This window comes from Lacerta agilis, chromosome 9 (assembly GCF_009819535.1).
Source record: "Lacerta agilis isolate rLacAgi1 chromosome 9, rLacAgi1.pri, whole genome shotgun sequence".
Classification (NCBI taxonomy): domain Eukaryota; kingdom Metazoa; phylum Chordata; class Lepidosauria; order Squamata; family Lacertidae; genus Lacerta; species Lacerta agilis.
Window position 1 is genome coordinate 69,417,489 of NC_046320.1, and position 288,358 is coordinate 69,705,846.

General features: G+C 47.0%; 1 protein-coding gene across 1 annotated transcript; it reads right to left on the reverse strand.

Annotated features, from left to right (window-relative positions):
* Positions 1-216: 216 nt before the first annotated feature.
* Positions 217-131,435, reverse strand: GFRA4 (GDNF family receptor alpha 4). Its single transcript, XM_033161024.1, has 8 exons — positions 131,066-131,435; positions 39,385-39,663; positions 14,760-14,840; positions 13,725-14,070; positions 12,100-12,209; positions 11,359-11,493; positions 5,619-5,776; positions 217-620 (listed from the first exon to the last, which is right to left on the reverse strand). Exons 1-8 carry the CDS (start codon positions 131,103-131,105, stop codon positions 477-479), a joined length of 1,293 nt encoding a protein of 430 aa, XP_033016915.1. The 5' UTR covers positions 131,106-131,435; the 3' UTR covers positions 217-476.
* Positions 131,436-288,358: the final 156,923 nt, after the last annotated feature.

Here is a 288,358-nt window from a genome sequence, read left to right on the forward strand (position 1 = left end):
CACATGGAGAAGTTGGGGCAACACATGGAGAAGTTGGGGCAATAGCCTGCTTCAACCCATTCTTGGAAGGTTTTCCAAGATGGCAGCAAAATCCTACTGTGCTGGGGTTGTTCCTTAGACTGTTTCAGCCCACCAAAGCAGGCAACTTTTACTGACCTGCTAAATATGGGGGGGGGGGGCAAAAGAAGCTAATGTGAATTAGTCCTTGCTGTAACCTTAGGAAGGGCCCATGATGGATCACACGGTTCCTTGCAGGGACTGATTTCTGGGTCCTTCCACAGATGAACACATTGTGGCTCACCAGGAAGGTGTCAACAAAGAAGCTGATGAGATGAGTGTCTTCCCTTTCCTCCTGATAACCTTGAAGAGGGAGGGAGCCAGGAGCTGGTGAGGCCTTTCGCCCCAGCTCCCCGATTCGAAAACAGACAAACGGAGAGCGGTCCAGTCACGGCCCTTGAGTGTGGGCGCGCTCCAATTCACATGGACGCCAGGAGGAATGTACTGGTAGAAGTGGAACACCACATCACCAACCAGCCGTTAATGGCCAGTGACAGCGCTGAGCTGGAGCCGTCAGAAGCTAGGTGGGTGGCATCTTGTAGAAGCTTCTCCTCTGCAGATACCTGGAAAGAGAAAACCAGCAAAGGCAGGGAGTTAACACCAGCCTGATTTGTTAGTCTGTGGCTCCGTCTGTGCTATAGCACGGCCTCCTCCAAAGAATCATGCGAACCATAGTTTGTTAAGGGCACTAGGCTTGTTAGGAGGCCTCTATCCCCATAAGAGAACTACAGTTCCCACAATTCCCAGGGAAAAGAGGTTGACTGCTAAACCGCTCCAGGAACTGTACCCAAGTGGAAGGGAACAGGGGACTGTGGTTTGATCCTGAATCATAGAATCATGGAATTGTAGAGCTGAAAGGGACACCAAGGGCCATCTAGTCCAGCCCCCTGCAATGCTGCAATAAATGTGTAGTGCATTAATTGTATAGTGTGGATCTGAAATGGATGATGCGACGAACCTCCTCTTCCTACTCTCCCCTTGTTACTAAATGAATTTCTAATCAGGTGTTCTGGGTCAAATTTCAATCCACCCCACCTGTCCCTCTGAGGTCTGTCTGTGATGTCAATCCCCCTTTATTTATAATCTGGGGATCTCTTAGTAACGGGAGTTCTCCTGTCCAGCGGCCGTGGCCGGTTATATCCTCCGCTCTGGGCTTCAGGGGTTAACCTCTTCTTTGCCTACAGTTCGGGGTCTCTCTTTCATTAGATCCCTCACTATATCAGTTAGCTAAGCCCTCTTAGCAACTCTGTGGCAATACCAGGGTTTCCGCCCGCTAGCCCCTCCTGAGGGAACTCCAAGACACAAACTATCATCCTGCAGGTCAGTTTTGTTCTTTCCCTGAGTTCACCTCCTCATGAGCATACATAGCTCGCTGGACAAAATGAACGATGATATTTTCTTAGCTCAACAATAATAAGTCTTTATTTCTGTAATAACTTAACGGTTTCAGTAACGGTTTATAAGCTTAGTTTCATAACAGTGTAAACTCTTTCGTTCAGCATCATATACACATCTTCAACGTATCCTAACCTAACCTAACCTACCCGCCACTATCCTGGCCCCACGCCCTCCTTCTTCCAGTCACCACTCCCTCTCTAATGGCTGCTCCCTCCTTTTAAAGCAGTGTTTTTCAACCACTGTCCCGTGGCACACTAGTGTGCCGCAAGATGTTGCCTGGTGTGCCGTGGGGAAAATTGTTTATTTGATTCCTATTCAAGAGAATTACTTTATATTATAGTCAATATAGGCACAGAGTTAAATTTTTTAACATTTTCTAATGATGGTGTGCCTCGTGATTTTTTTCATGAAACAAGTGTGCCTTTGCCCAAAAAAGGTTGAAAAACACTGTTTTAAAGAGTGGAATGTCCCACCTCCCATGGGATATCTGCCACTCAAACTGGGGTACTCATTAACTCCTAAAACACCGTGGGTTTCTGAAAATCCCTTAACTTAGATCCGATTTGGATTAGGTCAGGGGTGGGAGGGAGGCCATGCCTGTGGTTCTAACCCCAGGTAAAGTTCAGGGAAGGGGGTCACATGAAAAGGCCTTCTCCGTGGTGGTGCCCCATCTCCAGAATGACCTCCCCTCTGAGGGTAACAGCTGGCAACCTTGTTATTAGACTTTTATCACAGGGAAAGATTCTGAACAGGCCTTTGGGAGGGTGACTTCTTGCTTGTCTGGATGAAAGATAGAGGTGTGTAGAAACCAGCTTACCAAACAAAGGCAACATTTACATCCACTGGCTCCACCCACTTTTGACTCTGGCCCCGCCCAGTAGTGCATGGCGCCCACTGGTTGTGTGAAATTCCTGGAGGCAACAGCAGGTGGCGACAGAGCCAACGGCCTGCAGTTCATTCCTTTGATCCTCCCATGTTGTGTTTAGGAGGAAGCTGGTGGCCAGCGCCACCTCCTGGCTAGCTGTGAGAAAACAGGCAGGCAGGTGGGAGACGGATGAAGGCAGACAGGGTGCCCCATTTGCCCAGATGAACCAGCCTCCTCTGTCCTCACCCACTTCTGGGATGTGGCCCCTAGAAGCTTGACAAGAAGGGAATGTGGCCCTCAAAGTCTGCCAAAGGTTTCCTGTCTCTCCCTTACAACAAAAAGAAAGCATCTGAAATATTTCTAAAGAACAACAAAGCAATAACGTGAGCAGCACAAAAGACGGATATTTCCCTCCCCACAGTATTACAACCAAACATAGGAGCCAACTCCTAGGGTCAAGGTCCCTTCACCCCCCCCCAATAAAATACTTGAAGGGGCCACCACCCTAAGTTAATGGGCACTGCCATTCAAATGGTGTGTGCATGGCATGTCTTGTGATGGATTATGCGGGGCATGGCTTACCTGGGGCCCCCAATATTTGATTCAAGTTGGCACCCCTACAACCAAATGACCCCTTTACCTGGAGATGGCAGGGATAAGCCAATTGAGCGTGTGCCTGACGGTTCACCTGCAGCCTCTTTGTGGCTGCTGTCAGAGCCCCAAAATAGGTACCAGGATCCATCTAAGCCAAGGTGATCAAACAGCCGCCTGCTATATTAAGCCACGGCTCGCAGCCAAGGCCATTATGAATAGGCGAGTCTCGACTCTCGATAGCTCATGTTCAGATCTGAGCACTTTGCAGCTAGCGAGGTCTTAGATCTGAGCTACACAAGCACTTTGTGCTAAGCGTATGGCACACACACACACACACACACACACACACACACACACACACCCCTTACGCCAGTGGGTACCAGGCTTACATCTTAGTTCTGGTTATCCAAAGAATTGTCAGAAACAAGGGGAAACTGCAGCCGCTTTGGATCTAGCTGCATTTCTGTTCTCTCGCCTGTGCTTCTCTCCTCGAGGGAAATGCCACAGCTCAGGGGTAGAGCCTCTGCTCTGAATGCAGAAGGTCCCAATTTCAGCCCCCGACTGCATCTTCAGGGAGGCCTGGGAGAGGCACACCTCTGAACTCTTGGGAGAGCTGCTGCCAGTCAGTGTAGACAAGGCATGGGGGGATCTCCAGGCAACTTAGACCTGGCAGGGATTCTAATCTGGCCCAGGGGGCCTTTTGCCCCCAGGTTTGCCCTGCTGCCCCACATTTGATCTGTGAAGTCAGGTAAACGGGCACATGAAAATGTGGCTGCAAAGGAACACCCAGGAGTTTGAAGTCCCAATAGTTCTTTGGCTAGCAGAGCTCCTGTGGAGTGGTGTTTTCGCAGGTGTGGTGTCAGGTGTACGTCAGCAATAAAAAAAAACCTCTTTATTAAAACCAAAACAGCGCAGGTCTAGTGCTCCCAGACACTCTTCCCAGTAATCTTGTCCTGGTGAGGCAGTTGCAAGGACTGAAGGTCCTTGCCTTCTCACAGCTGCTTAAATCCCCTCTTCTCCAGGGTTCCCCCCCAAGCAATCAGAGACTACACCTGCACACAAGCAATCTCTCCTCTGCTCTTTTCATTTCTCCGTGTGTTCAGGGAGACCAGCGAGGAGGGATGCTGGTTGCAGCAGGAAGGGGAGACTACCTGAACCCTTCAGCAGCCAGCCTCATCTCTGCCTCCTGGAACCAGAACTGCTCTCTGCCAAAGCCTCTTCCTGCTCACTAAATCTTCACCTCTTCTGCTTCTGCCGCCTCCCCCCAAGTCTTCTCCCTCTAGCCACTCATTCGTCCTACCACCAAGCCCTGGGCTATGAGCCTTCTTCCCTTGGCGGTTCCCCAGCCTGTGCCTCCCACCACTCTTCTGCATCCTGCCAGTTCATGACATTTGGATTCAAACCACACCTATCAATAGACATATTTCATCCGTAGATGAGTGTCGGTGCCAATCCACTGTTTGGTGCTGACAGTGAGCCTTTTCGAAGTCGTCACCTGACACCTCTCACCCCCCAAGACAGTGACACAGTTAAGGTAGCCCCCCCACCCCACCCACCCCACCCCGGCCACTGGGGCTTTCCCTACTTCGTCTCTCCGGATGGCGTGCAGAACCACTGCCTTCGCCATTTGGCAGAGCCAGATACTGGGCATGTGGGATGCACCCAGTCCTGTTCCTGGAAATCTGTGGAGTTTACTGCTTCGTGGCACGAATTTGGGGAGGCACACAGAAATGAGTTTGATTCGACAGGGGAAATCTCCCTCCCTCCCTCCCTCCCTGGTTTCAGGAGAGACAGCTCCTCGGACAGGGCTGCAGTTCTCACAAGCCCTTCTCTGTAAACTGGGAGTAGGGATGTTAGATGCCGTTTCTTTGAAACCCCCTGCTCCTGCTGCCTAATCGGATTAGCTCTTCTCTTATCCCACAGCTGCTGGGCGCCAGGAGGAGTTAAAGATGGCAAAGGAAGTTCAGCTCCAAGCAGGGAAGAAACGGCGGCAGCAGCCAAAGGAAGAATTCCCAGCAAGGCAATCTTATTGGATCTGGTGCTGCTGCATGCATGACTTTCACATCAAAGGGAGGAAACCAAACAACTTCTTAGAAGCAGGTGGATCTATCCATTTCAGTTCCTCACCGTTTCCAATCGTAACTTCAGCTCTCCCCATTTCCACATCAGCTTGTGATTGTTTTTTTTAAAAAGTAGAAGGTCCTCGTCAAAACCGACCAGCATTTTATTGCAAATTTATCCTAATGCTCACATTTTTATATGCAATTTTTTCCCGTAAAGGTAAAGGGACCCTTGACCGTTAGGTCCAGTCGTGGACGACTCTGGGGTTGCGGCGCTCATCTCGTGTTACTGGCCGAGGGAGTCGGACTAAAGCTTCCAGGTCATGTGGCTGGCATGACTAAGCTGCTTCTGGTGAACCAGAGCAGCACACAGAAATGCCGTTTACCTTCCCACCAGAGTGGTACCTATTTATCTACTTGCACTTGACGTGCTTTTGAACTGCTAGGTTGGCAGGAGCAGGGACCGAGCAACGGGAGCTCACCCCGTCGCAGGGATTCGAACCGCCGACCTTTTGATCAGCAAGCCCTAGGCTCTGTGGTTTAACCCACAGCGCCACCCGCGTCCCAATATGTAAGGTAGGATGGTGTTGAAAACGTCTTTCACGGCTACCATGCTTGTTCCCTGGGCTGCATGCTCTGCCTACCTTGGTGGGCTGTAGCTGTTCGAAGATGTTCTCTCTGAGCGTGGCTGCTGCCTTGTTGGCGTTCCTCTCCTGCTTGCGCATCTGCGTCGTGGGAGGGGTGGAGGAGCCCATGGCGGTGCTCAGGTACGTCCCGTTGCCAAAGGCCTGGATGGCATTCTCTGAAAGAGGAAAGCAGAATCGTTTCCCTCGTTTCCACACAGGGAGCTGCCTTATACTTTGAATGTAATGATAGTTATCTCCTGTTTGGACTACTGCAATGCGCTATTCGTGGGGCTACCTTTGAAGGTGACCCAGAAACGGCAACTAATCCAGAATGCGGCAGCCAGACTGGTGGCTGGAAGTGGCAGCCGAGACCATATAACACTGGTCCTGAATGACCTACATTGGCTCCCAGTACGTTTCCAAGCACAATTCAAAGTGTTGGTGCTGACCTTTAAAGCCCTAAACAGCCTCGGCCCAGTATATCTGAAGGAGCGTCTCCACCCCCATTGTTCAGCCCAGACACTGAAGTCCTCCTCTGAGGGTCTTCCCCTACATGGGTCCTGTTATTACACTTGGCTGCGAGAAGTGAGGTTACAGGGAACCAGGCAGAGGGCCTTTTCGGTAGTGGCGCCCACCCTGCGGAACACTCTTCCATCAGATGTCAAGGAAATAAACAACTATCTGACTTTTAGAACAAAATATAAAATAAAAAAATTCCTTCCAGTAGCACCTTAGAGACCAACTAAGTTTGTTCTTGGTGTGAGCTTTCGTGTGCATGCACACTTCTTCACAAATATATCTGTGGGACAAGTTTCAACACAAATATGTCTGTGGGAACGATGGCATCACTAAATCAGCTGACTCTGACCGAAGGCAACTTGCAAAAATAATGAAACTGAATGTTGGAACTTAGGTTCAGGGCAGGTAAAAGGTGCTAATGGAAGGAATCTTTTTATTTTTTATTTTGTTTTGACTATGGCAGACCAACACGGCTACCTACCTGTAACTGACTTTTAGAAGACATCTGTTTAGGGAAGTTTTTAATGACTGATGTTTTATCATGTTTTTAATATTCTGTTTTAATATTCTGTTGGGAGCTGCCCAGAGTAGCTGGGGAAACACAGCCAGATGGGTGAGGTATAAATAAAATATTATTATTATTATTATTATTATTATTATTATTATTATTATTATTATTGGCATAGGGGAAGTGGAGAGAGAGAGAAGTTTTCCCTCCCTCTTTCCAAACTCTAAAACATGTGGGCCACCAATGAAGAGCTTAAAATCTCCTTTGGAAACAGGTCAGATTGCGGCCACCCCACAAGTAAAGAACTTTTAAGCTCTGTGTTTGGGCTCTGGGAACATGTGGGGATTCTCTCTCATATCCTCACCCACTAGATTTGGTCTCCTTGTAATACGCATTCTTCTCTAAAGTCCTAAAACTCTCCAAGTGCACTCCTGTGTAATGTGAATAATTTAACTGCCTTGTAGAGACGGAGGGAGATGATTTATGTATCCCGGTCCTTTTTTCATTTAAAGATCTCCACTCCCTCTGCCCCTTTGCTGCGTGTCGAGGGACAGAGATATTAATCTGATATGTGTGGTTTCTAGGCTCCGGTTTCAGAAATGCTTTTCGCAGCAACCCCTCTCCTCATTCACAGGCGGTGTGGGGGGGGGGATATGTTCCTAAGACAGGACTTCTTGTGGCCAGGAAGGCTCCCTGTGCTCTCCCATCCCCATTTTCACCTGATTTCACGCTGCAATTTACTCTGCAACAGCCTGTCTTCCTGTGATTTAAAAGCCAAAAGGGTGTTTGTGTTCTTTTGGTGAAAGGTATGCTAGAAAACAGCCCAATTGTCCCAGGATCGCTTATCGATGTTTTCAAATATACCGCAGCAGTGTGAAACGGCAGGCTGTGGCCGGCATGGTGCCTGAGTGTTCATGCACATAAATTTGCATGCATTTGCACCAGAGGCAGGATGCAGCTGCTCCCTAGTCGGGGGTTTAACTTGTTGAGACTTTGGAGAGTTTTGAGCAGCAGGCAAGGGAAGGACACCGGAGAGCTCAGGTTATAGATTCCACAAGAGTAGCACTTAAATGTTTCAGCACTAGTCAGCCTCTGGTAAAGGTAAAGGTAAAGGGACTCCTGACCATTAGGTCCAGTCACAGACAACTCTGGGGTTGCGGTGCTCATCTCGCTTTAATGGCTGAGGGAGCCGGCGTGCAGCTTCCAGGTCATGTGGCCAGCATGACTGAGCCGCTTCTGGTGAATCAGAGCAGCGCACGGAAACGCTGTTTACCTTCCCGCCGGAGCGGTACCTATTTATCTACTTGCACTTTGACGTGCTTTCGAACTGCTAGGTTGGCAGGAGCCGGGACTGAACAACGGGAGCTCACCCCGTCATGGGGATTCGAACCGCCGACCTTCTGATTGGCAAGCCCTAGGCTCTGAGCTTTAAACAGGAGCTGACTGAGCTTTAAACAGGAGCTGCTGGTCAACCTTGGTTGGTAGCCCCAACTTCAGCAGGAGGAGCCTCCCCATTTAAAGGGGCCCAGCCTACTTTAGCAGTGTATCTGAAGAAGTGTGCATGCACATGAAAGCTCATACCAAGAACGAACTTAGTTGGTCTCTAAGGTGCTACTGGAAGGATTTTTTTATTTTGTTTCGACTATGGCAGACCAACACGGCTACCTACCTCTAACCCAGTGTTTTTCAACCTTTTTTGGGCAAGGGCACACTTGTTTTATGAAAAAAATCACGAGGCACACCACCATTAGAAAATGTTAAAAAAATTAACTCTGTGCCTATATTGACTATATATAAAGTAATTCTCTTGAATAGGAATCAAATAAACACAATTTTTCCCACGGCACACCAGGCAACATCTCGCGGCACACTAGTGTGCCGCGGAACAGTGGTTGAAAAACACTGCTCTAACCCCCTCTCTCCCAGTGTTTCTTCTTCTCCTAGCCGTTCTCCATCCAGTATTTCCCAGCTTCTGCCTTCTGAACTATGTCCCTCTGCAAACCACTGTTCCAAATCTATACTGCCCTCCTGCTCTTGGGAAGATTCAGGGTCCGGATCAGGAGCAGGGGGAGAGGGTGGCTCCCACCATTTTTCCTCAGTGCAGCCCTCCTCAGCACAGTCCCTGACAGGAACTGAGGACAATTCCCTCTTCTACTCAGTGTCATTTCTTGAGATCTATGGGCATGCATATGGGTATACAACTTTAATAAATAATAACAACAAATAAGAATGAGAAAAATATACACGTGCATAGTTAAAAGCTGCAATGAAGAAAGCCAATAATGCCATCTCATTGAAATGTTAAAATGCAAGTATCTTTGGCTGAGGAGGAATTAAAGAACCTTTTAATGAGGGTGAATGAGGAGAGCGCAAAATATGGTTTGAAGCTCAACATCAAAAAAACTAAGATCATGGCCACTGGTCCCATCACCTCCTGGCAAATAGAAGGGGAAGAAATGGAGGCAGTGAGAGATTTCACTTTCTTGGGTTCCATGACCACTGCAGATGGTGACAGCAGTCATGAAATTAAAAGACGCCTGCTTCTTGGGAGGAAAGCAAAGACAGCATCTTAAAAAGCAGAGACATCACCTTGCCAACAAAGGTCCGTATAGTTAAAGCTATTGTTTTCCCAGTAGTAATGTATGGAAGTAAGAGCTGGACCATAAAGAAGACTGATGAAACTGACAAGGGGACAAACAGAAGAAGACACCTTCACCCCGGTATGGTCCCCCTTCATCACACACACAGCCCAACAAGATAATGACAAAAATCTACCAACAGCATACAAATCAATATGGCTAACCTGACCAAAGACACCCACCCACCCCACTCACACAGGAGACCAAAGAACACCACAGCCAACCACAAAAGAACAATTACGCCCCACGCCAACCCCGACCTCTCTCACCACTAAAGGAGCACAAGCGAACAACAGAGAACCTGCACAGACAGCGCTACACATATTAAGTAAAACAGAAACATCGTCACCCTACCCCACCCATCCCACCCACCTCTCTCCCCCTTCTCTCCCTAATGTCTCAACAACAACAACCGATTTGTAAAAATGTTATATGGAAAAATACGAGAGAGACATTGCATTATCATTGTAAATCAAGAAAATATTTAATAAAAAAGAAAAGAAAAAAAGAAGACTGATCGCCGGAAAATTGATGCTTTTGAATTATGGTGCTGGAGGAGACTCTTGAGAGTCCCATGGACTGCAAGAAGATCAAACCTATCCATTCTTAAAGAAATCAGCCCTGAGTGTTCACTGGAAGGACAGATCCTGAAGCTGAGGCTCCAGTACTTTGGGCCACCTCATGAGAAGAGAAGACTCCCTGGAAAAGACCCTGATGTTGGGAAAGATGGAGGGCACAAGGAGAAGGGGATGACAGAGGAGGAGTGGTTGGACAATGTTCTTGAAGCTACCAACATGAGTCTGACCAAACTGCTAGAGGCAGTGGAAGACAGGAGTGCCTGGCATGCTCTAGTCCACGAGGTCACGAAGAGTCGGACACGACTAAATGACTAAACAACAACAACACCTGTGGCTGAGATATGCAATAAAGGAATCCCATTGCAACAATGTGGTAATTGAACTCAGATGTGCAGGAGATGCTAAAGCTAGGCAATGAGTTTCCTGATCTATTGCCGCCCTCCTCCCTGCATCTAAAGAGGCTCAGAATAGCCAGGCACTGAATGTCTGGCCGCTCTGCTGGCGAAGTTAGTACCCTCGAGGCCAAGAGGCCTGCCCTTGTCAGAGAGTTCTCATAAAGAGGGGACGCTCCGTCCTTAGCAGCCGCCGAGATCCAATCTGTGTTGCAAGGTCCGCTCTTGTCAGATCTCCTTGAGCCTCGACAGCCTCGCGTCCTTCTCAGGACGCTGATGAGTCTTGACGTGCTCAACCTGCCAGAGATTTTTCTTCCCTGCTTCTGACATTTGAAAGGCCTGTCTGCCTGCTTCGCCTCCTCCTCCTCCTCCTCCTTGTGCAACTCTCAAGGACCGAGACATCCGTTTTGGAGCAGAAGGATTCTCCTTACTCAGAGGTGACACTGGGTTTGGGCATGAGAGAGAAGGAAGGGGGCACCCTCTCCCCTAACTCTGGTGCTTGGGAGAACCGTAGGGTTCCCATATTTCAAAAAGTGATTTATTTATTTTAGGAAACCACCAAAGTTGTTTAGCTTTTCTTGCCCAGAGCTGAAAGGATGACAAGAGACCCACCAGGGCAGACCGGCAGATGAAATTATTGGACTATGCAGAGATGGCAAGATTAACTGGGAAAGTCAGAAATCAGGAGGATCAAAACTTCAACAAAGAATGGGACAGATATGTATTGGACTTAAAAGACTGCTGTAAACACTTGAACTCTTGGGCATGCTTTAAATAACTCTTGCAATGATACATAGATGCAGGGTGGTGAATTAGAGGGACTTGCAGTTAAAAAAAAGCTACTTAAAGAACCCACAGAGGGGAGGAGGGAAGTCTTGAGATTCGGAAGAATCTTGTGCAATGTTTATTATTTGTTATAATATTACTTTTGTGGATGAAATTGTAAAAATCAAATAAAAACAATTTTTAAAAACCAAAAACAAAATTGTTCAGTTTTTTTGTGGGGGAAACTCCCCAGAATGTCAGGTTTCCCCTGACATTTTGACGCTTTGGCAAAATGGCCCCTACCCTGACGCCATTTTTACACCCAAAAAACTTGACATATGGCAAGCCTATACTTACGGAGGCAGAGATTCTTGGTGAAGAGGTATAGGAAGCTCTCACATTCCTCCTGCCTGTTCCCGCTGGCGTTGCACGTGCACCAGGGTGCAATGTTTGACGTCGAGTTGTCGATGTAGTTTGGGGTGATGGGACTACCTGCCAGGAGGCGCAATGGGGAGTGGGAAGGGGGGGGAGACAGAGAGAATATTTGTTGATGAGTGGAGGGAAAAACCCAGTCCTATGTCAAACTCTGGCAACAGTTCAGGAATAGCTGCTTCAGATAAAAAATGCCCGTATTCATATCATGCTTTTAAAACACCATGATTCCACTTGGAACAGTCCAAAGAATTCTGGGAGCTTTAGTTTAAGGGTGCTGAGAGTTGTCATTCCCCTCCCAGAGCTACAATTCCCAGTGGTTTCACATTCCATCCCTCTTCCCAGGGAACTCTGGGAAATGTAGTTCTGGGAAGGGAACAGGGGGTCTCCTAACAACTCTCAGCACCCTCAACAGACTACAGTTCCCAGAATTCTTTGAGGGAAACCATGGCTGTTTAAAGTGCTATTGGTGATGATGATAACAATAATGTCTTTTTTTAAAAAAAATCATTAAGCTACGCATGATCTGTTCACATTCCCTGCCGGTTAGGGCTGTAAACTTCAGCGTGGAGGAATCACCAATGGAGCAATGTTTGCATTAACATAGCAGCGGTTTCTCTGGGCGACTGAAAACGAGCAAAATTTAAACAAATCCCTGTTGTGTACCTATGATCCCAGTATAGGCCAGCAGACAGGCAGCGTAATTTTCCCTCTGGCACCCTGTTGCAGACTGCGCAGAGGGTTGGCAGTTGAACTGGAACTCGGCGTAACGGGATCTGGGAGAGAGGCAAAGGGGGAGAAGTTATTTGCAATTTGACATGCCCATATCAAAAGCAGACCCTCGACAAGGCAGCCTTTCCCAGCCTGATGCCCTCCAGATGTTTTTCACTGCCACTCCTTTCAGCAAGGGCTGTAAGATTCTTGCACTGCAGGGGGTTGGACGAGACAATCCTTGGGGTCCCTTCCAACTCTACAGTTCTATCATTCCCCCCTTGTGATTCCCAGCTGCTGGCGTTCAGAAGCATGTCACCTCCGATACGTCCTGGGTGCATGTGTTCAGAAGGTAATCTATCTATCTATCTATCTATCTATCTCCCGGTGAGCTCCAGTGGCACTGCTAAGCTCCAATGTCAAGGAAGAAAGATGCTGTGCAGCTTTCGACCCAAACTCAAGCAGAGTTTCCACACTCACAAACAAAAGGGTCCCGTACATTTCTGACACCACGTTGCAGCTCCAGCAAGGACAGGGGCTCCCATAGGCCTATTGCCACGTACAGCTGACTCAAGCCTGCTGAGTCTCTTTGTGCACAACAAAGGACAAGAGAACATTTTTACTTTTTTACTTTCTCTGCTGATGCCTGGGACTAACAGTGAGCTGGAGCTGATAGCCAGCACCATGCATCTTAAGCAGATCAGACTGGATGTGTGCTCTGCACCAAGGGACTGGGTGCATGGGGAAAGGATTGCATGAGGAAAAAAAGGATTGCATGAGGTTAAAAAAGATTGCTTTTTTTAACCTCAGGCTCCAGAGTTCCACTTTCACACACACACACACACACACACACAATTTTCAAAATTACATTTCAAAATATTCATTTAAGCAACCTTAAATCAACGACTTCCCCTCTTCTCTTTCCATGGTTCACTTTGCACACCATGAAACTACCTGAAAATGATTTACAGATGGTATTTAACTCCTAGTAGACTTACTAAAATGTTTAAGTCCGAATCAGATAAGTGCTGGAGATGTAAAGAGGTTGAGGGTATGTTTTATCATATGTGGTGGATGTGTAAAGGAGTATTGAGAAATGATATAAAATGAATTGAAAACAATGTTTAAAAATACCTTTCAAAAAAACCCAGAGAGGTTTTTGTTGGGGATAATTCAGAGGGAAATTCCCAGGCGTCTATAAAAGACTATTTATGTATGCTACTTCTGTGGCCCCGTGTTTTGTTAGCCCCAAAATGGAAAACAAAGAAGAATGGCAACTTAAACTGATGGAATATGCGCAGTTTGCAGATTTAACATATAGAATAAGAGAACAAAAAGAATGCACGTTTAAAGAAGACTGGGAAATGTTTGCTGAATATATGGGTGAAAATTGTGTTCGTTTAAAAACACCGGTAGCGTTAAGATAAATTCAACAGTGTAAATAAGATTTGATGGATGTAACAATGGATGACTGAATGGTTTAGTTCATGTAAAATATGCAGGGATGTACGGTTTGCAAAACGAACCACAGAAGCAGAGTTACACTTTGCAGTAGCAACAGGGTGCGAAACGCAACGTACCTGCAGACGTAGTTCACCCGGCAGGAGTCGAGCGGCGCCAAGCAGTTGGGTCTCTCCTTGGCCTCGTAGGAGCAGGTGGGCACGATGGTCTGCCTGCGCCTCTCCGCGCAGGCCGTGTCGTCGCAGGGGCAGAAGAGCAGCTCGTGCGTGTACTCCGGGGGCACGCGGTCAAAGAACTTCCGCAAGGCCTTGTGGCACTTGGAGCGGTTGCAGGTGTCCGCCCGGGCCGCGCGGCGGATGCAGGAGGAGACGTACTCGGTCCGAAGGCGCTGGCAAACCTCGTCCACATTGCAGGCCTTGGCGGCATCCAAGCAGCGGTTCACCTGGGTCACCTCGTTCTCGGAGCCTGCGGGGCAGAGATACGCCAGTCCAAAATGAACATCTTTGCATTGGGGTGGGGCAGGGCTGGATGACGTTTTCAACTCTACGATTCTATACTTCTATGGCTTAACTATTATTATTATTATTATTAAATTTATACACTCCCCTATACCTGTAGGTGTCAGGGCGGTTCACATAAAAAGATCACATTATAAAAAAATAAAAATAACAGCAATAACCCAATAATACCCACATTTTAAAAGGGTATGGGACATTGATCAGCTCAACCAAAGGCCTGGTTAAAAAGTAATGTTTTTGCCTGGCGCCTAAAGGTGTATCATGAAGGCGCCAGGTGAACTTCCCTGGGGAGAACATTCCACAGACGGGGAGCCACTGCAGAGAAGGCCCCGTTCTCATGTTGCCACCCTCCGGACCTCTCGGGGAGGAGGCACACGAAGGAGGGCCTCAGAAGATGATCTCAAGGTCTGGGTAGGTTCATATGGAAAGAGGCGGCCCTTGAGGTATTGCAGTTTAAGGCTTTATAGGTCAAAACCAGTACTTTGAATTGGGCCCATAAACTTAATTGGTAGCCAGTGCTTGGAGTCTTGGAGAGAGACTTCCTGGGATCACAAGGGAGCCGAAGTCCATTTTCCTGCCAGTTCTAAGTTACTGCCTGGGGCTCGGGACAAGGGGAACATCCCTGCGAAGACATACCTGCAGTGATGGAAGCCAACCGGACGTAGTCAAAGCCCCTCACAAAGGGTTCGTAAGGGGAACTCTCCATGACGTTCATGCCTAAGGAAGACAGAAATCGATGTCACTGGAGGAAAATGCCACTGCAGAAAGTAACAGCTCAGAACAATTTACAATCACAAAAACAAGGCGGGCCTGAAAAATTTACACCTCAAGTATCAAAAGGCTCCAGTACTTTGGCCACCTCATGAGAAGAGAAGACTCCCTAGAAAAGACCCTGATGTTGGGAAAGATGGAGGGCACAAGGAGAAGGGGACGACAGAGGATGAGATGGTTGGACAGTGTTCTCGAAGCTACCAACATGAGTTTGGCCAAACTGCGAGAGGCAGTGAAGGATAGGCGTGCCTGGCGTGCTCTGGTCCATGGGGTCACGAAGAGTCGGACACGACTGAACGACTGAACAACAACATCAAAAGCCAGGGGAGAAAGAGGAGCATCTTTAGCGTTCTCCAGATGCCCCAGAAGGAAACTGGTCAACAATACTGAAAGCCACGGAGAGATCAAGGCAAATGAGGGGAAACTTTAATGTGAGATCTGCAGCCTCCCTGAAGCTTCCTTCTATCATGGAAAGTTGAAATCTTGATGATGTCTTCAGTTATTCAGTTATTTGACAGTCTCTCCACTGAACTTTCCTTTACAGAAGCAATGTGCAGGTTTTAGTGGAATTGATCAATGTAGTCTTAATACAACTCTTAACGCTAGAACTGGTTGACCTCCAATGAACCTGAATCCTGGAAGATTCAGGGCAGATAAAAGAAAGTCCTTCTCTACGCAGCACAGAGTTAAACTGTGGAACTCCCTCCCACAGGAGGCAGTAATGGCCACTGAAGTGCAGGTGGGTTCCCACAAGGCAAGACACAGCGATGACAGCAAGAACTTTATTGAACTAACAGAACTAGGCAACAGGGGCAATGCAACTGCTTACTGTATATACATTTCTGAAGGCCTGGGCCACTCCCGCTCCGAACGTGATTGGCTGTCTAAACTTCCAAGCTGCGAATCGTAGCTCAGAGTTTAAGGGCCAATGGCAGAGACCCAAATCCTGAAATGTTCTGTGATTGGATGCCATGTATCGAATCAGAATCCTTAGTCCAGACTGAAGCTCAGGCAAACAGAGACCACTGAATACATAACAGCCACCGACATGGATGACTTTAAGAGAGGATGGGACTAATTCATGAAGGAGGAGAGGGCCGTCAATGGCTACGAGCCATGCTGGCTCTGCTCTGCCTCCACAGTTGGAAGCAGTGAAGAAGAAGAAGAAGAGTTTGGATTTGATATCCCGCTTTATCACTACCCGAAGGAGTCTCAAAGCGGCTAACATTCTCCTTTCCCTTTCTCCCCCACAACAAACACTCTGTGAGGTGAGTGGGGCTGAGAGACTTCATAGAAGTGTGACTGGCCCAAGGTCACCCAGCAGCTGCATGTGGAGGAGTGGAGACGCGAACCCAGTTCACCAGATTACAAGTCCACCACTCTTAACCACTACACCACACTGGCTCTCTGATGCTTCTGAATACCAGTTGCTGGAAACCACAAGAGGGAAGAGGACTCTTGTGGTCGTATCCTGCTTGCGGGTTTCCTGCTGGCATCTGGTTGACCACTGTGAGAACAGGATGCTGGACTAGATGGGCCAATGGCCTGATCCAGAAAGCTCTCCTTATGTTCTATCTTCTTCTTTTTTTAGTGTTCAGGCAATCCTTGAGGCATCCAACTGATGTTAGACGAACGGAGCTTTCTGGACCAGTCTTCAAAGGCAGCCCCGCGTAACCTACACTGCAGTAGTCTAACCTGAAGGTCATCCGAACATGGGGCCAGGCTATCTCCACCCAGTAGGGGTTACAGCCTGCGCACCAGGCTTGACAGGGAAATGAGGTCTGAGAGGCTTCTCAGTGGGGAATCTGCATGTGTCTTTCTTAAAAAAGCCTTATTGTTGGATTGATTTCACAGCTTTCTCTTTGATAATTTTCCATGAGAGTGCTTCCTCAGCCTTCTGTTTTATCTCTCCCCTCTCACAAAACCAGGGGCAGAGCTATTTTGAACAATAAGCAATTTACCATCCTCTGTTTTCTGAAGCAGTAAAAATTGTGCAGTTCCTTAAAAAAAAAAAACTGGGGAAAAGGAGGGGGGAAAATCTATAATTGCTCAAATAAATGCATATTGCTGGAGTACGCTGCTGCCATAGCGAGGAGAGAAAAGATATGCGGAAAGCAGGGAGAAACTCAGCATGGTTGTAAATCAACATGCTTTTAATGGTTATATCAACAAATCACTATGCACTTTTCCTTGGGGGTAGGAGTGGGGTGGTTGGGAAACTGAGGCACCTATGGGGGGAAACGGATTAAAATCAATGATTGCAAATGAAGGCTTTCTGCTTGGTGATCTAAATAATGACTGCTGGGGTTGGTTTCAATCAATTCTCCCTGCCCAGCAGCTGATTGTTGATGCACTTACTTGGCACTCCTGTTCGCCTCTTGCCACTGGGACAGCCTCAACGCTGCTCAGTTTCCTCCCACCTCTTCTCCAAGGAGCTCAAACTGGCGCGCACACTTCTGTCCCCTCTCCGTTTTATCCTCAGGGAGGTTGGGCTGAGAGTGAGTGACTGGCCCAAGGTCGCCCAGCGATCTTCATGGCTGAGAGCCAGTGTGGTGTAGTGGTTAAGAGTGGTAGACTTGTAATCTGGGGAACCGGGTTCGCGCCTCCTCTCCTCCACATGCAGCTGCTGGGTGACCTTGGGCCAGTCACACTTCTTTGAAGTCTCTCAGCCCCACTCACCTCACAGAGTGTTTGTTGTGGGGGAGGAAGGGAAAGGAGAATGTGAGTTGCTTTGAGACTCCTTCAGGTAGTGATAAAGCGGGATATCAAATCCAAACTCCTCTTCTTCTTCTTCTTCTTCTTCTTCTTCTTCTTCTTCTTCTTCTTCTTCTTCTGGATTTGAACCCTCGTTTCCCAGCCCCTAGCCCAGCACTCTAACCATTAGGCAATACTCCAAGGACAGGGAGCATATGGTTCACTGGGTGTTGTGGGACTTCCGACACTCATCAGCCCCAAGCCAGCACAGCTAATGGTCAGGGATGGTGGCAATTGTAGTGCAAGGGGTGGGGAGCCTCTGCTCCAGATGCCAAATGTGCCCCCCTCGGTCTCTCTTTGATTGGCCCTTGGATACCTGCAGAAGCTGCACCCCTTCCATAGGCCACACCCCTCTTTGGCCCTGCCCCAAACCCTCACCAAATGATTTTGTGTGTTCTTGAGTTTGCTTCTTCCAAGCAATCAGAGACTGTGCCTGTGTGCAGCCAAGCTCTCCTCTGCTCTTTTCATGCCTCTTCTGGTCCTGGGAGACCAGTGGGGAGGGGAGCTTGTTGCAGCAGGAGGGGGAGACACCTGTGACTCTTCACCAGCCAGATTCAGCTGTGCCTCTTGGCCTCCCTCGCCCCCCGTTTCAGCTTGCTTGGATGAAGAGGGTGGTACATAGAACCCTCTGGACAAACATAGCCTACTGTACAAAGGTACAAAATGTAACCTGTAACCCACTCTTACCTCTGGCCCTGCGCATTGTGGGCATGCAGCCCCTAAAAGGTTGCCCAGGAGGGAATGTGGCTCCTGATCTGAAGATGGCTCCCTTCCTTTACCCTCAGATCCACACCATATATTTAATGTACATCCATCACACATGTCAGAAGTGAGCCGGTAGTAAATCACACTGTTCAGAGCTGGAGTTAACTCTTTATTAGCAAGAACACAGTCTTCGCAGACTTGGCTGAGTGTCAGGCCTAATGAGCACAGCAGGTCATCCCTGGTAGGTCTTGCCCCATGGATCAGTTGATGAGACGGAAAGTCGCCGCCTCCCCACAGCCATCTAAGTTTGCTCCTCTCCAGGGTTTCCCCCAATCAAATCGGAGACTGTGCCTGCGTGCAGCCAGCCAACCTCTCCTCTGCCCTTTTCATGCCTTTTCTGGTTCTAGGAGACCAGTGCGGGGAGCCTGTCGCAGCAGGAAGGGGGCTCCGCACCAGTCAGACTCATCTCTACATCTTTCCTCTCTCTTCTCTCCTGCTTCAGCCTCTGCCTCTGATTTTGGACTGCTGTCTGCCACAGACTCTCCCAGCTCACCAAGCCCTGTTACCCTTTCAGCTTCTGACTCCTCCTCTTCCCAGTCTTCTCCCTCTGACAATTCATCATTGTCCCACCACCACCCTTGGCTCTAACCCTTTCCCCCTTGGTGGTTCCCCAGCTGTTTCCTCCCACCATTCCTCTGCGTCCAACCAGTCCATGACCACACTGTAGATTTGGAAGGGACCCCCAAGGGTCCTCTAGTCCAACCCCCTGCGATGCATGTGGTTTCCAGAAAAAGAATCCTGGGAACCGTAGCTCTGTGAGGGGGAGGGAAGCTACGGTTCCCGGGATTCATTGATGGAAGGATAAGTCAAGTGCTTTAAATGTGCATTGAATGTGCATTAAACGTCTAGTATGGATCTGTCCTTCACTGCTTTGCTGACCTTGCTGCTGGTTCGCTCGCTCGGCTGGTCGCTCAACTCGCAGCCTTAAAGTCTCCCCACCCTAACCTCACCCCTTCCATCTCCTTCAGTTTCCTTCATTGGACGATGCATCTGCTCACAGCCATTTGCGCCTCTGCACCTTTGCAATTCACACACACAGACACACACACACACACACACACACCACAACACCTTCTCCTTGTGGGCTGCCCTTTGTAGTGGAGCTCTGTGATAATGACACACAAGCCTGGCAGATAACTCCCCGCAGAAGACATCAAGCTAATTATATTCAATCAGTCGCTCCCCCTTTCATCTGCTCCAAGGACCGTAAAATGTGCCAGTGTAACCACTCATCTCACTGGGTGTTATGGAGGTAAATAGTTTTTTTCAGCAAGTTTTTAATATATGAAAAACAAAACAGCCTAGTGTGTGCGTTTTGACATTTATATGGTCTGCAGAGGCAGTATACATAAGCCATGGTGATTCTGAGAGCCAGGAGGGGTCTACTCTGCAGGAAGGGAAACACACACACACACACACACACACACACCGTGGGCAGATTTGCATGCATTTGTCCTCCTATAATTATTTACCTCTGTTGCTAGCTGTGGGGGAGGGTCACTCACTGAAAATGATTGGCGGCACGCTGTGGCCCGACAAAATATAGTGTTTTCTTTACACCCCTAATTCTTGGACTGAATTATCTGCCGTAAGATTCAGCAACGGCCTCTGGCTTCGAGGGCTTCCCAAAAGTGGCCATCAGACTTATGGTGAAGTCTATATGCGCACAGACAGTTCACCTTTCGGAACAGGGATAGGAAACCCTTTCCCTCAGCCTGCAGGATGCATCCCCTCCTGGACAAAGTCCCTGGGAACCATGTGCCAGGGGTGTCTGGTGACAGAAACAAAAATGGGCACAGTACTGGCAATTCCCCACTTGCGTGCAAACGCACATACACACAGCTCTGGGAACCTGGAGGTGGAACTCAGGAGTGGGAAGTACCCTGGAGAATCCTTGTGACTCATGAGGAGACCCTCCCCAGAGCCCGAGAGGATGTCTGGGGAAGGTCTCCTCGCGAGCTGGAGGCGCAGTGGGGCTTTGCTGAGGCTGCCCAGTTGATGCACGGGGAACTGACTGCTGAGCTACCTCTCACACCAGCTGTTAGGCGAGGAAGCTGAGCAGCCTCAACAAAGCCCCGCTGCCCCTCTGTCTTGTGAGGGCCCAGGCTATCTGAAAGGCTGTATGAACCTGCCTGGGTTTTGAGATCTTCAGGGGAAGCGCTTCTTTCAGTCCCACCACCCCTGCAAGCATGGTCAGTGGGGACTCAGGAGAGGGCCCTTTTGATGGTGGCTCCCAGACAAGTTTGGCTCTTCCTCCTTAGAGAAGCCAGACTGGCTCCATCCTTGTTCCCCTTCCATCAGCAGCTGAAGACCTTCTTGTTCCAGCTTCTGGGAACTGACTGCTTTTAATGGAAGAACTGGTAATTATTTGTATGTTATCTATCATCTCTCGCTCGCTCTCTCTCTCTCTCTCTCTCTCTCTCTCTCATATCTATCTATCTATCTATCTATCTATCTATCTATCTATCTATCATCTATCTATCTATCTATCATCTACCTATCATTTTCATTTGATCAATGATTACTTTTTAAATTACTGTTTTCTCTATGTTTTTAAGCAATTCTTGTTTTTATCTGTAAGCCACCTTGAGTTCCATCAGAGAAAAAGGTGGGGTATAAATAAATTAAAAATGGTAATAGTAATAGGGTTGCCATATTTCAAAAAGTGAAAATCTGGACACAGAAGTTTGCAAAATTATATACATATATACATATACATATACATATACGTGTGTGTGTGTGCGTGCGCGCGCAGTTTTTGAGCTATTTTTTTTGGGAAATTTGCCAAAATATAGACTTCTGACATGGGTTGCTATACACCCGGTTTTTCCCAGACATTTCAGTGATTTCCATCTGGACCCTGCTTCCAAATGCCACATTCCGGTTATGTGCGGGAGATTCAGGGTGTATGGCAACTCTTAATAGTAACAACAACAACAACAACAACAACAACGGGAGGGATGGAGGTATAATAAGAGGAAAACAGCAGTTTTACACAACAGCAGGGACGAGGAGACCCTGAGGGGGTTGTTGTTTTAAAATGTAAACCAACCCGTTTTTAGCAAGGAGGAATAGCATCGCAACATAACATTTCATAGGAAACTGCAGGATGGATGTGGCTTGTGCCTAATGTTGTATATCCACCACTTCCCAAAAGAGCTTTGGGATCATGCTGGATGCAAAGGGAGTGGGAGGGTGCGCACAGCCTCAGTCCAAAGGGGGAGACACCCCCCTCCACACACACACACACACATGCATCCTCTTGCTTGGATGAGGACAATTGCCTATGTAACGACGGCGGCCACTTTTTGTCCTCAGACAATTTCACTGGCGCTTGCAAATGTGCAGGTTCCCGAAATGCAATCTTTGCTTTTATTCGGCGTTGAGTAAATAATACGCTCCACAAATTCCCAGGACAAGGGCTTTGATAATTGATTGTATAAATGGCTTCTTGGAAGCCTTTACGGCCTCTCGAGGGTTCGCGCCTGTGGAAGACGAGGCTTTTGCAAACAAGCCGACATTGTCTCGGCTCCCTTCCTCTGATACTCATCCATCAATCCTACGTTTGGGGGACAAGGCGGAGGGCAGGGGAGGCGGCAATTTCCAAGAGAAACAACTCCTGGAGACCCAGTTCTCATGCCGGAGAAAGATTGGGAGGGATCGCAGGAGGCCAAAGCGGAGCCGGCTACAGAATCGTTTTTAATAAGAGAAGCCGTCAAAAGGGAGGGATGTGCGAGAACGCGAGAAGAAAGGGCATCTTGTCGGAGATTATTTTTTGTTGCCGTCAGGTTGCAGGTCCATGTTGGGGGCAGGAATCTGGCATCGGTCTCTCAAAACTGCTCTCGGCTTCATCCGACCACCATGAATCATGTTTGCTGGACTGCGCCACTGTTTTCCCAGTCCAGGGCTGGCTCTGGAAAGGCCAGATTGGCTGCAGCTCCCGCCGACTGCCTTTCAAGCTTCAAGGGTTTGCGATGGTGTTGTGTCAGTACCGCTGCAGTGAACATGACGGGGGCAAGAAGCTCAGTGGTTGGTCAAGTGCTCTGTACACAAAGTCACCTCCTGCATTTGACCTCTGGGTAGGACTGTGAAAGGCTCTCCGCCTGAAACCTTGGAGAGCTGCTGCCGGTCAGAGTAGGCAATGCTGGAGAAGGTGGACTGTTGGTTTGACTGTATAAGGCTGCTTCCTATGTATTCCTAACTCATTATGACAGCCCCCATAGGCAAGGTCTGTGCTGTGATTCTCTAGCGGTTTGACTGCACCCTTGGAGGTGCACTCCATTGTCTCTCGAGACAGACGGATGTCCACAATTAGCCAAGCAGAGTCCCCAAATGCAGGAAGCTGTGTGTGTGTTTTTTGTGTGTATGAAATTAGAAGACGCCTGCTTCTTGGGAGAAAAGCAATGACAAACCTAGACAGCATCTCAAAAAGCAAAGACATCACCTTGCCGACAAAGGTCCGTATAGTTAAAGCTATGGTTTTCCCAGTAGTAATGTACGGAAGTGAGAGCTGGACCATCAAGAAGGCTGATCGCTGAAGAATTGATGCTTTTGAATTCTGGTGCTGGAGGAGACTCTTGAGAGTCCCATGGACTGCAAGAAGATCAAACCTATCCATTCTCAAAGAAATCAGCCCTGAGTGCTCACTAGAAGGACAGATCCTGAAGTTGAGGCTCCAGTACTTTGGCCACCTCACGAGAAGAGAAGACTCCCTAGAAAGGACCCTGATGTTGGGAAAGATGGAGGGCACAAGGAGAAGGGGACGACAGAGGATGAGATGGTTGGACAGTGTTCTCGAAGCTACTAACATGAGTTTGGCCAAACTGCGAGAGGCAGTGAAGGATAGGCGTGCCTGGCGTGCTCTGGTCCATGAGGTCACGAAGAGTCGGACATGACTGAACGACTGAACAATGGTATATATGGAAGTGGGACGCGGGTGGCGCTGTGGGTTAAACCGCAGAGCCTAGGGCTAGCCGATCAGAAGGTCGGCGGTTCGAATCCCCGAGATGGGGTGAGCTCCCGTTGCTCGGTCCTTCCCTTATTGGCTGTTTCCCAATGCAAGAAAAAGGAAGGTTGACAGCTATGGTCCCTGCTCCTCCCAACCAAGCAGTTTGAAAGCACATCAAAGTGCAAGTAGATAAATAGGTACTGCTCTGGCGGGAAGGTAAACGGCATTTCCGTGCGTTGCTCTGGTTCGCCAGAAGCGGCTTAGTTATGCTGGCCACATGACCCGGAAGCTGTACGCCGGCTCCCTCGGCCAGTAAAGCGAGATGAGCGCTGCAACCCCAGAGTCGTCCACGACTGGACCTAATGGTCAGGGGTCCCTTTACCCTTTACCTATGTATGGAAGTAATAGTACCAGGGGTGGAGGAAGCAGGGTGTGGTCGGGGTGGTCTGACCCTGGTATCACCACTGAGGGGTGTGTGTGACAAAATGGCAGGCAGCACTCACTGCAGGGCCTGCAACGCCCCCGAGCCACACATCTCTCCTGGGAGTGATGCAGTGGCTTGGGCGCCCGCAGGCTCTGCAATGCTCCAAACAGTCCGCTCGCCACCTCCCTCTCAGCTGTAGGGTGGCTGAGTGGGAGGAGGCAGGCAGACTCCTTGGAGGTCCCGCGGAGCTCCCCGATTGGCTTGCTCCGCTGCTGAATAGTACCCCTCTACTCTGCCCTGTCCAGACCCCACCTGGAGTCCTGTGTTCAGTTATGGGCACCACATTTTAAGGACGATATTGACAAGTTGGAACATGCGCAGAAGAGGGAATCTGGAAACCAAGACTTATGAGGAACGGTTGAGGGAGCTGGGGATGCTTAGCCTGGAGAAGAGAAGACAGAGAGGTGATATGAGCCGTCTTCAAATATCTGAAGGCCTGCCACATGGAAGGTGGAGCAAGCTTGTTTTCTCCTGCTCCATAGCTTAGGACACAAAGCAATGGGTTCAAGTTACAAGGAAGCAGATTCTCACTATACTTCAGGAAGAACTTTCTGACAGTAAGAGCTGTTTGACAGTGGAACGGAGAAACACGGTGCTCTCTCCTTCGTTGGAGGCTTTTAAGCAGATGTTGGGGGGCCATTGGTCAGGGATTCTTCAGCTGAGATTCCTTCATTGCAGAGGGTTGGAAAAGACGGCCCTTGGGATTCCTTCCAATGCCACAATTCTATGATTCTATGAACCAAGAGAAATTGGGAAGGCTGGCCTCACTGATGTTGTTATTGAGGGCAGTTTTCCCTTTCCCCTTAAAATAATAATAATAATAATAATAATAATAATAATAATAATAATAATGCACTGTGTGTGCGAAGTGAGAAGACTTTGTTTGTAAGAAACACCAACAATGGACAGCTCTCAGGAGCATGAGAGAGAGAGTTTCTGCCGCTTCCTGCACTTACAGGAACGCCCATCCGAAAACATCACGGGGCTTTCAGAAACTGCTGGCACCTGAGCGAGCTGCAGGATCCAGCCCGCCAGAGAGCTGATTTCTAGAAGGGCAGCCCCAAAAACCCCCGGCCCCCACAAAAGGTAGGAAAGCGCAACAATGGCGACACAACCTGCCACCCCCCATCTTTGAGAGTCCCACCAACATTTTCTCTCTCTTTTGCTGATTTTCAAACGCAGTTTCTTTTCTCATTAATTGATGGAGAGTAGTTAGACGGGGAAATGCACCGCAGAGCACATTTTTGATGCAGTACCTGCTCAGAGTCTGGCAATCCGACTCCTTTCACATGTTTGGCGATGTTTGGGTGCCAAAGACGGGTCTCTCTACCACCTAACCAACCTTCCTCTTTCTCTCTCCGCCTCCCTCACATCGTAATTCATCCCCACTTTTTTTCTTTCCCGGCCTCCCTACCTTTTTCTTCCATCCCCCAGTGGTGTTTTATTAATCCATCTATTTCCCAGCCTACGCTTGGGTGCCCTTGTTTTACTCCCGGTTTAATTTCCACGGAGCATAAAACACTCACAGCCCTGACAAGGCAAGAGTTATGACTCCCTGAGTTAACGCTTTTATGAGGTCCCTTTAAAAACTCAATACTTGCCAAAAATTAGTGGCTTGGAGGAATAAAAAAACAGTCCAAGGCTGTAATGCTCTAATTATCACACTTAAGAGGCCATTATAACAATTTTTGTACATGGGTGCGCCCTCGCTGGTCATACCAGGAGTGGAAATCATAACATTGGGAAGGTAGGGTCTTCTGCGAGTCCCGCTAGATGGATGAGGAGCCACAGATGGAAATTGAATGTGTGGGTGCTCTGGTTCTGTGCCCTCGTATTCCTGATCAGAAAACCAAGCCTTGCATAGGTCCATGTACGGTGCTTTGCAAGCCCCAACTATTGGTTGATAGTCCGTGCAGGCACAAACTGGTCACCTGACCATGACAGGCGATTGACAGATGGATGATCCCACCCATCAGTCATACTTGGGCCAGGTAAATTGGGAATTTATGTGTCCCCACAACCCAGGGTTATATGACCCACTCTGAGAAAACTTGCTAGAAGAAGAAGAAAAAGAAGAGTTTGGATTTGATATCCTGCTTTATCACTACCCGAACGAGTCTCAAAGCGGCTCACATTCTCCTTTCCCTTCCTCCCCCTCAACCAGGGCCGTCTCTTCATAGGGGCTGGGTGGCGCAGCACGCCAGGGTGCCGGGCCCCCCAGGGGCACCCCCGCAAGCCCACCGACATACCGGGCGCCACCTCCCCAACCTGCCCCCACCCTCACGGGCGGGTGGGCACTCGCGCGCCGGCAGGGGGGGGCTGCAAGCCGCCCGCCCTCCGGAGCCCCAGCTGGAGCGCTGGGAAGGGCACGCAAAGCCCCGTGCCGCTCCAGCACCACGCCCCTCATCCCCCGCTCGCCCACCCCCCTCCCGAGGGGCAGCCAGCGCGGGAGGGAGGCAGGCGGAGAGGCGGCACACCGGGGGCACCGAGGGATCGGCACGCCACGGCGGCCGATCCCTCTAAGACGGCCCTGCCCACAACAAACACTCTGTGAGGTGAGTGGGGCTGAGAGACTTCAGAGAAGTGTGACTAGCCCAAGGTCACCCAGCAGCTGCATGTGGAGGAGAGGAGACGCTGACCCGGTTCACCAGATTACAAGTCTACCACTCTTAACCACTACACCACACTAGCTCTGCTAGTTCTATTGACATTCTGTTTGCTCATCTCAACGTTCCTTGGGTGTTTCTGTTGACCAGGAATGTCCAAATTCACTGTGAAGTTTCACTTTGCGTGATCAGGCGGAGCCCCCCCCAATCCCCAGGCAGCCCCTGAGCGGAATAATGACACAAGACAACGTGCTATGCGATTAAAATTAGGCCACAACTTTATTAAGATTCAGATGTAGGGAGACCTTGGCTCAGGCATTGGGTGTTTTCCTTCCCAGCTCCCCAGCCGGGGACCTGGGTAACTTCAGGGTTATCCAGCATGTGAGGGGATTGGGCTAGCTCTGGAGAACATATGTTCAAGCAGATAGCCCGCCCCCCTGTTCGCCGCCGCTGGAGGGGGAGGGCAATGACAATCTCGGGGCGTATGGGCCAATACCTCCCTCCAAGCCCCCTGTAACGGGAACCCTGATATCGAGACGCCATGCGGGTGTGGGGTCACTGCCCCACGGCCCCCCCTTTATGATGATGACTAAAGGATTCTGCCCAAGGCCTGCAACCGCTACCCGTGGCTGCAAAATCACGGTCTCGCCGCCAAGACTACCTACACCTGAAAAGATGCTTCACAATCCGCCAACCATTCCGAGAGGCCATGCCTATTGTCGGTCAGCCAATAATCATTACCTGTGTCTGAAAGGTGCACGCCATCGGGTCTGAAAAGATCCTTCCTATATATTTTGACGTTGGGATGTTTTACAACGCGACCCCCAATGCGCGAGGTTGCTGCACGCAATGCCCTGTTTATTTTCAGGCGATTGACAGATGGATGATCCCACCCATCAGTCATACTTCGGCCAGGGAAATTGGGAATTTATGTGTCCCCGCAACCTAGGGTTGTATGACCCACTGTGAGAAATCTTGCTAGTTCTATTGACATTCTGTCTGCTCATCGCAACGTTCCTTGGGTGTTTCTGTTGACCAGGAATGTCCAAATTCACTGTGAAGTTTCACTTTAGGTACAGGTCAGTGGCATTCTCAAGCCTGGGGTCTCGAGCTTTGCATAATCCCCGGGGAGTTTCTTCACCAGTTTCTGTGTCCCTAGTAGGACACCCCCTGTTGAGAAACTAGTGTCCCCCACAAACAGCCTGTAATGTGAGGTTTTTGTGTGTGTAGGGGGGCATGCTAGATATTGACAAACTGATGTCTCTTGCATAGAGAAAGTACATACGAGAAGTTCTCCTCCCTCTTTCCAGCTATTAGAAGGGCTCACCTATGAGCCAAAGTTAAGAGACATTCCAAGGAAAGCAGAAGTTCTTCCAATCCGATCATGATGGATGATGGGGCTTGAGGGCATCCTGATCAAGTTTGCAGATGACACCAAATTGGGAGGGGTGGCTAATACCCCAGAGGACAGGATCACACTTCAAAATGACCTTAACAGATTAGAGAACTGGGCCAAAGCAAACAAGATGAATTTCAACAGGGAGAAATGTAAAGTACTAAACTTGGGCAAAATAAAAAAGAAAGGCACAAATACAGGATGGGTGACACCTGGCTTGAGAGCAGTACATGTGAAAAGGATCTAGGAGTCTTGGTAGACCACAAACTTGACATGAGTCAACAGTGTGATGCAGCAGCTAAAAAAGCCAATGCAATTCTGGGCTGCATCAATAGGAGTATAGCGTCTAGATCAAGGGAAGTAATAGTACCACTGTATTCCGCTCTGGTCAGACCTCACCTGGAATACTGTGTCCAGTTCTGGGCACCACAGTTCAAGAAGGATACTGACAAGCTGGAACGTGTCCAGAGGAGGGCAACCAAAATGGTCAAAGGCCTGGAAACGATGCCTTATGAGGAACGGCTTAGGGAGCTGGGTATGTTTAGCCTGGAGAAGAGAAGGTTGAGGGGTGATATGATAGCCATGTTCAAATATATCAAAGGATGTCATATAGAGGAGGGAGAAAGGTTGTTTTCTGCTGCTCCAGAGAAGCGGACACGGGGCAATGGATTCAAACTACAAGAAAGAAGATTCCACCTAAACATTAGGAAGAACTTCCTGGCAGTAAGAGCTGTTGGACAGTGGAATTTGCTGCCAAGGAGTGTGGTGGAGTCTCCTTCTTTGGAGATCTTTAAGCGGAGGCTTGACAGCCATGTGTCAGGAATGCTTTGATGGTGTTTCCTGCTTGGCAGGGGGTTGGACTGGATGGCCCTTGTGGTCTCTTCCAACTCTATGATTCTATGACTTGATCATTTGCCAATGAAGTCCACCAGATCCACTAGGTGAACTGGAATCATGGCCATCAGATAAGGCAGAGGAAGGGGAGCAGATCCAAAATCATATGTAGTCACCAGTGGAAATGGTATGTCAACCCATCTCATGGAGGACAGGGCCATCAATGGCTACTAGCCACAATGGCTATGCTCTGCTTCCACAGTCAGAGGCAGCGATGCTTCCGAGTTTCAGCTGCTGGAAGCCCATAGGAGCAGAGAGGACTCTTGTGCTCAGATCTTGCTCTCGTGTTTCCCCAAAGGCATCCAGACAGCCACTTTGAGAACAGTTCCTCAGCTCCTCAGTTCCTAAATTCAGGTGGGTGGACTCTGAGTCTCTGCCATTCATCTGACGGCTCCTGAGCACCGCCGGTGCCCTCGGGGTTGCCCAGTCGCAAGGTGCAGGAGGTTTCGCCTTCACATCCGCCTCCTTCCTCCTCTTGCCCTCCCCATTTCCAGCCTCCTCTGGTTTCGAAAGGCCCACACTGAGCTCAGAAAGGGCTTTGAAGTGTTGTCATGCCAACCAGCCACCACAAGATGTGTGGCCCAGAACTACCGGCGAAGGTCACAGAGAACAACATCAGACAACATCTGAAAAGCCAGGAGGGATGCGTTCCGTTTGGAGACTCACAACAATGGTTTCTTCGCCAGCTCCCCTGTCAACAGAAAAACTCTGCTGTGGTCTAAGGGGGTGTCAGATTGATGAATGGTGGGGCCACCATCCTCTATGGAATCCTTCGGTTTGTCTGCATATTTGTGGGGTGCTCTGTTGACATTTCCCTATTGCCCCAAAGTTGCGGGGGGGAGGGGGGAGAAAGTCTTTATGAGAATAAAAGACTGATTATTTCAACACACAGGCTTTCATCTCCGTCAAAGCTATGACAGTGAGCACCGCACAGCCAGGGTGTTGATTTATTTAAAATCCTTGGCTCTGCTAATGTTTTTTTCCTTCTTCACCAAGGTACATAATAAACCAAGGGTGGCAGGAGGGTTAGGCATACAGCAGTGGGCTTCAATAGGCTATTATTGTCCAGCAAGGAAACCAAAACGGAAAAGGAAATGCTATTTTGCATGATGGGAAAGGATGCTTGGCACAGACGTGTTTCTGCACTCTTTTGCAAAATTGTGCACAAATGTTCTGTCGAAAACCAGGACATTGTAGTCATAGAATTGTGAAGTTCAAGAGTCCAACCTGCTGAAATCCTATCAGAGGACATGGGAGCCCAGTTTTGAGGAGGGCTTTCTGGAAAACTCCAGACTGCGAAGGACCATAGCTCAGTGGCAGAGCCTTGCATGCAAATGTTTCCAGGTTCAAATCCTTGGCATCTTCAGGCAGGGCTGGGACAGTACTGTCTACTGCATATGCTAAATTATATACATAGATACAAATAAATGGGGTTCCCCAGCTGGTGTCTCCTAACACACCTCTGCACCCATCCAGCCCTTGACACAGCCATAGAATCATAGGGTTTTAGAGCTGGAAGGGACTTGTGAAGTCATCTATCCCACCCTCTGTTCAATGTACCTTCTAAATACAGGGTGGAATGGCCTCAAGTCTGAAAGATGGTTGCCTAGTACCTGCAAATGGACACTCATCTGCGGATGAAAAATGTCTATTGACAGGGGGAGTACCAACTGGGGAACCCTGAGGGGAAGAAAGCTCAGACCCAGGGAACTGGTCATGGGATAGTGATGAGTGGTCCGAGGGAGAAGACTGGGAGGAGGAGGTGTTGGAAGCTGAAGATGCGAACAGGGTTTAGTGAGCTGGACGAGGCTGGGGCAGAGAACAATCCAGACTCAGAGGCAGTGGAGGAGGGGGGGCAGGAACAGAGATGATACTGGCTGCTGAAGCGTCCATGGAGTCTCCTCCTCCTGCTGTGGCCTGCTCTCCTTCCCCTTAGTCTCCCAGAAGACACAGAGAAATGAAAAGAGCAGAGGAGAGATTGGTTGCGCACAGATATAGTCTCCAGTTGCTTGAGAAAAACATTGGAGAGGAGGCGACAGGTAGCTGTGGGAAAGCAAAGACCTTCAGTTCTTGCAACTGCATCACCAGGGCAAGATCACTGGGAAGAGTTTCTGGGATAACTAGACCTGCGTTGTTTTGGTTTCGTTAATGGACACTAATATAACAGTGATGGTTTTTTTAAAAATTGCTGACGTACACCTGACACCACACCTGCGAAAAGACCACTCCAAAGGAGCTCTGCTAGCCAAAGAACTATTGGGACTTCAAACTCCTGGATGTTCCTTTGCAGCCGCATTTTCATGTGCCCGTTTACCTGACCTCACAGATCAAATGTGGGGCAGCAGGGCAAACTTGGGGGCAAATGGCCACCTGGGCCAGATTTGAACCCCTGCCAGGTCTAGGTTGGCTGGAGATCCCCCCTCCATGCCTTGTCTACACTGACTGGCAGCAGCTCTCCCAAGAGTTCAGAGGTGTGCCTCTCCCAGGCCTCCCTGAAGATGCAGTCAGGGGGCTGAACCCGGGACCTTCTGCATTCAGAGCAGAGGCTCTACCCCTGAGCTGTGGCATTTCCCTCGAGGAGAGAAGCACAGGCGAGAGAACAGAAATGCAGCTAAATCCATAGCTGCTGCAGTTTCCCCTTGTTTCTGACAATTCTTTGGATAACCAGAACTAAGATGTAAGCCTGGTACCCACTGGCGTAAGGGGTGTGTGTGTGTGTGTGTGCCATGCGCTTAGCACAAAGTGCTTGTGTAGCTCAGATCTAAGACCTCGCTAGCTGCAAAGTGCTCAGATCTGAACATGAGCTATTGAGAGTCGAGACTCGCCTATTCATAATGGCCTTGGCTGTGAGCTGTGGCTTAATATAGTCCTTGCAACAGCCTCACTGGGGCAAGGCCTACTGGAAAGGGCTGCTGGGATCACTGTTGTTGTTGTTCAGTCATTCAGTCGCGTCCGAATCTTCGTGACCCCATGGACCAGAGCACGCCAGGCATGCCTATCCTTCACTGCCTCTCGCAGTTTGGCCAAACTCAGGCTAGTCGCTTCGAGAACACTGTCCAACCATCTCATCCTCTGTCGTCCCCTTCTCCTTGTGCCCTCCATCTTTCCCAACATCAGGGTCTTTTCTAGGGAGTCTTCCCTTCTCATGAGGTGGCCAAAGTACTGGAGCCTCAACTTCAGGATCTGTCCTTCCAGTGAGCACTCAGGGCTGATTACTTTAAGAATGGATAGGTTTGATCTTCTTGCAGTCCATGGGACTCTCAAGAGTCTCCTCCAGCACCATAATTCAAAAGCATCAATTCTTCGGCAATCAGCCTTCTTTATGGTCCAGCTCTCACTTCCGTACATCACTACTGGCAAAACCATAGCTTTAACTATACGGACCTTTGTCGGCAAGGTGATGTCTTTGCTTTTTAAGATGCTGTCTAGGTTTGTCATTGCTTTTCTCCCAAGAAGCAGGCGTCTTCTAATTTCATGACCGCTGTCACCATCTGCAGTGGTCATGGAACCCAAGAAAGTGAAATCTCCCGCTGCCTCCATTTCTTACCCTTCTATTTGCCAGGAGGTGATGGGACCAGTGGCCATGATCTTAGTTTTTTTGATGTTGAGCTTCAGACCATATTTTGCACTCTCTTCTTTCACCCTCATTAAAAGGTTCTTTAATTCCTCCTCACTTTCTGCCATCAAGAAAGGCATTGTTTTGGTTTCTTTGAATAAAGAGTTAATTTCACTGACATTTTGCTTCCTATCCTTCTTTCTAGGAGAACTAGAGACTTGCTTTATTTTTTTTAAAAAGAAAGTTCAGAGTTTGGGTCCCCTGCTTGAGGGCTGCTGATGAAGGCACGGTGCCCACGGGCACCACTTTGGCAACCCCTGAATCGCAGGTGAACATTTTCTATGTACACACCATTCAATGTGACAGAAACACAGCAGCAGGGGCATGGACATAATGTCCAACCAGGATCCCATGTGCAGAGGCATGGATCAAACCATCTCGACAAAGCATTTCTTGCAGTGTGCAAATTTCGCAGTCTGCTTCCGTTTTGCGCCGGCAATCTACCGGATATGGGGGAGAATTTTGGTTCTGTTTGCATTGCGATGAGAAGCTACAAGATCGGTACTTTCTAAAACAAGATGAAAAACCAAAATGCCCTGTTCTTTGAAATCCTCATTTCTCTGAATTTTGCAATGCAATTCTCCACTGCCACATAATATGTGCAGAAAGGCATATCTTGGGGGGTTGGGGGGGGGAGTTTGCACAAACACAAATATTTTAGTGAAAGTAACACATGCAGGTGCATGGAGGAGAGGGGTATCGTTGGCTACTAGCCTTGACGTCTATGCTCTGCCTCCACAGTTGGAGGCAGCAAAGCTTCTGAATAGCAGTTGCTGGAAGCCACAGGAGGGAAGACTGATCTTGCGTTCGAATCCTGCTTGTGGGTTTCCTACAGGCATCTGAGAACAGGATGCTGGGCCAGGTGGACCATCGGCTTGCTGCACCAGGCTCTTGTTTTGTTCTTATTATATTGGGGAAAACTCCTCGAAAAAAGAACTCCATGTACACTAGGCAAAATTGCATTAAAAATTACTGATGGGTTTTCACGGGGAGCTTAAAAAGGAATTTGCAAACTGAACTGGAGATTGGAAAAATGAGGAAGAGAGAGAAGCAGATCTGTCTGTCCCTAGAGTCCACACACTGGGCAGATAGCCTTCTCTGGACTCTGGGAGGCGTGGAGGTGACAGGACCCTGCTGCCAGGATCGTGACCTTCCACCCCTCCACTCATAGAGAAGGGTGTCCATGAGGGCCTCTTTGCTCAGTGGCAATGTGACATGGAAGGGAGACATCACGGAGAGCTGGGAAGGAGCCAGAAGGGGAATAAATGTCTGAATAAATGCCAAGAGCAGCCTCTTGTTTAATAGCATGCGTTTAATTAGCCTGTGTGCTTGTTTAATTTGTTATTTGACACTTCAAACGCAGAGGAGATCAATGGTGACAAACTCTCTGTTGAGGGCAGCAGAATTGGGACAAAAGTGAGATCAGGGGGAAACGACTCCCTTTGGTCAGGATCCAAAGCGCCTCGATAATGGATGGAACATCAATCATGCAGCCCACTTCTCACACCAAAGTGGCACCTCTGCTGGGGCTGCTGAATGCCATTACGGGGTACGGCCACATGATGTGTAATTGGTGCTTTTCTGTGTCACCAAGGCAATGAGGAGCTAACCACGAGGCAGTAGATTTCATCAGGGGCTGCAACCTGACAGCATACAAGCAAGCCTACCCAGATATTTAGAAAGTTTATACAGTGGTACTTCTGGTTGTGAACGGGATCCGTTCCGGAGACCCATTCGCAAGTGCGCAACCTGAAGTGCCTCATCTGCGCATGTGCATGGTGCGATTCGACTCTTCCGTGCATGCGCAAAGCGCGATTTCGTGCTTTTGCACATGCGTGATGCGCCGAACCCGGAAGTAACCCATTCTGGTACTTCCGGGTTTGGCGCGTTCGTAATCCAGAGGAATGACTGTATGAGCTTCAATTTGTTTCGTGCTATTCTATTGTGGTTTCAACTTTCTGTGTTTTAAATTATGGTTGTAAATTTTTTAGCGATAATTTTATTGTTTTCTCTTTTTTGGAAACTGCTTTGAGGTTTGTTTTCTGCCATCCAGTGGCATATAACCCATAGGAAATAAAATAAAATAAAATAAGAATACAGGCAGAGCAATTTAAATACCTTTGGCATGTGAAGGTGTCGATCCAATACTGTATTGTTAACTGACCATTTGGCAATCGTTATGCCAAGGATGGAGAACTGGTAACGCCCAAGGGCCACATTCCCTGCTGGGCAACTTTCCAGGGGCCACGTTCCAGCAGTGGGCGGGGCCAGAGGCAGAAGTAGGTGGAGCAACGAAGGTTAATTTTACTTAATGCAATAGGCTTGTTTCTAACAACCACTCACACCCCCGTCTCTGTCCTCTGCCCAGGGAAGCAAGAAGCTCTGTCTGAGTTCCAGGGCAAATTCTAGCCAGGGAAAAGCACTCAAGGAGGGGCAAAACCTTTGAGGGGTGTGGCAAAGGAGGGGTGTGGCCTGGGGAGAATCCAGAGGGCCACAAAGAGAGGGCAGGAGGGCCGCATTCCAGCACTGGCCCTGAGATTCCCCATCCCAGCTTCATGCTTCCTTTTTGATGCATTTTTGAACAGGTTGTTAATTGTTAGATTGCAAGACTTATGTCGCAGGGATATTATAGAATAATAGAATCATAGAGTTGGAAGAGACCACAAGGGCCATCCAGTCCAATCCCCTGCCAAGCAGGAAACACCATCAAAGCATTCCTGACAGATGGCTGTCAAGCCTCCGCTTCAAGACCTCCAAAGAAGGAGACTCCACCACACTCCTTGGCAGCAAATTCCACTGTCGAACAGCTCTTACTGTCAGGAATTTCTTCCTAATGTTTAGGTGGAATCTTCTTTCTTGTAGTTTGAATCCATTGCTCCGTGTCCGCTTCTCTGGAGCAGCAGAAAACAACCTTTCTCCCTCCTCTATATGACATCCTTTTATATATTTGAACATGGCTATCATATCACCCCTTAACCTTCTCTTCTCTAGGCTAAACATACCCAGCTCCCTAAGCCGTTCCTCATAAGGCATTGTTTCCAGGCCTTTGACCATTTTGGTTGCCCTCTTCTGGACACGTTTCAGCTTGTCAGTATCCTTCTTGAACTGTGGTGCCCAGAACTGGGCACAGTATTCCAGGTGAGGTCTGACCAGAGCGGAATACAGTGGTACTATTACTTCCCTAGATCTAGATGCTATACTCCTATTGATGCAGCCCAGAATTGCATTGGCTTTTTTAGCTGCTGCATCACACTGTTGACTCATGTCAAGTTTATGGTCTACCAAGACTCCTAGATCCTTTTCACATGTACTGCTCTCAAGCCAGGTGTCACCCATCCTGTATTTGTGTCTTTTTTTTTTTTTTTTTTTTGCCCAAGTGTAGTACTTTACATTTCTCCCTGTTGAAATTCATCTTGTTTGCTTTGGCCCAGTTCTCTAATCTGTGAAGGTCATTTTGAAGTGTGATCCTGTCCTCTGGGGTATTAGCCACCCCTCCCAATTTGGTGTCATCTGCAAACTTGATCAGGATGCCCTCAAGCCCATCATCCAAGTCATTGATAAAGATGTTGAATAAGACTGGGCCCAAGACAGAACCCTTGGTTCTATATTATGTATGATGCCCGATAGAGTGCAGACTGCTTTGTTTCTGTGGACAGTTTCAACACAAATATGTCTGTGGGAACGATGGCACAACTAAATCCGCTGACTCTGACTGAAGGCAACTTCCAAAAATAATGAAACTGAATGTTGGAACTTAGGTTCAGGGCAGGTAAAAGAAAGTTCAAGCAGCACATCGTTAAAAGATGGAATAATAATAATTCTTCCCTAGTTTACTCCCTCCCACTGGCGGCAGGGATAGTCACCAACTTGAGTGGCTTAAAAGAGGATTGGACAAATTCCTGGATGAGGAGAGGGCTATCAGTGGCTCCTAGCCAGGACAGCTCTGCTCTGCCTTCACAGTTGGAAGCAGCGATGCTTCTGATATACCAGTTGCTGGAAACCACAGCAAGAGAAAGTGCTCTTGTGCTTGAATCCTGCTTGCGGGTTTCCCACAGGCATCTGGTCAGCCACTGTGAGAACAGGATGCTGTGCTAGATGGGCTGTTGGCCTCATCCAGAAGGCTCTCCTTAGGTTCTTACCTCTCTAAAATAGCTTGTTGTTCTTTAGTCGCTTGGCCCATCTAGCAGAGTATAACCTGCGATCACTGTTGGTGCCTCTCCCTCCAGGGTTTCTTGTTGAGTTCTCTTTGAACCCTAGCTGGAAATGCCTTTGGGGATTGAATCTTGAACTCTGCAGATGCAGTGTGGGTGCTCTACAACTGAGCTATAGCCCTTTCCTCTCTCTCTCTCTCTCTGGCAAATGCTTAACTGCCCGAAAAGCAGGATAAGAATCTAATTAATAAACAGATTTTTAAAATGGTGTTTGGTCTGCTTCAGGCCAACGGAGGGGTTAAGGATGTCAGAGTGTTCATATGAAAACGGAAACGCCGGTGTTTGCTTACTCGTCCCATGTCCACAACGGAAATCAATCCAGGGAACACAATCGGTATTCTCCGCTGGCCATTGCTTTCAGTCTGCAAACATGGTGCAATTGATCTTGTTCCATCCCATCCATTTGCACTGAGTTTCCTTTGCGCTGAAGTGAGCAGGGCGGAATAAGGCTACGGTGATGAAATTTTGCCATGTACGTAAGGTGCAGTGTTTAAATTACGTAATGCCCAGGAATGGCAGGGCTCAGAGGAGCGGTTGGAGAAGTTATCAGGGCTGGAGACTGATCCAGGAGATGCAGGTGTGTGTGTGTGTGTGTGTCACAATTTATGGAGTTTCACACCTCCCACAAGGCCGGTGTCAGAGCTGGAAGATGGGGAGTGGTATGAGCAGTTGGGGATGGAGGAGGAGGTGCAGGACGTGGGGAGGACCAGGAGCTGCAGGGAGGGGCAGTGCCCGAAGGCAAGGGAGTGGCAGCATCCCCTCCGCCCCCGCCCAATGTCTCCCAGGACCAGGAGGGATTTGAAAGGGCAAGCGCAGCATCAGCACCCATGCAGGAGTCTGCATTGCTGCAGTAGTCCAGCTCTGAGAGAGCCAGTGTGGTGTAGTGGTTAAGAGTAGTAGACTCGTAATCTGGGGAACCGGGTTCGCGTCTCTGCTCCTTCACATGCAGCTGCTGGGTGACCTTGGGCTGGTCACACTTCTTTGAAGTCTCTCAGCCCCACTCACCTCACAGAGTGTTTGTTGTGAGGGAGGAAGAGAAAGGAGAATGTTAGCCGCTTTGAGACTCCATCGGGTAGTGAGAAAGCAGGATATCAAATCCAAACTCCTCCTCCTCCTTCTTCTCCTCCTCTTCTCACAAGCCCAGAGAGTGGAGCCAACTACTTTCCCACCAGAAGCATGTGTGTGCATGTTTATTGGGCCTCAGGAGCTACCGTAAGTTTGTGCTTTGTCAATAAAGAATTAAGCTACTGGCCATTTGTCCTCCTTGGGATGGATGCATAATGATAATGATAATAATAAATAATGCCAATTGCTATTGTATTTATTTACACCCTGCCTTTTCCCCAGGCAGGGCTGGCAGGGCTGGATAGCTCAGCTGGTTGGAGCGTGGTGCTGATAATGCCAAGGTTGCAGGTTCGATCCCCATAAGGGACGGCTGCATATTCCTGCATTGCAGGGGGTTGGACTAGATGATCCCCAGGGTCCCTGCCAACTCTGTGAATCTATGAGACGTCAAGGTAGCGTACACAAATTAAAACAACACAGAGAGAATACAGAAAGCTGAGGACATATAATAGCCATCGACAAGCAATTAAACTCTCACAGAATTAAAGCGTATAACTATTCTTAGTCAAGTAATGTTGCCATGGCAGACAATGATATGAACGATGTCATTTTTGGCAGAAGATGAACCGCAGCTGCATGCAAACAGGGCAGTACAGAAATTGATGCCTTCTTATGTGCCTAGGATAGAGGTTTCCAACCTTTTTGAGTCCACTGCTCCCTTGACATTCTTTCTGCAGCTCCCCTGAGGGGCTCAGGAGCCCAGTTATGTCACCCCTTGCCTGCAGAACTGGCAGCATCTCCTGCTTTTTCGAACATGCTCCCTTGTGGAGTGTTCCCTCAGCCTCCTCTCCTCTCCCCTCTCCTTGGGAGTCCTCCGGGCAGCCGCTGCTGCCACCCCTGGTCTCTGAGCTGCCCCCCACCCCAAAGAGAGATGCCCCCCAGGCACCATTCACCTGTGGAGCTTGTAGCTAGGGCTACTGCAACAGATAGCTTTGCAAGCATTTGGGAGGCAGAGAGGTGAGAAGACATCAGAGGAAGCATGGGAAGGAAAGAAGGACAGAGGCCAATGTTGCCCATGGCACCACTGACCATCAATCAAGGCCCCCCCAGGGTGCCCCAGCACTGGTTGAAAACCATTGGCCTGGGAGGTGTCTTGGTTGCCTCAGCCCCATTAATTCTGGGTGAGGTTTCCTTGCTCATGTCTGTGTGAGGAGACCTAGAGCTTACAGGGTTAACAGCTCGTGGGAAGTGACGTCCTGCCACTGGGATGTGTTCACATATGGGTTCTATGCTTTGTTATGTGAACGTGATTTACTTTCTGTTTTGCCTGCAAAGGGAGAGAAGCCATGTCTTCACTCTCTCCTGGCTGGTTTGTTGTTTTTTGCCGCTGTACAACAAAGCTTCCGTAGATTAGAAGAAGCAGTTGTACGAGTGATTTACCACATAGCTGATACTCCTTACGCATACCAGGCACACCGCTGCTGAGATACTCTGCTGGAACCGGGAGGAGCAGATTGGCACAGGGAAGCATGCTGGACGACATAGCACCATGGCTTCTCACAGCAAAACCCAACAGGTTATGGCTCGTCAAAGCATAACCCCCACAGTCTGTTCCTCCGAGGAAGCCAGGAGGAAAGGTCGCTGTTTCCCTCCAGCGCTTATGCAGTGGCTCCTCCCCACCCTCCCTTGCCCCCAAACGGCCTACTCCTTCCCCAAGCTCCCTGCTACGTCGCGGAGCCCCGCCGACTCACCTTCCAGCAAGGTGTGGTGGATGCTCCAGTAGACGCTGAGGCAGTGCTTTTCCTTCTTCATGCCCCGCTTGCACTTGCAGCCGTACAGCTGGCTGGACAGGAGGGCCGTCACCGTGTTCTGACACTGGCTCTTAGCATCCGGACCCAGCTTGTTGGCGCCGTTGCCGGCGATGCATTGCCGGAGGGTCCGGAATTTGGAGCTGCAGCTGGGGTCATTGGTGCAGGATTCGCCAGCCTGCAGGCAGTCCCGGGCCGAGCTGACCACATCGCTCATCCCTTCTGGAGGAGAACAAGAGAGCAGGGTGAGAACGTTCCCAAACTGGACCTATCTTAGAGAGGTAAGAATGTAAGGGTAGCTTGCAGGGTCAGGCCAATGGCCCATCCTGTTCTCAAAGGATCCTGTTCTCACAGGGGCCAACCAGATGCCTGTGGGGAAATGCACAAGCAGGATGTGACCCAGGAGCAACCCCCCTAGTAGTTTCCAACAAGTGTTATCCAGAAGCATTTCTGCTTCCAATTGTGGAGGCAGAGCATAGTCAACTGGGCTAGTGGTCATCAATAACTCTCTCCTCCATGAATCTGTCTTATCCTCTTTTAGAGCCATCTAGTTTCGTGGCCATCACTGCTTCCTGTGGCAGGGAGTTCCATAGTTTATGTGTTTTGGGAAGAAGAACTTTCAACAACAACAACAACAACAACATTTTTTTTTGTATGCTGCCCATCTGACTGGGTTGCCCAAGCCACTCTGAGGGACTTCCAACACAAAATAGTAAAAAACAATACAACCTCAAACACTAAGAACTTCCCTGAACAGGGATGACTTCAGATTTTTCTTTTAAACATCACATAACTGCTTCACATCTGGTGGGAGGGCGTTCCACAGGGCGGGTGCCACCACCAAGAAGGCCCCCTACCTGGTTCTCTGTAACTTCACCTCTCACAATGGCCCCCTGAGCTGAATAATGGGGGTGGAGATGCTCCTTCAGGTATATTAAGGTAATTGTTCCTACCAGAGAAGAATAGCAGATGAAGTTGATGAACTATGCTGAACTGGTTAAAATGACCGGAAGAAACAGAAATCAGGAAGACCAAAATTTTAATAAGGAATGGGGAAAATTTATAACCATTGTAAACGGTTAAAATTGTTAGTAGGATTGGAATATCACTTGTAGTTTAAGGGTGAATTCTGGACACAATGGAGATGTAAAAGATTTGGCTCATCATAAAAGATGTGGGAGGAAGTGATTAATAATAGAACCTACAAAGGGGAGGATGGAAGTCCAAGAGTATCCTTGGAACCTGGTATTTATGATTTATGTTTGATATATCACTGTAAACTTTTAATTTGAAAAACCAATTTTTTTTAAGGTAATTGTCCAATAACCTCCCACAATAAGTGGGCATTCTTAATGTGTAAATCCCACAAATTAATTTAAAAATTGTGAGCATGGTTGACGTTTGGATGTGGAGAAGCTCCAGGTTTTGCCCAGGACCCAGCTGAGAAACTCCTGGCACAGCAGCACAGGTGAAGCTAACAGAGATGGTAAAAGATGTTCTTGAGATTGACAAGCAGTTAGAAGCCGGGGATAAGTGATAGTGTATTCGGGAAATATTTCAAAGCTGAATACAGAATGCTGACCTAGATGGACCTTGATCTGATCCAAGAAGGCAATCATTGCAGAATGTGCACTTGTCAAACTGTCCTGCAGGTACGAGCAGAATACGAATCATCATCCTGCAAAGTAGAACCTACCGGCTGCCCACCCACTAAGAGACACCCATTCAGCTCACATTTCCATGCTGGCCTGCTTAGTTCACCCTCACTGAAACAAGACGCAAATTGGGACACACTCGTCCTTTGAAAGTTGCGCACCGCTGAATTTTGCAATGCGGTTCTCGAGGAAAAAGAAGCGCGATCGAAAAGCAAGCGTCATTTTAGGCACGTCCAATTGATGTGCGATTGCCAGTGTGCAGCGGTGGAGGAACGGGGTGCGGTGGGTGTGGCTTGCCTGGGGTGCCATCCCTGAGGGGGGTGACACTGCCGCCCCGCCCCCTGGGACGCTCGCCCCGCCCCCGCGGGCAGCTAGCTCTGCCTCTGCCAATGTGCAGGTCCTTTTGGACCCGGAAGAAGGCAGAATGGGGTGTCCCGGGTGCAGGGACTGAACCCGGGGTCTTTTGCATGCACAGAAGATATCCTACTGCTCAGCTGCACCCTTCCCAACCAGAGATTTCAGAATCTCTAAAGGCTTTCAGAAAGGCAGTGCACAGCAACTGTTCCTCTCCACCACCAGCCCATGACGGTTACAAAGATTAGGGGGGAAATCCTCTTAAATATTGGGACAGCTGGATGCTAAACCTTAACCAGATTGCCCCAAGGAAGTAATGATACCCTCATCAGTGGAGACTATGAAGTGGGATTGTGTGTGTTGCATGCTTTAGGTATTGGGTTCCCTGCCTTGGGCTGCCGGGATTAGACTCAGATTAGCTTCCCAGAAATGGCAGCATAATTTTGGTGTGTGTGTGTGTGTGTGTGTGTGTGTGTGCTTGTTTGTGGAATCTGCAGTTCCTTGACTCCTCCACAGCTGCTGGGAACTGGGAGACCTAAACTGGCATCCATCTGTCTCAAGACGCAATGGAATGTACCCCTGGGGTTGGTCAAACCACTGCGTTAGCAGCACCAAAGAGACCTCCCTGGGGCGCAAGCCTGGGCAGGGTGTATGGAGGTCCTAGGGATGCGGGTGGCGCTGTGGTCTAAACCACTGAGCCTCTTGGGTTTACTGATCAGAAGGTTGGCGGTTCGAATCCCTGCGACGGGGTGAGCTCCTATTGCTCTGTCCCAGCTCCTGCCAACCTAGCAGTTCAAAAGCACTCCAGTGCAAGTAAATAAATAGGTATCACTGCGGCAGGAAGGTAAAACGACATTTCCGGGCGCTCTGGCACTCTTCACAGTGTCCTGTTGTGCCAGAAGTGGTTTAGTCCTGCTGGGCACATGACCCGGAAAGCTGTCTGTGGACAAATGCAGGTTCCCTCTGCCTGAAAGCGAGATGAGTGCCGCAACCCCATAGTCGCCTTTGACTGGACTTAACCGTCCAGGGGTCCTTTACCTTCACCTTTTATGGAGGTCCTGGGCTGCCCAGACAACAGGACCTTCCTCTCAGCCTCGCTGATGTGGTTCAAAGGAAAGCAGAGCAATATATTTGGCACCAGCTGGGCTCTATGAATTGCCGGAAGGAGGCCTACAAGTCGCCATCCAACCGTCTTAGGAACTCCACTCTGGATTTGTGTAAGATTTATTCCTTAGACTTTGCTTCTCCTGAAGATGTCCCTCAAGGTAGTGGAGTTACAGGTGGGTAGCCGTGTTGGTCTGCCATAGTCAAAACAAAATCAAAAATTCTTTCCAGTAGCACCTTAGAGACCAACTGAGTTTGTTCTTGGTATGAGCTTTCGTGTGCATGCACACTTCTTCAGATAGTGGAGGTTTATGATCAGAGTTTTCCTTCTTCTATAAGGGCTACCTTCCCAGGTTGACAAGCTCCACCTGCCTGTAGAACTGAACAGAACCTGGATATACAGCAGAGTGCATTGCATGATGCATAGTTCCTGTTTCTTTTGTAAGTCTCTTTTAGGATCCAGTTCAAAGCTCACGTCTGCTCTGAACTCCCCGGGTCGTCTAAAGCAAGTTCTTACTCTTTCAGCCACTTTCATCTACAATACATGGACAGCACCACCCTACCTCCTAGGGCAGTTGTATAAGGATGGTTGAGATAATGTACACTAAGATCTGTGTGCCATATAAAGGTAAAGGTAAAGGGACCCCTGACCATTAGGTCCAGTCGTGGACGACTCTGGGGTTGCAGCGCTCATCTTGCGTTAATGGCCAAGGGAGCTGGCGTACAGCTTCTGGGTCATGTGGCCAGCATGACTAAGCCACTTCTGGCGAACCAGAGCAGCGCACAGAAAAGCCGTTTACCTTCCCGCCAGAGCGGTACCTATTTATCTACTTGCACTTTGAGGTGCTTTCGAACTGCTAGGTTGGCAGGAGCTGGGACAGAGCAATGGGAGCTCACCCCATCTCGGGGATTTGAACCGCCGACGTTCCGATCAGCAAGCCCAAGAGGCTCAGTGGTTTAGACTACAGCTCCACCTACCTTACTACTACTACTACTACTAATAGGAATAGGAATAATTTTATTGGCCAAGTACCAACATACTTGGAATTTTGCTTCGGCTACATTGCAATATAAATGTACCTTATACAACACTATTCCACTCACATTACAATAACACAGCAAAGGAACCCCACCCATAACTGGCTTCCCCTTCTGCTACATAACTACAAATTTAACAATTTAATGGCACAAGGGAAGAAACTGTTCCTGTGCCTAGCCGTTTTTGTATATAAAGTCCTGTAGCGACGTCCAGATGGAAGTAAATCAAACAGATGATGACCAGGATGCAAAGGATCTGCGACAATTCCCTCTGCTCTCTTCCTAACTCGGGTAGCATAGAGTGTCTCTATTGAAGGCAAGCTGGCACCAGTTACCCTTTCTGCAATTCTTACTGCTCATTGGAGCCTTTTCTTGTCCACCTTGGAGGCTAATAATAATAATAATCATAATAATAATAATAATACATCCAAACCATACAAATGCAAAGCAATGAAATGAAAACATCACCATTGCAAGTGGGGTGATGGGGAAGCAGCATGAATAATAAAATAAAATCTGTTTTATTTATGCACTAAACATTGTTCTGAGCTCCTCCACTTCTTCCAGCTGTGTTCAGAGGGAAAGAAGTGACCATTCAGTTGACATATATATTCCCGGGAGTGCACATTTCTGTTTCATGTTTAATAAATAACTGATTTTTAAATTAAACCGAGTGGCGTCTTATTTGTTTGTAATGTAGCAGAGCGGTGGCTTTCAAACTGTGGCCTGGGGGAGCTTGCGAGGCTGGGTCTGTTGTGATCAGGTGTTGTGAGCAAACTGCACTGGAAGACGGCTTGCTTTCAGCTTCCCGTCTTCTCCTGCAATGGGAAGCCCTGGGACTGGGAAAGAAACAGACCAGGAGGAAGGTGAGGTTGAGGGTCTCAGGTTCTGTCCCTGGCATCACCAATCCAAAGGATCTTGGAAAGGGAAAGAAGAGAAATTCAACTCAGCTGGCATTTGAAGCCAAACAGATCAAATTTGCACTTTCAGAAATGAAACAAGAACCTGAAACACAGCCCTCCTTTGAAAGTCACACTTATCCAGTTTTTTGCAATGCAGTTCTGCAGCCAACCAATGTTTCCAAAAATGCATGCGTTGGTTAAAAGCGCACATAAAACTGAATAGTTCCAGTTACAGGTGGGTAGCCGTGCTGGTCTGCCATAGTCGAAACAAAATAGAAAATTCTTTCCAGTAGCACCTTAGAGACCAACTGAGTTTGTTCTTGGTATGAGCTTTGGTATCTGAAGAAGTGTGCATGCACACGAAAGCTCATACCAAGAACAAACTCAGTTGGTCTCTAAGGTGCTACTGGAAAGAATTTTCTATTTTGTTTCGATAAAACTGAATGTATGTTTGTGAAAATGACACACGGAAATGCATCGTATTAGGAGAAATTGCCAGGGGGAACGTGCGTGTCGCCAAAAATGTGTTTATTAGGAGAAATTTGTGCTAGAATGCTGAAGAATTTGCAGATTGCTGTGGAAAGGTAAAGAACTGAATTTAACATTGGACGAATGAAAAACTAAGTGACTTGAAATAGACAGAGGTTTCTTTCACTGATCTTGGATTTAAGAGCTTGGGAAAGAAACTCACCACAGTCACCACCTGGGCAGACCCACTGCCAGCCAGAGCCAGCCTGATAGGCTATATGGACCAGATGGTCTGAGACAATCAGCTTCATACAGAAGTGCTTGATTCATTGATATATTGGCTTTATGAATTGGATGGAGGAATTGAGGGGATGATACCCATTAACGGTTCCTCGCCATCCTGGGAAAAATTGACAAGTGGGGTGTTGCAGGGTTCTGTCCTGGGCCCGTTGTTGTTCCACGTCTTTATAAATGACTGGGATGAAGGAATTGAGGGGATGCTCATCCAATTTGCAAATGACACCAGACTGGGAGGGGCAGCTAATGCCGCAGAAGACAGAATTGGAATTCAAGATGACCTTAACAGATTGGAGAACTGGGCCCAAGCTAACAAAATGAATTTCAACAGGAACAAATGTCAAGTTCTGCACTCAGTGAGGAAGAACCAGCTGCACCAATATAGAATCATAGAATCTTAGAGTTGGAAGAGACCACAAGGGCCATCCAGTCCAACCCCCTGCCAAGCAGGAAACACCATCAAAGCATTCCTGACAGATGGCTGTCAAGCCTCCGCTTAAAGACCTCCAAAGAAGGAGACTCCACCACACTCCTTGGCAGCAAATTCCACTGTCCAACAGCTCTTGCTGTCAGGAAGTTCTTCCTAATGTTTAGGTGGAATCTTCTTTCTTGTAGTTTGAATCCATTGCCCCGTGTCCGCTTCTCTGGAGCAGCAGAAAACAACCTTTCTCCCTCCTCTATATGACATCCTTTGATATATTTGAACATGGCTATCATATCACCCCTTAACCTTCTCTTCTCTTCTCCAGGCTAAACATACCCAGCTCCCTAAGCCGTTCCTCATAAGGCATCGTTTCCAGGCCTTTGACCATTTTGGTTGCCCTCCTCTGGACACGTTCCAGCTTGTCAGTATCCTTCTTGAACTGTGGTGCCCAGAACTGGACACAGAATTCCAGGTGAGGTCTGACCAGAGCGGAATGCAGTGGTACTATTACTTCCCTTGATCTAGACGCTATACTCCTATTGATGCAGCCCAGAATTGCATTGGCTTTTTTAGCTGCTGCATCACACTGTTGACTGGGGGACACCTGGCTTACGAGCTGTATATGTGAAAAGGATCTAGGGGTCTTTGTGGGCCACAAACTGAACATGAGTCAACAGGGTGATGCAGTAGCAATCAATCAATCAATCAATCAATAATTTTTTTTTAAAAAAACCCTAATGCTATTCTAGGTTGCATCAACAGAAGTCTAGTGTCCAGATCAAGGGAAGTAATAACACCACTCTATTCTGCCTTGGTCAGAGCACACCCAGAATACTGTGTTAAGTTCTGGGCACCACACTTTAAGGAGGATGTTGACAAGCTGGAGTGTGAGCAGAGGAGAACGACTGAGATGAGCAAGGGTCTGGAAACCAAGCCTTATGAGGAAAGATTGAATGAGCTGGGTATATTTAATCTGGAGAAGAGGAGACTGAGAAGAGATATGATAGCCATTAGAGGCGGATGCTGGGGCTGGTGACTAATAATAATAATAATAATAATAATAATAATAATAATAATTTATTTATACTGCGCCCACCTGGCTGTGTTTCCCCAGCCACTCTGGGCGGCTTCCAACAAAATATTAAAATACAATAGTCTGTCGAACATTAAAAGCTTCACTCTTCAGGGCTGCCTTCAGATGTCTTCTAAAAGTCTGGTAGTTGTTTTTCTCTTTGACCAGGGGCGTAGCAAGGGAGGGGTGGGTCACCCCAAGTAGCGCCAGGGCGGTGACACTCGCGGCGGGACCCCACCCCCGCGATCGGCGCCTCCAGCCAGCGGGGGAAAAAGCCGCTGAAAGGGGGCTTCCCCCCTTTCAGCGGTTTCTTTCGCCGCCGGCTGGGCTCCCTGAGCGGAGCCGGTACATGGAGAGGGGCGGGCCAGCGAGGAGGGGTGACACAAGCGTGACACCCCTTCTTGCTGGCCCAGGCGGAGGCGTCGCTCCGTGCGCATGCATCATGACGTCATGCACACGGAGCGACGCCCCGCCCCCCCAGGGGTGCTGCTTGGGTTGCCGCCCCCGGCAGCCAAGCGGCTCACGACGCCCCTGTCTTTGACATCTGGTGGGAGCGTGTTCCAGAGGACGGGTCGCACGGCACATTGCCTCTGGGGTGCCACAGAGGGCGTTGTAACTATGTTGCAGAATGGAAGTTGAGAGGCAGGGGCAAGAACTGAATTTTGGCATCACATGGGGCACAGCTGAAATTTGAAGCACCAAGGCCTGCTACTGTAGCTGTCTTCAAATACCTCAACAGCTGTCACATGGAAGATGAAGTTTCTCCTGCTCCAGAGGGTAGGGCCCAAACTTCTTTTTTTTAAAAAACGATTTCACCAAATATGGGGCAAGCTTCTTTTCTCCTGCTCTGGTGGGTAGGACTCGAACCAATGGCTTCAAGTTACAAGAAAGGAGATGCCGACTAAACACCAGGAAAAACTTTGTGACCGTAAGAGGTTTTCTGACAATGGAACAAACTCCCACAAGAGTTGGTGGACTCTCTTTCCTTGGAGGGTTTTAAGAAGAGGTTGGGTGGCCATCTGTCATGCATGTTTTTGTTGAGATTCCTGCACTGCAGAGGGTTGGACTACATGATCCTTGGGACCCCTTCCAACACTACAGTCCTATGATTTCCATGAATGTGATTTATATAAGGTAAAGGTAAAGGGACCCCTGACCATCAGGTCCAGTCGTGTCCGACTCTGGGGTTGCAGCGCTCATCTCGCTCTATAGGCCGAGGGAGCCGGCGTTTGTCAGCAGACAGTTTCCGGGTCATGTGGCCAGCATGACAAAGCCGCTTCTGGCGAACCAGAGCAGCGCACGGAAATGCCATTTACCTTCCCGCTGGAGCGGTACCTATTTATCTACTTGCACTTTGACTCTGCGGTTTAACCCACAGCGACTGCTTCATATTTCAACAGAAACCTCTTAGCCAGCGGAAGGGTATCCTTAGGTTGTAGTTCAGCAACATCTGGGGTGCCACAGGCTCCCCACACTTTCTCTAAGCAGTTTACCTATCCCAACAAAAAAATAATATCTCTCTAGGTAGGTATACGAAATACAATACAAATTGCACATTGCAACGTCTAATGATCATAATTCCACATTTTAAGCGACGTAATTATTAAGCAACGATAAATATTTTTAAACAGTGTTCCTAAGTAAAATAAATAAGGAACACAAAAGCAGCTCGCATCGAGACACAAAGCCGAAGTGCAGGATAATTACAGGATCTACAGAATCGCATAAATATTACAAAACACACACACACATGTAAGAGTACAATTGCCAAAGTCATTCAGATACCCCAGGGGATCCCAAGGGATCCCAGGCTCAGCCACTCAATGTGGCCCTCCAAACCATTCCAGTTGGCCCTCAAAGCTCTCCCCAGACCACAGACCCTTCTTTACACCCTCCTTGAGTGTTTCTGCCCGGCTGGAAATGTGGCAGTGAACTCAGACAACACCTCTTGCTTCTCCAGATGGGGGACCTAGTGGGTTGCATGAGCGGGCGTAGAACTACAATTTGCATTTCATGCTCCACCCACATTTGCCTCTGACCCCGCCCACTGTTGGCATGTGACCCTCAGAAGTCGGGAAACCACAGGAAGGGAGAGGGCTCTTGTGCACAGACCCTGCTTGGGGTTTGCTCAAAGGCGTGTTGCAGAAGACAGAACTGGGATTCAAGATGGATTGGAGAGCTGGGCCCAAACTAACAAAATGGATTGCAGTAGGGACAAATGCCAGGTTCTGAACTTAGGCAGGAAGAACCAGATGCCCAAACGTGAGATAGGAGACACCTGCCATGCCAGTAGTACGTGCGAAAAGGATCTAGGGGTCTTAGTGGACCACAAGCTCAACATGTGTCAACAGGGTGATGCGGCAGCAAAAAAAAGCTCTCTTTCCTTGGAGGTTTCTAAGAAGAGGCTGGATGACCATCTATCATGGATGCTTTAGCCAAGATTCCTGCATTGCAGGGGGTTGGACCAGATGGCCCTTTGGGGTCCCTTGCAACTCTGCAGTTTTAATATTGAATTTTTAAATTTGCATTTTAATCTGTTATTTTAAATTGATTTTGTTTATGTTTTTACTGTGATTTTAATTAGTGTTAGCCGCCCTGAGCCCGGTTTTTGGCTGGGAAGGGCGGGGTATAAATAAAAATTTATTATTATTATTATTATTATTATTATTATTATTATTGGGGACAGGCCACTATAAGAACAGTATGCTGGGCTTGATGGGCCACTGGCTTGATCCAGCATGCTCTTATTATGTTCCTGCAAACCAGGTTCTCCACATGAACCAACCAGGCACCCCAGAACATGCTGATAACCCTCCACAATACCAAAGCATTTCTCAGACAGAGCATCCAACCTCTGAAAGGGTTGCCTGTAGAATCATAGAATCCTAGAGTTGGAAGAGACCACCAGGGCCATCCAGTCCAACCCCCTGCCAAGCAGGAAACACCATCAAAGCATTCCTGACAGATGGCTGTCAAGCCTCCGCTTAAAGACCTCCAAAGAAGGAAGAACATTTGGAAACTGTTGCAGTCGATCTCCGATTTCTGCTGGGGTCCCTCCGCCAGCCACACAGGTGGGCTGAGGCTCAAAGACCACCCTTGTTGGTGTCAGGGATCAGGTTTAACTAAGACACTGCCTCTGATCTTTGGAAAGGGAGCTCAGTGGATATGTTTGTAGGCATCGGGCAGCAGATAGAAAGAAAGCACAAAAGTCTGAGGTTGGAGATGTATTGACAAATGAAACCCACTAATGGTGCCCTCTGGCCAAGAGCTTTGCTTCGGCAGAGAGAGCAGCAGGGCTAATATTTACCACCCTGCATGCTAGTGCTTTATATTTATGTCGGAATTAAACGCTTCAGGCAACATGAACTGCAGTGTTCCAAATGCCCCGTCCTTTTATTTGATGGGGGGGGGATTCCTCACCTCGAAGAAAAGCAATTGATAGGTTTTTTTACTGGTTGGAACCATCCCTGGTATGGTTGTGCCTCTAGGTTGACACCTAGAAGACCACAGTGGTATCGCAGGTAGAAACAGAACAGGTGAAGTTTCTCCATCAAGGCATCTCTGGGTTGGGAAGCCTTTATTTTAAAGGAAGGGCTGAAAGATGACCCAGGTTCAATTCTTGGCAATTCTAGGTAGAGCTGAGGAAGACTCCTCTCTGACGAACTCTGTGAGCTGTTGACAATCAGCTTGGACTGTGCCTATAGGTAAGGTAAAGGTAAAGGACACCTGGACAGTTAAGTCCAGTCAAAGGCAACTATGGAGTTGTGGTGCTCATCTCACTTTCAGGCTGAGGGAGCCGGCGTTTGTCCACGGACAGCTTTCTGGGTCATGTGGCCAGCATGACTAAACTGCTTCTGGTGCAACGGAACATCGTGACGGAAACCAGAACACACAGAAACGCCGTTTACCTTCCTGCCACAGAGGTACCGATTTATCTACTTGCACTGGTGTGCTTTTGAACTGCTAGGTTGGCAGGAGCTGGGACAGAGCAACAGAAGCTCACCCCGCTGTGGGGATTCGAACCGCCGACCTTCCAATCGGCAATATGCCTATGGAGCACTGACGGGCACTGTATCTTCCTATATTCCTATATACTGAATTTCTACCTGTGAGGCAACTGTGGACCACACCTGTTTTTGGCATCCGTCTGTCTCGAGAGACAATGGAGTGCACCTCCAAGGGTGACATCAAACTGCTGTGTTTGCAGCACTGAACTGATCTCAATGGGCTGCAACAAGATACCCCCCCGGCCTTTCTCATGTGGTCCTATGGAAAGCAGAGCAATACTTTGGGCACCAGCTTGGCTGCCCCAGTTGCCAGAAGGAGGTGTACAACATGCCATCCAACTGTCTTAGTGACTCCACTCTGGATTTGTGTTGTTGTTGTTGTTGTTTAGTCGTTTAGTCATGTCTGACTCTTTGTGACCCCATGGACCAGAGCACGCCAGGCACCCCTATCCTCCACTGCCTCCGCAGTTTGGTCAATCTCACATTAGTAGCTTTGAGTACACTGTCCAACCATCTCATCCTCTGTCGTCCCCTTCTCCTTGTGCCTTCAATCTTTCCCAACACCAGGAAAATAAAAAAGATTTATTTTCAAGGCCTTTTCTACTTCCACAAGGCAGCGGAGCTTTAAGAGTTTTCCTTCTCCTCGATGGGCTACCTTCCCAGGTGGATAAGCCCCACTTAGCCCTCTCTTCCTTCTACAACGTGTGCAGAAACCACCTTCTTGGCCGTTGAACCCACTCATGGTCTCATCTGCTCCATCTGCAGGGGCCTGTCTTCACACGGGGGGAATTCCCTAACTCACAGAGAGTTTGAGACCCATCGATTACCGTCACTTGTTTTAGATGGCCAGTCAAAGCCATTTCTGGGGTGTGGCTGTGGTTGCATGCTGGCAGCTTCTAGGACCCACAGGTGAGAGCTGAGTGCAAGGGGGGGGGGGAAATGTGGACAAACTACCGTATTTTTTTGCTCCATAAGACACACTTTTCCCCTCCTGAAAAGTAAGGGGAACTGTCTGTGCGTCTTATGGAGTGAATGCATGGTCCCTGGAGCCGAATTGCCTATGGGCCAAAAGCAGATCGTGCTCTTTTTTTTTTTTAACAAAGAGAGAAGGGGGTGTTGAAAGGAAGCCGTTGAACAGCTGTTCAGCAAGTGATGGGGAGAGAGATAAGGCTCCCTTTCCAGCCCCGCCCCCTTGCCCAGGCCTCCATTGTTGAATGCAGAGGGATGCTGTTTGTTTCCCCAGTGTGGTGTGGTGTAGTGGTTAAGAGCGGTAGACTCGTTATCTGGGGAACCGGGTTCGTGTCTCCACTCCTCCACATGCAGCTGCTGGGTGACCTTGGGCTAGTCACACTTCTCTGAAGTCTCTCAGCCCCACTCACCCCACAGAGTGTTTGTTGTGGGGGAGGAAGGGAAAGGAGAATGTTAGCCGCTTTGAGACTCCTTCGGGTAGTGAAAAGCGGGATATCAAATCCAAACTCTTCTTCTTCTTCTTCTTCCCCAGCGACATGTGACTGGTGGATTAGATTATCTGTCTGGAAACTGTAGAAATGGCTGTAGGACTAGAAGCTGCAGAACTGTGAGTTGAACCCCATAAAAACGGGCCTTTTCCTCTTTGAAAAAGAAGCTGCACCACTTTGAGCTGATCCTAAAAAAAGCAGGGCTTTTCCCTTTGCAAAAAAAAGCTGCACAACTTTGAGCTGATCCTTAAAAAAACAGGGCTTTTCCCTTTGCAAGAAAAAAGCTGCACCACTTTGAGCTGATCCTCAAAAAACAGGACTTTTCCCTTTGCAAAAGAAGCTGCACCACTTTGAGCTGATCCTCAAAAAAACAGGGCTTTTCCCTTTGCAAGAAAAAAGCTGCACCACTTTGAGCTGATCCTCAAAAAACAGGACTTTTCCCTTTGCAAAAGAAGCTGCACCACTTTGAGCTGATCCTCAAAAAAACAGGGCTTTCCCCCTTTCCTCCTCTAAAAACTAGGTGCGTCTTATGGAGCGAAAAATATGGTGCCTCAGAAAGAACATGGCGTGTCCCCCACCAGAGATCTACAAAGGCACCTCTCTAGGGTGAAAATTGCAACAAAGGAGATTCCGACTAAACATTAGGAAGAACTTTCTGAGGATAAGGGCTCCTCAACAGTGAAATGACCTAATTCAGAAGGTGGTGGACTCTCCATCCTTGGAGGTATTTAAGCAGAGGTTGGATGGCCATCTGCCAAGATGCTCCAGCTGAGACACCTGCATTGCAGGGAGTTGGGCTACATCAGAGCTTTCCAAACTTTCTGTGTTGGTGACACACTTTTTAGACATGCATCATTTCGCGACACAATAATTCAGTTTCACTAGAAAACCAGAGGTTAAATTAACCCCTTTCCAGCCCCGGGAGGAGCGTGGGGAACGTTCGCACGACGCACCTACACACTGCAGCCAACGCATTAACATGTCACGACCCAGTTTGGAAAGCTCTGGACTACATGATGCTTGAGGTCACTTCCCATTCTACAATTCTATGGAAAAAAGATGGTACCCTGATGTTTTGTTATTCTGACAAATGGGTAGCGTGAGCTGGGACTCCTCTGCAGGGTGTACTTATGGGGGGGGGAGGGGATGGTAGCATTTTGGAAGGTGAAAGACCTAGAACACTGGTTCCCAATTGGTGGTCTCTGTGTGTGTCGCATCTTCTGATTGATTGTGACCGATTACCTCCCCCTCATAGGATGCGGCTGGCGCTGTGGTCTAAACCACAAAGCCTAGGGCTTGTTGATTGGAAGGTTGGTGGTTCGCATCCCCGTGATGAGGTGAGCTCCCGTTGCTTGGTCCCAGCTGCTACCCACCTAGCAGTTCGAAAGCACGTCAAAGTGCAAGTAGATAAATAGGGACCGCTCCGGCAGGAAGGTAAACGCCGTTTCCGTGCGCTGCTCTGGTTCGCCAGAAGCAGCTTAGTCATGCCGGCCACATGACCCGAAGCTGTACGCTGGCTCCCTCGGCCAGTAACGCAAGATGAGCGCTGCAACCCCACAGTCTTCTGTGACTGGACCTAACAGTCAGGGGTCCCTTTACCTTTTTACCTCCCCCTCATATTTTATTCAAGTTGGCACCCCTGGACTGGGATGGTGGAGGAGTACAGCCTTCCTTCCTTCCTTCCTTCCTTCCTTCCTTCCTTCCTTCCTTCCTTCCTTCCTTCCTTCCTCCCTCCCTCCCTCCCTCCCTCCCTCCCTCCCTCCCTCCCTCTTTCTTTCTTTCTTTCTTTCTTCTTTCTTTCTTTCTTTCTTTCTTTCTTTCTTTCTTTCTTTCTTTCTTTCTTTCTGTGAATGTTGTCCTTTGCACTGACTCGTCATTTCCCCCTTCTGTTTTTAATTAGAAAGCTCCTGCCTTTGAGAATTGTTTCCCAGCTTCCTGCGATGGAGAAAGGAGCAGCCTACTTCCTAATGAGCACGGTTAGTAGAGGATTGCAATAGCGGTGTGGAGAATCCGAGAGAGAGTCTTATTCAGTGACTGGAGTGTTAGACTAGGTCCTCTGGGGAGGCCAGGGTTCAGCTCCACTCTCAACTGGCGAGCTCAGTGGATGACCCTGGCCTGGTCTCGCACTCTCAGCATAACCTGCTTCACAGGGTTTTTGTGAGGAGAAGATGGCTTCTTCACAAGGTTTTATCCATGTTCCTGTGTGCACTGGGGAAGGAGATGGGGCGGGGCGGGGGAGACACAAGTGAAACAAAACAGACTCGAGCTCCTTTTATTGACTTACAAAGCCCTGAACATGGGCCAATGGATAATCAGTGATATTTCAGTTCCACTTCAGGAAAAAAAAAATATGAGAGGTTAATTCAGAACTCCAGGTTCAGAGGAGAAATTTGACAAAGGAGCCTTTGGAAGAACTTCTACCATTATGCTAGGAGAAGCATAAAGGAGTATATTATGCTCCTACAGTGTCCAGATCAGGGGAAATAATAGTACCACTCTATTCTGCCTTGGTCAGACCTGACCTGGAATACTGTGTCCAGTTCTGGGCACCACAATTTAAGAAGGATGTTGACAAGCTGGAACATGTGCTGAGGAGGGTAACCAAGGTGATGATCAAGGGTCTGGAAACCATGCCTTATGAGGAACAGTTGAGGGAGTTGGGTCTTTTTAGCATGGAAAAGAGGAGTCTGAGAGGAGATGTGAGAGGAACCTTCAAATATCTCAAGGGCTGTCACATGGAAGAGGGAACGAGCTTCTTTTCTCCTGCCCTGGAGGGTAGGGCTCAAACCAATGGCTTCAAGTTACAAGGAAGGAGATTCCGACTAAACATCGGGATGAACTTCCTGACTGTAAGAGCTGTTTGACAGTGGAACAGACTCCCTTTGGAAGGTGGCATACTCTCCACCATTGCAAGTTTTTAAGCAGAGGTTGGATGGCCACCTGTCATGGATGCTTCAGTTGAGATTCCTGCATTGCAGGGGGTTGGACTAGATGACCCTTGGGGTCCCTCCCAACTCTACAATTCTATGCCCACCTAACTCCAAACCTTTTCTCCCCCAAGTCTGTGCTGGGCAATTATTATTTTTCGGAGTGCTTTCTCTTTTGTAACATACAGGGGTGTGATTGCGAGCTCCTTCCAGAGGCAGAGCTGTCAACCTTCCTTTTTTTTGCAATGGGAAACGGCGCTGGAATAAGGGAATTTCCCGCAAAAAAAGGGATAGTTGACAGCTATGTCCAGAGGCTCTGGAAGTTTGGTTGGCTTTTAAAACTTGCCAGCCAGCCAGTGTCCCTCACTCTCAGCGAGAGCATTTCTCCAAAAGGAGAGCTGAGAAGAACATTAAGGCGATGACACGCTGAGCACATTTGCTTTTGGCACCAATGCTATCTCCTTGTTCCCACTCTAGTGTGAAAGTCCCTCATTAAGAGCTCCAGGCAGCCATTCCCCAGGGACTCGTTCAAGCAGGGTCCTAAACACTTCAGCTCCTGCTCGCTGAGTTCACGGCTCGTACCTCCGGCAGTTTTTGGTCCGCGATCAGCACATGAAAGAAGAGGAAGGTCACCAAGGGAGGAGAGGCTTTCAACTGAGTCAGGCCAGTGGCCCAGTTTGCCCATTTCTGCTAATGGGCTTATGTAAGAGGTGGCACATTCCTTAGCCTGTGGGCCATATCAGGCCTCCGATAATTTTATTTTTTGTAAAGGTGACTTTCTGTTATTTGACAGTGGAAAAGGTGGCAGTGATTTTTGTTTAAAATGACACGATTCTCTGCAACTGTGGAACTCTCAGCAAGTGGAAGACCAGGAGACAGACAAATCTTTATGTCCTCTGCCATGTTCTACCACTTTCACCCAGGCATACAGAGATGCTTTTTTTTGGAGGGGGGGCTCTCTTCCCTCACCCATCAATCTCAGAGTGGAAGTTCCTCACATGAGTGGTAAGAAGAGGCCACAACAGTTGGGGATACCATTGGAGATAGACCAGTCCATATGTTGCCATTCTGCAGGAGAACCATCCAATACACCTGCACTTTGGAACAGCCTGCCAAATGATATATACAGGTAGGTTGGTCTGCCATAGTCGAAACAAAATAAAAAAAGTTCCTTCCAGTAGCACCTTAGAGACCAACTAAGTTGAGTGAGAGATGTATGGAAGTGAGAGCTGGACCATAAAGAAGACTGAACGCCGAAGAATTGATGCTTTTGAAATATGGTGTTGGAGAAGACTCTTGAGAGTCCCATGGACTGCAAGGAGATAAAACTTATCCATCCTTAAAGAAATCAGCCCTGAGTGCTCACTGGAAGGACAGATCCTGAAGCTGAGGCTCTAGTACTTTGGCCACCTCATGAGAAGAGAAGACTCCCTGGAAAATACCCTGATGTTGGGAAAGATGGAGGGCACAAGGAGAAGGGGACGACAGAGGACGAGATGGTTGGACAGTGTTATTCAATTCTTACTTAGTGGACTTCCTCCCATCCTCTGTGCTGCGTTCATTTCAAATTTACTTTAGTAACTTTATAACAACTTTATAATCCTTATTAACAATTAATCTATTCCTTATCTATCCTCTTATCACTACCTTCGTAATCTTATCTCATAACTATACAAATTAACAACTCTTACACTTATATCCTACTTTTTCCTAAAAACAATTTATGCTATCGCCAGTAATTGTGCTGATTTCCAGTTCAAATCTCTATCTTTTCACGTTTTTTCAAATAGTCTCTGAATTTCTTCCAATCTTCTTGCACCTTTTCCTCCCTCTGGTCTCGGAGTTTCGCGGTCAGTTCAGCGAGTTCCATGTACTTAATCAACTTCATCTGCCAAGTTTGAGGATGTTAAAGATTTTTTGTTGTTGTTGTTGTATTTTTGATGTGATGTTTTAATTTTTGTTGTTTAGTTAAGTGTTCTTATATGTATTTTTTCTTTTTTCTTTTTGTTGTTTTGTAGTGTTTGTATTCTGTTTGTTTTTTTACTATGAAATATAATAAAGTCTCTTAAAAAAAAAAGATGGTTGGACAGTGTTCTCGAAGCTGCGGGAGGCAGTGGAAGACAGGAGTGCCTGGCATGCTCTGGTCCATGGGGTCATGAAGAGTCGGACATGACTGAACGACTAAACAACAACAAGTTTGTTCTTGGTATGAGCTTTCGTGTGCATGCACACTTCGTCAGATACACTGAAACATGATATATAGTGAATGATATATAGTGAATGATATATAACATGATATATAACATAATATATAGTGAACTTTTTTCGGCACCAGCTAAAAACATTCTCAGTTAGGCAAGCCTTACCAGATGTTCATAAAGTTGCTGTGAGTTTTAATCTGTTTTTAGTCTAGTGTTGTCCAACCTTTGGAAAATTGATTTTTCTTATTGATAATTTTATAGCTGCATCTTTTTTATTGTAAACTGCTTTGGGGTTTTTTGTTTTTGTTTTTACAATCGAGCGGTCTATGAATTTTATGAAATAAAATAAAATAATGAATAAATGCAGAATATGATATCAGGTGTAGAAACCGGCGTCCCAATAGTGCGATTGCTATTAAGTCCAGCAGGCTGTGGTTCTCAAACTGTTCAGGAACAGCTTGCTCCACTTTTTTGGGTGGGTGCCAAAATTCCAGTTGTGGTTTCTAAAATGTGTGTGTTGGTCAGTTGCATTTTTACCTACATACTCAGTATGGCATTGTGGTTATTGGCATTTGATGATATAAATTATATTGCAGGGACTGCAAGTGTTGGCCTGTTTAATGCAATGCACTCTATCCATCTTGCTGCTTTTTCAGGTTTTAGTGATTAACTGCATCCTACCAGGACCCAGAACAAACTTGCCTGAAGTTCTCTTTTATGCTTTCAAATCTATCTATCTATCTATCTATCTATCTATCTATCTATCTATCTATCTATCTATCTATCTCTATCTATCTATCTATCTATCTATCTATCTATCTATCTATCTATCTATCTTTCTATCTATCTATCTATCTATCTATCATCTCTATCATCTATCTATCTACTCTATCTAGATGCCTACTACCAAGAATGAATATACCCACAGCGTAACTGGCTGTGTTTAACTATATAAATTCTTTATACATCATATAAATATAACTCACACAACTCTTTTCACATTATCTAATTGAGTAGAAGCAATTAAGGACCAACATTTAGAACAGGAAATACAAACAGATCAGTTCTTATATACGTAATGTCCAAATAGAAGCTTTTGTACATTCATTTGTACATACGTGGTACACAAAAGCTTCTATTTGGACATTAGATAATGTGAAAAGAGTTGTGTGAGTTATGTTTATATGATGTATAAAGAATTTATATAGTTAAACACAGCCAGTTACGCTGTGGGTATATTTGTTAGCTGAATTTACGTAACTATTGGTTTGATAGTGTTGTGTACTACTAAGAATAGTCTTGAGGCGACTCACATTATAAAAGCTCTCTCTCTCTCTCTCTCTCTCTCTCTCTCTCTCTCTCTCTCTCTCTTATATGCTGTACTTCCCAATGGAATATACATGAGTTAAATCAATAGTGACGTACCCTGCAGCTTTTGCCTATAGTTTGTGCAACTTGATGAGATGGAGACTGGTTCTCTTGAGTAGCCACTCCTTGTGAAGAGAGCAGAGGAACAGTTCTCACCATCTAGTATATATATATATATCCTCAAATTTGACAGTCTTGACCTCTTTCCACTACCAAGCATTGCAAAGGATGTGATTAACATACCAAATGGTTTTCCGTGCGAGATTTGCGTGCGGCTTGCTGTAAGCCAACCCCCACAAATCCCAGCAGATGCCCTCAGCTCCTTCTCCTCCTCCAGGACTGGGAAGTGGGTGGGAGAGGCGGGTAGAAGGGGCACTTGAGCCAGTTCTGTGACTGGTTACCAAACTTTCAGAAGGGGGAAAGTTACTTCAGAGTTACTGGCTACTTCAAATGAATTCAAATCTCCAGGGCCTGATGAGCTGCATCCCAGGGTACCAAAAGAGCTTGTGGATGCAACCTCAGAGCCTCTGTCTATAATCTTTGAGAATTCTTGGAGAACAGGTGAGGTCCCTGCAAACTGGAGGAGAGCAAATGTTTTCCCCATCTTCAACAAGGGGAAAAAAAGAAGGCCCAGTTAACTCCATTGCTTTTCCTGAAGATTTTAATTAATTATTTTGTATGCCTTCCCCCGGGACACGGGTGGCGCTGTGGTCTAAACCACAGAGCCTAGGGCTTGCCGATCAAAAGGTTGGCGGTTCGAATCCCCGCGACGGGGTGAGCTCCCGTTGCTCTGTCCCTGCTCCTGCCAACCTAGCACTTCGAAAGCATGTCAAAGTGCAAGTAGATAAATAGGTACCTCTCTGGCGGGATGGTAAACGGCATTTCTGTGTGCTGTTCTGGTTCGCCAGAAGCGGCTTAGTCCTGCTGGCCACATGACCCGGAAGCTGTCTGCGGACAAATGGTAGCTCCCTCTGCCTATAGAGCGAGATGAGTGTGCAACCCCAGTCTGTGAATGGACCTAACGGTCAGGGATACCTTTACCTTTACCTTTATGCCTTCCTCCACCCCATCACCCTGTGCCCTCCCTAAAGAGGGGGAGGCAGATTCCTCCCTTCCCTTCCCTTCCCTTCCCTTCCTTCCTTCCTTCCTTCCTTCCTTCCTTCCTTCCTTCCTTCCTTCCTTCCTTCCTTTTTCTTTCTATATGTCTATTCCCCTCAATTTTGCATGCACAAATTTTGCTGTGTCCCTCCCCGTCACCCTCCAATGTTGCTCTGGCAAGCACCCCCACCCCCACAGCGTGCCCCAGCACACTCGTGTTCCTACACCCCTTCCCTCCTGCCCCAGGTACCAGCAAATGTGTCCTCTTCAAAATATGGCAACCCCATACTATGGTAACAGAGAATTTTTTAGTAATAGCTAAAGATATAACGTAGTAGAAAAGGTTTGGGGGTGGGTGGGAAGTCAATTTACAAAGCAACGTAATTATGAAGATTATTGTGAAAATGTTTGAAAAATTATGCTGGAAAAGAGGTGTGATACTTTTGTGACTCAGAGAATCTTGGGAAGTGTAGTTTGAAGCCATTCTTTGCTGAGAAACTCCAAGACCCATCCTCATCTAGTTGCTAGGGTCACGGGGGGGCGGGGCTGGGGGGAAGAGAGGGAATGATTATTCAGCCACTTTAAGCACACAATGTAGTTACGCCCTCGGGGAACAACCTCGTAAAACAAAAACAGAATGTAGGTTAATCTGATCCATTCACAGACCCGTCATTCAATCACAGGCAGCTCGCTATGCAGACAAATCACCGAGTGGCGCTTGAGAATCCTGATATTTAATTACAGTCCTCAGCTTTGATTGGGAACAAGCACAGTTATTAATAAACCACACTCGATGATAACTCACTGGGTGAATATCTCCAAAGGTCATGGGGGGGGGGTGGCGGCGGCGATTGGGGACAAGAAGTGCATTTGCAAAAAAAGAAGAAGAAGGTGGGTGGATACATGTTTTGCAAGAGACAATAGACGAGAAGGAGAATTGATTATGGAGTTTTGCCGAGAACATGTGTACTATTAAAAAACACACACACACACACAACCCACACCATAGCACATCAATGTGTTCTCTCAGCCTTTTCGATCGACTGAGCCTTAAAGGAAAATTACATTTTCTATCACATAATCAATTGGGGTTAATGGAGCCTCTCGGGGGCCCTCGTCTGACTTTCTTGTTACACCAATTGGCCATTTCCCTGAAAGTTTAGCATTTAATCAGACGCTAAGTGCTGCAAGGACTTTGGTGAGACCCTAGTGGGTGGAGAACCGGGGGTTTCTAAAGTTCAGTCGCAGGCAAGTTTCCCCCAAGAACCCATTCCTTTCCATTTCCTTTTAGCCCACTTCTCTTCTCAAGAGTCAAGCGGTGATTATTATTCTGAGTAAATCAAACTCAGACTCGCAGCAACCCAGGTGTGATGGGAATGGGGTCCGCTGGCTCTTTCTGCATTTTGCTACTGAAGAAGAAGAAGAAGAAGAGTTTGGATTTGATATCCCGCTTTATCACTACCCGAAGGAGTCTCAAAGCGGCTCACATTCTCCTTTCCCTTCCTCCCCCACAACAAACAATCTGTGAGGTGACTGGGGCTGAGAGACTTCAGAGAAGTGTGACTAGCCCAAGGTCACCCAGCAGCTGCATGTGGAGGAGCAGGGAAGCGAACCCGGTTCACCAGATTACGAGTCTACCGCTCTTAACCACTACACCACACTGGCTTGTCAGCAGGGAACCCCCTGAGCAGGGACCCCCCTCAGGGGATCAAAGTGGTCCAATATTAAATTAAAAAATTGAATTCAAAAGGGACCCCAGATATACCAAAAAAGACAAGGTTGATGTATATTATGGAAAGGCATTGGTACCGGAAGCTCACTTTTAAGTAGGAAAAAGGGAGAAAATTCAATTCCGTTCACATTTTAATGGGAAACCACCTGATTGCACTTTCTGAAACAATATGTAAACTGAAGCATAGCGGGGCTTTGGAATTTGATAAACTCCGAATTTTGTCATCAGCAGATTTTTAAAAAGCTGTACAAAGAGGTGTCTTTCAGGGGGAAGGGATATAAAGTAGTGAAATTAACATGCAAAATTGCATTCCGTTAGTGAAGGTCACTTGCGAAAATGTGGATATTAGGCAAAATAACATATAAAATTGTGCATATTGGGAGAACTTTGCTCTAAAATTCTGATGAATATTCACAGGACGTGAAAGGACTTTGCAAACCGATGCAGGGATGCAGAAAACCGAACTTGCAAGCGAAAACAACTGGAATGGGCAGATCCATTCTTCCCAGCTCCTTGGAGACTAGCCTTTTCACACTCAACTTGAGCTCTGCCTCCTTCACTTTCTTGCCAAATATTAACTCCTAGCTCAGCTCATGATGACACAACCTTGATGGCAGAAAGTGAGGAGGAATTAAAGAACCTTATAATGAGGGTGAAAGAGGAGAGCGCAAAATATGGTCTGAAGCTCAACATCAAAAAAACTAAGATCATGGCCACTGGTCCCATCACCTCCTGGCAAATAGAAGGGGAAGAAATGGAGGCAGTGAGAGATTTCACTTTCTTGGGCTCCATGATCACTGCAGATGGTGACAGCAGTCATGAAATTAGAAGACGCCTGTTTCTTGGAGAAAAGCAATGACAAACCTAGACAGCATCTTAAAAAGCAAAGACATCACCTTGCCGACAAAGGTCCGTATAGTTAAAGCTATGGTTTTCCCAGTAGTAATGTATGGAAGTGAGAGCTGGACCATAAAGAAGACTGATCGCCGAAGAATTGATGCTGGAGGAGCCTCTTGAGAGTCCCATGGACTGCAAAAAGATCAAACCTATCCATCCTTAAAGAAATCAGCCCTGAGTGCTCACTGGAAGGACAGATCCTGAAGTTGAGGCTCCAGTACTTTGGCCACCTCATGAGAAGAGAAGACTCCCTGGAAAAGACCCTGATGTTGGGAAAGATGGAGGGCACAAGGAGAAGGGGACGACAGAGGATGAGATGGTTGGACAGTGTTCTCGAAGTGACTGGCATGAGTTTGGCCAAACTGCGGAAGGCAGTGGAGGATAGAGGTGCCTGGCGTGTTCTGGTCCATGGGGTCATGAAGAATCGGACACGACTGAACGACTGAACAACAACAACAACAACAACAACAACAACAACAGTTCAGCTCAGCCTCCCTTCACAGCAAACCCTGCCCAAAGAGGATTGAACATACTTAGTGGTCACCTGCCCTGCCCTCTCCTTCTCCTGATAGACCATAATGACCCCACCTGCTAGAATGTCTGCATAGTGGCTCTGCCCCAACTGGAGAACCATTTCCAGTGGCCATGAGATCATGAACAGAACAGAAAACTCAGGGGAGGGGGAAGGGGAATGGAATATCCTGGGAAGGATACCCGTTCCCAAAACTGAAGAAAATTTTTTTTGGTGGAACTGAGCAGAAAGGGACTAAAAGTTGGTGGTCTCCTGATTTCCTAGCTGAGAAGAAGTTTGAAATGAGGACTGTGAGCTCATCCTTCTTTGGTGTGGCCTGGGATGGTTCTCCTCACCCCATGGAGAAAAAGAGGTTGAAGATGCCAAGCTGTTGCCTGAACATCAGACGACGGGAATTTTGAAGTTGTTGGGGATTTTTTCTTTTCTTTTTTTTAAAGAATAGTCATGGAAGCAAATTACCTCATTAATTTAAAAAAAACTCCACCAGACTGATTTATGAGGGGGGTCTTAGATAATGTGTTTTAATTTGATGCCTCAGTAGACCTCAGTAGTAGCTTATTGGGCCTAAGATGGGAGTATTTTTCACTACTCTTCCCACTTTTAGGTGGGGGCAGGGAAGGAAATAACTTGTTCTCTGACGCGACACAGGTGTCCAAGCTGGAGATTTTGCACAGGGAGAAAGGACAGGTGTTCAGATAACACGTTTTTTTTTGCAACAAAGCCAACTGGTCTTGCAAATGTCCTGACCTGCCTGTGGTTTCCCATTGGTGCATCTGCCTGGCAACTGTCACAGCGGAATACTGGATCAGAAGGGCTTGCAGTGCCATGTTTTTGGGAGTTGTGATTCCTTGCCATGTCCTGAGTTGCATGGACTTTTAAAGGAAGAGCCTTCGCACAGTGGCAAATCATCTCCGTCACATGCAGAAGCTCCCAGGTTCAATTCCTGACATCTCCAGGTAGAACTATGAGAGGACCATGCCTGAAATCCTGTAGAGCTACAGCCAGACAGTGCAGACAGTACTGACCTAGATTGGGCCAAGGATCTGGCTCTCTATAAGGCGTCCTGTTCCCACAGTGGCCATACACCTCCAGTTCAGACCCCATTAATGTACACTTGTAAACGCCATCCCATGGACTGCAAGAAGATCAAACCTCTCCATTCTTAAGGAAATCATCAGCCCTGAGTGCTCACTGGAAGGACAGATCCTGTAGCTGGGGCTCCAAGATTTTGGCCACCTCATGAGAAGAGAAGACTCCCTGGAAAAGACCCTGATGTTGGGAAAGATGGAGGGCACAGGGGGGAAGGGGACAACAGAGGACGAGATGGTTGGACAATCTTCTCGAAGCTACCAACATGAGTTTGACCAAACTGCGGGAGGCAGTGGAAGACAGGAGTGCCTGGCGTAATCTGGTCCATGGGGTCACGAAGAGTCGGACATGACTAAACGACTAAACAACAACATAAACGCCATCTCTAACTCCTCAAAGTTTCCATCAATGGTGTCTCGGAAAATTTTACACATTACTTAGGAAGAAAGGCAAACTAATGCTAGTGTAGTAGAAGAAGCAAACATCACCAGTGTTGAAGCAATGATTCTTCAACATCAACTTCATTGGATTGGTCATGTTGTGCGGATGCCTGATGATCGTCTTCCAAAGCAACTACACTATTCCGAACTTAAGAATGGAAAGCATAATGTGACAAAAGATGTTTAAAGACTCTCTCAAGCCAAATCTAACAAAATGTAGTATGAACAAAATAGAAAATTCTTTCCAGTAGCACCTTAGAGACCAACTGAGTTTGTTCTTGGTATGAGCTTTCATGTGCATGCACACTTCTTCAGAAAGAATTTTCTATTTTGTTCCGACTATGGCAGACCAACATGGCTACCCACCTGTAACTGAAAATGTAGTATGGACACTGAGAAACTGGGAAACACTGGCCTGTGAGTGCTCCAGTTGTCATGGGCTTTGAAGACGCTCAAACTCAGGACGAAAGGGAGAAACATGCTAAGAAGAAGACACGCTTGGCAAGTCCACACCATGATCAACTCCCACTTGGGAACCAATGTTCCCACTGTGGAAAGATGTGTGGATCCAGAATTGGCCTCCACAGTCACTTATTGACTCATTGTTAAAACCGTGTTTATGGAAGGCCATCTTACTTGGCTACGAGTGATCGCAGAAAAAGAAGGAGAAGGAGAAGAAGAAGAGGAGGAGGAGGAGGACGAAGACATTTGAAATTAGGATTTTTTATTTTTATTTTTTGCCCTGGTATGCATCACTTTATACTTCCTTCCATTGTTGCCCATTTGCCATTTTACGGCTGCATTTATGCTCTGTCTGTGCAGGACAGATATGAGGAATGTTCCCAGAGAAAAATTTGCAATGAAACTTCATTTGCTTTCAATGTCGGGTAAGTGCCTGTACTTGACAGGCTTTTGCATTTCAGCATTATTGTATTGTAAAGCTGTTGTACAACAACATCTTTTTTTATTTATTAAAAAATAAGATAGATGAATATTGCTACAAAACCCTGAGTTCCCTCAGAGCATGGAATGTTTGCCAGTTTGTCTTGAACTCCAGTTGAAGATGGAGGAAACAACCTTAAATGCAGGTTAATATGGATGAATAAAAACTGTGCGATAAGTTTGGACTAGAAAGCCTGTTGACGTGGGGGAGGGAAGTCGCAGCTCGGCGGAGCAATGATTGAATATAATTTGTATTTGATTTTGAATCGGTTGTATTTGGTATATTTGGAAAATAATAATAAAAATTTATTTATAAAAAAAAATGCAGGCAATGACCATTTTGCCCAGAGATGATGCTCCTGAACCTTGCAGAGCTCACATAAATCCGCTGTGCCCTGTTTTGCTTTGTTACGTCCCTCCCCTGCTTTTCCAGCCACTTCCGGGTCATGGCGATTTGCACGCGTGTGATTGCATGCATGTTGGACAGGCGTGAAATGGTTGTTGCCTGTAGGACATTTTTATATTGCTCGTTGTCCTGATGGATCCTAGGGCGATGCATTTTTAAGCAAGCGAAGAGTGTAACAGCATGAAATGAGCCAATGGCCCATCTAGCTCAGCACCCTGCAAGCAGGATTCGAACACAAGAGCCCTCTCCTGCTGTTTTCAGCTGCTGGTATTCAGAAGGATTGCTGCAAACAAACGTGCAGGCAGAGCTTAGCCACTATGGCTGGTAGCCATCAATAGCTCTTTCTGCCATGAATTACTTACTGAACGATGAAGAGTCGAGCAGATCCCTTATGGTCGCTAGATTTCTGATTAATGTTTTATTTCAAAAGAAGAGAAATGGATCACTTTATGATTTTGATAGCTCAGCTAAACCAAATAACCATTAATGGGAACCAGAAGTTAGCTGTAAAATTATATTTTATTTGATAGAGTCTAAATTAAGTTTTAGATGGACGAATGAATTTTATTGAATACAACTGTCTTATCCAACTGGAAATTTTGTATATATATACAGGCTGTTTTAAATTGGAAAACTGTTTAAATTGTATCGGTTCAAATGTTACATGATGTATTGTTGTTATTGTTGTTTTGATATGGACCAATGGTCGTAATAAAATCACTATACTATACTATGAATTTTTCTAATCCTTTTTTTAAACTGGTCTGATTCATAGGATTTGGGGTTTTGTACTTCTGATTTTTGCAATACACCTCTTTGTTGTTGTTGTTGTTTTTTTTTAAGAATGCCTTCCTTTTTTGGGTGGGGTGTACTGAGTACATTTGAGATACGAAGTTATATTTAAATTTTATTTTGCGAGAAAATATACACTATAAATATTTTTGGGTTGGTTTTTTTTTTGTCTTGAAAATGCATTAATTGGATGGGATGGACTTGTGAATAAACACACTGGACTGGAAAGGGACTGATTCATTCATGCAATCCTTTTGGCACTTATCACCTGTGTTTGCAATTAGAGGGAGAGATTTCTGCCCCTCCTGTGATGCCTCTCTCTCTCTCTCTCTCTCTCTCTCTCTCTCTCTCTCTCTCTCTCTCTCTCTATATATATATAGTGTTCCTACTGGTGTTTTCAAACACCCTGTTTCTCCATGACACTTCGTTGCTTTTTTTTTTTTTTACAGGCAGACCTCACGCTTCTGCCAACAAGGATCTCAGGGAGGCATTCATAAAATCAATACAAACAATAAACAAGTCAATAAGACAATTAAAAGCGGAGCAGATTCAGTGATTAAACAAACACAGCCCAATTCAAACCAAACAAAAAAAAACAACAAAAGGCAAACAAAAAGAAAAGAAAGCCAGTTTGGTGTCAGAAAAACAACTGCTGTGTTTAAAATCTCCTCCAATTTCCGAGACTTTTTTTTTTTTGTCCTGTGAAAGGGTCTCCAGTTTTTCTGCCTGTTTTGCTAGAGCTCTTTAAAATGTCTATTGATGTGGGGCTGAGCTCATTTTATCGCTGCAAAATGGCTGAGGAGGCTATGCTTTTCTTTCCATTAAATATTTCTCTGCAGCCTCCCCAGGTGCCAGCACCTCATAATCAGTTAAGGCACCTACCCCAGGGCTTTAATCGAAGTCTGGGAAACTGGAGAGGCTGCTACTGAGCAGCTGAGACTAGAGTGCTCACTGGTTTTCTTCTGAAGGGATGACCTTCCTTTTATTATTTATTTGTCGCATTTATATCCCACCTGTTTCTCCCAGGAGCTCAAGGTGATATCATGGTTCTCCCCCTCATCATTTAATCCCCATAACACCCTTATGATGTAGGTTAGGTGGAGAGGCAATGACTGGCCCAAAGTCCCAGCCAGTAGGCTTCATGCTTGAGTGGGAATTTGAACCCTGGTCTTCCAGGTCATAGTATGACACTCTAACCCCTACACCATGCTGGCTCTATAGTTTTATATTTAAAATGAAAAAGGTTTCACTTAAACCTCCCAAAACAATGACTAGGTGTCCATTTGGCAGCCTTCCTGCTTCCTCGCAATATCAGGAAAATCCAGTGGAGGATGACATAGTTTTCAGGAAGTGTGGACACCCGAGGAGGCTGCAGAAGGAAAATCATTGGAGAGAAGTCCTCTGGAATGAAAGAAAGGACACTCCCAAGCCTCTCGGCTTGAAAATACAATAACCACATAGCCCACCCATGAGGATTTCCACAATGCTTTTCTGTTCTCTTTGATAATTTTCAGTTTTCTTTCTCTTTGATTGGTGAGGAATAACTGAAAAACACGTGCCCCCCCCCCGAAATTTGGCAGAGGGATAAGAAGACCCTTCTTGGGTGCAAAGACCAAAAATGGGGGCATTGAGGAGGCCCTGTCGTTACCTGAGTCACCTCTACCTGCCTTAGACTCACACCTAGTTCCCTGCCCCCAATAGCAAAGCATTAGCAGAACGGTTGTTACTTTATTTAGGTGTCTCCATACCTGCAGACAGGGCCAGATTTAGGTTTGATGAGGCCCTAAGCTACTGAAGGTAATGAGGCCCTTTATATGTCCAGCTGTCCTTTGTCAACAACAAATTTTTGGTGTTTTTTGTGTTGAACATATGCTATATGCAGAATGTAGGCACCCTATATATAGAAATGAGCAAACCCGTGATATTTTAGGGAGCAGGCTAGCAGGCGGGGCCATTACTTACATCATAGGAGCCTACACAACACAAACACTGTTGCTATGTTGAATATATGCTATATGGTAATTTATGGACCTAGGTAAAGGTACCCCTGACCATTAGGTCCAGTCGTGGACGACTTTGGGGTTGCGGCGCCCATCTCGCTCTATAGGCCAAGGGAGCCAGCGTTTGTCCGCGGACAGATTCCGGGTCATGTGGCCAGCATGACTAAGCCACTTCTGGTGAACCAGAGCAGCGCACGGAAACGCCGTTTACCTTCCTACCGGAGCGGTACCTATTTATCTACTTGCACTTTGATGTGCTTTCAAACTGCTAGGTGGGCAGGAGCTGGGACCGAACAACAGGAGCTCACCCCGTCGCGGGGATTCGAACCAATGACCTTCTGATCGGCAAGTCCTAGGCTCTGTGGTTTAGATATCTAAGGCATTTGCACACAACACATAGGAGCCTACACAACACAAAACACTGTTGCTGTATGTAGGCTTTATTTTATTTGTTTTTTATCTTATATTTTGGAAATGTATATCCAGGTTTTTTCCCTTTACATTTCTGGGGGCCCTCAAGAGAGTGGGGCCCTAAGCTATATTTTGTTTAGCTTATACGTAAATCCGGCACTGCCTGCAGATCACAAGGTGACTTACCTAGTAAAATACACATTGAAAACAGTAATAACTAAAAGTGATGCACGGTCACTTTTCCCATCAGAACAGAAGAGACTTCGTCCATCCTGCAAGGTAAAGGGTCATATCCAACATTCTCTGTTTGTTTGGTGGAAGGACCCTTGCACACACAATAGCTCTTGCACTAGCAGTGACAGCGTTTAATGGTTGTGCCACAGAGAAATCCATTGCAATAGTTGTGCAGGCAGAAGCTGGCTGCGTAATGTCGCGGGCCCTTCGCCCTGTACAGCCCACCCCCGGACGTTTTACGGTCTATGGGTGCTGCACCAACGACAAACGGACCCCAGCTGCAGCCCTCCAGACGTCTAGCTGGATCCTGCTTATTTCATTCACCACAGACGAGGATATTGTGAACTAAAAAGTTGTTTATTGAGTACAAAAGCTTGTGGTTGCTGATAAATAAAAGGTTGTTCAATAAGCTTATAACAGTTGTCCTATACCGGCCTAATACCTCTAAATGTTACCGGCCTATTACCTCTAACAGATAACTAAATAGCAATAACAACACGTTTCACAATCTCTTTATCCTCTCTGCTAACTTCCACCTCAGACTCTTAAGCTCCCAGCTCTATCTCCGGACTCACACTGCTCAACTAACTCTCCCTTCAACTCCACCTGCCCCACACTTCCCCCTCACTGACCACTGGGAGGGGTGTTTTATACCCAGGCTGAGCCCGCCCCTGAGGGTTCTAACTGTCAGAAAAGTTAACCCCTACCTGGCATTGGGCTGGTTCGCCACACATAACATTTTATGCTTGCTGCGAAACAGCTGAGTCTTGCTGTGCAACAGCTGAAACAAAATAGAAAATTCTTTCCAGCAGCACCTTAGAGACCAACTGAGTTTGTTCTTGGTATGAGCTTTCGTGTGCATGCACACTTCTTCAGATACATGAAAGCTCATACCAAGAACAAACTCAGTTGGTCTCTAAGGTGCTACTGGAAAGAATTTTCTATTTTGTTTCGACTATGGCAGACCAGCACGGCTACCCACCTGTAACTGTGCAACAGCTGTTTTGTTCTTTTTTAATATAGTTTTATTAATATCCAATATATATATGAATTACAAATAGGGGGGGTGGGAATACGAAAAATAAATAAATCCCAACTTTCCCCGCTCCCACCTCCAGGATAGATCGATCTAGTTAAGTTTGCCACAGCCGAAATCACAGACCGGACTTTGTCAATCTGTTGCACAGCCGTCTTTGGTAACATCCTTGCGTTGGCAAGCAACATGGAACCACTGCAACAAGTTTACTGCTACGTAACTTTGCCTTAGCACTACATTAGATCTCCCTCTCCCCCCCGGGTGTTTTGCTCCATTTGCTGAATGCTACAGAAGTGAGTCCCATTTAGCAGACATCGCAGGGGTGTTTATGTTGAAGAGGGTTTGCTCTGGGCGACCGGTATATCTCTTGCCCTTAAATTGTTCCTTTGTTTGCATTTTATGGCTGTGCAGTGGGCCTTGTGAAAGTAGTTTCCCTAAAAGGGGGCTTATAAATATTTTAAGTAATAAAACCCGTAAGCTAAAAACCCTTTCTTTCCTTCTCCGTCAGCATTCAGGTGCTATTACAGGCCCACGGCTAGAGAGGCAAAATGAAACGATGGGAGGTATTGCCTCCCAATGCATTACTTTGAATTATAAGAAAATAAGGCGAGCCCAGTGGCCTCCCCAGTGGCTAAACAGATGCCCGTCCTGTGGGCAAGCAAGATGCAAGTGCAACAGCCCACCTGTGATTCCAGCAACTGGTATTCATAACAACAACAACAACAACAACAACAACAACAACAACAACAATGTTGTTCAGTCGTTCAGTCGTGTCCGACTCTTCGTGACCCCATGGACCAGAACACGCCAGGCACCCTTATCTTTCACTGCCTCCCGTAGTTTGGCCAAACTCATGCCAGTCGCTTCGAGAACACTGTCCAACCATCTCATCCTCTGCCGTCCCCTTCTCCTTGTGCCCTCCATCTTTCCCAACATCAGGATCTTTTCCAGGGAGTCTTCTCTTCTCATGAGGTGGCCAAAGTACTGGAGCCTCAACTTCAGGATCTGTCCTTCCAGTGAGCACTCAGGGCTGATTTCTTTAAGGATGGATAGGTTTGATCTTTTTGCAGTCCATGGGACTCTCAAGAGTCTCCTCCAGCACCATAATTCAAAAGCATCAATTCTTCGGTCATCAGCCTTCTTTATGGTCCAGCTCTCACTTCCATACATTACTACTGGGAAAACCATAGCTTTAACTATACGGACCTTTGTTGGCAAGGTGATGTCTCTGGTTTTTAATAATAATAATAATAATAATAATAATAATAATAATAATAATAATAATATTTATACCCCACCCTTCCCGATTTAAAAACCGGGCTCAGGGCAGCTAACAACAAATATTAAACATTGATTAAAATCAGCTTTTAAAAACAGCATAAAACACAACATAAATGTAGCATCCGTGTCAATAAAATTAAAAAAAAAATCCAGGGTCATTTTTTTGGGGGTGGGGTGGGGACCCAGTTCAGTAAACATCAAGTGATCACTGGGGCTAACTGGCCAAGTTGGTCCTGCTAGGGCCAGCAAGGAGACAAGGGAAGAGTTTAAATGTGGGGTCCCAGAAGGGTTTCTTCATAGAAAAAGGGAAGGGAAAAGGGAATGGAGGACCAGGCTAATTCAAATTGAAGACCAGCGGAAAAGCATTGCTGCCTCCAACCGCGGAGGGAGAACATAGCCTTGGTGTCTAGAAGCCTTGTCCTTGTGGGATGTAAACACAGAGCAGTCAAAACACAACATTGCTAGAGTGGACATGAAGGTGTCTCAGTCCTCCAGCCTTAACTTCCTGTTTACCTGGACTGAGACAACTTCCTCCATGTAACTTGAGATGGGTGTGGTTTCACCTGGGCAGGTTTACACAAAACCACAGGAAGCAGACGCCATCTCCCCCTTTTTGCATCGTCTTGTGAACAAGCAACATCTTAGGAGAAGATGCTCTCTCGGCTCCCAGCCAAGAGAGCACAAAGAGGCTTTCCTCCCTTATGGAGTTAGCCTCTACTTGTAAATACATTTATCTAAGCCTGTCTGCCTTTCTGAGACTGTATGCTGTAGCTCAGGATGCCTGTAAGTAAACTCTTTTATATAAACAGTACTGTGTTGTGTCTTTACTTTTAAGAGGGAACAAGGGGAATATACCAGGAATATATATTTCTTATGGAGGCTTTAGCAAGCCTATGCAACCGTTTTCTGCTGTGTTTTAAAAAGGGAATGGAACTCTGCTAAGTTTGGAGCTTGTTAACTCAAGCTGGGATTGAGATATATAAAATAATATATCATCATCCACACTCCTAAACATTCCCACAGTCCTCCATGAAATTGTCTAATCCTCTTTTTCAAGCCATCCAAGTTAGTGGCCATCACTGGACTTGAAGGGCAAGGAACCAGGGAGACTCAATCCCCAAAGGTCAGCACACTTGCTGAGTTTGTTCTTAAGGAAAGAGCTCCCTTCTACCATTTTAAAAACGCCTTTCCGTACTGATTTTTTTAACAGCAAATAAATAGTGCTAGAAAATAACGATTAGGAAGAGCTAACAGGAGCGTTGCAGACATCACCTCCAGCTTGCAGCTGAGGATATCATGGGCTTAAAAAAAAAATAGTTATGGGCACCCAGGGAGGCTGCAGAATGCAGAACACCAAAAACACATAGGATAAGAAAAATGATAGTCGTGAAACACATAGGCCAGATGAAGAAAAAGGGAAGTGCTGTGAAATTCCTGCATCCCACCCATAAGAATTTCATTTAAAAAATCTCAACTCTTTGATAATGTTTGAATTCATGTGTCATTTCGTATTGATTAATTCGTTTAGAAAAAGAGAGAGAGGAAACTTTTGGGACGACAACCAGTCTGAGGGCCTTCTCATCTGTGGCACTTGCTCTTAGCAACATCTTTATTTGCATGCATCTTCTTTCATTTATATCCCCCCCCCCTTTCGCCCTCTCGTGGGACTCAGGGTGTGGTCCATGTGGTTCCCTGGTGGTCACCCATTTGAACACGAACCTCCGTAGCTTCAGCAAAATGGGGGGGGGGCTGAACGCATAAACAGCCAGAGAAGCTGAAGGTTGGAAGATTCAGGACACATTTTCAAAAGTACTTCTTTCGTGCCTTCAGTTTACAACTGGAGATGGTTGAACTCAGCCTTTGCCAACCTGGTGCCCACCAGATGCTCAGAACTGATGGGACTTGGAGTCAAAAACACGAGGAGGGCACGAGGTTGGCAAAGTCCAATCTAACTCTTCTGTGGTGACTGACCAACACCACCACCACCTCCTCCTCCTCCTCCTTCCTCTTCTTTTCTTTTCTTCTTCTTCTTCTTCTTCTTCTTCTTCTTCTTCTTCTTCTTCTTCTTCTTCTTCTTCTTCTCCTCCTCCTCCTCCTCCTCCTCCTTCTTCTTAAAAAAAAAGCTTTTATGTCCTTGTTTCGCCACAAATGCTTTTTTCTTATTGCTTCCCCTCTCCTCCTTTTCTTCATTTTATTTGTTCTTATTTTATTACTCTGTTTTATTATTTTGTATGTTTTTCATCCTAGTTTAGTATACGCCTCTTTAGGGACCATTTTTTATTTTGTCCAGGAAGTGGGGTATAGATGTGAGTAATAAATGGAATAAAATATGATAGTGGGGGGGAAGTAGCGGGGGCTTTATTTCTAACCAACTGCTTAGCAAGAAGTAAATCTACTCTTGTGTTCAAGAATTTAATATAATTTTATTACGCGGATTTAATATATTTGATGATGCTAAGGTAAACACATTGGGCTACTTGTATTAAGTCCTTGCTGTTTCCAGCTGACTAAAGGGAGCCACCTGAACCTTCTGGCTTCTGTATGGTGGGGCTTAGTGGAGTGACAGAATCATAGAATTGCAGAAGGGACCCCCAAGGGTCATCTAGTCCAACCCCCTGCAATGCGGGAACCACAGCTAAAGAATCCATGACAAATAGTCACCCGACCTCTGCTTAAAAACCTCTAATGAAACAGAGTCCATCACCTTGCAAGGGAGTCTGTCCCACTGACAGACAGCCGTCAGAAAGTTCTTCCCAAATGCTTAGTTGGAATTTAGTTGCAATTTGAATCCATTGTTTTGGGTCCTCCAATCTAGCCAGTGAAGCTGTTGTAACAAGGGGGATGTCTGCTCTCTATAACCAGCCCCTCAGTCCGCAATCTGGCTGCAGCTTTTTGAGCCAGTTGGGGTTTCTGAGCACCTTTCAAAGGCAGCCCCATGTGGAGAGTGTTGCCGTAATCCAAACGGGATGTCAGGCTTTGGGGAATCGGCTTCCTTCCCCTGTGGCCATAAATGAGTAGATCAAATGAAAGGGAATTCTTACCAGTTAGTTTCTTTAATAAACACAGAGAAGGACAAAAGAAAGCATCGAACAAGAATGGCAGTGCTCCCAATTAAGGCTCACTCCTTCCCTTCCGTCCCTATTAAGCCACGTCACTCCTACTCTTTGTAATCTGATTTTGTAGTCTCTGTGCTTTCTGTTCTGACACTTTCTGAGCTTTCCGAGACTTTGGGGAAGGGGAGTGAATCCAGAGACCGTGAATCTGTTAACTCTCTCTCTCTTCTAGTGTTTTTTTCCCTGCTAGCTGTTCCCCATCCAGGATTTCCCAGCTTCTGCCTTCCGAACCATGCCCCTCTGCAAACCACTGTTCCAAATCTATACTGTCCTCCTGCTCCTGGGAAGATTCAGGATCAGGAGGAGGGGGTGGCTCCCACCATTCTTCCTCAGTGCAGCCTTCCTCAAAACAGTCCCTGACATGGGATGTAACTAGGCATGTCAACACCTGCTGCCCGAGGCAGCTATCTCAGTCTGCCTAATGGTAGGACCAGCCCTGCCCTCTGGTGTCTAATGCCTATGGGGCTACCTAGCTGAGAAGAACATAAGACCAATGTTCCAGTTACAGTTAGGTAGCCGTGTTGGTCTGCCATAGTCAAAACAAAATAAAATAAAAAATTCCTTCCAGTAGCACCTTAGAGATCAACTAAGTTTGTTCTTGGTATGAGATTTCGTGTGCATGCACACTTCTTCAGATACACTGAAACAGAAGTCACCAGACCCTTAAATATAGTGAGGGAGTGGGGAGGGGTATTACTCAGAAGTGGGGTGGGAATGGGTAACCCTACACCAAAGGATAAATCTGACATCAGGAATCACAAGACAGAGAAACCAGTAGGAGAACACTTCAATCTCCCAGGATATTCTATAGAAGATCTCAAAGTAGCTGTCTTAATACAAAGGAATTTCAGAAATAGACCGGAAAGAGAAGTGGCTGAATTGCAACTTATTATCAAACTTAAACCCATGGAGAGACCTGGTCTGAATAGAGACTTTGGATTCTTATCTCATTATACACGACAAAGCTATCTTTAGCCATCTCACCCCTTGCCTTTCCCTGTAAGACCAATTGCAGTTGTTAACAGTCGCCAACAGGTTTTCCACACCTATCAGCTGATCCCCCATTCCCACCCCCCTTCTGAGTAATACCCCTCCCCACTCCGTCACTATATTTAAGGGTCTGGTGACTTCCGTTTCAGTGTATCTGAAGAAGTGTGCATGCACACGAAAGCTCATACCAAGAACAAACTTAGTTGGTCTCTAAGGTGCTACTGGAAGGATTTTTTTTATTTTATTTTGATAAGACCAATGGTTCATCTGGCCTATCACCCTGTTCTTCCAGTGGCCAACCAGATGCCTGTGGAAATTGCCAGCGCAATAGCACGGTCCCCGCTTGTGATCCCCAGACACAGAAATTCCTATGAATGGGTTGGGTCAGGGACAGACTTGACACTGTGACCCTCCTTCCCCATAACCATCTTTGGTGCAGTTGCATGACATCTCCTCTCTCTCTCCCTCTCCCTCTCTCTCTCTCCCTTCACACCAATACTGGGATGTCCCCCTCTTACATCACCCGAAGTCCTGCAATTTGGGTGGGATTGTTGCGAAGCCAGAAATGGCCTATCTTCTGAGTTACACCAATAAAACTCAGGGACTAGAGGAGCTAGGAGTCCATTGTTATTTATTGCAAGGTTACATTTGAATCTTTTCGCAAACCTGCAACCGCGCCCAAAGGTCTGGGCAGGGGTATTTATAACATTTCAAACAAAGGATTTCAAATTAACCAATCAAGTTCTTCATTACTTCAATCCAGTCTAGTACGCATGTCCATCATTACCTCATTCTCAGTTTAATACGCATGCACAATAAGCATTGCTAACTATACCTTGGTTCTCAGAGATTTGTTACAATTTGTTAGTATGCAATGTATGGGAACCTGTGTTAGCCATGTATCAACTTATGAATTGCATCTTTGTGATTGACATATTTGCTTGTTCTTCTATCTTAGTGTGAGACGGCATCTTGCCAAAATCATCGGTTCCTTAAAGCAGCAGGTTACCATAACTCTTCTATTAGAGGCATATTTAATGATTTATAGGGGTTCACATTATCACATTTATTACGGCCCTTCGGGCCACGGCCACAGGATAACCTTGCCTAAGTATCTGGGCTGCAGTCTCGATTCCAGGCCAAGCATTTGAGATCAATGCCGTCTTGTTCCAACACCCCCCTCTTGCCCTGTTCTTTGTTCTGCGATGTGCCTGGCATGCTTTTAAAAAATGAATGCCATTCTAACAGGCGCCAGAGCTCCCCGGTTGGGTTGATGTGGCCTCATGCTAGGAAGAAAGCATTTTTCAGATAACAAGAATTTGTGATTGACTGAATCCCTAAAGGCTTTTTATGACCTACCAGAAGAGAGTGACATTCTACCCTCTGAAAACTTCCCCCACCCGACATCATCTAATTGCTCCTAGAATTCTGGATTCCCAGCCCTCATCCTTAGGTGGACAAACCCCTTTCTCCCTGGGAGAATAAATAATAATGATGAAAACACACTGCTTTTCCCCCCTTCACATAACCGTGAACCAAAGGGTCGCGCACCCAAGAGACATAGCAAGTCTCTCTCTCTCTCTCTCTCTCTCTCTCTCTCTCTCTCTCTCTCTCTCTCTCTCTCTCCCCCTCACTTATTGAGATATTTGAGATATTCCACCAGGATGGGAGGAAAGTTGGGGGAAGAGGGGCTGAATGAAGTGGCATGAGAAACTGAGGATCATCAGAAGCTAATTCTGGCCCATTCTATTGCACCCCCCTCCGCCGTGTAAATACCGAAAATTACACTTCCAATCTCATTAATGTCTGTTTGCGCGGAGCGGTAGATGAATCACCAGATGCAAATGGGAGAGAGACGTTTTCATTAGGCTAACTTCTATTGCGATGGTTTAGCATTTTATTAGCAGTGAATTAACCCATTAATTCCATCGATTTCTATTAATACCTCGCGCTCCTCCAGTGGCGTGTGCCCAAAGGAGCGCAATCGCTTTTTGCAGCTTGTGTGTAGGAAACAGCTGTTTGGAATAAGAAGCGATCAGAACGCCAAGACTTCACGATGGTTTGGCTTGCGCACAGATGAAAGAGGTTCTGCCCAAGAGAACACAAGGAGGAACCCGTTGGGTCGGACCAAAGGTCCATCTGTTCAGTAGTAGGTCCATCCTGTTTCCCACGATGGCTGTCCAGATACTGCATTTTCAGATACTGTATAACACAACCCCATGTATAAGATGACTCCTATAGTTTAACGATGCACAGCACGAAAAACTTTCTCTTATCTGTCCTGAACCTTCCAACATTCAGCTTCCCACAGGTTCTAGGGTTGTGAGAACATTTTTCTAACCACTTTCTCCAGGCCATGAATAATATTACTTGCTTTTCCTGTAAACTGAGAAGTCCCCAAATACCACATCCTTTCCTCAGAGGGTAGTCCACCAACCCCTGGTTGTCCTTTTCTGAACCTTTTCCAACTCTAAAACATACATTTTGAGGCACCCCTGCTGCTGTTGACTCTGCAAAAACAAGTTTTCCAAGATAGACTGCTTCTGAACATGGACGTTTTGTTTAGCTATCATGGATTTTAACCCATGGTGGACTTTACCTCTCCCTTCATGGTCTTCTTCATTTTTAAAGTCATCTAATGTAATGAGCATCAGCATTTGGGGAGAGAGGCAAAGGTGCGGCAGGGCAAGGAAGACTTACCCTATTCAAAAATCCTTTCAGCTTGGTCTCATGACCTAGCGACCCAGTGGCATAAAGCAAACTGTTTTAAAGGCTTGCTTTCCCTCTGCCAAGCTTGGGCTGGCTCGGCCTTGGAATGGAGTTTGGAATGCAGGGATAAGGATAAGTTACACTTGCACGATTTACCCCGGTGGAAAATACACAGGGTTCTTACATTTTGGATTGCTCTCTCCATCTTTGGTTCCAGCTTTGAGATACCCATTGTTATTCTGAAAGATACTCGGAGTCCAGTGTGATTTTCATGCTCTTTATTCAGCTCATAGTAGTGAGGAATGTAGTTCCCCCAAAACGTTTGCTTTATATACACTATTTACACAATGGGCCCCATGTGATTGGCTAATTCCGGGATACTCCTGTCTGCCAATCAGAGTGCGGATTCACTTCCACCTGGAGCTGGATTGGGTGACTCCTGCAGCCCAATCAGACTGCTGCAATCTCAATCCTATTGTTCTGGGACCAGTCAGACTGCTGCAATCTCAATCCTATTGTTCTGGGACCAGTCAGACTGCTGCAATCTCAATCCTATTGTTCTAGGACCAATCAGACTGCTGCAGTTTGGATCCTATTCAACTCAGTACATAACACCCCTCCCCTCTAAGTTCCAGTCCTGCCTGGGAGGTTGCATCCATAGTCCTCAAGGTACGCTGGCCGCCTACGTGTGCGTTGCGGCCTGGGCTGTTCCCTGGTCAGGGGTTCTGGTTCAGGCTCATGTTCCGAGGCTGCTGGTTGTGATGGGGCTGTTTGGTCTGGCGCAACCAGCTCGCTCTGTCGTGGCTCTGGTTCCGGTGCCCTTTCGGCCTCACGGGTCCTCTCAGTATTTACTGATTCTGCCTCCCCTGCTGGCCCCTCCTGCTCTACGGGTCTCAATGCCCCACTGTTCCCTTGGGACTCCTCTGACCTGTCCTCCTCCTGGTTTTCTCCTGGGAATCGTCGCCGCAGCTGGTCGCAGTGGCGGCGCCAGCATTGCCCCCCCTCTGTTAGCACCTCGTATGACACGGGGCCCGTCACCCTGGTGACTGTGGCGGGTACCCATGCCGGGCCTGCCCCAAAATTCTTTGCGTACACTGGATCCGGGGCCACAAAGGTCCGGGGGTTCCTGCCTTCCCCCACCACTACCTCATCCTGAGCTCTGTCAGGGTGGAGGCGGTCCAGTCTGATTGCGAGGCGCCGGCCCATTAGTAGTTCAGCGGGGCTCCGGCCAGTCGTTGAGCTGGGGGTGCTGTGCTGTGCTAGAAGGAATGTGGCAAGGCGGTACTCCCCAGTCCCCTTGCGTCATGCGGCGTAGGGTGTCCTTGGTGGTCCGCACCATGCGCTCTGCTTGGCCATTGGTGGCAGGGTGGAATGGTGCTGAGCGGATGTGGCGGATGGCATTCTGCGCTGTGAAGGTCTGGAATTCTTCTGACGTAAATGCGGTTCCGTTGTCTGAGACGAGAGTGTCAGGGAGTCCATGGGTTGCAAACAGCCTGCGTAGTACCCGGATGGCTGCGGACGTAGAAGTGGATGGTACCAGTGCGACTTCCAGCCATTTGGTGTAGGAGTCCACCACTATGAAGAATGTTTTCCCCTGGAAGGGGCCCACAAAGTCCATGTGCAGGCGTGACCATGGTGCTCGGGCGGACTCCCAGGACTGCACTGGGGACCTTGGGGGATCTGGGCGGGATTCTTGGCAGGCCTGGCAGTGTTTGACCCAGGTCTCTATCTCTCCGTCAATCCCTGGCCACCATACATAACTCCTGGCGAGGGCCTTCATTCTCACTACCCCTGGGTATGTCTCGTGTAGGGCTGCAAGGACCCTTTTGCGAAGGGGCTCAGGAACGACGACTCTGCTTCCCCATAACAGGCACCCCTTGTGGGCCGACAGTTCATGTTTACGGGTTGTGTAGCCAGCGAATTCTGGCCCGGGGATGCTGCTGGGCCATCCCCTCCACACCCAGTCCAGGACCCGGGAGATGACCCTATCTTTCCTTGGAATGGTGTGCAACTTCTTGTGCCTGAAAGCGGCGGTCGGGAAGCAGCTCCAGGCTCATAACCTCTGTGCGGGTGCTGGGTCGGGGCCTGTTTCTGGTAGGGGTAGCCTGCTGAGGGCGTCTGCGTGGCCCATCGCTTTCCCAGGGCGGTGAATCAGTGCATACTGGTAGCCGGCAAGGAAAATTGACCACCTGAGGACGCGAGGAGACAGCACTTGGGGGGTCTGCTTTTCGGGGGGCAAACAAACCAAGCAACGGCTTGTGATCAGTCACCACGGTAAAAGGGCCCGCCCGTACAAGACATCATGGAATTTTTTTACTCCCTTCACGATTGCCAGACCTTCCTTGTCGATTTGCGAGTAGTTCCGCTCAGCTGCGGTGAGTGTCTGGGAAAAGTATGCCACTGGCACCTCTCTTCCATCTGGGAGTTGGTGTCCAAGGACAGCGCCGATGCCGTAGGGTGAGGCGTCGCATGCTAGCACCACCGGCAGCCTCTCGTTGAAGTGTGCCAAGACCGAGTTTGAGACGAGCAAGTCCTTGACTGCCTGGAATGCGGCCTCCTGGCGCTGGCCCCACACCCAAGGGGCCCGCTTGTCAGGAGTCTGTGTAGGGCTCTGCTACTGCTGCCTTATGGGGAAGGAAGGCATGGTAAAAGTTCAATAGCCCCAAGAAGGCCTGAAGTTCAGTCTTGCCCTTGGGCGCTGGGGCATCACAAATGGCCCGTACCTTGTCCCCAGTTGGGTGGACCCCTTCTGCATCCACCATAAATCCTAGAAAGTCCACCTGAGGCACTCCTAGTAGACACTTTCCCGCTTCACCTTGAGACCCGCCGTCTGGAAACGGTGCAGAACGGTGCGAAGGCGGTCCTCAAACTCCTCTGCTGTGGGCCCGGCAATCAACACATCATCGAAGAATGGGGTGACGCCAGGAATCCCTTTAAGCAGCGAGTCCATTAGATTCTGGAATATGCCTGGTGCCACGCTGACACCGAATTGCAGCCGCTTTACCTTGAACGCTCCCCTGTGCGTCACAATCGTCTGTGCCTCTGCTGTGGCTTTCATCTACTGGCAGCTGTTGATAGGCTTGGGCTAAGTCCAGCTTGCCAAAAACTTTGACCCAGCCAGGGTGGCGAGGACATGGCTGACCACTGGCACTGGGTATGCGTGGGCCATGAGGGCCTTGTTTATGGTACATTTGTAGTCTGCGCAGATGCGGACCGAACCATTAGGCTTGACGGGTGTGACGATCGGGGTTTCCCAGGTGGGCATTAGGCACAGGCTCCAGCACTCCTTGCTCCACGAGCCGGTCCAATTCCTCGTCTATACGGGGTTTCAGGTGCGAACGAGACCGGGGGCCTTGAGCCTGACAGGTCGTACTGCGGGGTCCAGCTGTAGGGCAATGGGGGGGCCCGTATACTGTCCCAATTTCCCATCGAAAACTGCCGGAAACTCCTGCATATGGCGTCCACATCCACTTGTAAGCTAGTGCGGTTCACCCCGGTGACAGCTAGCCCCAGTGGTCCAAACCATGCCAATCCCAGTAAGCTAACGTAGGAGCCCTTGGACCACGAGCAAGTCCAGTTGCCGCGTCTGCCCTCGATATTGCACCCTGAAGGTCCCCACCCCCATTGTGGGGACCTTACGTTTCCTGGAAGTCCCGGAGGTGAATGGGGCCGGCCTGAGTTTGGGGACCCCCACTAGGGCACAGTTTCCTTAAAGGTCCGTGCCGAGATTATGGATAGGGTTGAACCTGTGTCCAGCTCCATGCGGCACGGGGCCCCCTCTATCTGTACCTCTACATAAATTTTCTCTATGTTGGGGTGGGGCAACTGGTATAACCTGGTAGTCCGTGGTCTCTGTCGAGTTGCCTTGGTGCGTTGGGGGCCGGGACCTGGGGCTCTTGGGGCGGTCATCTGATGCCTGGCGTCGGATGGGCCGAGCCCGACACACCAGGGCGATGTGGCCTGATTTTCTGCACTGCCTGCACTCGGACATTGCGGAAACGGCAGGTCCTCCTCCTGTGATTCTCCCCGCAGCTTGCGCAGTTCCCTCCTTCTGGTCGAGGCAGCTGTGGTGTGTGCACGGCTTGAGTGCGCCGCTGTACTCTGTGCACCTCCTCCCTGTCTGATCCTGAATCGTCGATGAGGTCCTCGTGGTGGACCCTTGGTTGGGACGGCACGCTCGGCCGTGCCTCTTGCATTGACCTCTCGGCGGCTTCTGTTGCCAGGGCCTCCTCCAGAGCGACCTGGAACGTTAGGTCCTTCTTGGCATAGAGGCGTCGTTGCAGCTTCTCGTCCCTCAGGCCACCGACGAGGCGGTCACGCAGCATGTTCTCCAACTCTGAGAAGTTGCAAAACCGAGCGGCTTGGCGGAGGGAGGTCACAAACCCCGTTATGGTTTCCCCAGGGGCTTGCCCGCTTTGCATAGAAGGCATTCGACGAGCCACCACCGAGGGCTGTGGCGAGAAGTGCCCCTTCAAGCCGTTCCACTATTGTTTTGTAAGGAACGGTAGCGACATCATCAAGGCGCAAGGAGAGCCCGGGCAATTTCGAATGTCTCCTCTCCGCAGACGCTGAAGAATATGCCCCTCTTCTTGGCATCGTTGGTGACCCTTTAGCTTCTAGAAGAAAGGTGAAACGGGTGGCATATCCTTCCCCAGTCTCCTGATGCTGGGTTGAACGGCGAGAAGCTGCTGTCCGTTTGCCATCTTGAGTTCCTTGGGACCCGGAGCTGAAGCCTGGATACACGGTGCGAGGCAGCTGTGCGGCAGGTGGCGTTGCTGCGGTGCTGTGTGTGGCAGTCAGCTCAGCGGGATCCCACCTTCGTCGCCAGTGAAAGATACTCGGAGTCCAGTGTGATTTTCATGCTCTTTATTCAGCTCATAGTAGTGAGGAATGTAGTTCCCCCAAAACGTTTGCTTTATATACACTATTTACACAATGGGCCCCATGTGATTGGCTAATTCCGGGATACTCCTGTCTGCCAATCAGAGTGCGGATTCACTTCCACCTGGAGCTGGATTGGGTGACTCCTGCAGCCCAATCAGACTGCTGCAATCTCAATCCTATTGTTCTGGGACCAGTCAGACTGCTGCAATCTCAATCCTATTGTTCTGGGACCAGTCAGACTGCTGCAATCTCAATCCTATTGTTCTAGGACCAATCAGACTGCTGCAGTTTGGATCCTATTCAACTCAGTACATAACATATTCCAAATGCAGACATGCCATAGATTTATAAAAAAAAGTATTGGGTGAAAAAAGTAAATGCCCTCTGGACAGTTAAGTCCAGTCAAAGGTGACTATGGGGTTCCAGTGCTCATCTTGCTTTCAGAGAGTCAAAGTGCCAAGTAGATAAATAGGTCCCGCTCCGGCGGGATGGTAAATGCATTCTGTGCGCTGCTCTGGTTTGCCAGAAGCGGCTTAGTCATGCCGGCCACATGACCCGGAATGCCGTAACCCCAGAGTCGTCCTGCAACTGGACCTAATGATCGAGGGGTCCTTTTACCTTTACCTTTACCTGGAAAATAGGGATACTGGAGGGTATGTAATGACTACATCAGAAAGACCAGCAGAAAGACAGACTTGACTTATCATGCAGTATGACTAACTGCAAAAGATGCATCGACCTAATGCACCCAACAGAAAATGCAATCTAAAGTCAGGGACGGAGAACAAATTTGATTCATGGTCCACATTTAAAACCGAATTTATCAAATGCACAATTTTCAAAGCAATACAAGAACTGGAACGCAGACCTCTTTCAAAATTTGAACAGATCCCAAATTTGCAGTGCAGTTCTCCAACCCAACGACGTTTACAAGAATGCATCTATTAGGGGAACACATGTATAAAAATCAATATGTTAGTGGAAATGATATGCAAAATGCATTCTGTGAGGATAATTTGCTTTGGAAATTGGTTACATTAGTCAAGCTGCATACAAAATGTGTTTACTATGTGAAATCCACACTAAATTGCTGAAGTATCTTCACGAGGACTTTTCGAAAGAAATCTGCAAATTGCTGCTGAAACGTGGGAGCCGAATTGAAGTTTGGAAAAGAGGAGACACTGACATAACCGAATTGGACAGATCCTTCCACCCTGTCCTTCTCCTCAGGCTGCAAAATGCTCAAGCCATTCCTGATATTACTATCTAGTCAAAGCCAACACTTTAAAGGCTAACATCTACATGAAATCACTGCATGGGGTCAACCAGGGTTTTTGGGAGTGCATTGTTGCCAATATGCTGGTTATAATACAACAAACCAAAACACCAAACCGGATTGCAAACATAAAGAACAATTTTACTCAGTTAAACACACTAAAGTGCAGCGTGCATGTCAAAACCTGGAGATACTTATGAACAATAGTCCAACTAGTGGCACAACTCTGTCAATAATGTATATAACAATAGTGTCATAAAGGTAAAGGTAAAGGGACCTCTGACCATTAGGTCCAGTCGTGTCCGACTCTGGGGTTGCGGCGCTCATCTCGCATTACTGGCCGAGGGAGCCGGCGTACAGCTTCCGGTCACGTGGCCAGCATGACAAAGCGCTTTTGGCGAACCAGGAGCAGTGCCACAGAAATGCCGTTTACCTTCCCGCTGGAGTGGTACCTATTTATCTACGTGCAATTTGATGTGCTTTTGAACTGCTAGGTTGGCAGGAGCAGGGTCCCGAGCAACGGGAGCTCACCCCGTCGCGGGGATTCGAACCACCGACCTTCTGATCAGCAAGCCCTAGGCTCTGTGGTTTAACCCACAGCGCCACCCGCGTCCCGAATAGTTGTCATAGCGCCAGTGGCAATAAGCAAAACATGTTGCAGATAGTTCTCAACTGGACGTGCAAAGTCATATAAGAGGGAACGGTCGCAACAAAGGATTAATCACATAGCCATTGTGTAGAGGCTGCGGTTCATACGTGGCGGGGGTCGCAGACAGGCACCTCCCCCACCGTCCTCGGCGAAAATGGTACAATAGATCAGAAGACTGTATTTCTGGATGTTAAGCAGGTTTCGCTACAGCTTCTTCAGTTCATAATACCTATATACTCAACAAGATACATCAAGAATGTAGGTTCCTTCACAGGCACAGCATGTGACAGCAATTGATATGCTGGTGACATTTGCCTCTGTTTCTCCCTTTTCATTGGGAGTGGATATGGTTGTGAATGCGTTTAACTGGTGCCTGAGACACCTTAATGGACTGGATGAGGGCCAATAAAGTGAAAATTGACTGGCGCAAGATGGAGATGCTGTTGGTGGGTGACTCTTCATTTTGGAGAGGTCAGTCCAACCAGATCTGGACCTGCTTATGTCTTCCACCTGAAGGAGCAGGTTTGTACCCTGAGGGTACTTCTGTAATCGCATCTATGTCTTTGGAGAGGAAGATGGGATCTGTGGAGCAAAGAGCTTCTACCAGCTCTTGCTGGTGTTCCAGCTACACTTGGTTAGAGATAGAGTTTATCTTAATTGTCCTAGGCTCCAGTAACCTCAAGATTAGATCACTGCAATGCATTGCCTGTGGGGCTGCCTTCGAAGCTGCTCCAGAAAACCGCAGCTGATGCAGAGTTCCACTGCCAGAATTTTGATGGTTTGGACATATTTATCTAAAAACATGCACATTCCACTTGATATTTCCCAAAAGCTCTAAGCCGTGTACAATCTAACAAGCAAAGATTGTATCACGTTGTATCAATCCTGGCTCAGTTGTACTTCTTCCAGTTGACTCCTGGGCCAAAATTCTGGTTTTGATCTAGAAGGCCTTTCATGGCTTGGGTCTCAATACTTCACGGAACGCCCATTGTGGGCCTACCTGGGCCCTAAGGTGGCCCCCAGAAGCCCTCTTGAAAGTGTCACCTCCACTGCAGATGCAGAAAGTGGTCACAAGAAGTATCCTCTGCTATTCCTATTACTGCCATCAAAACTACTAAGGGTATGTGATGATGATGATGATGATGGTGGTGATGATGATGATGATGATGATGATTAGCAAAAAAATGCACATCTTAAATGGGGCAAGGCCTCATTTTTGGATTAGAACAGGAATTTTCATGGGAGTAAATCTGGATGTTGTTTACAGCAGAATCTCAAATACATAAAAAATAGCAGAGGTAGGTCAAAACCTTTCTGGGAGGGACCAGTTTTTGGCAGCCAACCTCAAATCAGGCCTTAGATGCAGGCTACACAAACTAGTAGCAAATTAGAGACAATTACGGGGAAATTAATTAGTGCCTGCATACAGAGCTTCAGGTGAAGCAGTATTAATTGCTGCTTATATTAAAACAATTTTCACCTATTTTCAAAGGCTCACTTCTACATGAAACTCTCTAAGCATCAGTTTCGATTACACTTCCAGAGCTCTTGTGATGAATTTATATTCTCCTGTTTCAACAGATAGGTCAGGTTAGGTGTGTTCCCACCTGAAACCCATGAGAATTAAGGCAAGAGCCGCAAAGCAGAATCATAGAATCCTAGAGTTGGAAAGAGACCACAAGGGCCATCCAGTCCAACCCCCTGCCAAGCAGGAAACACCATCAAAGCATTCCTGACAGATGGCTTGTCAAGCCTCCGCTTAAAGACCTCCCAAAGAAGGAGGGACTCCACCACACTCCTTGCCAGCAAATCCCACTGCCGAACAGCTCTCCACTGTCAGGAAGTTCTTCCTAATGTTTAAGTGGAATCTTCTTTCTTGTAGTTTGAATCCAATGCCCCATGTCCGCTTCTCTGGAGCAGCAGAAAACAACCTTTCACCCTCCTCTATATGACATCCTTTGATATATTTGAACATGGCTATCATATCACCCCTTAACCTTCTCTTCTCCAGGCTAAACATACCCAGCTCCCTAAGCCGTTCCTCATAAGGCATTGTTTCCAGGCCTTTGACCATTTTGGTTGCCCTCTTCTGGACACGTTCCAGGCTTGTCAGTATCCTTCTTGAACTGTGGTGCCCAGAACTGGACACAGTATTCCAGGTGAGAACTGGCCACAGTATTCCAGGTGAGAATGGAGAAGTCGTAACCAAAATAGGGCATTGATTCCCGGGATTATCTTTCCAAGATGGACTGATGGACACCCGTAGATGGTACCACCAAAAGAGTTGACTTAGAGCAGCTCTTCCCCAAGACGTTGCTTGGGCTCCAACTTCCATCAGCCCCAACCGGCATGGGCCAACTGCCATGCATGATGGGAGTTGTAGTCTGACAACATCTGGATGACACCATCTTGAGGAAGGCTTGGACAAACAGATGTTGTTGACTACAACTCCCATCATCCTTGGCCATGTTGGCTCGGGATAATAGGAGTTGGAGTCCAAGACATTTCAGAGCACATGAACATAAAGGAGAACTGGCTGTTGGATCCTGGTCTCACAATGGCCAACCAGTTGCCCATAAGACGCCCGCATTTGGAGAGAACCACGCTTGCTTGCTTTGCACTAGGCATGTCCCCGAGTTCACCTCTGCCCCCAATAAGGTCAAGAAAGTTGCTTTTTTGGAAAAAAAAAGAGGGAAGCTTTGATTTCTAGGATCCTGATTTCCACGTCTCTTTGTAGCTTTTACTGTGCTCTCCTGGGAAATCACAGCATTTACATGGGGAATCATGAGTTGGAGGGGAGGGCGAGTATCTGGGTCTGTGCCAAAGAAATAAAGGAGGATTTCAAGGAAAGGAAGACCTGAGAGAACCAATTAGGTCTCTTTTACTATTCAAACACTCTCTCGCTCTCTCGCTCTTTCTTTCCCGGAGTGGTTTGCCAGCCTGCTATTCCGCACCTCCACTTGTTGTCAGTGGCCCTGCGAATTTAATTCCTCTTCTCTTTGCCACTTCTTCCTTTATTCTAATGACACCCCGCCCTCCCCTCCCCAGCTCCCGTTCTGAGTGCTTAAATCTTATCTCTGCAGACCATTGCCAGGCAGCCTCCACTTCTGTTCCATCTCCCTCATCTGCTCTTAATAATAAAGGTCCTCTTTCTTACCCAAAGCAGGTGGATGGAGCCTGATTAAAACCGATCTTTTGCTGGCAGAGATACTAGGTTTTCTCTCTTCTCTCTCTCTCTGTCATCTGTGCTCCCCCACCCACACAAACCGCTCTGCCCCGGGGCCTTTTGATTTCTTGTCCCTCCTGCATTTTCCATTGAGCTCCAAGACTGAATGGCTAATAAAATACAAAGTCACCAGCTGAGCTTGCAGATGCTCATCCATGGCACACCCTAAGGGGGAAATGTGCACAAATTCCATTTTCAGTAAATTATTATGTAGGAGAGTCTTTTATCCCAGTGGGAAAAGGAGGAGGGGTGGTGGTGGAAGGAGGGTGTCAGGTAAGAAGGGAAGGAGGGGGCGGGATGAGAAACTTTCTCTCAAGTTGGAGATGTTGTCAAAGAGGACACTTTGAAACGTTGGAGAGCTAGAAAGAAGAATGGCTTGGTTAGCAGAAGCCTCGTGCTCCATGATGAGATCATACTGGAAGTGGGATGGAGCATGGATTTGGCAGGACATTGATAGATCTGCCGCATCTTTTAATGAGTCTTCTGGCCAATTTCTCTAATTTCCTTAGCCCTCCATTCATCTCGCAGTGGTTCCGACTGAGGTTTTCCTTCATAAGAGCCTAAGGAGAGCTGCAGGATCAGGCCAATGGCTCATCTAATCCAGCATCCTGTTCTCACAGTGGCCTACCAGATGCCTGTGGGACGCCAGCAGATTTCTGGGACTGGCAAGACACTGGCAAATGTGTAGTGGGGGGCTGGAGTCTGACTTGGGACAGGGGGCCAGTGATTGGGGTTGGGGAGTGTAAAGGTAAATGACCCCTGGACAGTTAGGTCCAAAGGCGACTATGGGGTTGCGGTGCTCATCTTGCTTTGAGGCCGAGGGAGCTGGTGTTTGTCTGCTGGACAGCTTTCCAGGTCATGTGACCTGCAGGACCTAAACCGCTTCTGGCGCAACGGAACACCATGACGGAAACCAGAGCACATGGAAAGGGCCGTTTACCTTCCCGTTGAAGTGGTACCTATTTATCTACTGGAACTGGCTAGGTTGTAAGTAGGTTGGCAGGAGCTGGGACAGAGCAACAGGAGCTCACTCCGTCGCACGGTTTTGAACCGTCGACCTTCTGATCAGCAAGTCCAAGCGGCTCAGTGGTATAGACCACAGCGCCACCCCGCTAGGTACCAGCTAGGAGGCAAGAGTCAGATACAGGGTGTTACAGGGATTTATTGGAGCACCCACAATTGCCTAACCTTGACTCTAAACGGGCTTTAAAAGTAACATGGCTGCTATCTTACACGCACAGAGCTTTAAATGCAAGCTGGCTTCAAAATTCTGTTTAAAGAAGCCATGTTGGGTCTGGTCAACCTGACATGACAAATATTGAGAAAAAGTGGAATTGAGGGTTGTGCTAATGTTTGTTGTTTAGAGAGGCTGCAAAACAACAACGACGACAACAATCCACAGTATCTTCAAATAGAAAATTGTTTGTGTATGGGCAGTTGTATACTGAAAGGGGGACCATCTATGGGGTGGAGCACAGGAAGAGGAGGAAGAAGAGGAGGAAGAGTCAGGTCAGGCAAGTGAAGGCTGGGTGCCCTCCCCACCCTCTATTGTACCTCTGCCTCCCAGAACCAGGTAGGGGGCTGAAGTGGGATGAGCAGAGCCAGCTTCAGCACAGGAGTAGTCTCCGGCTGCATTCACACAGCCCATCAGGGGGCGGGATTGTAAAATGGGGTAGAGCAGGTGGCCCCCTGTTGCTGCAACTGCTCCATTGAGTGCAGGCCTGGGAATATGTGAGTCTGGTGTATATGGGTATTTGGAGCCCTAGAAATGACTACAAGTGCCTTTTTTTTTAATGGACAGTGAAATTACTGGAGTATGCGGAATTGGATAAAATGACGGGAAGAATCTGAGAACAGCGGGATCAGAAATTCATCAAAGACCGGACTAAATTTACGAATTATTTAAAAGACAATGGTATTTAATCAACTACGTTGATAGGACTGCAAGAAGCTTTGTAGATTATCGAAGAAATGTCGTTGCAAATATGAAATTATAGTGATTAAGTTGGATATGATGATTTAAAGCAATGATTGCGTTAAGTAGTATAGTATAAAGTAATAGATATTAGAAATCATGTGGAGGGTTTGAGGCCAAAATGTTAAATGAATGGAAAGATAAATGTGAAAGATTTTCTCAATGTATTTATATAAAAACAATAAAAATGACATTTAAAAAGAAAGAAAAAAGAAATGACTACAAGTGCCAGGGTTAAATAAGGTACCTGCCATGTGCATTCATTTGGTAGAGAGTGCTCTTGGAAGCAAGCAGGATTCGAACACGAGAGCAGCTCTCACCTCCTGTGGTTCCAGCAGCTGGCATTCAGAAGCATTACTGCTTCCAACTGTGGAAGCAGAGCAGAACCATCCTGGCTAGTAGCCATCAATAGCTTTCTCCTCCATAAATTTGTCCAATCTTCTTTTAAAGCCATCTAGGTTTGTGGACACCAGTGGCTTCCCTCTGTCTCCACCAAACGCCACCATAGGGTCACTACCATAGGCACCAGTGTACTGGAAGAAGCAAAGATCACCAGTATCGAAGCGATGATTCTTCAACATCAACTTCGTTGGAATGGTCATGTTGTGCAGATGCCTGATTATTGTCTTCCAAAGCAACTATTCTCAAACTTAAGAACTGGAAAGTGTAATGCTGGTGGTCAACAAAGAGGTTTAAAGACTCTCTCAAGGCAAATCTAACAAAATGTACTATAAACACCAACAACTGCAAGGGCTTCCAGTTGCAGAACAGACTTTACCAAAGGCGTCATGGGCTTTGAAGACACTTGAACTCAGGACGCAGGGAGAAACGTGCTAAGAGGAAGGCACGCTTGGCAAACCCTCACCGTGATCAACTCCGCTCGGAAACCTACAGGTGAAACTCAAAAAATTAGAGTATCGTGGAAAGGTTCATTTCTTTCAGTTGTTGTTGTTCAGTCGTTCAGTCATGTCCGACTCTTCGTGACCCCATGGACCAGAGCACGCCAGGCACGCCTATCCTTCACTGCCTCCCGCAGTTTGGCCAAACTCATGTTAGTAGCTTCGAGAACACTGTCCAACCATCTCATCCTCTGTCGTCCCAAAGAATTACTGAATTCTTTCAGTAATTCAACTTAAAGGTGAAACTATACTGAGATAAAGACTCATGACATGCAAAGCGAGATATCTCAAGCCTTTATTTGTTATAATTATAATGATTATGGCGGCACAGCTGATGAGAACCCCAAATTAACAATCTCAACTTTGGGGTTTTCATCACCTGTACGCCATAATCATCACAATTATAACAAACAAAGGCTTGACATATCTCGCTTTGCATGTCATGAGTCTATCTCATATATCAAACTCCAGTAGCTAATGAAAACAATTGCTTACATAAATGGACTTCTCCACGATATTCTAATTTTTCAAGTTTCACCTGTATGTCCCCACTGTGGAAGGGACATGTGGATCCAGAATTGACCTCCATGGTCGCTTACAGACTCACTGTTAAAACCGTGTTTATGGAAGACAATCTTACTCAGCTACGAGGGATCGCCAAAGAAGAAGAAGACCATAGACACCAGTTTCTGGGAGCTGAGGCACTTTGGAACCCCCCCCCCCCTCCACCATGTTGTTGTTTTTTGAGGTGGGCCGGACACCCTTAATGTTCAGAGAGTGTTCGGCTTGGCCCCCTGGCTCCTTGTGACGCGCACGTGTGGCATCAGGAGGTTGTGTTGTGGCCTCCTCAGTTATCCTGAGAAGCTGGCGCCTCTGATCACCACTTTTAAGTTATTTATTATTAAGATTTCTTTCTGCCACTTAATATGGATGATCCCTAAGAGGTTTGCATAAGAGGGACAGATGTATTGGAAAAGCAAACCGTACAGCACTTAATACGCATATCAAAAAGAAAACCAAACAGAACGGTGCGGTAAAGGCTTATCATTCGGGGGAAAGCCTGAATAAAAAGTTGTTTAAAAGTAACCACTATTTACACCTCCCAAACGATGCACAGGAAGGGGAGCGAACGCCCAAGGGGTGCAGCTCAAAAGTGTGTTCTTTGGAGGCCACGTGTGAATCGCTTTTGGGATGGCTCGGTGCAAATGGCTGTTCTTTATCATCACCACAGAGGAGAGGGGGCTGTGGGTGGCTCCCAGCCTTAAAGGCTTTATGCTCTGCCTCCACAGAAAACGCTTATTCACACGGCACAGAGTTAAACTCTGGAACTCCCTGCCACATGAGGAAATAATGGCCACCAACCTGGATGACTTTAAAAGAGGATGGGGCTGATTTATGGAGGAGGAGAGGGCTGCCGGTGGCTACTAGCCATGGTTGCAATGCTCTGCCTCCACACCTGGAGGCAGCAATGCTTCTAAATACCACAGGAGGGGAGAGGGCTCTTGTGTGCGAATCCTGCTTTCTGGTTTCCCACCGTGAGAGCGGGAGGCTGGACTAGGTGGGCCATTGGCCTCATCCAGCAGGACTCTTCTTAACCCCTTGTTGTCATCCATTTCCTGATGTGGTTTAACGGGCAGCAGGGAGGCTGGGATCTGGGCCACTTGGAATATGTGTTGCCATTTCTTTAAAGTGATAAATAAATAAACAACAGCTATTATTTCAAGGAGCCTGAGAACTACTTTCCGGGGTGTGTGTGTCCTCCATAGGGATCTCTCCAGTGTGGCCCGGGGCCAGGATGTGCTTCTTTGCCAAGTTGATGTATGCATATTTCCTTTTGCGACAGAGAGGGAAATTCAGCCAAACTCTTGATCAAAGTGTCTGCAAGCCTTTTGACCCCACTGCCTACAAAGGCCCTTTCTTAAGGCTGTTTCCCTTACTCGGCAGCCCCTCAAATCTCATAGACACAACAGCATCTCTGCAAAACTGGGCTCACTCTGTCTGCTGGATTCCATGGGAGCAACATTTAGCTGCTAACATCAGTGTGTGTATGTGAGAGCGGGGACGGGGGGAGGACGGACAGTGAAATATACTCTGAGTCAAGTGTGAATTTCATGCTCTTTATTCAGCTCATAGTAGTGAGGAATGCAGTTCCCCCAAAACTTTTGCTTTATATACACTATTTACACAATGGGCCCCACGTGATTGGCTAATTCCGGGATACTCCTGTATGCCAATCAGGTTGTGGATTCACTTCCACCTGGAGCTGGATTGGGTGGCTCCTGCGGACCAATCAGACTGCTGCAATCTCAATCCTATTGTTCTAGGACCAATCAGACTGCTGCATTTTGGATCCTATTCAACTCAGTCCATAAGAGACAACCATACCATATTTGAGGCAATGGTGCAGTTAGGTAACATTAGGCTCTCCTGCACCCCTTTCTTTGGATCAAGGGTTGGGGACATTGTACAGTCAGAGGGTCACCTTCCCTTCTGAGCCACACTTTGGCAGGAATAAAGGTAAAGGGACCCCTGACCATTAGGTCCAGTCGCGGACGACTCTGGGGTTGGGGCGCTCATCTCGCATTACTGGCCGAGGGAGCTGGCTTGCAGCTTCTGGGTCATGTTGCCAGCATGTCTAAGCCGCTTCTGGCGAACCAGAGCAGAGCACGGAAACGCCGTTTACCTTCCCGCCGGAGCGGTACCTATTTACCTATTTTCACTTTGACGTGCTTTCAAACTGCTAGGTGGCCAGGAATAGAACCTCCATATTCAAGAGTAATTCTTCTCTCTCACACACCCATCCACACCACGATTATTGGGTGCTGGAGAGAGAGAAGAACAGGTATGGATTTAAAGCCCATTTAACTAGAAGCAGTGGTTCTTTTTCTGGGGGTACGCAGGGGTACCCTAAACATTTTGTGAACCTAAGTTTGACCTCAATATGAGTAGGAAAATAAGAGTACCCTAAACTTTTTTTTTAAAAGAAAAAAAGCACTGACTAGGAGCCCTCACAACACAAACATATAAGAGAAGCTTGCTGGATCAGACCCATGGCCCATATAGGCCAGCATCCTGCAACCAGATGTCTGCAGGAAACCTGCAAATCTCCCCTCTTGTGGTTCTAAGCAAAGGACTCTCAGAAGCATTATTGCTTCTGACCATGGAAGCAGAGCAAAAGCCATTGTGGCTGGTAGCCATTGCAAACCCTCCAAGTGTCCCTGTTTTCCAGGGACACCCCCAGATTTACAGAAGCCATTTCTGATTTGATCCCGGAATGCCCCACTTTTCCGTAGGACGTCCCTATTTTCGTCAGAGAAATGTTGGAGGGTGTGGAGTCATGTGACCCCCGAACCAAGGAGATAAGTAACTAGGCAACCTTCAGAAGACACCTGAAGGCAGCCCTGGACAGGAAAGTTTTAATGTTTAATGTTTTATTATGTATTTATACTTGTTGGAAGCTGCCCAGAGTGGCTGGGGCAGCCCAGTCAGAAGATCAGGGTATAAATAGTGAAATTATTATTATGGAATAGGACGTCCTATTTTCACCGGAGAAATGTTGGAGGGTTGTAGTGTAGAAGAGCTGTGTGCAGGAGAATTATCCCCCTTTGAACTAGCTTCTGATAAATGCCATCAGCTGATATCAAGTCCTAGTGTGTGGGGAGAGAGAGAAAATGAAGAATTCGATCTTTAGTCATTCTCAGCAATGCCCATAATGTCACAAACCTCTGTTGCCCAGAACCTCCTGCTAAAGAGCTCCCCACAACTGTCTTAAGCCAGGGGTCAGCAACCTTTTTCAGCCACCGTCCCTCAGACCTTGCGGTGGGCCGGAGTATAGGTAAAGGTAAAGGGACCCCTGACCATTAGGTCCAGTCGTGTCCGACTCTGGGGTTGTGGCGCTCATCTCGTGTTACTGTCCGAGGGAGCCGGCGTACAGCTTCCGGGTCATGTGGCCAGCATGACTAAGCCGCTTCTGGCGAACCAGAGCAGCACACGGAAACGCCGCTTACCTTCCCGCCGGAGCAGTACCTATTTATCTACTTGCACGTTGACGTGCTTTCGAACTGCTAGGTGGGCAGGAGCTGGGATCGAGCAACGGGAGCTCACCCCGTGGCAGGGATTCGAACCGCTGACCTTCTGATCAGCAAGCCCTAGGCTCTGTGGTTTGACCCACAACGCCACCCACATCCCTGGGCCGGAGTATACTTTGAAAAAAAATATATGAACGAATTCCTATGCCCCACAAATAACCCAGAGATTCATTTTAAATAAAAGCACACATTCTACTCATGTAAAAACACCAGGCAGCCCCCACAAATAAACCAGAGATGCATTTTAAATAAAAGGACACATTCTACTCATGTAAAAACACGCTGATTCCTGGACCGTCTGTGGGCCGGATTGAGAAGGCAATTGGGCCACATCCGGCCCCCGGGCCATAGGTTGCCTACCCCTGGTCTAAGTGTTTCGTTATAAAGAATATTTAGACGGCGCAAGGGGAGACCAGTTTCTAAAATGAGATGTACCAGCTGTCTGAAACCCCCTTTCCTCAACCCAAATGTCAACAGTCTTGGTCTTTTACTCCCAAATCCCTGATATCAACCATTTCCTGCCCTATAATCCTCAGGGGCGGCTGGGCAGATGGCTCCCCCTGTTGGGCTGTGAGCCTTCTCCGTGGCAATTCCCCATTTGTGGACGGTGCATCTGTCACCCTCATTATTAACACCCGGGAGGAATAATTGAGAAAGCCTTACATGTCCCTGTTTACTCAGGCTTCTCATGGCAGAAAGGTACAGCTCACAGCAACATTGAAATGATTAGCTGTCAGAGGATGCATCTGTGCTGTTAAATGCGTTTAGATGTTCTTAATTGTTTTTAAATATTCTTAATTATGTTGAAATCCTTTATCCATTACATTTATATGCCCCCTTTAACGGGCTCAGGCAGCTGAGGTTTTCACATAGGGTTGCCAAACATACGGAATTTCCACGAAATATCCAGAATACTGCAGTCGGCAGCAGTGTCCAGGCAGAAATGGGCAAAACGTCCTGGAAAATGGCAACATGTGTCGGCAGTGTCGTTTTTGCCAATTTCCCGTAAAAATAGGTCAACAACTTTTCTGTCCCGGTTTTCACCGTTTCAAATATGGCAACCCTATTTTTGCGGGGTTTCGTTGTGGAGAGTTCTTTCCCCCACCATTTTGTTGTTGCTGTTGGGATTTTTAAATTTTTGTATCTTTATTTTAGATCTTGTGGAAATTGTTCAGTTTGGTTGTGGTTTTTTTTTGCTATGTTACAGTTATGTGTTTTCCATCATGTTGCAAGCTACGTTGAGCATGGTTTGAACTGTGGAAAATTAGCATAAAAATACAAATATGTATGTATGTATGTATGTATGTATGTATGTACATGGTTCTCCCCTCCTCATTTTACCCTCACAACGACCCTGTGAGGTAGGTCATGCTGAGAGGCAGTGACTGGCCCAAGGTCACCCAGTGAGCTTTGTGTCTGAGTGGGGATTTGAACTCGGCTCTCCCCATGGAGCTCGCAGAATTGACCGGGAAACTCCGAGACCAGAGGGACGACGCAGTGGAAAAAGATTGGAAGAAATTTAAAGATTATTTAAAAACTTATGCTAAGATTAGTATGTAAGAAAAGAGCAGGCAGACTGGATAGGCTACAGATTTAAAAGAAATATTAGGAAGAAAAGCAGACAGAAGATATGATAAAGAAAATAGATCTAAGATAGATAATGATTAATTAGATAAGATGATTGTTAAGAAATTACTAAAGATGATATTCAGCGAACACAGAAGGTGAGGATGTGAGGAAGTCACCCAAAAGATGTTAAGGATATTAGATGTTTATAATTATATTTGTATTTGTGTATTTTTATTGTTGTTCGTAGTGTTTTATTGTTCGTAGTGTTTTTATGTTTATGTTTCTTCTTTTGTTTGAAAAATAAAAATTCTTTTTTAAAAAATGAACTCGGCTCTCCCAGGTCCTACTTCAATACTCATTACGCTACATGTTTTGATATGTTTTCATTTCATTTCAACTGCATTTCTTTTACTAGTTCGTTCTTAGCTGAACTAGGCTCCTTCGGGCTGAAAGGACAGGATGGAAACCAATCAACCAGTGACATTTAAATGCGTTTGGAATGCTTATTGCCAACCCTAAAATGTGCACGGGACGCGATGGCGCTGTGGGTTAAACCACAGAGCCTAGGGCTTGTCGATCAGAAGGTCGGCGGTTCGAATCCCAGCGACGGGGTGAGCTCCCGTTGCTCGGTCCCTGCTGCTGCCCAGCTAGCAGTTGGAAAGCATGTCAAAGTGCAAGTAGATAAATAGGTACCGCTCCGGCGGGAAGGTAAACGGCATTTCCGTGCGCTGCTCTGGTTCGCCAGAAGCGGCTTAGTCATGCTGGCCACATGACCCGGAAGCTGTACGCCGGCTCCCTCGGCCAATAAAGCGAGATGAGCGCCACAACCCCAGAGTCATCCACAACTGGACCTAATGGTCAGGGGTCCCTTTACCTTTACCTAAAATGTGCACAAAATTCCGCGTGCTACTCAAAAGCCAGCCTGAAAACGCAACTGTTGGTGAAACACAATGCACCCACGTCCCTTTTATTAGGGTAAGTCCTTGCGGAAATACGTATATTAGGGGAAATCGTGTACAAAAAAAAATGTGTATATTAGGGGAAACGCTGAATAAAACGCCAATGAATTTTCATGAGGGCTTTCACTGATGCGGAACCAAACTTAAGATTGGGGGGAAACAAGAAAGTGAGAAAACCCGAAATGGACAGATTCACATATGTTAATGTTATGCAAATCATTGGGGGCGGCAATACATAAGTGCAGACTAAAAACTTACATCTCTACCCCCCCCAATTGATTTCAGAATTAACCAATGTGCAATTCCCAGGACACAATTCCCTCTCAAATACTCCGAAAGTGTCTTCTGTCGCCTTAGAATTATTTCCCCCTCTACTGAGGCATTTTCTTTCTCCTCAACAATACCTTTCTAAAAAAATAAAATAAAATAAAATATGTTCCACGGATTCTTGAGGAACATTCCTTCAAACAGTAGGAATGTGGGGGCCCGTGAATGATATGCATGAATGGTATAGTTAATGAAAAGGCCATATATATATATATATATATATATATATATATATATATATATGCATGCTTTCTATTCTCTCCCCCCTGCACCCCCCATTCCCATCTTAAATTAATTTCACGGTGGTAAAAAGTGCTAAGCTCACAAGTCAGAAGAATGAGCAATTCTCTTAATCTACTGAATAGGTGGCGTAGCTTTGGGGGGCCCCACTGTTTTGCAAGATGAATGCAGCCCCGAGAGAAGCATGGAGTAATTATTTTAAGCCGAGCTGCTTCAATAGAGTTTATCCCTGCCGCAGCCCACCCCGTATGCAAATGGGCTGCCGCTGTGATTTATCCCAAGGTCGCCGAACCCCGACCTTTGAAGCAAGGGGTCAAAGAGCAACGTGGCTTCAGCCAACGTCCAACTGCCTTGCGAGAGCCTTCGGTTGGCTGATCATCAATGGCCTGAGAAGATGATCTTCCAGACGGTCTGGGTTCGCTCAGGTTTGGAGGTGGACTCAGTGACCTGAAGGTGAAAAGTGGACAGATTTTGGCTGCTGGCGTTCTTCTTGAATTAACGCTTATCTCAAGAGCACCCCGTGGTGCTGAATGTTTGGGGGCTCCAAAGATGGATGATGGCCACACTGAGAGCCAGGGTGGTGTAGTGGTTAAGAGTGGTAGACTAATAATCTGGGGAACCGGGTTCGCACCTCCTCCATTCCCTCACTGCAAGAAGCCAAGTTACAGGGAACCAGGCAGAGGGCCTTCTCGGTGGTGACGCCCGCCCAGTAGTGACGCCCTCCCATCAGATGTCAAGGAAATAAACAGCTATCTGACTTTTAGAAGACATCTGACGGCAGCCCTGTTTAGGGAATTTTTTTAATGTGTAATGCTGTATTGTGTTTTTAATATTTGGTTGGGAGCCGCCCAGAGTGGCTGGGGAAACCCAGCCAGATGGGCGGAGTATAAATAATAATAATAATAATAATAATAATAATTATTATTATTATTATACCCGGCCAGAGGCTATGTTCTCACCACAGTTGCTACCTCTGAGTTGTACTGTAGCACCTTAGACAGCACCCGATTGGCTGCTCCTGCAAACCAAAAAGGAACAAGGGTTTTCGCTCAGCGATGGGGGGCCCCTGCTTGGCAGCCAACAAGTCCCACCCCATGACATCTCCAAGAAGCAACCCTGAAACCCCGGAGAACTGCAGCCAGCATAGAGCTAGACAGACCACTGATCCCCTCCGCCATAAATCAGCTGCCTTTGTTTCTCGTCACCAACTCCCTTCCCTGAGTGAGCTAGCATGTCAGGACAAAGGCAAGGTCTAGCCATTTCCCCTGAGGTGCTAGTTTTCTATGTGGCGGGGAAATGTATTGCCCTGAGTAGCGGCTTGTGAGTGTCCACCTTCAGTCTGAGCTGACGCATTGCGGGGACAAGTTGACCACTTCATCGGGAGCCAGGCCTAAGATAAGAGGGACAGATTCAATAGAAGAGTTCCTACTGGTATGTTTAAAATGATAATAATGCGGAAGAGAGCATTTTGATCAAAGCCTGCAGGACACTCTGCAGCTGCTGAAACCATTTTTCTGCACACCTGCCAAAGACTCGGGAGTCCAGGCTTGGGCTCCTTTTTGTCTGGTCACCCTGAATAAAAGTCCTTTCCTGTTGCTAGGTAACTACACTCAGAGAGAACCATAACCAAGACTCTTACAGGCACAACTTTCTTTAAAATATGGAGGAGTACAGGCTGCTTGAAGGTGAGGTAAACTGAAACAGCTCAAGGATGGAGAGGTTTTCTCCCAGTAAACCTGGGGCATTGGGAAGTTTGATGCAGGTTGCATTTAAAGCTGAACCAAACCTAGCCCCCAGTTTCCAAAATGATTTGTAGACTGAAAAACAGGTGTGATTTGAAATTTGTGTTTTTCTGAATTTTGCGGTGCGGTGCTCCACTCAAGCCACATGCACAAATATGCACATGTCAGGGTATAGCGTGTGCAAAAAAAAACCGTCGTATCCATGAAATACAAGACACCAAAATTCATTACGATAGAGGGAATTCTGTGCATCAAGCAGAATTGCATGTAAAAGTGTGTAGGAGAAATCAGCACTAAAACGCTTAGGAATTTCCGTGAGGAGGTTTCAAAGCAGGGAGGGGAATTCCCAAACTGATGTGGAACTCTGGAGAAACAAACTTAAGATTGGAAAAATGAGAAATGGGGAGAAAATGCACAGAATCAGGCACCGCTTCCCTCCACTCAGAGGAGGCAGCTGTTGTTTGGCGTGTTTTTTTAAAAACAAATTTTATTTATTTCAGATCCATACAAGAATAAACAAAAACCATACAAGAATTAAATAATCAAAATACATTTTCCCGTCTTGTTCCCCCTTTCCCCCTCCCCCTCCCCCCTGTGTGAACTCATTAAATCTCTATTTTACATCCATCTCTTTCGCTGTGTTACTTATTACTATAATTGTTCCCTTATTTTACATATTTCATCTTGTTTACCCCCACCCGTTTCATTACATATCTATCAAAATATCAAATCTGGAGCACTGTAATTTCAAGTCGTCTTTCACTCCTTGCCACTCCTTTATTACTTCTTGATTTGAGTTGCGATGTTGTTTGGTGTTTGGGGGGCAGGGACACCCTTTCAGATTTCAAGATGTGCAGGGAGAAGATAATTTTGTGTAAGAGGGGCACCACACTCAGAGCTTCAAATAACCAGGGCTGAGCCAATTTGCTTCTCACGGGAACTTTGCAGAACAGCAAGAAGTGGCTCACTTCAGCGATTCCACCCTCATCCCTGGGACGGCTCTGAAACGGGGCACAATATCCACCCATTCCTTGATGCCAAATAACTGAGGCCAAAACAGTGTGATGCAGCAGCTAAAAATGCCAATGCAATTCTGGGCTGCGTCAATAGGAGTATAGCATCTAGATCAAGGGAAGTAATAGTACCACTGTATTCTGCTCTGGTCAGACCTCACCTGGAATCCTGTGTCCAGTTCATGCTTTGATGGTGTTTTCTGCTTGGCAGGGGGTTGGACTGGATGGCCCTTGTGGTCTCTTCCAACTCTATGATTCTATGTGTCCCGGCGGACAGCTAGTCTGAACCAATGCCTACGCAACCACTCACAGAATTTGTATTTGAATAAAGTTGTGGCCTAAATTATTGCCAAAAACCCAAACAAAATTGATGTCTCAAGTGTGAATTCTTTGGGGGGTGGGTGACTTGAGGACCTCGACACACAACAATAGCACTTGATGAGAGGGGTAAAATATTGCCCAAACTGCCCAGTCGCTCTGCATCTCTTTTGCTCCCTATTTGCTGCCATGCTAACCCCAAACTTCCTGCTTCTTGGGTATCATAGAATCATAGAATTGGAAGGGACACCGAGGCGAGTCCCTGGAGAGGGCATCTAATTTTGGCCTTGCACAGGGCACCATATCACCAAGGTCTGTCCCTGATGCAACCACCAATTGCTGGATTTCATAGAATCGTAGAGTTGGAAGAGACCACAAGGGCCATCCAGTCCAACCCCCTGCCAAGTAGGAAACACCCTCAAAGCATTCCTGACAGATGGCTGTCAAGCCTCCACTTAAAGACCTCCAAAGAAGGAGACTCCACCACACTCCTTGGCAGCACATTCCACTGTCCAACAGCTCTTACTGTCAGGAAGTTCTTCCTAATGTTTAGGTGGAATCTTCTTTCTTGTAGTTTGAATCCATTGCCCCGTGTCCGCTTCTCTGGAGCAGCAGAAAACAACTTTTCTCCCTCCTCTATATGACATCCTTTTATATATTTGAACATGGCTATCAGATCACCCCTCAACCTTCTCTTCTCCAGGCTAAACATACCCAGCTCCCTAAGCCGTTCCTCATAAGGCATCGTTTCCAGGCCTTTGACCATTTTGGTTGCCCTCCTCTGGACACGTTCCAGCTTGTCAGTATCCTTCTTGAACTGTGGTGCCCAGAACTGGACACAGTATTCCAGGTGAGGTCTGACCAGAGCGGAATACAGTGGTACTATTACTTCCCTTGATCTGGACGCTATACTCCTATTGATGCAGCCCAGAATTGCATTGGCTTTTTTAGCCAGCTGACTTTTTTAGACACAGCTGGCTTTGGGTCAGCGTCAGGAGAATGCCAACTGGGGAGAGTTAAGGAGGCTGGGGGCAGAGCCTCCCTCTCACCAGAGGCTCTGGCCACGGCCTTAGCCCCTACCGGGGGTTCAGACAAAGCATGTCGAGCCCCTGGATTCCTTTAACGGAATTCCCTGTACCATCATCACCATGATTCTGGATGTGGGCACCGCCCATCCAGCAATCCACACAGGAACCAATGCCTAACCGCAACCTTACAAGTTGTGACAAGTTGCTACTGCAGTAGGTGAAAACCAAATGGCACCAGCCAATTAGCCAAATGGAAAAATTCCTACTGGGCCCCTGCCCCAAAAGCAGACGACACCATGGCAGGCAGTTGCAAGGTCAAAAACAGAGGCCTATGAAAGGGGGGGAGGAAGGGTGGGTGATCCGAAGCATGCAGCCAAGAGGAAGATCACCCTGCGTGCAGAGCAATATAAAGGACGCTGGGCTGTCCATCACAATATTGCAACACTTATCTTTGCCCAGCAACACCTCCTGACCCTATTGCAGCTAAGGCCGGCTAGCGGCCCCACCCCACTGACCAGGAAGGTGTCTTGCCAGGCCCGACTGCAACACGTGCTCTAACTAAAGGTAGAACCTGATTTGCCCCCCGAAAAGCAAAGTGGGTGAATGTTGAATGCAGGAGCAACAAGTAAAGAATGGAGACAGTATTGCATAGGGGTTAGAGTGTTAGACAAGGGCCTAGGAGACCAAGGTTCAAATCCCCACTCAGCCATGAAGCTCACTGGGTGACCTGGGACCAGCCACTTGCTCTCAGCCTAACCTGCCTCACAGAGTTCTTGCAAGGATAAAATGGGGACAAGGACAATTATGTCCTCCACCTTGAGTTCCTCAGAGGAAAGAATTGCAATAAATAAACACATATGCACATAAATAAAAATCATATTAACAATGCAATTGCCACCATCTTCCTGATCATCACATTCACCACACATAAGGAGCTTAATGTTTTCCGAGCAGTGTGCAGATATTAACAGATAAGAAAGTCCCTGAGTGTGTGCTCAGGAAATCATGGGCCTGACACAAAAGGAAAATGGAATGAGGAGGGAAAAGGGGAGTAAGCGCGGAAGCAATTATTCCTTCACCGGTCAAGGGATGGAGCCCCATTGGTCTCCCTGTAGCACCAAGAAGGTCTAATGGTTATACTTTTCTAAAAAGCAAAAGATTCGTGCCTTTGAGATGCATGCCTAGTACACGGGCTCTTAGCACTGCTATATGTTTAATTATGTGCTTAAAAATTGACAGGCCTCCTTTCCGTTTGGAGGCCCCTAAGGTGTCTGACAATAAAAAAAATAGCATCAAAAATTAAAACGCAAGGATAAAAAAGAGAACAGCAGTGACAGCATCACACACACTCAGAGAGAAATAACTATCAGTAAAAACCACCAGGGCATTACGAGTCAAAACACAAGGAAACGACAACAGTCTTAACAGCCTAATGGAAGCACAGAATAGAAGAGTTTGGATTTGATACCCCGCTTTTCACTACCCGAAGGAGTCTCAAAGTGGCTAACATTCTCCTTTTCCCTTCCTCCCCCACAACAAACACTCTGTGAGGTGAGTGGGGCTGAGAGACTTCAGAGAAGTGTGACTAGCCCAAGGTCACCCAGAAGCTGCATGTGGAGTAGAGGAGACACGAACTCGGTTCACCAGATTATGAGTCTACCACTCTTAACCACTACGCCACACTGGCTCCCGAAGAAGGAGAGCTGGTCATTGCAATTGTGCAGAGTGAGGCATGCAATGGGACCCTGAGTGCAGGAGGGAGTGCGTCAATTGTTGGATCAAAGTCTTAGCTTCCTTAGCCATGCAATCGAACCCCTTTTGCCTTTGTACAGTGGAACCTCGGTTTCCGAACATAATCTGTTCCTGAAGTCCATTAGACTTCCAAAACGTTCAAGAACCTCCAAGGTGTGTTCGGAAATGGAAGCATTCACTTCCGGGTTTTTGGCGTTCGGCTTCTGAAACGTTCGGCAGCCGAGACATACGAAAACCAAGGTTCCACTGTACCCTACTGATTTGAGAATTGAAGATCTGGGGAGAAACAGTACTCCAGATACAAGTTCTTCATCCTCCACTAGGATCCAGGACGCAGATTTGGTGACTGGGTATAAGAGTTGCTTCTCTGCTGCTTCAAGGAACAGCATCAGCTTCTGAAAAACTAGACACATGTGACAGAAACACAAGGGCCATCTAGTCCAGCCCCCTGCAATGCAAGAATCTCAGCTAAATCATCCATGGCAGATGACCACCCAACCTCCTCTTAAAAACCTCCAAGGAAGGGGAGTGCACCACCTTAAAGGGGAGTCAATTTCATTGTCAAACAGCTTTTCCTGCCAAAAGGTTATTCTGAATGCTTAGTCAAAATCTCCTCTGCTGAATTTTGGGCCGAGCTAGGGAGGTGGGATGCGGATGGCGCTGTGGGTTAAACCACAGAGCCTAGGGCTTGCCAATCAGAAGGTTGGTGGTACAAATCCCCGCAAAGGGGTGAGCTCCCGTTGCTCGGTCCCTGCTCCTGCCAACCTAGCAGTTCGAAAGCACATCAAAGTGCAAGTAGATAAATAGGTACTGCTCAGGCGGGAAGGTAAACGCCGTTTCCTTGTGCTGCTCTGGTTCGCCAGAAGCGGCTTAGTCATGCTGTCCACATGACACGGAAGCTGTACGCCGGCTCCCTCAGCCAGTAAAGCGAGATGAGTGCTGCAACCCCAGAGTCGTCCGCAACTGGACCTAATGGTCAGGGGTCCCTTTACCTTTATCTTTAGGGAGGTGGGTTATGCCATTCCACTTCTCAAGTGACCAGGAGTGAAAGGTTTCACTTCTTTAAACTGCTCCATGGCAGACGTGGTGTGTGTGTGTGTGTGTGTGTGTGTGTGTGTGTGTGTGTGGTGGGTCAAGATCTGTGGTACCTCCATCTTGGCTCTCCAAAGCCATTACTTTGATTCTGGGATTGAATTGTGAGACCCGTGTCAAGTGCCAGAATAAAGCCACCCATTTAACGAATTTCCCGCATTTGTGTGAGTGAGGAGCAAAGACAAAAAGGATAGGAGAGGACAGACGAGAGAAGACTGCCAGGATATTCATGGCCAGCAACTGCCTCGAATAAAAACTGATTCAGTTAATTGAGATGTGCCTTCAAGTGCTGCCGTGATTGGAAAGTAGCCAAGATCAAAAGTGAATCTAATTTTCTCGGCAAACGTGCTGATTCTCCCCATTGGTGCATTTGCTTTCCAGATAAACTTCGGTGAAGGAACTTGTGGGATGTAAAACACAGGAGCAGTCAAACACAACATTGCTAGAGTGGACATAGAAAGGGAACTCTAGGCCAGCCAGTCGGAACTTGCTGTTTCTCATGGGCTGGGATGGACTTCCTCTGTGTAACTAGAGATGGGTGTGGTCTCACCTGGGCAGGTTAACACAAAACCACAGGGACCAGACTCCATCTTCCTCTCTTTTGGACCACGCTCTCAAAGAAGTGAGACTGAAAGGATGCTCTCTTGGCTTCCAGCCAAAAGAACACAAAGGAGCTGTTTTCCCTTATGGAACAGTCCCCTAAGTAAATGTAACTTTTACTAAGTTTAAGTCTGCCGTCTGGGATCCAATTGTGAACAGATGATTTCTTGTGAGTAAACTCTTTTTATGCTTTTATAGAAGACTGTGTAATGTCTTATTTTGAGAGGGATTAATGGGGAAAATACCAGGACATTTATTACAGAGGTTTTAACGAAACTGAGCAAGCTTTCCGCTGTGTGTGTGTGTTTAAAGGGGAATGGGAACTCTGCTAATTTCTGGGACTTGTAAACACAAGTTGGAATAGGATATCTTAAACAATATATCCTCTCCTGCATCCCAAAACATTCCCACAGAACTGAGCTCAAACTTAACATTGGAGCCAGCTGGCTGGACATGGCGGGTGAAACCCAGAGACTTGAAACCATCGCTGTCTCCAAATGCACCTGTGGGTAGCATTGCTGGTCCTTCAGCAGGGAAGGGTTGCAAAGGATTCTTTTGAACTATATACATATTGCCTGGAAAGTGACAATGAAAATAGGTTTTATGTGCCCTAATGGTGGCTAACAGACCGATACCAATGAACTGGAAGACTAAAGACATGATTCCTCTTAACCCACTGTTTGTGGCAGGTTTCCTTTTCACAAACTGTGCTTACTACAGGGACAAAGTTCCCAGGATGTAAAATAAAGAATCATAGAATTCTGGAATTGGAAGGGAACCTGGAATACTGTGTCCAGTTCTGGGCACCACAGTTCAAGAAGGGTACTGACAAGCTGGAACGTGTCCAGAAGAGGGCAACCAAAATGGTCAAAGGCCTGGAAACAATGCCTTATGAGGAACGGCTTAGGGAGCTGGGTATGTTTAGCCTGGAGAAGAGAAGGTTAAGGGGTGATATGATAGCCATGTTCAAATATATAAAAGGATGTCATAAAGAGGAGGGTGAAAGGTTGTTTTCTGCTGCTCCAGAGAAGCGGACATGGGGCAATGGATTCAAACTACAAGAAAGAAGATTCCACCTAAACATTAGGAAGAACTTCCTGACAGTAAGAGCTGTTGGACAGTGGAATTTGCTGCCAAGGAGTGTGGTGGAGTCTCCTTCTTTGGAGGTCTTTAAGCAGAGGCTTGGCAGCCATCTGTCAGGAATGCTTTGATGGTGTTTCCTGCTTGGCAGGGGGTTGGACTGGATGGCCCTTGTGGTCTCTTCCAACTCTAGTATTCTATGATTCTATGATTTGGTCCAACCACTTGCAATGCAGGAATCAAAACTGAATAACCCCTGACAGGCAGCCATCCAACCTCTGCTTAAAAACCTCCAGTGCAAACCTGATGAAAACGCGGAGAAAACCCTCTCTTCATAAAATGGCCCCAAGCTTTTTAACCGCTCTTTGTCAAACCCTTCCCTGCTACAACTTTCCTCTTAGGCAGTGGAAAAAAATGGGGAAATGCCCTGCTTCTCTCCTGAAGCGGAATCCCACCAGAACCTTGGGAATGTGTGTTTTGGGCACCCGGTGACAATCTGTCCCAGCTGGAGGGGCGGCTAAGGTTTCAGGGGAGATCTTGGTTTGAGATTAAGTGTGGATTTGGTTCCCTGCGGTTGGAGACTGAAACTGTGGCTGCAGAAAGGAAAACTGTATCTGATTGTTAGCCCTGCTCCCCTTAGACTGGATGTCTCAGTAACGCAGATACTTAGCCTGTGTTGAGGTCATGCATTTGCTTCCAAAGAAAAGGAAAAGAGGGGGGGGCAGCTCACTCTATGGGGAGGCAGCTGGGGGGGATTTAGAACAATGCTGAAAAGGTCACCTCTGGGGATTTGGGCAAGATATGCAGCAAGTAACTGATGCCAGAGAGTGTTTTGATTGTGCTGTGCTCTCGTCATTTGCGACTTGTAAAATGTCCATCATTGTGACAAGCCGTTTGTGTCTCTGTGTGTGGAGGGAGTGGGGGGGGGGGTTGGAGAAGCCCATCAGAAGTGGGAATGGGAGCAGAAATTGCCGCAATTCACAGGCTCAACAGAAGCCGGGAATGGAAATCTCACAAGTGAATACGAGTGGTCTTTGCTAATGTCTGCAAACATTATAATTGTAACTCATTCTATGCGGGGCTGCCCTTGAAGCTGACCAAGAAACTCCAGCGGGTGCAGAATGCAGCAGTGAGACTCCTTACCGGGTCTTTGCCGCGGGACCACATTCATCCAGTGCTCTACCAGCTGCACTGGCTCCCGGTGGAGTACAGGGTCAGGATTAAGGTGCTGGTTTTGACCTTTAAAGGCCTATGCGGCCTAGGACCCTAGTACCTACGGGACTGCCTCTCCTGGTATGCCCCGCGGAGGACCTTGTGGTCCATAAATAACAACACTTTGGAGGTCCCAAGCCTCAAGGAGGTTAGATTGGCCTCAACCAGGACCAAGGCCTTTTCAGTACTGGCCCCGACTTGGTGGAACGCTCTGTTACAGGAGACCAGGGCCCTGCGGGATTTGACATCGTTCCGCAGGGCCCACAAGACGGAGCTGTTCAGCCGGGCCTTTGGCCTGGACTCAGTCTGACCCCCCTTTTCTTCTTCTTCTTTTTTGATGCAACCCCTTATATGGGATCCTGCATATAAATTTTCCCTCGGCCCTTTTGCTGGCCCATGTATCATGTGCCCTGAGACATTCCCGGGGTACCAGGTGTGGATTGCCTGGTGGAGATGGATGAGGAGAGTGAAATGGGGGCAGGGCAGGCTGAGACCGGGGGAAAGAGGGTGGAGAAAATAGGCATTTTCCAATCCCGGGATATGTGTGCTCTGGATGGGGAAGCAGGATTCTCCCGTCCTCTCTCCCCTCCTGAGAAGAACTTAGTGGAATCTGGGAAGAAAACAACCAACCACTGCTAGTGGAGGAAGCAGAGTCAGAAGGGGAGGGCACAACCTGGTGACCCAGGACCCAGAGCAGAGCCACCGTCCCTGTTGCAGTGTGCCTCTGCATACTTGACATTCTTGCAAGGCACTGGAGTCTTGTGAGTAAGCTCACCTTGCCTTGCCTTGAGAAGCTTGGCAGGTGGGTGTGCCAACTCGTTGGGACAACTCCATTGACTTCTTTGTCCTGATCTTGGATTCCTTAAACTTGGGACGCTGCACCTAGTCTGAGCTCTGACTCACTCCCTGTTGCTGAGCCTGTACTCTTTACTTGCCTCAATAAAGATTACTCTTTTACTCTTGAGTAAGAGCTTTGGTAGACATGGTCTGAGTGGGGGCCAGGACACCCACTGACATGCCACTTCTGCATAGCTGTCAAGTTTCGGTTTTGAAAATAAGGGATCAGCAGTCTCACCTATCCCGGGGACAGTCACATGTCTGGTGGGCGGAGCCAGAAGCAAAAGTGGGCGGAGCAGCAATGTAAACTCCAATCGGGCTTGGAGCGGAGCAAAGAGGAGGGCAGCCATGTGCTCCGCACGATGGAGCCCCATCGTCTTCTTGTCTGATCCCATCAAAACAGGACAGGAAGCAGCAGCTACTCAAAGGCAGCCAGGCTCCGCCTCCCAGCTAACCCTATTGGCCGGCTGAGGGGCTCGGCGGCAACGGATAGGGGCTGATGCAGGGGGAGGAATACACCCCCCTGTAAGTACGGGAAATGGCTCCCACTTGCTTTGATGGCTGAGGCTTTTCTCTCCAAGTAGGCGAGGTCTTCCCACCCAGTCCTGGCCAGCAGGGGAGGAGCTGCTTCCATTAAAAACGGGAAATTTAAGGGAAATAAAAAATAAGGGAGAGCAGCAGGAAACTGCTTGAAATAAGGGAGAATCCCGGGGAAAACGGGATACTTGACAGCACTGCACTTCTGAAGTTAAGTGGTTGTGTTGGTTTGCAGGGTGAATCCTGCTGCAAAATTGCACACTAGAGCACCATTGGCACTAATTAGGATGCTGGATCCGTGCGTGGTCCCTGCTTAAACCATCCTACACAAAAGCAGCAGGGGTACGGAGGCAGTCCAGGTGAAATAACTGCACGTGTGTTTGCCACTCGATGTTCCAGCAATAAACTCCTTCCCCCCCCTCTCCCTTTTGAAAGAAAGGTAAGCTGTCTTTGCATTAAGTATGTAAATTAAAAAAACATCTTGGAAAGAAGAACTAAAGGCAGCCAGAGAAATAGAAAAGGGACGAGATTGATTATGTGCATATTTTAAGCTGCTTGTTTCTCTGCATAAAAGAATTACAAAAGAAGCAGAAAATGTAGCACGGACAACATTCCAAGAATTTAATAAATGGAAATATTTCTCTATCCTCTCCTTTTGTTATTAAATTATAGATTAAAATAGGGAGCCTGAGCAAATATAGACACATATATCTCTTTGTGTTGAAGCTTATGCAGCGTCAAACAATTAACAAAAACCCTTGAAAGTGGCTAACAAATGGACTCGAGATCCTTTCTCGTCTATCTTTTCTTAAAAAAAAAAATCAAATCAAAGTTGCAAAATGCCTGCACTTAAGTAGGACGTGGTATGCTCCAGATGTGGTTTGATGATAACTCTTATCACATCTCTGGCCTGTGGCTATGCTGGCTGGGGCTGATGGGAGCTGGAGTTCAGAACAGCTGGATAGCTACAGGTAAAGGGAGGTTGATGGACATATTCGTGTTTACAAGGAGAAGTCACCACAAGGTGACCATTTCTGTAGTTCTTCTGTGGAAGTGGTGGCTGGTGCCCATTGGGATCAATAGGGCAAGAGCTCAACAGTAGGTGAAACCAATGCCAAGAAGATCCAACTCACTGTAGTTTCGTTCCCATTATACCACTGGAAAGTGCCCTAAACAATCTTGGGAAGTGTGGTTCGTTGAGGATGACTGAAGTTGTTAGGAGACCCCATTCCCTCCATAGAACTAAAATTCCCAGAGTTTCCGGAGCAGAGGGATCGATTGCTAAGTCACTCTGGGAATTGTAGCTCAAGGCATTTTGCTGCCCGGGACCAAGGTGGCCCCTCGTGCCATTTGATGTACAAAAGCAACCAGCCTGGCAGAATGACTCTTACTTTGCCAGTGGTAATGGAGCAGAGGAGGATGCTGCCCCTGAGGTCAGGAGCCTAGCCTAAGGGGCATGCATGGCCATGTCCACCCACCTGCCTTTCAGCATTTGCCGCCTGAGGCAGCTGCTTCACTCTGCCTCATGGTAGTGCCAGTCATGGACCTGGTGGATTGCTTGGGAAGAAGAAGAGTTTGGATTTGATATCCCACTTTATCACTACCCGAAGGAGTCTCAAAGCGGCTAGCATTCTCCTTTCCCTTCCTCCCCCACAAGAAATTCTCTGTGAGGTGAGTGGGGCTGAGAGACTTCAGAGAAGTGTGACTAGACCAAGGTCACCCAGCAGCTGCATATGGAGGAGAGGAGACGCGAACCAGGTTCCCCAGATTACAAGTCTACTGCTCTTAAACACTACACCACACTGGAAGGAAGAGGGAAGGGAGGTGGGAGCTGGCTGAGGACAGACTGTAGCTCATTGTTGTTCAGTCATTCAGTCATGTCCGACTCTTCGTGACCCCATGGACCAGAGCACGCCAGGCACGCCTATCTTTCACTGCCTCCCGCAGTTTGGCCAAATTCATGCTAGTCGCTTCAAGAACACCGTCCAACCATCTCATCCTCTGTTGTCCCCTTCTCCTTGTGCCCTCCATCTTTCCCAACATCAGGATCTTTTCTAGGGAGTCTTCTCTTCTCATGAGGTGGCCAAAGTACTGGAGCCTCAACTTCAGGATCTGTCCTTCCAGTGAGCACTCAGGGCTGATTTCTTTAAGGATACATAAGTTTGATCTTCTTGCAGTCCATGGGGCTCTCAAGAGTCTCCTCCAGCACCATAATTCAAAAGCATCAATTCTTCGGCGATCAGCCTTCTTGATGGTCCAGCTCTCACTTCCGTACATTACTACTGGGAAAACCATAGCTTTAACTATATGGACCTTTGTCAGCAAGGTGATGTCTCTGCTTTTTAAGATGCTGTCTAGGTTTGTCATTGCTTTCCTCCCAAGAAGCAGGCGTCTTCTAATTTCGTGACTGCTGTCACCATCAGGCATCCCCAAACTTGGCCCTCCCGATGTTTTGGGACTACAGCTCCCATCATCCCTAGATAACAGGACCGGTGGTCAGGGATGGTAGGAACTGTAGTCCCCAAACATCTGGAGGGCCGAGTTTCAGGATGCCTGCTGTAACTGGTGAGGCAGGACCCCATTCGCTCCCATTCAGCACAGTGAGGAAGGAGAGAAATTGAGAGCTCTTCCCAGGGCTTCCTTGTCTCCTCTTTTCCTTGAGCCATCGCTCTCCCTCCTTGCCCCAAGTGCAGCTGGACCACTGGTCTATTCAGTGCACCTGCTAGCCTTGCCCTGTATGCCCTAATGGGGCAACCTCCACTGCCTTATGGGATGCTCTGTTCTTGCTGATCTGAACAAGGAAACTAGGCCACTTGGTAACAGTTAGAGAGAAGAAGTCAGCCTAATAATGACTTGAATGCAGACGAGAGCTTTTTCTACTGGAAAGCAAACTGGGCCTTCTCAATGGCAGTGTCTCTATTTCACTATAAGGGAACACGTTCTTAAGACTTGAGTAGTCACAAAAACAATTACGGGGACATCTCACTTTACGGAGACAGATTTCTGTTTGTTCAGTTAAAAGATGCCCGTGGAAACTCAATCTTAGAAAAATAAACATCTAGTTCTATTGCTTTAGGATGGGAAGGGGGGAACCAGAGAGAAAAGTGAGAGTTTAGGAAGAGGCAAAGGGATTAGCACGAAAGGAAAAAGGTTGCAGTTGAAACCATGAAGATGAAACTACAGGGGGTTCTGGGAGATCTGTTCATTGAGCATCCACCCTGATCTGATCTTTGAGTGACCTGCAACAAGCCTCTGCAGACGCTCTACAGAGTGGCCAGTGTGGTGTAGTGGTTAGAGTGTTGGACTAGGACCTGGGAGACCAGGGTTCGAATCCACACTTGGCCATGAAACTCACTGGGTGACCTTGGGCCAGCCTCTTCCTCTCAGCCTAACCTACCTCTCAGGGTTGTTGTGAGGATTAACTGAGGAGAGGGAGAAGCATGTGCTTGACCTCCTTGCAGAAAAAGGTGGGGTAAAAACACAGTGAATCATGTTAATAAATAACTGTGATGGAGGGGAGGCAGGCAAGACAGAAAGACGAAAGAGGAAAGACTGAGAGGGCTTGAAGAAAGATACAGAGACATGGCGGGGGCAAGAAGCAGGAAGAGGGAGGAGGAGTGTAGGAAGCTCTCAGACCCATTGTCCCAGGTAATGTCTACACTGACTGGCAGCAGGTCTCCACGGGTTCAGGAAAAAGACCCTCCCATTCCTAAGTGGAGATGTCAGGAACGGAACCTGAGAACCTTCTACATGAAAAGCAGGTGCTCTAACACTGAGCTACAGCAATTTCCCCCAAGAGAAGGAGGGTGCCGGGTGCCATCAATTGACCTGAGGGCACTTCGTTGGCAAAGACAAACCAAGAAGAGAAGCTCGGGTTGGTCAGAGGGCAAATGCTGCGATCTTTGCTTACGTTTATTTGCCCTAGCGCCCAGGGCTGGCTCAGTACATTTTGCTGCCTGAGGCAAACGACATGATCTGTCCTCTTCAACCACAACAAAAGTCCCATCCATGCATATAACATTTATTGGAACATTGGCAAGGAGTTAGCATAGTCCAGCACACCTGAAGGAAGCAGGTGCCCACACAGCTGTGATCTCCAGCAGAAGAGGACGGAGAGGCGTTTGGGGACTATTTGGAAGAGCTTCTGATCTGAAGGGCTTTCAGAGAACAGTCCTCTGTTCGAAGGTGTCCTCTGTGTGAGGGCACAGGTCTGGCTCAAGAACATAAGGAGACCCTGCTGGATCAGGCCAATGGCCCATCTAGTCCAGCCTCCTGTTCTCACAGTGGCTGAGCAGTTGCCCCAAGGGGAAGCCAACAAGCAGGACCCAAGGAGAGATGCCCTCTCTTATCCTGAGGTTTCCAGTAGCCATGATTCAACAAGCATGGCCATGTGTGCCCCTTAGGCTAGGCTCCTGGCCTCAGTGGCAGCAGCATCCCCTGCTCCATTACCAGTGGCAAAGTAAGAGAAGAAGAAGAAGAAGAAGAAGAAGAAGAAGAGGAGGAGGAGGAGGAGGAGGAGGAGGAGGAGGAGTAGTTTGGATTTGATATCCCGCTTTATCACTACCCAAAGGAGTCTCAAAGTGGCTCACATTCTCCTTTCCCTTCCTCCTCCACAACAAACACTCTGTGAGGTGAGTGGGGCTGAGAGACTTCAAAGAATATAAAATATAAAATATAAAATCATAACAATACAACCATACACACCCAACAGTTAAAAGATTCTTCCGAATCTCTTGACTTCCCACCTTCCTCTCCATGGGTCCTGTTATTACACTTTTTCTACTGCATCTTTTTCAATAGCCCATGTTTTATATAACTCCATTAACTCCAAAGTACTTGTTACATTACAAGTGTTATTGCAATCCTGCAAATGTTTTCATCTGTTTACAATGGTCTTGAAGATAAGTTATAAATTTTCCCCATTCTTTGTTGAAATTTTGGTCTTCTTGGTTCCTGAGCTTTTCCGGTCAGTTTTGCCATTTCGGCATAGAAGAAGAAGAAGAAGAAGAAGAAGAAGAAGAAGAAGAAGAAGAAGAAGAAGAAGAGTTTGGATTTGATATCCCGCTTTATCACTACCCGAAGGAGTCTCAAAGCGGCTCACATTCTCCTTTCCCTTCCTCCCCTACAACAAACACTCTGTGAGGTGAGTGGGGCTGAGAGACTTCAGAGAAGTGTGACTAGTCCAAGGTCACCCAGCAGCTGCATGTGGAGGAGCGGGGAAGCAAACCCGGTTCACCAGATTATGAGTCTACCGCTCTTAACCACTACACCACACTGGCTCTCAGAGCTTTCAGTGAACAGTCCTCTGTTCGAAGGTGTCCTCTGTGTGAGGGCACAGGTCTGGCTCAAGAACATAAGAAGAGCTTGCTGGATCAGGCCAATGGCCCATCTAGTCCAGCCTCCTGTTCTCACAGTGGCTGAGCAGTTGCCCCAAGGGGAAGCCAACAAGCAGGACCCAAGGACAGAAGCCCTCTCCCATCCTGAGGTTTCCAGTAGCCAGTATTCAACAAGCATTGCTGCCTCCATCTGTGGCAGCAGAGCATAGCAATTGTGGCTAAAAGCCATTGGCAACCTTTTCCTCCATGCATTTCTCTAACGCCCTTTCAAAGACGACTAAGATGGCAGGGCAGCCATCAGTACATCCTCTTAAACATAAGCAACCATCAAAATTGTGGGCTGGAGGGGCCTCGAGGTTTCCCATGAATGGTTAGCGGCACCTAATCAGAAGTCCGAGCAAGCACAGATGTCCACCTGGTGTCTTCCCTGATTTGCATTTTTTAAAAATTTAAATTATAGTAATTCTTTCCAAATTTGCATCTCTTACATGTAAATCCCCACCTGCCAATTGTAATCAAATGGAAGCTATCTATTTATTTGGCAATGCATAGCTAACCGTCCTAGAAAACATGGTTCTGTTGTTTTTTTAAAAGAAACTAAAAGTGGTGATTTCTAAGCATCAAAATTTGGTGCCCATGACCAGATTGTGGGATGTAAAACGCAGGAGCAGTCAAACACAACATTGCTAGAGTGGACACAGAAAGGGAACTCTAGGCCAGCCAGTCGGAACTCGCTGTTTCTCCTGGGCTGGGATGGACTTCCTCTGTGTAACTGGAGATGGGTGTGGTCTCACCTGGGCAGGTTAACACAAAACCACAGGGACCACACTCCATCTTCCTCTCTTTTGGACCATGTTCTCATGGAAGGAGCACCGCTAAGATGCTATCTTGGCCACAAAGGAACTGTTTTCCCTTATAGAACAGTCTCCTGAGTAAATGTAACTTTTACTAAGTTTAAGTCTGCCGTCTGGGATCCAATTGTGAACAGATGATTTTTCGTGAGTAAACTCTTTTAATGCTTTTATAGAAGACTGTGTAATGTCTTATTTTGAGAGGGATTAATGGAGGAAATACCAGGACATTTATTACAGAGGTTTTAACAAACCTGAGCAGGCTATCTGCTGTGTGTGTGTTATTACAGAGGTTTTAACAAACCTGAGCAGGCTATCTGCTGTGTGTGTGTTTAAAGGGGAATGAGAACTCTGCTAATTTCTGGGACTTGTAAACACAAGTTGGAATGGGATATCTTAAACAATATATCCTCTCCTGCATCCCAAAACATTCCCACACAGATTCTGTAGTGAATTCACTGCCCATAGATGTAGAAAGCAAATGATGTGGGTGGGAAGAAGAAGAAGAAGAGTTTGGATCTGATATCCCACTTTATCGCTACCTGAAGGAGTCTCAAAGCGGCTAACATTCTCCTTTCCCTTCCTCTCCCACAACAAACACTCTGTGAGGTGAGTGGGGCTGAGAGACTTCAGAGAAGTGTGACTAGCCCAAGGTCACCCAGCAGCTGCATGTGGAGGAGTGCAGACACGAACCCGGTTCCCCAGATTACGAGTCTGCCACTCCTAACCTCTACACCAATCTGGCTCTGTTGTGGATCCCTGAAATCGTTGCCTCTTGTTCACCTGGCACTGAAAAAATACCCCCTGTTTTCACAGTTCCGTCTTGTTTTCTTTCTTCCTGGTTTTCGGTGAAGTTCTCCTTTGCAGGCAAAACGTTTTGCCCTCTCGCACGTCATTAAAAGGGGGAAGGGGAGGTCACTGGCCCCCAGATGAGAGAGAGAGAGGCCAGCGGTATTTATTCCGTCTCCCAGGAGGGGAGACCAGCTGTCCCTCCACCGCCACCAAAGTTTGGAATATCTCACGCAGGGGGTCAATGAGGAGACAGAAAAGCAAAGCAATGGGGGGGGGATGGAGGGAAGGAAAACAAAACAAAGATGCCTGCCAAGCTCAGGCCACCAAATCACTCAAAAGAAAGCTCAGCTGTTCTGTCAGCGTCCTCTTAAGTGCTGCTGCCAGAACAGGCTCCCACTGAGGGCCAACCATTACTGATTTCCCGCAAAATGGACATCGGGGAAATGGGCAAGATCAGAGAAGGGGGTCTATATTAAGGGGGTCCCGGGTCTCATCCTCGGGGCGTGGGAACCCATCCATTTCGGTCTCTCTCGGTTTCTCATTTTTCAAGTCTAAAATTCAGTTTGGCTTGTGATTATTTTTTTTAAAAAAAGGCTCATGAAGATCCACCAACATTTTAGTGTGAATTTTTCCTGATCTCTCTCTTTCTCTCTGTCTGTCTCATCTCTCTACCTCATCTCTCTATCGTCTATTTCTATCTCTACATTTATATCCCATCTTTCTTTCAAGGAGCTCAAGGTGGTGACTGCTTTCAATGAAAGGGCTGGCCCTGTGCTGTTTTTATTGTAATTATCTGTATGTTTTTGAGTGGTTGGGCGGGAGAGAATTTTAACTCTATGCATGTTTAATTGCTTTTTAATGATTCCCACCCCCCCTTATGTTTTTAGCTGCTCTTATTTTTACCTGTACGCAACCTTGAGTCACTATGAAGGAAAATGGAGAGGTACAGTGGTACCTCGGGTTATGGACCTGATCCATTCTGGGGTGCCATTCGCACTCCGAAAAGTCCATAACCTGAGCGGCGAAAGCACGATATCGCACTTGTGCCCATGCATGAACTGCGCAGAACGCTTCTGCGCATGCGGTGAAACCTGGAAGTAAAGACTTCTGGGTTTGCCGCGTTCGCAACATGAAAAAACGCAACCCGCAGCTATCGTAACTCGAGGTATGACTGTATAAAGTATACACACACACACACAACACAGTTCTCCCCCTCTTTGTTTCATCCTCACAGCAACCCTGTGAGGTAGGATAGGCTGGGAGGCATTGACTGGCCAAGGTCGCCCAGCGAGCTTCATGGTCGAGCCGGGATTCGAACTCTGGTCTCCCAGGTCCTTTTCCGACGCTCTACTCACCACATCAAACTGGCTTTCAATATACACACTGACATGCAACTTTGCACAACTTTGCAAGGTGATTCCCACCAATATTCAGCATGTTTTAATTTCCCCAAGACATGCATTTTTTAATGCTCATTTTACCCCAGTGCATGCATTTTTTCTAGGCGTTACTCAGCTGGTTAACTGCAGCGCAAAATTTGGAGCAGTGTGTGAATTTTGAACGAAGGATGCGTTTTGGCTCAGGTGCCATTTGAGAAAGTGCAAAGCAGGTGGGTTCACTTTCCAATGAAAACTGGACTGAATTTCTTCCCCGTCTTCCATTGCCCCACCCATAGCAGATAGTCCCTCTGCCCAGAATAGGCCACCCACTGCCAGTCGGAAAGATTATGTTTTCTACCTGCTCAATTGCTGCTCCCTGCTCCCTCAAGACCCCAGCAACAACCTCTGGGCAGAGGAGATGGCGATTCTACTACGTTATCCTCCCAACAACCCTGTGAGGTTTGCTAGCTGGTCCAAAGAGGCATGCTACCTCTATATCCCAGGCTCTCCAGCCCAAGTTCACTCTGCTGCATTCCACTTGGCTCTTGATGGATGTTTGAGCTGGCAGATTAAAGACGCTTTTCGTAACGAAGCTGCCAAACCTTGTAAATAATTAGACAGTCAGGACGACAAATCAAGCCTCCTCGTAATTCCTGGGTGTATAACGAGCCCTGATGCGCTGAAATGTTCATAAATGAATGTGAAGTTTAGTATGAGTTAGTCTCCACACCTTTATCTTCTACCTCTGCAGTCGTAAGGATATCGGAAGCAGCCTTAGACTAGGCCAGACACTTCTACCCCTGTGATGTCTGCTCTGACTGTCAGCAACTCTCCAGGGTCTCTGGCAGGCAAGAGCTCTTTCCCATAGGATTCAGCGCCAGAAATCCTTTCGACCAGAGGTGTCAGGGCCCCAGTTGCTGTGAGTCACAATCTGGTACTGCGCAATGGTCGTACTTGTGGCTTCCCATAAGGAGCATCTCATTGGCCACCCCCCAGGCCACATTCCTCACTGATGCTACAGGGAACCAGGCAGAGGGCCTTCTCGGTAATGGCGCCCGCCCTGTGGAACGCTCTCCCATCAGAAGTCAAGGGAATAAACAACTACCTGACCTTCTGAAAATACCTGAGGAAGGTATTTTAGGGAAGAAGAAGAAGAAGAAGAAGAAGAAGAAGAAGAAGAAGAAGAAGAAGAAGAAGTGGAGGAGTTTGGATTTGATATCCCGCTTTTCACTACCCGAAGGAGTCTCAAAGCGGCTAACATTCTCCTTTCCCTTCCTGCCCCACAACAAACACTCTGTGAGGTGAGTGAGGCTGAGAGACTTCAGAGAAGTGTGACTAGCCAAAGGTCACCCAGCAGGTGCATGTGGAGGAGTGGAGACGCGAACCCGATTCCCCAGATTACGAGTCTACCACTCTTAACCACTACACCACACTGGCTCTTAATCTGTGATATTTTAATATTTGATGGAAGCCGCCCAGAGTGGCTGGGGAGACCCAGCCAGATGGGCGGGGTACAAATAAATTATTATTATTATTATTATTATTATTATTATTATTATTATTATTATTATGCTGCTTCACACACACCCCAATGTCTCTGGAATGAATGCGTCCTTGAACCCCGGCACTGCCTCTTGCTTGTCTGAACGTGGAATGGATGGACAAACTAGCCAGCTGTAGAAAGGGATGACGTACCTCTCCTGCTCCACCCATTTTTGCCCCTTGCCCTGCCCACCTCCCACGTGGCCCTCAGGAGGTAACCCAGAAGGGAATGGGCTGACCAAGGTTCCACATCCCTGCTCTAAGGGGATAGGGCTTTATTACTGTGGTGCCACTGCAGAGAAGGCCCCGCATCAAGCCCCTATCAGGCAAACAGCACTCGTCAATGCGACTGAAAGCTGGGGTCTCCCACTCTCTGCTGAACTTAGGGGGTTCAAAGAGGATATCCAATCACTACCAGGGTCCCCACTCAGGCCAGGTTCCCCGATGGGTTTAAATGTGTGTCATTTAACCAGCACATCAGATCCTTTTGGCATGCACACAGCCTGGTTGAGTTCACAGCCCGAGAAGCTCTGACATCCTGCTGAGAAACTTGACCACACGCCACCAACCGCAGGAAAAATGTTCCGGCGAAAGATGGATCTCAAACTGAAAGAGGCTCTTGGCTTCCCTCCTCGGTTGGTGGACGGGGCCCGAGCTGAGAAGACCCACCAGGGGGTCTTTATGACATAAATCTTGACAATTCCATGCCTCTGGGCCGTTTCAAACCTCGCCTTGCCAAGGCTGCTCCTTGGGGGGGCTGTGGGATGTGAAAAATGAGCGGGAGAGGAGAAACGAACCCCGAGGAGAAGTACCGAGACACCGGGAACACTTCCCCAACATCAATAAGTGGGCTTCAAAGAACCAGCGATTCGGCGGGCCTCCTTCTGACGCACGCATCCATGCCGGGGTGTAAAAGGATAGCGCCGGAGTCCCGTCAGAACGGCCCAAATGGCACAAGTACCGCTAAAGCCAGACGTTTTTGTCAGCGCGCCTCGATAAATCAAGGATAAAATACAACTGTTTTTACAGCATCGCTCACACAGCCTGCGTCCCGGAAGGCTTTTAGAAAGATGAATTATACAGTTACAGGGTTATGGTATGTAACAAATGACAGCCAAGGGAGAGAGAGGAGCGATGGAGAGGAAAAGAGTTTCTTTTCTTTTTTTTTCCCTAAAGGGGTCTGGGAAAGGACATAAAACAAGGAGGGGCACGAGGAAAAGGAATTATTTGTGGGGAGGAGAAAAGCACTACAGAAGGAAGAATGTCAACAACAACAACATTTTTAAATGGCGCTTCTTCTGAATCCTCAAAGCACTACCTATGACAGCAAATGTTCTGGAGTAGCTGAGAGATGGAACTCACAGTGATGACCACCAACCTAGATAGCTTTAGATGGATTAAAGAAAATCATAGAGGAGTGGGCTATCGATGGCTACTAGCTATGGTGGTCCAGCTCTGCCTTCACAGCTGGAGGCAGAGATGCTTCTGAATACCCACTGCTAGAAGCCACAGGAGGGGAGAGTGTCCTTGTGCTTGAATTCTGCTTGTGGGTTTCCCATGGGCATCTCGTTGGGAACAGGATGTTGGACAAATGGGCCACTGGCCTAATCCAGCAGGCTCTTCTTCTGTTTGAATTGGAATCTTCCACAGGCCTGTTAAGTATAATTGTTTAATTCACACTGAAATGGAGAATGCCTGTGTTGTGTATTGCTGAAAGGGTTAAACCAGAAAATCCCACTGAAGCTAAAGAAGAGCAAGAAGAGCTCTCCAAGCAGGTTGATAACTAACTGTTATTGTTCTCTGATAGCTTAGCACTGTTGTGTTTAACCTTAGATCACATGGGAGGGTATTGAACTGCAAATCGCTATCTTGGGGACTTGGTCTTTGGGTCTTTTGTTCCCGGGCTCCATTGGAGAAGGATGTGAAAATAACTAACCCCAAGGAGCTCAACAGCCTGAGGCTGCAACGAAGGCTAATGGAACCTGTGGAAGAGAGAGCACTGTTTATCAGCTCTGATTATAAGTTATTTTATTTTTAAGAAGATGAACCTATGCCTTGAACAGGCATATGTATGCCTTATGGAATTATTTGGATTTGTCTTTGATGGTTTTGCACCTGTTTTGAAGAAGGTTCTGCAAGTACAGTTTTGAATAATACTTACAGGTCTGGAAAAAGTTTTATTCCAAAAGGAGTCAGTTTTTGTGCATCCAGTTGCTTCATGCTGTGAAATATTCATATCTGCAATAAGGTCTACATGGAGATGCATGCAAAATTGGTGCTCTCTCACTCAGCTATGGCCCTTCCTCAATGGAGAGAGCCAGAACGTGTTCCCTGGGCTCATCCCTCCACCGTGTAGCTCTGACTGATCCTGCAGACCTTGACTTGCCGAGAGCTGAAATTCTCCAGCAGGAAGCCTTTCCTACTGAGAGAGGTTCCCCATGTGGTCTAGAAATTTTCCCGCGATCTAAATCATGCAGACCATTTATTTATTTGACAAACTTGTGAGATCGTTTTTAAAGAAAAATAAATCTTCCCAAAGAAATACATGCTTTGAAGAAGGAAAAAAAAGGAAAATCAGATTAACACCAGCTAAGAAGCACCATTTCACACTAGAATGCAACTTAAAAACAACAACACAAAAATTGCAATAGCTCAGCATAAACATAACTATACCAAAATCAAAACTCAGCACTACTTTTGTAAGACAGTTCAGATCAGCCACTGACAGTCAACAAAAGAAGATGGGTCTTCGAGGCCCATTTGACAGCACCAATGGATTTGTTGTTGTTTAGTCGTTCAGTCGTGTCCGACTCTTCATGACCCCATGGACCAGAGCACGCCAGGCACGCCTATCCTCCACTGCCTCCCGCAGTTTGGCCAAACTCATGCCAGTCACTTCGAGAACACTGTCCAACCATCTCATCCTCTGTCGTTCCCTTCTCCTTGTGCCCTCCATCTTTCCCAACATCAGGGTCTTTTCCAGGGAGTCTTCCCTTCTCATGAGGTGGCCAAAGTACTGGAGCCTCAACTTTAGGATCTGCCCTTCCAGTGAGCACTCAGGGCTGATTTCCTTAAGGATGGATAAGTTCAATCTTTTTGCAGTCCATGGGACTCTCAAGAGTCTCCTCCAGCACCAGAATTCAAAAGCATCAATTATTCGGCACTCAAAATTCAAAAGCACCAATGGATGGCACTCACCTAACACCACATGAAATTGAGTTCCATGAGTGTGGGGCTTCCAACAAGCCAATTTCTATGCACTCACAAGCCTGGTTGCCTTATCAGGTGGACATTTAACATAAGAACATAAGTCGAGTCTGCTAGATCAGAACCCACGCCTCCCCCTCTTGTGTGATGGTAATTGTTTGGGGGGGAAGGATGAGGGGTTGCTCATCAAATTTGCAGATGACACTAAACTGAAAAGGATAGCTAATGCCGTGCAAAAGAAAGAATCAGAATTCAGTATGACTTTTACAGATTGGAAAACTGGCCCCAAACAAACAAAATGAATTTCAACAGGGACATATGTAAGGTTCTGCACTTAGGCAGGAAGAACCAGATGCACCAATTTAAGTTGGGGGACACCTGTCTTACCAGTAGTTCATGTGAAAAGGATCTAGGGGCCTTGGTGGATCACAAGCTCTGGTCCATGGGGTCACGAAGAGTCGGACACAACTGAACGGCTGAACAACAACATTCTAGGTTGCAACAGCAGAAGTCTAGTGACCAGATCAAGGGAAGTAATAGTACCACTCTATTCTGCCTTAGTCAGACCACACATGGAATACTGTGTCCAATTCTGTGCACCACAGTTTAATAAGGATGTTGGCAATCTGAAGGTGTGCAGAGGAGGGCAACCAAGATGTATCAGGGTCTGGAAACCACAATTAAAGAAGCTGGAATGTCTACAGCTGGAACGTGTGCGGGTGATCAAGATGATCAAAGGTCTGGAAACCAAGCCTTATGAGGAACGGTTGAGGGAGTTGAGTATGTTTGGCTTGGAAAAGAGGAGACTGGGAGATGATAGGACAGCTACCTTCAAATATCTTAAGGGTTGTCACATGGAAGATGGAGCAAGCTTGTTTTCTGCTGTTCTAGAAGGTAGGATGCAAACCAATGGATTCGAATAACAAGAAAGGAGATTCTGATGAAACAGCAGGGAGACCTTTCTGATGGTAAGAGCTTTTCAACAGTGGAACAGACTACCGGAGAAGGTGGTGAACTCTTCTTCACTGGAGGTTTTTAAACCAAGTTTGTATGGCCATCTGCCAGGGTGTGCTTCCTGCATTGTAAGAGATTGGGGTAGTTGATCTTTCAGGATCCCCTCCACGTCTCCAATTTTTTTGATTCTGTAAGGATGCCTGAATCGGCCTTTCGCTTTTTCCTATTTTGTGGAAGCAGCAAGGAAGTAAAGGAAGATGATAAAAGCCTCAGAAGAATTGCCCAGCAGGTACAGCTGAGGAGGAAGCAGAGAAAGCCAGCTGTCAGAGGAAAATGCCGACGCTGGCCGCTATGCGTCTTTCGCCATGGAAATTAGCAGCCTCTGCTACCTGTATAGACGCTAATTTGAGCTGGTACAAAACACATCACAGCAAATCCATCCTGATTCTCCCCCCCACTGCAACCCTGAGAAGCAAAGAGTAAACAAGAGCTGATCTCTCAATCCCTTCTCGTGGCACACAAGTCTTTATTATGGGAGAAAGGAGAGCGGTTTGTTGTTTTAAAAAGCGTATTATAATTGGACGCGGCGATGTCAGGGGCACAAATTAAATGTAATAGGAAATGAAAATAAAGAGAGGAGGGTTTGCAAACAAGGCTGCTGTTGCTATTACGAGGCGGGCCGTGATATATGTCAGAGCATCTGTCTGCCTTGGGGACACCTGAGGGCGGAACGACACGTTACCAAGGACACAGAATTGGAGTTTAAAATGGTAGACCTGAGGTGGGTCTCCCCAATTTCTTGCTCTCCAAATTTCAGCTCATGCTGTGCCTTCTTGATGTTGTTGTGATGTGCGCTGCGGCAGCCCAAGACATTTTGGCGTCCGAGGTGGACCCCGAAATGGTGCCCGTCCCTGCCAGGGAAGAAGGGGTGCGTGAAGATCTACAACAGGAACTGCTGCCCCTGTGGAGACTGCCGCCTGAGGCATCCGCTTCACCTGGCCTCATGGCTGAACCGGCCCTGGATGTGCGCTTCCTAAGTCCTGCCCAACACAACCTCATTGGTCACTGCAGGCAGGGGAAGGTGAGGAAATGGTAACATTGCCAGGAAGAACCAGTTCTGGGCACCACAGTTCAAGAAGGATACTGACAAGCTGGAACGTGTCCAGAGGAGGGCAACCAAAATGGTCAAAGGCCTGGAAACGATGCCTTATGAGAGCCAGTGTGGTGTAGTGGTTAAGAGCGGTAGACTCGTTATCTGGGGAACCGGGTTCGCGTCTCCACTCCTCCACATGCAGCTGCTGGGTGACCTTGGGCTAGTCACACTTCTCTGAAGTCTCTCAGCCCCACTCACCTCACAGAGTGTTTGTTGTGGGGGAGGAAGGGAAAGGAGAATGTTAGCCGCTTTGAGACTCCTTCGGGTAGTGAAAAGCGGGATATCAAATCCAAACTCTTCTTCTCTTCTTCTTATGAGGAACGGCTTAGGGAGCTGGGTATGTTTAGCCTGGAGAAGAGAAGGTGAAGGGGTGATATGATAGCCATGTTCAAATATATAAAAGGATGTCATATAGAGGAGGGAGAAAGGTTGTTTTCTGCTGCTACAGAGAAGTGGACATGAGGCAATGGATTCAAACTACAAGGAAGAAGATTCCACCTAAACATTAGGAAGAACTTCCTGACAGTAAGAGCTGTTGGACAGTGGAATTTGCTGCCAAGGAGTGTGGTGGAGTCTCCTTCTTTGGAGGTCTTTAAGCGGAGGCTTGACAGCCATCTGTCAGGAATGCTTTGAAGGAGTTTCCTGCTTGGCAGGGGGTTGGACTGGATGGCCCTTGGGGTCACTTCCAACTCTATGATTCTATGATTCTATGACAGATGCACGGCACCTGCCAGGAAGCTAGCACAGTGGCTCCGCCCCATCCTGTGAGCCGCTTCTGACGTCAGGACACAGGGCAGGACCAGCCCTAGGCAGTTTGTTGCCTAAGGCGAGGAACAAGATGGTGCCCTCCCGATTCCATGTGCAGAAGCTGCCTGGAGTGGCAGACCCATCTGTCTATCTGCTTCTTCCCCCATGAGGGCAGCTGTCTAGCTTAGGGGGCACCGGGTTGGCTGCCTAGCCCAGACTGCTCTGTTTCCACAACACCTCACCGCCACTCTCCAGAATCTGCGGCCCGAGGCAGTCCCCTCACTCTGCCCAATGGTAGAATCGGCCCTGCGTTACAGGATACATTGACGCAGGCATGGAATAATGCCATGCACTTTATTCTTTCCCACTGAAACCAATGGTATTTCTTTTAACAATGCTTAGTTCTGACTGAATCATGCCCAGTGATTCATCAAATGAGCTTTTTTTAATCAATCAATCAATCAATCAATCAATCCTGCACTCTTTTTTATTTTTAAGGGTAGTGGTGCCCCAAGCATATTTTCCTAATGGCAATTTATGATACCTAAACGGAGCCTGCATGTTCAGTTGCAGTATACCCTCAGGTATCAGGAGCTGGGGTTGGGGAAAGACACCTAGAGAGAGGACTCTTATTTTCTTGTCGAGTTAAGCCCCATTATGCCTCTCCTCTGTGAATTTGTCAAGTCCTTCTTAAAAGACATTTAATTGGCCAGCATGTCATCTTGTGGCAAGGAGTTCCACACACTGAATTGTGCAAAGAGCTCCTTCCTCTTGTTTCCTCAACCTTATGCCAGTCAATTTCACTGTGTAGCCTGGAGTACCAAGCTTTTCAGCGATGCAGAAGGAGAGGTAAGAAGAGGGGGGGGGAGAATGACAGAGAGTGGATGGGACCATTAAATGGGGTCGGAGAATGGTTGAAACCATGAAGATTTGGGCTGGCTCAGCCACAAACTTGGCAGCTGCCCAGGGCAGCATCACCTGGGAGCCCAGGGTTATTACTGAATAAACCCACCTCAGAACCTTCTGCAACATTTAGCACTGAGAGACAGTATGGTGTAGTGGTTAGAGTGTCAGACTAGGGCTGGGGAGACCTGGCTTCAAATCCTCACTGAGCTATGAAGCTCACTGGGTGGCCTTGGGCCACTCTTACTGCTTCACAGGGTTGTTGTGAGGATAAAATGAAGAGGAGGAGATCTGGTTTTGAAACCTTGAGCTCCTTGGAGGAAAGATGGGATAGAAATGTGATAGATAATATAGATAAACATTCACACCTCCCCAAAATGATGCACGATTCAAACCTTGGCTATTTTTTAAAAAATCGCACTTCTCCAGATTTTGTGTTGCAGTTCTCCAACCCCAAACACGGATAAATGAGATGAAAGCATTGCCGGAAATAACACAAACCATGCATTAGGTATGGGAAAATAGCTTGCAAAAATGGGCATATTATGTAAAACTGCACACACACAAACGTGTGCATTTGCTAGGGTGGTGTAGCATCAGACTAGGACCTGGGAGCCCAGGGTTCAAATCCCCACTTATCCATGAAGCTCCCTGGGTGCGACCTAGGGCCATTCACTGCCTCTCAGCCTAACCTCCCTCAAAGGGATGTTGTGGGGATTAAATGGGGAGCAGGAGAACCAAATACTCCACTCCTTGGCGGCGGGTGGGTGGGGTGGGAAGGTCAGATAAAAAAATGCAATAAATGAAGATTAGAAAAAAATGCTTCCTGAAATACTGGCCAATTTGGATGAGGACTTTTTTTAAAATGTGGAAATGTGGCAAAATGAATGTAAGATTGGAAAAAGGAGAAAAATAAATAAATAAATGTGATGGTTCACTTATCCCTTTCCTGAACATAGTCTCTGTGCAAAGAATCTGGTCCAGGCTGGGGTTTAAATGACTGGCTTCCATCATTTTCTTTTTTTCAAAGCTGGAGTTGCTGCCCAGCTCAGCGAGAGAAGAAAACAAGCAAAACCGAAATGCTCAGGTTCTTTCATGCCGACCCTTGAGTCAGCTCTGATGATTAAGGCTATGTGTCTGTCATCTGAGGTTCTTTAACCATACGACGAGGTCATGGAATGATCGAGCCCAGAATCCAACATCTCAAGGACCCTCGCTTCATTTCCTTTGGTTTCACAACAAATCCCTTGGTCTTTAGGATTGCAACGAGAAGCTTGAGGAGATGACGGCGTGGCCTGATGGGAAGGTCAGGTGGTTGTGGTTGTTGTTAGGGGGAAGGTCCCAGGTTCAATCGTCAGGTAGGGCTGGGATAGTCTCCTTCCTCAAACAAAGCTGGAGAGCAGCTGCCAGTCAGAGTAGACAATACTCAGCTAGATGGACCAATGGTCTGACTCAGGGCAAGGGAGTGTCCCAGGTTTCTATGGTGTGTGTGTGTGTGTGTGTGTGTGTGTGTGTGTGAATCATAGAATCCTAGAGTTGGAAGAGACCACAAGGGCCACCCAGTCCAACCCCCTGCCAAGCAGGAAACACCATCAAAGCATTCCTGACAGATGGCTGTCAAGCCTCCGCTTAAAGACCTCCAAAGAAGGAGACTCCACCACACTCCCAATTAGGAAAGAAGGGTTCAGAGGGGATTTGACCCTTCTAGGTCTCTTCTTAAGAAAAGAAGCCAAATTCATCATGCCAGTCCACAAACTTGCAGATTTTAGGTTTAACTTGCACAATCCATTTAGGTCGTGGGACCACCCAACCTCTGTTTAAAAAACCTCCAGTGAAGCTGAGGCCATCGCTTTCTGAGAGAGCCCATTCCACTGTAATGCATTTCTGTATATTGTTTTCACTAAGATGCAATTTTTGCACGCATCTGGTTGCAGAACTGCATCGCAAAATTCGGAAGATTGCACATTTCAAAAGGCGAGCAGAGTTTCCTTTTTGTGTATTGATTCAGGAAGCGTGAATTTGGGGAGTTCACCCTAAAATGTGAACTAAACAAATTTCTCCCACATCCTTACAAAAACTCACCTGTTTCCCTCCCCTCTCCGTCTTTCTTGGATAATCCCTTGTTGCAAGGATAAAAGCGGGGGAAACTCATAGATATCTTTCTGAGCTCCATGGGGTGTGGGCGGTGTGGGGGCGTAGAGAAGCAGAATACAAATCCAGTAAGTAAAAAGCACAGTAAGGGTAGGGGGGGGTGGAGCTGTCCATTTCACTTTCTCTTGGTTTCCTATATTTTCAACCTTAAATTCAGTCCTCCAGATTTCCTCATCAGTTTGAGACACACACAAACACACACACACTCAGACAGACACTTTTCATGAAAATTCACCAGCATTTGGGTGCGATTTCCTCCTAATGGACACATGTTTGCACGCCGTTTCCCTATAAATGCACAATTTCTCCAAATACAATGCATCCTTAGCATACTTGTCTTGCTCCAATATGCTTCTTTATGTTCCCTTCACCCTAGTATATGCACTTTTGCACACATTCCTCGGCTGGAGAACTGCAACGTTCAGCAAAGTGCACATTTCGAAGGACGGCTGTGCTTTGGTCCATGTGTTATTGTTTCAGAAAGTGCAGTTAGGTAGGTTCCCTTTGAAATGTGACCTCAATGCAATTCCTCCCCTACCGCTATTTGGCAGGGGACCGTGTGCAGGAGCTTCTGTGGTGCCCCAGAAGGAGAAAAGTCATCCTCTCCCTTCCTTGTGGACACCAGTTCCAAGGTCTTCTTCTGGCACACAGCACATTGCCACATGACTGTGCTCCAGAGAAGATGGCCTTGTTACCTGCCCTGACCCATTTCACACAGTTCAGCTTCCCATTAGCACAAGCAAAACCCAAAGGTCCATGCGAAAGGGTAAATTTGCAGGGGCAGCCGCACGTCTTACAGAATCAATCGGATTTGTACAGCAGTGGCTTAAGCTTATATCTTTTGGCACAGAGTTGGGAAGGAAGACCCTGAGCACCGATGAGCTCCACAACTCCGAAAGCTTCACCCCTGCTACAAAACCAGGTGTTCCCACATAAATACAGCGGCGGCCCATAAGCTGTGTGAGGTCCCACACCCACGTTTTCTCACAAAAGGGTGGCATGGGAGAGCCTGGTAGCATGGACTGGAGTTGGCTCAGTTTTGCAATGCAGCCCCCCGGGGAGAAGGTACAGTATTGTGTGTTTCTTTCAGCCTGTTCGCTTTGGAACATGCGAAGTCCTTCTGAGTGGCAATGGAAAAGCGAGGCCAGTCTAGAGAGTTCAGTGCAGGCAGTTTTAATTGAGTCAAGAGAATGTCTGATCAGATTAACTTGACCCATTACTTTGTTCAATACTGTTAAGTGATTCTGTAACTAGATCGCTTTCCTTTTCCTGGATCTCCCGAGCAAGGGAGAAAATCGTTATGAAAAGAGAGGAGGGACCCGTTTTCTTGGTTGCACCAGCTGAAAAACAGTTAAGGGTAAGCCAAACATGTACCAACAGACTAAAGGCTGCGATCCGAAGCATGCCAACTCCGAGGGAAGCTCAGTAGGAGCCAGTGGGATTTGCTTCCAAGTAGCAACCATATGCAAGCCCAGTTTGATTGCCATGGAACTTACCCACCGAATGTGCTTTTAGCATCCAAGGATGTTCAGATCCAGTCAAATGACATCACCCACCCCTCAAAAACAAACAAACCACAATTTGCTTTGAAATGATAATTAACTGTCACTAAGAAACATGCTAAGCTAGATTCATCTCTCTCTCTCTCTCTCTCTCTCTCTCTCTCTCTCTCTCTCTCTCTCTCTCTCTCTCTCTCTCCATTTCCTTTAATTGTGGGTCGTAGGCTTAGCAAAAGACCATCTCCCAAACGCCAAGCATGACCTCTCTCTTTCCCCCCCAGCGTGGAATGGTTTAGCTGTATTTGGGGGCGCATCCCCCAGACCACTTGACACCGACTAGCTGCCTCTCAACCCACTCACACTGCCCACCTTCCCCCCCCCCACACACAGCCAGGGGAGCTGGCGAGGGGCAAAAGGGTGGATTTAGGGCGGCCTTTTCCAGGAAAGCACGCTTTTCGGGAAGCTGACATCCCGTATGTCCGTAGGCAGTGTGGGATGGGGAGACAGAGACAGAGTCATGCTGGATCCAGCCATTCGCGACGGAACAACGCGACCTCGCAAAGTCTGCTTTTGCGAATTCACCGTTCCAGACCCGCTCACACCTGGCCACTTACCCACCGCCTCTCAGCTTATAGGCTTCCCCGCTGGGGTCAGCCCTGGCCGGTGGGGAGACAGACACCTCCAGGAGCAGGAAACGCCACCTGGCAAATATTTGAACCCGGCGCACAGCCGCGCATGCATGGAGACGAAACGCACAGACAGTAGCCGACGATCCACAAATCTGGTGCTGAAAAGCCACCCCGAGGGAAGCTGGGCTTCTTCTCCACTCACCTGTCAGGATCAGCGTGAAAATGTACAAGATCCCCTTCATCCTGGGTTAGATCCCGGGCCCTTCTTCCCGTGTGGCAAAAGCTCAGGAGGAGGAGGAGGGGGGAATCAAAAGAGGACAGTTCTTGACCCCTTCAATCCCAAACGCATAAGAATCCCCAAGCGCTTTTGGGGATCCAGCCTTGGTCCTGATGGGAGAGCATCTCTGCTGGATGGCTTAGCCCGTCAGTTCCTGCCAGGGTGGCTCAGGAAGGAGCGAGTGGGCTTCTCCTGCTTCTCACATCCCTCTCTAACTTCGAGATCGAGTCAAGCGAGCGGGCTCCCCCCCTCCCGTCTCCTTTGCAAACTTCTCGCAGAAAGGAGAAAGGAAGAAAGGGGGTGGGCGATGAAAACCCTACACTCGCCACCCAGTTTGGAATTCAAGGCGGAGATCAGGTACCCTATCTATCAGGTCAAGCAGATAGGACATCCATAGCTCCTGCAGTCCGTCTTGGGTTCGGTGCGCAAAAGCAGGGAGCGGGTGGGTGGTGGGGAAGCAAAGAGGCCAAGCCTAATTTCGGGAGCTGGATGCACCGGCTTCTTCCTCCTCGCAGCTTTTCTCAGCTCTGTGCCTGCTGCCTCTGCTCCGAAAGGCTGCTTGTCTCTGCCTGGTCAGGGGAACAGCCGGAGCAGCCTTAAAGGGGAAGGAGCAGAACGAGCTTCCCAAAGGGACGAGGAGCGCCGCTCGCCGACCACCCTCCATCACCTCCCGCGCCCCCGCCACTCCTCGGACCTTCCTGCCGCGATTTGCTCCCGAGTAATTTGATAGGGACGGGCCAGGGTTTGTTCCAGAACAATGGAAGGCAGGATAATCAGGAAAATCGAGGCTGTAAAGTTCAAGAGCGCTGCTGCTGCTACTGGAGGAGGAGAGGGAGGGGAGTTGGAGGGGGGGACGGACGGCGCTGGGTTTGCCAGAGCGGAATTTTAATCGGTTATGTACAGTTGCTGCTTGCAAAGAATAACATGAGAGGGTAGCCTCCCCCTCCTTTCTTTGTAGAGGTTCAGGAGGGCAACGGGTGCCCTTTTATAATGGTGCAGCCGATGCGAGCATTGTTATTGCCTTCCTTCATTTTCTTCCTACCTGTCACCCGTCAGTTCAGCTTTGGATCAACCTCAGAAAGGGAAGCTGAAATGAACCGGTGAGAGGGGTGGGGGCGGCGGCGGCGGCGGGAGGAGGTCTGAGGAACACTATGGAGCAAAATAATTGCATGCAAATTTCCCCCCGATTTGCATTTACATTATGCTAATTTGATTTTTTTATTATTATTTCAAAAAACCAATTCTCAGGGAATGGCCATTGTTGGGTTTTGAAATAAGGGCATATATGAGCAGGATTCGCTCTGGCTACTTGATGCTTCCACATTGATACCTTAAAAATGAGCCCAGAAGACTCAAGGCTTATGCTTTCTGTGGATGCCTCAAATCTGCATTTCAAAAAAGGAAACTGAAGAGGTTCAATAGGAGAAGAAAGTTGTTCTGAAATATGTCCGCATTTTCAATGCATAGGGATGTTTGGGTTCAGTCCCTTTCGGAGGGTCTTCTGAGGGTGGCATCGTGCACAGTCACTCCAGATTCTTCACTCCAGATTCCTACATGAAACCCTCCATGCCCAGCTCAATCGCAGAGAAAGGAGAGTTTGTTTTCTCTCTGTGGATTTGTGGCGCTCCATTTCATTGACCATGGCTGATGCACACAAATGTATGTTCAACTAATGACCGTGCTTTATTTGCAGAGGAGGTGGAGAGAGAAGTTAGGGCATTCTGAATAAAATCCACAAGCTCACTTCTGAAACTCCTCAGTTTTAACTAAGTCATGCTCAGTCTAAACCACTGAGCCTCTTGGGCTTGCTGATCAGGTGGTCAGCGGTTCAAATCCCCGCAACGGAGTGAGCTCCAATTGCTCTGTCCCAGCTCCTGCCAACCTAGCAGTTTGAAAGCACACCAGTGCAAGTAGATAAATAGGTTCCACTGCGGTGGGAAGGTAAACGGCATTTCCATGTGCTCTGGTGTCTGTCACGGTGTCCCTTTGCACCAGAAGCGGTTTAGTCAGGCTGGCCACATGACCTGGAAAGCTGTCTGTGGACAAACGCCGGCTTCCTCGGCCTGAAAGAGAGATGAGAGCCGCAACCCCACAGTTGCCTTAGGCTGGACTTAACCCTCTATGGGTCCTTTATCTTTACCTAGCCTTCTAAAAATAGTAGCATAGGGGTCTGTTCCCAAAAGGTGAGGGGTTGAAGCTCTGTGCCCCCACCTCTGTCATTTGAACACTGGCTTACTCAACTGGAGTCCCCTGACTCTGGTTCTCAGGTGGTTTTAAAAGAGAAATCCATCGGCTATTAGTCATGACGCCTCTATGCTCTGCTGCCGCAGATGGAGATAGCAATGCTTCTGAAAACCAGTTGCTGGAACCCACAGGAGGGGCGAGGGCTGTTGTATTCAGGTCCTGCTCGAGGGTTTCCCACCTGCTTGGCCACTGTGAAAAGAGGGTGCTGGATTAAAGGAGCCCTTGGCCTGATCCAGCAGACTCTTCTTATGTTCCTGTGCCCTCGAATTGGGTGTACGGCCTGTTTTGGGATGGGTTCCAGTCTGCCACTTCCAGTCTCAAGTGGTTTCTATGGCTAGGGGTGATTCTGCCCAGTTTAGGCTGATTTGCCAGATGTCGTTGTTCCTGGACCAGCCTAGCGTGGCCTCAGTTATCTCAAGCGTGTGGCTTGCGGGTGCTCCAAATGGCCCAGTAATTAGAATCGTACAATTGTAGACTTGGAAGACACCCCAAGGGTCATCTAGTCCAACCCCCTGCGATGCAGGAATCTCAGCTAAATTTCAATGAAAGGAGAGTCAAAAACCTCCTGAGGGTAGGTTGTAGAAACTCTACAAGGGGGATGAGGAGATGCTGGACAGAGGAAGAATTCAGAAGCCCTGCTGCCTCCAGCTGTAGAGGCAGAGCTTAGCCATCTCCTCCTCCATGAATTTGTTCAATCTTCTTTTAAAGCCATTCAAATTGGTGGCCATCACTGCTTCCTGTGGCAGGGAGTTCCATAGCTTAACCATGAGAATCTTTAAACTGTCCTGAATCTACCAACTGTCAGCATCACTGGATGTCCATGAGTTCTGGTGTTGTGAGAGAGGGAGGAGAACTTTCCTCTATGGCTTTCTCCATGCAGCCTGGATAGCTCAGTTGGTTAGAGGGTGGTACTGATGACACCAAGGTTGCAGGTTCGATCCCTGTACGGGACAGCTGTGTATTCCTGCATTGCAGGGGGTTGGACTAGACGATCCTCAGGGTGCCTTCCAACCCCATAATTCCATGCCATGTACAAATTAATAGCGTTCTTTCTCAATCCTGCTGAGTATCAGTTATGGGCAGCATTCTGTGCAAGGATGTCCAGAAACTGAACATGCAGCTTGATGGATTGTGTGCTTGCACGGTGCCCTTCACTATAGGATTCCCAGTTCAGAATAAAATACAAACGCCAATAAAATCAATGGAGCAAAATCAATACAATGCAGCAAGACAAACTGATTGTCATAAAGCCAGCAATAAAGCAGGAATTAAAAGAGGCAAAGATACAAAACTTGAAAAGCCTGACACTGAAATGATGATGGAGGAAGCGAACAGAGAGAAGTTTTTCTTACATTTCTGTAAGACAGGGGCGTAGCAAGGGGGGCGTAGGGGGTGGGTCGCCCCATGTTCCATAATGGAGGGGGTGACAAATTATCAAGGAACAATTACTGCCCTACTAGGGCGGTTCATAAAAAGCTTTTTTTTTTTAAAAAAAATGCCTGCTCCAAAGGTCTTATCTTACTATACTAGGGATTATATAGCTATATATGAAATTTCATGCATATCGGTTAATATCTTGACCCTCCTCCACCAAATAGCTGTTTACTTGGCTGTTTTCCTATGTCGTGAAGGCTGAAATTTCAGTTCAGTGGAGCACTTACTGTTCCCAACCCTGACCCTTTGGAAAGCCATCTAATCCGACTTTAATCTGATTTTGAGATGTTTTTAGGAGGTAATTTAATTATTGTTTGATTTTATACCAATGTTATGTGTCTGGTGTTAGCCACCCTGAGCCCGACTTCGGCCGGGGAGGGTGGGATATAAATAAAAGTTTTTATTATTATTATTACTTGTTATTATTCCTTTGTAAGAAAATATGAAATAACGTAAAACCATTTTTGCAGGGGGGGGGAATCAATTGGGGGGGGGGGTGACAAAAAAATTTCCGCACCGGGTACCACCTGACCTTCCTACGCCTCTGGGGGGGGGGTAACAATTTTTTTTTTTTGCCCCCGGGTACCAATTTACCTTGCTACGCCCCTGCCGTAAGATTAGATCTCGTGGGCATCCAAATATAATATTAAATGCTGGAAAATTTGGGACTGGTAAAAGTGAATGGGGGACTTCTTCACACAACACATGTTTAAGCTATGAGATTTACACTCAGAAGATGTAGCAGAAGCCACTAACCTGACTTTAAAAATGGGTTAGACAGATTCATGGGGGACAGGGCTACCCATGACTTCTAGCCACAATGTTCTGCCTCTCCTGTCAGAGGCAGGATACTTTGGAGGACAAGCTGCTGGGAATCAAGAGAAGGGAGATTGCTTTTCTGCCCAGATCCTGCTTGCAGGCTTCCCATTGGGCATCTGGTAGGTCGCTGTGAGAACGGGACGTTGGGCAAGATAGGCTTGCGACTTGGCTCTCCAGGATTCTTCTTTGTCCCTGCAGTGTTCAGAGTACACCCCAGAGAAGACTCCCTAGGGATGGAGCTCAATGATTGGGGGCACCGTTGCCTTCAAAACCCTCTCCCCAGTCACCCTAGAATCACAGAGTTGGAAGGGACCCCAAGGGTCATCCAGTCCAACCCCCTGCAAGGCAGGAATCTCAGCTAAAGCATCCATGGCAGATGGCCATCCAACCTCTGCTTCAAAACCTCCAGGGAAGGAGAGTCCACCACCTCCCGAGGGAGACCATCCCACTGTCAAACTGCTCTTACAGTCAGAAAGTTCTTCCTGGTGGTTTGTCAAAATCTGCTTTCTTGTAAGCCATTGGTTCGAGTCCTACCCTGATGAAACAAGATATCTACAAGTCAAGGGAAGTGGTAGACTCATAATCTGGGGAACCGGGTTCGCGTCTCCTCTCCTCCACATGCAGCTGCTGGGTGACCTTGGGCTAGTCACACTTCTCTGAAGTCTCTCAGCCCCACTCACCTCACAGAGTGTTTGTTGTGGGGGAAGAATGGGAAAGGAGAATGTTAGCCGCTTTGAGACTCCTTCGGGTAGTGAAAAGCGGGATATCAAATCCAAACTCCTCCTCCTCCTTCTCCTCCTCTTCTTCTTCTTCTTCTTCTTCTTCTTCTTCTTCTTCTTCTTCTTTTATTGTTTGTGGCCAAGGGCTATTTCAAATAAAACACTTACTCAGTCGTGGCATGTTTGTGTGTGTGCATGCACACAAACACAAACACAAACACAAACACACTGTTGCTAAATTTGTATTCTAGGCAGGTGGAAAAGGTAGCAGCTCACCTGTCTTGGCATGTAAGGTTCACCAGAAGGGGGTGCTGGTTCACTGCCACATTTTCCTGAAAACCCCCGCATCATTATCCCTGGGACAAACAGGATTGAAATAAGTATTAAACCAACTAGCCCCTAATTCGGGGTGGGGGGTGGGGGTGGGGTGGATCTGGATAGGAGGATATCAGATCTCTGATCTGCAGAGAGTCCCAGGTTCAATCCCTGACAGCTTCCCTAGGCATGGGTGTGAATGTCACCTGCCTGAACCCCTGACTGCTGCCAGTCAGAGTAGACAATACTGAATTAGATGGGGCTTGGTATAAGGTAGTTTCTTATCTTCCTAGAGCTCCCTATGGATAAATTTCTTTTTGTGGGCATATGAGAAACTTGATTGATAGATATGCTTTCACCACCATTGTCATTTTTTGAGACATAGAGGGCAAATTGGATGTTTTGTTAACGCAAACATTTTTGATGCTTATTACATTTTGTGTGTGTGTGTGTGTGTGTGTGTGTGTGTGTTGAGATTTGGAGGGCACCCTATCTTCTTATTATGGGACTTTTTTTCTTTTTTACATTATGTTCATCGTAATGGAGTATCTTATTACAAGACATGTTATTATTTTCTACTCTAGCACTTGTAAGCCATTAGTGCCAAATAGTAGAAAAAGCAGGCTAGGATTTTTATAAGTAAATAAACACAAATGCTTTTTTAATATTTAGGAAATATGTGATTGTTTTGTTTGTTACCGCTGTCAGCCGAACTGTTCCAGGAGAGCTGTGGGCAGGAGAGATATTTCTGGTAAGCTGATAGAGGCGGAAGGAACCACTAGAGCTTTTACCTTGGAGAGAAAACTCCCCAAATGGACCCATTCCAACTCTAAGAGTTTATTATTCTCAGCTCTATCGCCTAGGAGCAGCAGCAAGGAAAAAGGGTTCTCTCAACATACAGCTTCAGGTCATTGTGACATCAGCAGCTGGGAGACTGTTTTGTTCTTCAGTCGTTCAGTCGTGTCCGACTCTTCGTGACCCCATGGACCAGAGCACGCCAGGCACCCCTATCCTCCACTGCCTCCCACAGTTTGGCCAAACTCATGCCAGTCGCTTCAAGAACACTGTCCAACCATCTCATCCTCTGTCGTCCCCTTCTCCTTGTGCCCTCCATCTTTCCCAACATCAGGGTCTTTTCTAGGGAGTCTTCTCTTCTCATGAGGTGGCCAAAGTATTGGAGTCTCAACTTCAGGATCTGTCCTTCCAGTGAGCACTCAGGGCTGATTTGTTTAAGGATGGATAAGTTTGATCTTTTTGCAGTCCGTGGGACTCTCAAGAGTCTCCTCCAGCACATCTATTTAAATATCTATCACTTTAACAAAGTATATCAATGTAGCTTACAACATGACAACCTATAACTATAATCTATTAATTGCATTTCAGTCTTCTCCAGGCTAAACATAATAATAATAATAATAATAATAATAATAATAATAATAATAATAATAATAATAGCTTGTCACAGCCGGAGAGGGAGACTCCCTGGATTCTTCAGCAGCCACTTCAACTCCCTCCTCTGCTTCAGCCTCAGAGTCTGAACTGCTCTCTGCCACCAGCTCGTCCTGCTCACTAAACCCTGTTGCCCCTTCAACTTCTGACACCTCCCCCCCCCCGTCATCTCCCTCTGACCTCTCCTCAGTCTCCCACCACCAACTCCCTGGCTCTGAGCCTTCCTCCTTTGGGGGTTCCCTGGTTTGTGCCGCCCACCACTCTCCTTCGTCCAACCACTCCCTGCCAGTTTCTCACACTGGCGTTAACTTATGCCAGCCTTCTCTAGTTAAGGTGGCTTTGCAAACTACCCTTATGCCAACCTGGCGCAGCCTCTCGAGTTTTGGACAACAGCTCGCATAAGCCACAGCTACCACCAGGAGTCGTAGTCCAAAACATCTGGGGGGGCACCAGGTTGCAGAGATGTGCCAAGCCGCATGTGCTACGGAGCGCAGCCCGGGCAGACTGCGCATGTCCACACATGAGCAGTCCTGAGGGCTGCTGCAGACATGTGCAGTCTGCCTGGATTCCCAAACCGCCACCCAGCACCCCTTCCATGTGGCGGCTGCTCACGTGGAAGGGCTGCCGGGCGATGGCTTGGGAGTCGCACCCGCGGGGTGTGTGTGTGTGTGTCTGGGCTTGGGAGTCAGTCTGCCCGGACTCCCAAGCAGCCGCCCGGCCATCCCCCGCGAGTGCGGCTCCCAAGCCACCACCCGGCAGCCCTTCCACGCAAGCATCTGCCACACGGAAGGGACAGAAAAGGGGTGCCGGGCAGCGGCTTGGGAGTCCGGGTGGACTGCGCATGCCCACAGCAGCCTGGGTGGACTGCACATGTCTGCACATGTCAGACTCCCAAGCCGCCGCCCGGCACCCCTTCCATGTGGCGGCTGCGTGCTGCTGCTGGGCGACGGCTTGGGAGTCTCACTCGCGGGGTGGTGGTGGCGGCGCAGAGTGTCACCCTCCCCAGGCTGGAACCCAGGGCACGCCGCCCCCAATGCCCTGCCCTCGCTACGCCACTGCCAGGTTGGCAAAAGCTGCTCTAAACCCTGGACGACACTGCAAATTTCAAAGGTCCTTACTCAGAATAATTGCACACTGCTGCTTTATGGTAGAAGTTGCTGCAAAACGTTTTCCTAGTCTACTCAGGTCACATTAATGGTTTTCCTCTGATTGCTGCTTCCTTTTGCACTGTGACTCTTGCAGGTTAAACTCAAAACAATTTATTTTTTATTTTTTTAAAGAGCCAACCAATTGTAGATATTTGCTCTTTGCCCTGGCCTCTGGGCCACAATTGTAGTTGTAAACTAAATTAGGTGTGAGGGCCTGCACGTGGGTGGCATTTTCGCCGTCGCTGCTCCACAGATTGTTTTAGCAGATATCGATTTCGATAGGAATCACTGTTGGTAACACTTGTTTCAGGTTATTGGAAAGAAATTCTATTCTCGCCTTGTTTTGTTTTTAAAAGGTAACAGCAGCTCGATCCTGTCTCCAGCTATAGGTCTCTGGGAGCAACAAAGCAGAGCCCCACGAGAGACAGCACCGTGTAGTGGTTAGAGCGCCAGACTAGGTTCTGGTGAGAGTCTTCACTCAGCCAATGAAGCTCGTTGGGTGATCTAGGGTCAGTTACTGTCACTCAGCCGAACCTGCCTCGCAGGGTTGTTGTGAGGATAAAATGGGGAAGGGGAGATCTGTTCCTGCCACCTAGAAGAAGAAGAAGAAGAAGAAGAAGAAGAAGAAGAAGAAGAAGAAGAAGAAGAAGAGTTTGGATTTGATATCCCGCTTTATCACTACCTGAAGGAGTCTCAAAGCGGCTAACATTCTCCTTTCCCTTCCTCCCCCACAACAAACACTCTGTGAGGTGAGTGGGGCTGAGAGACTTCAGAGAAGTGTGACTAGCCCAAGGTCACCCAGCAGCTGCATGTGGAGGAGTGGAGACACGAACCCGGTTCCCCAGATAACGAGTCTACCGCTCTTAACCACTACACCACACTGGCTGGAGGAAGGATGGGTAAACCAGGGTGGTCATACCAAGGGGGCCACAAACGTACTTTGACACGGAACCCATGGGCCACACACTGCCTTAGAATCATAGAGTCGGAAGGGACCTCAGGGGTCCTCTAGTCCAACCCCCTGCAATGTTGGAATCTCAGCTAAAGCATCCATGGCAGATAGCCACCCAACCTCAGCTTAGAAACCTCCAAGGAAGGAGTGTCCACCCCTTCTCGTGTTATTGCTGTGAAACCCTCCATTGCAGGCTGTATATATGTGCAGATAAACCACATCTCATAAAGACATGCAACAATACATTTGCAGATGCCGGTTTTTCATCTACGAACCTCGTTCTTCTTTTAAGCATGCAGATAGAATGGATCTAATAGACATGAATGAAAAGTCCTAGTCAGCAACACACCTACAATTCCCATGTCTGTGCACCTGTGTGTTGTTGTTTTTTTTTCAGTGTGGCAGCAAAAAAACATTTATATATATATATATATATATAAAAATCACACTTCTCAGGGAGAAATGTATCCCCCGCAGAAGAAGATGGTGTGCATTGTGAGAATCAATCATCTCTCCAAAACGAAATGATGTAGGAGAGGGAAAGAAAACAACTTAAATAATTTGATTATTATTTTTTTAAAAAAAGGAAAGATCCAAATTAGGAGTGTTATTGGATTTCAGTTAAAAAGCAAGAGGTAAAACGTGGAATTTAGCAAGATTAATACCTAAATTGTGATAGCTTTTAAATGCTTAGCAACAAGAATTAAGACTGGTGATTTTTTTTAAGGGGGGGGGGGAGACACACAACAGCCCTCAGCATTGTATTTGCATAACAAGCAACTAAAGCTAAATGGATTGCAGTGGTAACAATGAGCCACTCAAAATTCTTTTGGCTGAAATTTGATCAGAATATGAGCCTGTTGAATCTGGCCAATGACTCTGCTTCTCGGCCAGTATCCTGTTCTCACAGTGGCTGATTTCTTTGTCGCCTGTGTTGCCCTGCCTGCTCACATGTTGCCCTCCGTCTTCAGCAAAGCGTCTAAAATTTGGGAGGCAGAGAAAGGGAAAGAGGAAAGTTAAGGCTGGTGGCCGCCGGGCACCCAAGCGGCGAGCCTCCCTCCATGGGCAGCTCGAGAAAGCCCATCTGGGGACTTGGAGCGCCCGCTCGCTTTGGTCCCACGGCACCACAGCATCTTAAGATTTTGACGATGACTCCGCCATCAGACACTGGGCAGGAGGGCAGGGGGTTGTGGTGGAGAGCCACCTGCAGCAGAAGAGCCCACCATGGAGCTCTGACCAACGGGTGGGCTCTTCCCCGGACTCAACTCTTGGGCCCCAGACTCTAGGCCTGGAGCCCCTCAGAGCCCGGCGCCTGGGTGCCCCGCACCCCTAGCACCTATGGGTAAGACGGCCCTGCCTCCTGTGGTTCCCAGCAAGTGATATTCAGAAGTATTTACTGCCATCTACCATGGAGACACATGGGACGCAGGTGGCGCTGTGGGTTAAACCACAGAGCCTAGGGCTTCCCGGTCAGAAGGTTGGTGGCTCGAATCCCCACGATGGGGTGAGCTCCCATTGCTTGGTCCCAGCACCTGCCCTCCTAGCAGTTCGAAAGCACGTCAAAGTGCAAGTAGATAAATAGGTACCACTCCAGCGGGAAGGTAAAGGGCGTTTCCGTGCGCTGCTCTGGTTCGCCAGAAGTGGCTCAGTGGCCACATGACCTGGAAGCTGTATGCCGGCTCCCTCAGCCAGTAAAGCGAGATGAGCACCACAACCCCAGAGTCGTCTGTGACTGGACCTAATGGTCGGGGTCCCATTACCTTTACCATGGAGGCAGAGCCTAGCCAACCTTGCTAGTAGCCATAGTTGGCCTCTCTTCCATGAATTTGCCTAATCTTCTGTTAGTACCATCCAAGTTGGTGGCCATTACTGCCTCCTGTGGAAGAGAGTTCCACTGCTTAACTATGCGCTGTGTGCAGAAGGACTTTATTTTATCTGTCCCTTACATTTGTCCTTTCTATCTACAGAGTTTCCCTTCTCCTCCATTCAGCCAGGTAACACCCACCAACCCCTGCAGCCCAAAGTGGTCCAATCCAGGAATCAATCAGCTGTGATTCCTGCACTGATGCCATTTGTTAGGCAGTGGAACTGACTCTCTTGGAAGGTGGTGGACTCTCCTTCCTTAGGGGTTTTTAAGTAGAGGTTGGGTGGCTGTCTGTCATGGATATTTGAGCCGCGATTCCTGCATTGCAGGGGGCTGGGCTAGATGACGCTTGTGTTTTCGTCACACATGTCCAGTTTGTCAAAAGCAGAGAAACATCTCTTACACTCAGTCACCAAATCTGTGTCCTGGTGCCTACTGGAGGACGAAGAACTTGAAACTGGAGTACTCTTTCTCCCCAATTCTTCAATTCTCAAATCAGTAGGGTACAAGCTAAGACTTTGATCCGACAATTGATGTGCTCCCTGCTGCACTTGGTGTCCCATTGAATGGGAGTAAGACAGGAGCAACTTCTCCCTCACTCATAGGTAAAAGGTAAAGGACCCCCGGACAGTTAAGTCCAGTCAAATGTGTGCATTGCTGGAGATAACTTAGGGGTTCCATGATTGAGCCACTCTTCTCATCACCTTCTCTTCATGTTCCAGGAAAATCAACCCACAAACAGGACTGTCAGGGATCGTGCTGAGGAGGGCTACAATGAGGAGGCGTGGTGGGAGTCGCCTCCTCCCCCTGACCCTGAATCTCCCCAGGAGCAGGAGGACAGTATAGATTTAGAACCGTGGTCTGCAGAGGGGCATAGTTCAGAAGGGAAAAGCTGGGAAATACTGGATGAAGAGCAGCTAGGAGGAGAAACACTGGAAGAAAGGGGGGTTAACGGATTCAAAGTCGTTGGGTAGCATCCCCTCCCCCCATTCTAGGATAGCTGAGAAAGTCGCCGAACAGAAAGCACAGCGACTACAAGCTAAGGTTACCAGATGTAGGGGTGACGTGGACTGAAGGGGGACAGTGTGTGTGTGTGTGTGTGTGTGTGTGTGTGTGTGTAGCCTTAATTGGAAGCATTGCCATTCTTAGAGGGAGACGTTCATTATCCCTCCGTGTGATCATTCCAGAATTCTAACTGGTAAGAAGACTCCATTCACTTTGTTGTGCTTATCTACTGCCAAGGGTGGGGGTGAGGGTGGGGGGAGGAAGCTGATTCCTTGAAGCCTGACAGGGACTCAACTTCAGGAGCCCACTTCCTTCCTGTCGTTTCCAGAAACCGGTATTCGGAAACGATAGCCATCATGACAGTAGTCACATGAATGTGTCCAATTCCCATAGACCCTTTAATAGAGAGTCCTGAATTGTAGGTGGTTAGACTAGATGACCCTAGGGATCCCTTCCAGCTCTACAATTCTGTGTTTCTATGACCCTTGGGGTCTCTTCCAACTCTACAATTCTGTGACTCTGCCCCGCTGCCAATGGCTTGTCCCATCCAGATCCGTTTGGGTTGACACAGCCAAAGAACAGCCTGCGAATTCCCCGGAACCTGGGTTTGTCCTGGAAAGGGGAAAGCGGTGTGATTGTGACCCAGAAGCCCATTGATAGGGAACATTGATGGGTTTAGGCAGGGAGCCTCTGGCAGAGTCCTTGAGAAGAGGCGCTGGAAAGAGGACCATAGCAGGGGAGAGGGGAGTGAAGAGCTATCCTGCTGATGCAGCTTCTCTGATTCTGCTCCTTACGGGACAGCTTAATTAAGGACCGACTGCAGGAGATCAAACGAACATCTCCCAATACGCATCTGCCACATGGTGGGAGGGGGGTCTCCCCCTCTGCGCGGAAAACTCTTGAAAACCAGCGGGGGAAACAACTGGATAATGTCACTCTCAGAAGTGCTGTCTCCCTTTGGGCAAAAGCAGGGAGGAGGAATTTGGAAGACGGCAGGTGGGCCCTGAAATACTTTGCAGAAAGGGCAGAGATGCCTCCGGGTTCCTTCTCTCTCACTGTAGCCCTGTAGGCAAGACTTGGAGAGATCTGTCAATCACAGGAGCTGCCTTGCCGGATCAGACAAAAGGCCCCTCTCCTCGCCGTCTAGCCTCCCTTCCCTGACTTCAGCCAGCCAGACCCTGCTGGGAAACCCACGAGGAACAGGGTCATAGAAAGCTGCCTTGTACTTGAGTCAGACACTTAGTGTTTTCTAGGCTTTCTCCACGCTTTGGGGTCTCTCTCTGTTCTGCCTGGAGATGCTGGGGATTGAAGCTGGGCTGTGTATGTAGAATCGTAGAATCGGAGAGTTGGAAGGGACTCCCAAGGGTCATCTAGTCCAAGCCTCGGCAATGCAGGAATCACAGCTGAATCGCCTCGGCCCAGTAAGCATCTCCACCCCCATTGTTCAGCCCGGACACTGAGGTCCAGCTCCGAGGGCTTTCTGGCAGTTCCCTCCCTGCGAGAAGTGGGGTTGCAGGGAACCAGCATGAGACAAGCATAAAATGTGGAGCAGCTCAGATACTCACTTCTTGAACCTGGAGGCTCCATTCCATGGGATCTTGACTAATCACAGCCAGGCTTTACTTCTGGGGATGTTTGGGTCTCTTGGCTTCTTTTTCTTTCCTTCGCCTTTTTTTTAAAAAATGGAATTAAGTGCTGGCTTTTGAAGCAAACACACCCCTATTACTGCCTCCCTAATTATCAGTTGTTAACGCTGATAAGAGAGCGATCAGATTTAATGGGCAAGAGATTACAGCAATTAGAGAACGGTCTTAGCCAGCATTGCAATCTAGGCCTCTCCCCCCCCCCCCCCCCGTGCGTATATCACTTTGGGCGTGGTGGAATATCCAAATGGGGGAGTCAGAAGGGGGGAAATTACTGAAGGGAACATTGGCTTGACAAAATGGAGAATGTATCCACCACTTCTTGCCAAGCTGTGGTAAACATGCACCCAAACGTTAGTTTTTGAGAAGTAGCTCAGTGGGAGAGCACATGTGCTGCATGAATAAGGTCCTAGGGTTAATCCGCCAGGGTTGGGAGGCAGTGGCATAGTGTGGATTGCCAGTGCCCGGAACACGCATTTGTGCACTGAGGTGGGGCGGGGCATGGAGGATACTGACTAAACATCAGGAAGAACTTTCTGATGGTAAGAGCTGCTTGGCAGTGGAACGGACTCTCCCAGGAGGTGGTGGACTCACCTTCCTTGGGGCTTTTAAGCAGAGGTGAGATGGTCACCTGTCATGTATGATTTAGTTGAGATCCCTGAGTTGCTGGGGGTTGGACTAGATGACCCTCAGGGTCCCTTCCAACTCTACAGACAGATGGATAGATAGGTAGATAGTTGGAGGAGGAGAAAGAGGAACTCAGAACAAAAGGGAGAAATGAGCTAAGAGGAAGGCATGTTTGGCAAATCCTCACTATGATCAACTCCTGCCCAGAAACCTATGTCCACACTGTAGAAGGACATGTGGATCCAGAATTGGCCTCCACAGTCACTTATGGACTCAATGTTAAGATCATATTCATGGAAGACAATCTTACTCATCTACGAGTGATTGCCAAAGAAAGAAGAACAGGTTGTTGTTGTTGTTGTTGTTGTTGTTGTTGTTCAGTCGTTCAGTCGTGTCTGACTCTTTGTGACCCCATAGACCAGAGCATGCCAGGCACGCCTATCTTTCACTGCCTCTTGCAGTTTGGCCAAACTCATGCCAGTTGCTTCAAGAACACTGTCCAACCATCTCGTCCTCTGTCTGCTCCCTTTCTTCTTGCATATCTACGTAAGAGAAAAAGATGAGGTGTATACAGAGGGACCTGCTAGGGAGAGAGCAGAGAACTGCTTTCAGCAAATCTTGTGAAATTCCTCGCCCGGAGGTGGGCACGGGGAGGTGCATGTCCAGACATCTCTGTACCCCAGAGAGGGATCCTTTGCACCCATGCCTTTGGTGTACCCCCCCCACCCCCCTCCCTGCTTCACTCGTGGCCACAAGTTGGTTAAGCAGGATCCAATTTGTTGTGGATAATCTTTAAGGCACAACCTTGAGTCACCCAACCATTTCTTCTGTAGAAGGAGGAAATTTGATTTAGGCTGAGAGGAAGGCAGAATTCCAGCTAAAGTCAGCAAAGATGCAGATGATAACACCGAGAGAGATGGAATAGAAATGAAGTTCTGACAGAACGGATTTTTCTTCCCCTTCTGGGCAGACTTATGGCACCCTGCGAATTGGAAGGTTTTTTTTTTCCTTTTTTCCCCTTTACTGACTTTTAAAAGAGCCACATTAAATTTCTGAAGGAGAAAGGTGACAGCACTGCTTTGAAGAATCTCCTTGCATCTGGAGGTCCTCTCCCCAAAAATCCCTTTGCAGGTGGGACATTACTCAGTGGTGTATAGGAAGCCCAACTCCCCCCCCCCCAAAAAAAATACGGGATCCTGTGCCTTCAAGGTGAAACTTTGCCATATTATTGCCTCTCAGGAAAAGCTGGGGGTTTTTTTGCAGATCACCCGATGTTACAAGCCAGAGAGGCTCTGCCATAGGAAAAATGTGTGCAACCCCTGATGGAAAGACACTCTGCACATGCTTGGTGGCACCTCCTTCTCCTTCTCCTTCTCCTTCTCCTTCTCCTTCTCCTTCTCCTTCTCCTTCTCCTTCTCCTTCTCCTTCTCCTTCTCCTTCTCCTTCTCCTTCTCCTCCTCCTCCTCCTCCTCCTCCTCCTGTCATTCCAGGAATAAGACTAGCACTGGCAAGTAATGAATTAATTAATGGTTCTCTCCATTGCTACTGGCAGACCCTGTTTAATTTCTGAGACAGAAATTCTCAGCCCTGCAGAGAATTGAACACAGGCCCTTTCACATGCAATACTTGAACTCTACCACTTGAGAATGGACTAACTCAGATTGTGGTGGACACTGCTTCCTTGGAGGTTTTCAAGCAGAGGTTGGATGGCCATCCTCCAGGGATACTTTAGCATTGCAGGGGGTTGGACTGGATGACCCTCAGAGTCCCTTTCAACTCTACAGTTCTAACATAAGGGCACCAGAAGAGCTTGCAGGATCAGACCAGTGTCCCATCTAGTCCGACATCCTCACAGTAGCCAAATAGTTCCCTGTGGGAAACCACCGAGCAGAATTCACGCACAAGAGCCCCCTCCCCTTCTGTGGTTTCCAACAACTTCTGTTCAGAAGCATTGCTCCCTCCAGCTGTGGAGGCAGAGCCTATAGCTGGTTGACATCAATGGTCCTCTCCTCCATGAATTTGTCCAATCCTTTTTTAAAAAGTTGTCTAGGATGGTGGCCATCACTTCCTCCTGTGGGAGGGAGTTCCACAGTTTCACTCTGCACTATGTGACTGGCTGACTGACCGAACCCAAAGGGTGGCCATCACTTCCTCCCCAGTCTTATTCAACATCTTCATCAATGACTTGGCATCCTGATCAAGTTTGCAGATGACACCAAATTGGGAGGGGTGGCTAATACCCCAGAGGACAGGATCACACTTCAAAATGACCTTAACAGACTAGAGAACTGGGCCAAAGCAAACAAGATGAATTTCAACAGGGAGAAATGTAAAGTACTACACTTGGGCAAAAAAAATGAAAGGCACAAATACAGGATGGGTGACACCTGGCTTGAGAGCAGTACATGTGAAAAGGATCTAGGAGTCTTGGTAGACCATAAACTTGACATGAGTCAACAGTGTGATGCAGCAGCTAAAAAAGCCAATGCAATTCTGGGCTGCATCAATAGGAGTATAGCATCTAGATCAAGGGAAGTAATAGTACCACTGTATTCCGCTCTGGTCAGACCTCACCTGGAATACTGTGTCCAGTTCTGGGCACCACAGTTCAAGAAGGATACTGACAAGCTGGAACGTGTCTAGAAAAGGGCAACCAAAATGGTCAAAGGCCTGGAAACGATGCCTTATGAGGAACAGCTTAGGGAGCTGGGTATGTTTAGCCTGGAGAAGAGAAGGTGAAGGGGTGATATGATAGCCATGTTCAAATATAGAAAAGGATGTCATATAGAGGAGGGAGAAAGGTTGTTTTCTGCTGCTCCAGAGAAGCGGACACGGGGCAATGGATTCAAACTACAAGAAAGAAGATTCCACCTAAACATTAGGAAGAACTTCCTGACAGTGAGAGCTGTTCGGCAGTGGAATTTGCTGCCAAGGAGTGTGGTGGAGTCTCCTTCTTTGGAGGTCTTTAAGCGGAGGCTTGACAGCCATCTGTCAGCAATGCTTTGATGGTGTTTCCTGCTTGGCAGGGGGTTGGACTGGATGGCCCTTGTGGTCTCTTCCAACTCTATGATTCTATTTCCTTTAATCTGTCCTGAATCTTCCACCCTCCATGGTTATTTGATTCTGTGAGTCTAAGGAAAACGGCAGGCGGGGAGAAGGGCTTTTGTGCTCATATCCTGCTTGCCGGTTTCCCACAGGGGCCAGGCTGACCATCGCTGTACTAGATGGGCAATTGGACTGATGAAGAGCGGGGTCTTCTGATGTACTTATGATGCCAGCCTTACTGGCAGCTTCTGGATGGGAATTCGCACTGCCAGTTTCTTTTACGTTTGCTTTCATTAGCGCTGTGGAGATTTATTACAAGTGCTGCCGCTGTTGTTACCACATCTGGCTTCTCTCTCTCTGCGGCTGGCAGCTGTCTTTAACAGCTCCCTGAGCAGACATGGGGAACGAAAGGATCAAATGGCTCCACAATGTGGTTTTATGGGACATGCAGAACCCACTGCCCCAATTTTGCAGCGCTGCCTGGGGGAAAGAACCGTCTTGCCCTTCAAAGAAGCAGATTTAGGGCAGCACGTCCAATTCCACCACACTGGGTGCCGAGCTTAGGGAGTGCAGCAGGACCTCACCCTTCTGATGTGGTGAATTGAGTGGAACAGAGGGTGGGAGGCAGAGGGACACCAAATTTACACCTCGCGCAGGTTGCTGCTGAAATTTGAAAGAACAAAGTCCACCTCTGCCTTCACCCCTTGCTTGTAGAAACACAAGTCAGGGCGTGAGAAGAGGCAGTGATGTGTGGGATGTGAAACACGGGAGCAGTCAAGTACAACATCCCTAGAGTGGATATAGAAAGCGGGTGTCTGATTCAGCCTGTTGGGACTTCCTGTTTCTCCTGGGCTAGGACAGACTTGCTCTGCATGTGACTGGAGGTAGGTGTGGCCTCACCTGTGCAGGTTAAACAAAAGCAAAGAGGCCAGACGCCATCTTTCTCTTTTGACTTCGCACTCAAGGAAGCAACATCTTCTTAGCCAAAGATGCTCTCTTGGCTTCCAGCCAAGAGAAGAAAAGGAACTATCTCCCTTATGGGATATTATCCAAGTATGTAACTTCACTAAGTTTAAGTCTGCCTTCTGGGATCCTGTTGTGAACAGATGTGTGAGTAAACTCTTTCTATACCTGTGTCGTGTCTTAACTTTTAGGAGGGAAATTTGAAAGACCAAAGTCCATCTCTGCCTTCATCTTTTTGGAGGGAATAAAGGGGGAAATACCAGGACAATATTATTATAGAGGTTTTAGCGAACCTGAGCAAGCATCCGCTGTGTGTGTCCAACTCGCTGCAATGCAGGAATCTCAACTAAAGCATCCATGACAGATGGCTATCCAACCTCTGCTTAAAGCCCTCCAAGGAAGGAAAGTCCATCAACTCTTGTGGAAGTCCCTTCCACTGTCAAACAGCTCTTACCACCAGAAAGGTCTTCCTGGTGTTTAGTCAGAATCTCCTTTCTTGTAATTTAAGCCATTGGTTCAAGTCCAACATCCAGAGCAGGAGAAAACAAGTCTGCTCCCTCTTTCATTTGACAGCCCTTCAGATATTTGAAGGTGGCTATCGTACAGTATCTCCTCTCAGTCTCCTCTTTTCATAGCTGTCAACTTTTCCCTTTTCTTGCAAGGAATCCTATTCGGAATAAGGGAATTTCCCTTTTAAAAAGGGGGAAATTGACAGCTATGCCTCTTTTCCAGGCTAAACATGCCCAGCTTCCTAAACCGTTCCTCATAAGGCCTGGTTTCTAGACCCTTGATCATCTTGGTTGCCCTCCTCTGCACACCTTCCAGCTTGTCAACATCCTTCTTAAATTGTGGTACCCAGAATTGGACACAATATTCCAGGTGTGGTCTGACCAAAGCAGAATAGAGTGGGACTATTATTTCCCTTGATCTGGACACTATACTTCTGTTGATGCAGCCTAGAATAGCATTAGGGCTTCTTCTTCTTTGCTGCTGCAACAATTTCAGTTTCTCTCACTTCCTTCTTCGGCCCCTCCCCATGTCAACTCTCCACATTTTCACTTTCGTCTCTGAATATTTTTATTAGTAAAACAGCCCTTGTGAGAATTCATCAGAATTTTTCCTAATATACTCACTTTTGCAGACAAATTTGCTTAATATACACATTTTTGCAAAGCAATTCCCCAAATACAATGCGTTTTGTATGCCATTGTCAAGAACACATGCATTCCATGCGCACTTTCCCCCTGCTAAGTGCCTTTTTGCACATGTTTCACTTGGCTGGAGAACTGCATTGCAAAATTTGGAGAAGTCCAAGTTCTGAAGGATAAGTTTGTGCCTCAATTCGCAAATCGTTTTGGGATGTCTCCTCCATTTCTAGTTCTCCCTCGCTGGACGTCTTTGAGCACAGCTTCTGAGCTTGTTGAAGATGCTCTCAGCCTCTGGATTCCCTGCATGAAGGTTTTATTCTGCTGATGGTGTAGAGGTGCTTTGGTGTGGCGTCTCAAGGCTCTAAGGTGAATGACTGAACTTAGATCATGCATCCCAGGCCTCCTCTTTCAGGTTCAAATTATCTTGCCTAGCTCAGCTTCTTATTTTATTTTATTTTTAAAGCGAGAAGGCTAGAATCACACACCTGACTCCTTTAACGGAAACAGAAACCCTGGCAAAGTTTAACTTCAAACCCTAAGGAGTTCAATCTGTTTCTCTCTCAATGATGCATGTGGAGCTTCTGAAATGTGCTAATTTCACTGCCTGGAACCTCTGGGCTAATGATGTCTCTGCTCCAGAAACACAGGGAAGTTCCTTTCCGCCTCTCTTGCACACGTGACCATATCAAGCTTTACACCAGCTCAGATTGATGGCTCATCTGCTCCAGGGGTAGCCAAAGCGGAGCTCTCAAGGCGTTGCTGGATTCCAAATTCTCATCAGCCTCGGCCAGCATGACCAATGAGCCAAGATGATGATGAGAAATGGAGTCTAACCAGACTGGGTACCCGGATATGATTGGTCTGCTCTGATGGACAGCAGTTCTCTAAGGTTCCAGGTGGAAGACTAGTTTGGAGGATTTCCCTTTTGCAAAACGTGGGGCTTTGGTCATCTGTCAGGGGAATGTATGAGCACTGAGGTAAATTGCCGCCTCCTTTCAAGTAAGGATGGAATGATGAGAGTTTCTGATATGTACTCACTCATTTCTCCAATCTTCACCTCACCAAATTCCAATTCATGCATCTGTTTCTGATGTGTATGTGTACACACACACACACACACATATCAGGAACTGATAAATCAGTGTCAGGAGCAGGTCAGCAATAAATCACACAGCGTAAGTGAAGTTAACTCTTTAGTAAAGGAAACAAGGTTGACTCAGGAAGCCAAGCATGGTGACCACAGTAACTTGTCCCAGTAGATCTTGCCCCTATGAGGCAGGTGTGTGGACTGAAGATCCCCGCCTCCCTACAGTTGCCTAAGTCTCCTCCTCCCCTGGCTCCTCCCCTTGCAATCTGAGACTACATCATTGTGTCTGTCTTTGCTCCTCCCTTTTCATACCTCTTCTGGTTCTGGGAGACTGGGGGTGGGTGGGAAGCTGGTCACAGCAGGAGGGGAATAACCCCTGGCTTCTTCACCAGCCTGACTCATCTCTGCCTCTTGGGCTCCCTCCTCTCCAACTTCCACTTCTGCCTCTGATTCTCTGCCACAGACTCTCCCTGCTCACCAAAGCCTGTTGCCTCTTGAGCTTCCAATACCACCTCCAGTCTTCTCCCTTTGAAGTTGCGAGGGGTCAGGAACAATAAAACCCCCGCGTCCAGAAACCATAACTCACAGAATGGTGTCCGGCAGGCTTCCGATTGTGCAGTTCGTAAAGTCACTTTCACTTTTAGCAGAGTTGAAAAAACAAAACGCAGCGTCTCAAAGCACAGCCTCCTGCAATAATCGTCTGTGTAAAAGCAGTCTGTAACAAACTTAAACTGACTCCTTCTCTGTCAGCAAAGCAGATTTATTACAGCAAAGCATAAATTCCTGGAGACGAAGCAGCCATGACTTCTCTCCAGTACAACGGCAGAGAACTCACTGAGAATCACACCAGTTCTACATACACATCAAAACAACAACGTCATTTCCTCCTGTGGGCCGACGCAGCTAGGAGCTGAGTGTACCCTTTCAGCACTCACTCCCCACACTCCCTCTAACCACTTATCGTCGTCCCACAACCAGTTCATTGGCTCTGAGCCTTCTTCCTGTGGGGGTTCCCCAGTTGGTGCCTCCCACCATTCCTCTCCATTCAGCCAGACCATGGCAATCAATCAATCAATCAATATATGTGCGTGTGTGTAACTGTAGCCAGGTCAATTCTGTGTCCAGGGCAGCTGTCTACCAGCTCCATCTGGTACATGGGCTGAGACTCTCCCTGCCCGCGGACTGTCTTCCAGAGTGGTGCATGCTCTGGATATCTCCCGCTTGGACTACTGCAATGCGCTCTACATGGGGCTACCTTTGAAGGTGACCCAGAAACCACAACTATTCCAGAATGCGGCAGCTAGACTGGTGACCGCCGAGACCATATAACACCGGTCCTGAAAGACCTACATTGGCTCCCAGTATGTTTCTGAGCACAATTCAAAGTATTGGTGCTGACCTTTAAAGCCCTAAATGACCTCGGTCCAGTATAGCATCTCCACCCCCATTGTTCAGCCCAGACCCTGAGGTCCTCCTCCAAGGGCCTTCTGGTGGTTCCCTCACTGCGAGAAGTGAGGTTACAGGGAACCAGGCAGAGGGCCTTCTTGGTCGTGGCGCCGGCTCTGTGGAATGCCTTCCTGTCAGATGTCAAGGAGATAAGCAACTATCTGACTTTTAGAAGACATCTGAAGGCAGCCCAGTTTTTAATGTTTGATGTTGTATTGTTTTTTCAATATCTGGCTGGGAGTCACCCAGAGTGGCTGGGGAAACCCAGCCAGATGGGCAGGGTATAAATAATTATTTATTGTTGTTGTTGTTGTTGTTGTTGTTGTTGTTGTTGTTGTTGTTGTTGTTGTTATTTTAATAGTCATTTTGGGCATATTTCTCCGAACAGACACATTATTCTACATAATTTTGTCTACCATATGAATTCAGGGCAAGTAATTCCCCCCCCCCAGATATAATGAATTTTCTGAACACCCTCTCACCTAAAAATATTCTTGTGTACACATTTGCCCAGTACTTTTGCCAAGCTTTATTTCATCTGGGTCAAAGACAAGATGCAGTTTGGTGTTGTCCTCCCCCCCCCCCACACACACATTTGCATATACATACACAGACTGGGAGATTCAATGGTGCCCCACTGGAGGCTTCATCTGGGGCAAAACACCTGGCTAGCAACCCCGCCCCCCAGCTATAGCTCTGCCCAATATACAGTATACATTTTTGTGTTGGGAAACTCCATCGAAAAATCCAGAGAAATGCCGGAGCTGGCAGGCATACTGCTTCAAAAAGCACACATGAGGTTGGTTTGCGCTAAAATGACACGCAAAGGAACCATTCCACACACCGGACCTTCTCACTGTCTTGACAAAGCGCCTGCCAAAAGAGAGAAAGAGATGATTTTGCAGGGAAAGGTGGCTTTTCCTAAGGAAGCGCTGCTCTTCGAGAGAAAACTGTCCCCAAATCAGCACTTTTTGCTGTGAGAAAAAGGGAGCCGTGCAAAAATTGGTTTTAATGGGAGGTCTCGGGCATTGAACCTGCGACCTTCGGCGTGCAGAGCAGATGCTCTGCCGCCAATCCGGGGGCCTTCCCCACGCCCACAAAGACATGTCCACCTGTCCCGTGATGGCTGAGGGTGCACAGATGGCTCAAGCTTGCTTGGCAGCGCCATTCCTGCTCCACAGCCTTGGCCGGGTTCAGCGACGCAATTAGCAAAGATTGCGTCTGTCGAGAGAGTTCGCGAGGGAAGGAGGCTCCCTCACCTCCAGAGCTGCGCACACTCCATTATTCATACATCAGGAGCAGGAAATGGGATGCGAGGCGACATTTGAAATCGGGACCCGACATCTGCTGGTGTTCAGGCTGTGAAATGCACACTCGAATACCTGCCGAAGATGGCAATATATCCCCCGCCCCCTCCAAAGGCGAAAAATACCCTTCCCCAGTTCTGTGGGTTCTCCCTGTAGATTTTTCTTGCCCACAGGATTGGGCATCATTGAATATGGCCCTCCAGCCAGACACACTTCTGTGTCCCTGATTTCTGGGATAGCTCAGTCAGTAGAGCATGAGAATCTCTCTCTTTTTTGAATTTTTTATTTTATTTTACAAATATAAAATCATAACAATACAACCATACACACCCAACAGTTAAAAGATTCTTCCGAATCTCTTGACCTCCCACATTCCTCTCCAAGGGTCCTGTTATTACACTTTGTCTACTGCATCTTTTTCAATAGCCCATGTTTTATATAACTCCATTAACTCCATAGTACTTGCTACATTACAAGTGTTATTGCAATCCTGCAAATGTTTTCATCTGTTTACAATGGTCTTGAAGATAAGTTATGAATTTTCCCCATTCTTTGTTGAAATTTTGGTCTTCTTGGTTCCTGCGCTTTTCCGGTCAGTTTTGCCATTTCGGCATAGAAGAAGAAGAAGAAGAAGAAGAAGAAGAAGAAGAAGAGGAGGAGGAGGAGGAGGAGGAGGAGGAGTTTGGATTTGATATCCTGCTTTATCACTACCCGAAGGAGTCTCAAAGCGGCTCACATTCTCCTTTCCCTTCCTCCCCCACAACAAACACTCTGTGAGGTGAGTGGGGCTGAGAGACTTCAGAGAAGTGTGACTAGCCCAAGGTCACCCAGCAGCTGCATGTGGAGGAGCAGAGATGCGAACCCGGTTCACCAGATTATGAGTCTACCACTCTTAACCACTACACCACACTGGCTCTCAGAGCTTCCAGAGAACAGTCCTCTGTTCGAAGGTGAGGGCACAGGTCTGGCTCAAAAACATATGGAGAGCCTCCTGTTCTCACAGTGGCTGACCAGTTGCCCCAAGGGGAAGCCAACAAGCAGGACCCAAGGAGAGATGCCCTCTCCCATCCTGAGGTTTCCAGTAGCCAGTATTCAACAGGCGTGGCCATGTGTGCCCCTTAGGCTAGGCTCCTGACCTCAGTGGCAGCAGCATCCTCTGCTCCATTACCAGTGGCAAAGTAAGAGAGGAGGAGGAGGAGGAGGAGGAGGAGGAGGAGGAGGAGGAGGAGGAGTTTGGATTTGATATCCCACTTTTCACTACCCAAAGGAGTCTCAAAGCGGCTCACATTCTCCTTTCCCTTCCTCCCCCACAACAAACACTCTGTGAGGTGAGTGGGGCTGAGAGACTTCAGAGAAGTGTGACTAGCCCAAGGTCACCCAGCAGCTGCATGTGGAGGAGCGGGGAAGCGAACCCGGTTCACCAGATTACAAGTCCACCGCTCTTAACTACTACACCACACTGGCATAGTCTAACAGTTTGATCTTCCATTCTTCTCTGGTAGGGACTTTGTCTTCTTTCCCTCTCAAGTGTGAGACTCTTAATCTCAGGGTCACGGGAGCCAACACCTAGAGGTTGTGGGGGCTTCCATCTTCACAATAAAATATTTAAAGGGACCGAGCCCCCATGAAGTTGATGGGCATTCCTATTCAAATGGTGTGTGTGCACTGTGTCATGTGATCAATTATGTGGGGCGGGGCTTACCTGGGCCTCATATTTTATTCAAGTTGGCACCCTACACAGGGTTGCAGGTTTGAGCCCCATTTTTGGTCAAGAGATTCCTGCATTGCAGGGGGTTGGACTAGATGACCCCGGGGATCCCTTCCAGCTCTCCAATTCTATAATTCGATGAGCCCATCTCTGCCATAAGGTGCCGTTGCAAAAAATGTCTGGAGAGCCAGTGTGGTGTAGTGTTTAAGAGCAGTAGACTTGTAATCTGGGGAACCGGGTTCGCGTCTCCTCTCCTCCACATGCAGCTGCTGGGTGACCTTGGGCTAGTCATACTTCTCTGAAGTCTCTCAGCCCCACTCACCTCACAGAGTGTTTGTTGTGGGGGAAGAAGGGAAAGGAGAATGTTAGCTGCTTTGAGACTCCTTTGGGTAGTGAAAAGTGGGATATCAAATCCAAACTCTTCTTCACTGCAAGAACAGGATGCTGGACTCGATGGGCTACTGGCTGCATCCTGCAGCCTGCCTTCCCATGTTCTTACACGCTGCCTGGGACCTCGGCCACGAAAGCTTTACAAATTCTCCAGTTCTAGGGCCCTGTCTGCAAGACTCCGCAGCTTTAAATCTCTCTTAAGCAATTGCGAGCAGATGCTGTATTTTATACAGGATAACCATCTGGACTGAAATAAATCCCACCGTTGCAAACTAGCCATTATTCTTTAAGGTTTCTGTACTTTCTCCCCATAAGTGCTGCTGTAATTCTAGAGAAGGGAGGGACGAGGAGGAGGTGTGTGTTTGTGTGTGCAAGGAGGAGATGGTACATTACTTAGCTGTACCCATAAATTAAAGCACTGGAGATTGTAGGATACAAAGGGATGGTTCTGCTTCACCCAGTTCTGGCTTGCATGTGCTTCAGGGGAAGAGACCCAGTGACGGGAGAGAAAGGCTGGGAGGCCCTCATTTGGTCCACAGGCTTGAGATTTCTTATGCCTTGATCACTACAGGTCCAGCAGGTTTCCTAGATGGATAGGAGTGCCTGTCATGGAATTCTACTCTATGTTGATCCAGAGCAGATTCCAATGTATAGTAAGGGAAAGATATCCCAAGGGATAGGAAAACTTTTTCTTTTTTTTTTGGTACGCCACGGCAGCAGCAAGAACAGTATTAGCAAGTTAGTAAAGAAATCCCCTCAAAAGAGGAGCGGTTATGTAAAACGAGTGATTATCTTTATCAATGACTTGGATGATGGGCTTGAGGGCATCCTGATCAAGTTTGCAGATGACACCAAATTGGGAGGGGTGGCTAATACCCCAGAGGACAGGATCACACTTCAAAATGACCTCAACAGATTCAAGAAGGATACTGACAAGCTGGAACGTGTCCAGAGGAGGGCAACCAAAATGGTCAAAGGCCTGGAAACGATGCCTTGTGAGGAACGGCTTAGGGAGCTGGGTATGTTTATCCTGGAGAAGAGAAGGTTATGGGGTGATATGATAGCCATGTTCAAATATATCAAAGGATGTCATATAGAGGAGGGAGAAAGGTTGTTTTCTGCTGCTGCAGAGAAGCGGACACGGGGCAATGGATTCAAACTACAAGAAAGAAGATTCCACCTAAACATTAGGAAGAACTTCCTGACAGTAAGAGCTGTTGGACAGTGGAATTTGCTACCAAGGAGTGTGGTGGAGTCTCCTTCTTTGGAGGTCTTTAAGCGGAGGCTTGACAGCCATCTGTCAGGAATGCTTTGAGGGTGTTTCCTGCTTGGCAGGGGGTTGGACTGGATGGCCCTGGTGGTCTCTTCCAACTCTAGGATTCTATGATTCTAGGATTCTACGCAACTAGCAAAATTAACAGCAACTGTTAGACTACAATCAAACCAAAGATTAAGATCAGAATGGGAATGTTTTGAACGATACATGGAAAGACGTTCACAAAAAAATATGTTCATATGCATAGATTCAGGTAATAGAGGTGTAAAAGAAGCTTATAAGAAGAATGAGGTTCGAAAGGATATAACAGACAATTTAGAAATACAATGCTGAATATAAATTACAATGGAAATTGGGATGAGTTGGAGGGGAGTCAAGGTGTGTGGAGGGTAATGATATGTGTTTTGTTTCAGTTATGTTTTATCTGTTTGTTCTGTGTTTTTGTGGGTTTTTTTACATTTTGTATTTTTAGGCATTTTCTAAATAAAACTTCAAAGTTTTTTTTTAAAAAAAACAAAATTAAAAAATAATTAAAATAAAATATATATTTTGTACATTGTATCAGGACAGATATGGAGGATTATTATTATTATTCCATCAATAACACCATAACAGACTGCTGTCCTTCCACTGGAAGACGAAGACGGTTTTATTCCGACAGGACTTTGGAAACTTATTGTTGTTGTCGTTGTTGTCCCCCCCCCCCTACTTTTTTCATTTTCTTTAAGGAAGGGCTTTAATAGTGCTGTGCAGATTTTATTATCTCTGTGTTAATGGGTTTTTTATGTTTTAATTCTATTAAAGTTTAAAAACATATCAAAGATAACCATTAATAAGGAATTAAACTCTAATAAAATTAGGTGCTACTGGAAGGATTTTTTTATTTTCTTTTTTTTTTTACTATGGCAGACCAACATGGCTACCTATCTGTAACTCTAATAAAATTGGAGTATTTTGTATTTTATCTGCATCGTTTTGATTTGTGGGAGCCGCTTTGAGTCCTCGTCTGGGGGGGGGGGAAATGGGGAACAAAGAAAGATAATGATAATAATTAAAAATAAAATAATAAAATAATCCTTCCAGTAACCTTAGAGACCAACTAAGTTTGTTCTTGGTATGAGCTTTCGTCTGCATGCATGCTCATACCAAGAACAAACTTAGTTGGTCTCTAAGGTGCTACTGGAAGGATTTATTTTTTATTTTGTTTTGACTATGGCAGACCAACACGGCTACCTACTTGTAAATGATAATAATGATGATAACAGACACTCTTTTTTGGAAGAAGGGTAGCCTATCAACAATCTTATTCCCTTGTTTGTTAAATGGAACCTGCATGTACCATGGCAGTGTATCTCAGTGATCAGATACTGGAAGCAAATAGCTGGTGCTTTCATTGCGTTCACAAGGACCATAACCACCGACAAGGCATAGGAGCAAGAGTCAGACCCAGCACTTGCTTCTGCATCATGGCAATGAAAGTATGCGAGAATTCAGTGGTCACTGGTGGTGGTTGAATGCCATACATACCTCCTTGAGAAAAACAAGGCACCTGTTATTCCCTTTAAAGGAAAGCAAGGTAGCTTTGTGGTAGAAAATCAGTTTTGCATGCAGAACACCCCCCCCCATTCATCTCTCAGCCTCAGGCTCCCCAGTCTAAAGTGAGGTGCTCCAGCCACTACACCACACTGCCCCTTAATATACCTCTCGAAAGCTTCAAGAAAAATGCAGAGAGCAAAACCAACCCCTGCATATGGCGTTTATTGACTCGACTAAGGCCTTCGACACTGTAAATCGTAATGCCCTGTGGACTGTCCTTCTGAAAATCGGCTGCCCAGATAAATTTGTGAACATCCTTCGGCTCCTCCATGATAATATGACGGCAACAATTGCAGACAACAATGGCTCTCAAAGTCAGCCATTCACAGTGGGATCAGGTGTTAAACAGGGTTGTGTTATTTCCCCAACTCTATTTATTATTTTCATTGCTATGATCCTACACTTGGTCAAAGGGAAACTCCCTACCGGGGTAGAAATCATATATCAAACAAATGGACAGCTCTTTAACTTGAGTAGGCTGAAAGCAAAGAGTAAGGTTAGCATAACTTTCGTCATAGAGATTCAGTATGCTGATGAAAACGTAGTGTGTGCACACTCAGAAGATGACCTCCACCAAGGCTTGCTTAAGTAAATCCAGTGCCGTGGCGCAAAGATCCCTCTGGCGCCCCTCGCGCTCCGCCGGGCAGGGCCAGGCGCAGTGGGCAGCCGGAGGGCGCGGCGGGTGGGGACGCCAAACTCACGCTCCACTGGGCAGGGCCAGGTGCAGCGGGCAACCGGAGGGCGCAGAGGGGCAGGTGGGGATGCTGCCAGCTGTGCTCCACCTCCGCCTCCGCCTGCTCGGCTGAAGCGGTGGCGCGATGCTGCCATCCAGGGAGCCCTGGCTGCAGCGCCGACGGGAGGCTTGCCGACGGCCTCCCCGCATCCACAGCCCGAGAAGAGGTGGGCGAGAGCGGCGCTGCCGACGGGGCTGGAGGGCGCAGGCGCTTTCTTCAGGCCGTGGCGCTGTGGCACCTTGCGCCAGTAGCCTCAATGGCTAAGATGTCCCTGCTCCAAACCATCCTAAATATCTTTGCAGAAGCTTACGGAAAGCTTGGCTTATCGCTCAATATCCAAAAAAAAACAAAGTGCTGCACTAACAAGCACAAAACAACCCCTTTGCAGAGCCACAAATCCAACATTGGAAAAGGTCGGTCACTTCTCCTACCTGGGCAGTTATCTTTTCACAAGGGCTGACATCGATGCCGAAATCCAGCATCTCCTGAGCTCTGTGAGTGCAGCTTTCTCCCGAATGAAGTACAGAGTGTTTGAGGACCCGAACATTTGCAGGGAAACCAAAATGCTTGTTTACAAAGCTACTGTACTACCAACTTTACTGTACGCTTGTGAAACATGGACCACTTATAAATGCCATCTCCAACTCCTCGAAAGATTCCATCAACAGAGTCTCCGAAAAAATTTACACATCACTTGGGAAGACAGGTGAACTAATGTCAGTGTACTGGAAGAAGCAAAGATCGCCAGTGTCGAAGCAATGATTCTTCAACATCACCTTCGTTGGACTGGTCATGTTGTGCGGATGCCTGATTATTGTCTTCCAAAGCAAGAACTCTATTCCCAACTTGAATGGAAACTGAAATGTTGTTGTTGTTCAGTCGTTCAGTCGTGTCCGACTCTTCGTGACCCCATGGACCAGAGCACGCCAGGCACCCCTATCGTGCCAGTCGACTGAAATACCAGTCGACTGAAATACCAGTCGACAACAAAATAGGTTTAAAGACACTCTCAAGGCAAATCTTTTAAGCACTGATGGGAAACACTGGCCTGTGAGAGCTCCAATTGGAGAATAGCTTTTACTAAAGGTGTCATGGGCTTTGAAGATGCTCAAACTCAGAACAAAAGGGATAAACGTGCTAAGAGGAAGGCATGCTTGGCAAACCCTCACCGTGATCAACTCCCACCTGGAAACCTATGTCCCCACTGTGGAAGGATGTGTGGATCCAGAATTGTGTTCATGAAAGACAATCTTACTTGGCTACAAGTGATTGCCAAAGAAGAAGTCTATGCTGACCCTCAAACATGGCTGCTCTTTTGGAGACCTCTAGCAAATAGCAGATTAATACAATGCATATACATGATAAGGAAATTAAAATCACCATGTGCCGAGGGGTCAAATCCAGTTGATGTATTGTATCTGATAATACACCCATATATGAGAAACAGCCTGGTGTATCTCATCTCTCCCCTTCCAATCTGTTTAAGCTCTGTGTTCAGACAGGATATACTTTCCTGTTGTGGGTTTCCCCTGCCCTGCCTTCTAAATATATTTTACATGTGTTATTAACTTCTATCTGGATGCTTTATTTTAAATTAACTAAAGATTACAGTCGGGAGTTGGAAAAGGTACCGAAATGTGCAGCTAAATTGATCGGGATGGTGGAGGGTGATCTTTTCCTATGAAGGCTTAAAAACCAGCTGGGACACTTTAGTGGAGGGGGGAAATAGAAGGCAGCTGTAGCAGTTTATTTGATTTAAAAAAAGAAAAAGGCTTGAATGTTCAGCAGAGAGCATTTTGAGGAAAAACAATATATTTGAAAAGAGCTTCCCCGATCAAAGGGGAGAGATGAGAGGGTTCAGGCTGGCAGAAAGAGCTGGCTCTGCATTTCACCTGCGGGACTCACCGACACAGGATGTTGCTAGGAACTCGGGACGGACAGATCAGTCTATGCCTAGGCTGTTTCAGCTTTGCATGCATTCATACACAAGTCTGTTCGTTTTCTGCATTAATCTGCAATTATTATTGTGGGTTTTTTATATAAAAAAGGCACATAAAACAATTCATATTTAACCAAGCATTTGAATACATATTTTGGGGAATGTATTTTCTCACAATATATGCATGCTGAACGGAGCGATTTTTCAATTGTTCTGTTAGGCATGCATATTTTGCGAGGAAATATATTGCAAACATTTAAGGTGATGGGAGGGAGAAAGGAAGGCAGATGAAGGAGCTTACCAGGCTTCTGCCTGTGACAAGAAGGGGTGTGTGTGCGGGGTGTGTGTGCAGTTATTTATTTATTTTTAATTCCCTAATGCAGGTTATCAGCTTGGTTCGGTTGTTGCTGTTCAGAAACAGTTTTTCTCCCATTGTTTTGAATGAAAAAGAAATGAAACATGCCACTTCCATGTCTGGCAAAGATTGTCCTGAGGTTTTGTTGTGGCGACGTCAACCGTGTGATGCAGCAGCAAAAAAAAGGCCAATGCTATTTTGGCTGCATCAACAGAAAATCTAATGTCCAGCTCACAGGAAATCATAGTCTTGCTCTCTTCTGCCTTGGTCAGAGCACACCTGGAATATTGTGTCCAGTTCTGGGTGCCACAATTTAAGAAGGATGTTGACAAGCTGGAAGATGTGCAAAGGAGGGCAACCAAGATGATTGAGGGTCTGGAAACCAAGCCTTATGAGGAACGGTTGAAGGATCTGGGTATGTTTAGCCTGGGAAAGAGGAGATATGATAGCCACCTCCCAATATCTTAAGGGCTGTCACCGGGGCGTCGCTGGGGGGGGGCGGTAGGGGCGGTATGCCCTGGGTGACAGGGGAGGGTGGGGGTGACAAGCGGCGGCCCCTCCCGCCACTCCCACGTGCCGCCGCTCCCTCCGTCACCCCGGGAGCAACAGCGCATGGCCGAGCGAGCACCCAGTCCATACAGCGCTGCTACTCCCGGGGTGACCGGTGGTGTGTGGGGAGTGGCAGGACAGGCCACCGCTTGTCACCCCCATGTGCCACCGCTCCCTCCGTCACCCCGGGAGCAGCAGCACCACACACACCATGCGCTGCTGCTCCCGGGGTGACCGACGAGCACGTGGGGGTGACAAGCGGCAGCCCCTCCCACCACTCCCACACGCTGCCTCCATCACCCCGGGAGCAGCAGCGCACAGCCTGATGCTGGAGTGCGCCTGCCCGACATTTCATGCAGGCGCACTCCGTCGTCGGGCCGCCGCTTCCGCCGCACCCTTTTGAGCTGCAGAACGCTCGGCAGCCCCACGAGCCGCCTTTTCGCTCTGCAGCTTAAAAGGGGGCTGTGGAAGCGGCAGTGGCCCGCCGGTCTGACATCACAATGTGACGTCACGACGCCCCACCCTCGGGGCATGTTTTTTCACCACCTCGGGTAACGCGGAGCCTTCCTCCACCACTGGCCGTCACACAGAGGACTTCACATGCTTGCTTTCTCCTGCTCTGGAGGGTAGGACTTGAACCAATGGTTACAAGAAAGGAGATTCCGACTGAACATCGGGAAGAACTTTCTGACAGGAAGAGCTGTTTGACGGTGGAACCGTCTCCCAAGAAACGTGGTGGACTTTCCTTCCTTGAAGGTTTTTAAGCAGAGATTGGATGGTCAGCTGTCATTGTTACTTTAGTTGAGATTCTTGCATTGCAGGGGGTTGGACTAGAGGACCCTTGGGGGTCCCTCCCATCTCTGCCGTTCTACCATCCTGTGAAAATACAAGTCCCGGCACAGCAGAGTCCCTGCATTTACTATGGAGATCTGCCTTGTATTAGCAGTCCGCTGCGTCCATCGGTCCCAGAGGGCTGCTGACAGGCCAGATCTATCTCCCTGAATATTTCCTCTCAGCCCAAGAAAGGCTTTATTTTTTTATTTTGCTTTTATCGGAGCAAATCTGCCTCTTTAGGAGAATGCAGGCATAAACACTCCAATTAAAATCTTTATCGGTCCAAACAAAAGAAGCCCCAAAGCGGAGCATAATGTCCTGCCTCAAGTCTCTCCGTCCCCTACAGATGCCCGCTAAGATACGCAGAGGAAAAGATTGGCGAAATAAGCCCAGGAAACACGCTGTTCTTTTGCTTGGCTGTCGGCTAATTGCACTGGCTTTTCTGTCCTTCCCTGGGCCTCCCTCCACCCTGCTAGTCCTGCTAGCGCTGGGGGAAATCATTAGAGGAAAGGGCAGGAGGTTAAGCAGAGAGAAATCACATCGCATTTGGGGTAGAGGCAAAGTGGTTGGCGCAGGGAGCAAAAGGACGGCTGCGAAAATCCGGGCGCGTTTCCTGCCAGCTCCGGCTCGGATCTCTCGCCGTTTTTGTTGTCGCCTTCCATCCTGAGCCTGGCGGGAGCCTGGTCTTCGGTGGAGACAACAGAAAATGATTAATAAATAGGCAATTAGATGAAGAAGAAGAAGAAGAAGAAGAAGAAGAAGAAGAAGAAGAAGAAGAAGAAGAAAGCAGGAATGGAGAGACAGGGAGATTCCATATATTGAGTCAGTGGCCCATCTGGCCCAACCTCCTGTTTTCACAGGGGCCAACCAGATGCATGTGGGCTACTGCCATGCGCTCTACGTGGGGCTACCTTTGAAGGTGACCCAGGAACTGCAATTAATCCAGAATGTGGCAGCTAGACTGGTGACTGGGAGCTGGGAGCGGCCGCCGGGACCACATAACACCAGTCCTGAGAGATCTACATTGGCTCCCAGTACGTTTCCGAGCACAATTCAAAGTGTTGGTGCTGACCTTGAAAGCCCTAAACGGCCTCGGTCCTGTATGCCTGAAGGAGCGTCTCCACCCCCATCGTTCAGCCCGGACACTGAGATCCAGCACCGAGGGCCTTCTGGCGGTTCCCTCGCTGCGAGAAGCAAAGCTACAGGGAACCAGGCAGAGGGGCCAGTGACTTGCCCAAAGTCACCCAGTTTGCTTCATGACCAAGTGATGATTTGAACCCTGGTCTCCCAGGCCCTAGTCCAGCACTCTTACCACTGCATCATACTGGCTGAAAATGGCTAGATGGGGACTTCCGGTTAGGTGCCGAGTCAATGGCGGACGGGAGTCCGACGGCTCCGTCCTCCGCTAGGCGATAGGGATCTCCGTGCCTGCGCCACGGGTCCCTTAAAGCCACGGGAAGAGCGTCCCGTGGACCGACGGCTTCGTGGGTCCCAGACGTGCTGTCTCCGCTCCTGATTTACCCTCGTAAGGGGGAGAATCGGGCGAGCGGAGCCCCAGCACGGGACTGAAGAAGCGACTGCCTGCGGAGGATCAAAGCAGCGATCCCGCCAGACCTGAGCACCCGGCACTTCCTACATAGAAATTTCCAAAGAAACCCTGTAAGTTAAAGAATTGGATTATTTTACAAGTTTAAAGAGCATCGCTTGCAGAGGGAATTGCAAAAGGAAGCCTGTTCCCTTTGAACTGTTTGCGCGAGCTTGGTAGCGTTAAAAGATCAAAGCCGCGACTAACGGGAAAGTTTTGCGAACTCTGCCAAACTTTTTAAAAGTGGATTAAAAGTTGTTTAAAGGATCTTTAAGGACTTAAAAACAGTTGATATGGCAAAAGAAGATGCCCCTCACCCTCTGGATTAGGATTCCGGGTCAGTAGCGGGCTGTGATATATTGTTGCCATTTTTTCTTTGTTGGTGTCTCAGTGACTGTTTACCAGTGGAGACATTTTGACTTCTTTGTAACCAGATACAAGCTACTTTATGGACTTTGGTGGTAACACTGCAAGTTAGAAACTGTTACTGACTTGGGCTGTATGAAAATAAACCCTTCTTGGCTTTAAGGAATTTATATTTTGAAAAAACTTTAACTCTTCGCCTAAAAGCTGGATTTTTGGGACTGGTGTGGGCTCCTGGCTCAGCAGTCTCTTTGTTCTCAGAACTGAGCTGCTGGCCACCTGGTGTTTACTTTTGGGACTGTTGGCCTTCTGCTGTGAATGTCTGAGATTGTTACCACAGCAACTGGAGTGACCTTGAGATTACAATTGCAGAGCTCACAGGACATGGACACTAGATCAAAAACAACTGGTGCTAGCTCTGCACAAAAAAGAGGCTCTGTTTCCCTAACTCTGCAGGAACAAATGGAGAAATTGTTTGCCAGTGTGGCAGAAATTGCTGCAGGACTGAAAAGCGTTACTGACGGGTTGAAGCAGACACAAGATCAAGTTTCATCAGGAAATACAGCAGTGAATTCAGCAATAGAAAAATTGCAAGCTGACATAAAAGCTGATATTAAAAATTCTACGCAGACCCTGGAAAAATCAATTGGGCAAATTGAGGAGAACGTAAAGAAAAATAGAGAAGAAATCAACAGGATTGGGCAGGAGGTGACCACCCTGAAAAAGGACTCAGAGGAATTTAAAGTGGTCAAGGAAAAAATAAAAAAGGTGGAAGAAAAATTGGATAATTTAGATTTGGAACAGATAGAGAATATTGGAACACGACAGAGAACTGTTGAAGAGTCTCTCGCTTTTCTGCAGCTACATCAGAGAGAGGGCAACATCCGCTTGAGGGGTCTTCCAGAACTGGAAGGGGAAGACCTAAAAGCCTATATTGTGAACCTATTTTCAGGATTTTGGGAGGTAGAAGAAGTTAACGTCTCAGCGCGCATAGTGAAGGCCTTCAGATTTGGACCAAGAGGTTCCAGAGGAAAGAAAAGTAACAAAACAGTTAGTGACTGTTTGATCGTGTGTCACGACCGACACGACAGGGACTTTTTTCTGGACTTGCATTATAGAAACAACCTGGTGGTAGAGCAGAACAAAGTAATTTTTTATAAGGATATCCCCAGATTTTTCCTTGACAAAAGAATTCCTTACAACGACTTGGCAACTGAGCTCAGAAAAAGGAAAATTCCCTTCAGTTGGGAATTTCCAGAAGGCCTGGCATTTACATTTGAAGGAAAAAAGATAAGAATAAGGTCCCTGGCGGAGAAGCAAAAGTTTTTGGATAAGCACCTGGAACAATTTAAAGGCACACCACTCGACCCAGCACAACTTTACAGGTTCCCAGAGGTATTTCCACCACCGCCGGGACCACCAAGTCTACCAAGTCCAAGCCAGGACTCAGAGAAAGATAAGAAAGGAGAAGCAACTGGAGGAGAAGACTAAAGAAAGGAAAATGGCGCTCAAGTTAATGACATGGAATGTCCGGGGATTGAATCAGAGACCAAAGAGACGCAGAGTGTTTTACAGCATAGAAAAGAAGAATTTGGATATAATATGCCTACAGGAAACCCACATAGTCCGACGTCATAGAAGATTACTACAGAACAAAAAATTAGGCCAAGAGTTTATATCATCGGACAAGGTCAAGAAGAGAGGAGTAGTGATATATGTAAAGGAGAAATATAGCCCAAGACAGCTTTTTAAAGATGAAGAAGGGAGATACATCGCAATTGAAATTAATATACAAGGCGAAAAATTTTTGATTCTGGGGCTTTACGCACCAAATGATGGAAAGTCAACTTTTTATAAGAAAATACATGATCTGCTGTTGGACTATTTGGATTACAAATTAGTTTGCCTTGGAGATTTCAATGGTGCAGTTTCCACATTAATGGATAGATCTCAAAGAACCAAACTAACGAATGATGGGAAACTCCCAAAGACTTTTTTCGAAATGGTGGATAATTTGAATTTGGTGGACTCTTGGAGATTAAAAAACCCTACAGATACAGAGGCAACTTACTTTAGTGAACCTCAGCAGTCATGGTCGAGGATAGATTATATTTGGATTTCGAATGAATTGGCTCCAAAAATACAAAAGGCAGAAATCGGCCCCAAAACTCTTTCAGATCACAACCCGGTACAGTTAAATTTAAAACTGATTTCCAAGGATTCTTTTAGATGGAGAATGGATGACGCTTTGATGAGAGATACCAAGCTAGTAGAAAGAGCGGCGAAAAAGATGAAAGAATATTTTCAGATAAATTGGAGTTCCGAAGTGGAGAAAAGAATTGCTTGGGATGCAAGTAAAGCTGTAATGAGAGGATTTCTCATTAGTGAAAAAGCAAAAAAGAAGAGACAACAAAACGCAGAAATGGAGAGAATATTGAAATCAATTAAAGAGAAGGAAAAAGAATTAAGAGGACATCCCAGATGCGTTAAAATTCAAAAAGAAATCAAATACTTGCAATCCCAATATGCTAGTATCATGAATCAGGACATTGAATGGAAAGTGAAAATGATGCAGCAAAGAACATTTGAATCGGCTAATAAGTGTGGAAAACTACTAGCTTGGCAATTGAAGAAAAGACAAAAGGTAAATGTCATCAATACTTTGGTAGTAAATGGAAAAAATGTGGAGAAACCGGAGGAAATCAGATGGTGTTTTCAAAGATTCTACAAGCAACTGTACAAGGAGGAGAAGATAGATGAAGCAGAAATAGACCGATTTCTGGAAAAGAATGGATTGCAAAAAGTCCCAGAGGAAAAATTAGTTACTCTCAACCACCCAATATCGACACAGGAGATAGAAGATGCAATAAATAACATGCAATTAGGGAAGGCCCCAGGACCGGATGGATTAACAGCAAAATATTATAAGACATTGAAAGATTGGCTATCGCAGCCACTAAGAGAAATTTGCAACAAGATACTAGAAGGAGATAGGGCACCAGAGACGTGGAAGGAAGCCTTTATCACACTGATTCCAAAACCTGATACTGACAAAACTCAAATGAAAAATTATCGTCCAATATCCCTCTTGAATGTGGATTATAAAATTTTTGCAAATGTATTGGCTACAAGGCTGAAAAGAGTGTTGAAAGACTATATACATAGAGACCAAGCAGGTTTCTTGCCAGGTAGACAAATTAGCAATAATACGAGAATTATTGTGGACATTTTAGAAAAACTGGAGAGAAACATAAATACAGATGCGGCACTATTGTTTGTTGATGCAGAGAAAGCATTTGATAAAGTTTCTTGGACATTTATGAAAAAGAATTTGGAAAGGATGGGAGTTGGTGGGAAATTTTTGAATGGCATCAAGGCCATCTATACAGAACAAAAAGCCAAAGTAATAGTAAACAGTGTGATATCGGAGGAGTTCGAAGTTGAAAAGGGAACTAGACAAGGGTGCCCTATCTCCCCGTTACTTTTTATTACGGTCCTGGAAGTCCTCCTGAACATGATACGAAAGGACAAACAGATAAAAGGAATCCGTGTGGGAGAGAAGGAATACAAACTACGCGCCTTCGCAGACGATTTGATGTTATCCCTGCAGGAACCGGAAAGCAGTGTCCCCAGAGCCTTGGAAATAATTGAACAATTTGGACTTGTAGCTGGTTTCAAATTAAACAAGCAGAAAACCAAAGTTTTAGGAAAAAATATGAGTGCAGAACAAATTCAAAGAATACAGGAAGGCACTGGCCTCAATTTTGTCAAAACAGTAAAATATCTAGGTATCAATCTCACAACCAAGAATCTGAACCTGTATAAGGACAACTACGAAAAACTGTGGATGGAAATAAAGAAAGACATGGAGATATGGACAAGATTGAAACTGTCGTTAATGGGAAGAATTGCCGTGATAAAAATGAATGTCCTACCAAGGATGCTGTTTTTATTCCAAGCCATACCAATTTCGGACAAACTGGATTGTTTTAAGAAATGGCAAAAGGACTTATCAAGGTTTATATGGCAGGGCAAAAAGCCAAGAATCAAGTTTAAGATTTTAACAGACTCTAAAGAGAGAGGAGGCTTTGCCCTGCCGGACTTAAGACTTTATTTTGAAGCAGCGGCCTTTTGCTGGCTAAAGGACTGGTTCAAACTAGAGAATGTTGATGTATTGGACTTGGAAGGATATGATAATATGTTCGGTTGGCATGCATACCTTTGGTATGACAAGGCTAAGATCCACAGAACTTTTAAGTCTCACATAGTCAGAAAATCCTTGTACCAGGTCTGGATTAGATATAAAGACTTGTTAGAGAGAAAGACCCCTAGATGGATCTCTCCAGTGGAGGCCAAAGCCTATAAGAGACCGAATATGTCTGCAAACTGGTTAAGATATATGGACATATTGCAGCAGGAAGGAGACTCTTTTAAGTTAAAAAGTTACGACCAAGTGAAAAGTCAGGTCCCCGACTGGTTGCATTATCATCAGGTACATGAAACATTTAAAATGGACAAAAAAGTTGGTTTTCAAGTAGAAAAATCAAAACTGGAAACAGAACTGATAGAATCGAACTTTAAAAACCTTTCCAAAATGTATAATCTATTGCTAGAGTGGCATACGAAAGATGAACTGGTTAAATCGTCAATGATAAGTTGGGCGAAAGATATAGGACATAATATTATGATGGATGACTGGGAGGGATTGTGGCAAAAAGGTATTAAATTTACGGCTTGTCATAGTTTAAGAGAAAACATAATGAAAATGGTTTACAGATGGTATTTGACACCAGTTAAAATAGCTAGGATGAATACCAAAATGTCAGATGTATGTTGGAAATGTAAACATGCGAAAGGTACCTTTTTTCATATGTGGTGGTTGTGCCCAGCGGTGAGTGCTTTCTGGGATAAGATTTATAATGAACTTAAGAAGGTAATGAAGGTTACCTTTTGTAAGAAACCAGAGGCATTTCTTCTGAGCATAACTAATGAAGAGATACCCAGTCAGGATAGAGTGTTTTTTATGTATGCCACAACAGCAGCTAGAATCTTATTGGCAAGAACATGGAAAGGCGAAGAGATACCAACGGTGGAAGAATGGCAGATGAAGATGATGGAATATATGGAACTCGCAGAACTGACCGCCAGAATCCGGGACCAGAGGGAGGAGAAGGTGTCACGAGACTGGAAGAAATTTAAAGACTATTTAGTTAAATCAGTAAAATTGAATATTTGAGCAGAATCAAATAGAATAGCGGCTTTAGCAGGTATATGTTAGATAAAATTGTTACTAAGATATTTTGGTGTGAAAGATCTAATTGTCAGAAAATGTGTTAAGATTTGGTGTTTAAGTTAAGATATGATTAAGTAAAGTAAAGCGCATTAAAAATTGAGTAAATGTGAATAGAATAAGATACAAAGCTACCTAGAAGATATAAATGATTTTGAAGACAGTGGAGGGAATGGGGGAAGTCCCCCAAAATAGAGAGGATAGTAATAAGAGAAGTAAGAGGATAAGTGTTAGTTTATAGGTTTGTATATGTTTCTTTTTATTGTGATTGTTGGATTGTGTTTTTGTGTTGTGCTTATGCATTGTATTTTTGTATTGTTAATGTTGTTGTTTATGCTATGTTTTTTCTTTGTCTTAATAGAAAATAATAAAATCTTATAAAAAAAAAAAAAAGAAAGAAAAGAAAATGGCTAGATGGATTTTGAAGATTTAAACTGACGCTGGGGTGAGATCAGTGCTGCATATATGCTTGCAACTGCAGTCAAGGGGCAGGGTTTTTGCAGCAGCCAAAAAGGCTAATGCTATTCTAGGCTGCATCAACAGAAGTCTAGTGTCCAGGTCAAAGGAAGAGATGGCCCATCTCTATTCTGCTTTTGTCAGACCTCACCTGGAGTACTGTGTCCAATTCCGGGTGCCACAATTTAAGAAGGATATTGACAAGCTGGAATGTGTGCAGAGGAGGTTGACTAAGATGAGCAGGGGTCAGGAAACCAAGCCTTATGAGGAACGGTTGAAGGAGCTGGGTAAGTTTAGCCCGGAAAAGAGGAGACTGAGACGAGATATGAGAGCCATCTTCTAATATTAAAGTGCTGTCACGGGGAAGATGGAGCAAGCTTGTGTTCTCCTGCTCTGGAGAGCAGGACCCGAACCATTTCAAGTTACAGGGAAGGAGATTCCAACTAAACATCAGGAAATAACTTTCTGATGGGAAGAGCTCTTTGGCAATGGAACAGACTCCCTTAGAAGGTGCAGGACTCTCCTTCACTGGAGGTTTCTAAAGAGAGGTTGGATTGGGATTTTTCAGGGATGGCCATCTGTGATGTATGATCTAGTTCAGATTCCTGCATTGCAGGGGGTTGGACTAGATGACCCTTGGGGTCCCAAGCATACAATTCTATGATTCTAAGGGCTTCTTGATCCGGGCAATCATCTTTTCAGATTCAGCTAAACTCTTTCAGTTGTAAAAATGGTCTTCTTATTGACCCATGGGGCGCTTCTTTACAGTCACTTTGCTTCAAGTGTGAGCATTAACCGCTGCAAACCACCTTGCTTATTTTAGACAAGAAGGCATCGATGTTTTGAGATCAATAGATACATGTAAGAATTTCAGTGGGAAATGTTGGTTTCTGCTAGTGATGGGCAGAGCTCTCCTGAGTTTGATTCAGAATTGGCTGTCTTGGCAAGTTTTCTCCGAAGCTTCTGTCTCATCATGTTGCCTGCGGATGTTGCTGTGCACATGAAACTCCACTGTGTGGCCCTGGGAACTGTACGCTGCTTCAATCTCAGGAGCAACTTGGGATGGAGGAGAGATTTGATTCAGTGCGCATATGAAGCTTACCAAATTTGCCCATTCAATCGTGGCTAGTGGCCTGGTCCCCCATGAATTCGTCTAATTCTCTCTGAAATCCACCCAAGTTGGTCGTGACACATTGTGGTTGAGAATCCCACCGTTTTAACTCTTTGCTGCTATGTGACAAAGCACATCCAAGAATCTAAGAATTGCAGAATCAGCCCCGGGATCTATGGATAATGCATGGTATACAAATTTAATAAGTCTTCAATAATAATTGGGTTCCTTCCAACTCTGTTGCGTAGTCCAACCCCTGCAGTGCAGGAATCTTATTTATTTATTGCCTCCAAGCAGCTCAAGATGACGTGCATGGTTCTTCCCACCTCCACATTCAAACCCTGTGAGGTAGGCTAGGCTGAGAGGCAGGGACTGGCCCAAGGTCACACCCCGTGAGTCTCATAGCCGAGTGGGGACTTGAACCCTGGTCCCGCAGGTCTTAGTCCGACACTGCACCACACTGGCTCCACCAAGATTTGGCTTCGCTGGATTTCCACAAGTTCTAACATTATGAGAGAGCTGGAAGCACGGAATCGCAGAGCTGGAAGGGGATCCCGGTGGTCATCTAGTCCAACCCCCTGCAATGCAGGAATCTCAACTAGATCATACATGACAGGTGGCCATCCAACCGCTCCTTAAGAAAATCTCTAAAGAAGGAGAGTACACCGCCTTCCGAAGGAGTCCGTTCAAACTGCCCACATGCCTTGCCAATGCTGCCAACACCTGCTCTGCCACCACCAGGTGCGTCCCTGCCACATCAACCGACAGCGGAGAAGCGGTGCCAATTTCGGGCAAGATTGGGCTGATTTTAGGTGAGCTCTTGCCCCAAATTGGCGCAATCTTGCCGGAAATCGGCACCAATGGTGGCGGTATTTCTCTGCCGCAGGTGGGCATGCCATCTAGTGGGGTCTTCTTCTGTCTGAGGCAGTGGCCCAAGCCTGCCTAATGGCCGGGCCGGCTCTGCTTTTTTTTCATATGACCTTTATTAATTTCCATAAATTTACTATATTACAGATTACAACGACATTTTACATATTTCTTGCCCTCCTTGTCGTTGACTCCCATTCTTCCTCCTTCTGTCTTCTTTATATCAACTCTTTCTTTTACGCATTGTACCTTTCCTTTCATTATAGCCAATCTCTTCTTTCTGTATATTGTAAAATTATAAAATTTCCGTATATTGTAAAATTATGAAATTATAGGGTAAATTCAAATATACAATCTTTTGTTTATACAGTTATTGATTTTTAACAGCATTAACCATATTTGCTTATTCATATTAATTGTATATTGCATTTCTATTACCTTACTATTGTTTTTTAAATATATTTTTTTAATTCTGTTATGAGGTCTACTTCTTTCTGCTGGTGTTTTACAATCCACTTATCTTGTTAACATACTCCAAAACATACTCCAAAAAATTTCCCCATTCATTTTGAAAGGTTTCGTTGCCCTGCTGTCGAATTTTTGCTGTTAATCATTTTCTGTCGCCATTCGTCCACCGTTGGGATTTGTTGTTGTTTCCAGACCTGGGCTAACATTATCCTCGCCCCTGTTGTTGCATAAAGAAACAGTTTTTGGTTGCTTTTTATGAATACAGTCATACCTTGGGTTGCGTTCGCTGCGGGTTACGCATTTTCGGGTTGCGTTCTCCCCGAACCCGGAAGTACCGGAACAGGTTACTTCCGGGATTCGGAACACGTGCATGCACAGATGTGCTACCGTATTTTTCGCTCCATATGGTGCACTGGACCATAGGGTGCACCTCGTTTTTAGAGGAGGAAACAAGAATTTTTTTTTCTGCTTTTCCTCCTCTAAAAGCCCTGGGTTTTTTTTGAGGATCAGCTAAAAGTTTTGCAGCTTTTTGTTGCAAAGGGAAAAGCCCAGGTTTTTTGAGGATCAGCTAAAAGTTTTGCAGCTTTTTTTTGAAAAGGGGGAAAAGCTAAGCTCCTTTTGCAAAGGGGGAAAAGCAAAGAGGAAAAGCCCCGTTTTTATGGGGTTCAACTCACATTTCTGCAGCTTCTAAAGGAAAGGGAGCCTTTTCTACAGTTTCCAGACAGATAATCTAATCAGCCAGTCACATGTTGCTGGGGAAACAAACAACCTCCCTCTGTAGCACATTCAACATTGGAGGCCTGGGCAAGAAGGTGGGGTTGAAAGGGAGCCGGGACTCGTATCTCTCCCCCGATCTCTTGCTGATCAGCTGCTGTGCGGGGTCCTTTCAACACCCCCTTTTCTCTTTGTAAAATAAGAAGCATGATCCGGTTTTGGCCCCTGGGCAATTCAGCTCCAGGGACCACCATTCACTCCATAAGAAGCACAGATATTTCCCCTTACTTTCAAGGAGGGAAAAAGTGTGTCTTATGGAGCGAAAAATACGGTAAATCGCGCTTTGCGCAGAAGCGCCGAATCACGACCCACGCATGCACAGATGCGGCGCTGCGGGTTGCAAAAGCTGCAGGTTGCAAACGTGCCTCCCGCATGGATCATGTTCGCAACCTGAGCATCCACTGTACCAGTTTTGGGGAATTGCAGGAGGAGAGAGTTTCTCTTGTGCTCGGATCCTGCTTGCCGGTTTCCCACAGGCAACTGTTCAGCCACTGTGAGAACAGGATGCTGGACTAGATGGGCCACTGGCCTGATCCTGCAGGCTCTCCTTATGTTCTTAAAGGCAGGCGCAGCCCTGCCGCTCTCACACATTCCCCATTCCCTGGAAGGGATCTCAGGATCCTGGAAAAGCTCATGCCTGAAATGGACCCAGAAGAGCCGGCCCAGGCTGCTTCCTTTTCTGCGGCCCCACATGACACTTTTGCATTTCCAAGATATCAGTATCAAAGGCAACACTTTCCCCTTGAAGGTAGGCGATAAGAGAGTTTTCGTCCTACCTTGCCAGCCCCTTTAAGAGGCAAGGCTTGAAGTTGTTAGTATAAGGCAAAAGAAAAGGAGGGGGGGGGGAACGCAAGGCTTTGATACTGCCTCAACTTTATTCTTTCCAGAATTTCGCTAAGGAAACGCAGAGCAGACAAACGAAAGCACTTCTGAACGCAATGACTGGTGGATTTAAAAAGGGACAAAGGACGTCCTTTGCAGAGGGGTATGTCTAGCATTGGGTGCTAGGCACGGTAGGTAAGCAGAGCCTCCAGTTTCTGAAGAAGCCTACCTGAGAATACCAGTTGCTAGCAGCAGTTTGGTGTTAGTTTCATGCCTGGAGGCAACCAGCCAGGCACTCCAGAATACAGACAAATGGGCTATGTTAATGGGAGCGCAGACAGTGACCTACAGTTTTTAATTCTGCCCCCCCAACAAGTCACACACCTCAAATCTCAGCCGAGAGAGAGGCAGTGTGGTGTAGTGGTTAGAGTGCTGGACTAGGACTTGGGAGCAGCGGCAAAGCAAGCCGATTGGGTGCCTGGGGCGGCGCGTGTGCCCTGCACCCGGGGGTGGAGCCAACCACCTGCGGGGGGCAGGGTGAACTGGGGCAGGACTCTCCGTGGGACCTCCGAGGAGTCTGCCTGCCTCCTTCCACTCAGCCGCCCTACAGCTGAGGGGGAGGTGGCGGGCAGACCGTTTGGGACAGCGTGGGGCATATGCCACTGTGTCACTCCCAGGAGAGAAGTGTGGCCCCGGCACGCTGCAGGCCCTGCAATGAGTGCCACCTGGCATTTTGTCACCCCTCTCAGTGGGGACACCCAGGTCGGCCCGACCCCACCGACCCCTTGCTCTGCCCCTGCTTGGGAGATCGGGGGCGGATCTACACTCATGGTTTTTCACATTAAGGAAGGGTTTTGAAAACACATGACGTCCTACTTTTTACATTCGTCATGCATTATTACCTTGTCTTTTTATCACTTAATTTTAAATCGTTTTATGCTGCTACATTGGTGAAAGGCTGCTCGTATGTCCCTACGTACTTTTGTTGTTGTTGTTCAGTCGTTCAGTCGTGTCCGACTCTTCGTGACCCCATGGACCAGAGCACGCCAGGCACGCCTATCCTTCACTGCCTCTCGCAGTTTGGCCAAACTCATGTTAGTAGCTTCGAGAACACTGTCCAACCATCTCATCCTCTGTCGTCCCCTTCTCCTTGTGCCCTCCATCTTTCCCAACATCAGGGTCTTTTCTAGGGAGTCTTCTCTTCTCATGAGGTGGCCAAAGTACTGGAGCCTCAACTTCAGGATCTGTCCTTCTAGTGAGCACTCAGGGCTGATTTCTTTGAGAATGGATAGGTTTGATCTTCTTGCAGTCCATGGGACTCTCAAGAGTCTCCTCCAGCACCATAATTCAAAAGCATCAATTCTTCGGCGATCAGCCTTCTTTTACTGCATTCAAATTCCGACCCACACCCCCCCACGCCAATGGTATTCGGGGGGGGGGGCAGTTCACAAAGGACACAGAGGGAGGGAGAATTAAAATGTGACAGGAGTTGAGGGTTGGAACAGATCAACCAGTGACCAGGGAAAGAAACACCATTTTGGAAACTGGTGTGGCAGGGGATTACTGACATTTGACGGGGGGGGGGGGGGGAACGGGACACCAAGGTAAAAAACATTTTATTAAACAAGCGTGCCCTCTGACATTTCCGAACAACATATCATTTGTATAGGGGGAAATAACGTTAAACAGGTCAGCGTAGATCCAGCCCAGGTTTCGAATCCCTACTCAGCCATGAAGCTCACTGGGTAATTTGGGGCTAGTCACTGCTTCTCAATCTGGCCTACCTCGCAGGGTTGTAGCGGGGATGGAATGAGGAGGGGGAGGAAGATAGATGATTAAGATAGAAGGTGGTAAGGATTAAGATAAGATATAAGATAAATTATTTAGGCAATGGTATGATATAGATTAAGAGATATAAGATATTAATGATTTTTGTAATTAGAGAATAGATTAGAATTGTTGAGAATTTAGGAAGTTACGAAAAGGTATTCACAAGGGACGCAGGAGGAGGAGGCAGGAGGAAGTCCCACTACAATGTGAGGAAGTAACATTAGTCTTAAGAAATATTTATGTTGTTATGTTTTGTTTTCATTTGTAGAATGTGTAGTTGTGTTATTTGTATGTGTGAAGAAAAATTTCTTTTAATAAATAATACCGCATTTTTCGCTCCATAGGGCGCACCGGACCATAGGGCGCACCTCATTTTTAGAGGAGGAAACAAGAAAAAAATATATATTTCTGGTTTTCCTCCTCTAAAAGCCCTGTTTTTTTGAGGATCAGCTAAAAGTTTTGCAGCCTTTTTTGCAAAGGGAAAAGCCCTGTTTTTTGGAGGATCAGCTAAAAGTTTTGCAGCTCCTTTTCCAAATGGGGAAAAGCAAAGAGGAAAAGCCCCATTTTTATGGGGTTGAACTCACATTTCTGCAGCTTCTAAAGGAAAGGGAGCCTTTTTTACAGTTTCCAGACAGATAATCTAATCAGCCAGTTTTTTAAAAGGAATGAGGAGGGGGAGAGTCATGTACATCATGTCCCAGGCGGGATGTAAATGTAGTCAATCAATCAATCAATCAGTCAATCAATCAATCAATCAATCAGAAAACCACCCTACCTGGCAGTCAGCTGAAGAACTAACTTGGGGGTGGGGAACCTCTGGCCCTCCAGTCCTTTCGGTCTGGCTCCCCAGACTCTCCCCAGGCACCCCCCTTGCTGAGTTTTCATCTGTCTGGAACATGTCCTTGAAGCCTCACAGCGCTTCTTGCTTGCCTGGATTGAAGATAGAGAAAGCTGCGTGAAAATATGTAGAAACCAGCCTGCTGTACAAGGAGAAAATTCTTATTAGTTGCTCTACCCCTTTTTTCCTTTGGCTCCACCGACCCCTGGAATGTGGCCCCTGGAAGGTTGCCTAAGTGGGAAACCGGCCCTCAAGCTGCAAGAGGTCTTCCACCCCTGAATTATCTCTTCCAATGAGTGACAGCCTCCGTCTCAACTCTTGTGATAGTTATCTACAAGCACTGAGAAACGAGGAAAGAATAACTCTTAATTAACGATAATTAAGTGCTGAATAGATTCCAGCATTGTAGTCGGTTCGGCGACTTCCGTATCAACAGAGGGGACCACAGCACAGCAGCAGAGCACGTGCTCGGATTGCAGAAGGCGCCAGGTTCAATGCCAGTAAAAGGACCTTGAGTCCCAGTGCCGGAGAATGAATAGCTGTTAATCAAGAGCGGACAGCGTTGGGCTGGATACTCGATGGACTGACGCTATAGCAAGTAGAAGGGAGATTGCTTGAAGCCAGAGCTGTCTGCTTATTGGCCTGCCTTTAGGGAGGTGTGGCAGCTCAGGGGCAAAGCACGTGCTTGGCATGCAGAAGGGCCCAGGATAATATCCACTGAGGAACACAAGAACCTCCCTTGCGCCACATCAGACAAACTCAGAATATGTCAGGGACTGGACTGAGGAGTCTTCCTGAACCTCCCAAGAAGAGGAGGACAGTATAGATTTAGAACAATGGTTTGCAGAAGGTCATAGTTCAGAGGCTGCAGAAGCATATCCGGCGCCGTGGTGCAAAGATCCCTATGGTACCCCACCCCCCGTTTCCCAGAGTTGTCAACCTGTTCCCAAGCCTCAGCGGGCAGGGGCGTCGCTAGGGGGGCAGTAGGGGCGGTACGCCCCGGGTGACAGGGGAGGGGGGGTGACAAGCGGCGGCCCCTCCCTCCACTCCCACGCACCGCCGCTCCCTCCGTCACACACCGTGCGCTGCTGCTCCCGGGGTGACGGAGCGAGCGGCGGCTTATGGGGGTGACAAGCGGCAGCCCCTCCCGCCACTCCCACGTGTCGCCGCTCCCTCCATCACCCCAGTAGCAGCAGCGCATGGCCCGACGGCGGAGTGCGCCTGTGCGACATTTTGCGCAGGCACACTCCATTGTCAGACCACCGCTTACGCGGCCCTCTTTTAAGCCGCAGAGCGAAAAGGCGGCTCATGGGGCTGTCGTGCGCAATCGGCGGGGATCCGCCGATAGCGCTCGGCAGGCTCATGAGCCACCTTTTCGCTCTGCGGCTTAAAAGGGGGTTGCAGAAGCAGCGGCAGCAGTCCGTCGTGACTTCACAATGTGCTCCGGGTAGCACGGAGCCTTCCTCCGCCAGTGTCTGCGGGGATTGCTCTCCTCCCGTGAGGGCTTGGGAAGGAAGCTGCACATCCGCCAGCCACATAGTTGGCAGGGCGCAGCTTCCATTCTAAGCCTCTGCGGGGATCGCTCTCCTCCCACGGAGGCTTGGGAGGCAAGCTGCACGCCCACCAGCCATATGGTTGATGGGGTGCAGCTGGCGGGCGTGCAGGGGGAAAGGGGAGGCCGCCGGCAAAGCCGTGCAGCTTCCCCACTCGCTGGGGCACCCCTGAGAGGCCGGCGCCCTGACGCAACGCGCCAGTAAACCCAATGGGAAAGACGGCTCTGCTCAGAGCAACACCATTATCTGAGAGTCAGCATCATCTATCACTCTCTGTGAATATTGAATAAAACACCATGGTAAGAACTTCTTATTTCCCCATTTCTGGCTGCCAGCCGTGAGGGAGGGGGACCAGATTCCCTGAAGCCTGACAACGCAACGTAAAAACACATGCAGAGCCCTGAAGCAGGATCAGGCCCAAAGCCCACCTAGTCCAGTATCCTGTTCTGTATGCCGATGGGAAGCCCGCAAGCAAGAGCTGAACAGACCCTCCCAAGTTTCCCTATTTTCCAGGGACAGCCCCAGATTTACAGAAGCCGTCCCGGTTTCTGATTTGATCCCGGAATGTCCTGCTTTTCATTAGGACGTTCCTGTTTCCTATGGCCAGCCTTGATGGTGGGGCAGTCATACAATCGTCCCCTGATGAGGGACATCGCTTGTCAGGTCCAGGACGAAGCTGGCCAACCAATCGGCTGGCCCCTCTTTCAGACGTTCCCTCCACTTTATGGCTGCTGCCTCTGCCTAATGCGAACGGCTGTTTGCTTTTCCTCTTCTGCCCATCTGGGTGCGGCACGTCATCCCTTTTATTTGTTAATGATGGAGGACATTAGTCCAGGCAGTGAGAGGATTTGTGAGGCAAACTGTTGTTATGTTTTACGGCTTCCACAGAAGCGCCGTGACCTCTATTACTTCTTTGTTTTATGGCAGCCAGCACGAAAAAAAGAAATAAAGAAAAGATCCTCTTTAGATTTATGTGCCATGTTAAGGGGAAGTGCTTTGTTCATTAGGTTGTGAGTCCATGTCTCTGTGTGTCGCTGAATCATATGCAAGATTCCCAAAGTTTGCCAGCTCTGGTCTGTTCTAATGCTGAGAATAAGCCCAAACCAACACACCATGCTCAACCTTATGCATTTCCCCCAACACACATTGATTTACTTACTTACTTACTTACTTACTTACTTACTTACTTACTTGTTTGTTTCAGTTACAGGTAGGTAGCCGTGTTGGTCTGCCATAGTAAACAAAAAAAAAAAAAAATCCTTCCAGTAGCACCTTAGAGACCAACTACGTTTATCATCTTCTAACATTGTGTGCATGCCATCAAATGCCAACAGTGCCCTTCAGCTCTCTAGAGACCAACTGAGTTTGTTCCTGGTATGAGCTTTCATGTGCATGCACACTTCTTCAGATACCTGAAGAAGTGTGCATGCACACGAAAGCTCATACCAGGAACAAACTCAGTTGGTCTCTAAGGTGCTACTAGAAAGAATTTTCGATTTTGTTTTGACTATGGCAGACCAACACGGCTACCCACCTGTAACTTCAGCTCTCTGTATTGGACAAACAGGCCAAGCCCTACGCCAAAGGATAAATGGACATAAATCTGATATCAGGAATCACAGGACAGAGAAACCAGTAGGAGAATACTTCAATCTCCCAGGACATTGTATACAAGATCTCAAAGTAGCTGTCTTACTACAAAGGAATTTCAGAAATAGACTGGAAAGAGAAGTGGCTGAATTGCAACTAATCACCAAACTTAAAACCATGGAGAGACCTGGTCTGAACAAAGACATTGGATTCTTATCTCATTATACATAACAAAGCTATCTTTAGCCATCGCACCCCTTGCCTTTCCCTGTAAGACCAATTGCAGTCGTTAAGAGTCGTCAACAGGTTTCCCACACCTATCAGCCAATCCCCCATTCCCACCACCCTTCTGAGTAATACCCCTCCCCACCCTCTCACTATATTTAAGGGTCTTGTGACTTCCGTTTCAGTGTATCTGAAGAAGTGTGCATGCACACAAAAGCTCATACCAAGAACAAACTTAGTTGGTCTCTAAGGTGCTACTGGAAGGAATTTTTATTATTATTTTATTTTATTTTATTTTATTCTATTTTATTTTGTTCTATTTTATGTTTGTTTGTTTGTTTATAAAAACCAGCAGTAGATTTTAGCAATTCTTTTCATTGATTTTTCCAAGTTACAATGCAATTTCTCCACAAATTATTACCAAATCAATACCAAATTAATACAATTTTCATTAAATGACTTCCCATTTGCCATTGTTGACGCGACCTTAGCTTCTAATATTACAATTAAAAAGCCAGCAGTAGAGGCTGTGAACTTCAATAGTCAGCTGGAACCACTCGCATTGGCATGGCGCGGGGCAGAAGGAAGCATCTCTTAACCCTTTTATCCCTGGCCATTTCCCCACTCAAAATCTCTCCACTTCCACTGCCCACATCACCCAGGAGAAAATAGACTGTTACCATCATTTCAGATTAGATTTTACATTTGTATATAGTTTTGATCCTACAAGTGTTTAATTGTTTTTAAATGATTGTTGTTTTTTTCTATGGTTTTAGCGGTTTTTATTTTTATCTGTAAGCTGCCCTGAGTTCCACCAGGGGAAAGGGTGGAAGTTAATAACAATACTAACAACAATAATTTCCCCTTTGTATAGGACAAAAAGAAGCTGGGTGTGTGCAAGTAAAATTCCTCCAAGAAGCTCAAAGGGTCATCCATGGTTCTCCTCTTCCTCATGAGAGCCAGTGTGGTGTGGTGGTTAAGAGTGGTAGACATTCTCCAGTTTCCGAGATGATCTTGCATTACCGACCAATTGAATTTTCTCTCAAGAGAGCCAGTGTGGTGTAGTGGTTAAGAGTGGTGGGCTCGTAATCTGGTGAACTGGGTTCGCTTCCCCGCTCCTCCACATGCAGCTGCTGAGTGACCTTGGGCTAGTCACACTTCTCTGAAGTCTCTCAGCCCCACTCACCTCACAGAGTGTTTGTTGTGGGAAAGGAAGAAGAAGAAGAAGAAGAAGAAGAAGAAGAAGAAGAAGAAGAAGAAGAGGAGTTTGGATTTGATATCCCGCTTTTCACTACCCGAAGGAGTCTCAACGCGGCTCACATTCTCCTTTCCCTTCCTCCCCTACAACAAACACTCTGTGAGGTGAGTGGGGCTGAGAGACTTCAGAGAAGTGTGAGTAGCCCAAGGTCACCCAGCAGCTGCATGTGGAGGAGCGGAGACGCGAACCCGGTTCCCCAGATTACGAGTCTGCCGCTCTTAACCACTACACCACACTGCTTTGAGACTCCTTTGGGTAGTGATAAAGCGGGATATCAAATCCAAACTCTTCTCTTCTTCTTCTTCTTCTTCTTCTTCTTCTTCTTCTTCTTCTTCTTCTTCTTCTCATTTAATCCCCATAACATCCCTTTGAGGTAGGTTAGGCTGGGAGTGAGTGACTGGCCCAAGGTCACCCATGGCTCAGCGAGGATTTGAACCCTGGTCTCCCAGGCCTTTTCTGCCACTCTAATCACCACACCACACCGGCTCTCAGTTATGACTTGATTCACCCGGTCTTAAATCCAGTTTGCAGCATTTTCACGTAAGTTTGTGACTTTTTCAGAAATGAAAATTCATCAGCGTTTTAATGTGAGCTTCTCCCAACGAACTTGTGTTTGCATGCTGTTTCCACGAATACACACATTTTTGCCAAGCAATTTCCTCTAATGAAATACGTTATTGTACATTACAGTCACTGATACATGTATTTTTATGGACACATCAGCCTATGCATTTAAGCACTCGCTCCTTGGCTGGCACTGCAAAATTCAGGGTAGCGCGCATTTGTAAAGGATTTTGGTCTGTGCATCGTTCGGGAGGCAAAAATGAGCTTGAATTTAAATATGAACTGTACTGAATTTCTCCCCCACCTCTAGTAACAGAGCATGGTGCACCTGCTACGGAAAAGCTGCCTTGAGAGAGAACCTGTCTGAATCCCGTGCAACAAGTGCGTAGTAAGCCTTCGTTTATTTACTGAAAATAATAATATAATGGCTTAGGAAACTTTGGCCCGTCCCAATCACCTCACCGTCTCCATCACCTATGCCACTGAGATGGTTGAGATTGAGTCTGTGGCTTGAGCGCATGTGTGCTGGTGCAAAGGACTTTTTAATGTTTTAATAACAAATATTACAAGATATCTTTCCTCATGCCCGTTGCCTGCTGAGCCATCACGCTGAGAGACCATATTTATGGCACTGTAAAGCACAATGAAGGCGGCAGTGCCGGGAATACTAATCGCCTAAAGTTTATTACGCCAAGCCTGAATGCTTCATTTTAATTGCATGGAAACATTTAATTTGTTAGATGGCGTGTCATGTAGCTTTCCTCAGGCACCAGTAACTTATAGCCACACTGGGGCAATCTACCAGACTAGGAGAGGTTATAAAATGAAATGGATATTTTTGGGCATCCTTTTTTCTTTTTACTTGACTCCATTTTCCTCTCTCTCTCTCTCTCTCTCTCTGTGTGTGTGTGTGTGTGTGTGATTGCAAGACCTTCTGCTTCCTTGGGGTTATGAGACATTTCCTAGTAATGATAAGAGGTTAAGCAAAACAGTATCTCCAACTCCAAGCTTATTCAGTGTAAAGAGCTTCCTTGCTAAGCAAAAAATGCTAATAGCAAAGGTGGCATTTTTCCATCTCCGCTGTATCAGGCAGTTGGCCCCCTACCTCTCTCGCCCTGATCTGGCCACAGTGATCCATGCGACGGTCACCTCCAGACTTGATTATTGTAACTCGCTCTACGCGGGGCTGCCCCGTGGCGAGGCTCCTTACCGGGTCTTTGCCGCGGGACCACATTCATCCAGTGCTCTACCAGCTGCACTAGCTCCCGGTGGAGTACAGGGTCAGGTTTAAGGTGCTGGTTTTGAACTTTAAAGCCCTATGCGGCTTAGGACCCTCGTACCTAAGGGACCGCCTCTCCTGGTATGTCCTGGGTAGGACTGTAAGGTCCTCAAAAGATAACTTTTTGGAGGTCCCGAGCCACAAGAATGCTAGGTTGGCTTCAACTAGAGCCAGGGCCTTCTCAGTACTGGCCCCGACTTGGTGGAACGGTCTGGCACAAGAGACCAGGGCCCTGCGGGATTTGGCATCTTTCCGCAGGGCCTGCAAGACGGAGCTGTTCCACCTGGCCTTTGGGTTGGTTTCAGTTTAACCCTGATATTTCACTCTTTTGGTGTGATTGGTGGGCTACTTAAAAATGAGGCTAAATTAAATTTTAAATTGTGTTTTAATATGTATTTTAATGAACTGTTTTATGTTTTTGTTGTGATTTAATTGGTGTTAGCCGCCCTGAGCCCAGTTTGGCGGGGAAGGGAGGGGTATAAATAAAATTATTATTATTATTATTATTATTATTATTATTATTATTATTATGCAATTCTAGGCTTGAAAAAGAGGAGTATAGTATCCAGATCAAGGGAAGGAATAGTGGTGTTCCATTCTGCCTTGGGAGCACCCTAGCCCAAGTCCAGTTTTGGGTACCATAGTTTAAGAAGGATGCTGACAAGCTGGAAGGTGTGCAGAAGATGGTGACCAAAATGGCCGAGCATTATGAAGGAATGGTTAAGACAGTTGGGCATGTTTAGCTCCAGAGGGGAGGCCCCGAACCAATAGCTTCAAGTTGCAAGAAAGGAGATTCTGAATAAACATCAGGAATAACTTACTGATGGTCTTCTTCTTTTTTGGCGATCGCTCGTAGCCGAATAAGGTTGTCTTCCATAAACGTGGTTTTAACAGTTACAGGTAGGTAGCCGTGTTGGTCTGCCACAGTCAAAACAAAATAATAAATAATAAATAATCCTTCCAGTAGCACCTTAGAGACCAACTAAGTTTGTTCTTGGTATGAGCTTTCGTGTGCATGCACACTTCTTCAGATGGTTTTAACAGTGAGTCCTTAAGTGACTGTGGAGACCAATTCTGGATCCACATGTTCTTCCACTGTGGGGACATAGGTTTCCGGTCAGGAGTTGATCACGGTGAGGGTTTGCCAAGCGTGCCTTCCCCTTAGCACGTTTCTCCCTTGCGTCCTGAGTTCAAGTGTCTTCAAAGCCCATGACACTTTTGGTAAAGGCTGTTCTCCAACTAGAGCGCTCGCAGGCCAGTGTTCCCCAGCTGTTGGTGTTTATACTACATTTTTAAAGATTTGCCTTGAGAGTGTCTTTAAACCTCTTTTGTTGACCACCAGCATTACGCTTTCCATTTTTAAGTTCAGAATAGAGCAGTTGCTTTGGAAGACGATAAACAGGCGTCCGCACAATACGACCAGTCCAACGAAGCTGATGTTGAAGAATCATTGCTTCGACACTGGTGATCTTTGCTTCTTCCAGTACACTGGCATTAGTTCGCCTATCTTCCCAAGTGATGTGTAATTTTTTTCAGAAGACACCATTGATGGAATCTTTCAAGAAGTTGGAGCTTTACTGTTGGCAAGAGCTGTTTGACTGGGGAAGGGACTCCCTCAGGGAGTGATGGACACTCCTTCACTGGAGCTTTCTGGACAGAAGTTGGAAGGCCATCTGCCAGGGATTCTTTAGCTGTGATTTCTGCATCGCAGGGGGGTTGGACTAGATGACCCTTGGGGTCCCTTCCAACTTTACAATTCTATGATTAAGAACTTTGGAGCAGCTTTGATGCACATCTTGGATGTATCACTGTGCATCGAAGCTCATCTTCTGGTTCGAGAGTCCCCCTTTTTCTTATAGGAGCATTGGAAACTGCCTTATGCTGTGTCAGAACATTGTTCCATCCAGCTCAGTATTGTCTACACCATGGGTAGGCAAACTAAGGCCCGGGGGCTGGACCCGGCCCAATCACCTTCTAAATCCGTCCCGTGGACGGTCCGGGAATCAGCTTGTTTTTACATGAGCAGAATGTGTGCTTTTATTTAAAATGCATCTCTGGGTTATTTGTGGGGCATAGGAATTCATTCATCCCCCTCCCCCAAAAAATATAGTCGGCCCCCCACAAGGTCTGAGGGACAGTGGACCGGCCCCCTGCTGAAAAAGTTTGGTGACCCCTGGTCTACACTCTACACTGATTGGCAGTAGCTCTACAGGGTTTCAGGCAGGAGTTTTTTCCTTCTGTACCTGGAGATGCCAGGTAAACCCCAGACAGGTTAAGCCCTAACACATAGGGGAGCTGTTCAGCACTTTCAGTAATGTTAGCAGAAAACCAGAAGGGCAAGTGCTTAGCAGTGGATGAGGTGTTCTGGAGGCTGTTAGAGCAAGGGAAAGGCCCACAGAGCTGTTGGACCAGCAGCTTCTGCAGATCTGGGCTTGAATGTGCCCTGATAAGTGAGTAAAACTGAACCAAGGACCACAGACTCAGGGTTATGGCTTTAATGAATGAAACAGTTTATTGACACACGATGCTCAACTCAAGAGCAGACGAGGATTAATATTGTTGGTCTACAATACAGGGACAGTAAAAACATGCACTCAAACAGCCCAGGAGGGAATAGTACAGAGATGAGGAAATAATAGCTACAAAATGCTATAATAATGGCATTGACGAAGCAATTATGACAAGCAATTTGAATATGAATCCTAAGCCTTCATCTCCTTGGGAAAGAAAAGAAAAACACTCTCCTTTAAAGCATCCTTAAAACCCTTGTAAAATAGTCTAGCATTCTGAAATAAAGAGCATAGTTGCAGCTGCTCGAAAGATCCTTTCGTCTCTGGAACAGAAAGGGAGGTGGAAGGTGGAAGAGGAGAAAGGAAAATCGAAAAGGAAGGAGAGCAGAGAAAAGTGAAAGTGTCAGAGAGAAAGGGGCTCTGAACATCTGGACATCTCCTTCCAAACTGATCAGTCCTAGGACCAGATCTTTGCCCCCTTAGCATAGTTTCACTGCTAGAGATGGCCGCTGAGGACAATTCCACCTTTCCTACGTGCAGAGAATCTTTGCAGGGGAAAGTGCGACTGACATCCACGCTATCTGCTGTCACCCTCCACACGCTGTCACTTTGACACATTTCATATCAGCATCTCCTTTGAAATGTTATGATTCCACCATCTGTTCTGACACCTGTTGACGATCCCTTCGGCCTCTTATCAGGCGCGGTGTTTCCCCCCTTATCACCAACGCGGGTGCCACGGCCTCACTCCGGCTGATGCTTTGCTTCGGCAAAAGGTCCAAGCGGCCTGTGCAGAGCGGGTCTCATCCACTGCTGTAATCCATTTAAGCCTGCCATGTGGACACCAGGAAGTAGGGAGGACATAGAGCTCTCTCCTCCGGGCTGAGTATTCCTGGCATCTTTACCCCATACTAAACAGGGTTGGCTGGTGGAAATAAGAGGAAGGGGGTGGGTGAATCTGTCCTTTTTGGTTTCTCTCCTTTTCTCATTATTCCGGTCTTTAGTTCAGTTCCACACATTTCCACATCAATTTTCATTTCTTTTTTTTAAAAAAGAAAGTCCTCATGAAAATTCATCGGCATTTTAGTGCAAATATCTCCTAATATACAAAATTTTGCATGCAATTTTGTGTAATGTATAATGCCCATTTTTGAAAAGCAAATTCCTCCAAATACCATGCATTTTTATATGTCATTTTTATGAATATATGCACACTTTACCCCAGTACAGTCGTACCTTGGTTCTCGAATAGAATCCATCACAGAAGTCTGTTCGACTTCTGAAAACGTTCAGAAACCAAGGCGCAGCTACCGATTGGCTGCAGGAGCTTCCTGAACTCAATCAGAAGCCACGGAAGCCACATTGGATGTTTGGCTTCCAAAAAACGTTCACAAACCAGAACACTCACTTCTGGGTTTGTGGCGTTTGGGAGTGAAAATGTTTGAGTCACAAGGCATTCAAGAACCAAGGTAGAAGAACAAGAAGAGTTTGGATTTGATACCCCACATTATCACTACTTGAAGGAGTCTCAAAGCGGCTAACATTCTCCTTTGCCTTCCTTCCCCACAACAAACACACGGTGAGGTGAGTGGGGCTGAGAGATTTCAAAGAAGTGTGACTAGCACAAGGTCACCCAGCAGCTGCATGTGGAGGAGCGGAGATGCGAACCCGGTTCACCAGATTACAAGTCTACCGCTCTTAACCACTACATCACACTGGCTGTCCAGTACGACTGTACAGTGGTACCTTGGGTTACATACGCTTCAGGTTACAGACTCCGCTAACCCAGAAATAACGCTTCAGGTTAAGAACTTTGCTTCAGGATAAGAATAGAAATTGTGCTCTAGCGGCGCAGTGGCAGCAGGAGGCCCCATTAGCTAAAGTGGTGCTTCAGGTTAAGAACAGTTTCAGGTTAAGAATGGACCTCCGGAATGAATTAAGTACTTAACCAGAGGTACCATTGTATATCCATGTTTGTACACATTATTTGGCTGCAGAACTACACTGTAAAATTCAGAGATGTGCAAATTTCAAAGGATGTCTGTGTTTCAGTTAATGTATTGTTTTGGAAGGTGCACATGAGGTAGTTTTGCCTTTAAAATCAAAATGCAACGATTTCTACGCCTCCTCCTAGTAAGAGGACCGCCATCCTGTGCCCAAAACTTCCCCACCACTTTCCATATCATGGAAGTCCAATCTTTGGGGGAAGTTCCTTTGTAAGACCTAAGCTGGCCACTTGTGTCCTCATTAGCACCCCAAAAGAATTGGCTAGGCTGCAAGAGCTACAGCTAGGTGATGGTGCCCTCCAGACTAATGGGCGGGCCTTTCCTCCACACCCTAGCAGGTAGATAGGAGAACAATGGTCAGAGAGGCAGTTGAGAGTTGGAAACAGGTTGGAAGATGGAGACACAGATACCTGCTTGCTCTGTGCTGGATCCAAAGCTGTGACTAATAGAGAAGCAAGATCTGTCTGGGTGTTAATGCTGTGAGCCCCTTCAACCTATCGAAGGTTGTATATGTTGTTGTTGTTGTTGTTGTTCACAACCAGACCACAGTCTCTGCTGACCTTCATCCCAAGGAAACTGAACCCCGGGGAAGTCTAGTTACAGGTGGGTAGCCGTGTTGGTCTGCCATAGTCGAAACAAAATAGAAAATTCTTTCCAGTAGCACCTTAGAGACCAACTGAGTTTGTTCTTGGTATGAGCTTTCGTGTGCATGCACACTTCTTCAGATACACTGAAACAGAAGTCACCAGATCCTTAAATATAGTGAGGGAGTGGGGAGGGGTATTACTCAGAAGGGTGGTGGGAATGGGTGATCAGCTGATAGGTGTGGAAAACCTGTTGACCCGGGGAAGCACATAGCTCCCCCCACAAAAGAAGAATCCTGGGAACTGTAGTTTGTTGAGGGCACTGGGAATTGTAGTTCTGTGAGGGGTAAACCATAGTTCCAAGGATTCTTTGGGTGAAGCGATGTGCATTAAGTGCATGGCTGATTGACATTGGCTGATTGACACCTGGTGCCTGTACATCGTTCAGCCCAGACACTGAGGTCCAGCTCCTGAGGGCCCTCTGGTGGTTCCCTCACTGCAAGAAGTGAGGTTACGGGGAACCAGGCAGAGGGCCTTCTGGGTAGTGGCACCCGCACTGCGGAACACCCTCCCATCAGATGCCAAGGAAATAAACAACTATCTGACTTTTAGAAGACATCTGAAGGCAGCCATGTATAGGGAAGTTTTTAATTTTTGATGTTTTCTCTTGTTTTTAATATTCTGTTGGGAGCTGCCCAGAGTGGCTGGGGAAACCCAGCCAGACGGGCAGGGTATAAATCATAAATTGTTGTTGTTGTTGTTGTTGTTGTTGTTGTTGTTGTTGTTGTTGTTACTCCTTTTATATTAACTATGAATCTTGTGGTTTTTATATTGTAGTTTTGTGTGGCGAACTGCCCTGAGATTCGTAGATGAAGGGCGATAGACAAATTTCGTTAATAATAATAATAATAATAATAATAATAATAATAATAATAATAATGATGATGATGCTGTGGATGTGCCCTTAATCCAGGCATGCACATCTCACAAGTGATCTGGCAAATGTTCCATTTTGCCCTCGGGTAGTTGTATCCATGTTCCAGAACACTGATGCGAGAAACTGATCCAAGAACTGGGACCACGCGAGCAGATGTAACATCGGCAGCAGCCCCTTTCAGCAGACAAGAGCTGGTAAATATCTTCCCAGAGCAGAGATTTGCTTGACAAGCAGAGATATGCCGGCAAGTAAGAGGGCAAAATCCCTGGCGAGCCTTGTGTTGTCTGCCAAGGCAGCTGAAGGAAGCCTTGAGTGACTCAGAGCAGGATCGCAGCACAAACAAAGTCTACCTTGGGGCTCTCGCAATCGTCTTTGTTTGCAAAATGTCACAGCCAAGGTTGCCATGCGGCCGGACCTCTTTCAGCCCATCAACATGCAGCAGCAGTTCTTTGACAGAAGGCTGGTAGGAGGTTTCCGTCTGGCTGGAAATGGGGATGGAGGAGGAGGTGGAGCGATACAGCACTTTAGACGTGTTTTCCTCAATTGGAAAGGCGGGGAAAGAGCTCTCGGGGAACGCAGCAACGAGATGTTGAAGGCTGCACCAGCATGGTTCAAGGAGATGAATGCACAACGCCGGATATTCTGGGAAACCTGCGAAGATGGAGAAAGCATTTCTGGATCCCTGGCTACTCCTCTTTGAACACGGAGGGACTGCAATGTTTAAAACTGTACTGCTTCCAGGAACAGTTCCCTGCGTGTGCGCAATCACACACATGCTGAAAGGTGGTGATTCATTCACAGATTCGTTTGCAGTTCTTAGGGCTTAAGCAAGGATTATTGGCAGTCTCACACCCAACATTAAAAAATATATATTTGTGCTTCTTCTCTCAGTGTTGGCTCCTGCGGCGGCTACACATACAGTGAACGAATACACAAGCAAATAAACGAGGATCCAATTGTGTTGCTTTTTTAATCTAGTGCTAGACGTGCATATCTTGGAAGGTTGGCGGTTCGAATCTCCACAATGGGTGAGCTCCCGTTGCTCGGGCCCAGCTCCTGTCCACCTAGCAGTTCGAAAGCATGTCAAAGTGCAAGTAGATAAATAGGTGCCGCTCAGGCGGGAAGGTAAACGACGTTTCCGTGCGCTGCTCTGGTTTCGCCAGAAGCGGCTTAGTCATGCTGGCCACATGACCTGGAAAAAACTGTCTGCGGACAAACGTCAGCTCCCTCAGCCAGTAAAGCAAGATGAGCGCTGCAACCCCAGAGTCATTCATGACTGGACTTAACTGTCAGGGGTCCTTTACCTTTACCTTTTTAGATGTGCATTGCAGGGCTGGGGAACCTGTGCCCCTCAGATCTTGTTGGACTACAACTCCCATCTGTGGGATGTAACGTAAGCAGTCAAGTACAACACTTCCTGTTTGCCCAGAGTGGACACACAAGGGGGTGTTACTGCAGCCCGGATAACTTCCTGTCACACCTGTCTGGAGCATCCTCCCCCTGCATGTGACCAAATAGATGGGCATGATCCTGGGAGACCCCATAAAAGGGCCGGTCACGAAGCCATCTTCCTCTTGTTGCTCTTCTTCTTTGTCATTTCTTTCTTGATGTATTGGTTCATATCTTGACCCTCCTCCACCAAAATAGCTGTTTACTTGGCTGTTTTCCTATGTCGTGAAGGCTGAAATTTCAGTTCAGTGGAACACTTACTGTTCCCAATCCTAACCCTGTGGAAAGCCATCTAATTAGACTTTTAATTTGATTTTGAGATGTATTTAGGAGGTAATTTAATTATTGTTTGATTTTATACCAATGTTATGTATCTGATGTTAGCCGCCCTGAGCCCGACTTCGGCCGAGGAGGGCAGGATATAAATAAAAGTTTATTATTATTATTATTACTTGCTATTATCCCTTTGTAAGAAAATATGAAATAACATAAAACCATTTTTGCAGGGGGGAAAATCAATGGGGGGGGGGACAAGAAATTTTCTGCACCAGGTACCACCTGACCTTCCTACGCCTCTGCCTGCTCCCACCCACTCGCCCCAAGAGCCCAGATGTTTACCTTTGGCAGGGCAGTGCAGCAAAAAGGTTTCCTATTTTTCCAGGTAGCAATGCTAAAGATGATCGCCTATATGTGCAGGCCAGTGGAAGCAGCGCTACACACTCTGTGCTGAAACAAAAATTGAAACTCAGCTCCCAGGCGAGGTTCCAGAAGCACCTCTGGAGGGAAGTCCAAAACTGAGGAGCTGCCCCAGCAAATGCCCTCTCCTGGGTTGCCACCACCCTGAATTTCTGAGGGCAGGGGGAAGTAGGAGACTCTTGGTCTCCCAGACATTTGGGGACTAAGCCATTTAAAAGCTGCTTACAGTCAGTGTAGACAGTACAGTGGTACCTCAGTTTAAGAACAGCCCTGTTTATGAACTATTCAGTTTACGAACTCCACAGAACCTGAAGTAGTGTCCTGGTTTGTGAACTTTACCTCGGTCTAAGAATGGAATCCAAACGGTCACCGGCAGTGGGAGGCCTCATTAGGGAAAGCACACCTCGGTTTAAGAACGGTTTCGGTTTAAGAACGGACTTCTGCGACGGATTAAGTTCGTAAACCAAGGTACCACTGTACTGAGCTGTGAGTTCTGCCATCTCTGAGTGTTTCAGTAACCTGAGAACCCATTCCACCTTTATTGGGATTTCTGGTGTTTTTCATTTTTGTCCTAAAATAAGGAATCAGAAAGCTGAAATATATGTGGCACAATGGAGACCATTTTCGGTCTATATAAGAGCACAACATAGCCAAATAAAATTTCAAACAGGTTTTGACTTATGAGCAATGGAATGAAAATAGAAAATATTGTATTATAGGATTTAGGAAAATAGATAAGGTTAAAGTATTGGATAGGCAGCAGGGAAGAGAATGAGACCATCATGAGCAGCTCCATCTGGTATGCAGGCTGAGACCCTCCCTGCTCACAGACTGTCTGGCAAGAGTGATGCATGCTCTGGTTATCTCCTGCTTGGACTACTGCAACGCACTCTACGTGGGGCTACCTTTGAAGGTGACCTGAAAACTGCAACTAATCCAGAATGTGGCAGCTAGACTGGTGACTGGGAGTGGCCTCCAGGACCATATAACACCGGTACTGAAAGACCTACATTGGCTCCCAGTACATTTCCGAGCACAATTCAAAGTGTTGGTGCTGACCTGGAAAGCCCTAAATGGCCTCGGCCCAGTATACCTGAAGGAGCGTCTCCACCCCCATCGTCCAGCCTGGACACTGAGGTACAGCACTGAGGGCCTTCTGACAGTTCCCTCACTGCGAGAAGCGAGGTTACAGGGAACCAGGCAGAGGGCCTTCTCTGTCATGGCTCCCACCCTGTGGAATGCCCTCCCATCAGATGTCAAGGAAATAAATAATTCTCTAACTTTTAGAAGACATCTGAAGGCAGCCCTGTTTAGGGAAGTTTTTAATGTCTGATATTTTATTGTATTTTAAACATTTTGTTGGAAGTCACCCAGAGTGGCTGGGGAAACCCAGCCAGATGGGTGGGGTATAAATTAATAAATTATTATTATTATTATTATTATTATTATTATTATTATTATTATTGATGTAAGGACGAGAAGTCACCAAGATAAATGAACAGATTTTGATGTAAATTGTATGTTATATGATCTGAATGTAAATCAATGTAAAATAATTTGTTGTTGTTCATTCATTCAGTCGTGTCCGACTCCATGGACCAGAGCACGCCAGGCACGCCTATCCTCCACTGCCTCCCGCAGTTTGGCCAAACTCATGCCAGTCGCTTCGAGAACACTGTCCAACCATCTCCTCCTCTGTCGTCCCCTTCTCCTTGTGCCCTCCATCTTTCCCAACATCGGGGTCTTTTCCAGGGAGTCTTCTCTTCTCATGAGGTGGCCAAAGTATTGGAGCCTCAGCTTCAGGATCTGTCCTTCCAGTGAGCACTCAGGGCCGATTTCTTTAAGGATGGATAAGTTTGATCTTTTTGCAGTCCATGGGAATAAACATAATAGCAAACATGCTTAAAAACAAACAAACCTGAGTTAGATGGACCAAGGGTTTGACTCAGTAGAAGACATCTTTCTATGTTCCTTTGTGGAGATTAACCTGGGCTATCTCCCTCCCACTTTGGTGAGTTCAGCCCTTCCTGTCTGACTGTGAGAAGGCAGAACTGCCCAGTGCTTGTCTCTTTAAGAGCCCGGAGCTACAATTTTATCCTGAAAGTATTCATCCCAGATACATTTGCAGGGATACCTGGGCCTTTGGTGTGTGTGAGAGTTAAATTGAGACACACAGAGAGAAGGAGATCTCCACGTGAGGTGCATTTCAGGCAAATATTTGGCAGATCATCTCGTTTCCCTAAACGTACAGTGCAGTCTAATCACAAGCGAAATTGCTATGAATTAACATTTAAATGTCAAAAGGCAGCGTACCAAAGGCGTTCTCCCCAGAACAGGGTGCCTTGCTAAGCTGGTTTCTGTTATTCTCATTTTGTTTTGTTAAATGCTTTTCGTGGAAGGGCAATGGAGATTCATTCCCCAGCGCCACCTCCCTCTCCTGTTGCTGCATGAGCCAGGCATCATCCTGCAAACAGAGACAGGCCCCCTGAGGGTCTGCTTTTGCCCACCTGGGCAGCAGAATGCAAGGGTGTGACTCAACCTCTTATGATGATAGATTCAGTGCATTGGTCCACAGGGGCAGCTGCTCCAGGTGCAAAATTGTTAGGGGTGCAAAATTTCAACACTCGGTGCTGCCTCAATACAGCTGTGCACTTCCGTCGCTGTGGTCCGTTGAAAAGGGCTTCTCCATGCGAACCAGGAAGTGACAATGGTTCCAGACAATGGAATGACTCTTCTTTTCTTATCTCTGTGGCTGCAATCTCCTAGGCGACACGTATCTCATTAGGCAGTTGGATGTGCATGCGTACTCTGTCCATTTCCCTCCCATCCCCAATCTGTGTGGCCCTGGGCACTAGCAACCCATGCTATACCACTGCACCCCGCCTATAAATCTCAAAAAATAAACTAGTCGTTTTAGAGTTGGAAGGGATCTTCCAGGCCACCTAGCTTGACACCCCCTCCCCACTGAGTGCAGAAATCTTTCCACTACAGCAGCCTTGACAGGTGGCCTCCTAGCATCCTCGGCAGATATTGTTGTTTAGTCGTGTCCGACTCTTTGTCACTCCATGGACCAGAGCACGCCAGGCACTTCTGTCTTCCACTGCCTCCCGCAATTTGGTCAGACTCATGTTAGTAGCTTCAAGAACATTGTCCAACCATCTCGTCCTCTGTTGTCCCCTTCTCCTTGTGCCCTCCATCTTTCCCAACATCGGGGTCTTTTCCAGGGAGTCTTCTCTTCTCATGAGGTGGCCAAAGTATTGGAGCCTCAACTTCAGGATCTGTCCTTCCAGTGAGCACTCAGGGCTGATTTCTTTAAGAATGGATAGGTTTGATCTTCTTGCAGTCCATGGGACTCTCAAGAGTCTCCTCCAGCACCAGAATTCAAAAGCATAAGGGTGGGGAAGCTCTGAATCCAACGGCCGCTTCCCAGGTATGACTCAAGTTCTATTGTGTGTACTGTATAATCTCTCCTTCTACCTGGCCAATCCCCCTGGCAACGCCTCCCCAGCCGAGATTGGACGTCTGCTAGAGTAGGTGGAGTCCACAGGTATCCCAACCTGGGGAAGGCGATGCCAAGACCAACTACCAGGAGCTGCACCTGTGATCCAATGGGGCTACTCGCGACCGCGCAAAAGGCGCACCCCATTTGATGTGGGGGAACGCTCATTAGGACATACACTATATAGACAAAATATATGCCATCTTGGCTGTCCCATCCTCTCAACCACCTTCTCTCATCCCATCGCCCCACCATTTCTCATTCAACCTTGGAAACACTCAACCTAATTTTCTATCTGTGTGCACAGAGCCTTCCTGGAGTTGATTTTCACTTTAACATTCAGCTGTTAGGCTCCTACCACCATTGTGGTCAGGCTGTATTCTTGCATACCTGACGCTGGCCTCACTGATAATGGACCTAACAATATCCACTCCAAAGTTAAACTTCAAGTGCTTTAACCGTGTTGAAATACCGTGAGGTTGTTTGGAGCTTTCATGGTTAAAGAAGCTCAACAGTTCGCTCCTCCCGCAGGGATGAGGATGTGTCACAACATCCGGGGTTATCTGCTGTATGCGATGTCTTTGTGATTTATGTGACGCACCGTTTATTTCCGAGTCAGTCTTACTTTCGGTTCTGAACCGGAGAGACCGGAGCGATGATGGCCCCCCACTCTCCGGGAAAGTGGCTATGATTTATATGCTTGTAAATAAAGCTTACTTGCTTTAATCAAGCCAGACTTTGTGGGAGTTTAATTGCTGGCACGAAAGGCACACATACCGTTGCGCAAGAATAAGAAGTTAGAAGTTTGAACAGAAACTCTGCTAAAGCACTGGAGAAGCAGGAGAACGCAGAGGAAGCGTTGCTGGACACCACTCCAAGTGCTAAACTGGTTTTAAGGCTTTTCCAGTTAAAACCAAAAGCCACACATCATGATTGTCTGGGCAGGCAGAGATACCGCTATTGTCTAAATTCCACCGAATGCCATTCATCTAATATGGAAATCAAAAACCGAACTTAGATCTCTTGGGAGCAAATTTGCTTCAGCTCTTGCCCCTGCCCATTATCAGGGGATAGGGAGGTGGAGAACGTAGTCAAAGAGACAATGTTGAGGACTAGAAACTTAAATCGGCTGCGGAGGATGACGGAGGAAAGCGAACCTTCCATATATTCATTTGGAAACTTTTCCTTCGACTAATGCCCCTTCCCTTTGATAGACGGCATGGATAGCGAGGGTCCCCCTATTTGTTACAGGACATAAAATTCCTCTGTAGAGTCCATCTGGCTTGCTTGATCGAAAGAGGCAATTTCAGCTGGAGCTGAAAGCTCTTTCCTGAATCAGTGACTCACGGTGTCCTATAAAACACACACTAAAATGTCATAATGACCTATTGCTATTATTCCTTCCCTAAATTTTACTGGTGTGTGGGGGGGGGGGAGGGGGGATCTAAAGAAGCTGCTTTGGAGGGCTTGTCCTGCAGGTGTTTGTTTACTCTCATACATTATGGGAAGCGGCGTGGGAGCTGCTTGACTGTGGCTTCACCCGGTGGCACTGCCACAGCATTTAAAAGACCCAGCATTATGTGGCCAAGACAGGGGGACAAGGGAGGTTCTGATTTTGCAGAGCCTCTCCATCCCATCATTTGTCATGGGCTCCGAGCGAGGATGGACAGGAGCCTCAGAGGCACAGAAGTCGGAGCTGACAGGCTGCAGACAGTTGTCAATCATCTCATTTCTACATGTCTCCTTTTTAGCTGCCTTCAATTTGTCATACAGTATTTGATCTACTGAGGTTAAGAGGATATTTTGCTGTGTTTTACATCGTGGGATTCCCTTTGTGTTTCTGCAGCTGATTTTTTGCATGTAACCTTTATTTTGAAGCTAAAGAGGATGATCCGTTGAATTGTTATTTGCATTTTTACAAAATGTGGAATTTTTATTATTTATATTTAGCATATGTCTTATATTTAGGATCCTTAAGCTGCTTAGAGAACTGTTAAAATAGAAGGTGTATATTAATTTCCCAAATACTAATACTAGTGCTGCTAATGACAACAATATAACTGTTTAACTTTTATATGTTGATACTATTTTATATTACTCTAATAATTGTTGAATGTTACTTTTTGATGTAGGTTGCTTATTTTAGAGTTTTGTTTTATTATCACATTTTTGTATTGCATTAGATTGTTACAATATGCACATTTTTTTTTTTGTTTCTTCTGCTTGTAAACCACCTTGAGTATCATAAGATAGAAGGGTGGTATACAAATAAATTATTATTATTATTATTATTATTATTATTATTATTATTATTATTCTGGAGTCGGGGTTATGTGGATCTTTGTATATTTCTATAACAGGCCCATGGGTATAATTAAACACAAACATGTAGTACTTCCAAATGGACTGCAAGCTATTTATAGCTAACCACGCTAGGCTGTCATGCAGTGATATGATCTGTCACTCAAGCAGCATCTTTCTGAGAACACCTGCAAAAGAAACTACGGTACCTGTCTGGTACTCACGAGCATTTGTCTCTCCACTTTTCCTAAGTGCCTCTGGCCCTGGTTCAAAAAGCTGGTTGGCTGGCTATTATCTCCTGCTTATCCCTTTAGGATACAAAAAATGTAGGACCATAGTCCTTTCCCAGAAACTACTCCCATTTATTATAAAGAGGCAGAGATAACACAGAGAGTTTTAGATACATTTTCCATTCCCAATTTACGTGGAGTCATTATATCTGGGACTTGCCTTTCTCTGTCACCACATGAGATGCCAGTCTCAATTTCTGTATACTGGTAAATTGGGTGGGGTGTGTGTGTGTGGAGCAGAGGAAGCTGCACTCTTGACAGCCGAGGAATTGAGGAGAAGAAGAAGAAGAGTTTGGATTTGATACCCCGCTTTATCACTACCCGAAGGAGTCTCAAAGCGGCTAACATTCTCCTTTCCCTTCCTCCCCACAACAAACACTCTGTTTGGGGCTGAGAGACTTCAGAGAGAAGTGTGACCAGCCCAAGGTCACCCAGCAGCTGCATGTGGAGGAGCGGGGAAGCGAAGCCGGTTCACCAGATTACGAGTCCACCACTCTCAACCACTACACCACACTGGCTCTCTTGAGAGCAAATTCAATTGGTTGTTATGCAAGATCATCTCGGAAACTGGAGAATGTCTAATAGGTGGCTGAAGGCGGACTTAGGGCAAGGGGCGGCTGGGTGTGTGCTTGTGTCAGCCTTTGGGAAGCAGCTCAGAAGCAGGATGAAATAAGCAGCCCAACCTGGAAATTAGCCAGTTCTCACTCGGGTCTTAACTGCAATCAGGGGCACTCTCTCACTATATATAAGGGTCTGGTGACTTCTGTTTCAGTGTATCTGAAGATGTGTGCATGCACACGAAAGCTCATACCAAGAACAAACTTAGTTGGTCTCTAAGGTGCTACTGGAAGGAATTTTTTTATTTTTTATTTTGTTGTGACAACGGGACACCGTGACAGAAACCAGAGTGCATGGAAACACTGTTTACCTTTCCACCATAGCAGTATCCATTTATCTACTTGCGCTGGTGTGCTTTCAAACTGCTAGGTTGGCAGGAGCTGGGACAGAGCAACAGGAGCTCAGCCCACCATGCGGATTCGAACCACTGACCTTCTGATCAGCGAGTCTAAGAGGCTCTGTGATTTAGACCTTTGCTATGCGTACCTAGTGGACAGGTCCATTTCCAGAGGAGGATTTGGGCCACTGCCATTTCCCCGTTTGCAATAATTGTCTACGAGTGTGTCATACCAGAAAGTGATGGCTCCAGGATTTTGGCAGCCTTTTGTGCATAGCACACCTAGCGGTTCCTCCCTCATACCAAAAGAATAGATGAAACATGCATGCTGGAATTGAGAAGTCTCTCTTGCTGGGTTTGAGTTTCTTGAATACTTTATGTCAGTGGTTCCCGAACTGGGTGGTAATGCCCTTGGTAAGGTAAAGGTAAAGGTAAAGGTAAAGGGACCCCTGACTGCTAGGTCCAGTCACGGATGACTCTGGGGTTGCGGCGCTCATCTCGCTTTATTGGCCGAGGGAGCCGGCGTACAGCTTCCGGGCCATGTGGCCAGCATGACAAAGCCGCTTATGGCAAACCAGAGCAGTGCACGCCGAAGTGGTACCTATTTATCTACTTGCACTTTGACGTGCTTTGATGTGCTTTCGAACTGCTAGGTTGGCAGGAGCTGGGACCGAACAACAGGAGCTAACCCCATTGCGGGGATTCAAACCACCAACCTTCCGATCGGCAAGCCCTAGGCTCAGTGGTTTAGACCACAGTGCCACCTGCATCCCAATGGCCTTGGTAGGGGGGATTATCTAAGGGTGTGTGTAAATGTCCATCAGACTTCGAAAAGCTGGTATCACTGTAACAAGTTCATCAGTTGTGTTGAATTAACTAAACTGCTGTAACTGGGTTTTGAATAAATTTGCAATTAATTGGTACAATTAATTGAATTTTATTGTGCGATTGTCTTCCTTAGCGTGTCGGGCTCTTCTGAATAATGCTTTCTTTAGCGTAGGGTGTGTGTGTGTGTGTGCATGCTGGGGATGAGTTTATGGAATCAAGAGGACAGTGGCCTGAAAATTTTGGGACCCACTGCATTAATCTTTTAAGGTGTCACAAAACGCTTTGCTCTTTTTTTTTGCTACAAGCCACCCCAATTGCGGCATCTCTGCATCGTCTCTAAAGGCCAAACTGCTTTTTTGGGTAGAGACATGTTTCCCCCTGCAGAGCTAATAGCAGCTTTGGGGAAACGAGGCAGTGGAATCCAGGAATGACACTAAAAGAGAGATTTAAACACCCACCACCACTTCCCTGGCCTTCAAGGCAGCCATGCGGAGCTGCAAATTAGTAAACACAACCATCTCCCCCCCCAAACCAAATATGCATATATTCTTTTTCTGTCTGCCTGAAACGCCTGCCAATCAATTTCAGTGGGTGACCCCCAAGTCCTAGCCTTATGTTGTTGTTCAGTCGTTCAGTCGTGTCCGACTCTTCGTGACCCCATGGACCAGAGCACGCCAGGCACCCCTATCCTCCACTGCCTCCCGCAGTTTGGCCAAACTCATGCCAGTCGCTTCGAGAACACTGTCCAACCATCTCATCCTCTGTCGTCCCCTTCTCCTTGTGCCCTCCATCTTTCCCAACATCAGGGTCTTTTCTAGGGAGTCTTCTCTTCTCATGAGGTGGCCAAAGTATTGGAGCCTCAGCTTCAGGATCTGCCCTATGTACCAAAGCCTAAAGATTTTTCTTTGAGTCCCTGATATAATGCAATTATGAGTATTTGGGGGGGGGGTCAGTGTGTATTAAACCTTGGGCCCCTTGCAAAGCTGTGATGTGGAACCTGTTTGAGCTGGAACCTGGTGAACAGGTCAGGCTAGTCCATTAGCCGCTCAGCTAAGTACCAACACCTACATCTTTAAAAAGTGAGCTCTGTTGCTGTAGAAACCAATGGATGGGCCTTTCCCCACCCGTCCTCACTTGGCTGGCAGGGAGAGAGCAGGGAGTCAGCTGATGTTGGAAGCTGGTTAATGCTCTTGGTTGTGTCTGAAGCTTTGAATTGAGGTATTCCCTGGAAGCCTGATGGGGAAGCCAGATGGATTGTTCATGCTGTGTGTCCTTTCATTCTGTGCTCAGTTTGTATCTGCAGCCCTTTCAACCTGTGCTCAGTTTGCATCAACCGTACAATCTGCAGTACGATTGCAGGGGTTCGGTTCCAAGGGCACATATCCACAAAAACACCTGTACTTGAAACACCTTGCTTATTGGGTTACAGGTAGGTAGCCGTGTTGGTCTGCCATAGTCAAAACAAAATAAAAAATAAAAAAATATTCCTTCCAGTAGCACCTTAGAGACCAGCTAAGTTTGTTCTTGGTATGAGCTTTCGTGTGCATGCACACTTCTTATTGGGGATGGCTCATTCAGTGTGCTGGCTCTGGGATGCTCTCACAAGATCTCGTGGGGCTATCTGAATTCTTGTGCGATCCCGCAGATTTTGTCCCCAGTTGCTTCCAGAGCTGGCTCACGGAGAGGGTTTTGCCTGGTAATCAGGGCAGAGAGCTCAAAAGCTCTTTTTGCATTGGAGAGAAATTGTGTGCATTTAATTTGCGCAATTCCAACCAGCCTGCCTTCAGCCGTGTAAGGCTGAAATCACACAAGTTAAATGTGCGTAAGATACAATCATACAGTGTGTGTCCCAATAAATCCATATATCCTAAAGACATCGCAGTTTCCACTGACTTTCATTGCAAAGGAAACGGAACCCCAAATCCCTGAAGTCTCTTGCCATCAGAGATTGAGCCTGTAAATACTTTTAAAAATAAAAAATAAAAAATGGAAGTTGTTTTTTGGGGGGGGAAGGAAGTATTTTGTGAAGACGGTGTTTCAATGAATAGCTAAGGGAGCTTCTGTTTCTCAGCAAAACCTTGCTGACATCTCTAAGACACAGAAATACAGGAACTCTGGGCTTTGCCGAGGCACGGTTGGTATCAACGACAAAAGACAATTTGGGTCTTACGATTTATGTCATAGTGTAAACCAAAGAGTTTCCAAATTACCGGTCTACTTTATTCTCTGACACTCCTCCCTCCCCTTCTCCCCCATTTACAGACACATACATCTTAATGACTTTTACTCCATCAATTTTTGGATGGCACTTTTATTTTTAGTGAACACCCAGTAAATTTTTTCGTGGGATTGGCAAGTTGAAAGGAAGAGGAGGGCGAGGGCGGGGGTGTCATTGAGAAGGAACGGCAAGGGCAGAATCCACCAGCGAACAAGTGGAATGGGGGACAGATCAACTAAATCAGCGCCTCCAAAAATTATCCTCATATCCAAGCCGCTGGTACTTATGGGGTAGCCTCTTGTCTTTTGAGTAGAAAAATAAATAAAGCTTCAACATAAGATCTGGGGTGGCAGTTGTGGTTGGCTGGTGATAGAATACTGGACAATTTCTGAGCACTTAGAGAATCATAAAACCGTAGAATTGGAAGGGACCCGAGGGTCATCTAGTCCAACCTTCTGTATTGCAGGAATATTTTGCCCAACATGGGGTTCGAACCCATGGCCCTGAAATTCAAAGTCTCATGCTCTACTGAGTGTTGTTCCTAGATTGACTAGGAGTTGCCTGGTGTTGCTGAACCTCCACAAAGCTGATGAAATAAATCCCGTTGCTTCTCATCTCTCTCCCACTGAGGAAGTCTGTTGGAATGGCTGCCTGCTGGTGACAGTTGAGGGGAGAGGAAGTCTGATGGAATAATCAGCCTCTGAGTACCTGTTTCTGGGAATCACAGTTGGGGAGGAGCATTATTGCACCCAGGTTCGGCTTGTAGGTTTCCTGTGGGCATCCGGTCGGTCACGATGAGAACAGGATGCTACACTATCAAAGAATCATAGAACTGCAGCATTGGATGGGGTCCCAAGGGTCACCTTAGTCCAAGCCTCTGCAATGCAGGAATCACAGCTAAAGAATCCATGACTGGTGGCCATCCAAACTCTTCATGAAAACCTCAAACAAAGGAGAGTCCACAACCTTATACCACCGAGAGTCCCTTACACCATTGAACAGCTCTTACCATCAAAAAGTTCTTCCTAATGTTTAGTTGGAATCTCCTTTTTTATAATTTGAATCCATTGCTTCAGGTCTTCCCTCCTGGAGCAGGAGAAAATAAGCTTGCTCCATTTCCCTGTGTGACAGCCCTTCAGATATTTAAAGATGACTATCATACCCACCGTATAGTTAAAGCTATGGTTTTCCCAGTAGTAATGTATGGAAGTGAGAGCTGGACCATAAAGAAGACTGATCGCTGAAGAATTGATGCTTTTGAATTATGGTGCTGGAGGAGACTCTTGAGAGTCCCATGGACTGCAAAAAGATCAAATTTATCCATCCTTAAAGAAATCAGCCCTGAGTGCTCACTGGAAGGGCAGATCCTGAAGTTGAGGCTCCAGTACTTTGGCCACCTCATGAGAAGAGAAGACTCCCTGGAAAAGACCCTGATGTTGGGAAATATGGAGGGCACAAGGAGAAGGGGATGGCAGAGGACAAGATGGTTGGACAATGTTCTTGAAGCGACTGGCATGAGTTTGGCCAAGCTGCGGGAGGCAGTGGAGGATAGGCGTGCCTGGCATGCTCTGGTCCATGGGGTCACGAAGAGTTGGACACGACTGAACGACTGAACAACAAAATCATACCCACCTGTCAGTCTCCTCTTCTCCAGGCTAGACATACCCAGCTCCTTCAACTGTTCCTCATAAGGCTTGGCTTCTAGACCCTTGATCATCTTGGTTGCCCTCCTCTGCACACCTTCCTGCTTGTCAATATCCTCCTTAAACTGTGGTGTCCAGAACTGGGCACAGGATTCCAGGATATGACCAAGGCAGAATAGAGTGGTGCTGTTATGTATTAAGTTTAAGTGCAGTACTCACTCTGCCCACCGTGGCTGCAGTTCTCACTCAGGTCCCCAGCATGCAAATGAAGGATTGAGAGTGCCGTTCACTGATTGGGTAGCTAGAGGGAGTTTGTTACTGTTGCAAGTTACTGAGTACTATATAAGCCAGGCGGCTAAGCTGTTGTTCAGTCCAGGACTCAGAGCTGAAATAAAGAGCTGGTTGTTTTAAGAGCTGTGTCTTCATGCATCTTTCCCACTACTCAACAGGTGCTACGACTTCCATTGATTCTTCTGTTGATGCAGTCTAGAATAATATTGTGGCCTGATCCAGCAAGACTCTGCTTATTCTCTTAATTTTGTACTACAACAGGACATTTATTGTTCAAAAGTGGACTAGCATTGCTGAGCCTTCACCCTTCAGGCAGGTTCTCTGGTCTAGAACCCAATGCAGCTGTCCCCAAGCCAAGCTGCATCTCTCGAGGGAGAGTGGAGCTGAATTTAAACTGGTCACGTCAACGACACTCCAAGCAAGGGTTAAACGGGAGATAAAGAAGAGACCTCCGTCTCTCCCACCCCCACCCCGTCCCTCTGTTGACAGCCGCTTAGTGCTGCTGGAAAGGGGGGTGGGCACAGAAGTGGAGCGGGCAATCGAGATGCGGGAACATTAGCCGCATCGAGCGAGTGACCCGTGACTGCATGGCGGAGGCCTGCCTTTTGTCCCGCTCTGCCAAATATTTCTTTCGGGAGTGAAATGCGCAGGAAACGTACTCCCAAATGATCGCTGTTGAGAATAGGATGGGCTGAGGGGGGAAAGGAAGGCATTGTAGGTGGAGAGCAAATTACCCGGGCAATTCATCGCGCAATTTCAAGGATGTGCTGCAGGGATAATATATTCTGAGTGGTGAGAAATTTCATTTAATTCTCTCTCTCTCTCTCTCTCTCTCTCTCTCTCTCTCTCTCTCTCTCTCTCTGGAGTGTCTTCTCCACTATTTTGATTCACACCCTCTTCCATCTCTCTCCCTTCCCATCTTACTTTCTTGACTGACTTGTAGCCTGGCCTGGCAAGAGCCAAAACGAATGGCTACCCAAAAGCACAAATGTCAACGTCTAATTCTCCTCCAGATATTGCTGGCATGCCGAATGTTCTTCACAAGGTTGGCGCTTCCTAGGCGAAATCCATTTCATCTAGAAGCCAGGGTGGATGGAGGCAGGGTGGTGTCTTGGTGACTGACAGTGTTGGATTGGGACCTGGGAGAGACCAGGGTTCAAATCCCCACTCGGCCCTGAAGCTTTCACCGGGTGACCATGGGCCAGTTGCTACGTCTCAGCCTAACCTGCCTTTCAGAGTTGTTGTGGGGATGAAACGAGGAGAGGGAGAACCATATACATCCCATATAGCATGCAGGTTGCCCCAGTGATAAGATGTTGCAGACTTTCACTTCCCTGCTGGAACCTGCAATGTCAACATTCGATCGCAATATCTCAAGGTCTGCCTCTCCCCATGTGAACCACCCTAGACAGACCTTGAGATCATCCTCTAAGCCAGTGTGGTGTAGTGGTTAAGAGTGGTAGACTTGTAATCTGGTGAACCTGGTTCGCGTCTCCGCTCCTCCACATGCAACAACCGGGTGACCTTGGGCTAGTCACATTTCTCTGAAGTCTCTCAGCCTCACTTACCCCACAGAGTGTTTGTTGTGGGGGAGGAAGGGAAAGGAGAATGTGAGCCGCTTTGAGACTCTTTCGGGTAGTGAAAAGCGGGATATCAAATCCAAACTCCTCCTCTTCTTCTTCTTCTTCTTCTTCTTCTTCTTCTTCTTCTTCTTCCCTTCTTCACATGCCTCCTCCATGAGAGACCCAGAGGACAGCAATACAAGAACGGACTTTTTCTGCAGTGGCTCCCCATTTGTTTGGGTGCTCTCCCCAGGGAGGCTCACCTGGTGCCTTCATTACATAACGTTAGGCATCTGGTGACAATGTTCCTCTTCTCCTAGGTCTTCAACTGATTGAACGATCTTTGGCCTTTTAAGCTGTGTGAGCACTCATCCCTCACTAGAAGGATGAGTGCTCATCCCTCACTAGAAGGATGAGTGCTCACTAGAAGGACAGATCCTGAAGTTGAGGCTCCAGTACTTTGGCCACCTCATGAGAAGAGAAGACTCCCTGGAAAAGACCCTGATGTTGGGAAAGATGGAGAGCACAAGGAGAAGGGGACGACAGAGGATGAGATGGTTGGACAGTGTTCTTGAAGCGACTGGCTTGAGTTTGGCCAAACTGCGGGAGGCAGTGGAGGATAGGCGTTCCTGGCGTGCTCTGGTCCATGGGGTCATGAAGAGTCGGACACGACTAAACGACTGAACAACAACAACAACATGTAGTTGGGGGGGCCATTGTTTCATGTGTTGTTACGCTACGTGTTTTCGTGTTTGTGTACTGTAAACACCCTGTGCACCTTCAATGGAGGGTGTGTAGAAATTCAACAAGTAAATACAGTGGTACCTCGGTTTACGAACTTAATCCGTTCCAGAAGTCCGTTCTTAAACCAAAAACCGTTCTTAAACAGAGGCGCACTTTCGCTAATGAGGCCTCCCGCCGCCGGTGCCCTTCCACTGTTCAGATTCCATTCTTAGACCGAGGTAACGTTCTCAAACCGGGACACTATTTCCGGTTTCGCGGAGTTTGTAAACCAAATCGTTCTGAAGCCGGACTGTTCTGAAACCGAGGTACCGCTGTAAATCACATTGCTGACACACACACCCTGCCCCTGGGAAAAAAACAACCTTTTATGAATGTTTATGAACATTCCATCACAGCAGAATAGTGCAGGAGCTGTTCACCAACAAACGATGGACTGTTAGCCACTTTGCACGTTAGCGGTGCTCAGACAGGGTTTCGGAATCCCGGTGTGTCAGCGCTTTGTTGCCAAAAATGCTAAACGTTTTGCGACTCCGTGAAAGTAGCTGAAACTCTTTTTCTCTGCAACCACCTTTGCTCTTTCTGTAGCTAAGAATAGGCCGCATTTCCATTCCGCTTGGCTAGGAGGTACCCTCAAGCTCGCATTTTCTTTACTTCTTAGAAAGGAAAGGAAAGACTTCTCTCATGAATAGCTAATTACTTACCTGTTTCTAATCTCAAATTCAAATTCAGAAACTCACTGAACTGAGAGGGATTAGAGAGGCATCAATATTAGAATCCTAAGCAAAGCCATGATGGGCGGAGGGTTCCGTGCCCCCCCAGTTTGAAAGCCTGTGAAATGGGGGCGGGAGATTGGCTGCCTGAATGGACGCCAATAATTCTTCCACACCTTGGGTTTTGCTTAAAGTAAAATGTCCCGGTGAATTTGGAGGATCCTGCCCGGGTAGAGCAGTCAAGGAGTTTCGAAGGAGGCCCCAGAGGTTTTAACAAGCAACAACCAAATTTATTGATGGATGGAGGGAAGAATTTGCATTTCCTGACCTGAGAACCACATGTTAAGATGTGCTAGGAGTATTGGATGTTGGTGCAATTTGGAAAAAATGAGTGGAATTACACTAAGTGCTTGGTCCACGTCTTCAGCTGCCCGCCCCAACATCTGGATTCTGTTTCAAGTTAGCACACCAGCTGCACAGTCCAAGGCTAAATGCCTGGAGCCGGACTCACCCACCTATCTTTCTTCAAGGAATGTGTGATGTGCAGAAGTTGGTATTATACCCAAGCTGCATTCAGCAGTCTTGGCACAAGTGTTTTCCTCAGTGCAAGCTATCAGTGGAGAAGCTGGAGGTTACATGCTGTATGGTTCAGAATTGCATGGAGCTAGTATGGTAACGTGCAGGTGGATCTCTCAGTGTGTCTGTACAAGGTTTACTTCTAAGACCAGAAGAACTATAGCATACTGGATTCATTCATGGTATACCAGCATCTCTTAAAGTTTAGGCAGCTAGTGTGTTTATGCTTGTCTTGTGCCATGAGCCAAAAACCACTTTATACTCTAAAATGAACACAGCGGGGAAGGAATTTTTCTTAACCAGGAACTCTCGAAAAGGATGGGTGTTGGAAAGCGGGAAAATTCTGATGGAAGACTCCGCTGGAACCATTTTTTTGCGCAAGTCCGCTCACCTTTCCTGGTGAGCGGCATTGCTGACAGGCTTCCGGGATCCAACTGTGATCTGGCAGACGGGGTGGAGAGTGGAAGCCCCCAGATGAGTTGTCCCTGCCACATCACCAGCACTGGGCGGGGCCACACCCTGTTTGGCTCCGCTGACCAATCAGCACCGGGAAGGGGTGTGGCCGTGGGAATTTTAAACACGGCCTGGCTGGGCGGCACCTCCTCTCTCACCCTTTCACCCGATCTCCCGACCCACCCGCCCGCCCTCAGGTTGATCAGGTGTCAGATATTTTGAGGGTTCGCACAATGCGCTCCCTGTGAAGAGGGTGGTTGTGGTGGAAGGTGCGTCACCACAAACCTGGTGAATACTGGCCCCGTTTTTTCTAGAAAAAAAAGGCACTGCTCATATGTATTCATTTACCACAGGGGTGTAGCAAGGGGGGCAGGGGAGCGGGCCACCCTGCGTTCCATAATGGAGGGTGTGACAAATTATCAAGGAACAATATATATATATATATATATATATATATATATATATATATATATATAATTTTTTTTGAAAATGCCTGCTCCGAAGGTCTTATCTTATTATACTAGGGATTATATAGATATATATGAAATTTCATGCATATCGGTTCATATCTTGACCCTCCTCCACCAAAATAGCTGTTCACTTGGCTGTTTTCCTATGTCGTGAAGGCTGAAATTTCAGTTCAGTGGAGCACTTTCTGTTCCCAACCCTAACCCTGTGGAAAGCCATCTAATTAGTCTTTTAATTTGATTTTGAGATGTTTTTAGGAGGTAATTTAATTATTGTTTGATTTTATACCAGTGTTATGTATCTGATGATAGCCGCCCTGAGCCCGACTTCGGCCGGGGAGGGTGGGATATAAATAAAAGTTTCTTATTATTATTATTACTTGTTATTATTCCTTTGTAAGAAAATATGAAATAACGTAAAACCATTTTTTTGCGGATAGGGGGGGGATCAATGGGGGTGGGTTGACAAGAAATTTTCCACACCGGGTACCACCTGACCTTCCCATGCCTTGGGGGGGGGGGGTTGACAAATTTTTTTTTGCTCCGGGTACCAATTTAGCTTGCTACACCCCTGATTTACCAACAGCCAAGTGATGTATGGGGAACCTCAGGTATCCGTTGTCCTGGCCTCTCTGGCCTGTGGGATTCTCCCCAAATCACACACCCGCACATAGGCCAGGCCAGGGGGATTCTCAGACACTTATAACGGAGAAAGTGCTTCTTTATATATTTCCCAGAACGCTTTTATTACCTTAGAAGACCACCTGTCAGGTTTTCTGGGCATCTTAGAGTTAATGATGCAAGAGGCGTTCTGATCCTGGGAGCCTTGCCCACTGTAATACGGGCACTTTCCCTTTGTCTAGAAAAGGGGAGATTTGGTTTCACTTTCCCCTTAACCTGCGTACTGTTACTGCTGAATGTGATTTCTTTGTTTGTTGCAGACATGCAGCTCGAGTCTGTAGGACTTGTGTGTGTGCTACTAAATAAAGCTTAGTTAGATTAGTAGCACTGGTGTCTGTCAAGTTACTTCAAGACACCACGAAGGAGCAGACCTCGACAAGCCATCCTGTGCTGCGTTTCACTCTGCTACTGAAGGACGCTCAGAGCACAGCGAGAAGTGTGCCTGGGCGCCATTGATGTCGGAGAAGATCGTGAAGGTGATTGATTGCAGTGCCGGTCAGCAGCACCACTTGGGTCAAAAGTTTTATGTCTCGCTGTTTGAAGAAGTCACACAACATCCTGAGAGATCCCACCCATCCTGCTCACAACCTTTTTGAACTGTTGCCTTCGGGCAGAAGATACAGGATAATGAAAACTCGAACCACACGCCTTCTGAATAGTTTCTATCCAAGAGCTTTGATTGCTCTTAATAATGATCTCAGGGTCAGTAGTAAGTAATAGTAAGCAGTGAGTAGTAGGGAATGAGACAGGCTCTTAGGTTATGCTATGCTTTTAATAGGTTATGTTATACTCTGGATTATGTTATGTTTTAATAGATTATGTTTTAATAAGGATGAGAGTGTTGGAGATATGTGCAAATGTGTATGGTAAATCCGGTCTTTGGGTGTTTGATTTTCGTTGTTGTGTATACTGTGTATATACGGACAATGACAATAAATAAATCTTAAATCTTAAATCTTAAATCTTTATGACCCAATACCACAACACCACCACATATGATAAAAAGCGTCTTCTCTCTCTCTCTCTCTCTCTCTCTCTCTCTCTCTCTCTCTCTCTCTCTCTCTTTTTCATTTCCAGCAGATATAATGAGTTGAAAAAAAAAATGTTCAAATTAACTTTTATGGGGGGGGAAAACCAGAGGCTTTTCTATTAGGAATTGTAGGTGCCGATATTCCAAGGTAGCAGAAAATACTTTTTTTATGTAGGCGACGACAGCCGCACAGATGCTTACTAGCCCAGAGATGGAAAGAAGATAAAGTCCCTACCAGAGAAGAACGGCAAACTAAGATGTTGGAATACGCCGAAATGGCAAAACCGACGGAAAGGCTCAGGAACCAAGAAGACCAACACTTTAACAAAGAATGGGGGAAAGTTTGCAATTTATCTTGGAGACCATTGTAAGCAGATGAAAACATTAGCAGGATTGCAATAACGCTTGTAATGTAGCAAGTACTATGGAGGTGATGGAGTTATATAAAACATGGGCTATTGAAAAAAAATGCAGTAGAAAAGGTTAATAATAGGATCCATGGAGGGGAAGGTTCAAAGTCCAGCGATTCAGAGGAATCTTTAAATGTGGATGTGTATGGTTCTATTGTTACAATTTTATATTTGTAAAATCAAATAAAACTTATTGCGTGGACAGGCAAACCCCAGGCGACCCCCGAGCGGAATAATGACACAAGACAATGTGCTATAGGATTAAAATTGGCCACAACTTTATTAAGATTCAGATGTAGGGAGACCTTGGCTCAGGCATTGGGCGTTTATCCTTCCCAGCCCCCCAGCAGGGGATCTGGGAAACTGCAGGGTTATCCAGAATGTGTGGGGATTGGGCTGGCTCTGGAGAACATATCTTCAAGCAGAGAGCCTGCCCCCCTGTTCGCTGTCGCTGGAAGGGGAGGGCAATGACAACCTATAGGCATATGGTCAATGCCTCCCCCCTAGACCCCTTTAACGGGAACCTTGGTATCGCAGCCGCACTGGGGGTGTGGATTCACTGCCCCACGCGCCCCCCCCCCCCCATTTAGGAAGATGACTAAAGGATTCCACCCAAGGCCTGAAACGGCCACAGTGATGTTTTGCTACGGGAAAGGCGAAACATGCCAATGCAGGGAAATTCCTTTCTGGCCGTTTAACAGCGGCCTTGACATAGTAGTGCCTGCGGGCCTGTGGAGAAGAGGTTAAGCTGCAAAATTAAAAGTTAATTGAGGGAGTGGAGGGTGGGAGGAGCTTTGGAGCCCGACTGCTGCTTCCAGGTAAGCTACCCCTTCTATTGTGTGGGCTGGGTAGTCCCTCCCCTTACCTGGCCAATCTCCCTGGCAATGCCTCCCCCAGGCGGGATTGGGCGCTTAGCTGGGGTAGGCAGAGACCCCAGGTATCCCTCCTGGGGGAAGGCGCAGCCAGTCCGAACTACCAGGTGTCGCCTAGGAGCTCAAGGGTCTGCGCGTGACCACGCAAACTTTGCCCCCTCATTTGATGTGGGGAGCGATCATTATTTTTTTAAAAGAGAGAAAGTGCTTCTTTACACAATGCATAAACTACGGAACTCCCTGCCACAGGAGGCAGTGGGGGCCACCAAGCTAGAGGGCTTTAAAGAGGATTAGACAAATTCACAGAGGAGAGGGCTATTGATGCCCACAAGCCATGATGGCTTTGCTCAGCTGGAGGCAGCTTCTGAATACCCTTTACTGGAAACTACAGGAGGGGAGAGTGCTGCTCTTGTGTTCGAATCCTGCTTGTGGGTTTCTCTTGCGCTCTTAACGCCTCACACTTTCCTGGAAGGAGGAGGGAGAGACCTGCGGTGTTTGTGCGTCTCGGTAGAACCCCCATGACTTTCTCATGTCTGAAATGTAGCCTACTGCAGACACAGGCATTCCCCTGCCCACTTTTGCATATGGCCCCTCCCACCACTGCTATGTGGCCCTCAGGAGGCTGACTATGAGGAATATGTGGCCCTCGGGCTGCAAAGACTCCCTACTTCTGCATAGCGCAAACAACAGAACTCGATTAACCAGCCTTACCTTCCCAGCTCGGGGACGGCCGAAAAACTGAGGCCGCTGCAATGTTTCTAGCAGACAGAAGGAGAAAGAAAGAAAGAAAGAAAGAAAGAAAGAAAGAAAGAAAGAAAGAAAGAAAGAAAGAAAGAAAGAAAGAAAGAAAGAAAGAAAGAAAGAAAGGAGGGAAGGGAGGGAGGGAGATAGAGAGTGATGCCTGCCTGGGAGTGGTGCTGTGAAGATATCCTTGAATAGCTATAATTGCATGCAGCTGCCGGTACAGCCAGGTTCCTGGACATCTCTTGCTTTCCTGCGGAGAATCGTGCCACGCATGGGAAACAGCAAGTGCCCCTGGCTCGCCTTGCCGCCGGTCCATCTTTGTCTCAGGCAGTGTACATCTGGATCCGGAGACATTCCCAAAGGCTTTATCTCCTGGAATAAAAAGGACCAGCAAGTCTTCCTCTGGGGAGAGCGCCCCCCCTTTTCTTCGGGAAGCCAAGGGGGCTTAATGCAAAGGCAGTGGGTATCTGCCGCGCCAGCTGGGAGCATGAGTCTGTCACGGCCAGGGGAGAGAAAAAAACATCTCAGTGAAGCAGAAAATAGGATCGGCTTCTGCCACCGCTGGACCTCTGCGAGAGCCAAAAATGCTGGTGGGAGTTTCTGTGCCTTTCCTTTTAAAAACAAAACAAAAAGCCTTTTTCAGGTTTGGGTAGCCAGGAAGCAGCAAATTCTTGCAGGATTTAGAATCAGTAGCTTGCGAATTTCAGCACAGGGTCTCCAGAGACACACCTGCTCCCCACTTTTGCCTTCTCTCTTTTTATTGATTGATGGAAACTATTTTTTCCATCACAAACATTCCCAGGGTGAGGTATGACAACTCAGTGCAATAATGTAAAATGAGAGCAGATGAGGCACATTGCTAAAACCAACTTGTTGCAACTATGGAAGCATCTTATTCCTCCATAAATGATTTGTTGGTATCTGGCTTGCCTAAGTCTCCCAAATCTGTGTGCCAAGACAGGCCTGCCACAACCCCATAACAAGTAATCTAATCCCTCCCAGACACCAAGGTACCCAGGGACTCAGGAGGGTGCCCACTATGTCTCTGCATCATCCATTGTTCTGGCCTCGCTTCCTCCTGGTCGGTCTTCACCTGGGGAGTTAAATGCCTGTCCCTCTCTGCACTGGACATCATTGGAGCCTACAGGCCAACATGGAGATGCAGCAGAAATGTCCTGTGTCAAAGGAGGAATGCCCGGTGTGTCTCTGATTGAGTCACTCCCCCAGGCATGGCTTTTTCCAACAGGTAGACCAGCCCTGAACAATAATCGACAGGTTATCTCAGCGGATGGGCCTGTCTCAGGGCAAGTAAGATCTACGCTCATAGCTTAAGACTGCTAAAACCAGTTGCTGGGAAATAATACTGAAAATCGTTCCTTCCAGTAGCACCTTAGAGACCAACTGAGTTTGTTCTTGGTATGAGCTTTTGTGTGCATGCACACTTCTTCAGATACACTGAAACAGAAGTCACCAGACCCTTATATATAGTGAGAGAGTGGGGAGGTGTATTACTCAGAAGGGTGGTGGGAATGGGTGATCAGCTGATAGGTGTGGAAAACCTGTTGACGACTCTTAACGGCTGCAATTAGTCTTGCAGGGAAAGGCAAGGGGTGAGATGGCTAAAGATAGCTTTGTTATGTATAATGAGATAAGAATCCAATGTCTTTGTTCAGACCAGGTTTCTCCGTGGTTTTAAGTTTGGTGATTAGTTGTAATTCAGCCACTTCTCTTTCCAGTCTATTTCTGAAATTTCTTTGTATTAAGACAGCTACTTTGAGATCTTTTATAGAATGTCCTGGGAGATTGAAGTGTTCTCCTACTGGTTTCTCTGTCTTGTGATTCCTGATATCAGATTTATGTCCATTTATCCTTTGGCATAGGGTTTGGCCTGTTTGTCCAATATAGAGAGCTGAAGGGCACTGTTGGCATTTGATTGCATACACAATGTTGGAAGATGAGCAATTAAATAGTCCTGAGATGGTATGTTTGATGTTGTTGTACATCGCCTACATTCCCACCTACATCGCCTACAGACAGCCACCCAATCTCAAACAGCTCCTCACCCACAATAATACCACAACAGGACTCAACATGGACACTGGTACCAGAGCCTGCAATAAACCCAGATGCCAACTTTGCTGCCACATAAACCCGGACAACACCATTACTGGTCCCATTACATTACTGTAATTAGTCTTGCAGGGAAAGGCAAGGGGTGAGATGGCTAAAGATAGCTTTGTTATGTATAATGAGATAAGAATCCAATGTCTTTGTTCAGACCAGGTTTCTCCGTGGTTTTAAGTTTGGTGATTAGTTGCAATTCAGCCACTTCTCTTTCCAGTCTATCTTTAGCCATCTCACCCCATGCCTTTCCCTGCAAGACTAATTGCAGCCGTTAAGAGTCGTCAACAGGTTTTCCTCTAGTCCAACCCCATGCAATTCAGGAATCTCAGCTGAAGCATCCGAGACAGGTGGCCATCCAAATTCTGCTTAAAAAGGAGAGTCCACAACCCCCCCCCCCGAGGGAGAGCTTTCCACAGTCAGCTCTTACTGTCAGAAAGTTCTTCCATCTCCCTTCTTGTAACTTGAAGCCACGAGTTCGAGTCCTACCCACCGGAGCAGGAGAAAACAAGCTTGCTCCATATTTGGTGAAATCGTTTTGTAAAAAAGAAGAAGCATATTAGACAAGATTGTTTACAAAAATGTATATAATAGAAGAAATGCACACCAAAATGTTGATAAATCTTCAGTATGATCCCCCCATTTATTATTATTATTATTAATTTTTTTTGCAAACTGGTGTGGGAATGTGGAGAGCTGAGCTTTAAGACTGGGAGAATGACAAAAACTGAAACTGACTGATTCGCAATTCCCTAATTTGGGCGTTTGTTAGGAGGCGCAGCTCTTTGCTGATGAACAAAGAATTCACCCTCTTATTCTTGAAGGTTTTGAGAGGGTTAAAGTGCATGGAAAGACCAAGATAAGCCAATGCCAGGGGTGCTTGCTATGAAGAAATCGGGTTTAAATTCCTGGGGGGAAACCTGGGTGATCTGAGTCCACTCTTCCCTGGGGCATTTTTTCAAGAGCGGCTTGGCCGGCTCATCTGATCACCATGAAACGTGGAGGCATTGACAGCCCTGCAAATGTCACAATTCCCCACGGATGACAGAACTGCGACGGATAAACACGCAAGGCTCATCTGCAGGTTGGCAAGACCTCAGCCAAAGTTTGCGCCTGGCAACTTTTTGGAAACTCAAAGTTTGTGCATGGAGAAGGAGAACCCCAGAGGGCTGCTCTGGTCTGTTTCAGCAATAAATCGGACAAGGTGCGTGCATGCATGCATATTTCTGGGATGACAGAGGTGTCCTCATTAAAAGGCATAGGGCCTGCCATATGTTGAGACTAGAGAGCGAGGAGAAATCCAATTCAGCTCTCACTTATAGGCAAGAAAATTGTACTTTCAATGCAACATGGAAACTGAAACACAGCAATCTTTCAAAATTCCCATTTCTCTCACTTTTGCAATGCACACCACCAAGCAAAAGAGCGTGCACACACACACAAAAATGTTTAGGGGTACTCTCATTTTCCTACTCATATTGAAATGCTGCCCCTCAATGAGGCCAAACTTAAATTCACAAAACGTTTAGGGCTATGCGTACCCCTGCGTCCGTCCCCGTCCCTCCCCCCCCCCGAAAAAAGCACTGCAACTGAAATCATATATGATGTCAGGTGATTTACAGGTGGGTATGCTTCAGCCAAAATAGTGCCGTGGGCCAAACAGAGACCTGGAAGTCCTAATAAAGCATTTGGGCCTGATGTTGTCTATCCCTGTTTTACAGAATTGTGGCTGACATCCAAAACCAGGTTTCATATTTTGAAATAGTGGCAGATTTCTAAAACGCCCGTTGCAGGCAGCACACATCACAGCTTCCCCCTTGCTTCCAAGGCTAGCGTGAGAGTGGACTCGTGTCTTTCATCTGTTCAAAGAAAACTCCATCTCCATCTCTCTCTTGCCGTCTCCTGCCTCCCACACCTCACCCCCTCCTTAATATCCCTTGTTTTCTCTTTCCTGAAGAAGATGCTGCCTATAATTACAGAGCATGTTGAAATGGAGGTGCGATGGAGCAGAGCTTTCAATGTTTGTGCTTTGTCATATAAAATGACACAAATTATTATTTCGCCTTCCCCGGTTAGTAATGCACAGAATACTTGCCGATTTGAATGCAGCCGTGTTTGCGGTGCTCAGGAGCTGAGTTAGAGGACAAAGGAAGCCTTTTCTGTTGTTGTTGTTGTTGTTGTTCTGCTTTGAAATCGGGCGTCTGGGGGAGAGGCAATTCCAACGGAAAGCTTGCAAGGAGGGCCTGAACCGGCATGTTAGAAAGCATCGGGCACTGGCCCACTAGCGTTGCCACCTTTGGCAGGGGAAAATACGAGACACGTCAGGCAAAATCAAGGACAGGTTGGGGAGGTGGGGGGGGGACACATGCTCTCATGATGCCAAATCTCCCCCCCACCTTTTGTGGAGTTGAGCTCCCCACATTTGGCCTCCCCTGTCCCTCACCACCCTGGTTCTGCTCTTCCCCTTGACTCACGGAGACGGGCAGGGGGCAGAGGTAGATGGCTGTTGCAGCCCTGTGCTTCCAGCCATGCCAGAGCTCTGTGGAGGGAGAAGGCAGCCAACCAGCCGAGTCTCAGGGGAGTACTTGCCTGGAGGCAGAGTCCGTAGACAAGGTCCAGTCCAGTTCTAAGGTCAGGAGTACCGTATTTTTCCATGTATAACACACCACCGTGTATAATTGCCCTGAGTTGTTGAGCTTTTTTGGAGGGTTGCCCAAAGCTGTTGAGCTTTCTTTTGTGAGCTGCCACTCGCGTGCGTCACAAGAGTAGCCTATCATATGTCTCCCTGGACTGGCAGAAGCCGCCAATTGCCCGCCCTAGTGCCAGGGAAACCAAAATGCTTGTTTACAGTGGCGTAGGAAGGGCGGGGCTTAGGGGGTTTTCCGCCCCGGGTTCCAGTGGAGGGGAGTGACACTCCCCGGCCCCTCCTGCCACTTCCCCGCCACCCGGCCACCCGTCCGTGCTTCTTTATGGACGGACTGAGCACCATAGCTGTCAAGTTTCGGATTTGAAAATAAGGGATCAGCTGTCTCACCTATCCCGGGAACAGTCACATGTCAGTGGTGGGCGGGGCCAGAAGCAAAAGTGGGCGGAGCAGCAATGTAAACTCCAAGCAGGCTCGGGCTCAGAGTGGAGCAAAGAGGAGGGCAGCCAGCAAAGAGGAGGGCAGCCATGTGCTCCACGCGATGGAGCCCCATCGTCTTCTTGTCTGATCCCATCAAAACAGGACAGGAAGCAGCAGCTGCTCAAAGGCAGCCAGGCTCCGCCCGCCAGCTAACCCTATTGGCCGGCTGAGGGGCTCGGCGGCAATGGATAGGGGCTGATGCGGGGGGGGGGAATACACCCCCCTGTAAGCACGGGAAACGGCTCCCACTTGCTTTGAGGGCTGAGGCTTTTCTCTCCAAGTAGGCGAGGTCTTCCCACCCAGTCCCTTGCCAGCAGGGGAGGAGCTGCTTCCATTAAAAAAGGGAAATTTAAGGGAAATAAAAAAATAAGGGAGAGCAGCGGGAAACTGCTTGAAATAAGGGAGAATCCCGGGGAAAACGGGACACTTGACAGCACTGCTGAGCACCCCCACGAGCCGCCGCTCGGTCACCGGCTCGTGAGGCTGCCCTGTCCGTAAAGCAGCATGGCCAGGGCAGCCCCACAAGCCACCACTCACTTGCCTGCTCGCCGCAGGAGCAGCAGCGCCGGCCCGGATGCGCTATGCATGCCCGGCCAGTAACGCAAGATGAGCGCCGCAACCCCAGAGTCAGGCACGACTGGACCTAACGGTCAGGGGTCCCTTTACCTATATGGCACAGCCACATCTGGAACATTGTGCACATTTCTGGTCGACACATCTCAAGAAAGAATATCGCAGAGCTGGGAAAGGTTCAGAAAAGGGTCGCCAGAAGAATCGTGGGGGTGGAGCAACTCGCCACGGAGAAAGGATTGCAGCATTTGGGACTCTTAAGTTTATAGGGGAAGCGAGTGAAAGGCGACATGATGGAGGTTTGCAAAAATTATGCATGACATGGGGAAGGGTGATAGAGAAAAGATTTTCTCCCTCTCTCGTGACACTTGAAGTTGTGAACATGAAGCTGAATGTTGGAAGGTTCAAAAAGAAAAGGAAGTTCTTATTTACAAAGCACACAGTTAAGTTATGAAACTACCGTAGTTTAAGTGTTGTTGTTGCTGTTGTTGTTGTTTTTAATACACTGCCCTGTACCCGGGGGTCTCAGGACAGTTCACAGAAAAGATCAACATAAAAACCACAATATATATAATCAAAATAAGAAAACAACAACCCAATAACACCTCCCCCTCCCCCCTCCCAAGAGCCACATTTTAAAAGGATATTTAATCAGAGATGTGGGTGGCACTGTGGTCTAAACCACTGAGCCTCTTGGGCTGGCTGATCAAAAGGTCGGTGGTTCGATTCCCTGCGATGGAGTGAGCTCCCGTTGCTCAGTCCCAGCTCCTTCCAACCTAGCAGTTCAAAAGCACCCCAGCACAAGTAGATAAATGTAGGTACCGCTGTGTCCGTATAGTTAAAGCTATGGTTTTCCCAGTAGTAATGTACGGAAGCGAGAGCTGGACCATCAAGAAGGCTGATCGCCGAAGAATTGATGCTTTTGAATTATGGTGCTGGAGGAGACTCTTGAGAGTCCCATGGACTGCAAGAAGATCAAACCTATCCATTCTCAAGGAAATCGGCCCTGAGTGCTCACTAGAAGGACAGATCCTGAAGTTGAGGCTCCAGTACTTTGGCCACCTCATGAGAAGAGAAGACTCCCTGGAAAAGATCCTGATGTTGGGAATGATGGAGGGCACAAGGAGAAGGGGACAACAGAGGACGAGATGGTTGGACAGTGTTCTCGAAGCTACTAACATGAGTTTGGCCAAACTGCGAGAGGCAGTGAAGGATAGGCGTGCCTGGCGTGCTCTGGTCCATGGGGTCACGAAGAGTCGGACACGACTGAACGACTGAACAACAACAACAACAACCACTGTGGTGAGAAGGTAAACAGCATTTCCATGCACTCTGTTTTCCATCATGGTGTTCCATTGCGCCAGAAGCGGTTTAGTCCTGCCGGACACGTGACCCGGAAAGCTGTCTGTGGACAAATGCCGGCTCCCTCAGCCTGAAAGCGAGATGAGCGCTACAACCCCAGAGTCGCCTTTGACTGGACTTAACCCTCCAGGGGTCCTCTTCTTTTTTACCTTTAAGATGTCAATTAGATCAACCAAAGGCCTGGTTAAAAAAGAATGTTTTTGATTGGCACCTTAACGTGTATAATGAAGGTGCCAGGTGAGTGTCTCTGGAGAGAGCACCCCACAGAAGGGAAGCCACAGCAGAAAAGGCCCTGTTCTTGCGTTTGCCACCCTCCGGACCTTTCAAGGAGGAGGCACACGAAGAAGAGCGAGTCCGGGTAGGTTCATATGGAAAGAGGTGGTCCTTCAGGTTGCATGAAGAACTTTCTTTTATCTGTCCTGGACCTCACAAAATCCAGCTACTTTGGATGTCCACAAGAGACGGAGAAAAACTCCTCTGTCCAGTTTCACCACGCCATGCATAATTTTTGCAAACTTTCCCATGTCACCTTCTGCTCACCTTTTCTTTAAACTAAAAATGGTAAATTCAACCCTCTGCTTCGGGCTGATTGCGAGCCAGTGTACAGATTCTCAGCAATTCATTTCCAGAACCATATCACCGTCCCTTTTCAGCATCTGGCTTTAAATAACCAGACGGGCGGTGGAGGTGGGGAAAAAAATTAAAAACTGGAAATGGGAAGTCAATTAAAATCAACTGCATCATAAAAGGTGCTTAGCAAAACACAAAAACGCCAGTGCTATTTTTAGACAGAGATCGCACTTGTTGTTCATGCTTTCCAAGCCCCGTCTAAATTAAGAGCCCGGCACAATTAAACTGCAACCTTTAACTGGGACTCCTGCAGTTGGTAATACAAAAGCACCAGACGCTGTCAAATCGATTGATAGCGCAGGAAGGCAGAATTAAAGCACAGGATTCATTTTTCTTTCTGTATAAAAATTGATCCAGTTTTTGTGGCGGTTGTTATTGCGGTTTGGGCTGACTTTCTCTGATATATATATATATATATATATATATATATATATATATATATATATATTTGTCAAAATGATAAAATCAATGCAAACTAATGGTGATACCAAGGTTGGCGAAGGGAGTAGAGAGTTTGTCCAGACAATTCACCCCAAAGCTATTATAACAGAGCCTCTGCATACAGAAGCGGTTTAATACTTAATGTAAGGGTTTGAAAATTCTGGCTCAGGGGTTGAATGTGTGGGACATCATTGCAGTCAAACCAATAATTCATGCTTTGCTAGATGGGCACGTGAAAGGTCGGAGGCTCACAGAGCGTTCCTGCAAAATTTCCTAGCGGGAACTCTGTGAGATCACTTGCTTTGTCTGCCTTGACAGGAAGCTGTAACATTGCACACTTCCTTCCTGCCACGGCAGCCTCCACTTTCTCCGTCAAGCTTCAAAGCTGACCAGATGCGCAGGTCTGAGCTCTGCAGCTCAGACAGCATTTTTGAACTTACATTTTGCAACTTAGATAGGTAGCTATAAACCTGCCCAATTTTGCTACTGAAACGACTGCTTCAAGACCTAGATTATGTAAGTAAACACTACTTTTATTTCTTCACAAAGCAGTGTGTGTGTGATTCTTGTTTTGGAGGGGAAGAAAATGGGTACTACCAGGGAGAAATAAGTCTGCCTTAAAGCATCCTGGATTATTGTTTCTAGAAGATAAAAAATTCCTTCCAGTAGCACCTTAGAGACCAACTAAGTTTGTTCTTGGTATGAGCTTTCGTGTGCATGCACAATTCTTCAGATACATGAAAGCGCATACCAAGAACAAACTTAGTTGGTCTCTAAGGTGCTACTGGAAGGAATTTTTTATTTTTTATTTTGTTTTGACTATGGCAGACCAACACGGCTACCTACCTGTAACTGTTTCTAGAAGGTTAAACCTTCCTTATTTTAGCTTCCAAATTTAAGCTGCAAAGGATGGTATTCTGCTGGTCTCACTCATGTGATAATGACGAGACAATATATTGAAATCCATTCCTACATAATGTGGCCCTAAGCCTCTCTATCTGGCCCTCAGAGAACTCTTCCCTGGCCACATCCCTTCCCCAGTCACATCTTCCATTAGAATTTTTGTTGAGGTCTGTCAGATTATTCCTCTTGCTTTCCAGGATGGAGAGTGATTTGCAAGTGCATATTAAAAATAGCTTACTGTGCAAAGGTAAAAAATTTACATGCATTGCTCCACCCATTTTTTTCATTTGGCCTCACCCACTACTGGTATGTGGCCCCTGGAAGGTTGCCCAGAATGGAATGTGGCTCTAAGGCTGTAAAAAGGTTCCCCATTGCTGACTTAATGTCAGATCAACCAGTCATCTGATAGCTGACTGCTGGTGATGGCTGCAAGCTTTTATGGGTGTGAAATTCATGCATGACAGATGTTTGGGGCAGATAATATTGGGGAGGGATGACAACAATTCCTACTATGGCAGAGAACTGGGTGGACAAAGTATATGGATTTGAATTTATGTCTGAATTGTGTTCCGGGGGAGAGAAATTCAGTTCCATTCGCATTTATAGATTCACCTACCAAATTCACACATTATGGAAAAAGGTTTACGAACGACTGCACAGCCATTCTTTGAAATTTGCACTGATCTGAATTTTGCAATGCAGTTCCACATCTAAATAATGCGTACAGGGATGCATAAACTAGGGTGAAGTATGCATTAAAATGCACACATTTGAGGGCATAACATGCAACGTGTTATACCAGGCAAAACTGCTTTGCATATATATATATATATATATATATATATATATATATATATATATATGGAAGTTTTAAATCTGTGACATTTTAATGTATTTTAATACTTGTTGGAAGCTGCCCAGAGAGGCTTGGGGGGACCTAGCCAGATGGGAATGGTATAATAATAATAATAATAATAATAATAATAATAATAATAAATGAAAGAAATGCTTCCAAACATATTAGGAGAAATTCATACTAGAATGCTGGTGACTCTTCATGATGGATTTTAAAAACACACAAACAAAACAACAAAGATATGTGTCAATGTAGAGAACTGAAGAATGGAAAAATGAGAAACTGGGAGAAATTGAAATTGACAAATTCATCCTTCCCTTGATAGAAACGAGGGACAACAAATCGCAAAAAAAATAAAAATATTTACTGGTAATATGGTGGAGACCATTTGCTGAATATAGGTGGAACATCTAGTCCAATTTATGGATCTCTGGCAGCTTATGAATCACTGACAGATGGTCATCAAACCTCTGTTAAAAAATTTCCAATGCAGGAGAGTCCATTATAAAATACTGTAAGTATTTTTGCATGTTTGTTTCAGTCTAGTTGATGTTCAAACTTTGCATAGTTTGCTTTTTGGATGGCAGTAAAGAAAATAACATTATAGATAGATAGATGATAGATAGAGATATAGATAGATAGATAGAGATAGAGATAGAGATAGAGATAGAGATAGAGATAGAGATAGATATAGATATGTAGATGGCTATTGGGCATGTCAGTAGTAATGTACGGAAGTGAGAGCTGACCATCAAGAAGGCTGATCGCCGAAGAATTGATGCTTTTGAATTATGGTGCTGGAGGATACTCTTGAGAGTCCCATGGACTTCAAAATGATCAAACCTATCCATTCTGAAGGAAATCGGCCCTGAGTGCTCACTAGAAGGACAGATCCTGAAGTTGAGGCTCCAGTACTTTGGCCACCTCATGAGAAGAGAAGACTCCCTGGAAAAGACCCTGATGTTGGGAAAGATGGAGGGCACAAGGAGAAGGGGATGACAGAGGATGAGATGGTTGGACAGTGTTCTCGAAGCTACTAACATGAGTTAGGCCAAACTGCGGGAGGCAGTGGAGGATAGGCGTGCCTGGCGTGCTCTGGTCCACGGGGTCACGAAGAGTCGGACACGACTGAACGACTGAACAACAACAATTGGGCATGTCAGCTAAACTGGGCTTCCACATACAAAGGATACTTATCAGAAGTGCTATCACTCTAGTGCCCTGCTTGGAACATCCTGGGCACTTCTGATCATGCTGTGAGACAGGGTTCATCAACTTTGGGGCCTCAGATGTTGTCGGACTCCAACTCCCATCATGCAAAGTCGCCTTCGGCAGTGGTCAGGTATGATGGGATTTGTAGTCCGACATTGGAGAGCAAAGGTTGAAGAACACCGCTGCAGGAAATACGAGGCAAGGCTAGATCAGGGGGTAGCAAGACGGTGGACTCCACACAAGAATCATAGAATGATTCAGAATACGTCTGGGTTTTACCAGGATTTCAAAGGCGGAATTGACGTCTGGGGGGAATTTCCGAAAGGTGGCACTTTGTCCTTAGGCAAGTCAATTGAAAAATCAAAGGGTTTGGGGATGTTTTTGTACAAAAAAAGTTCAACAAGGTTTGGGTTTTCCTTTAAAAAGACTACAGTGAGTACCCCTGGATACTCATCCTTGACTCATCCTACAAGGAGGGTGTTTACGCAATGCCTTCAACCTTTGGTTTCCCTTCTGAGGTCATGTTTATGGCATTCCCCCAGCCTAGAAAACAAGCTCCGCTTTGCAACCAGGGGAACTTTTGTTCCACCACCTGGAACAGCTCTCGTTATTATGACTTCTTAAAAAAAACAAACCCAAAAAAGAGACAAAAATTGATTTATGTAAATTAAACAGCAAGAAATACCAGCACTCCAGTCAGGAGGAAAAATGCTGCTTTTACAAGCTCAATATTTCACACAGATTATTCATTCTTCTCCATGAGCTATTACCTCTTTGCCTCCTCTTATATTTTTACCGATAGCATTAAATGCTGGATGTAGGCAATATCTTTGATCTATGGACAATTTACAACGCTGGGTCACGCGGCACGCACAGGCTGCGAGGCAGGCCGTACTGCTCTCTCTTTCTCTCCCCCCATCCACCCCTATTCTGTTATTGGCTTGTACATAACAGAAATGGTGTACATACACACACACACACACACACACACACACCAAGAGCTACTCTTGCTGGCCTCAGCTCCACCAAGCAAGCAGCATCACTGTGGGAATGTCTGAACTGCCGTTTCAAAAGAGAGCAAATGGGCATCTGTTGAAGACCCTTGTGTCCCGGGGACGATCACCGACCTGTAGAATGGACTCAGAAAGTGGTGGACTTTCCTTTTTTAGTATGCCAGATCCTTCCTCCATGATCATGTTACGCTTTGTCCTAAATTTGATGTGATTTGGTCCAGTGGTTACGGAGCAAGGTGGTGTCGGGTGCGCACACAATGGGAACATTTATATATAGAGAGATTATTACTTTGTCAAAATTATTATTGTTGTTGTTGTTCAGTCGTTCAGCCATGTCCGACTCTTCGTGACCCCATGGACCAGAGCATGCCAGGCACGCCTATCCTTCACTGCCTCTCGCAGAAAGATGGTATGAAATTCACAGCATGTAATACATTGAGAGAGAATGTTATGAAAATGATATATAGATGGTATTTAACACCAGTAAAGTTGGCTAAAATATATCATGGTACATGTAACAAATGCTGGAAATGCAAGCAAATAGAAGGTACTTTTTCATATGTGGTGGACAAGCCTGAAAGTAAGAGACTTCTGGGAGAAAATATATAATGAATTGAAAAAGTTGTTAAAAAACACATTTACTAAGAAACCAGAGGGTATTGTATTACTGGGTATTGTAAACCATGAAATCCCAAATGATGATAGGACAATCTTTATGTATGCCACGACAGCTGCAAGGATCCTACTAGCTAAAAACTAGAAGACTGAATATATACCTACGGTAGAAGAATGGCAAATGAAAATGATGGACTATATGGAACTTGCAGAACTGATTGGGAAACTCTGAGACCAGAGCGACGAGGCGGTGCAGAAAGATTGGAAGAAATTTAAAGAATATTTGAAAATTTATTCTAAGGTTAGTATCTAAGAATTAAACTGGAAGACTAGATAGGCTACAGATAAGGAAAGTATATAAGACATAAAGAAAGATAGAAGCATGATAATGAAAATGGGAATTAAGAAATAGATTACGTATAAATGATGATTATATAATGTTAAGAAGTTACTAATGATGATATACAGTGAATGCAGAAGGAGAGGATGTGAGGAAGTCAATTAAATGTTAAGGAATAGGATGTTGATTGCTATTTTTGTGCCTTTCTTTTTGTACTTTTTGTATTGTTTTTTAGTCATTGTTTGTAGTGTTTATTTGTAAGGCTTACGTTTTCATTTTTGTGTTTGGAAAAATTTAATAAAATTCTAAAAAAAACAACAACAGAAATTCTCAAAGGTGCTTAACAGCTAATCCCTCTTCACAACTCTGAGAATTGTAGTTCTGTGAGGGGAATAGGGGCCTCCTATTAATACTAATAATACCATCATATTTATTTATATCTCAGCTTTTTCCCTGACGGGGGCTCGGGGTGGCTTACAGCTAAGACAGGAACAGCTGAAAAACATAGGATAAAAAGGCACAATTAGCAAACACATACCCTTCAACATTTCCCCGACGAAAACTGAGACATCCTAAGGAAAAGCGGGACATTCCTGGATCAAATTAGAATCTGGGATGGCAGCCCATGTTGTAAGTGTAGATTTTTGGTGAATTTCATTAAAAATAGCTCAGAAACTTCTTTTTTGAGATTTTGCAACTTTGGGCAAAAAAAATAAAAAAGCTTTAAAACCTCAACCATTTTTGTTTCTGGGTTTTCACTTTGTGACATATAGCAACCCTACGTCAGGGCGTCGGGAGGAGCAAGCGATGGAGCTGAATGTGGCAGCCGCGTGGCTTCAGTGGCCGATGACTCCTCCTCTGCTTTCTCCTGGTGCCGCCAATGGGCTTCTTCGGCCCTCCTTCCCCTCTGGGGCAGGAGGAAGAGAAGGAGCCGGCCACCGGAGACATGCTGTACTCGGCTCCACTATTCGCCTCCATGCTTTTTGAACACTGGAGGTTCTGCCTTGAACCATTAATAATGTGTATGTGATCTATTAAAAACGTTCAGATCATCCTAACAACTCTCAGCACCTTGAACAAACTACAGCTCCCAGCCTTTGTCGAGGGAAGCCATGCCTGTTTAATAGTGGCACCACAGTGCTTTAAATGTAGTGCATGAATGTGGCCTTAGTTAGTCTCTGCATTGCTCTTGGAGAATTCGGCAGGGAGGAGGACAAAACTAGAATTAGTGGGCTCTCTGGCTCCACCTGAAGCTCAACATCAAAAAAACTAAGATCATGGCCACTGGTCCCATCACCTCCTGGCAAATAGAAGGGGAAGAAATGGAGGCAGTGAGATTTCACTTTCTTGGGTTCCATGATCACTGCAGATGGTGACAGCAGTCACGAAATTAGAAGACGCCTGCTTCTTGGAAGGAAAGCAATGACAAACCTAGACAGCATCTTAAAAAGCAGGGACATCACCTTGCCGACAAAGCTCCGTATAGTTAAAGCTATGGTTTTCCCAGTAGTAATGTACGGAAGTGAGAGCTGGACCATAAAGAAGGCTGATCGCCGAAGAATGGATGCTTTTGAATTATGGTGCTGGAGGAGACTCTTGAGAGTCCCATGGACTGCAAAAAGATCAAACCTATCCATTCTCAAGGAAATCGGCCCTGAGTGCTCACTAGAAGGACAGATCCTGAAGCTGAGGCTCCAATACTTTGGCCGCCTCATGAGAAGAGAAGACTCCCTGGAAAAGGACCCTGATGTTGGGAAAGATGGAGGGCACAAGGAGAAGGGGACGACAGAGGATGAGATGGTTGGACAGTGTTCTCGAAGCGACTGGCATGAGTTTGGCCAAACTGCGAGAGGCAGTGAAGGATAGGCGTGCCAGGCGTGCTCTGGTCCATGGGGTCACGAAGAGTCAGACACGACTGAACGACTGAACAAGTGGCTCCACCTGCTGTTGGGTTCCATGCCTTCTGTCCTATCAACATCCAACATGGACCACCCACCACTGGGCAAGGTCTCAGACCTTAGACACTCTCGTGCACAAATGCGCGGAAATTCCCGCTTGCTTGGAGGAACGCCAATCTGGAGTGCCTGTTTTTAGGAACAGGGCAACAGCTTGGCATAAATTCCTTAGGGTGGCCTGTGAGTTTTGGGGGGCGGGGGAATGCAAGATGGGGAAGTGTGCTCTGGTTGGCTGGGGAGAAGGTGGGGAGATTTTCTCCGCAGTTCTGCTACTGTTGGCACCCGGCCCTTGAAGGTTGTTTAGAAGGCAATGCGGCCCTCAGACAGAAGAAGCTCCCCTGCCCCAGGTGGCCTCAAAGTTCATAAAATAAGAGTCACTCCCATTTTCACAATGTACTCCTGCGATGCAGGGGGTTGACCCTTTGCAGGCACTTCCAGCTCTAAATATTATTATTATTATTATTATTATTATTATTATTATTATTATTATTATTTATTCCCCAGCCACTCTGGGCAGCTCCCAACAGAATTAAAAGCACAATAGAACATCAAACATTAAAAACTTGCCTAAACAGGCAAGATAGTCAGATAGTTCTAAAAGTCAGATAGTTGTTTATTTCCTTGACATCTGATGGGAGGGCGTTCCACAGGGCGGGTGCCACCACCGAGAAGGCCCTATGCCTGGTTCCCTGCAACCTCACTTCTTGCAGGGAGGGAACCACCAGAAGGCCCTCGGAGGTGGACCTCAGTGTCCGGGCTGAACAATGGGGGTCGAGAGGCTCCTTTAGGTTTACTGGGCCGAGGCTATTTAGGGCTTTAAAGGTCAGCACCAACACTTTGAATTGTGCTTGGAAACGTACTGGGAGCCAATGTAGGTCTTTCCATGGTTCTGTGGTGGCTACATTTGTTTTATTTATTAAGTTTGCATACCCTCCAACTTTCCTCCAATGAAAATAGGGACATCCTATTTTGTGTCCTGGAAAAGACCCTGATGTTGGGAAAGATGGAGGGCACAAGGAGAAGGGGACGACAGAGGATGAGATGCTTGGACAGTGTTCTCGAAGTGACTGGCATGAGTTTGGCCAAACTGCGGGAGGCAGTGGAGGATAGGGGTGCCTGGCGTGCTCTGGTCCATGGGGTCACGAAGAGTCGGACACGACTGAACGACTGAACAACAACAACATTCTGTGTCCTCCATCATTTCTTTGATGAAAATAGGGACATACAGTACTGTTTTTTTTTTGTTTTTTTTAGCAAAATAGGTGCCGGAACTCACCATGAACACCTCCCTTGTTCTCTTAGAATGGCAATGGTGCCCACCTGAAAGGTGCCAGAACTCAGCTCCAGTGAGTTTTGACTGGAAAAAAAGCCCTGGGGGCATCCTTCTCCATGCCCTCCAATAACCCACCTCCTCATTTTGTGGTGTTTATGGGCCCCAAAGGAAGCCTACTCTGAGTTGGACACACATACAAATGCAAAAACACATGTCAGGCAAGTAGCAAATGAAAGGATGTGGCGGAGGGAAGGCAAGCCTCTGGGTGAATCAGGGGGATTTATTCAACGTCTTGCTGGGTCCTCACAATAGATAGGTCAAGGCACCCTGACAAATCCTATTTGTCATTTCCCCAAGACAAAAGCCCGATTGTCCGCCTGCAAATTGATTGAGTGAGGTGGAGACAAGTGTTGCCCAGGATTCAAAAGGCCCGAGAAGACCGCTGTCCGTCAAAGGTTAGGCCGTCTCCATGGTTTCTTGAAGGTCACGGAGCCTTCTGGCCTGAGTCAAGCATTCCTCTCCAGTGAAATGGGCCTTGAGTCACGGCCGTGGGGGCTAAGAGCGGAAGCTGTGAGCCAGGGAGCCTTGGCTTTGAACCTTGCCTCTTCTCACAAACTCGCAGGAGTTGCTACAGCTTGTAAGAACACAAGAAGAGCCTTGTTGGATCAGGCCAAGAAGAGTTTGGATTTGATATCTCGCTTTTCACTACCTGAAGGAGTCTCAAAGCGACTAACATTCTCCTTTTCCTTCCTTCCCCACAACAAACACACAGTGAGTGGGGCTGAGAGACTTCAGAGAAGTGTGACTAGCCCAAGGTCACCCAGCAGCTGCATGTGGAGGAGCGGAGACGCGAACCCGGTTCACCAGATTACACGTCTACCGCTCCTAATCACTACACCACACTGGCTCTCATCTATTCCAGCATCGTTTTCTCACTGTGGTTGCAAGATGCCCGCAAGCAGGACTCGAACACAAGTGCGACTCTCCCCTCCTGTGGTTTCCAGCAACTGGTATTCAGAAGCGTTGCTGCCTCCAACTGTGCAGAAAGAATATAGGTGATACCCACACCCACACTGAAACACCCCTGTGCCCCTATCAGGCTTCAAAGAAAAAGCTCCAGCAGAAGATTCTCATGCCTAATCAAACGTTCACGAGTCAAGTGAGATATTCCTGCAGCTGTCTAGAAAAAATCTCCCACCCCTTATACAGTCATACCTTGGAAGTCGAACGGAATCCGTTCCGGAAGCCCGTTCGACTTCCGAAACGTTCAGAAACCAAAGCATGGCTCCTGATTGGCTGCAGGAAGCTCCTGCAGCCAATCGGAAGCCGTGGAAGCCCCATCAGACATTCGGCTTCCAGAAGAGCATTCGCAAACCGGAACAATCACTTCCGGGTTTGCAGCGTTGGGGAACCAAAATGTTCAAGAACTAAGCTGTTCAAAAACCAAGGTATCACTGTATACGACTTGTGGAAGGGAATGAACCCCCTCTTTTCAAGTCTAATTCCTGGAGGGTGGGAGCAAGTATGCATGTCTGTTTGTGGCAGCTGCACCATCTGGGGAGGGGCTGAGGGCCCCCAAATTTTTCAAGGAGGGAGTCGGGCCCCCCTTAATATTCTGCAGCCAGTGGGCCTTTTTGCAGCCACCACAGGCCCTGCCAGGCCTCCCTGTGGCTGTAGCAGGCCATGTTGGGCTTCCTCCTGCCACGTGACATCACACATCGCCCCCCCCCCAAGTTGGCTGGAACCCGGCGCCTGTGGTTTGTGGTCCATGTTGCAGTGCAGATGTGGCTGTGATGCCCAGGACCATTTGCAAATGTGTCCATGGGCTGAAAAAGGGTTGGGAGAGGTTCTGGGGATGCAATAGCAGCTCACATCTTAAGGATCCTTCCATGCTTCTCCCATGCGCTGTGCATTGCGCAGACACCACAGCAGAATGGAAACCCGTGGAACGGAGAGAACCAGTGGGATAGGATGATCTCTGGAGACAAATGCTATAAGAAGGGCTATCAATGGCTATTAGCCGTGATGGCTCTGCTCTACCTCCACAGTTGGACGCAGAGACGCTTCTGAATGCCAATTGCAGGAAACCGCAGGAGAGGAGAGCATTCCTCTTGCGCTCGGATCCTGCTTCCTTGTTTCCCTTTGGCCGCTGTGAGAACAGGTTGCTGGACTAGATGGGCCACTGGCCTGATCCAGCAGGCTGTTCTTCCTCTCCTAAGGACAGGGAAGGGTGTAGAATTCTGTACGTCAAAGAGGACAGAGAGTCAAATAAGATAGAAATCACAATAGGTCCTTTACAGAATTGACAGGTATGGAAACATCAGGCCCGCAAAAGGAACTTAGTGCCGGGGGCACGTTATTGACGCCACAACCAAAAAGCCCAGGGTGATCTTGAGATGGTGGCAGTATTCAAGAATACAATAGCATACAATAGAATAGAATAGATCTTGATTGTCATTGTCCCCTTGCGGGAACAACGAAATTCCTCAGTTGCTGCATCAACTCAAATAAGGCACTCCATATAATTTAAAAATACTAATAAACACAGTACTGTACAGGACAGTATAACAAATGAAATAAGATGACTTCAGAGTCCAGAGTTTCCATTTAAGGCACTAGGAAAGAAACTGTTCTTGAGACGGCTCGTTCTCGCCTTCATTGTTCTGTATCTCCGTCCTGATGGCAGAAGCTCAAAGAACCGGTGACCAGGGTGCGATGGGTCTTTTGATATGTCTAATGCCTTTCTGTGGCATCTGACGGTATAGATACATTCTAAGGTAAAGAGCGAACAGCCAGAAATACTCTCTGCTGTTTTGATAATTCTTCGCAACACAATCCTATCCCGAGAAGTGCAGCTTCCATACCGCACACGTAAACCATAAGTGAGCACGCTCTCAATGGCACAGCGATAGAAGGCAAGCGGCAGCTTTTGCGGAAGATGGTTTTTCCTTAGGATTCTCAAAAAATACAGTCTCTGCTGCGCCTTCTTTGCAACCCCCCCCCCCCCATGTTGACACTCCAGGGCAGGTCCTCCTGTAACTCAATGCCCAGAAATCTGAACATTGTCACCCTCTCCACACAGGTTCCATCCATCAAAAGCGGCTGGACGTCGCTTTTCTGCTTCCTAAAGTCCACCACAAGCTCCTTTGTTTTCTTTGTATTTATAAGCAAATTGTTGGTTCTACACCACTTTACCAACCGTTCCACCTCATTCAACTAACCTTTTGCGTGAGCGTCAGGATTAGCACTCGTGCAAGGGGATTCCTCTCCTTCCTGCTCCCACGTGCCCCGTGCCATCTGCTCTGGAGGACTGGGTGAATCTCTGGAAGAGATTTAGGGGGAGCACGGGTGGAAGGAAGGAGAATGTTCCTTTGCGAGATTGGAAAATCCTTGCATTGATGGAAAGTTCACTTTAGGGCTACCCTGAATCCAACCCAGGAATAAGAAAATCAGGGAGGTATTGAATGGAGACTGTGTAGCATGATGCTATTTCCCTCATTTGGATGGTTCCTTGCAATTTTGCATAGAAACCTTGCCCTTATGAATGTTAGCATGGAACAGGAACCCTATGAAAGAAAAAGGAAAGAAGTATCCATCCTCTGCTTGGTTGGTTCTCTCGGTCTGTGACTTCCTTGTTCTCTCTCTCACACACACACAAAAAATAGGAAAACTTGAAAGCCTTGTTTTCACCACATTCACTTGCCATTGCAAAAAGGACCTGTTAATTCCCCTGGTGCTCCAGCAAATGATGCCACCTTTCAACAAAAGCAGGGGCGCAGGTGGCGCTGTGGGTTAAACCACAGAGCCTAGGGCTTGTTGATCCGAAGGTCGGCGGTTTGAATCCCACGTGACAGGGTGAGCTCCTGTTGCTCGGTCCCAGCTCCTGCCCACCTAGCAGTTCGAAAGCACGTCAAAATGCAAGTAGATAAATAGGGACCGCTCCAGCGGGAAGGTAAACGCCGTTTCCATGCACTGCTATGGTTCACCAGAAGCGGCTTTGTCATGCTGGCCACATGACCCGGAAGCTGTACGCCAGCTCCCTCGGCCATTAACAAAAGCTGAGTGCCACAACCCCAGAGTCAGACACGACTGGACCTAATGGTCAGGGGTCCCTTTACCTTTGTTGCTGTTGTTCAGTCGTTCAGTCGTGTCCAACTCTCCGTGACCCCATGGACCAGAGTACACCAGGCACACCTATCTTTCACTGCCTCCTGCAGTTTGGCCAAACTCATGCTAGTCGCTTCGACAACACAGTCCAACCATCTCATCCTCTGTCGTCCCCTTCTCCTTGTGCCCTCCATCTTTCCCAACATCAGGGTCTTTTCTAGGGAGTCTTCTCTTCTCATGAGGTGGCCAAAGTACTGGAGCCTCAACTTCAGGATCTGTCCTTCCAGTGAGCACTCAGGGCTGAGTGCCCTTTACCTTTCAACAAAAGCAGTGGAGCTCCACTCCCCCCGAGTCCCACCCCACAGCACACTGCTTTCCCCACTGCTCCCACAAATTTTGTGGATAACTAGTCCATATTTTCCCATAAAACATTTCCTAACTGGTCTTACTGTGTTGTTCCAGGCTGACCTTTTTGTTTCCTCATGCATCAAAAGATCACCCATGCCCATGTGCCTGTCAATGCGCATGCTAGGGTGTGCACGCATGTGTATATATGTGTGTGCGCGATGCCAAATTGTCTGAGTTTGACAGGATGGAGTTAGCTGAAATTTGGAGTAATAATAATACAAAAGTTTGCTTTTTTTCAAACGGATGCTGTGATTTGTGAGTTTGGACCCATCCCGCCTAAAACCGGACAAAATTAAGCCAGGGTCTAATTTTGGCCCGCCATCTTGAATCATAATGGTGCCTGGAGTCCGAACACCAACAAAGACCAAAGAAACCGTATCTCGAGAGGCAGCTACGCCAAACTATGGTTGAAGTCCTGGCCAAAGTCACATACATGTGTGATGCAAAATTGCCTGAACTTCATCAATCTTATGCGGCTGACAGGTCGCCGAAGCTTTCCCTGCTTTGCCATGCACCAGCCGGGTCTGTGGAGTCAGTTATGAAGCTGTGACACTCCTGTAGTTGCCGCTGACAGTTGGCCGGAGGCCAACTCAGTTGTGGTCTCGCCGTGTCTTTCCAAATGACCGTTTGACTGTGACACGTTCAATCGGCACTCGAGCTCGAAGTGGGAAGGAGAAAGGAATCATTCAGCCTGCAAGGCCATTGATCCGCACGCCTGATCTTTTCAGCAGGAGTGAATGTGCGGCGCATGTGTTTGTGGGGCAGGGGGGAGGGAGGGCTGGTATTTCATTGGAGCCAAAGAGACACCATTGTGTGGGGAGGTGGGAGGGGGCGGGGGGCTGCGAGAGTCGAGAGAACGAGCCATTTATCACTTCCACTGAGTAGTTTCATATGTAAGGGACTCTTTATGGCCTCCCCTAATTGCCGTGATATTCCTCCGGCAATCACAATTCTTCCTTCTATCTGCTAGGCTCAGTCTGATGGATCGGCTGCTCGTGGAAGGGAAAGCGAGAAAATAAATAAATGCTAAGAGGAAGGGAAGAGAGGAATCAACACTGGGAATTATTCTGCACTCAGTCTGGGACTCAAGGCATGGCCAAAACAGGGAGAGGAAATGGCGGCCAACACACCCACTGTGGCTCTTAGGTGAAGGATTCTTAATTTTTTAAATTTATTATTAGCAGGGAGTGCCTGGCACTACCCGGGAATTTGTAGAACCCCCCAAAATATTCTGTGTTTTTTATATGGATACTGAAATTTGTGAGCTTGGACCAATCACAATGAAGTCATGCCAAAGCATCATTTTGGTCTGCCACACTGAACCAAAATGGCACCGAGAATCCAGACGTCAACAAAGACCGCCACCCCCCCATCTTGGGAACCCCTCATGAGGAGTTTGGTAACAATATCTCAAGAGCCGGCTAAACCTACGTCAAAATACAGGCGAAGTCACACCGAGGTTGTGTTTCGGTCTGCCATCTTGATTCAAAATGGTGCCAGGCACCCAAACCTCCACCACCACCTCAGAAACTCTTGAGCCGAATTTGGGTGGCGGTATCTTGAGAGGTGGCTGAACCTATGCCTCAAAATGGGTGAAGTCGTGCCAAAGTCATGTTTCCGTCTGCCATCGTGATTCAAAATGGTGCCCTGCCTCCAAACAGTGACGACGACTGCCATCCCCACCTCAGGAACACGTGTGCTGAATTTGGTGATGATATCTCAAGAGATGGACAAATCTATAGCGAATGAATGGACTGAGACAGACAGCTTATTTGGGTGCAACTTTCTTTTCATCCCAGCATAGAGTTGCTCAGAACCTGGGGTGGGGTAGTTTTGGTTTGCTTGCTTCTTAATAAATTAAGACAGTGGTACCTTGGTTCTCAAACGCCTTGGTACTCAAACAACTTGGAACCCAAACACTGCAAACCCAGAAGTAAGTGTTCTGGTTTGCGAACTTTTTTCGGAAGCTGAACATGTTCCGTTTTGAGTGTTACACTGAGGTCTGTCTGTTTTTGCTATTTATTTTGCGTTTTTGTTTTTGCCGATCTTTTTTTGTTTTGTTTTTGTGACAGTGTGTAACCCAGTTCAGCTATTGACTGATTGATTGTGTGACTGCAGTACATTGTTTATTGCTTTCATTTTATGGATCAATGGTCTTGTTAGATAGCAAAATTCATGTTAAATTGCTGTTTTAGGGGTTGTTTTTAAAAGTTGCGGGTGGCGCTGTGGGTTAAACCACAGAGCCTAGGGCTTGCTGATCAGAAGGTCGGCAGTTCAAATCCCCGTGACGGGGTGAGCTCCCGTTGCTCGGTCCCAGCTCCTGCCCACCTAGTAGTTCGAAAGCATGTCAAAGTGCAAGTAGATAAATAGGTACTGCTCTGGCGGGAAGCTAAACGGCGTTTCTGTGCGCTGCTATGGTTCTCCAGAAGCGGCTTAGTCATGCTGGCCACATGACCCGGAAGCTGAATGCCGGCTCCCTCGGCCAGCAAAGCGAGATGAGTGCCGCAACCCCAGTCAGACACGACTGGACCTAATGGTCAGGGGTACCTTTACCTTTACCTTTAAAAGTCTGGAACGGATTAATCCATTTTGCATTACTTTCTATGGGAAAGCGTGCTTTGGTTTTTGAACGCTTTGGTTTTGGAACAGACTTCCGGGACAGATTAAGTTTGAGAACCAAGGTACCACTGCGCCTTGCACTTTCCTCCAGAGGAACAAAGGCAGGAAACACATTACTAAACTTCGAACAAGCAGTTTAGCGCAACTTTCTAAAGTGCAGTTTAAAGCAAGCTTCCGAAAAGCAGTTCAAAGTAGCCATCTAAAAAGTAGTTTGAGACTCGTAAAAAATCCCGTCCGTGGTTAGGCTGAGCTAGTACATTTTTGTGTGTGGAATTGTTCGGGGGAGTTATTTGCAAGGCTGGATTTAACAAATAATATCGTGAATTACGCACATGCCAGATTTTCACCAGGACTCCCAAGTTTTGCAAAGCTGCCCAAAGTCTTATTAGATCAGCTCCGCTACATCTATAATTCAAGGGGAGGGGATAAGAGGCGGGCTCCGAGGATGAGATTAAGATCATGCTACTTAGAGAGTGCAGGCAGCCCAAGCCCCCTCCAGATAAGTCCGGTCGCGAGAGAAAGTTCCACATTAACCGCCGAGGATTCTTCCCGTCCATCCTCTCTAGGCGGCAGCTTGCAAAATTGATTAACAAACACACAGAGAGAAGAAAATTGCAGAGCTTAAGCAAAAGAATAATGATTTTTCTAATAGGAATGTTGCCTTGATTAGCAGAAATTATAGGGCAGCTCTGCTGGTACGCTTTGCCAAACATAAACCTGGAACCAGGTCTTAAGTGCCAAATGTGAGGGGAGGAGAGGAGGGAATATAGGTCAACGTAAATCAAAATAATCCCCGACCTGTTTTGCAAAGCGGTTTCCAAAGGGCCTGGGTCAAATGTGTGGCAAGAAGCCTGTGGGCCATTTTATAAAACTAAGCATGGCATAGAGAAAGTGGACAGAGGAAAGCTTTTCTCTCTTTTTCATAACACTAGGTATCGCGTTGTTGTTTTTTGAATTCTGGTGCTGGAGGAGACTCTTGAGAGTCCCATGGACTGCAAGAAGATCAGACCTATCCATTCTGAAGGAAATCAGCCCTGAGTGCTCACTAGAAGGACAGATCCTGAAGTTGAGGCTCCAGTACTCTGGCCACCTCATGAGAAGAGAAGACTCCCTGGGAAAGACCCTGATGTTGGGAAAGATGGAGGGCACAAGGAGAAGGGGACGACAGAGGATGAGATGGTTGGACAGTGTTCTCGAAGCTACCAGCAAGAGTCTGACCAAACTGCGGGAGGTAGGGGAAGACAGGAGTGCCTGGCGTGCTCTGGTCCATGGGGCCACGAAGAGTCGGACATGACTAAACTACTAAACAACAACAAGGTATCGTGGACATCTGAGGATGCTGAATGCCGGAAGATCCAGATGTATTTCTCCATGCAGCACAGTTAAACAGTGGAACTCCCTGCCACAAGAGGCTGCGATGGTCACCAACCTAAGTGGCTTTGTTAGACAAATTCATGGAGGAGAGGGTTAGCAATGGCTGCCAGCCATTGATGCTTATTCTCAGCCTCCACAGATTGAGGCAGCGATGCTTCTGAGTACCAGTTGCTGGAAACCACAAGATGGGGAGAGTTGCTCTTGTGCTCAGATCCTGCTTCTGGGTTTCCTGCTGGCATCTGGTTGGCCACTGTGAGAACAGGATGCTAGACTAGATGGGATGTTGGCCTGATCCAGGGACCTGTTCTTATGCTCTTCTTAAGACGCTCTGGCGGTTGATTCTCATGTGCTATGATTTCTGACGTGATTTCTACAACAGCTGCAGAAGGGCCTTTGCAAAGACCACAAACAGAAGGACGTTTATCGCCTCCAACATCGCGTCCTTCGGTGGAACTCATTCACACATTCAGCTGAGAGTTGTGAAATGCCGGAGCTAGTGAGATGTATGTGCTTGTAGGTATCCTTGGATGAACAAGGGAGAGGGAAGCAATGCTAGTTCTAGATTTGGGGGAGAGGTATGGGTAAGATTCCGTCTCCTGAGAAATCTCTATGTGGGACAAGAAGCTACAGTTAGAACTAGATATGGAATAACTGATTGGTTCAAAATTGGGAAGGGAGTACGACAAGGCTGTATATTGTCTCCCTGCTTATTTAACTTAAATGCAGAATTCATCATGTGAAAGGCTGGGCTGGGTGAATCCCAAACCGGAATTAAGATTGCCGGAAAAAATATCAACAACCTCAGATATGCTGATGATACAACCTTGATGGCAGAAAGTGAGGAGGAATTGAAGAAGAGAAGAAGAAGAAGAGTTTCGATTTGATATCCCGCTTTTCACTACCCGAAGGAGTCTCAAAGCGGCTAACATTCTCCTTTCCCTTCCTCCCCCACAACAAACACTCTGTGAGGTGAGTGGGGCTGAGAGACTTCAGAGAAGTGTGACTAGCCCAAGGTCACCCAGCAGCTGCATGTGGAGGAGAGGAGACACGAACCCGGTTCCCCAGATAACGAGTCTACCGCTCTTAACCACTACACCGCACTGGCTCTTTTAATGAACAACCTTTTAATGAGAAGAACCTTTTAATGAGGGTGAAAGAGGAGAGCGCAAAATATGGTCTGAAGCTCAACATCAAAAAAACTAAGATCATGGCCACTGGTCCCATCACCTCCTGGCAAATAGAAGGGGAAGAAATGGAGGCAGTGAGAGATTTTACTTTCTCTGGTTCCATGATCACTGCAGATGGTGACAGCAGTCACGAAATTAGAAGACGCCTGCTTCTTGGGAGGAAAGCAATGACAAACCTAGACAACATCTTAAAAAGCAAAGACATCACCTTGCCGACAAAGGTCCGTATAGTTAAAGCTATGGTTTTCCCAGTAGTAATGTATGGAAGTGAGAGCTGGAGCATAAAGAAGGCTGATTGCCGAAGAATTGATGCTTTTGAATTATGGTGCTGGAGGAGACTCTTGAGAGTCCCATGGACAGCAAAAAGATCAAACTTATCCATTCTTAAAGAAATCAGCCCTGAGTGCTCACTGGAAGGACAGATCCTGAAGCTGAGGCTCCAGTACTTTGGCCACCTCATGAGAACAGAAGACTCCCTAAAAATGTTGGGAAAGATGGAGGGCACAAGGAGAAGGGGACGACAGAGGATGAGATGGTTGGACAGTGTCCTCGAAGTGACTGGCATGCGTTTGGCCAAACTGTGAGAGGCAGTGGAGGATAGGCGTGCCTGGCGTGCTCTGGTCCATGGGGTCACGAAGAGTCGGACACGACTGAACGACTGAACAACAACAACAAAATGGGTAAGATCCCCTGGCTGGAGCCTCCCTCCAGTTGACTCCACCTTGGGGGGGGGGCTCCTTCCCACTGTGGTTGCTGCCGCTGCCCCACACTTGCCCAGAGAGCTTATGGGCAGGTAAGCAAGGGGTGAATGGGAACGGAGAGAAGCAAGAGGATTGTTGATTGCCTAACTCAGGGAGCAGGTGAGGAAACAGTTTGGGCTGCTGCCCTCACTGCTCTGCCTGGTAGCCCACTGTGGTGGCAATGATGTGGCCCAATTTGGAATCCCGGGCCTTGGCATCTGCCCAACGATTCCAACCTCTGGCTGAGCCCTTTTCAGCCCCCCCCCCCGATTTTTTGAATGGGAGCTAGGCCCCCTCAATGTTGAGGTTTTAGGGCTATTCCCCCCCCCCCCGAAACTGACAAAATCGCCATTTCTGATCAGGGCCGGATTTAGGTTTGATGAGGCCCTGAGCTACTGAAGGTAATGGGGCCCTTTATACAGGTGAAACTCGAAAAATTAGAATATCGTGGAAAGGTTCGTTTCTTTCAGTAATTCAACTTAAAAGGTGAAGCTAATATATGAGATGGACTCATGACATGCAAAGCGAGATATGTCAAGCCTTTATTTGTTATAATTGTGATGATTATGGCGTGCAGCTGATGAAAACCCCAAAGTTGAAATTGTTAAGGTTTGACATATCTCGCTTCGCATGTCATGAGTCTATCTCATATATTAAACTCCAGTAGCTAATGAAAACAATTGCTTACATAAATGGACTTTTCCACAATATTCTAATTTTTCGAGTTTCACCTGTATGTCCAGCTGCCCTTTGTCAACAACAAATTGTCACTGTTTTTGTGTTGAATATATGCTATATGGTCATTTGTGGACCTAATAAGTATCTAAAGCTATTTGCACATATAGAATGTAGGCACCCTGTATATAGAAATGAGCAAACCAGTGATGTTTTAGGGAGCAGGCTAGCAGGCAGGGCCCTTTACTTACATCACAGGAGCCAACACAACACAAAACACTGTTGTTGTATGTAGGTTTTATTTTATTAGTTTTTTATCTTATATTTTGGAAATGTACACCCAGGTTTTTTTTTCCTTTAATTTTTTTTGGGGGGCCCCCAAGAGAATGGGGCCCTAAGCTAGACTCCTGAACTCCTCCCGCCTGGATCTCTGAAAAGTGGGACATTGACATCCTCTCTTGCAGCGCAAAAGTTCCCTGAATTGGAGCTGCGCTTTTCTGGCAAAGTTCACGCCTGACAGGCAGAAATTCAAGAGGGGCAGCTTTCCTAGAATGGCATACGCCTCACCTACCAAATTCAATCATTGGGGAATATGTGAAAGGTACAAAGCCTACATGGGACGCATGTGGCGCTGTGGGTTAAACCACAGAGCCTGGGGCTTGCCGATCAGAGGTTCGGCGGTTCAAATCCCCGCGACGGGGTGAGCTCCCATTGCCCAGTCCCTGCTCCTGCCAACCTAGCAGTTTGAAAGCATGTCAAAGTGCAAGTCGATAAATAGGTACCACTCCGGCGGGAAGGTAAACGGCGTTTCCATGCGCTGCTGTGGTTCGCCAGAAGCGGCTTAGTCATGCTGGCCACATGACCCGGAAGCTGTATGCCAGCTCCCTCAGCCAATAAAGTGAGATGAGCGCTGCAACCCCAGAGTCGTCTGCGACTGGACCTAACAGTCAGGGGTCCCTTTACCTTACAAAGCCTACATCAGGAAAACTAAATGTGGGTTTTGCAAAGGAGAACCTCTTGCTTCTCCCTGTGTTAAGAAATGTCAGAAGCTGCTGTAGGTGGGCATATATGAGAGAGAGAGAGAGAGAGAGAGAGAGAGAGAGAGAGAGAGAGAGAGAGAGAGAGAGAGAGAGAGAGAGAATTTGCTGCCAAGGAGTGTGGTGGAGTCTCCTTCTTTGGAGGTCTTTAAGCTGAGGCTTGACAGCCATCTGTCAGGAATGCTTTGATGGTGTTTCCTGCTTGGCAGGGGGTTGGACTGGATGGCCCTTGTGGTCTCTTCCAACTCTAGGATTCTATGATTCTATGAAAGAGAGAGAGGGAAGGAGGAGGAGGAGGAGAAGGAAATGATCTAGGGCAGGCACGTCCAACTCCCAAGAAACTGCCATCTACTCACAGTATAAAAAGACCGGCTGTGATCTGGGGTGGGGGGTTGACCAAAGTTGGAACACAAACCCGATCACTAACTTGATACCGCGATCGACCAAAGACACCCCCGCGATTGACCAATCATTCATGATCGACCCGTTGGACATGCCTGATCTAGGGGATTTCCTGGCAATGGAAGGACTTCTGCAAGTGTATGTGTGCATATTGGTATTACTAATCAGTTGCAAGGGGAAAATCCAGAATGCAACTTTGGAAAAACTCCTTGGCTATCACTTTCCCTGACAGAAAAATTAATTTGGGGCCTTCCCTGGGTAATTGTTTTAGACTGCAGGTTCGATGATTCAACCGCAGATGTCAAAATGCCATGAGAAGCGGGGTCAGGTTTGTAACACAAAACCCAGGCAGGCAGGGCAGTTCCTTTCTCCTGGGCTTTTCTCACTTAGTCTTAGGCTAAGAGGGGCCAGGCTGCGTTTTGTGAGCTTATACGACTCTTCAACTTTCACCCTCCCAGCTTGCCTCTTCTGTCATTTGCTCCAGGCTGTGTCTGACAAGGTTTCCTAAGGGACAGTCCCGGATCTACGAATTTTGCCGCAAGGGTTTAAAGGTCTGCACTGCAAACCCCCCCGCCGCCCCCCCCCCAATTGTGAGCACCAAGAAAAGAATCGGGGGATACGATTATTACAGTCCATCTGCAATATGCAGAGTTCCAGTTCAAGAAAGCAGAGTTGGCCCCCCGTCTACGCAGAACACCCTTTTGCAAAAATACATAATCATAAAACAAAGACAATCAAAAAGAGAAGGAAAAGCCACACGGGGGGGGGGGCATTGCAAACATCATTTGTGGGTTGGACTAGATGACATTTTGGGTCCCTTCCACCTCTACAGTTCTATATTTTTCCGGAAGTTTTGAAGCTCAGAAAAAGAACCGTTTTTTCCGGTTTTTTCGGGGGGGGGGGGAACGGAAATTTTCGGAAAAATTGAAAAAAATGCTACATTAGCACTTCTTTTTTCTTTTCCAGATTGAAAGTCATTCTGTTACTTTAGAAACATAAAATATAACTATGGACAATTTTAATGGGTGTAAAATTATCACAACTACCGGTAGCATATTACAAATATAGTGTATCCAAACAATTATTACAAACAGAATTTACTTTTAAAATATTATTTATTTGTATTTGTAACAAATGGAGCAACAATCTCCTGAACAGTTTACTCGTTTATGTGGAACAAAAAAAAACTCCAGGAAAAAATCCAGAAGTAACAATTATTCATATTTCCTCTCCACAGTATTTTTAAAAAAAACATTCTCATAAAAAGAACTGAAGGAGGAAGTGGGACTAAGTTTCAATGAATGGGCATGAAATTTAATCAGAATCATTTTCTGAGCTGTAATTAAGTATATACTGTATATACTTGAGTATAAGCCTAGTTTTTCAGCACACTTTTTGTGCTTTAAAAGCTGCCCTCGGCTTATACTCAAGTCAACCATTCCTTAAGAAGTGTACAAGAACGGTGGTTCTTTACTCTCCCCAGGCAGCTTGTTCCATTCCTGAACTGCTCACATAAATGCAAAATTTAGACCCCAGAAGGCAGAAATACTATCAGTTAAGGAAATATTAAAACCCCACAGGTGCTCACTTTCCCTGGCTCCTGCTTAAACAGGACAGGATCCCAGCCTTCTCTGTATAACACAAGGGAACATTGCACTGTGAGTTAAACCACAGAGCCCTAGGGCTTGCTGATCAGAAGAATGGCGGTTCGAATCCCCGCGATGGGGTGAGGTCCACAGCGGCAAAGGAGGAAGAGGAAGGAGCAGCCCAAAGGGCTGCTTTGGGCTGCTCGTTCCTCCTCTACCACAGTGGCAAAGGTGAACCGGCTTATACTTGAGTCAATAAGCTTTCCCACATTTTTGTAGGGAAATTAGGTGCCTCGGCTTATATTTGGGTCGACTTATACTCGAGTATATACGGTATTTTCAGGCCCTTTTTGTTGCTCTATATTTAATTCCAGTGCTTTGAGGCCTAGTGAAGAGGAACAGAACCAGTGCATACCACACGCATGCAAAAACAAAACTGAAACCTTTTTCTTTTCTGGTGACAACAGCACTTCCTAAAGGAAGAAATGTATCTTGTTCTTGCAAACACCTCCAGTTTAGGAGGCAGGGAAAGCAAACGACTGCAGAGCGAAGTAACGTGAGACACAGAATATGCAGGTATAACCACTATTCACCGATTGCAGCCAGGTTCAGTCTGATCTGGACGGAGGACCTCCCGTCCCTTGGCTGCAGTAGCCCATCCAGTGAAATAAAACAAGCAACAAATAATTTACAAACTAAGCCATAGATATATGGCTCACTGAATATACATCAAGCAGGGTTGCACAGCATCTTCAGCAGCCCAGGGGCTGCGCTGGACAAAAGAAGAAAATAATAATTTGAAGATCTAACAGTTCAAGGGATTTCAAAGCATCCAAGGACATGCTCTGATCAGGATAATGCTCACAGTTCCTTGCAGGAATTCTCTGCTGCATCCCGCAGCAATATCTGGTGGGGGATAAATCTGTAAGTCTTGAAAACAGGCTTAAGACAAACATCCACGCTTCTTCTGAGCTTCTGTGGAGAAGCCCCTCTGCCTCTTCTTCCAGGATGACTCCTGGGGTGTCCCCAGAAGAGCAGGCTTATTGAGCTTGCTACACCACTATGAAGAAAAGGGAATGAACACATTCTTCCTCTTTTAATAACAAGGATAGTGTGATGGCCTGGGAGTCGGACTCTGATGCTGAACCTGAGGGATCCCAGCCTGCACAGGATTCCCCGCCTCCAGAACCAGCTGAGCCGGGGCCAGGGCTTGAGCCTGAAGGATCCCCACCTGTGCTGGATCCCCAGGTGCAGGCATCAGCAGAGTCTGCTCTGGCTCCTGATGGGAGGGAGGACCCATTGCCTGCAGGTGCTCCACTCCCAGCCTCATCAGAGGAAGCTGAGGCGGACCCTGGGTCCAGTAACCCACCAGCCTCTCCTGAGCTGCAGAGGCTCAGGGCAGAGAGGTGAAGGGAGCTAAGTGCCTACAGGAAGAGTGCTCGCCTCCAGGCCCGGAGGAGAGGCGAGTCTCCGGAGGATCGGGGCCACCCTAAGCATAGGGCCAGATAAAAGCCAGCCAGACCCAGCCCAAGTTGCGTGAGCAACTTAGTTGCAAGCGTGTGCTCAACCTGCAACCTCGTGCCTGAACCTGCCTTGGACCTCGACCTGCTCCCTGCCTCGCTCCCCGCCGGACTGACCTCCTTTGGACCCCGAGACCCAGGACTGGACTTGGACCTCGCTTCACAGACAAACCCCTGGGACCAGCACAGATAGCAACATGGGTTACACAGAGAAGGCGTTGCATGTCGAGGTCTCCAAGCCACCCCCCAATAAATTCCCACATCAGACATAATCTTTGTTTGGGTTTTTTGGCAATAATTTAGGCCACAACTTTATTAAAATACAAATTAAGTGAGTGGTTGTGCAGGCATTGGTTCTGACTAGCTGTCCGACGGGACAGAGCTGACCACCGGTCAGCGGCGGGAGATCCCATCCGGGGAGAGATATGGAGGCTGGGGGCAGAGCCCCCCCCCTCCCCGGTGGTTCTCAGGGGCTCCTGCGTGGCCCTGTCCCCCGGCCGGGGGTTCGGACAAAAGCAATGTCGAGCCCCTGGCTTCCTTTAACGGAATTCCCTACACCATCATCATTTGGAGGGGCGACCACCCCTCCAACCACAATCACAACGAACCAATGCCTAACCGCCAACCTTACAAGTTGTGACTAGTTGCTACTGCAGTAGGCGAAAACCAGATGGCCACAGCCAATCAGCCAAATGGAAAAATTCCTACTGGGCCCCTGCACCAAAAGCAGATGACCCCATGGCAGGCAGTTGCAAGGTCAATGCAGAGGCCTAAGGAAACAAAGGAAGGGAAGGGCGGGTGATCCGAAGCACGCAGCCAAGAGAAGGCTCACCCTGCGTGCCAGAGTATAAAAAGGACACTGGGCTGTCCATCACAAATGGCAAAATATAATCCTCCCCAGCAACACAGCAAAGTCCTATAGAAGCTGTGGCCAGCCAACTAACCCGCCCAGCTGCAAGGGAGGTGGCCTGCCAGCCCCCACCGCGTGCTCCCTGAGGAGAACCCGATTTATCGCAGTTCAAGGTCACAATCCAAGCAGGCGAAAGCAGGCAAGGAGGTCACCGAGCAGTGAGGGATGTGACCTGGGTAAAGTGTGTGGCCTACCGAGTGTTGGCCCTCGGGTCCTGGGTTCCCCACTCCTTTCCACGTCAATATCTCTGCCTGAAGCGGATGTCAGGAGCGAGGCAGCAATAAATCACACTGAGTAAGTGAAGTTAACTCTTTATTAGAAGAAACAGGGTCGTCTGCTCAGGAGTGCCAGGCCTAATGGGTACAGAAACTCATCCTGGTAGCGCTTTCCCCTAGGAGGCAGTTGTGGGAACTAGGGACGCGGGTGGCGCTGTGGTCTAAACAACTGAGCCTCTTGGGCTTGCTGATCAGAAGGTTGGCGGTTCAAATCCCCGTGACGGGGTGAGCTCCCGTTGCTCTGCCCCAGCTCCTGCCAACCTAGCAGTTCGAAAGCACACCAGTACAAGTAGATAAATAGGTACTGCTGTGGTGGGAAGGTAAACAGTGTTTCCGTTTGCTCTGGCTTCCGTCACGGTGTCCCGTTGCCCCAGAAGCAGTTAAGTCATGCTGGCCACATGACCTGGAAAGCTGTCAGTGGACAAACGCCAGGCTCCCTAGGCCTGAAAGCGAGATGACCGCTGCAAACCCATAGTCACCAAGGGTCCTTTACCTTTACCTTTAGTTGCGGGAACTGAAGGTCCCAGCCTCCCCACAGCAGCCTAAGCCCCACCCACTCCTGGGTCCTTCCCAAGCAATTGGAGACAATGCCTGCATGTCTATCTTTGCTCCTCTCCCTTCATGCCTCTCCTGTTTCTGGGAGACAAGAGCAGAGGGGAGCATGTCGCCGCAGTAGGGGACAACCACCTGGCTTCTTCACCAGCCTGCATCATCCCTGCCTCTTCGCCTCCCTCTCCTTTCCTGCTTCAGCTTCTGATTCTGGACTTCTCTGCCACAGACTCTTCCCGCTCACTAAGCCCCGTTACCTCCCCAGCTTCCAACACCTCCTCATCCCAGTCCTCTCCCTCTGACCACTCACCGTCATCCCACCACCAATCCATGGGCTTTGTGCCTTCTTCCCTCGGGATTTCCCCAGCTGGTTCCTCCTGCCATTCCTCTCTGTCCAACCAGTCCATGACAGTCACTCAGACACCCAACTCCCCTCGATATCGGCATGTCTTCTTCTTCTTCTTCTTCTTCTTCTTCTTCTTCTTCTTCTTCTTCTTCTTCTTCTTCTGTAATCACTCATAGCCAAGTAAGATTGTCTTCCATAAACACGGTTTTAATAATGAATCCGTAAATGACTGTGGAGGCCAATTCTGGATCCACATGACCTTTGGTCAGCATACCATGCCTCTCGATTTTGATGACCTTGCAGGTGAAAACCCCCAGGTTCAATCTTCTTTGGCGATCACTTGTAGCCAAGTAAGATTGTCTTCCATAAACACGGTTTAACAGTGAGTCCATAAGTGACTGTGGAGGCCAATTCTGGATCCACACGTCCTTCCACAGTGGGAACATTGATTTCTGAGCAGGAGTTGATCACAGTGTGGATTTGCCAAGTGTGCCTCCCTCTTAGCACATTTCTCCCTTGCGTCCTGAGTTCGAGTGTCTTCGAAGCCCATGACACCTTTGGTAAAGGCTGTTCTCCAACTGGAGCTATCTGCATGTATGACCTGTTTCTTTCCATCTGCTTTCCGTCATCACCACCATCACTGATTTCCCTGCTGCTGTCCTCCGCCAGGTGTAAGCGGCAGCCGAGATTTATCGTTTTTGAGGCAAGAGGAAACAGGGAGAGAAGGGGATTCATCCTCTCTGCCTGGCGGCTGATGGCTCAGAGTCACACATGGCTTCTCAGATTGCAGGAGGAGGAATGACATATGTTCCCCACCACCACCACCACCACACACAAACCCATTTGCGAATGTAACTGAAAACCACATGGGCAAGTGCTGAATGCTATTATGAGTTCAATTTATTAGAGCTGTGCGGGATGTTTTCCAGTTTTGGTTTGCAAGCAGAAACCAGTCAATTCACTACTGTTACTCTTAAGAACCTTTACACTGAGCAGACATGTGCTACTCTAAATATGCGTTTGTATTTTATGGTTAGATTTGTAGAGCCGGAAGGGATTCCCAAGGGTCACCCAGTCCAATGTTCTGCAATGCAAGGATGGCAACTAAAGAATCCTTGTAGAACCATTTTGGGTCTTTCCTTGGCCATCGCCCTGAGACCTAAGCGAAGATGGACAGTTAAAAAACCCTTTAATGAATCAAATAAATCAAATTATCTACTTTGAGGTAAGCCCTGTTGAGTTCAGCAAGACTTATTCCCAGGCGAGTGTGCGCAGGACCGCACCATTAGTGGCTTATTGTTAAAAGCCAAATATCTATGGGCTTATTCAATTGTTACATTTCTGTTTTGCCTTTCCTCCAGTCGGGAGCATGGGGTGCCTTAAAAGCGTTAACTCGTTAAAACAAATCATACAGTAACAGAACCTTACTTAAAGTCACCATTAAGTCAGCAGCAACAAATGTCCTCAGCACTATTCCCAGGAAATCATTCCCAGCTATGATCCAAAGGCCTAGGCTTTGTAGTCCCACAAAATCAGGGCCACAATACTGAATGCACGGCTTCTGGTGGATTCAAGGCCTGCATCTGAGTCATGGGTACAGGGCTGTCTTAAGCCTATCTAGCGCCGTGGTGCAAGGATCCCTCTGGCGCCCCCTGTTGTGTATTGATTCAAGGGTTATAATATCTGTATTACTATTGTCTGTATTCACATTAGGGGAAAGTAACTGCCTTCCTGTTCCAGAAGGAACAGGTACTATTGGATCATTCAAGTTGCTGCATTTGGATCCTCAGTCTTATTGGTTCCCACCAAAAGGCAGCTTTGTGATTGCTTGAGATTGTTCCCTTCAAAATGTATCCTTTCTAGCCAGTCTTCTGCCCCTATAAATGTAGCTTCCCTCTCCTCAGTCCCCCAGTCTTGTTTGTCTGAATAAAGAGTCAAAACAAAATCGAAAGTTCTTTCTAGTAGCACCTTAGAGACCAACTGAGTTTGTTCCTGGTATGAGCTTTCGTGTGCATGCACACTTCTTCAGATACACTGAAACAGAAGTCACCAGATCCTTAAATATAGTGGGGGAGTGGGGAGGGGTATTACTCAGAAGGGTGGTGGGAATGGGTGATAGGCTGATAAGTGTGGAAAACCTGTTGACGACTCTAAACGGCTGCAATTAGTCTTGCAGGGAAAGGCAAGGGGTGAGATGGCTAAAGATGGCTTTGTTATGTATAATGAGATAAGAATCCCATGTCTTTGTTCAAACCAGGTTTCTCCATGGTTTTAAGTTTGGTGATTAGTTGCAATTCAGCCACTTCTCTTTCCAGTCTATTTCTGAAATTTCTTTGTATTAAGACAGCTACTTTGAGATCTTTTATAGAATGTCCTGGGAGATTGAAGTGTTCTCCTACTGGTTTCTCTGTCTTGTGATTCCTGATATCAGATTTATGTCCATTTATCCTTTGGCGTAGGGTTTGGCCTGTTTGTCCAATATAGAGAGCTGAAGGGCACTGTTGGCATTTGATTGCATACACAATGTTGGAAGATGAGCAATTAAATAGTCCTGAGATGGTGTGTTTGATGTTGTTGGGACCAGTAATGGTGTTATCCGGGTTTATGTGGCAGCAAAGTTGGCATCTGGGTTTATTGCAGGCTCTGGTACCAGTGTCCATGTTGAGTCCTGTTTTTGTATTATTGTGGGTGAGGAGCTGTTTGAGATTGGGTGGCTGTTTGTATGCGATGAAGGGTCTTCCTCCCAGAGCTTGAGAAAGAGAACTGTCATTGTCTAGGAGAGGTTGTAGAAACCTCTACAACCTCTCCTAGACAATGACAATCTACAGCTCTTGTTTATTCTCAGGCTGGAACAGAAGTGAGCTGAAGGGCTCAGCAACCTGCTTATATAGAACTCAGCTACAAAGCAACAGTAACAACTTTCTGCAGTTACCCAATCCTTGAACGTCACTTTCAATCCCTCATTTGCATGTGCGGACCTGAGTGAAAACTGCAGCAGAATGAACTATATACACACACCCCTAGTGGCCTAGGGTGGGAACTTCAATATATAACAGATATGACATCATAGAGTTCCCTTTCTAGCATTCCTGCATTGGTGATTTGGGTACAGACCCTCTCCTACCCAGCCAGCATAGCCATTGGGTCAGGAAGGATGATGGGATTTGTAGTTGAACAATATCTAGGAGGGGGGGTCAGATAGAAGGGTTAGAACAGGGGTCAGCAAACTTTTTCAGCAGGGGGCCGGTCCACTGTCCCTCAGACCTTGTGGGGGGCCGGACTATATTTTGAAAAGAAAAAAAAAATGAACGAATTCCTATGCCCCACAAATAACCCAGAGTTGCATTTTAAATAAAAGCATACATTCTACTCATGTAAAAACACGCTGATTCCCAGACTGTCCGTGGGCTGGATTGAGAAGGCGATTGGGCCAGATCCGGCCCCCGGGCTTTAGGTTGCCTACCCATGGGTTAGAAGAAGAAGACCCTGAGTGATTCACCAACCATCTCAATGGACAAGTTTGAACTACTGGTCTGATAATGCTTCCTTATATTGCATATGTAAATAAACAACACAGGTTTTGAGTGATGTCGGTGCAACAACTTGGAAATCACTAGCAAAACCTCCTGGAGGCAAGTAGGTCTTAAAACAACACTGCGAATCTTCAAAGTGATACTTAAGTCTAATCTCACCCCTGAAGGCACCATTACAATGCAATCAGACATACTATTCTGGGCTGGTTGGGGTTGTTGTGCTTTTTTCCATTCTATTTTTGGCAGAAACCGTTTCACCTCATGCACCGCCCATCTGCAATAATCCATTCCCAAACCAGCAAAGCAATTATACCCTCATGCTCAGTAATTCATCCTCTTTTTGGGGCTGTACTTTGGGGAGGGTGGAGGGGAGGGTTGAAATCACAGAGGGCATTCCTTCCACCACCACCCCACCCCACCCCCCAATTCCCCAGCATCTTATAACAACTGCAGCCAGCGTTTAGTATTGATTTCAACATAAATCTGTGTTTTTAAAGACTCTGTTTTTGCACATGCGAGGCATTTAAATTGGCCCGAGAACATTCTCGGCATCATGAAAACTTAATGAGATAATTATTGTGCCGAGAGTTTGTGTATTAATTATAAAGAGATTTAGGTCTCCGAGCGAGAGGTGAGATGCACAATTGGTTTTCTCCACTGGGTAAACCAATTGGGTGTTAAGACACATGTTGGGAACAGGAACGGGTCTTCTGTGGAGAGCTGGATCTAAATATGTAACCTTTACAGGCTCTGTCTCTCTGGCTGCTTCTACCCTATGGACCACACATAAGAACACAGGAAGAGCCTACTGGGTCACACCACTGACTTATCTAGTCCAGCATCCTGTTCTCACAGTGGCCAGCAAGATGTCTGCTGGATACCAGGTAGCAGGACTTGACCTCAAGAGCTCTTTCCCTTCCAGTGGTTGTTTCCAGCTACTGGTGTTCAGAATCATTGCTGCCCCCCAGCCATGGAGGCAGAACATAGCCATTGTGTAGGGCTGGTAGACATCTGGATTTTCCCAGATATAACTACAACTAATCCAGAATGCGACAGCTAGACTGGTGACTGGGAGCGGCCACCGAGACCACATAACACCGGTCTTGAAAGACCTACATTGGCTCCCAGTACGTTTCCGAGCACAATTCCGAGTGTTGGCGCTGACCTTTAAAGCCCTAAACGGCCTCGGTCCAGTATACCTGAAGGAGCGTCTCCACCCCCATCGTTCAGCCAGGACACTGAGATCCAGCGCCGAGGGCCTTCTGGAGGTTCCCTCCCTGTGAGGTGAGGTTACAGGGAACCAGGCAGAGGGCCTTCCCAGTAGTGGCACCCGCCCTGTGGAACACCCTCCCACCAGATGTCAAAGAGAAGACCAACTACCAGACTTTTAGGAGACACCTGAAGGCAGCCCTGTTTAGGGAAGCTTTTAATGTTTAATAGATTAGTGTATTTTAACATTCTGTTGGAAGCCGCCCAGAGTGGCTGGGGAAACCCAGCCAGATGGGTGGGGTATAAATAAATTATTATTATTATTATTATTATTATTATTATTATTATTATTATTATTATTTCAAAGGCGGAATTGGTGTCTGGAGGGTGGATTTCCGAAAGGCAGCACTTTGTCCTGGATCTTAGGCAAGTTCTTTGGCTCAACAACTTTCGGGTTTTCCTAAACTTTTGGGGTGCCCTGGTTTTTTACTTTCTGAAATATGGCCACCCTACCATTGTGGGTAGTAGCCATTGTTAACCCTCTCATTATTTTGGCTACTGTCGTTATGACAATTTTGCACACATCCAATTGACGCACGACTGGCAATGCATGGCTCCTTTTGGACCCGGAATAGGGCAGAACGGAGTAGGAACCGGGAGCACAATGGGGGCAGGGTGGGCTTATGTGTGTATTTGTGCGCTTAAGGTGGTCTTAGGAGGGTTCCAGGAATGGAAGCCTTGCGCAAAATGGTCACCGCCTGTAATTTTTTTTAAAAAACGCAGAAAGCAAAACATAACTATCTGATCTAAAGAAAAACAGTGAATATGATCCCACATCTTTGGACAGTGATTATGGTCTCATGTAAATCATCAAACGCCTCGTTCCAGAAGGAAATAAAAACTGACAAATTTGTTTTCGTAAAATACATTCTCTCTTCCTTGGACATAGTAATTTTATACATAGTATAATTTTATACTTTAGTAATCGTTTATACATTACTGCTGCGGCTGGAATTCTAAAGAACCATTACAGAAGGCAGAAAGGGAATTCCCTCCTGTTAAATAATAGACAGACCTCAGCTCTGTTTGTCTTTTTGATACTGAAGACCTTCATCTTCCAATAAAATTCCCCCTGGTCTGCATCTTTAATGGAATACTTTTCCAGATGTTTCAGTTAATTAATTAATTGCCTTTCTCTCCCAACTTTTACCTCCAAGGAGCTTGAAGTGACATGTGGATGGTTCTCCTCCTCCTCATTTAATCCCCACAACAACCCTGAGACGCAGTGACTGGCTTCCAATGAAAGCTTCATGGTCAAGGAAGGATTTGAACCCTGGTCTCTCCCAAGCCCTGCTTTTATCTAGGTTGCACCAAAATATTTGGCCAAAGCTTTTGGATTCAGACAGGCAATGAAAAACAACAACCCTGTGTTATTCTTTAACACGTTTATTCGTAGAGTGAGATCTGAAAAGAACAAAATTAGTGGAGCGTATATATTCCCATGACCATTTATGATCTGTCAAGAATCCTCTTCTGGTGAGCTCCTAACAAGGAAGTGGTGGGAGCCCCATGCTTACAGCAAGATCTGCGGTGGGCTTGTTATACTGCTTTGGGTCTCATATAATGCTTTCAGCCTTATTGCAAATATTAACATTGTGCAGCTTGAAGCAACTGGATTAATAAAAACTGATTCATTTTGGGATGAAAAATTGCCCAGACTCGTTAGATTCTACTCAAAACTTTAGAACCAAAGAATCTTAGAGCTTGGAAGGGAACCCAAGGGTCATCTAGTCCAACCCACTGCAATGCTGGAATATCAGCTAAAGCATCCCTGACAAATGGCCATCCAACATCTGCTGAAAAACCTCCAAGGAAGGAGAGTCCACCACCTCTCTGCTCCACTGCCAAACAGCTCTTACTGTCAGTAAGTTCTTCCTGATGTTGAGTCGGAATCTCCTTTCTTGTAACTTGAAGCCATGGGTTCGAGTCCTACCCTCCAGAGCAGGAGAAGACAAGCATGTCAACTCCTCCATGTGACAGCCCTTAAGATATTTGAAGATGGCTATCATATCATTTACTTGCAGAACTTTCTTCATAACAGAACAAAAACATCACAGATACATCCAAAGATTTTGATGAAACATATGCTCATCCATGCATGGGCTCAGCATCTTCTTAGAAAGAAGCATCTTCAAGGTTCCAACAGACCTCGAAGCACAGGTCTCCCTCCTTACAGCCTCCATTTTGCCTGTGGCTGGATCCACTCTTTTCAAGAGACTCATTTCCACGTCCTTACTCCCACAGCCACCACTCTTCCAAGATGGCAAATTTGCAGTTCCATACCCTCCCATGTGATCTAAAGTTAAACACAATAGCAGTAAATTATCAACCCATCAAGTTGCTCAGAGTATTCTTTTTGCTTTTCTTGAGCTTCAGTGGAATCTTCCAGTTAAAACCTTTCAGCAATACACATAGGCATTCTCCATTTCACTGTTAATTAAACAATCATACCTAATGAGCCTTGTCATCTGTGGGCCTAGTAGGATACTCCTATGCCATCCTAGAATGCATAAGAAGATCAGGGGCCAACCAGATGCCCGTGGGAAACTTGCAAGTGGGAGCTGAGCACAAGAGCCCTCTCCCCTCCTGTGGCTTCCAGCAATGGCCATTCAGATGAATTGCTGCCTCCAACCGTTGAGGCAGAGGATAGCCACCATGGCTAATAGCCATCAATAGCCCCAGAATTGCATGCCATTACCTTGGGGGGGGAAAAATCAACAACCTCAGATATGCTGATGATACTACCTTGATGGCAGAAAGTGAGGAAGAATTAAAGAACCTTTTAATGAGGGTGAAAGAAGAGAGCGCAAAATATGGTCTGAAGCTCAACATCAAAAAAACTAAGATCATGGCCACTGGTCCCATCACCTCCTGGCAAATAGAAGGGGAAGAAATGGAGGCAGTGAGAGATTTCACTTTCTTGGGTTCCACGATCACTGCAGATGGTGACAGCAGTCACGAAATTAGAAGACGCCTGCTTCTTGGGAGAAAAGCAATGACAAACCTAGACAGCATCTTAAAAAGCAAAGACATCACCTTGCCAACAAAGGTCCGTATAGTTAAAGCTATGGTTTTCCCAGTAGTAATGTACGGAAGTGAGAGCTGGACCATCAAGAAGGCTGATCGCCGAAGAATTGATGCTTTTGAATTATGGTGCTGGAGGAGACTCTTGAGAGTCCCATGGACTGCAAGAAGATCAAACCTATCCATTCTCAAGGAAATCGGCCCCGAGTGCTCACTAGAAGGACAGATCCTGAAGTTGAGGCTCCAGTACTTTGGCCACCTCATGAGAAGAGAAGACTCCCTGGAAAAGACCCTGATGTTGGGAAAGATGGAGGGCACAAGGAGAAGGGGACGACAAAGGATGAGATGGTTGGACAGTATTCTCGAAGCTACTAACATGAGTTTGGCCAAACTGCGGGAGGCGGTGAAGGATAGGCGTGCCTGGCGTGCTCTGGTCCATGGGGTCACGAAGAGTCGGACACGACTGAACGACTAAACAACAACAACAACCTTGGACTGCAAGAAGATCAAACCTATCCATTCTGAAGGAAATCAGCCCCAAGTGCTCACTGGAAGGACAGATCCTGAAGCTGAGGCTCCAGTACTTTGGCCACCTCATGAGAAGAGAAGACTCCCTAGAAAAGACCCTGATGTTGGGAAAGATGGAGGGCACAAGGAGAAGGGGATGACAGAGGATGAGATGGTTGGACAGTGTTCCAACATGAGTTTGACCAAACTGTGGGAGGCAGTGGAAGACAGGAGTGCCTGGCGTGCTCTGGTCCATGGGGTCACAAAGAGTTGGACATGACTAAACGACAACCTTTGTATTAGTGTGCATTGACGTGCCCCCTTAGAAGTGGTTGGTTTCCCTACCTTTCTCTCCAAATGGGAAATCTAGGGGGAGACATCCTTCAAGGGGCACAGATGGCAGAGCCAGCTGCTTGTTCTGTTGCTCTTGTTGGCGATGCAACAATAGCTCTCGGTCAATTAAGTATTATTACTGGAGTTCTGATGGTGCTCCCAGCTTGGCACCTCTACTGTGCCCTCGTCCGTTATCTCACACACACCTGAATCGCCACAGAGGCTTCAGGAAGGCTACTTAGCTGAACAGTGAGGGCTCCAGAACAGCAATAAGGATGCACCAAAATGGAACAGCTTTCTTGGGTTGAACTCTAAGATGAAGCCAAAGAGGAGGGCTGCCTTGCTGGCTCAGGCAGAAGTCTGTCTGGTACAGGGAACCTGGGGAAGAAAGGCCATAACTCAGTGGAAGAGCACCTATGAGGGGCGCTCATTAAAGATTTTCCCTGACGTACTTCCTGTGGACATAGACAAATGAGATTGGGCACAGTTATTAGTCCTTCTCTACATAGCCACCAGCAAGAGTCACACACTTCTCCCATTGCTTTATGCAGCTGTGGAGACCTCATCTGTAGAAGTCGGCAGGTTGCGTCAGAAGCCATGACTTGCCCTCAGAAATCAGCATTCCATCTTCTGGAAAAAATATTGTCCTTCAAAAATAACTTCATGGTTGGAAAGAGGTGGGTGTTTGACGGTGCAAGGATTTCAGAGCCACAGGACCGTGCCTCCATCTGAGCAACATGTGAGTTGTGAACCAGGGCGTTATCTTGCAGGAGGCGGACACCTTTGGTCAGCATACCATGCCTCTCGATTTTGATGACCTTGCAGGTGAAAACCCCCAGGTTCTTCTTCTTTGGCGATCACTCGTAGCCAAGTAAGATTGTCTTCCATAAACACGGTTTTGACAGTGAGTCCGTAAGTGACTGTGGAAGCCAATTCTGGATCCACATGTCCTTCCACAGTGGGGACATTGGTTCCCGGGCAGGAGTTGATCACGGTGTGGATTTTCCTCTTAGCACATTTCTCCCTTGTGTCCTGAGTTCAAGTGTCTTCAAAGCCCACAACATCTTTGGTCAAGGCTGTTCTGCAACTGGAGCGCTTGCAGGCCAGAGTTTCCCAGTTGTTGGTGTTTATACTACTTTTTTTAGATTTCCCTTGATACAGTCTTTAAACCTCTTTTGTTGACCACCAGCATTACGCTTTCCATTTTTAAGTTCAGAATAGAGTAGTCGCTTTGGAAGACAATAATCAGGCATCTGCACAACATGACCAGTCCAACAAAATTGATCGAAAATTCTTTCTAGTAGCACCTTAGAGACCAACTGAGTTTGTTCCTGGTATGAGCTTTCGTGTGCATGCACACTTCTTCAGATACACTGAAACAGAAGTCACCAGATCCTTAAATATAGTGGGGGAGTGGGGAGGGGTATTACTCAGAAGGGTGGTGGGAATGGGTGATAGGCTGATAAGTGTGGAAAACCTGTTGACGACTCTAAACGGCTGCAATTAGTCTTGCAGGGAAAGGCAAGGGGTGAGATGGTTAAAGATGGCTTTGTTATGTATAATGAGATAAGAATCCAATGTCTTTGTTCAAACCAGGTTTCTCCATGGTTTTAAGTTTGGTGATTAGTTGCAATTCAGCCACTTCTCTTTCCAGTCTATTTCTGAAATTTCTTTGTATTAAGACAGCTACTTTGAGATCTTTTATAGAATGTCCTGGGAGATTGAAGTGTTCTCCTACTGGTTTCTCTGTCTTGTGATTCCTGATATCAGATTTATGTCCATTTATCCTTTGGCGTAGGGTTTGGCCTGTTTGTCCAATATAGAGAGCTGAAGGGCACTGTTGGCATTTGATTGCATACACAATGTTGGAAGATGAGCAATTAAATAGTCCTGAGATGGTGTGTTTGATGTTGTTGGGACCAGTAATGGTGTTATCCGGGTTTATGTGGCAGCAAAGTTGGCATCTGGGTTTATTGCAGGCTCTGGTACCAGTGTCCATGTTGAGTCCTGTTTTTGTATTATTGTGGGTGAGGAGCTGTTTGAGATTGGGTGGCTGTTTGTATGCGATGAAGGGTCTTCCTCCCAGAGCTTGAGAAAGAGAACTGTCATTGTCTAGGAGAGGTTGTAGATCTCTGATGATGCGTTGTACTGTTTTAACTTGGGAGCTGTATGTGATGACTAGTGGTGTTCTGTTATTTTCTTTTTTGGGTCTGTCTTGCAGCAAGTTCTCTCTGGGTATCAGTCTGGCTCTGTCGATCTGTTGTTTAACTTCATCAGGTGGATATTTTAGTTCTAAAAAGGTTTGCTGTAGATCTCTTAGGTGAGAGTCTCTGTCTGTAGAGTTGGAACAGATGCGGCTGTAACGTAGGGCCTGGCTATATACAATGGATTGTTTGGTATGTTTGGGATGGTAGCTAGAAGCATGTAGATATGTTTGTCGGTCAGTTGGTTTACGGTATAAGGTGGTGTCTATGTGTCCATCCTGTATTTTTATAGTAGTGTCCAAAAAGTGTATTTCTTGCATAGATTGGTTCATAGTTAGGTTGATGGTGGGGTGAAAGTCATTGAATGTCTTGTGGAAGGTGTCCAGGGTCTGTTGACCATGTGTCCAGATAATAAAAATATCATCAATGTAATGCAGGTACAAGAGAGGTTTGAGTGGGTAGGAGTTTAGGAAACGTTGTTCTAAATCTGCCATGAAGATGTTGGCATACTGTGGGGCCATGCGGGTGCCCAATGCTGTGCCGTTGATCTGAAGGAACAGGTCCTCACCAAATTTGAAGTTGTTGTGGGTAAGGACAAAATGACAGAGTTTCGTAGCAAAGTCTGCTGTGGTTTTATCTGAAATGGTGTTCCTTATAGCTTGTAAACCATCGTTGTGTGGGATGTTGGTATACAGAGATTCCACATCCATAGTGACTAGAATAGTATTTTTAGGAAGGTTATTCAAAGATTGTATTTTTCTCAGAAAATCTGTGGTGTCACGTACGTAGCTGGGAGCACTGATGGCATATGGTTTCAGAACAGAGTCCATATAACCGGAAACCCCCACTGTAATGGTGCCAATACCTGAGATGATGGGGCGTCCTGGATTTCCTGGTTTGTGTATTTTGGGTAGAAGATAGAAAGTTCCTGGTCGAGGTTCTGCTGGTGTGTTCATGAGGATCTGTTCTTGGATGTGTGGGGGTAGCTCCTTAACAATCTTGTTCAGTTCTTTTTTTGTATTCTTCCGTGGGGTCTGAGTCCAATTTTATGTAAAAGGTGGTATTGGAAAGTTGTCTGTGAGCCTCCTGGATGTAATCAGTTTTGTTCATGATGACAAAATTGATGTTGAAGAATCATCGCTTTGACACTGGTGATCTTTGCTTCTTCCAGTACACTGGCATTAGTTCACTTGTCTTTTCAAGTGATGTGTCAAATTCTATGGAGACACCGTTGATGGAATCTTTCGAGGAATTGGAGATGACGTTTACAAGTGGTCCATGTTTCACAAGCATACAGTAAGGTTGGTAGTGCAATAGCTTTGTAAACAAGCATTTTGGATTCCCTGCGAATGTCCAGGTTCAATAACCAAAGGCATCTGCAGATATGGCTGGGAATGTCCCTCCCTTGAAACCATCAGTGTCAACATTGCTGAGCTACATGGACCGATGGCCTGAGTTCAGCATAAAACAGCTTCCTGTTGGCTCTCCAGATGTGTTGCAAGACTCTAGATCCCATCATCCCTGGTCATTGGCTATGCTGGCTGTGGATGATGGAGGTTGTAGTCCAAAAACACGCTCCCTGTTTATGATGCCCAGCAGCTGGCGTTCAGGGGCATATATTATCTAGTGAATCACCCTGAGATATTTTCAGGAAGGAAATAATAATAATAATAATAATAATAATAATAATAATAATAATGTGCCCGGGGGCACCTTTTTCCAACCCCCCCCCCCCACTGATTGTGATTGCAATGATGATGATGATATATTGCCTACTAGAAAGAAATCAGTGGGGTTGTACTAGCATGTCTCAGCCTCAGTTTTTGATATCTGAATCTCATGGCCCCCGGAGAGAAAGAGAGAATCACGAGCCTTGCTTTGCTCCTTCCTCTTTAGAACCAAATGCTTTTAGCTGCTTCTTTTCCGCCAGGTCTGTTGCAAAGGAAAGGAGATCAATACTGGGTATTGAATGGGTTAGCCCTAGCCTGCCCTTGTCACCTTTTGTAACTTTGGGAGTTTTTCCCCAAATAGCAGAGAGAGAGACAGAGAGAGGCGGGCGCTTGTTCTTTCCTCTCTTTGACTTCAGTCTATTTTTTGCTGCCCTTCCGATATTTGTAGTTTGTAACCGAACTCTGGCTGACCTAGTTGTGACAGGAATAAAACTTTTAAGGCAAGAGAAAGGGGGGGAGGGGAACAGTGATTTGAAGATCCCTGTCGGTGGCTACTCAAACCCATTTGCTACTGGTCCACTGAACTCACAGTGTGGTTCAGACCTAATGCCATTGCACAAGAGTTCTAGCATTCTAGGAGCGACCCCTTAAATCTCAGGAAGGTTTGGAAAAACCTGAGATGCCATAAACGTGACTAAATGGATGTAGAGAAGCAAACAACAAAGAAACAAATATATTTTTAGAACAATGGCCTTTATTTGTTTTATTTTTGGAATGATAAATTCCAGGACAATAATAATCTTTTTGCCTTATTATAAACAATTGCTGTATTTCTATTTTTTTTCATATACCTGTATGGTTGCATGCATCTGTACAGGGGACCCCTGACTGTTAAGTCCAGTCACAGACGACTCTGGGGTTGCAGCGCTCATCTCGCTTTACTGGCCGAGGGAGCCGGCGTACAGCTTCCGGGTCATGTGGCCAGCATGTCTAAGCCACTTCTGGCGAAACCAGAGCAGCACACAGAAACGCTGTTTACCTTCCTGCCAGAGCGGTACCTATTTATCTACTTGCACTTTGACATGCTTTCGAACTGCTAGGTTGGCAGGAGCTGGGACCGAACAACGGGAGCTCACTCCGTCGCGGGGATTCAAACTGCCAACCTTCTGATCATCAAGCCCTAGGCTCTGTGGTTTAGACCACCCGCTTCCCAATTTATGCATCTGTAGTTGTTATTTAATAAATATAAGTAAATAAAGAAGAATCCCACACACAACTGAAGAGACACCAGTATGTGAAACCAGAAGTAGGAAAAACCCCAATATTGTTGAGCATTTTTAGAAAACCACCAGTACGTTTCAAAGTGTTGGTGCTGACCTTTAAAACCTTGGTCCAGTATACCTGATGGAGCGTCTCCACCCCCATCATTCAGTCCGGACACTGAGGTCCAGATCCGAGGGCCTTCTGGTGGTTCCCTCCCTGCAAGAAGTGAGGTTACAGGGAACCAGGCAGAGGGCCTTCTCGGTAGTGGTGCCCTCCCTGTGGAACGCCCTCCCGTCAGATGTCAAGGAAATAAACAACTACCTGACTTTTAGAAGGCACCTGAAGGCAGCCCTGTTTAAGGAAGTCTTTAATGTTTGAAGTTTTATTCTGTTTAATATTCTTTTAGGAGGTGCTCAGAGTGGCTGGGGCAAAACCAGCCAGATGGGCGGGCTATGAATAATAATAACAATACAGTGCTACCTCGAGTTACAAATGCCTCAGGTTACAAACACTTCAGGTTACAAACTCCGCTAACCTGAAAGAGTTACCTCGTGTTGAGAACTTTGCCCCAGGATGAGAACAGAAATCGTGTTCTGGCGGCGCAGTGGCAGCGGGAGGCCCCATTAGTGAAAGCACAACTCTAGTTAAGAACAGTTTCAGGTTAAGAACGGACCTCCGGAATGAATTAAGTTCATAACTAGAGGTATCGCTGTAATAATAATAATAATAATATTAATAATAATAGTAGTAATAATAATGAATTATTGCAGGCTTGTTTTGGTTGAAGGTTGCACCATGGTGAATTTCAAAGGACAGCTGGATTTTGGTGTGCCTGTTGGTTCAGGATGTGCAAATTAGGTTCACACTAAAATGTCAACAAAACTAATTTCTCCCCTGTCTCTACTCTAAGGAGCACTCTACACTTCCAGCAGGAAGGGGGCCATAGTTCAGAGGTAGGGCAGCTCTTTTGAATGCAGAAGGCTCCAGGTTAAATTCCCAGCATCTTTAGGTAGAGAGACCCTCATCAAAAATCCTTGGAGAGTCACTGCCCAGTCTGTGTAGGCATCCCTCTGTGCCTCTGTAACCAGAGACACAACTTGACAAAATTTTAGGCTCCCTTTCCCTCTGCCATCGTTCTGCAGAGACTGTGGATTCTCCAGCAACTCGTGCTTTGGCCAAGCGTGCAATTTCAGAGGCTTGATTTAGCAACAACCAGAGGAAATATAATTGGCAAGAGCCGGAGAAGAGGTCAAGCTTTATAATCTCAGAGGTACCTTGTAAAATTAAAAATCTGATGCTCCAAAGGCTTCAAGTATAATAATAGCTGGCTCCACATTTCATGATGCCGCGCATTGATTGCTTCTGAATTATTTTCTTTTCTCTTTAATTCTAGCCCGAGACTTAATTTAAAACTTCCCTTCCGGCTCCGAGAAGCCTTGAAGTTGGCGGTTCTTCTGAAGATGTCTCATTCAGCAGTGAGCTGCCAAAGAAAGGAAACCCAGGAGGGAATTATACAGGCAATGAAAATGGAGAGTGGCCCTCCTGCCATGCTTTAGGGAGGTGGCGGGGGTGCCAATCACAAAGTCGATGATCTCAACAAAGTGCCACTTTTATCGAGACAAGGCCGGGGCCCTCACCTCCTCCTCCCGAAATCTACCGAGAAGCTGGCGGGCAAGGTTGGTAAGAGCGCCGCGAGCATCCTCTGCTAAAAAATGCCGAGGCACTATAGCATTTTAATAAGCACCAGATGCTTATTAACGGCAGAGTCTGAAGCTGTGGCATTTTTGCTTTCAATATCCTGGGCACAGATAGCAACTCATAAATGATAAAAATTTTAGGGCATGGTCCTAAAAACAAAAGAGGAGACTGTTGGATCAGGCCGATGATCCATCTGGCCCAGCATCCTGTTCTCCTAGGGGCCGACCAAATGGCCACCAGGGCGGGAAGGCCACGGGCAGGATTTGAACGCGAGAGCATGTTGGAGGAACTGGACATGGAGGAAGGAGTTAATTTCTTTCATGGGCGCAAGTCGCCCCTTGTATGAGATAAGGCAACAGGTCCAAGGTCAGCCAAGCCAGTTGCTATGGCAACAACCTACTGCTGTCTATATCAGTGATTAAGGCATGTCAGCTCATTAGTCAGCCAGTGAGTGTGTTACGTCTTGAATTGCTGGTGCAACAGAAATCCTTTCTACATGTATGTATGTATCTGCAAAGCCTGTAAGTTGTCTGTCTATCTATCTGTCATCTATCTATCATCTATCTATCATCTATCTATCTATCTATCTATCTATCTATCTATCTATCTATCTATCTATCATCTATCTATCATCATCATCTATCTTCTCTCTCTCTCTCTCTATATATATCTATCTATCTATCTATCTATCGTCTATCTATCTATCTATCTATCTATCGTCTATCTATCTATCTATCTATCATCTATCTATCTATCAATCATCTATCTATCTATCTATCTATCTATCTATCTATCTATCTATCTATCATCTATCTATCATCATCATCTATCTTCTCTCTCTCTCTCTCTATATCTATCTATCTATCTATCTATCTATCTATCTATCGTCTATCTATCTATCTATCTATCTATCTATCTATCGTCTATCTATCTATCTATCTATCTATCTATCTATCTATCTCTCTTGAGAGTCCCATGGACTGCAAAAAGATCAAACTTATCCATCCTTAAAGAAATCAGCCCTGAGTGCTCACTGGAAGGACAGATCCTGAAGTTGAGGCTCCAGTACTTTGGCCACCTCATGAGAAGAGAAGTCTCCCCAGAAAAGACCCTGATGTTGGGAAAGATGGAGGGCACAAGGAGAAGGGGACGACAGAGGATGAGATGGTTGGGCAGTGTTCTGGCATGAGTTTGGCCAAACTGCGGGAGACAGTGGAGGATAGGGGTGCCTGGCGTGCTCTGGTCCATGGGGTCACGAAGAGTCGGACACGACTGAACGACTGAACAACAACAACCTATCTACCTATCTACTATCTATCTGTATATCTCAATGCCCAGAACTGTGTTAGTGAAGCCTTATCTTCTGCAGCAGCCGTGCTATTTTTCTAGAAAATAGATGCTGGAATTCACCATGAAGGCTTCCCTTGTTCTCTTAAAATGGCAATGGAGCCCAGCTAAGAGGTGCTGGAACTTAGTTCCGGCGAGTTCCAGCTGGGGCGGGGGGGGCGGGAGAGCCCTGTGCAGCAGTAAAATGTTTTGGACCTTAAGCTGTCATTTTGTGGTGACTGGGTACAACTTCTGCTGCATAAGTCTCTCACCTCAGATTGCCAACCAGATTCTCTCCTCTTGTGGCTTCCAGCAACTGGTATTCAGAAGCATTGCAGTGGAAGTCAGGAGTGCCTGGCGTGCTCTGGTCCATGGGGTCACGAAAAGTCGGACACGACTAAACGACTAAACAACAACAAGCATTCATGCTGCATAAAACTAATTCAAACACATACATAATCACTCAAAAAATCTCTTTTCACTCCATCTGCTCAATTGTCACTTCAGTAAAATGCTCCGGCATTGAACTAACAAATAACTAACGGATAATTATGTACACAAATATAGGTCTGCTGAACGAAAAACAGCCCAACAGCAGCAGAAAACAGAAAACCCAAGAGACACCCATTTCCTCTCTGTCCCTCACCTGCGGCAATACAGATGCCTTCTCCTTACCTCTCACCTGGGGAGATCAAAGAATCACAGAATGATGGAACTGTACAGTTGGAATGGAGCCCCCCAGTGGTCATGTAGTCCAACCCCCTGCAATGCAGGAATATCAGCTAAAGCATCCATGGGTATGTTTAGCCAGGAAAGGAGGATTGAGAGGAGATGTGATTGCCACCTTCAAATGTCTCAAGGGCTGTCACATGGAATATGGAGAAAGCTCGTTTCCTCCAGCTCTGGAGGGTAGGACTCGAACCTGTGGCTTCAAGTTACGAGAAAGGAGATTCCGACTCAACACCAGGGAGAAATTTCTGAGATTAAGGGCTGTTCGACCATGGGATGGAAGGTGGTGGACTCTCCTTTCTCAGAGGTATTTAAGTAGAGGTTGGGTGCCCATCAGTCATGGATGCTTTAGTCGAGATTCCTGCATTACAGGGGGTTGGACTGGATGACCCTCAGGGGTCCCTTCCTACTCAACAGTTCTACGATTCTATGGCAATAAAAACAGCACTGCACCAGCCTTTTCATTAAAAACAGCCAGTTCCCAAAATCCTGTTGGAACAAGAAGTTCTTCACCTGCCAGTGGAAGGACTACAAGGATGGAGCCAGCCTAGTTTCCCCAGGTTGAGGGTTCCAGAGTCTGGAAACAGCCACAACCAAGACAGCCCTCGGTAGTGTCCCTGTGAGCATGGCAGAACCAAGAGAAGGGCCTAAGAGCCTCTGTGGTGTAATGGACTAGGACCTGGGAGACAAGGGTTTGAATCCCTACTCGGCTATGTAGTTCACTGGGTGACGTTGGACCAGTTCCTGTCTCTCAGCCTAACCTACCTCAAAGGGTTGTTGTGGGAAATAAACAAGCGGGGGGGGGGGGGAGAGCCATGGAGAAGGAAGGAAGGAAAGTAGGAAGGGGTGTAGCTAGCTGCTCCGGCACCTGGAGTGGTGGAGGCGTGGTGATCCGCCCATGGAGTCCGCCTGGCGGATGCAAACTTCACGCCGCCATTTTGGGCAGCGCGGGGCCCTGAGCCACCGCATCATTCCCAGGAGAGATGCGTGGCTCGGGCGCTCTGCAGGCCAGGCCCCGCGGTATGCCATTTTGTCACCCCCTCAGGGATGACACACGGGTCGGGACGCACCCCCCTCACCCCCCCTCATACGCCCCTGAAGGAAGTTCCCCACCTTTGAGTTAAGGGTTCGGGGAAGCAGAAGAATAAGAAGCAGTTCAACAATCTGCTTGCATAATATCAAACTGTGCGACAATAAGATTGCTATGGGCAGAGCCCAGTTTAGTGGAGGGAATGCAAATGTGTAAATGGTCGCATTCAATGAGATGAAAACCGATTTTAAAAACCAAACAGGCCATCCTTCTTTTTCTTCCGAAGCGCATTAAAAGATTTCTTATAGGTCAGGCCCAAATTTATCGGCCGGGAAAGTTCATTATTTAGCAGTCCTGAAGTTCAATATGTTGAGATCGCCATTAACCCTCGACGTGCTAAACCCGCCATGAACTCTCGGTGAACTCCCTTGATGAAGTGCCGCCGGAGGGTGTTGAACATTCACCAAGCGTGACGTGGGCTGGTGGCGTTGGAGGGGGGGAAACTTCGTACGGGGTTTTAAAAACACACACACACCCTCACAATGTGGATACCATTTAAATACTGGAAAACTTTAATGGAGTAATATTCCGCACCCGGTCGTGCCAGGACAGGTTGAAACCCAGCCAGATGGGTGGGGTATAAATAATAAAATTGTTGTTGTTTAGCCGTTTAGTCGTGTCCGACTCTTCGTGACCCCATGGACCAGAGCATGCCAGGCACTCCTGTCTTCCACTGCCTCCCTCAGTTTGGTCAGACTCATGTTAGTAGCTTCGAGAACACTGTCCAACCATCTCGTCCTCTGTCGTCCCCTTCTCCCTGTGCCCTCCATCTTTCCCAACATCAGGGTCTTTTCCAGGGAGTCTTCTCTTCTCATGAGGTGGCCAAAGTATTGGAGCCTCAACTTCAGGATCTGTCCTTCCAGTGAGCACTCAGGGCTGATTTCTTTAAGGATGGATAAGTTTGATCTTCTTGCAGTCCATGGGACCCTCAAGAGTCTCCTCCAGCACCATAATTCAAAAGCATCAATTCTTCGGCGATCAGTCTTATTTATGGTCCAGCTCTCACTTCCACACATCACTACTGGGGAAACTATAGCTTGAAGTATACGCACCTTTGTTGGCAAGGTGGTGTCTCTGCTTTTTAAGATGATAAATAAAAAATAAAAAATAAATAAAAATCCTTCCAGTAGCACCTTAAGAGACCAACTAAGTTTGTTCTTGGTATGAGCTTTCGTGTGCATGCACACTTCTTCAGATATATGAGCACATGAAAGCTCATGCCAAGAACAAACTTAGTTGGGCTCTAAGGTGCTACTGGAAGGATTTTTTAATTTTTTATTTTGTTTTGACTATGGCAGACCAACACGGCTACCTACCTGTAACTGGTTTTAAGATGCTGTCTAGGTTTGTCAGTGCTTTTCTCCCAAGAAGCAGGCGTCTTTTAATTTCATGAAAAAATAATAAAACTATTACAGTGCTACCTCGACTTACGAATTACTCGACATACGAATTTTTCGACTTACGAATGAAAAAAGTGCCCGCACGCCTATGAATTTTTCGACATCCGAAAGACATCCATTGGCGGTTTTAGATGGGGTTTACTCGACTTACGAATTTTAGATGCAGTTTACTCGACTTACGAATTTTTCTGAATTTTTCGTTTCCAATGCATTCCTATGGGGAAATCGCTTTTTTCGACTTACGAATTTTTCGACCTACGAATGTGCATTCGGAACGGATTAAATTTGTAAGTCGAGGTACCACTGTATTGTTATTATTATTATTATTATTATTATTATTATTATTATTATTATTATTATTATTATTCCTCCAAGGGTTTTTGTTCAGTCGAAACATTGGAATCTGCCTTGGGCTGTACCATTGATCCATCTAGCACTGTTTCCACTGTATCAATGGCTACCAGCTCCCCAAGTCTTCAGATGGGGGAACATTCCCAGCCCTACCTCGAGATTTTGAGGGTCCCCCATGACTGCCCTATTGCAAACTCCTGAAAATGGCTAGAATAAGTCGGTAAAGGTGACCCAATTACCACTTGCTCATTTCATTCTTCCACAATTTTGCTCAGTTGTCTCTAGTGATGCAAGCACGGTGCCGTTATTTTCCACCAAGGTGCAATAAGGGTTGGGAATTTAGTCGAGCGCTGAGACTTCCTTCACCTATGGCACGTGGCCGGGTGGTCGTAATTTTAGTAGCAGACAATAAATGGAGAGGGTATTCACTTGACTTATTGGCCGGGGGGGGGGGCAACGGCTAGAATTGCCTTTCAAGGTTCAGATTGCTTTTCCTGCTTCTCCTTCGTCGTTTTCATTTTTTTTTAAAAAAATTGCAGATAATGTGGGGTTGCTCTTTCTCAACAGTCACAAATTTAGGTGAGTCGTTTTAATTTCTTTTTAAGTTAGGGGTCCTCTGTGTGTTGGGTGGGGAATGGTCATTATTCCTTTTCGGTAGTGGCGCCCACCCTGTGGAACACCCTTCCCTCTGATGTCAAGGAAATAAGCAGCCATCCTATTTTTAAGAGACATCTGAAGGCAGCCCTGTTTAGGGACGTTTTTAATATCTAATGCTGTATTGTTTTAACATTTGTTTGGGAGCCACCCAGAGTGGCTGGGGAAGCTCATCCAGATGGGTGGGGTACAAATAATGAATTATTATTATTATTATTATTATTATTATTATTATTATTAGATAAAAAGGTATAAAGCTCAGTGTGATTCTGGGTTCCATAGTTCATTAATTTTCATGCTATAGCTGCTGAAAACATAAATGTGTGTACTTTCTTTAGGTATGCAATTCTCCCCCCAAAAAACCAACAACAAAACACCCCTGTCTATTTTCTGTTCTAGGCCAACATATCGTTTGGCAGTGTTAAAGATTACGGCAGCGAGGACGAGATGAGAAGCAGCAAATGTTGAAGTCACCTGAGGAGACAGCAACTATTTAGGAGATCTTATTCAGCCAGAAGCTTTGCAACCGCCGAATGACGGCGCTGAAACGCTAAGTCCTGGGGGAGAAATTCGCCGCTGGTCCAGCGGGACCGGCAATCAATGGGAATCAGGCAAGCGGTTGTGAAATTTAGCCACCAGTGCAAGACATCTCATTAGAAGGTGAGAAATGGGAACAGATAAGCAATTTTGCCAACTCCAGAAGCACCCTGCCGGCTAATGCTGATGTCTTCATGGGAAGAGTTGGCTTGGTTTTTCTTTTCTCTCTCTGCCCCACCCCCCACACTCCCAAAGTCAGGAAATCCTTTATGCTACCCTTTGGGAGATTAGCACTGTTTGGAAACATGTTGGTTGTGTGATATAGAAACAGGGTTTTGTCAGCAACAGATATCCTACTGGGACCCAGCTCTCCGAATTAGGGCTCTCTGATTTAGGCGTGCCTGGCGTGCTCTGGTCCAAGGGGTCACGAAGAGTCGGACACGACCGAACGACTGAACAACAACAACAACATAATGGTAAGTCACTGGTCCTCAAGAGCCTGCAGAAAAACTTGTGGGGTGCAACTGCTGTAACATTTTTATAGGTGCCAGTGTGGTATAGTGGTTAAGAGCGGTAGACTTGTAATCTGGTGAACCAGGTTCGCGTCTCCACTCCTCCACATGCAGCTGCTGGGTGACCTTGGGCTAGTCACACTTCTCTGAAGTCTCTCAGCCCCACTCACCTCACAGAGTGTTTGTTGTGGGGGGAGGAAGGGAAAGGAGAATGTTAGCCGCTTTGAGACTCCTTCGGGTAGTGAAAAGCAGGATATCAAATCCAAACTCTTCTTCTTCTTGTACCCTGCAAACCTTCACACGGCTTCCTCTTTCACACCTATGCACTTTTCAAGGCTCAGATTAATTTTGCTGGATGCTATTGTCGTACCTTATCTATCTCTGTCTTATAGGATTGTAGAGTTGGAAGGGACACCGAGGGTCATCTAGTCCAACCCCCTGCAATGCAGGGATCCCAGCTGCAGAACACCTGGCAGGTGGCCACCCAACCTCTGCTTAAAAACCTCCGATGAAGGAGAGTCCACGACTTTCCAAGTCTGTTCCACGTTCAAACAGCTCTTACCGTTAGAAAGTTCTTCATGTTTAGCCGGCATCTCATTTTTTTTATAATCTGAATCCACTGGTTTGGTTTCCAACCTCTAGAGCTGCAGAAAACAAACTCAATCCATTTCCCAAGGGCCAGTCCTAGATATATTTCGGGGTGGCTATCTTTTCAGCTCCCAGTCTTCTACAGGATGAATCCAGGAGTGGAGGTTACCTGTTCCACTCACAGACTCAAGTAAACACTTTATTTTGCGGAGGCTGGATATAAATAAATAAATAAATAAATAAATGCCAATATGTTCCTGGAGGCAGAAGGAGATTTTCCTGAAGAACAAGTACCAGGAAAGCCTTTTTATATATCTAACGATGCTTAATTTCCATTGTAAATGCCTAATGCTTAATGAGCTTTTTATTCTAGCTACCATTTGCATATTTATAGTTAACTCTTATAGCAGAACACGAGGAGCGATTAGCCTTCTGTCTTTTTTTGGGGGGGGGGAGGTGACGCATGGAAGGGACACGTTTGTAACTGTGGCGACGGCAGGAAGTTTGACCTTGCACCCAGGCCAAGACTTTGACCTTGTCTGAAGGGCACGTGGGCACCTCTGTCGCTGAAGGTGGGAAGGTGATAATGGACCTCAGTGTCCGGGCAGAACGATGGGGGTGGAGACGCTCCTTCAGGTATACTGGACCGAGGCTGTTTAGAGCAGTGTTTTTCAACCACTGTTTCGCGGCACACTAGTGTGCCGCGAGATGTTGCCTGGTGTGCCGTGGGAAAAATTCCAGCCAGAATATCAGCTTTGTGTTCAGCCAAACAGGCCCTGGTTGCGCACTGAATAAAGTATTTTATAATTTTTCATATTTCTGTGTACTTACTATTTCATAATAAAGTAATTATAAAATACTTTCTTTGTGTTTATTTGATTCCTATTCAAGAGAATTACTTTATATATAGTCAATATAGGCACAGAGTTAATTTTTTTTAACATTTTCTAATGGTGGTGTGCCTTGTGATTTTTTTCATGAAACAAGTGTGCCTTTGCCCAAAAAAGGTTGAAAAACACTGGTTTAGGGCTTTCAAGGTCAGCACCAACACTTTGAATTGTGCTCGGAAACGTACTGGGAGCCAATGTAGGTCTTTCAAGACCGGTGTTATGTGGTCTCGGCGGCCACTCCCAGTCACCAGCCTAGCTGCCGCATTCTGGATTAGTTGTAGTTTCCGGGTCACCTTCAAAGGTAGCCCCACATAGAGCGCATTGCAGTAGTCCAAGTGAGAGATAACTAGACCATGCACCACTCTGGCAAGACAGTCTGCGGGCAGGTAGGGTCTCGGAAGTAGATGCTCCTGGTTGCGGACTTTGCCCCAGGTTGCCAGCGGAAGTCGCTTGCCGGCAGCACAGCATCAGCAGGAGGCCCCATTAGCGAAAGCGCACCTCATGTTACTAGTGGTTTTGGCTTAAGAACGGACCCCCGGAATGAATTAAGTTCGTAACCGGAGGTACCACTGTATTCTCACTTGATCATACCACACCTGGAAGCTGTAGGTAGGCCCCCTTTAGCCAGCAAGATCCAGCAGCCAAACCCCTCTTATATTACTCTATGAGAGTCACCCCCACAAATTGTGGGGCGCCTTCTGCAAAGCAGCCTTCCTTTAACAGGAGTAGGGGAAATAGGGGGTCATGTTGGTGTTCAGTTGTTCAGTCGTGTCCGACTCTTCGTGACCCCATGGACCAGAGCACGCCAGGCACCCCTATCCTCCACTGCCTCCCGTAGTTTGGCCAAACTCATGCCAAACTCATAGTCTCACTCTATTCTGCCTTGGCCAGACCCCACCTGGAATGCCGTATCCCATACTGGGCACAACAATTTAGGAAGGATGTTGGCAAGCTGGAAGGTGTGCAGAGGAGGGCGACCAAGATGATCAAGGGTCTGGAAACCAGGCCTTATTAGGAAAGGTTGAAGGAGCTGGGTATGTTTATCCCGGAAAAGAGGAGACTGAGAGGAGATATGAGAGCCATCTTCAAATATCTCATGGAAGATGGAGCAAGGTTATTTTCTCCTGCTCTGGAGGGTCGGATCTAGACCAATTCAAATTGTTGTTGTTGTTCAGTCGTTCAGTCGTGTCCGACTCTTCGTGACCCCATGGACCAGAGCACGCCAGGCACGTCTATCTTTCACTGCCTCCTGCAGTTTGGTCAGACTCATGTTTGTAGCTTCGAGAACACTGTCCAACCATCTCATCCTCTGTCGTCCCCTTCTCCTTGTGCCCTCCATCTTTCCCAACATCAGGGTCTTTTCTAGGGAGTTTTCTCTTCTCATGAGGTGGCCAAAGTACTGGAGCCTCAACTTCAGGATCTGTCCTTCTAGTGAGCACTCAGGGCTGATTTCTTTGAGAATGGATAGGTTTGATCTTCTTGCAGTCCATGGGACTCTCAAGAGTCCCATGGGACTCTCAAGGCAATGATCCATGAAGGGGCCAATTCAAGTTACAAGAAAGGAGATTCCAGCTGAACATTGGGAATAACTTTCTGACAGTAAGAACTGTTCAACAGTGGAACTCACTCCTTCAGAAAGTGATGGACTCCTCTTCATTAGAGGTTGCATGGCAATCTGTCATGGATGTTTAGCTGAGATTCCCGCATTGCAGGCGGTTGGACCAGATGACCCTTGGGGTCCCGTCCAACACTATGATTCTAAGAATTTATTATTCTTCCATTGCCCAAGCGTGTGACGGTGAGGTCCATCAGCTGTTTGTCCCCAGCAGTCAACAAACTGGTTCTGAACATGAAGTATGGCACAGAGAGTCTTCACCTTGGTGAGTCACTGGCATCAATTTAGGATTCGGCGGCTGTTCCCCCTACTTCCCCAGCGGTGCTGGGATGGGGAGCTCTCTTATGTTTGTCTTAAACAAAGAGATGCATCTCACCTCTGCCTAAATTACAGCAATTTCCCCCTTGTAACAACAGCGGCTGTAATTAATGGCTGCATTTTCCTCCAGTGCCAGAGTTGAGCGATGACATGAAGTCTGTGCGTATTTTTGTTTCAGCGACAAAAGAAGGCGATTAGCTGCTTCAGTGTGGATGGGAAGCTCTCCTCGACGGGGGAGGGATTAAAATTAGCAATAACAATTTTGGCATTGTTGCAGCCTTGCTTTCCCTCTCTGTATTTGAATGGACCCGGAGGCTCTGTTGTTTGGCAAAGAGCTGGGGAAGCAGGCACTGCCACACTGCCATTGCCCCCCCCCCCGACTGCTGCTAAGGAGAACGCAGCGACATGAGACGATATCCGTGGATGGTAGCCAGGTTTGCATCCTGCAGGTTGAACCAGTTAGGCTGAGCCTAGGAAACTGCCTTGAACACTGAGAGACAGTGTGGTGTAGTGGTTAGAGCATCGGACTAGGACCTGGGAGAGACCAGAGTTCATAGAATCAAAGAGTAGGAAGGAACCACAAAGTGTAATTTAGTCTGACCCGCTGCAATGCAGGAATCTCAGCTCAAGCATTCATGACAGATGGCCATCCAACCTCTGCTTAAAAACCTCCCAGGAAGGAGAGTCATAGAATCATAGAATCCTAGAGTTGGAAGAGACCCCAAGGGCCATCCAGTCCAGCCCCCTGCCAAGCAGGAAACACCATCAAAGCATTCCTGACAGATGGCTGTCAAGCCTCCGCTTAAAGACCTCCAAAGAAGGAGACTCCACCACACTCCTTGGCAGCAAATTCCACTGTCGAACAGCTCTCACTGTCAGGAAGTTCTTCCTAATGTTTAGGTGGAATCTTCTTTCTTGTAGTTTGAATCCATTGCCCCATGTCCGCTTCTCTGGAGCAGCAGAAAACAACCTTTCACCCTCCTCTATATGACATCCTTTTATATATTTGAACATGGCTATTTATAAACATGGCTTTTATATATTTGAACATGGCTACTTCCTTTGGGAGACTGTTTAAATCAGCCCTTTCTTCAGTAACATGAGGATTGGAATGAGGTTGGGTGGCTATTGGTCAGGGATTGTTTGGTTACGATTCCAGCATTGCAGGGGGTTGGGCTAGATGACTCTGGGGGTCCCTTCCAACTCTACAGTTCCATGATTCTATGACTTAAATCAGTGGCTTTCAACTTTAATTTAAAAAAAAACAGTTAGAGAATCTCTAGTACCACGTTGTGATCTCCTGCAGAACCGAAACTGCCTTAATCTCTGCCTCACGTGAAAAAATGCAAAATAAAATGAAAGCAAAAGTTAAAAAAAAACTGGCAGTAATCACTCTTCTCCTTCCCCATTTCTGCATCCATCTGTGGATTTGTTTTTTTAAAAAAACTGTACAAACATTGTTTTTAAATAATAAAGTGTGCATTTTAATGCCTATTTTATCTCAGTGTACACATTCTAAAACATATTTTATTATAAGACGTGCACTTTTCGATGCATGGTACATTTTCGAGCCAAAAACCGTATCACAAAATTCAGGGAGGTGATAAATCCTAAGGAGAGCCATATTTCAAACTGTGTGTTATCACATATTACTTACTCGTTTGTTTGCAGCCTTTAGCCAAAAAAAGGCTCTCGGAGGGGCGCACAAAGCTCAATTTTAAGTTTAAGAAAGGCTCACAATCTAAAATGCCATTTCCACGAGGACTTTTGAAAAACAAAACAAAGTCACAAAGCGATGTGGAGTTGTGGGGGACCGAATCTAAGGGTGGGAAAAGGAGAAACCGAGAGAAATGGGAATAGATAGCTTTTTCCATCCCTAGCTCTAACTTCCCCAGTTTAGTCACAGAATCATAGAACTGAACAGTTGGGAGGGGCACCCAAGGGTCCTCTAGTCCAACCCCCTGCAGTGCAGGAATCCAACCTCTGTTTAAAAACCTCCAAGGAAGGAGAGTCTTCCATTTTCTAAGTCTATTCCACCGTCAAGTAGCTCTCGCCATCGGAGAGCTTTTCCCAGCGTTTAGTTGGAATTTCCTCTTTTTGGTCATTTGAATCCATTTGTTCAGGAGAAAACAAGCTTGCTCCATCTTCCATGTGAGATGGCTATCCTATCTCCTCTCATTCTTCTCTTCTCTAGGCCAGTGCTGTCAAGTATCCCGTTTTCCCTGGGATTCTCCCTTATTTCAAGCAGTTTCCCGCTGCTCTCCCTTATTTTTTATTTCCCATAAATTTCCCGTTTTTAATGGAAGCAGCTCCTCCCCTGCTGGCCAGGGACTGGGTGGGAAGACCTTGCCTACTTGGAGAGAAAAGCCTCAGCCCTCAAAGCAAGTGGGAGCCGTTTCCCGTGCTTACAGGGGGGTGTATTCCTCCCCCTGCATCAGCCCCTATCCATGGCTGCCAAGCCCCTCAGCTGGCCAATAAGGTTAGCTGGCGGGCGGAGCCTGGCTGCCTTTGAGCAGCTGCTGCTTCCTGCCCTGTTTTGATGGGATCAGACAAGAAAACAATGGGGCTCCATTGCGTGGAGCACATGGCTGCCCTCCTCTTTACTGGCTGCTCTCCTCTTTGCTCCACTCCGAGCCCGAGCCCGCTTGGAGTTTACATTGCTGCTCCGCCCACTTTTGCTTCTGGCTCCGCCCACCACTGACATGTGACTGTCCCCGGGATAGGTGAGACTGCTGATCCCTTATTTTCAAATCCGAAACTTGACAGCTATGCTCTAGGCTAAACAGACCCAACTCAGGCCTGAAAATCCATCCCAGGTAGTTCACTGTCCATGGAGAGGGCTCAGATAAGCCCCGCCCCCCAAGTTGGGAAAAATGGGAGTTGCTTAGCGCAGGCCCAACACTCAGACGCCACACACTGCCTGTCATTCCCATTTCACACCCTGCCGCTGCTGACGTACGTTTTGAACGGCGATAGCGCATTGTCAGATAATTATGTTCCCCTCATATATCTCCCCCCCTCCCAAAGAACAAAAGCTGTCTTGGCTTTTAAGCCGCTCCAGGACAAGAATTGACAGACAGAGGGAATACAGGATCCAGCTGGCGGCTTGGAGCCTTCAGTGATGGGTAGAGTGGGAGAAATTCCCCTCGAAGGCTGAAGCAGGGCAGCTCACGCCAAATTCCCCATCGGTTGGAGTTTATTCAGCAATGTGTCGCAGGGAACACTTCAATGAGTCTGCGAGAGTTTTCCATTATTTGTATAGGAGAAGTGTACACTTTCTTGGCTGTGGTGTAGTGGTTAAGAGCGGTAGACTTGTAATCTGGTGAACCGGGTTCGCGTCTCCACTCCTCCACATGCAGCTGCTGGGTGACCTTGGGCTAGTCACACTTCTCTGAAGTCTCTCAGCCCCACTCACCTCACAGAGTGTTTGTTGTGGGGGAGGAAGGGAAAGGAGAATGTGAGCTGCTTTGAGACTCCTTCAGGTAGTGATAAAGCGGGATATCAAATCCAAACTCTTCTTCTTCTTCTTGTCTCATCCTTTGGCATTATGCCTCCCCACGGTCCTTGCAATGTGACTTTACTCAACCAGTTTTCACTGCATCTGTCAGAACCTTCCTTGTACTTTATCTGGAGTTCTGGTTACTGGTAGGTAGCCGTGTTGGTCTGCCATAGTCAAAACAAAATAAAATAAAAATCCTTCCAGTAGCACCATAGGGACGTGGGTGGCACTGTGGGTTAAACCACAGAGCCTAGGGCTTGCCGATCAGAAGGTCAGCGGTTCAAATCCCCGCGACGGGGTGAGTTCCCGTTGCTCGGTCCCTGCTCCTGCCAACCTAGCATTTCGAAAGCACATCAAAGTGCAAGTTGATAAATAGGTACCGCTCTGGCAGGAAGGTAAACGGCATTTCCGTGCGGTGCTCTCGTTCGCCAGAAGCAGCTTAGTCATGCCGGAAGCTGTACGCCGGCTCCCTCGGCCAATAAAGCAAGAAGAGCGCCGCAACCCCAGAGTTGGACAAGACTGGACCTAATGGTCAGGGGTCCCTTTACCTTTACCTAGCACCTTAGAGACCAACTAAGTTTGTTATTGGTATGAGCTTTCATGTGCATACACATTTCTTCAGATAAGAAGAGTTTGTATTTGTGGAAACAGCATGCAAACACAAGTTCGTTGGGAGAAGCTCACATTAAAACGCTGATGAATTGTCATTTCTGAAAAAGTCACAAACTGACGTGAAAATGCTGCAAACTGGATTTAAGACCGGATGAATCGAGTCATAAACTGAGAGCCGGTGTGGTGTGGTGATTGGAGTGGCAGAAAAGGCCTGGGAGACCAGGGTTCAAATCCTCGCTGAGCCATGGGTGACTTTGGGCCAGTCACTCACTCTCAGCCTAACCTACCTCAAAGGGATGTTATGGGGATTAAATGAGGAGAAGAAGAAGAAGAAGAAGAAGAAGAAGAAGAAGAAGAAGAAGAAGAAGAAGAAGAAGAAGAGAAGAGCTTGGATTTGCTATCCCGCTTTATCACTACCCGAAGGAGTCTCAAAGCGGCTAACATTCTCCTTTCCCTTCCTCCCCCACAACAAACACTCTGTGAGGCGAGTGGGGCTGAGAGACTTCAGAGAAGTGTGACTAGCCCAAGGTCACCCAGCAGCTGCATGTGGAGGAGTGGAGACGCGAACCCGGTTCACCAGATTACAAGTCTATCGCTCTTAACCACTACACCACACTGACTCTCCATCGGCACCTATAAAAAGGCTATCCAACGGCACCCTGTTACAGCAGTTGCAACCCACAAGTTTTTCTGCAGGCTCTTGAGACCGGTGACTTACCATTATGTTGTTGTTGTTGTTCAGTCGTTTGGTCGTGTCCGACTCTTCGTGACCCCTTGGACCAGAGCACACCAGGCACGCCTAAATCAGAGAGCCCTAATTTGGAGAGCTGGGTCCCAGTAGGATATCTGTTGCTGACAAAACCCTGTTTCTATATCACACAACCAAAATGTTTCCAAACAGAGCAAATCTCCCAAAGGGTAGCATAAAGGATTTCCTGACTTTGGGAGTGTGGGGGGTGGGGCGGAGAGAGAAAAGAAAAACCAAGCCAACTATTCCCATGAAGACATCAGCATTAGCTGGCAGGGTGCTTCTGGAGTTGGCAAAATTGCTTATCTCTTCCCATTTCTCACCTTCTAATGAGATGTCTTGCATTGGTGGCTAAATTTCACAACCGCTCTTAACCACTACACCACACTGGCTCTCATGCACATGAAAGCTCATACCAAGAACAAACTCAGTTGGTCTCTAAGGTGCTACTGGAAAGAATTTTCTATTTTGTTTCGACTATGGCAGACCAGCACGACTACCCACCTGTAACTGGTTCTTAGCAGTTTGGGTGTCTGTCTGCATTATGACTCTGTCCTCACTGAAAATGACTTTTACAGAAATCCCACATCAGTAGGGAAGCCTTCACCAACCTCCTTATTCCTGCATTGCCGGGGGGGGGGTGGACTAAGTGATTCTTGAGGGTCCCTTCCAACTCTATGATTCTATGTTTGGAACGACATCCTCCATCGTCCCAAGCATTGCCTATGACTGTGCTGGCTGGAGCTGGCGGGATCAGTAGTTCCACAACATCTGGAGAGCACTGGGTTGGGGAACCCTGCCTCATAGGACAGGCAGTTTTCACGTTGCAACTCCATAGAATCTTATCATGGCACCCACTGAACAGGTGGCTACCCTCCCTGTTTGGATGGAGGGTGAAGATGGGGGATCTGAAGGCTGCAAACAGTCGGCTCGCAGGGATAAGGACAGATTTTATTTTTCAGTAGAAACAGGACTCTGTTTGTGGTTCTGTAATTCCGGAACTGTCCCTGGAATATCGGGACACTTGGAGGGTATGAAAACACCTGCGTGACACAGCAGAGGAAGACATAATACAACATTGGCTGGTAGGGGCATTAGCTCTCACAGTGGCAATGCCAGCTGGCACCGCTAGGATCCAACTGACTAGACACTATGCCATCTTGTTCCTGTTATACTGCCTCTAGAAATGAAAAGGAAAGTCCCCTCCTTTATCAATCTCTTTCTCTGCCCAGTAGATCTTTCCCTTTGGGGAAGTTTTCTCCAAATAATTCTTCCCAAAGCTTGCCGCTGGCACAGAAACAATTCTCCTCCCCGCACAACCCACCCTCTCCAGCCCTCGGCAACCATGGAGAAGAATTGATCTGTCATCTTTCTAACAGCCACTTATGTATTTGAAAACTATGATCATCCGTTATCTTCTCAGATTGACAGAAAGTATCGCTTCTCTGGGTGGTCGCGTACAATGCCATCTTGAAATAAATACCCTGCCTTCGAGACGCTACATAAATTGTGCCTCTCTTTTTATTATTATGATCATTCTCCGGCATATAGGGACAAAATGTATTTTCCTCTAAGCCTCGGGTCCTTCAGAAATCAAAACCGCAGAACAACATCAATGTGTGCATTTTTGCTCAGACACCATTGTGTCTGGCACCATCTTGGCCTTCCCTGCTTGCATCTCTCTCTCTCTCTCTCTCTCTCCGTAGATATATATTTCAGATGCATTGCTTGTAACCTTTTGGCATCTTCTATAGATAATATCATAAAATCCAGATCTTCGCAGTGTTCTAGCATTAGGCTCCAGCACAATCTCCCCCAACCTGGTGCCCTCCATGCGTTTTGCCAGTATGTCCCATTTGTGATTCCACTATGCTCCCAGTGTTCATCATTAAACACGCTCCATATAAGTTTGGGCCTGCCTGCCTTCTTCACAGTCGCAGTGCATCATGGACTGTTACAGGTGGGTAGCCGTGTTGGTCTGCCATAGTCGAAACAAAATAGGAAATTCTTTCCAGTAGCACCTTAGAGACCAACTGAGTTTGTTCTTGGCATGAGCTTTCGTGTGCATGCACACTTCTTCAGATAAATCTGATATCAGGAATCACAAGACAGAGAAACCAGTAGGAGAACACTTGAATCTCCCAGGATATTCTATAAAAGATCTCAAAGTAGCTGTCTTAATACAAAGAAATTTCAGAAATAGACTGGAAAGAGAAGTGGCTGAATTGCAACTAATCACCAAACTTAAAACTATGGAGAAACCTGGTCTGAACAAAGACATTGGATTCTTATCTCATTATACATAACAAAGCTATCTTTAGCCATCTCACCCCTTGCCTTTCCCTGCAAGACTAATTGCAGCCGTTAAGAGTCGTCAACAGGTTTTCCACACCTATCAGCTGATCACCCATTCCCACCACCCTTCTGAGTAATACCCCTCCCCACTCCCTCACTATATTTAAGGATCTGGTGACTTCTGTTTCAGTGTATCTGAAGAAGTGTGCATGCACACGAAAGCTCATACCAAGAACAAACTCAGTTGGTCTCTAAGGTGCTACTGGAAAGAATTTTCTATTTTGTTTCGATCATGGACTGTGTTGTCTATAGCTACGGAATATGCGATGAGAAGGTCTTACAAATACAAAACAGCCACATTCTGACCGCGGAGTTTCCAGTAACGGCGAGTGCAACGGCAGCAGAACTACAAAGTCCATGATGCAGTGTTGCTGCATATGGTGTATGCATCTCTGAAGGGTTTGGGAGCAATGGTCAGGTTCAATTCCAGTATATTCCTCTGTACTGACTGGCAGAGGCTCAGACAGGAGGCATTCCCAGTTCTACCTGAAAACATCAAGGATTGAACTGGGAAGGCTGCACGGTGGTCTTTCCACGGTGAGGCAAATGGGCACCAGGGAAAAATCCAGAGGAAACAAAGCCAGACTCTTTCAAATTGGGAAAACCGTTCTGCCTCAAAAGAATCCTGTATCTTCTGCTTTGTGTGGGATTCCTTGTAACCCCGAGTTTAATCTGGGACTTTGCATTGTCTAAATAGCTTTAAGCAAGACTCTGGATTCATCCATCCATCTGAATATGGGGCATTTAATTCCGACCTACCTTACATGGCGCTGCAAGGATCACCGAGATATACTACATTAAGCATTTTGTACATTCTCCAGTATTATTGGGAGAGAATTGGTTCTTCCCTTGCACCTTGGAGGACAAGCTGCCAAAAGTTAATTTTGCCAACTCAGTGTCAAGAAACGTGTTTCTGCAGCTGAACGCCTTTGCCCGGTTTTTATCAAATTGTTCCACAAAATCCTTCTTCTCGGGATGTAATCTGCTATCAGTTCTTAGCACGCTCTTGCTGAAGGAAGTTACTTTAATGCTATTAACTCAAATGGATTCCTCTCCCCGCCCCCCCCTTGTCTTCACAACTCCTTAGGATTTCCTCGGCAGGTTGGCGGAGCCGAGATAAACCCTGTTGCTTCTAAACCCCACCATTTTTGAATCTGAAGTACTGAAAACATGCCTTGCAGGGTTCATTTATGGGGGATTAATAGTTCCCACTGTAGAACAAGGAATCTGCTATCTGCTCGCTGAGAGATCGCTTTGTAAAATGACACCATCAGATCCTCATCTCTCCCCCCCTTTTTTTTTTGCCTCCAAGTAGAATTGAGCAACGCTAGGATTAAGGGGTCCATAAATTTATCCTCTTTGGAGGACAACTCTTGCATGCTTCGTCTCCTGCCTCTCATCAGCTCATTTACTTCATTGGTATAGAATCATAGAATTGTAGAGCTGGACCCCCAAGGGTCATCTAGTCCAACCCCCTGCAATGCAGGAATAAGGAGGTTATTGAAGGCTTCCCTGCTGATGTGGGATGCAGTGTTTGGGGAATTTTTAGTTTGGGGAAAGGGCAAGCAAGAAGTGACACAATAGATGCTCAAAAGGTCCATATAGTTAAAGCTATGGTTTTCCCAGTAGTAATGTACGGAAGTGAGAGCTGGACCATAAAGAAGGCTGGTCGCCGAAGAATTGATGCTTTTGAATTATGGTGCTGGAGGAGACTCTTAAGAGTCCCATGGACTGCAAGAAGATCAAACCTATCAATTCTGAAGGAAATCAGCTCTGAGTGCTCACTGGAAGGACAAATCCTGAAGCTGAGGCTCCAGTACTTTGGCCACCTCATGAGAAGAGAAGACTCCCTAGAAAAGACCCTGATGTTGGGAAAGATGGAGGGCACAAGGAGAAGGGGATGACAGAGGATGAGATGGTTGGACAGTGTTCTCAAAGCTACTAACATGAGTTTGGCCAAACTACGAGAGGCAGTGAAGGATAGGCGTGCCTGGCGTGCTCTGGTCCATGGGGTCACGAAGAGTCGGACACGACTGAACGACTATACAACAAAGAGTTATACATGGGATGGAGAAAATTATTTCTCAGAATGCTAAAACTCGCTCATGAACATTCAATGAAGCTGTGTGCTGGAAGATTCAGGACAGATATAAGAAAGTTCTGATAAATGTTGGAAATGTAAAGAGAAAGAAGGTTCTTTTTATCATATGTAGTGGTCTTGTAGTAAGGCTAAGGCTTACTGGGAAGTGATATAAAATGAAATGAAAAGGATGTTTAAAATAACATTCATTAAAAAAAACCCAGAAGCCTTTCTTCTGGGAATGATAGGGACAGAACTATCTAAATTGTATGGAAATTTATTCATGTACGTAAATACAGCGGCAAGAATATTCCTTGCCCAAAAATGGAAAGAAGAAGTCCAAGAAAAGGAAGAATGGATACAAAAACCTACGGACTATGCAGAAATGGTGAAATTTAATGGAAGATTAAGAAATCAAGATAGCAAACTTTTTATAAAAGGATGGAAATGGTTTATTGAATATTTACAGATAAATTGTAAAGAGATAAAAACAGTGGCAGGATTATTGTAATAACCTGCAGCTATATAAGTGTGTGTGTGTGTGTGTGTGTGTAAAATAAATAAATGAGCAAGTTAAGTTAATTTGGAGATGCAGAAGATATTAAAAATAAATTTAAGGAACCACAGAAAGAGGGGGAAGGAAGTCAAGTTTTAAAATGTCGAAATGAATGTAAAATCAGTGAAATGTATATATATCTGAGAAGTATAAATACAATTTAGAAAAAGAAAAAGAACATTATTCAAGCAGCACATAGTTAAACTATGGAATTCCCTGCTGCAGGAGGCAGTGAAGGCCACCCACATGGATGGTTTCAAAAGAGGATTGGGCTGCATCAATAGTAGTATAGCGTCTAGATCAAGGGAGGTAATAGTACCACTATATTCTGCTCTGGTCAGACCTCACCTGGAATACTGTGTCCAGTTCTGGGCACCACAGTTCAAGAAGGATACTGACAAGCTGGAACGTGTCCAGAAGAGGGCAACCAAAATGGTCAAAGGCCTGGAAACGATGCCTTATGAGGAACGCCTTAGGGAGCTGGGTATGTTTAGCCTGGAGAAGAAAAGGTTAAGGGGTGATCTGATAGCCGTGTTCAAATATATCAAAGGATGTCTTATAGAGGAGGGTGAAAGGTTGTTTTCTGCTGCTCCAGAGAAGCGGACACGGGGCAATGGATCCAAACTACAAGAAAGAAGATTCCACCTAAACATTAGGAAGAACTTCCTGACAGTGAGAGCTGTTTGACAGTGGAATTTGCTGCCAAGGAGTGTGGTGGAGTCTCCTTCTTTGGAGGTCTTTAAGCGGAGGCTTGACAGCCATCTGTCAGGAATGCTTTGATGGTGTTTCCTGCTTGGCAGGGGTTTGGACTGGATGGCCCTTGTGGTCTCTTCCAACTCTGATTCTATGATTCTATGATTCAATTCGTGGAGGAAAGACTTTTCAATGGCTACTAGCCAGGATGGCTCTGCTCTGCCTGCACAGTCGCATGATGCAATGCTTCTGAATACCAATTGCTGAAAACCGCAAGAGGGGAGAGTGTTCTGGTGCTCAAATCCTGCTTGCTGGTTTCCCGTAGGTTTCTGGTTGGCCACTGTGAGAGCAGGATGCTGAACTAGGGTAGATGGGCCATTGGCCTGATCCAGCAGGCTGTTGTGATGTTCTCATGTTTCTGGACAAAAATAAGCATTGGATGAAGGGATCCTATGTCTTGACAGTGGAGCAGTTTGACAGTGGAATGGACTCTCTCAGAAGGTGGTGGGCTCTCCTTCCTTGGAGGATTTTAAGCAGAGATTCAATGTACATCTGTCAGGGATGCTTTAGCTGAGATCCCTGCGTCGCAGGGGGCTGGACTAGATGATTCTCTGGGTCCTTTCCAACTCTACAATTCGATGATTCCATAATCCATTGAAAGGACCCTTTACTTCTGTGAGCATCGGAAGACGATCGTTGATTTGAAAGGATGGAGGCAAACCTACCGAGGACTTTCTATGACTCCAACAAAGGCAGGAATCACATACTTGGAAGGGTTGAGGGGCAGGAACATTGGAGGTTGTGATCCTGCGTCACAGTGGAATGAGAAGCTTCATGTGGTGAAATTCCTTCATCTACGCCATTGGTTGTGATAGCAGGCACTTGGGACACCTTTGGTCAACATGGTTCCCCCCAGATGTTATCATCTGAAAAGCCATTAGCATGAGTTGGGACACAACCCAGTTAGGTCAACATCATGTCTGAACACCTGGAAAAAACCCAAGATGGCAGCCTAATGCTCCCAAAGACACACCTCCCCTTCAACCCTCTTCTGGGACTCCTTAACATCTCAGAAGGAAATATAACAAATGCTCCTTTTTCCCTAGTTTAAGTGTGGGAATGTTTAGGAGTGTGGATGAGTATATATTATTTTATATATATCATCCCAGCTTGTGTGAGTTTCATTCCCTTTTTAAAACACAGCAGAAAACGGTTGCATAGGCTTGCTAAAGCCTCTATAAGAAATATATATTCCTGGTATATTCCCCTTGTTCCCTCTTAAAAGCAAAGACACAATACAGTACTGATTATAAGATATAAAGGAGTTTACTTACAGTCATCCATGAGTTACAGTACAGGCTCAAAGAGGCAGATAAGCTTAGATAAATATATTTACATGTGGTGAAGCTGATTCCATAGGGGAACAGGCTTCACCTCTGCTTCTCTCAGCTGCAAGCTGAGAGAGAGCATCCTGCTTGTTCAAACGACGAGGCAAAAAGGAGAGAGATCTTTGGGATCTGGTTCCCAGGTAAGACCACACCTACTTCTGGTTCCTGTAACTCAGTCCAGGTAAAAAGGAAGTTAAGCCTGAAGGACTGAGTTACCTTCATGTCCACTCTAGCAGTGTTGGGTTTGGCTGCTCTGTGTTTACATCCCACATTAAGAATCTCTGGTCACCAGTTCTTCCTTAATTTGTGCTGTGTCTTTGGTCCTTCATCCCAGAAGGTAGCAAGACGGATGGTGCCCATTAACTCGCCTCCATTCCTGCAAATGGCCAAAGGGACCGTCGTGAAATCAGTGAACGTGAAAGACCCCTTCCATCACACCTGCCGAACCAGTCGTGGCGGAGCAGAGCAGCGGCACTGCAAAGAGGCCGTAAAGATGATTGGTCTGTAGCCTGTCCTACGTTATGTGACCTACTTGCCGGCTTTTTAAGACGTTACTCTTTCCTTTGAGTGTCTAAGGCTGGCGGCAAATCCGAGACCTGGCAAAGGAAATGTCGACCCCATTTATACACACCATCCTGCAAGGGGGCCTAATTTTCATGGGTCTGCTGAAAATGCTTGAAGAGGAAAAATTCCCAGTCTTGTCACGGGAGATTGAGTTTAGGCTGGAGGGGATGTTTGGCTCTGCTACAGCAGGAGAACTGGATGAGATAACTGCCTGTTCTTTGTTTCATTGTAAATATATATTACATATTATATTGCCGTTGTATATAGGGAAGTATTCAGCAGGTAGTTTTTTGGTGATTTGGGGGAAGATGACAGGATCAAAGAAAACCCCTTCTTTCAAATACAGACAGAAATTCTGCAGGTGGTGCGCATGACTAGTTTGTTCTTTTACGGAAATTGTCCTGGTTGTGTCATCCAGGTGCAGTCAGGGGCCATGTTCTCCCACAATGCAACATTTGAGCAATGCTATGCCAGGACTCACCATCAATCCAGATGTGTCCTGCATCTGTGCGCCCGTGTGGCAGAAATGGGTCCCCATTGGCTCATGCCTATGTGCCTGAACACTTTAAGGCAATCCCAAAAGCAGACGATACAGTTTGGGATCTCTTTCTCTACTACACAGGGCAGTTTCAGAACTCAAAACTTTGAGCATTAATGCAAAGGTATTTACAGGGTGATGCAAATACTATATTTTGCATATTTCAAAGCAAGAGGACACTTACCTTGTCAGCCTCTCTTGATTCTGTTGCGTGCATTGCCAGGGGTTGTGCTAGCCCAGGCATAGGCAAACTCAGCCCTCCAGATGTTTTGGGACTACAACTCCCATCATCCCTATCTAACAGGACAAGTGGTCAGGGACAAATTTGATCTCAAAATCAAATTAAAGTCTAATTAGATGGCTTTCCACAGGGTTAGGGTTGGGAACAGTAAGTGCTCCACTGAACTGAAATTTCAGCCTTCACGACATAGGAAAACAGCCAAGTGAACAGCTATTTTGGTGGAGGAGGGTCAAGATATTAACCGATATGCATGAAATTTCATATATAGCTATATAATCCCTAGTATAGTAAGATAAGACCTTCGGAGCAGGCATTTTAAAAAAACAACCAAAAAAATGTAAAAATAAATAAATCCATTTTTTTAAAAAAAATTGTTCCTTGATAATTTGTCGCCCCCTCCATTATTGAACCCGGGGCGGCCCGCCCCCCCTCCCAGCCCACCCTTGCTACGCCCCTGCCGGCCAATGGTCAGAGATGACGATAGTTGCACTAGGACAACCTTTGGAGAGCTGTTTCCCCCTCTCTCGTTTCTTTCTACCTAACTGCTCATGGAGAAAGACTGCAGGAAGAGAGAAGGGGGAAAGCTATTTGTGTGGGTAATTGCTGTGATTTTCTCTGCCAGACAATGCGCCCAGTTCCCCTTGTTAATGTAAACATGCCTTTAATGACAGCTTGCGCAGCTTGTGAGTGAGAGACGTTGCTCCGACGTTTGCAACCAATGATGTTCTATGCAGCCTGGTACACTCCTGGGCTGCATTGCGGTAATGCAGAAACAAACACCTCGGTTGTTTTCATGTAATTTTTGTTGTTACAGTGGTACCTCTGGTTACGAACGGGATCCGTTCCGGAGCCCCGTTTGAAACCTGTGACGTGCTTAACCTGAAGCGCCGCGTGTGCACATGTGTGTGACGCGATTCGGCGCTTCTGCGCATGTGCATGACGTCATTTGACGCTTCTGCGCATGCGCGAACCATCGAACCCGGAAGTAACACGTCCCGTTATTTCCGGGTTCGGCGCGTTCGTAACCCGTGTCGTACGCATCCTGAAGCATGCGTAACACGAGGTATGACCGTATTCTTGTTCAGGTGCCCAGCTCAAAAATGGATTTATGCTGTACATCGTTGTGATGTCGGAAGAAGCAAAGTTTGGGAGGGGGCATATTTCTTGAGTTCTGGTTAACTTACAAAAACTGGAATTTGTTTTCTCTTAATCTGACTCCGACCCTTAACATTTCCAATGATGCATATGGTCAGAGAGCTTGTCTTCCTATATACATAAAAATGTAAGGCTGTCGTCGCGCAGCTCCCATTGGAGGATTTGTAGCGCTTGCCACATCAAAATCCTGGATTTGCATGTAGTCAGGGTGGGTAAAGGGCACAAGTGAAAGGGGGAGGCACAGAGAAAAAGGACAGTTTTAAACAACAGGAGAGGTTTGATTGAAGCAGTGAGGGAGAAGAACAGGGGAGAAAGCAGCGGTTTTTTTAACAATGACAGAGTCTGTATGAGCAGAAGGTGACACTGAAGTGTGTGTGTGGGGGGGGGGGAGAAGTGGCTGTTTTAAACAAGGTTTGAGCATAGTGAGACAGGAGTTAGGAGAGCCTTTGTTGTGTTAGTTTTTTGGTGTTAGCTCCCGCATTGTACCCATCTCTGGTGCTTTCCCGTGTAAAAACTGTGTGGGTTTTTTTTTTTAATTATAAAAAAACCTTTCGCTGTTCCTCCATCCCTGTTTACTCAAACTTCTGCCATCGTTTAATACGACAATATTCATCTCAGTGATTCTCCATCCCCCACTTTACTAAAATTTCTGCCATTGTTTGAGTACAATGAGAAGGGAGGGACACTGAAAGGAAAACAAAATGCTGTTTTAAACTTCTCCTGTTCCCATTCTTCAGCTGCCTAGAATCATAGAATCCTAGAGTTGGAAGAGACCACAAGGGCCATCCAGTCCAACCCCCTGCCAAGCAGGAAACGCCATCAAAGCATTCCTGACAGGTGGCTGTCAAGCCTCCGCTTAAAGACCTCCAAAGAAGGAGACTCCACCACACTCCTTGGCAGCAAATCCCACTGTCAAACAGCACTTACTGTCAGGAAGTTCTTCCTAATGTTTAGATGGAATCTTCTTTCTTGTAGTTTGAATCCATTGCTCCGTGTCCGCTTCTCTGGAGCAGCAGAAAACAACCTTTCACCCTCCTCTATATGACATCCTTTTGTATATTTGAACATGGCTATCCTATCACCCCTTAACCTTCTCTTCTCCAGGCTAAACATACCCAGCTCCCTAAGCCGTTCCTCATAAGTCATCATTTCCAGGCCTAGGACCATTTTGGTTGCCCTCCTCTGGACACGTTCCAGCTTGTC

Bases quoted from the DNA above. Each gene is read 5' to 3' on its own strand.
- GFRA4 (XM_033161024.1), bottom strand. From the start codon at position 131,105: ATGAAGGGGATCTTGTACATTTTCACGCTGATCCTGACAG. The intron at 12,210-13,724 runs GTACGTTGCGTT...CCTCTCTCCCAG, and splicing joins CGGGTGAACTACGTCTGCAG to ATCCCGTTACGCCGAGTTCC. The intron at 11,494-12,099 runs GTACACAACAGG...GCCTCCTGGCAG, and splicing joins GGCCTATACTGGGATCATAG to GTAGTCCCATCACCCCAAAC.